Genomic DNA, 288,358 nt, shown 5'->3' on the forward strand with positions numbered 1-288,358 from the left:
CTAGCCACGACCCCAAACACTATTGTAAATTATTTGCTTATGTTAGACCTGGTACCATTGGCGTGAGTCTCCCTTCCATTTTTTGCTGTTGTCTCGTCTGTTATTGATATGTTTAGCTTTGGGCACTGTGCCACTGCTTTTCAGTGCCACAGTGCAAGTGCTCCCCATGGTAAATTACCGTAATGGATTAGTGACTCCATAATTGGATAATTTGATTTACTTGTCAGACCCTAGTACAGTGCACCATGTGTGCCCAGGGCCTGTTCATCAAATGCTGCTAGTGGGCTTGCAGCACTGATTGTGCCACCCACAGAAGCAGCTTGTAAAGTGTATCTCAGGGATGCCATTGCAGAGCCTGTGTGCAGCCTAGTACTGCCATGTCGACTTGGCCCTAGGGCATGGTGCATTGTATGTGAAAGATAGGACATGCCCTAATGTGTGTGGCATGTCCTGATAGTGAATTACAACCAATTTTGATTTTCACTATTGCAAGGCTACCTGTTCCCATAGGCCATAATGGGCAGTTTGATTATAACATATTATAATCCTAACTGACCCAGGGAACATGGTAAAACACCGAATTTAGTATGCCTGTCCAAATACATATTTTACTGAAGTTGGTCTTAACATTTTGTGTTTGAAAGTACTACTTTTAGAAAGTAGGTATTTGTTTGCCTATCCATCCAGCCTGCCTCTGGTAGGTTGTGTATTACATGTCTGTTTTGTGAGTGACAGAGGCTGGGGTGGCTCCAGGAGGCAGGGTGAGTCAGCACTAGGCTGAATAGACCTATCTGCATTGGTGGTGGTGGGAGGAGTAGCACCAGGGCCTGAATAGGATTGTGCCTGCCTTCCACAATGCTGGATCCACCTTCTGTGGCGCGTCTCATGACCCTGGCCCACACTGACAAAGGAAGAAGTGGTGCACTGGCAGAATGCACCCAGAACTGGTGTGGACTAGGTACAGACACTCTCTGCCTTCAGAGGCAAAGGATTTGTGTGTATAAAAAGGGGGACCCATTCCCCAGAACTTTAGATGACTTCTGGGAATCAAGATGGACCTTTTGCCAAGGAGAAGAACCAGAGAATATGCATGAGTTTTTGACTACCCCTGTACCCGTGTGTAATTGCTGGGGTTGGCCTTCAGTGATTTGTTTATTGCCAAGGAAAGGAGAAAGCCTTTTATTTGTAACTTTCATCATCTTGAAGAAGAATCTCCAAGGGCTTGAACTGTGGTGGCCTCCTGCTGAAGTCTCAGGGATACAACACTTCACCACCAGCTCCCCCCTGAATTTCCTTGCTGGGAATTCTGTCTGCAGAAGCCTGCGTGTTGTTGGGAGCTGGAAGCATGACTCAACAAGAAGAAGCGCGTCGTATCCGCAAGGGTCGCTGTCGCATCACCGGAGAAGCATGATGCCACCAAAAGGGTCGCTGTCGCAACACCGGAGAAGCGTGTCGCAGGGCCTGTGTCAGCTCCAAAGTTACAGAGTCGCTGCACAGCTGCCGGGCGTGCATTCATCGTCTTCACATCGTCACATTGCATCAAGGGCGCCATCTTCTCGCATCACACCAGATCATCGCATCGAGGTGCCATCTTGTCGCATCACAACCGGGACGCACCATGAGAACGTCGCAATACCTCCTCTCCAGTAAGGAACAGACGCATCGCCTCCCCAAAGCAAGGAACCTACGCATCGTTCTCCCTGCGAACCTTTTGTCTATATTGCGTGACGCATTAAAAGGTACTTTGTGAGAAACGTGTCGCATTTACCATCTAAAGTAAACTGAGCTATTTCTACCATCTTAAAGTCATTTTGTTAATATTGTATTGTGGATTTTTGTCTTTTGGGTCTGGTGTGAAGTCTATATAAAGAATACTTATTTTTATAAAACCTGTGTTGTGTCCATCTGTAGTGTTTTCACTGTATGACTGTGTGTGTTCACAAATGCTTGATACACTGCCTCTGAGATAAGACTTCATGCTCATGCCAAGCTACCACAGGGTTGAGCAATGCTTATTTTAGGAGTGTAGCCCCCTTACTCTGACTAGATGCAAGGGTCCCTATTTTGACAAAGGTGCAAGCCATTACCAACTAGAGACCCCCATTTCTAACTGCTTAAAATACAATAAATGCAGGAAATAGGTGTGAGGTGGAGCACCCTAATCTCATAATAACTGTCCACCTTACAGCACACACACATGCGCACAAACACACACACACACACACACACACACTACACAATCACATACATACACTTACACACTCTGTTAGCAGCCCTTCCTGCAAACATGCCTCTCCAGCACTCCCTTCAAATTGTGACGGTGAAAGAGCTGGCCTGTTCGTCGAGCACTCGTGGCACCTGAAAAAGAAATGTGCCACAATCTCTGGGGGGGAGACAGACCTAGCTTTTGCAGACAGCCCTAATTTGTACCAGTCCCAATGGTATTTTCCCAGGTATGGTAAATTGCCGGTTTGACCCTGTTTTAGCCCATGTTTCCTCTCATTTACTCTTTTTGGCATACTATATTTTGTGCTGTGTACATATATTTTATTATGTGGTCCTGCGTTGGTAGCAGGGTGACACCCAATAACGATTCATCCCAAAATTGTTCACAGTTTGCATATTTATTTATGTTGTTTTTGGAGTGTTCTCAGGGATCAATTCTTGCTCGCAGGCTCCTTTTAAGAGCCATCAATAAAGCCTCAATCTCAGCATCCCATTTTAAGAAATATAAATCTTTGGTAACCGGAAATTAGGAACAAACACCAGTTGACATAGCCAAAATCTATCCCCTCTGAAAATCTCCCCTGTATTCAATTAGGTTGTCCTCTATCTTGAGGCCGACAGGTCCATTGAAAGAATCCAGAAGGCACGTTCCAAAGATCCACTTTTCTTGCTACACTCTGTACCTGGACATTGTACTTTCCAGTGATGAAGTGAAATGGGAAATCATCCTGCTGTTCTTGGAGTAAAACAAAAAAGGATGTGAGGAGGTTGGTGAAGAGCCCCCTGCCTGGATATTCTGGCAGAGTGTATCCCATCCGTATCTCTGAGGTATGGTCCATGACGCACCAGGTGATAGGCTTCCCATCTGGATCCCGCATGCACAAGGTGGGCAAATGTTCGATGCATTGATAGACTATTTTAAGGCTTGTCTGATTTCCGCCATTTATCCAGAATGTATTCACCAGCTCAGCTTCAGCATCAGTGAGTGGACAACATTGAAAGGCTAGCTGAGCATCCCTGCAGAAATGAGAGAAAGTTATATTTATGAAAAATTTAACATGCATTAATCATTAATCTCAATCACAAATCAAAAATCTACTTTGTTATTAAAAAACAGTAACATAATTAGAGACTGAATATGAATTAATATCTCACTTAAACCAAGCTGGGATGCTTTACCAGTCTCAGTTGATTGAGTCAACGTGACTACATGAAGTATCTGCACTTAAAGTCCATCAACTGAAGGCAGCTATAGTGGAGTAGCTGGTGGTAGTATTACATCCTTTTGTACATTCTTCACATGTTCCATTTGAGAAACCTTCTCTGTCCTTTGTGCACACATTCTTCTAATCATCATTCAAAAATAAACATGCTCCTTCAACTTTCCCTCATACTTCCTACGGACCCCCTTCCTCACATCACAGACCTATTTAATCTTCCCTCTCGTACCATTCTTCACTCAAGAAACTCCCAGCCACTTTCTTCTCAACAACGAGAAAGTGGTGACCCCTGTACCGACATGAGAAGTGGTACACATTGCCAACAGGATGTTACTCTACACTACCTTCCTCTCCAAAGCGTTTACTAATAACAACTCGAAATGGTCCCTCAACACGCTGTTAAAGTGCTCCATTGGGCCGTTACTTTTGTCAATAGAAATAATTTCTTGCATGTTTTACACCCAATTGAGAAAGATACTCCTCCATCTCTTTAGTTAACAGTTGACTAATTCCTCATATTTATGCCCTCTGCATATTAACTTTCTTCTCCTCCTAAGAATGAATATCCACAGGTTGTTGGGAATGTGAATATATATTACATAGTGGCGGTCACCGCTCTGTATTTATAGTAAGGCAGCCATGGTCCGTGCAGGTAACAGGGGTGGGGCGGTGAAGCCGGATAAAGGAGGATTTTGAGGGATGATGCTGAGGGAAAATTAGGGGCATATTACCAATGATTAGCGATAATTATCGCTAACGATGCTTAGCAACGAATTTTTGACACTAAGCATCGCCGGAAATTATCGCAGAGATAACTTGCTATTAGCAAGGTTTATCTCAGAAGTGATAAAAATCCTCGAGCTAACTGCCAAATGAGAGATTATCGCTGTAAAACCAACGATAATCTCTTGAAGTTTGGCGTTAGCTTGATGATAGGGACTCACAAACTTAGCCATGATATCCACCTTCCATAGGATATCATGGCTAAGTCAGGAAAATACCAGGTGTAAAAAAAGCAGTGCCAACCGCGGTTAGCGCTGCTTTTTTTTATCACTAACAGGGTTAGCGAAATCCTTGATAATAGGAGAAATGTCGCTTAACAACATTTCTCCTATTAATTTTTCTCTGGAACGACCCCTTTGCATCTCATTAGAGATGCACAGGGAGGCGTAGAGAAAAAGGGTGCTAACATGCGAATTGGCGTGCTAGCACCCTGTTGCTGATAGGGAGATAATTTCATCTCCGCTTTCTAAGCCAAAAAAGCGGAGATAAATCCCTTGATAATATGCCCCTTAATTATTTATTTTATTTTCCCTCAGCATCTTCCCTCGAAATCCCACTTACCCAATCCCGCCAGTGTTAACTGCATGGACAGCGGCTGTAGTTAGGCCAATTCAACTTTGTGTTTTGCTAATAACTTTGGCACTGTTTGACAAATCTTCCCCAAAAATTCATCCACCTCAGCTCCTTTCTGGAAAGTGGTCCTTCTACATGCTTCCGAGAAAAAGGGAGGTTCAATAGTGCTTTTTACATTAGGTAAAGTTAGGTAACAATAAAGAAAAACAGCTCAGCAGAATAACACAAATTTTGGCAGAACCTAGATATATACTAAAAAGTACCCTTTTGTGATTTGGTGGAAATCTTTTAGCTGTTTTGGAGAAAATAATATTTATAAAACAGCTATATTTGTTACTGTGGGACTCCTGTGGGGAAGGAACAAAGAATTCTGATTGACTGGTCAAGTAGATGTCCAACCCGTGTGATAGGCAGGCAGCAAGATGAAGAAGAATGTTTTGGCTACCATTGCATGACTTGTGAACTAGGTCCCTGACTCTTGTAAAACTGCTAAAAAAAATCATACTTGGGGGCAGTGAATGGATACCTTGACTCCCTAGTCCTTGTGAATTAAAAAATATCAAAGACTACTTTGTGGGTTTGTTGCAGTCCTACGGTAGTCCAGCTTGAACCAGCACTGCCCCATAGAGTCCTGTGGGACATAAAAACAACCTACGTATAAATAATTGAGATGGTGATCTTTAGCCAGTTGGCAACTTCTTAGGATGTTGGCTGCTAATAGGGGTTGGCCACAGACGTATTGTCATACAATATAATTTTACTGTAAAGTGCAGTTATAGGTAAGTAAGGTTGAAATAATTTCCCTTTACATTACAAAACATATTAAATCCACTGAAAAATAACAAAGGTTAAAGTGAAGTTATACGAAGGTCTTGTGTTAACAATAAGCTACAGTTTTAGTTGATATAAATATAATTTTCACTGCTTATGACCTCATATTTTATATCAGTGGCATCTGAATCTATGGGGGGCAGGTAATACTCAGGTCACTTATGTATAACTGGTGGATTTCAGTGAATCTGAAAGTTTTTTTTTAACCTACCCCACTTTAACTTTAGTTTTTTTTCAGTGAATCACCTCTGTGTATTTTTAGTTCTGTCTCCTTTCCATTGGAAGAGTGTCTTTTTGTCTGCAAATAACATTTACGCCGTGTGATGCATCCTGACAAAATATTCTATTTTTTTATTAATTCACCTCAGCTCATTCTTGGGAAGTTTTTGGGTGATCTGTCAAGCGAGGGCCAAAAAAAGGAGGGGTCTCAGAAAGCTTTTTCCATGGGGCATGTTCTACAGCCAAAACAAAACAACACCGAATTTGGAGTAAAGCGTAATCTTTACTGAGAAAACATATTTTATGATTTGGTGTAAATCTGTTCAGTAGTTTCTGAAAAATGTATTGGCTGTAGTGTATTGGCTCTATTGTGACATTTGCTCAAAATATGTAGATATATTGACAGTTAGTGTCCATATATGCTTGATTGGCCACTTTAAAGAGGACTAGTCAATTCTGATTGGTTGGTCACAACTTGAACTGTTAGACGGGGACCTGGAGGGTCGGCCGAGCACCAGGGGAGAGGCCTCCGATGAGGGCCGTCTCCAGCGATCGTACAGACAAGTAACTTCCCCCCCACAGATGGACACCACACGGAGATCAGATTAACACCTTTTATAGGCAGTTCTTGAAGTAAGGTAGTACGATACAAGGAGATCAGGACACGATGATCCTCTCAATTCTAGTCTCTAGTAGGGAAAGGGGGTAGCGGGACAGTCTTGGTACCTACGGGTACTGAGGTGGAACGGCGGTAGCTCACAATCCTCGAGCTCGGCGGTCGGACGGGTCGGACCGCGGCAGCGCCAGCAGGTCCCGAAGAGATCGTAGGGGGCAACGGGCCGCGGCAGCAGGTCCCACGAGGATGGAAGTTACAACGGGCCGCGGCAGCGCCAGCAGGTCCCACGAGGATGAAGGTTGCAGAAGGCCGCGGCAGCGCCAGCAGGCAGGACGATAGTTCACAAGGCAGGGCTGCGGCAGCGCCAGCAGTCCGTCAAGGATGAGTTCTTCTCGGTGTCTCTCGACTCCAGGATACAACTGCCTTCCTGCTCTGGGGCTGCCTCAGTTATAGGTCTGGCGCCCTTTGATGTCCGGACCCTCGCACTGGGAGGTCGGGAGGTCCGGGATGAGGGAGTCCAGACACCCAGCAGGGGGGTGGAGCCAGCACCCGGGGAGGCTGGGGGCGATCGGCACCTGGCGGGGGAGAGCCATCGACACTTCTTTCTCCCATTGCCTGCCAAGTGGTCCGTTCACCTCCTGTGTGGATGGTGGTGCCGGGATGGCGGGGCCTGGCCAGGCCCAGGGTTGGGGTCGAGCTGAGGCCACGCGGCCGCGTGGTGCAGTGTCCAAGATGGCGGCTGGGCCGGGCAATGGGGCTGACGGGGGGCCGGGCCCGTGACACAGAGATATCCGGGAGCAGGCGTCCCGGAGGGGACGGGTTGCGGGTTGCTTCTGCGGGTAGCCCCCGGAGAGCCGGTGTCTGGGCCCTGTCATGCGGGGAGAGAGCGAGCCCTTCGTGGGGCCTGTCCAACATGAGTCCCCCCCAGCTGAAGGCGGGGAGAGTCACCCATCCTCTTGGGGACTCTCCTCGACGAGGCGGAAAAAGCGGGACAGGCCATCCGCGTTGGCGTGGTCTTGGCCAGGGCGATGCTCCACAGTGAAGTCCATCCCCTGCAGGGAGATGGACCATCGCAATAGTTTGGGGTTCTCCCCCGGCATTTGCATTAGCCATTGCAGGGGCCGATGATCTGTTTGTACCCGGAAGTGGGTTCCGAAGAGGTAAGGCCGGAGCTTCTTGAGGGCCCATACTACTGCGAAGGCCTCTCGCTCAATGGTGCTCCAGCGCTGTTCTCGGGGCAGTAGGCGTCTGCTGATGAAGGCCACTGGTTGGTCGACTCCCTCGGGGTTCAGTTGGGAGAGGACGGCCCCGATGCCATGGTCTGAGGCATCAGTCTGGACGATGAACTCTCGGCTGTAGTCGGGGGCCTGGAGCACAGGAGCGGTGCACATGGCGGCCTTCAGCCTCTCGAAGGCCGCTTGACAGTCGGGAGTCCAGTTGACTGTTTTTGGGTTGGTCTTGGATGTGAGTTCCGTGAGGGGCCCCACAATGCTGCCATAGTCCTTTACGAACCGCCGATAGTATCCGGTGAGCCCCAAGAAGGCTCGGACCTCGGTTTGGGTTACGGGGGGGCGCCAGGACTGGATGGAAGCGATCTTGAGCTAGAGGGGGGCCACCAGACCGCTCCCCACTTGGTGTCCGAGGTAGGTCACGGACCACTGGCCGATTTGGCACTTGCTGGCCTTGATTGTGAGGCCGGCCCGTTGGAGGGCCTGCAGGACCCCTCGGAGGTGGCGGAGGTGGTCTGACCAGTGGCGGCTATACACCGCGATGTCGTCCAGGTATGCGGCGCTGAACTCTTCGAGGCCCGCCAATACCTGGTTCACAAGTCGTTGAAACGTGGCTGGAGCGTTTTTCATGCCGAATGGCATTACTCTGAAATGGTAGTGTCCATCCGGGGTGGAGAAAGCGGATCGTTCTTGTGCCCTGGGAGTGAGGCCGATCTGCCAGTAGCCCGCCGTCAGGTCGAAGATGCTTAGGTAGCGGGCCGCCCCCATGCGGTCAACTAGTTCGTCGGCTCGGGGGATGGGGTGAGCGTCGGTTCGGGTGACAGCGTTCAGACCCCGATAGTCGACGCAGAACCGGAGCTCGGGTGTGGTGCCCGGGGCCGCAGCTTTGGGGACCAGTACAACCGGGCTGGCCCAGGGGCTGTCCGAGGGTTCGATGACTCCGAGTGCGAGCATCTTGGAGACTTCTTCTTGGATGCAGGTGCGTACCCGATCTGGTACTCGGTACGGCCGGTGTCGGATAGGAGGACTGTCGCCAGTGTCCACGTCGTGCAGGCACCAGGGGGTGACCCCGGGTGTGAGGGAGAATAGGTTTGCAAATTGCAGCAGAAGGGCCCGACAGTCTTGGCGCTGCTCCGGGGTCAGAGCCTCGGAGAGTTGGACCCCGTCCACCGAACCATCTTTTTCCCCGGTCCCCAGTAGGTCAGGGAGGGGCTCGGAGTCCTCTTCCGCCCCGCTGTCTGTAGCCATCAGCAGGCTGAGCTCCGAGCGCACGAAGTGGGGTTTGAGTCTGTTGGCGTGGAGGACCCGGAGGGGGTTCCGGGGGGATTCCATGTCGATGAGGTAGGTGACGGGGCTCTTACGCTCGACCACCTTGAAGGGCCCCGTCCACTTGTCCTGTAAGGCACAAGGTTCGATGGGGGACATCACCCATACCTGCTGGCCAGGCTCGAATTCGATGGAGGAGGCATGTTGATCGTACCACTTCTTCATGTCCTCCTGACTGGTTTCAAGATTGGCTTTGGCGATCTCTCTGAATCGCCGGGTCTGATTACGGAGGGTCAGGAGGTACTTGTAGACGTCTGGAGGGGTCTTCAGGGGGGCCATTTCCCACTCTTCTTTAACTAGGCTGAGAGGCCCGCGAACAGGGTGTCCGTACAGGAGTTCGAAAGGGCTGAAGCCGAGGGACTTCTGGGGGACTTCTCGGTAGGCGAAGAGGAGGCACGGTAGTAGCACGTCCCACTGGCGGCGTAGGGGTTCTTCCAGCCCCATGATCATCCCCTTGAGAGTGCGGTTGAATCGCTCGACCAGTCCGTTTCCTTGCGGGTGATAGGGGGTTGTGAATTGGTAGGTGACTCCGCACTGTTGCCATAGGGATTTCATATATTTTGAAATAAAGTTCGTGCCCCTGTCGCTGACGACTTCCCTGGGGAAGCCCACTCGAGAGAAGATCCCCATTAAGGCTCGACCTACCACTGGGGCTGTTACAGTTCGAAGGGGAACCGCCTCAGGATAGCGGGTGGCGTGGTCCACCAGGACCAGGATGAATCGATGCCCTTGTGCTGTTCGGGGGTCCAGGGGCCCCTCAATGTCTATTCCCACCCTTTCGAATGGGGTGGTCACAACGGGGAATGGTTGCAGAGGTGCCTTGAGTTTGCGGCCGCTCTTCCCGCTGGCCTGGCAGGTCGGGCAGGACCGGCAGTGGGTGGAGACGTCATTTCTCATTTTCGGCCAGTAAAAGTGAGTCACCAGGCGGTTGTATGTTTTGTCTTGCCCCAAGTGTCCAGCCAGGGGGACATCATGGGCCAAGTTCAAAAGGAGGTCTCTGAAGCGGAGGGGCACCACCAGCACTCGACTGGCCCCCAGCTCCACTATTCTTTGTTCGCTGTACAGGAGGTCATTGTCCCAATAGATCCAGTGGGCCCCTGCGGTGTCTCCTGCGCCCTGGGCGAGCGCTTGCTGTCGCAGTCCCTCGAGGGAGGGACATGTCTTTTGCTCTTGCCGGAATTGTTCTTGGGTGGGCCCCCCTTCCTGACGCCACTGAGCCAGGTCCGGAAGGTCTTGGGGCTGAGCGGGCTCTTCGTGGGTTTGTTCCGGGGTGTCGGGAGGGATGGAGTCTCCCTCTGGAGCGATCGGGGGAGGAGGTGCTGGCCATTCGGGTTCTTCAGATCTAGGGATGGTGTCGGCGGCCATGGACCGGGTTGTTACGCACGCCCAGCCCGGGAGGCCTAACATCCCCAGGTGCTCTCTTCTTTCAACGGCTGCCCACGGGGAACTCTCGAGATCGTTCCCCAGGAGGCAGTCCACGGGGGCATCGTCGCGGACAGTCACTTTTAACATACCGGAGACTCCTCCCCATTCGAAGGGGACGCAGGCCATCCGACACAGGCTCTCCGAATTGTCGGCCGATCGGACGGGGCAAAGAACGTTTGGCAGAATTTGTTCTGGGGTCACCAGGTGACAACGGACGGCCGTCACACTGGCCCCTGTGTCACGCAGGGCTTCGGCCTTACGCCCATTTATGTTCACCCACTGGCTGTATTTCCTGGTGTTGGCTGGTAGGGGAGCCCGCGGGATCAGGTCTCTTCCCCCTAGGCAGGCCAGGGTCATGGCGGCAGGTTCCCACTCGGGCTGCTCCTGCTCGTACTCTTCAGGCTCTTCGGAGACTTGCTCTTCTCCTAGGGCGGCGGCAGCCACCTGGCGGGGCCCGGGGGTCTGGTTCTTTGGGCAGGTCGGGTCACTGGCATAGTGGCCGACTCGCTGGCATCGATGACACGTAACGTTGGCTCGGAACCCCGGGCGCATCGGGGGGTTGCCCCGGCCGGCCGGGGGCGGGGTGTTGTTGGCGGGAGCGGCCGGGACGGCGTCTCTGCCCCGGCCCTGTCCTCCTCCTCCTCCTCGGGGACAATGATGACCTTGGTTGGTTCTGTTCTGCTCGTTTGGCCCACTCCGGGTCACTCGGGTGCTCTCCCATCGGTCAGCCTCGGCGGCGAGCTGCCGGGGGTCAGTCAATTTACTGTCGAGGAGGTGCTGCCTGAGCTCGACGAAGCAGTTGTTGGAGAGGTGCTCCCACACAATGAGATTGAAGAGCTGTTCGTAGGTTGTTACGTTGCTACCCTTGATCCATCCCTCGAAGGCTCGGCTGAAATAGTTCACATATTCTATCCAGGTTGTACCCGGGATCCGGGTGCAGTTGCGGAACCTCTGGCGGTACATCTCGGGCGTCAGCCCATATCGACTGAGGAGGGCGGCCTTCATGTGGTCATAGGACGTCATTTGATGGTCCGGAAGCTGCAGCAGGGCATCACGGCCTTCATTGACGAATCTCCCCCATAGACCGGCTCCCCAGTCACTTCGAGCGATCCGGTGGGCAGTCATGGCGATCTCGTAGGCCTTGAACCACTGCTGTATGTCGTCGTTCCGATAGTATTCACGGACCACATCCTTGGGGATGTGGACCTTCTGTTCGGTAGTACCTGGGGGGCGCGGTGGCTCGGGCACCCCTAGGTCTTTGTTCTGTTTGCGCATTTCTATCTCCGCTAGCTTGCACTCGTGTTCGTATGCCAGTCTTTTTTCTTCGAGTTCTCTCTGTCTCTGCTTTTCCTCTCGCTCTTCTTGGAGCCGTAAGTGTTCTAAGTTCATCTTTTGTTCTGCCAGTTTCAATTCTCCGTCTAATTTGAGCCGGGCCAACTCTAACTCGTGTAGTCTATTTTTCTCTCGTTCTCGGATCTCTTCCCGGGAGAGATCCGTTCTCCTTTCTTCCGTCAGAGTGGTGTTTGTCTCCGGGGCTTCGGGGTCCCGGGGTCCGGCGATATTTGTCTCTGCCCAGGATTCTAGGGCGTGTTTGAAGTCCTCTTTCGTGCTCAGACCGGTGGTTGCAATGCCTAGTTCTGTGCAAAATTGTTTTAGCTCTCGGTGGTTGTACTCTTCCAGTTTTTCCATCTGGAATTTCTCTGCAGATCCGCTCTCTCTGGTCGTCATTGTGGATTAGTCGTAGGGTGAGTTACTCTCTGTACGGTTACGCGTTGGTTCGGATCGCGCCGCTGGCCACCAATGTTAGACGGGGACCTGGAGGGTCGGCCGAGCACCAGGGGAGAGGCCTCCGATGAGGGCCGTCTCCAGCGATCGTACAGACAAGTAACTTCCCCCCCACAGATGGACACCACACGAAGATCAGATTAACACCTTTTATAGGCAGTTCTTGAAGTAAGGTAGTACGATACAAGGAGATCAGGACACGATGATCCTCTCAATTCTAGTCTCTAGTAGGGAAAGGGGGTAGCGGGACAGTCTTGGTACCTACGGGTACTGAGGTGGAACGGCGGTAGCTCACAATCCTCGAGCTCGGCGGTCGGACGGGTCGGACCGCGGCAGCGCCAGCAGGTCCTGAAGAGATCGTAGGGGGCAACGGGCCGCGGCAGCGCCAGCAGGTCCCACGAGGATGGAAGTTACAACGGGCCGCGGCAGCGCCAGCAGGTCCCACGAGGATGAAGGTTGCAGAAGGCCGCGGCAGCGCCAGCAGGCAGGACGATAGTTCACAAGGCAGGGCTGCGGCAGCGCCAGCAGTCCGTCAAGGATGAGTTCTTCTCGGTGTCTCTCGACTCCAGGATACAACTGCCTTCCTGCTCTGGGGCTGCCTCAGTTATAGGTCTGGCGCCCTTTGATGTCCGGACCCTCGCACTGGGAGGTCGGGAGGTCCGGGATGAGGGAGTCCAGACACCCAGCAGGGGGGTGGAGCCAGCACCCGGGGAGGCTAGGGGCGATCGGCACCTGGCGGGGGAGAGCCATCGACACTTCTTTCTCCCATTAGCCTGCCAAGTGGTCCGTTCACCTCCTGTGTGGATGGTGGTGCCGGGATGGCGGGGCCTGCCCAGGCCCAGGGTTGGGGTCGAGCTGAGGCCACGCGTGGTGCAGTGTCCAAGATGGCGGCTGGGCCGGGCAATGGGGCTGACGGGGGCCCGGGCCCGTGACACAGAGATATCCGGGAGCAGGCGTCCCGGAGGGGACGGGTTGCGGGTTGCTTCTGCGGGTAGCCCCCGGAGAGCCGGTGTCTGGGCCCTGTCATGCGGGGAGGGAGCGAGCCCTTCGTGGGGCCTGTCCAACATGAACAATATGATATGGTTGCCATTACAGGATTTAAGAACATGGTCCCTATGTCCCAAAAATGTATTTAAACATGTATAGGCTGGCATTAGCCTGTCATTTGATTCTCTAGTGTTCTATCACAGCCTCCCTCAGTGTTCTAGTAAACAGCTTGAGTACATTGTATTTATAACAATAATGTGAGACATAAGTAGTAATCTTGATTGTATCAAAGCCCAACACTTAAAACATTTATTTTAGAAACAAACAATATGAGAGTGTTTGTGTTGCCAAAGAAATATTGGTTGGTGCTGTGGAAAGTAGATTTAGGACACATTTTGTATAAGTTCTCAAAAATGTTCATCATCTATTTCAATATGACATTCTGGCATGCAGGGTAATATGTATACTTTCAACACAGACAGCAGCCTGTAAGATCAAATGCAGTTTACCAGTGTGTTCTAAAAATGCGTTGGTAACAGTTATTTGGAGCGCACAGCAAAGTCAGGGTACGTAAACAAATATAAGTGTACACGGTGCTCAGGAAGAGAAGGAGAGTTGGTTACCACAACCCCCAAGGATAAACCTAATGGTCCAGAATAATAAGGTGGTCCTCCGAGCACTCATTCGAATAATCACAGTCTTTGTGTAGTTTTCTTTATTCCCAATTCTTCACTCGTATTCACAAAAATGATCCACAAATAATAATAGTATGCAGCCAACACGTGTTTCGTCAAGTCAGTATGACAGATGACTTCTTCAGGGCAATAGTAAATTGTATGGTCTCAAGTTGGGTATCAGTATCAACATTGATATCTGTAACCTATAATCGTCTTGACCGGTTGTCTTATTTTCCAAGAGACAAAATAACGTCTGTATTTAATCAGTAGCGCTTAAATGTGCCTTATATCTGATCCGTAATATTTGAACTCACATCGTCCCACATATCAAATTGCTTAATCCTTAAAATTGTCAAATGTACTTGTCTCGTAATTATTCAGTAACGCTCGCGAAAATCCACATCACATTATTCGGGTAGTGCAGTCCAGTTCAGCTGAACGCCACTATACGCCAGGAGATAGAGACAGATCGACACGAACACGTGTATTTTCATGGACTGCACTTTCCTTCCAGCCTTCAGATATTTTCCTGTTTATATTCCCTTCAGAGACCACATGCAAACCCAATGTCCAATCTAGTCCAAGTCTCACCCAGCTAGTCCCCTGACTGGAGGGTGCATTTTATACTTTAATCAAGCCTTTGATTTAAGAGCAGGAGCTCTGAAACGTGTCAGGCTATGGAAAATGTTTGGAATGAAATGCCCGTCGGAGAATAAAGTTTCTGATGAAACATCCTTTGCTGAGTGCGTCTTCAATTTTGGACAACACTTTAGAAACATACATGTATATATTTGGATGCGTTTCATCAATCACATCTTTATGGTGTGAAAAGGATCATGGGAAGGTGCTACCTAGTTTGTTAATAATATCAATGTCAACAATGCAAATTTGCAATTTAATGCTGAGATGGACAGGGTAACCCTTGATTTTCTGGATGTACAAATCAATATGGTAAACAACAAAACAGAATCTACCTTACACCGTAAGAGCACTGCAGGAAACTCCATCCTGCACGTGTAGAGTTTCCATCCACACCATCTGATAAAAAGCATTTCCTGCAGAGAATTTTTGAGGCTGCGCAGGATCTGCAGCACTGATCAGAAATGCTGTCATTGTGTAGAAGAGGGTAAAGGTAGATTTTTTGAAAGAGGCCATGATTTTCATACAGTCGAACAAGCTTTAGATAAAGTGAGGAACATCTCTCAAGACAATAGGTTGCTTCTAGACCCAGGGATGGGCTATGACAGTTCATCTCGTGATCAAGCAAAAAGGGGCTGAATCTGAGGTTCGACTTATAATCCCCTATGGTGGCTAACAGAGCCAGGTGAGGTCTATTGTTAACAACAACTGGCCCACTGTTTTGAGTGATTCCATCCTGGGGAACGTATACCATCGAAACCCATTCTAACTTTTAGACTGCCCTGTCCATGAACAGTGCTCTAGTGAGCAGTAGTCCAGAATTAGCAAGCCAGAGTTCCAATTCCAAAGGTAATTGGTTAATAGCAAAACATGGCTTGCATATTTGGCAAGAACACCTTTGAATACACTTCTGTATGTAGTGACAAACCTATGATGCAGAAGGCAGTATACAACTGCAGAACTGATTTTTTGATTTATGGTTTAACATGTACCTGTTGATTTTAGTTTATGGGCAGCATGAAGCTGCAGGTTCTTACCAGAATCCTGCAGCATTTGAGGGCTATAGTCAATTCCGATTCAACATACCCTGTAGCTAGGCACTTCAAAGCAAAACACAATAACAATCTTGAATGTCTTAAATATTTTGTGATTGGGGAAGTGTCACCATCAAGAAGAGGGGGAAATATGGAAAAACGTCTTAGACAACTTGAGTCAAAGTTCATATTAGCATTAGACTCCAGAGCTCCCAATGGTCTCAATCAGAGAGAAGATCTACACAATTTTCTCTGAAGTCCACAATATTCTACCATAAGAGTACATAAGATGAAATCTGAAATATACATTATGGAGTTTAGTTGTCCCACACACTACTCAGGTACAATATATGAGGTATATTTATTTATATTTATATATATATTTTAGTATTCCTAAATGAGTACCAAACATTTGGAGTTTCCTTCATGCAATTTTGAGCAATTTCTCTAGGAAGTCGAGTAGTACTGTATTGTCATGTCATATATATTCACTAAAGGGATATTTAGGTTTCGGAATCAAGAGATAGTTGATGTCTATTTTTGAGCTAGTTGATATGAGTTCATCTTAATGAGCTGTTTCGCAGGTCCCCTGACTTTGAGGGGCTTGCAACACTAGACACAGAGCACTTTATGAAATTAAGGCTTTTTATAGGATTTGCACTTTACACTTAGTTGTTTTATTGCTTATTACAGTATGGCCATTGGGAATGTCTGTAAGAGAATTTAAAAGGTATTGCTTCTACCATGGTCACCAAAATATTGGATTTATAACAACATTTAATTTGGATTTATGCTGTGATCTATACCTTTTTTAAGCACCATAGCCTTTTCTAACATGTCATGAGGACTTTTATTGGTTATGTAGAAAGGTTTAGAGACAGTGATTGATATTGGTTAATAGCAATTCTAGTAAGCAAGAGATTATTCATCATTAGCAATAAGACATTTGACCCAGATATAACATTTACTGATGTGTTGTATTTTAGGGTGTGAATTATGATTTTACCTTGGCGTTGCATTATAAGAAATACCTGTATTTATTGCATTTATAGGACAAATTCGTAAGATTTTTACCTTATTTAACCTCAACATACACGATCAAACAGTCTTTTGTCTATGGCCATTAGTGTAACCAATTACATGGTGCGGAAGTCGAATATAATTGTTCTTCCTGCAGCGTGTTATGTTATGTGAGCACGGCCACTTGCTGTGGCCGAAACGCATGATACTGCCATGTTCATAAAGTAAATTCTATCTGAATAAGCATATATCTTTCAGAGTCCGTGTCCTTGTGGTCTTGTGGTGCACTCATAGTACATCATCTGGGACTGCTTTCTTTATGTATATATATAGTAGTTATAGTTAGGATCTATTATCCATGGGAAATCCACAACAATCTATTTGGAATAACTTTGGCGCCGATTGACGAATCTGCCCGAAATTTTTCAAACTTTTGGCCAGCTCCTGTCCGCTCCTATCCTCAAAGTTTCACGATGATTCATCAAGCTGGGGCTGTAAAAAAAGGGAAGTCCCAAAACACGTTTCCCCAATGCAATTTCCCATAGGACTTTAGCCGCAGCTACAGCCGGAACTGCTGAACGGTATTACACCAAATTTGGCAAAGAGGTAGTCCTTGGTTTAGACTCATGCCTTTTACTTATTTTGTGTAAATCCGTTCAGTAGTTCCTGAGAAAATTATAGTTAAAGTCATTTACATATCAATGGGCTCGGAAGGTCCGCGTACCCTAAGCGCAGCCTGCACGCACCCACCGTGCACGAGCTGTATTATAATTGGCTATCAACACTCCAAATCAGGAAGTGTTGGCTGCCATCTTGTGCCTCGGTAGAACCGAGGCACAAGAAACCCAAAACAAACGCCCCAAAACGCAAAAGGGGGCAGGGTAGACACACCCTGACCCCCTAGACCTACTCAGAGAGTTCCACAAGAACGCCCAGGGCCCCAAAATTGTTTTTTTTAAATCGCGGGATGCGCATCCTACCGATATAAAAAAAAGAAACGCGGTCACCTGTGCTAAATATTGTAATTTGCCCCCCCCCGTGGGGCCAAATCCCGGGGGCATTATTAAAAAAATAGTGTGGGGCGGTCCCAATCCCCCCACACTACCCCGTGGACCGCCACCCCCGGGGCTCTAAGTTAACATATGCGGGGTGGCTAATGGCCCCCCACAGCCCCGGGGGCTGCCACATCCAGGGCTTTAAAACATTAGCGATGGCTCTGAGGCCCCCCAGCCCTGGGGACCGCCACCCCCCAGGGCTTAAAACATTAGCTGGGGGGCTCTGAGCCTCCCCCAGCCACAGGGACCGCCACCCCCTGGGGCTTCTTTGAAATTGGTGGGGGCCTCTGAGGCCTCCCCCAGCACTGGGGACCACCAACCCCTAGGGCTTAAAAACATTAGCTGGGGGGCTCTGAGGCCCTCCCAACACCAGGGACCGCCACCCTCGGGGCTCTAATTTAATATATGTGGGAGGGCTCATGGGGTCCCCCGCAGCCCTGGGGACCACCAACCCCCGGGGCTTTAAAACAGTAGCTAAGGGGCTCTGAGGCCCCCCAGCCCCGGGGACCGCCACCGCCAGGGCTCTAATTTAATATATGCAGGAGCTCACAGGGTCCCCCTGCAGCCCCGGGGACCGCCATTTCCCGGGGATTTAAAACATTAGCTGGGGGCTCTGAGGCCCGCCAGCCCCCGGGGCTTTAAAACATTAGCTGGGGGCTCTGATGCTCCACCAGCCCCAGGGAACGCCACCCACGTGGCTCTAATTTAATATATACGGGGGACTCACAGGGTCCCCCTGCAGCCCCGGGGACCGCCATTCCCCGGGGATTTAAAACATTAGCTGGGGGGCTCTGATGCTCCACCAGCCCCAGGGACCGACACCCACGTGGCTCTAATTTAATATATGCGGGGGACTCACAGGGCCTCCCCGCAGCCCCAGGGACCCCCACCCCCTTGGGCTTCAACACATTAGCTGGGGGGCTCTGATGCCCCCCCAGCCCCAGGGACCACCACCCCCCGGAGCTCTAATTTGATATGCAGGGGGTTCACAGGGCCCCCCGCAGCCCCAGGGCTTCTTTGAAATGGGTGGGGGATCTCAGGCCCCCCCAGCCCTGGGACCGCCACCCTCAGGGCTTAAAAACATTAGCTGGGGGCTCTGAGGCCCCCCAGCACCTGGGACCGCCACCCCCTGGGGCTCTAATTTAGTATATGCAGGGGTTCAAGGGGCCCACCCCGCAGCCCCAGGGACCGCCACCACCTGGGGATTTAAAACATTAGCTGGGGGACTCTGAGGCCCCCCCAACCCGGGGACCGCCACCCCTGGGGCTCTAATTTAATAAATGCTGGGGGCTCGCGGGGACCCCCTGCAGCCCCAGGGACCGCCACCCCCGGGGCTTTAAAACATTAGCTGGGGTGCTCTGAGGCCCCTCGCCCCAGGGACCCCCACCCCTGGTGCTCTAATTTGATATATGCGGGAGGATCCCGGGTCCCCACGCAGCCCGGGGGACCGCCACCCCTCGGGCATAAAAACATTTAGAAAGGGGGGGCTCTGAGGCACCCCAGCCCCGGGGACTGCAACACCCAGGGCTTCTGAAAAATGTGGGAGGGGGACTGTGTGGCCCTCCTCCTGGAGCCTTGTCTAGGCCATGGGGGCCGCCACCCCCCTGGGCCGGCTCCTGCAGTGTCCCGGGGTGCCCACACCCGGGATACTGCTGTTTGCAATGGCAGGGCGGGAGCCTCGCGGCTCCTACCCTGCCATTGCATACTCTACTTTGCTTCATTGAAGCGAGAGCAGGGAAACCTGCTCTCGCTTCAATGAAGCAAAGCAAATTGCTTTTCCATATGGGGAGCAGCATGTTAGCTGCTCTCCATATGGAAAAGCAATGCCGGGTCCCGCAGGAGGCGGGGTGCTGGCAGGACCATGGAGGGATTGGGGACCCCCCCACAGTCCCCAACGGTGAGGGCCATCCCCGAAGTATGGGGTCCCCGTGGCTACCAGTGGCCCCGGAGGGGCCCCCCTCCCCATTATGAAATAAAAAATATTTTAAAACATATATAAAAAAAGGCTGGCCCCGGGGGATGGGGTCCCCGGGGGCTTGAAGTGGCTGCAACCCCCCTCCATAAAAGAAAAAAATGAATTGGCCATGTCCCAGGGGATGGGGTCCCCGGGGCCCGGGATTGGACACGGGAGGGGAGCCACGCGGCCCCCTTCCCATTAAAAATATGTAAAAATATATATTTGGGGGTCAGCCCTGGGGGATGGTGCACCCATGGCCCAAAGAAAGTAAAAGGAAGGCGGCCACACAGCCCCCCTGTCACATTTTTTTTTTTTTAAACGTGATTGTCCCTAGGCCCCGCCCCCTCACAAAAAACACAATCTGCAAACGTGCCCTGTGGCGCATCTTAAATTGGGGAATTAATAGTGGGGGTCCCTGGGGGCCAACTAGTCCACCAGGTACCTCCAGTAAGCGCCTCAGGGCTGCGTAGCAGAGAGGTGCTCCAGGCCACGCCCCTTTTTACACCTCTTTGCAACGCAGCCTTGTTGCGCTTACTGGAGGTACCTGGTGGGCTAGTTGGACCCCAGGGACCTCCAGGATTCAAAGGGACTTAATTCCCCAACTTAAAACGCACCACGGGGCGCGTTTTCACTGTGGTGAAGGGAGGAGCGGGGCCTGAGTTCATGTGTGCAAACACACCCTGTGGCACGGTTTAAGTTGGGGAATTAATTCCTTGTCAATACTGAGGGTCCCTGGGGGCCAACTAGCCCACCAGGTACCTCTAGTAACCACTACGGAGCGGTGTTGCAGAGTGTTGTAAAAAGGGGCGTGACCTCTGAACACCTCTCTCCAACACAGCCTCCTGGTGCATTCTGGAGGGACCTGGTGTGCTAGTTGGCCCCCAGGGACCCACAGGATTGAGGAGGAATTAATTCTCTAACTTAAAACGCGCCACAGTGTGTGCTTGCAGGTATATCATGTTGGCCATGCCTCCTTCCTTCACCACTGTGCAAACGCGCCCTGTGGCGCGTTTTAAGTTGGGGAATTAATTCTCTTTCAATACTGAGGGTCCCTAAGGGCCAAATAGGCCAACAGGTATCTCCAATATACGCCAGGGTGCTGCGTTGCAGATAGGTGTTGAGGGACCACTCCCCTTTTTACACCTCATTGCAACGCAGCTCTGTGGCGCTTCCTGGAGGTACATAGTGGGCTAGTTTGACCCTAGGGATCCTTAGGATTGAAGGGGACTTAATCTCTCAACTTAGAACGGTGACAGGGCGCATTTACACAGTGGTGAAGGGCCTGATGTGATGTGTGCAAACACGCCCTGTGGCGCATTTTAAGTTGGGGAAAACCCCAAAAATTTAACTTCAAACCTGAGGGAGCATGGGGGCCAAGTAGCCCACCAGGTGCTTCCAGAAAGCGCCACTGCGCTGCGTTGCAGAGAGGTGGTACAAACCGTGCCCCTTTTTACATCTTTCTGCTATGCAGCTCTGTGGCGCTTACTGGATATACTATGAATTCCGATTTACTCACTTGTTATCAAGAGAGACCTCAGTGCAGTCCTATACTGGTCCTGAAAAGTAATTCTAACCATACACCAGTAACTTGAATTTCCTTTCATAGGCTAACATTGACTGGATTCACTTGGAAATTCTTCTAAGTGTGGAGTTTTGTCAATTTTAAATTCACTCAAAATCATCCGAACAACAAATTCCGATTTACTCACCTGTTATCAGGAGAGAACTTAGTGCTGCATCTTTTGACCTAGCACTGACCCTCATAAGTAATTCTAACCATACTTACCAGTAACTTGTATTTCCTTCCATAGGAATCCATTGTCTGGTTTTACCAGAAAAGTTTCTAAGTGTCTATTTTCACAAACTACACATATTCCTTATTGACTTAAACGCATTCTTTCAACTATTTACAGGAGATGCACCAGAGCCGGATCCAGGGTTTGGTTGAATGCATTTTAATCGAAATGTCCAGTAACGGCAGTCTTTATTCATTTTTTTTTTTAGATGGTTTAGCGCCGGGGGTGACTTAAAGCCATCGCACATGCTCTGAGCAACAGAGGTAAGAAAAGGAAGCGTTAAGTGGTGTAGTCAGTAGTAAGAAGTCACATGAGTTATAACAATCCTCTAAAGAAAGGTTTTTTCCTTTCTTCACAGCTCTTGTCCTGATGAGAACTCCATAAACACCGTGAGTTCGAAACGCGTAGACTGTAACTACAGCCATAAGTTCAAATAACCAAGACACAATTGATCAAAAAAGTGTTTTCAAAAGGAGTAATCTATAGCATTCTGAGAATATTGTTATTCCAATGTAAATTTATGAATGTGTGATGTCTGTGGATGCATGAGAGGGAATGTTTGAATGATAGGAGCCTTGAGTGAACTATTGAAAATGTAAATAGGATAATGTGTCAAGACAATTTTATGTAAAAATGTATATGTTGTGTACAGATGGTCTTTTGAAATGTTGAAATTGGTGAAATGATAACCAAATTCATGAAGAAGTATTTTGCAAAATAATAAAAAGATTTATTCGAAGAAAACGTGATAACAAAGCATAGTGTTTAAATCGTATGTTTTGAGCTGATTTAAGTAGAAATAAGATAACAGTACTGGCACTCTTTTTTGTTAAATAATGGTAGGGCGGGAGCATTTCTCCCGCCCTACAATAGCAAACTCTGCTTTGGAAACCTGCTCTCTCTTCCAAAATCCAAAGCAGTATTGCTTTTCCACATGGGGAGCTGTATGTTTGCAGCCCCCATGTGGAAAAGCAATGCCAACTCCCTGAGGACGCGGGGAGCCGGTTGGACTTTGAGGGTATTGGGGCTCCCCCCAGGGTTCCCATCTAAGTTCATAGACCCGGGGGATGGGGTCCCCGGGGTGAATAGAAATTATCTATATGTTTGTATCTTGGGTGGCTCTAAAAAGAGCACTTGTGTTTATTGGGAGATTTTGGTACCTACAAGTAAGTGCCTATGCAGAGTCTAAAGTTGTTGAGAAAGACTCTGTTACCCTCATCTGTGAAATGTACACCATCTCTCCTGTAGATGCCATCCATATTAAAACACAGATTGTTGTTGTAAATGGACCCGATACTATAATCTCTGAGATAAGCGGAAACAGCGTTATTCACATGTTTCCTAGCTTTCTCAATCTGTGGACAAAATTGATTGGACCTGTTCCATTTCTGTCTTTGGCATATGTTGGAGCAAACAAAGGCAGTTTTGGGGAAAAGTAACATCAATTCTGCAAAGGTGTCCTTCATAAGCATTTCCAGACCTACCCCAGTCAAAGTGCCTAGGTCATTGCCACCACAGTGCACAATTATGAGGTCCTACAATCATGCAGACCTCTAACTTGCTATATACTATTGATACTCTTTTCTAAATACCCAGTACCTATACCGTTTAGGAATTCATTTGTCTGTCCCATGCACTTTTCCATTCACCCATCCAGCACTATCTATGAATGATATCGCTCCACCAATACCTAACCACTAATAAATTCAGCACGCAATTTCTTTGCAACACTGAAATTACTCTAGTTTTTAGTTGTATACTTAAGGAATGGCGTAGTCACCAACACAAGTGCAGGTACAATATTTTGCACACTATGCACACTATGCATGCACACCTCTAACCAGCTGCAAACTATTGATACGCTCTTCTAAATACCCAGTTAGTACCTATGCAGTGTAGGAATCCTCCTGTCTGTCCCATCCAGCACTATCTACTTATCCTATTACTCTACCAATACCTAAGCACTTATAAATTCACTATACACTCTGTTTGTAATACTGTAATTATTGCAGTTACTAGTCATGTACTTATGGAATGGCCTAGCCACTAACACAACTACAGCTACAATAGTGTGTGCACTATCCATGCAGACTTCTAAGCAGCTACACATTATTGATAAACTATTGATACACTCTTATAAATACCCAGTTAGTACTTCACTTCTACAGAGTAGGAATTGTCCAGTCTGTCCCATGCACTTCTTTAATCACTTATCTACCAGTAAATACTTATCCTATCACTCCACCAATACGTAAGTACTTATAAATTAAGTGTTCGCTCTGTTTGCAACACTGTCATCATTTCAGTTACTAGTGGTATTCTTAAAAAATGACTTAGGCACCAACACAAGTACACATACAATATAATGTGCATAATGCCTACAAATCTCTAAGCAGATACATACTATTGGTCCACTCCATTAAATACTGAAATAGTACCCATGTAGCGTAGGACACCTCCAGTCACTCTTATGCAATTCTTCAATCACCCATCCAGCACTATGTTCTTATTGCATTAGTCAGCCAATACCTAAGCACTTATGGGGCAGATTTACAAGCACCCTGCACCACCAGTACGTCACTTTTTGTAACGTAAAGAAGGCGCCACTCACTCCTTCATATTCACAAGGAGAGGAAAAGGCACCCTGCGTGGCTTTTCTTCTCCTTGTAAATACAACCCCTTCATACACAGCACTTTGCGCTGAAGGGGCGTTCCATAAGTGTTGTTGTGGGTGTTCCCACGAAACACTCATAGAACAAGACACATCTCTAGATTTATGAGAAATCAGGAATCTGGAGATGTGTGTGAATGCTGCGGCATGCTAGAGTTGGTGTAGCAAGGCACAACAAGGAGAATTGTTTTCATTTCTCCTCATTTTTTCTCTTTCAATTCATGCTGCATTCCACAGCATACATTGAAAGAGGAAAATGCCTTTATTGATTGTTTTTGTGCAGGAAAGTGTCCCTTCCTGCACAAAAACAATCTCCCCACGACACGGACATCCTTGCACCGTGGTGCAGGATGCCTGTGTCACCGCATGGCTGCACTTTGTGCAGCAGTGCAGAGGGAAGCACAGAGTTGGAACATATTCATGTATCTATGTCACATCCCTGTGCTTCGGAAGTGCTAAAGAGCTTGCAGTGTCACATTGCAGTACTTCCTCACAAATCTTCACCTATAAATTCACCAAACACTACTTTTCATTCTATCCGTCAATGATGCTCTACACATATATTCAAACTTTCAGACATTATCATGCAATTATATTTATTTTTTTTAACCAGAGAAGGTACTTCCGATAAGAATTTTTTTTGTTTTTTTTTAACAATCTTGTAGTTTTTTTGGTATTTTTCTAAAAAGAAAACAGTAAAGGAAAAATTAAACAGGTAACTTTTGGAATTAAACAACATTCCCCCTAAAAAAATTACATTTATGATTGCTCTGTGCTGCGCAAACAGCATTCATGGATTGTTCACCATAACAGATGACGGCTTTGCACTTAGGGCAGTGCTGCTCCAGAAATTGGAATTCTGGACGAATGTCCATTGGAGGTGTTGATGTGGACTCTCCGGAGGTGCTAGCAATGGCTGGTGGTGGATTTTGTGCTGCACGTCTCATCTCCTCTCGTGCCAGATTGCGTGGATGGATGGTCCATAGATGTTTTTACATACTTGCCATTCCGCAGGAGTATTATTTTTCACTGCCTTGCGACAGGAACCTCTGACATATCAAGCATGTGACTTTTGTAGCATTTACCTTTTTTTGACCAGCAGGAAAGGTAAAACATTTCCAGACCACTGACTCAGGCCTCTGATTGGGTGGATCTTCTTCCAAAAAATATTCATCCGAAGAATGATGAGGAGGTTGTGAACTTGCCATTCTTCCAATACAATATTAGAAAAACACCCAGAAAACTGCAAACTAGCTCTTGATGTAGAATAGATGTCTCTCTTGAATTGCTCCAAACAGGATGACTAAAATGGGTGGGGTCCTTCAATAGTTCCAGTGGTAAATGTTATAAACCAATCAAATCTTTTTTTTAGGTCACATGGGATCCGCGCGCCTTGCCCACTTTTTGAAATTATTTTGGCCACCATGAGTGTGGAAGGGTATGCTCAGACATGAGCCCCTTGCTCACTGCACCATCAGGATTCAAGCAAGCCGGGCCGAAGACGGCTGTAATGCCAGAAACCGGTCCCCGGAAGCTTGTTTCCTTTCCAGTGAAGAATTGGCTTGGTAGTTTGGTCTGCCCTGTTCCCATGATGCACTGGGCCAGGGACAGACTAATTTGCATATAGCCAGGTTCTGATCTGGGATGGTGGAGTGAGTTAAAAAACGGTGATGGATCAAGCCTCGATCTGTTGACTGGGTAGGAGTGTTCTGATTAACTCAGATACTCTGTCCATCACCACCTGCTTTTTGAAATTATTTTGGCCACCATGAGTGTGGAAGGGTATGCTCAGACATGAGTCCCTTGCTCACTGCACCATCAGGATTCAAGCAAGCCGGGCCGAAGACGGCTGTAATGCCAGAAACCGGTCCCCGGAAGCTTGTTTCCTTTCCAGTGAAGAATTGGCTTGGTAGTTTGGTCTGCCCTGTTCCCATGATGCACTGGGCCAGGGACAGACTAATTTGCATATAGCCAGGTTCTGAACTGGGATGGTGCAGTGAGCTAAAAAACGGTGATGGATCAAGCCCTGATCTGTTGACTGGGTAGGAGTGTTCTGATTAACTCAGATACTCTGTCCATCACCACCCCCCTTTTTGAAATTATTTTGGCCACCATGAGTGTGGAAGGGTATGCTAAGACATGAGTCCCTTGCTCACTGCACCATCAGGATTCAAGCAAGCCGGGCCGAAGACGGCTGTAATGCCAGAAACTGGTCCCCGGAAGCTTGTTTCCTTTCCAGTGAAGAATTGGCTTGGTAGTTTGGTCTGCCCTGTTCCCATGATGCACTGGGCCAGGGACAGACTAATTTGCATATAGCCAGGTTCTGAACTGGGATGGTGCAGTGAGCTAAAAAACGGTGATGGATCAAGCCCTGATCTGTTGACTGGGTAGGAGTGTTCTGATTAACTCAGATACTCTGTCCATCACCACCCCTTTTTTGAAATTATTTTGCGCTCATGAAGAGCGCACCTGATGTGATTTCCCAAAAATATATTTAAAAATAATTTTATTATAAGTACAAGTATATTATTTTTATGAATATCTTAGATAATCTCTTGCCCTAATATTTATATCAAAGACACATACATATCACTTTAGAACATAAAAACATTTTGGCAGGAGTCGTGCACCCAGCGCACCCCTGTACGTATATGACGTCACGCGGGACCAGCCACCACGCCGGTCGTGTACCATACGCGGATCCTTTCGCAACTTTTCTAAAATGGCGTCTAGAATCCGCGCACTCACCGTGATAGGTATGCTTTGGTGCGTGACTCTGAAAAAAAACTTGAAAAAAGAAAAAGAAAAAAGAAAATGATATAAATATATTAAAATAAAAAATTAACCCAAAAAATTAAACAATATTTCAGTTAGATTTTTTTTTTGCAATTTTCAAAAAAATATATAATGTTATTTAATGAATACAATATTTATAAATAAACAGTTAAAAAACTGTAGAAAATCAGTACACAAAATATTACACTTAAAAATTAGCATTTTAAAAACCTTTGAAAGTCACTGAAAAAACCATAGGTTTCAAAGACGTTATAGTTAGAAATTAGCATTTAAAAAACCATAGAAGTTAACTGAAAAAAACATATGTTTCAGGGATGGTATAGTTAGAAATTAACATTAAAAAAACCTTAGAAATTCACTGAAAAAACCATAGGTTGCAGGGGAGTTATAGTTAACTGGACATTTAACTCGTACAAAACCATAGAAATTCCTACGTTATGGTTAATTCTGCTAACAATAACTCGAGCGCCTGCAATGCACTGCTGATGATGTCACATATTACATCATTCATGACATGGTCAGTGACATCACTGATGACATCTCAAATGACATCACTGATGACATCAGCCATGTGACAATCTGATAGACCTCATCACACACTAGTATAACCTTTGATCACTCACTGTAACAATACAGAGTACCACTTTTGAAACCATTAACACACCAATACCAGTTACTACATACCCACTCACTGATTCCTAGGTCTACACACATATCTACTTACTCACCCATAGAATTACTTGATTCAATATTATCACAATATTATTATTCTACCATGTATCGCTATTGTTCAGCGATTCTCATAGTTACTCCAACCTTTATAACACCCATAAATCTAAATGTAAAAGCATGATTTCATACCACATATCGGTTGGATAGTCGAATTATCACGCCGTATGTCGGCTTATACGTAAACACAATTAATATCACAGTTGCAAGACCAGAATTGCAATTGCGCCTCTCAATTAAGCTGTGTATCGGCCTTCCACGTCCTATCTCAGCTACTAGTAGCACAAGTGACCAATAAAAACATTTCATTTTCAAATTCAAAGGCATGTTACCAATTTCCATAAATACAGATAATTCATGATCCCCACTTTTTTACTCATTTTCATCTTGTCCCGCTACTGAGAATAACACTATTTAATCTCCCAGATGTATTGCCAATTCCTCCCCTATATTTAACCCTTTAGGGGACTTGGTCTCCAGATCAATAATGTATCTAGATTCAAGTCTTCATAATTTCCAGATACGGTCCCCGTCTCTTATCCTCGAAGGAATAGTATCTTGCCCAAAGTATCGTAACCGCTCCCTGTCACTTCCATGTTTTTCTGCATAATGCCTCGCTACCTGATAGGTAGCGTCTCTTTTTGCAATTTCTCTCATATGTTCAAGCACTCGCATTTTGATGGAATTGATAGTGCTGCCTATATATCTTAGTCCACAAAGACAAACTAGGCAATGCACTACATAAGATGAACTTCTTGATGGTTCTTGGCGTTTGCAATCTTGTCACCTCATATGTTAATGTTGTTCTACTCCCTGCACAGGCCTTGCATTTACCGCAAGGATAGAAGTCCTTAAGCTCCCTGAAGGTACCCCCCATGTTAGGGATGGAGTAAAAATGCCTTTGGACTAGGTTATCCCTTAATGATCTTGCTTTCCTAAACGTGATCAACGGGGCATCTGGTATATCTGGGCCTAACACACTGTCTGTTTTTAAAATCTTCCAACTCTTTCTCATGATCTTCCTGATCTTATTCGCCTCATTGGAGAATGTTGTTATCATCCTGAACCTATTGTCCTCATTTCTGATTTTCTTCTTCCCCTCATCTTTGAGAAGAGTTTCTCTTGATACATTTTTCACCCTATTCAAGGTTACTTCAAGAAAATCCCTATTGTACCCTCTTTTAACAAATCTGGATAAACTCGCTTGTGCTGCTATTTCAAAATCCACATTCTTTGTGCTGTTCCGTTTTAACCTTAAAAATTCCCCATAGGGGATACTTTTAACCAGCTTAGGTGAATGATTACTAGCTGCATGTAAAACCGAATTACCAGCTGTTGGTTTCCGATATAATGATACAACTGGTTTATTTTCAATGACACATATTTGAAGATCTAAAAGTTAACCTTGTCTTTGCTCACCTCCCCACTGAATTCTAGGTTAACAGCATTATTGTTTAGGTTTTTGATAAATCTATAGGCCGAATCCATTGAACCCTTCCATACAATGCACAGATCATCAATATATCGATGCCATGAGATCACCTTGTATGCCACAGTATTGTCTAATGCTTTGGACACTTGCTCCTCCCACCAGCCCACGAACAAATTTGCGTAGCTGGGGGGGAAGCAAGTGCCTATCGCAGTCTGAGAGATCTGACGGTAATAGTTATCCCCATATAAGAAAATATTGTTAGTTAAACAAAATTCTGTAAGCTGTCAAATCATTTTGTTATGTTCACTGAACTTCAGCGGCTTTTTATTCAAAAAGTGTGCACTTTCTTCCAAGCCATGATCATGGTTAATTCGGGTGTAAAGACTTGTAATGTCCAGGACAATTAATTTGTAATCCATGTTCCATTGTGTATTTTCAATACGATTCAGAAAGTCTCGGAAGTCCTTGATATATGCTGGTAAATCCTTGACAAAAGGGAAGAGAAAAAAATCTATAAAAAAAGATAAATGCTCTGTAAGTCCTCCTTGTGAGGAAACAATAGGTCTCCCCAGTGGTTTTTCGTAATCTCGATGTATCTTCGGGATGTGGTAAAAGGTTGGTACCACAGGATTTAAACACCGAAGAAACAAAAGCTCCTCCATATTAAGCATAGATTTGTCTAGCCACATTTGTATGAGGTCATGATATCTCTGGACACTCTCAAGATAAACTTCCTTGGTGATAACTTGATAGTTGTTTTTATCCAACAGTTGTCTCAATGCTTCAGCATTGTAATCTTGTCTGGTTTGGAGGACTATATTCCCCCATTTGTCCGGTGGTTTGTTTATGACGTCAGTATCAATACTCAGATTTTCAATGGCCTCACGTTGTTCTCTTGTTATATTCTGTGTTGTTCGAATGCCAGATTGTTTTTGTCTCAAATTTTGGTGAACTTTAATTACAGATTCAGAAAATATATCTATCATTCATTCATTAAATCTTTATTTCGACATTTTTCAGTCATAAAAGATTACAATAAAAGCAGTGTACATAAAAAGCATAAAATTAATTAAATACAAATAAAATTGTCATGAAATATACAAAGTCACTATATAAGAGCACCTCTGGGTGCCGCTGTGATGAGGGAGGATCTTTTGGACCACGTTGCTAAGAGGAATTTTGGAGTGCAAAAACTATATGTGACGATGTATCTGTCTTAAAAACTCTCATTGCAACAGAGCATTTATCAAAACCCATGTTCTTGCATAGCGGTACAAGCCAGTGCTTTCTAGCTTTCCTGTAGGCAGGGCAGAAGAAGAGCATGTGCATTTCATCCTCCTTAGACGCACCACACCCAGGGCAGGGTTTTTCTCATGGAAGACGACCACTTGCCTACAAATACCCCTAGCGGTAATGATCCATGCCTCCATTGGATGTATAACTTCCTTGCTCCTACTGGGTAGATAACATTCAAAAACTCCTCAAAAGCAAAACAGTGTTTGAGTGTTAAAAAAGTTATTGTCAGGGAGCCAGCTTTGGAATCTTGCAACTATATATTCTGTTTGTAATCCATAAAGGATTTCGCAAGCATTTTACTGGAAAGCCCCCTGCATGCCCGTTCTGGATCGTACCAGAGATCCAGTAGTCCCATTTTTCCTAGTTCGTTTTTCACGAATACAAGCCAGGGGATTTTAGCTGCACTACCATGGCTCAACACATCCTTCAATTCATGCCTATAATTGGACAGTTCTGATGTTATCCATAGCCTGCGCCAAAACCTGAAAGGTTTCAGAGCCAGCTCATCCTGGATAAAACTCAGCCGTAAGTCTAATCTCAGTGGAAGGAGAGGAGTACTTAGAGGAAGTGCAAGTAACTGCCTCATGAACTTGTTCTCCACTTTAAGAATATCGGGAGTTACAGGAGGGCCCCCAGAGTTCCCCATCATGGAGTGCCGATGCCCTTGCCTTGACTTTGTAGATCTCCACGGCGGGGCTCACTGGTTTAAAAGTTGATGTATTTACCATTTTAAGCATGCCACCCGCTAACTGGGAGAGTTTAATTTGGGCTTTCACCTATTGAGGACCCCAAGAAAGATTTTCATTGATCGTCACCCCCAGGTATTGAAAAGTCTGTACCCTCTCCAGTCTGACCCTACCAAGGAGCGGTGTTGGGCGAGTGTGTGCCGGGGGACTGAAAATCATTAATTTGTCTTATCAGCATTGATTTCCAGTCCCCGGCGTCGACAGAAGTCGATAAAGCCATCCAACGCTCGCTGGATCCCCATGGGGGACTTGGAAAGCAGGAGGGTGTCATCGGCAAACATTATCGCTGGCACCCTCCTGCCTGACAATCTCGGTGCGTCATTGTTGGGGACCGCATCCAAGTGCGATACAACACCGTTCACATAAAGACAGAATAGGGTTGGTGCCAGGACGCACCCCTGCCTGACCCCCCTAGCGACCGGAAACCGGGACGACAACACTCCTTCCCTACCACATCTAACCTGAGCATAGTTTTGTGTATGCAGCCTCATCAGGATGGCCAAAATTGCATTTGGGACTCCCATGAAGCACCACCCACAGTTTGCCCCTAGTTACTTGGTCAAACACGGACCGAAGGTCCACGAAGACCATATAGAGGCTACCACCCCCCAGCGTAGCCGTCTTCCAGAATAACATTAGGAGACGGAAAATCTGATCCACGGTGGATGTTTTTTTTTCTAAAACCCGCCTGGTAGGGGCTGAGGATGTCGTGATCGTCAATCCAATCTTGTAGGCGATCCAGAAATAGTCGGGAACAATTTTTCTGAGGGACATCTATGAGGCTAATGGGCCTATAATTGGTTGGGAGCAGAGGAGAACCCTTCTTGAAGATTGGAACAATCTCCGCTCCCAACCAAGTACCTGGTATCTCCATGCCTCCCAAGATCGCATTGAAAAGAGAACAAAGGTATGGGGCCCAAATCAACGGTTGATCTCTAAATAGATCACCGGGAAGCCTATCAAGGCCTTGGGGCCTTGCCCTTGGCCAACTTACTTCTGGCAGTAAAGACTTCTTCAACCAAAAAATTCTTGCTCAGTACCTTCCCCTGGTCTGGATGTATTTACCAGCGAACATTCTACACCTGTGACTGCTGCATATAAAGTCTTAAAGTGCAGCTTCCAGACCACCGCCTCTATATTGGGTTCAATTGCCGATCTGGGCTCTCCTGAACCTGAGTTAACTATTGCCCAGAATCTGCGTGCGTCTCTGGAATCCAGTGAGGAGGAAAGATTAGACATTTTTTCCATATCCCACTCCTTCCTAGCATGGTGCATTATATCTTTATATTGTGATCTTAGGGTGCAAATATTATTTTTGCCTCTCCCGTCTTCAAGGGCCCCTATAAGCTCTGATTTTGCCTTCCTACATTAGGTGTTATACCATGTAGATACAGGCACCCTCCGCCTCCTATTGGGTCCCAGCGGGTTAAGAAATTCTGCTAGGCAGGCCACTAGATCCTGATGGACGCGCTGCATATTGTCATTAACATCTGATACCAAGGGCTGCAAAATTAGGGAGCCCACTTCCTCAAGAATGGGTACAACAGCACTGTATAGTTTAGGTAATGCGTTCCGTGTTACAACCAATTTGTCCCACTCTGTGCCTGTTGTTAGTTATGACCAATCCATCTACTACTTCCAGGCCAGATTCCTTTTCATTTGCCCTAGCCCATGGGCACTCTATCCTCATACTCAATGTGTTATGATCACTGTCCACCCTGGGCAGTACCTCAAAGTCGATGACCTTTGGCCATAGACATACCTCCACCATAATGTAGTCCAATCTTGATTCCTGTCCCCTTTTGTTGAATGTGCACTTCGACGGAACGTCAGAGGGCATGCGAACATTACAAGCCCTGATAGAGTTATTCAGGGTTAGGGTCGTAATCTGAATGGCCAGAGGGGACCATGACTTTGGGTGTGGGGACTGGCAAGGCGGGACTCCCCAGTGTTCATCCTCGCCTGTCATTACTCCCTCGTTTAAACCATTGAGTGGCTCATAGTGGCAGTGCAGGTCCCCCGCGACCATGTAATGGATATCTCTGCTAAGGGAGCCAAGGAAAGTTGATAAATCTTCAATGGTTTTGGACTCATTTGCCACACTTGTCGGCCATGAGTAAACATTTACAATAGCAAGTTTGTAATGGTTTGGCCAGGACAGAAGAACACACTGGATATCATCAGAGTACGTTGGGATAGACTCGCCCGAGCACCCCAAGTTTAGACCCACTCAGGTTGTGAGGCCCCCCGATGGGCGTCCCTTACCTCCCCATCGTGCGGCAATATTATATGCAGCGAACCCAACTCTATGTTGGTCCTCCCTGGCCCAGGTTTCTTGAAATACAGAAATATCACTACTGTCCTCAAAAGTACCCCACTCTGGGCAGGCCAACCTATTCGGCAGATCTGCCACATTCCATGACAGAATTGACATAGAGTTTGTGTTCCCTATGCTAGGCAGTATACAATACGACGTGGTATTGGCTTTCCCCGTTAAGTTTTCAGCCCCATTAGAAGGTAGGGGCATTACAAGTGGGTGGTCTTCAACTGCCCTGTCCAAAACATACAATTTACCATTCCCCAAATTCCCTAATCGGGAATTTTGTGCTCCAGACAGCTCATGTGCCTTGTCTCTCTCCACCATAGTTCGGCCAGCCCCTGTATCCACTGTGAGCGACTGGGCATCATCCTGTGTATCCTGGTCGACCCTAGTGAATCAGTCGACCTGATCCAAGCCGCTAAACCTAATATAGCATGGGATCTGATTGTGAACAGATAGTTGGTGGTCATCCCTAAACTTCTCACCTCTCGCCGCTCTGTGATGTGATACGAGGGACCAGCCCTGGTCTGAATTTCTCAGTTGATTGCTGGGGTAAAAATGGGAAAGGGGTCTAACTTCTATCTTTGTACCAACATTGGCTAGGTTCCAGTTGCATATGTAATCTGTAATGAGTGGATTCCTAAAATTGACCAATAAACAGTCACCGGTTGAAGTTTTTGGAGTGCGCCCTACCCATCCTACCCTTCTGACCATAGTTATTTCAGTACTCATGTGTAGAGGGAGGGGTCTATACGCATTAACCACTTGGATGCTAAGGGGTTTACTAGGAGCTCCATGTAATTTCCATTGAAATCAATGGAAACTCCATTACGAGTTACCCTTGTCATTAGCAGCCAAGTGGTTAAGCGAGCAAATCACTTTGTTTTTTAAGATTAAAAATGATTCAACAATCGACGTGCTGATTTCTGGTACCCCTGTAAGAATGATTAGATAGGGACTGACTTCAGGTGGTAGGTCCACTCGGGGTTCTGTTCAGGTTCTCCTACTTGTTCCTGCATCCGCAATAGCCCGCCCATTTTGGGAAGTAGTATCAATCTGAGCTTCTCCTACACTACTGGGCACTGTCTGCTGTTCAGTCCTGCGCCCTCCACCCGCTTTATTTGGCAAAGCTTTTACTCCCCCCGTGGATTCTATAGAATTAACAGCATTTTGTTGTGTGACGGGGGTTGAAGAATTTTCATGCCTCGTAGCCCCTCCCACTTCAGTTGACATGTGCTGGTTGACCTGAACTAAAGCATTGTTAACCAGACTATTTAAGGTAGCCACTGTTACTTGTTCAAATTTAAATAGTTGGCTTTCTATACTAGCAAGTCTCTCTTCCAATGGACGTAATAAGGCACTCAGGTGGGAAGTAATTGTCTTGCATAGGCTGGCCTCCAATGCCAATGGATCGATCCTGGAAGAGCCTGGACCTAGCACATTATTGCCGTCATAATTTCCCAGCTGCATAGATGAAACGGGTGCAAGACCTGGACCTTGCGTCTCCGCAACCTCGGGGCTTGGAGGGATTACCTGTTTTCTGCGGTTTTGAGCAGGTTTTGCTCCGATCTTTCTTTCGATGAGCTGCTTTTACTTGGGAATTGCACCCATGCGGTTACTATGGAACTGCCGTGTAATTGGTCTCTCTGGAGTATTTCCCAGGGTAGGTGTGTCCGATCGCACAGAAATATCATGTTGCATCGTTTGGATGAGAGGGGGAGTTTGAGCCAAGTCCTGTCTCGGTGAGTGAATTTGGGCAGTAGTTAAAACGTTGTCCATGTGTACGTTGTCCACATTTGGAAGCCTGGGAACCTCTGGTGTTTGAGCGTTCGCAAAGGGTCCCAGCGAGGATCTTTTGGCCATAAGTAGGTCCTGCGAGACCCTTCATTCCAGTTGCTTAATACCCTGGCCAATTACTAGGTTGGTTCTTGTTATGAAATCATCCAGTGTTCCTGTGAGTTTGTTGTTATGCCCTTTGCTATTGGGCTCCCGTGCAGCCATAATACACAGTACACTTTGGAAATAGCAGTACTGGTTCCTTCCACAAAGAACTTGCATGTAGCAGACACCAGTAATTACAGCAAAAGCCGAAGAGCAAAGAGGGGTGGCCCGGTCTGGTCTCCACCGGGCTCAAACGGGCAACAACGGGCCCGCCCTTGGCCCGGGCTTCGCGAGGCGATTTTCAGGGCGTGGCTAAATAGAGAAGAGAGTGGGCGGGAAAAGGCGTGAGAAAGGCCAGGTGCGTCTGATGACTCGCGCACTGGCCTATGGTCCTCGCAGTCCCGCAGCACTGTGTTGAGCTCCTCCACTCGGCTCAATTATCATCCCACAGAGATAGCAACTGTAGTCCCAGGTATGTGCTCAGTTCAGTAAGCGACCCGCAGGGTTGGCAGCTGAGGTCCCAGGTATGCGCAATGAAGTGACTTAGCTCCCTCTGTCAATGGCTACGAGCGACACCCGAGGAGCGGGGACCGCGAGCCATATAAGAGCTTGCAGGGAGGTAGTGGGCGGGAAGAGGGCATGAGAAGGGCCAGGTGTGTCTGATGACTTGCGCACTGGCCTATGGTCCTCGCAGTCCCGCAGCGCTGAGTTGAGCTCCTACACTCGGCTCAATCACCGTCCCAGAGAGATAGCAACTGTAGTCCCAGGTATGTGCTCAGTTCAGTAAGCGACCCGCAGGGTTGGCAGCTGAGGTCTCAGGTATGCGCAATAAAGTGACTTAGCTCCCTCTGTCAACGTCTACGAGCGACACCCGAGGATATATCTATTGCATCCGGAGGTAACTGCCGCAAAAACTGGGAAGTTGGTTTAAATGGACTTTCATCCTTTTCTTGTTTGAAACCAAGTGATACAGCCCTTTGGACCCTATCCCTCTCATGGCTATTTACCTGATCTTTATCCATGCGTAATGATTCCAACACCTCCAGAGCTGACAGATCTGCTCCTATCAATGCATCCATTGCAGCACTTGGCTTAACTATTGTTTTCTGCATGATACAACTAGGTTTTGTCTTAAAATATTTTCGAAGTTTCAATTTGTGAGTCATTTTTAATAAGTCAATCCGTGTTTGAGTATACTCCCATTTATTTGATGACAAGACAGTCCTAATCTTAAACCCTGTTGTTCACTATAGCCTTATAGCCCGCCGTAGCGGGCTATACCGGCTATTAAAGGCCCGCTGAATCGTTAAAGGCCCGAGCCGAAGGTGAGGGACTTTAACGAGACAGCGGGACTTTAATAGCCTGTATAGCCCTGCTAGGAAGGGCTATAAGGCTATTAGAACATTCTGCCACTAGAGGGCAGAATGTTCTAACAAATTAAACAAAGGGTTCTCGAAGCTCGAGGGGATATAAATCCCCTCGAGCTTTGAGAAGCCTTTGAAGGACATTAGAATGTTGCTCTGCGGGCCTTTACTGGCCCGTAGAAGCAGGGAGCACTCCATTGTCTGCAATGGAGCTCCCAACATTCCAATGTTCTAATAGTAGTTAAGACTTTTGATGTCAAATTGACAATAGTTAAATAGTCTACTTCCAATTCTTGTTCTTCCTGGTATACGTAACTCTTTTCTGCACGTTTGACCCTTCTACTCCAGCCCTCCCTCCTTGTTTTTCTTTTGCCACTTCTGGGGGTCTGGTTTTGCCACCTCTCAACCAGTTTTGCCCCCCATCATCCGAGGGTTCTCCTTCTGTTACCTCTGATTCCGAGGTCTCAATTCGCACAGTCTCTGACAGATTTTCCTTTAGTTTTAATTCCTTACGAGGAGCATCAAATTTCCTTGCAAACGTGAAGACCCTTCCCTGGGCATAATCATGTTCGTCTCGTTCGAACTTCTCCTGTTTCCTATGTTTGATTTTTGCTTCATATTTATTAAGACGTGTTTTCATTTGCTCCTTGAGTTCTTCAACCTTCGTCTTATCTTCTTCTTTGTCAATTTTATCCTCCATTTTTTCAATTTCAGGTAATGCTTTGTCTCTGTCACTCCAAGCGAACTTTACAAGGATAAATAGCATGCCTTTACTTGACTCCGCTGTGTGTGCCGCCCATTCATCCGATAACTTCGGACCTAGGTTTTCGTATGCAGGGATAGTATAGATACGTAGACCTCTTGGCACCCGGTCTAGGTCTATATAACTCTGTAGCGAGGTAGCCTCCCACCACTTCCTTTGTTTGCGTTCGTACAACCTCTCCAACGTGTTGAACTTCGATATTAGATTAATGGCGTTTGGTTGTGAATCACTACCTCGCTGTTGGGGGTCTGTTTGTGATGTTCTTTTGAACATGCCTTGTGCCACCTCCCGGCACTCCGATACATTAAACATGTCAGCTGGCTACGTATCATCCTACCTTGTTTCCTTATGGGAACGCGAGCAGCGTAATGCAATCTCGCTTACCCGATCTTGTTGATGTGTCACGTGACTTGAAGTGATTGGTGGGTTGTAAAAATGCAGTCTTTGGCGCGATAATTGTAACAACATCAGACGAAGGCAGTAGCTGAAACGCGTCATGTTTGTGACTGGTTAAATACAAATACTTGTAGAACGAGCGAAGACCCCTGCGGTGCTTTCTTTAACCCGGCTGGGAAGGAGAATGAGCGGTCGCCAGTAGGTAGTTATAGTTAGGACCTAGTTTCCATAGGAAATCCACAACTTTCTATTGAGAATAACTTTGGCGCCGGTGGACGAATCTTTGCGAATTTCTCAAAGAAGATGGCCTGCTCCGCTCTGCTCCTTCCCTGAAAGTTTGGGGGGGATTCGTCAAGTGGGGGCTGAGATAAAAGGGGGGTCCCAAAACGTGTTTTCCCCATGTTATTTTCCATAGGACGTTTAGACACGGCTACAGCTCGAATGGCTGAATGGATTTATAAGACATTTGGTAGAAAGGTAGAGTCCGGCTTGCAGATTACGCTTTTCTTTGAATGGTGTAAATCTGTCCAGTAGTTACTGAGAAAATTAACTTTGAAAAAATATATATTGGGCTACATTGGGCTATATATATGTTAGAGCCCAAATGTAGCCCAATGTAGCCCAATGTAGCCCAATGTAGCCCAAAGATGGCCACCAGAGACAAAAAAAACAAATGTAGCCCAAATATCAGCCAGATGTAGCCCAACTATAGCCCAATGACAGAATGTCCCAGAGTGTTCTAAAGAACAACTAGAGCGCTAACAGTCTTACTTATGATAAAAGTATGGCACACCTGAAGTCATCTTGATTGGAATAAAGTGTTAACACTTAAAACATTTAATTTGCAAAGGAACAAAATGAGGGGGTTCATTTTGCCATAGAAATTATGATTAGTGCTGAAGAAAGAAAAATTAGGGCACATTTTGAGTGACTTCTCAAATCCTCTTATATTTCATTAAAACAATTCTGATATGCAGTCTCCCAAGATGGCCACCAGAGACAAAAGAGCCCAAATGTAGCCCAAATATCAGCTAGATGTAGCCCAACTATAGCCCAATGACAGTAGTTAGGACCTAGTTTCCATAGGAAATCCGCAACATTCTATTGAAAAATAACTTTGGCGCCGGTGGACTAATCTTTGCGAATTTCCCAAAGAAGATGGCCTGCTCCGCTCCGCTCCTTCCCTGAAAGTTTGGGGGGGGATTCATCAAGTGGGGGCTGAGATAAAAGGGGGGTCCCAAAACGTGTTTTCCCCATGGTATTTTCCATAGGACGTTTAGACACGGCTACAGCTCGAACGGCTGAATGGATTTATAAGAAATTTGGTAGAAAGGTAGAGTCCGGCTCGCAGATTACGCTTTTCTTTGAATGATGTAAATCTGTTCAGTAGTTGCTGAGAAAATCTACTTTGAAAAAATATATATTGGGCTACATTGGGCTATATATATGTTAGAGCCCAAATGTAGCCCAATGTAGCCCAATGTAGCCCAAAGATGGCCACCAGAGACAAAAAAAAACAAATGTAGCCCAAATATCAGCCAGATGTAGCCCAACTATAGCCCAATGACAGAATGTCCCAGAGTGTTCTAAAGAACAACTAAAGCGCTAACAGTCTTACTTATGACAAAAGTATGGCACACCTGAAGTCACCTTGATTGGAATAAAGTGTTAACACTTAAAACATTTAATTTGCAAAGGAAAAAAATGAGGGGGTTCATTTTGCCATAGAAATTATGATTAGTGCTGAAGAAAGAAAAATTAGGGCACATTTTGAGTGACTTCTCAAATCCTCTTATATTTCATTAAAAAAATTCTGATATGCAGTCTCCCAAGATGGCCACCAGAGACAAAAGAGCCCAAATGTAGCCCAAATATCAGCCAGATGTAGCCCAACTATAGCCCAATGACAGAATGTCCCAGAGTGTTCTAAAGAACAACTAGAACGCTAACAGTCTTATTTATGACAAAAGTATGGCACACCTGAAGTCATCTTGATTGGAATAAAGTGGTAACACTTAATACATTTAATTTGAAAAGGAACAAAATGAGGGGTTTCATTTTGCCATAGAAATTTGATATATATATATATATATATATTCACTGAAAAGAACATAGGTTTTAAACACGTTATAGTAAGGAAGTAGCATTTAAAAAACTTATGAAATTCACTGAAAAAACCATAGGTTTTTCACACGTTATAGTTAGGAAATAGCATTTACAAAACCTATGAAATTCACTGGAAAAACCATAGGTTTGACACCAGTTATAGTTAGCTGGAAATTTTACTCGCATAAAACCAATGAAATTCCCACGTTATAGTTAGTTGGACTCACTATAACTTGCGCGTGCAATGCACTGCTGATGACGTCACATATTACATCACTCCTGACATGGCCAGTGACATCAGTCATGACATCACTGATGACACTATCCAGTGAATGTGTGTCTTTTAAAAAAAAAAATATGTGTTATATATGTATATGTAAAAGTTGATGGAAGAATAAATGTTTAAATAAGTGATTACTTGGATATACACACACATATATTCAATAATTAGTGCCCCAGGGGGATGGTGGTCCCCAGGGTGTGTGGGGGGCCCCACGATACACCCCTACCCTAATTATAAAACAATCCCCAGGGAGGTGGGCGTATGCCCCCCCCACACATCATTAATGAAGCCCTGAGGAGGTGGCGGTCCCCGGTACTGCGGGTGCTCACACTGGCCTCCCCCACATAAATAGGCATGCCCCAGGGACCTGGCCCACCCAGGGGCTTAAATACAACGAAGCACAGCAGCCCACTCTTCATTTTTTTTAATTTTCTCCTCCGGATGCGCAACCCTTGAGCGAATTTGGCCCATTTTCAAAAAAGAAACAAGATCTTTGGGCCCTGGGGGTCCTTGTGGTACCCCCTGAGCAGGTCTAGGGGTTCAGGGTGTTTGTACCCTGCCCCCTTTTCATGTTTTTTATCTTTGTTTCACCCTTTTTCTTGTGACTCAGTTACTGAGTCACAAGATGGCTCCCACCACTTTCTGCTTTAAAGTGTTGGCAGCTAATCAGAGTGAAGCTCGTGCCCGGGAGTTTTCAGGAACCCTCCTCAGTGCTCGGATATCGATACATTTCTGTTTTAAATTTCCTAGGAACTATTTATTGGATTTACATCATTTACAAACAAGGGCACACTCTAAACCAGGATCTACCTTTTTGCCAAATGTGGTGTAATTCCGTTCAGCAGATCGGGCTGTAGCCTGTAATAACGTTTCCTGTGGAAAATAGCATGGAGAAAACGTGCTTTGGGACCCCCCCTTTTTTCTCCACCCCCACTTGACGAATCAAAACTTCCAAAACACAAACTGAGCGGTCCAACCCTATTTTATGGAAAATTTCACGAAGATTCGTCAAACGGCGCCAAAGATATTGGCAAATCAGAAAACATATATATATTTTCTGTGGTCATAACCATTCCAAGCAGAAACTGACCTATATATATATATATATATATATATATATATATATATATATATATATATATATATATATATATAACCTACTGGCAGTCGCCAGTAGGTAGTTATAGTTAGGATTGTTTTCCATAGGAAATCCGCAACATTCTATTGGGAATAACTTTGCGGCCGGTGGACAAATGTTTGCGAATTTCTTAAAGAAGATGGCCCGCTCCGCTCTGCTCCTTCCCTAAAAGTTTGGGGGGGATTCGTCAAGCGGGGGCCGAGATATTTGGGGGGTCCCAAAACTTGTTTTTCCTATGTTAATTTCCATAGGGCGGTTGGACTCACTTTTAGCCCGAACGGCTGAATGGATTTCCACCAAACTTGGCAAAATTGTAGGGACTGGTAGCCCGATGTGCCTTTGCTATGTCTCAAGATATGTGCTCCAGTGGATTTTGAGTAATTTAGGTCAAAAAAATATATATATATCTATATCTATAAGCGCGCCCCGGTACGCGCACCGGGGAGCGCACCCGGCACGTAACGCGAGTTCGCGAGCGGAAAGCTGATTGGCTCTCGGGTGTCTGTCAACATTCCAAACAGTCCGGAGCGGCCGCCATCTTGTGTCTCGGTAGGATCGAGACACAAGAGGTGGCAAAAACAAAGGGGGAAATGACTAAAAGGGGGTAGGGTAGACCCCCCTGACCCACTAGGTTTGATGTGGGGGCCATAAAAGGGCGGGAGCGCCCGGTACGCACACCGGGGAGCGTACCATGGGGAAAACCCAGTGAAACAGTAAAATAATAATTTAAAGTGCTTAGAGGTAGGGTAGCTGTGAATAGAGTTCTTGTGTTGTGTGGGTGATTTAAGTACCAACATGTAGGTACCAATGCAGAGTCTTAAATTCAATGTACACCGTCTCCTCTGTAGATAATTTGCATGTTGTTATAGAAGTTATTGTGGTATATGGAATCTATACCATAGTCTGTCAGGAAAGCAGAAACAACATGGAGGCAGGAGATGAAAAAGAGATGTCAAATACTCATCGGAGATAATATAGTGGGAGAAAGGAAGTAACTATGAGCAAAATTACTATGTAACACAAAAAAGTTGCACAGTATACTATAAGTCTCACTTTATATTATAATCATTTTGGTACTATTTCATGAATTACATATAAAAATGAATAATGTCTCGAACAATTTTTAATTATTAAATATAAATTTATTGTTGTGATTTTTCAAAATTTAAAAGAACTACCAAGATTACATCATCTGGAATCTCCTCATTTTGAAATTAAATGAAATTAAATGAAATGAGAAATTGCACTTCTATAGCGCGTAACTACCCGGAAGCCTCGCAGCGCTTTAGACTGATTACTGTGTCGGGCTACCGGGTACTTCAACACGCTTTTGCAAACAAATACGTTTTTAAAGCTTTCCTGAATGACATTCGGTTGTTATTTTCTCTCAGGGTTAGAGGAAGAGAGTTCCAGAGCCTCGCAGCCGTGTGAGTAAAAGAGCGGCCGCCCCATCGAGCTTTGTTGATTTTAGTTGTGGTTGCCAGATGCAGTGTACCAGAGCGAAGAGCTCTGGATGGCGTATAAGGCAACACTAAGGGGTACAGAACGGCAGGGCCTGTTCGATGGAAAGATTTGTGCAAAATGCACATGGCCTTAAACTGCCTTCTGGCGGCCACAGGGAGCCAGTGAAGTTTTTTTAAAGCATTCCTTGCCGATTGCCAGCGCGGGATGTTGAATAATAATCGGGCGGCGCAGTTTTGCGTCACTTGAAGCCTGTTGGTAACTACCACCGGGGCTCCTAGATATAGGGCATTTCCATAGTCCAGGCGAGAAAGTATCAGGGCCTGCACCATCACCCTTCTCGCCTGGAATGGAAGCAGAAGGAGCACTTTGCGGAGCATTTTCATTAGCCTAATGCATGTGGAGGCAGTTTTAGTGGCTTTGTCAAGCCAGATTCCCAGGCTCTTTATCTGAGGTTTAGGGGGGGGGGAGCGCCGAGACATGAGGGCCAGATGGAAGCCAAGGTGGTCAAGGGGGGGTTGCCCAATAACATGATCTCAGTCTTCTCCCCATTGAGTTTGAGGTGGGAGGTTTGCATCCACTTAGCAACAGCCTCTAGACAAGGGCCCAAGGTGTTAGACGACCCCTTCGCTTGGTCCAAAGAGACCACCAATTGGGTATCGTCTGCGTAGGTGACAATCCGCACACCGAAAGGGTGGACTATCTTCTCTAGAGGTTGCATATAAACGTTAAAAAGGGTGGGGCTCAGGGAAGAGCCCTGAGGAACCCCACAGCTGAGCGGATGTTTAGATGATACCACCTCGCCCTCAAACACCTGGAAGAATCGCTCATCCAGGAAGGAAGTCAGCCAAGCCAGGGCCGCGCCTGACACACCCATGCCTTTCAAACGATGTAATAATGTGGCATGGTTAACTGTGTCGAACGCGGCGCTGAGATCGAGAAGTATAATGGCTGCTTTTCCTCCCTGATCCAGTATAGCTCTCGCTGCCTCCGTCACTGCCAGAAGGGCAGTTTCAGTGCCATGCTGAGGGCGGAACCCCGTCTGGGAGATACGTAGTAGATTATTGGACTCTAGATAATCCACTAAGATCTTGTTGACATGCCTCTCCAGAAGTTTACTCATCCACGGAAGCAGCGAGATTGGGCGAAAATTGGTCAGGTTGCTCTGATCCAAGTTCGGCTTTTTCAACAGAGCCCTGACCATCGCGCACTTCCATTGGGCAGGAACGGAGTTGGAGGTGATGGAGGCATTGAGGGCATCCAGGATGAACGGGCGGATGGTATCAATCACCTTAACTAGAGTCTGCGGCGGTGCCGGGTCATTAGGAGATCCCGAGATGACTTTAGGGACCATTTTATCTAATGTACTGGAATCAAGAAGTGGAAAGGTAACCAGTGAGCAGAGCATGGGCAGATCAGAATCTGTTGTGAAGGTGAAACCCGTATCATCACTACCTGTCGAGAGTAGGGAATAAATGGCCTGGATCTTCTGAAAGAAGAAAGTGGCTAAGTTGTCACAGCGGGTCTGTGCACCATCCAATGCCAGGAGCTCAGAAGGAGGGGAGATTAAAGATTTCGCAATTTTTAAAATTTCCCATGGGGAGTTCGCTGCCAAATTGATTTTAGTTCCGTAGAACTCAGCTTGTGCAAGTTTTATTTCATTTTTATAGTGCTTTATTGCGGCTCTATACTCTGATTCCTTCAGTTGGGAATGATCTTTCCTCCAAGCTCTCTCCGATTTGCGGCAGGCTTGTTTCAGAATTCTAAGGGCGGGAGAATACCAGGGAGCAACTTTAGATCTTTTTATTACTTGCAAGGAGCCCTTCGGAAGAACTTGGTCGAGGGTGCTAGAAATCCAATTATCAAAATTGAGAGCTGCCATATTGGAATTACTCGTCTTCCGGGGTGGATGTTCAGAGAGAGCCTGTTCCCATTTAAGAAGCGGAAGAGAGCACCATTTCCTGCCCCAATGTTTATCATAAGTTTGTGAGATATGGGGAGTACTTATGGACCATGTAAGAGGTATTAAAAAGTGATCGGTCCAGGGTAGTGGTATCGGTACTTCAACCGATAAACTGTCTAGATTACTGTAGACATGGTCTAAGAGGTGTCCCTTGTTATGTGTCGGGTAAAACCCCTTTTGGGAAAGGTCAATAGACTGGAGATTTGAACGGAGGCTGTTAGCTGCGACATCAAGCGGATCATCTAAGTGCAGATTCAGGTCACCCAGCAAGGTGAAATTTGCTGAGGTGAGCACTAAGTTAGCAGCTATATCCGTCATGTCAGAGAGGAAATCACCAAGGGAGCCAGGTGGTCGGTAAACTAAAATAACGGAAAAAGGGATGGTAGGAGAAAATTCCAGAGTGAAATGTAGGCTCTCACAGGCTGGTGTGGTAGAGAAGGTGACACGGCATCTATAATTATCTCTATAGATGATGGCCAATCCTCCACCTCTACCTGACTGGCGGTCCAGTCGCTTGAGGGTGTAGCCTTGAGGAGTGGCCCACACTGACGCTGGATCGTTTTGTAACTGGAGCCATGTTTCGGTTAGAAAGAGGGCTTCGGGTTAACCGGGTGGACCGGGGAGTCAGCGCACCAATGTCAGAGTAACAACAATTTTAATATAACAGTTTAAAAGTAATCAGGTTAAAAAAACCCTTGCAGCAAAGTCGTATCAAAATGCACACGTTAGCGCTATGAAGTTAGTAGTCAATCTGATTCGAGCGCGTTAGTGCAAAGCCCTTATGTAGTCAGGGAGGGAGGGAAGACTAGACCGTCACCCTCGAAAGATGGCCGCCCACCATGGAACAATCAGGAAGTGCGAGCGCTATTCCTCCCTCCACACAAACAGCATGAATTTGCTACGGTGGACCGGGGAGTCAGCGCGCCAATGTCAGGGTAACAACAATTTTAATATAACAGTTTAAAAGTAATCAGGTTAAAAAAAACCCTTGCAGCAAAGTCGTATCAAAATGCACACGTTAGCGCTATGAAGTTATTAGTCAATCTGATTCGAGCGCGTTAGTGCAAAGCCCTTATGTAGTCAGGGAGGGAGGGAAGACTAGACCGTCACCCTCGAAAGATTCATGATTCCATGATTCTATTTCTTCAACACAATTAAGTAACTCTTGGTCCAGAGACTGATCCATAAAGTCCAAGTCATCAATATTTTCCTCAGGGTTGTTCTCCACAACAATTTCGAAAGAAATATTAATTTTGTTTTGTTCTCCTTCCATTTTCTTGCTGTAAATTGCATAAAAAATAACTATATCAGTGGAGTTAGGGCACTGTTGGGTTTAAGTTCAGACAGGTACTTCTGAGTTTTTAACAGTGAAGTTATTTTTGGGCAGTGTATGGTATCAGGCAGGAAGTAGAAATATAAAAAAGTGTATGTGAAGAAGCCTGAGTAAATTCATAATTATACCAGAGAAGCCTAACTCAATCTATAAATATAACAGAGAAGCCTATCTTAATCTATAACTATAACAGAGGGACAGTAAATAACTATCAGAAAACATTTTTACAAATTAACTTAAAGTGCCCCTTACAAATTAACAACTTACCTTATAGAAAGGTGATGAAGATAAATGAGAAAATCCTTTAAAGATGTACCTCACGTAGTTGTAGTCAAAATGGCCGTTTTTCCCTCTTATTTTTCATTTATTTTCTTGTACATAACCAATCAAATGTCAGGAAATAAAAGTAGAAAATCAAAGTAACATTTTAATTGATTGTAAATTCTAACACTTCATATGTGTTTTTGTCATGTAATTTACCTCAGGATATTTAGACAGGGCTACAGTCCAAATGGCTCAATGGAAAATGGTAGGGACTGGTATGTAGTAGGGCCTATTCTATATTTGGTGAAAGTCTCTCCAGTGGTTTTTATGTAAATTAACTTTAAAAAAAATTTGGGAGCGCTTACCGGTGCGCGCCCCGGTACGCGTACCGGCAGCGCTACGGGAGTCCTCCATCTTGTGTTTCGGTAGATTTGAGACACAAGATGGAGGACAAACAACGTTGGGAATGGGTAAAAGGGGGCATGGTAGACACCCCCTGACCCCCTAGGTTTTCTGAGGGGGGCTTAGGGGGTCCATATAGGCTAAAAAAAATATTTTTTTTTTTAAATTTTTCGCTGGGGGAGCGTACTTTGGTGAAAAACAGTGAAAAAGTTAGAGTAAAGTAATAATTTTGAGTGTTGAGAGGTAGGGTAGCCCCGAAAAGAGCTTTTGTGTTCTGTGGCTGATTTAGGTACCTTCAATTAGGTTCCAATGCACAGTCTTAAATTCAGGAGGAATATTCTATTCCCCTCATCTGAGAAGTGCACACCATCTCCTCTGTAGATATCTTGCATGTTATAACGCAAGTTATTGTTCTATATTGAACCCATTCCATAGTCTCTCATGTAAGCAGAAACAGATTTATTCACATGTTTCCGTGCTTTCTCAAATTGTGGACAAAATTGGTTGGACCACTTCCATTTCTGTCTTTGGCATTTATTGGAATATACCAAGGCAGTTTGTGGAAAAAGTGTCATCAATTGCCCAAAGGTGTCCTTTAAAACCATTTCCAGACCTACCCCAGTCAAAGTGCCTAGGTCATTTCCACCACAGTGCAAAGTTATGAGGTCAGGGTGTGGCAGATGGTAAAAGGTTTTTAACACTGGTATCAATTGATGACATCTCAATCCTCTTTGGCCAATCCACTTGATGTCTGCATTTGGTAAATCAAGGTTGTGAAAATTTCTGATAGCTGCATACCTTTGAGTCCAGTGGATGTAGCTATGTCCAATAATCCAGACAGAATACATGGTTAGAGGAGGCTCTGGTGCAGTCAGATGAAGTGTGGGAATGAAATGGCAGTTGGAACAGTAGGAGTTTGCAAAAAAAAAACTGTGGAGTTTCAGTGCTCTGCAGTGCAAGCAATGATTGGTGGATTCAGATAGTTGAAAACTGAAAGTTAGGGTGCATGGTTTTGTTCTGTGAAAGAAGTAATTTGAATGGTTAAGAAAAAGTCATTTAGAGAAACATTGCACCGGATAAGCAGGTGTATTGAGATGTCAAACATCCTTGCTGAGTTCATTTGCAACATTGTAGAATAAACTTTTAAACCTGAGAGGTCAGTGAGGAGGGAGTTGCTATGGTAACAGGTAGAAAGGGCTGAGGGGGGGAAGGGTGTTGGTTTGAAAATAGAGAGGGAAGCGTTTTAATTGGTTAACATGAGGGATATGTGTGTAGAATTAGAGGTTTTCTGTACCATTCATGGTTGCAGTGCCTGGAGTACATACCTTTTGCTCTGCTAAAGAAATATTGGTGTGTGTGTCTGACACTGTTCTCAATCTCCCAAAGCATTTGTAAAGGTGAGTAAGGATTCATTTAATATAGATAGAGACTTGTATACTCTATGGAGAAGATTTGGAAGCAAATTGTGGTTTTTAAATGTTGCTTTGTGTCATGTTTTTTGATAATGCTTGGTAAAAAGTTTTTGCTGCATAGAGGAAATTTATTTTGTAAAATTGTGAAGTTTCAGTAGTGACATGGAATGCTTGTACAAAGGACCTGTGCTGTGTTTCTTAAATGTGATGTGAAAAAAGATTTTGGGGAAAATGAATGGCGTTTACATTTTTGAGAAGGAATAAATAGTGTCTACATGATTAAAGAAATATATTTGAACCTTTCACAATGATGTCACCTGTGTTATCTCAGATTAGGAAGCACATTGAGCTTCATTTTCGTTGGTTTGTGTCATGGTATTTGATAATGCTTGGTATGAACATTTGCAAGATAGAGGATTTGTATTTTGTGAAATAGTGAGGTTTCAGTAGTGAAATTGAATGCTTGTACATAGGACCTGTGCTCTGTTTCTAAAATGTTATTTAAAAAAACGATTTTGGGGCAAATGAATGGCTTTTACATTTTTGAGAAGGAATAAATAGTGTCTGCATGATTAAATAAATAATTTTGAACCTTTCACAATGATGTCACCTGTGTTACCTCAGATTAGGAAGCAGGATTGAGCTTCTTTCTTGTTGGTTTGTGTCATGTTTTTTGATAATGCTTGGTATCAACATTTGCAAGATAGAGGAATTGTATTTTTTGAAATAGTGAGATTTCAGTAGTGAAATTGAATGCTTGTACATAGGACCTGCGCTCTGTTTCTAATATGTTATTTAAAAAACGATTTTGGGGCAAATGAATGGCTTTTACATTTTTGAGAAGGAATAAATAGTGTCTGCATGATTAAATAAATATATTTGAACCTTTCACAATCATGTCACCTGTGTTACCTCAGATTAGGAAGCAGATTGAGCTTCTTTCTTGTTGGTTTGTGTCATGTTTTTTGATAATGCTTGGTATCAACATTTGCAAGATAGAGGAATTGTATTTTGTGAAATAATGAGGTTTCAGTAGTGAAATTGAACGCTTGTACATAGGACCTGCACTCTGTTTCTAAAATGTTTTTTAAAAAACGATTTTGGGGCAAATGAATGGCTTTTACATTATTGAGAAGGAATAAATAGTGTCTGCATGATTAAATAAATATATTTGAACCTTTCACAATCATTTCACCTGTGTTACCTCAGATTAGGAAGCAGATTGAGCTTCTTTCTTGTTGGTTTGTGTCATGTTTTTTGATAAGATAAAAAGATAGAGGATTTGTATTTTGCGAAATAGTGAGGTTTCAGTAGTGAAATTGAACGCTTGTACATAGGACCTGCGCTCTGTTTCTAAAATGTTATTTAAAAAACGATTTTGGGGCAAATGAATGGCTTTTACATTATTGAGAAGGAATAAATAGTGTCTGCATGATTAAATAAATATATTTGAACCTTTCACAATCATGTCACCTGTGTTACCTCAGATTAGGAAGCAGATTGAGCTTCTTTCTTGTTGGTTTGTGTCATGTTTTTTGATAAGATAAAAAGATAGAGGATTTGTATTTTGCGAAATAGTGAGGTTTCAGTAGTGAAATTGAACGCTTGTACATAGGACCTGCGCTCTGTTTCTAAAATGTTATTTAAAAAACGATTTTGGGGCAAATGAATGGCTTTTACATTTTTGAGAAGGAACAACTAGTGTCTGCATGATTAAATAAATATATTTGAACCTTTCACAATCATGTCACCTGTGTTACCTCAGATTAGGAAGCAGATTGAGCTTCTTTCTTGTTGGTTTGTGTCATGTTTTTTGATAAGATAAAAAGATAGAGGATTTGTATTTTGTGAACTAGTGAGGTTTCAGTAGTGAAATTGAAGGCTTGTACATAGGACCTGCACGCTGTTTCTAAAATGCTATTTAAAAAACGATTTTGGGGCAAATGAATGGCTTTTACATTTTTGAGAAGGAATAAATAGTGTCTGCATGATTAAATAAATATATTTGAACCTTTTACAATAATGTCACCTGTCTTTTCTCAGATTAGGAAGTAGATTGTGCAGATGAGGTGAGGCATGTCCAGGAGTGCAAAGGAGGTGAGGCCTGTGTCCATGAGTGCAGTGGAGAGGACTCACCTCCTCTGACCCTTGGACCCTCTCTCTGACTCATTCCTTTTTACATCCTGAGTCTGTGTTACACTCTCTTACACTTTCTCTTCGACTTACTTTCCCTTACACCATGTCTCTGATTTATTCCCTATCTCTCATTACTCCTTGTTACATCCTCTCTCTGATTTACTTCCTCTTACACCCTCTCTCAAACTTACTCTCTCTCTCTCTACCTTTTGCAGCCTCTCTCTGTTTTAGTGTCTTTTACATTCTCTCATCTTCTAACACCCTCTCTCTGTCTTACATCGTTTTACACCCTCTCTCTGTCTTACACCCTGTTACATCCTTTTTCTGACTTACTCCCTTTCTCCCTTTCTTTGAGTGACTCCCTCTCCCTATTACATCCTTTTTCTGTCTTACAACATATTATACACTCTTTCTGTCTTACTCCTTCTCAATGTTTTACTCCCTCTACCTGTTTCTTTGTCTGACTCTCTCTGTCTTTTTGTGTTAGTTCCTCTAGCTCTTTTTCTCTGTCTTACTCCTAGTTACATAGTTGCTGTGATATAAACTTAGATATGTTGTAAACTAGTGTTTATATCGTTTGCTTATTGTCATTGCTTTGTTGTTTGGTAATAGTGGTCTAAAATCTGTTATTTTTTTCTTTAACACATATTGAAATCAAGATTTCAATAGTAAGGAAATATGCCCTCAAGGCAGAGGAGAAGAAAAGATGTCAAGCGGAAAAAATCAAAAACAGCAACGGAAATAAAGCACTCGTCTACAACAAATACTTCAAAAAACAGGAAAAAAGCTCCTGGTAAGACAACTAAGTCTGTCATGAGTGATGTAATATGTGACGTCATCAGCAGTGCATTGCACGCGCAAGTTATAGTGAGTCCAACTAACTATAACGTGGGGAATTTCAATGGTTTTATGTGAGTAAAATTTCCAGCTAACTATAACTGGTGTGAAACCTATGGTTTTTTCAGTGAATATATATATATTTATATATATTGCAACCATTCCTGGATACCTCCCTTCCTTGTGACCACACTTACTCCAGAGCAACACAGAATGATGGCAACACTCTGGAATTCTCAAACGGGTAATTCATTAAGCTTTTTCCTTTTTTATCATCCTTAATTCAGCAAAGTGCAACGGTGTGCATGCATAACAAACATACCTACGCATACACATTAGTTGGTAAAGATTGATAATATGCATTTGTTACAGTCGGTTGTACAAACCTGGCTAGGAAAATATGTATATATTCAGTCTGAAGAAAATGCTGCACTCTGAGAGTCAAAGTATGAAAGTAATGTATTCTGTCATAGGGGAAAACATGAGGCAAATGCATTTCAACCTCTCTGTCTTTTTCACAGCTTATACAAGTCTGTTTTCCATTTCTACTTATACTCTTCAACGTACGCTATTAGGCTGTATTTTGGAAGATGTAGTCTAAAAATAGTATCCAAATGAGTCATTCAGAAATAATACCCATGGTATTGTAAACTTGATTACAACTTCTGTAAATCATATACGCCTTTTAATTCTGCTTGTAGTCAATTGGTACAGTACCGAGCTGTGTATCAGTTCATACATTACTCAAATGGCACATGCTAGTCATTGGCCTGTATACTTACAATCTCAGTGACTTCACTATTAAATTCTTTAGATGTAAAAGCTGAATACAATGGGCCCGATTCACAGAATGAACTTAAGACTCAATCCTAAACTTACAACTATTTTGGTATTCACAGAATGCACTTACTACTTTTTGCATTCACGGAATGAACTTACTACTTTTGGTATTCACAGAAGTTAGGATTTTGTCTTAAGTTTGTCTTAAGACAAACTTAAGACAGACTTAAGACAGACTTAAGACAGACTTAAGACAAAATCCTAACTTCTGTGAATACCAAAAGTAGTAAGTTAATTCTGTGAATGCCAAAAGTAGTAAGTGCATTCTGTGAATACCAAAATAGTAGTAAGTTTAGGATTGAGTCTTAAGTTCATTCTGTGAATCGGGCCCAATGACAATTATCATAAACTAGACAAACAACACTTTTTTTTAAAAAGAGATAGAAAAATTTAAAAACATACCAACTGCTGTGACAGTGGCAGTTCAAATTCATTTAGATCACCAAATCATTCTGATTTAATTTTTATGGAAGCCAATTATCACCTCACTGGTCAGCTTTATCCGTGTTGTGGTTTCCTGATCCATACACTTATCCTATTGAAATAAATACTTGCTTCTTCTTGAGTAAGGACCAAAACATGCATAGTGCTCAGCTAGCCCAGTGTATAATCCCAATTGTTCATAATTTTTGAACTCAGGCATCACTAAAAGCTTTCATCAACTTACTGTTCCTTTTATTCACACTAGGAATCCAACATTTCTGACACACTCATCTAATGTCATCACACAAGCATTGCATTCCGTACCCTCACTGTTACTCCTTCTCTCTATAAACGATTTATTCTGTTAGATCCTTAGGGACCCAAACAGTGATATAGGTGAGATTGTTTTCTTTTGGCAACAACGATTTGTCTAGCAATAGTACTGAAGACCTTGTCAAAATCCTCATTCTGTAGTTGCCAGTCAAGTGGTGGAGTACCTCGTATTGAAAGAAATTAAGGAGGAGTAACACTATGGAGTAACACTCTTCATTACTGAGCACCAGTAAAATAAAATATATCAACAGTAATGTAGGTTTGTGAGTTGCTGCTCACATATTCAAGATTTCATCAATAAAAAAGTAAAAGAAATGTATCATGCAAATTTCACCATTAATGTTTAAAACACAACTGACCCTTTGAAATTCTGTGCTGCTACTCTGAGAGAAATTTTTTCATTATCCAATTTCTTACAAATTTCAAATAGATTGGCAACATGTCTAACAATGCAGTGCTATTAAAAATCCACAAGGGTGTCATACCCTTGTGGATTTCAGATAAATGGGTTTGACGCATGGGTCACACCAAGATGGCCACCCAATGTCACCAGACATTTCACATGTATCTCCATCAACTGATCCAACCCAAACCAAGATGTCGTCACAAACCACATAACATGATGACATGGGACTTTACAGTGATAATGGTGGCATGACCAATGGTGCATTTGGTGATGAGGACTGAGGAACCACATAATTAGAAATCCATCTTTCTTTGGTACTAAACTCTCATGCTACCGGTGTTTTCCTGAGTTGCATCTCTGTCTGCATTTCCCTTTCTGTCTTCACATTTTACGGTCCTCTTTAGTCCTTTACCACTAGCTGTTGGCTCTTGGGAATCTTGAATGCAGGACTTTGATTTGCAGAAACTAGCAAGATGAAGGTAGCGATGCTAGGGACAGATCGTCAGTGTAAAGAAACAACTACACGTGATTGGAAAGAGTAAGTACTTTCATAAAGTACTCAAGTACACCCACCAGAAGCAACTGCTGAATCCAAGTGCCTTCCATCAACAATGTCAGTGGAACATTCTTAATTCCCTTGCACATTTCGTATGTGCCCACCACAAGCAACAATACTATCCCAAAATAAGCCCAAAATATCCACAAAGTCTCTGAGGTAAGGACTCAAGTAAAAGCAACCTGCGATTAAAAAGGTTTAACAAAACATTCTCATGTTCTTTACAAGTGATCACAACAAAGAATACAGTTCAAATTAAATGATCATTGATAAATTGAGCTTTCATACAAACCTGAATATGTAATTTGTATATTTTGCACTTTTCAGGCACCTGATCTCCAAGTTGAGACCTCTGATCTTATCGTATCCACTGACACTTTTATATCAGAAATCCTCTACTTACCTATTATCAACATACTGCATTAATTTCCCCACATCTACATCTAGAAGCGTGGCTCAATGGTTAGAGCGGCAGACCCAGATGCAGAGGTTTGGCCCGCGACCAGGGTTCAATTCCCGCCTCGACACTTGGACACAATTTCCCCGGACCTGATAATTTCGCCTCGTGCATATTCTAGTCATGGGTCCCACTCTGTGACTCTGGGCAATAGCTTGCTTAATCTCCACAACGGCCCCAGCAGCACTTGGATGCCTGGCTTCACCTTAGGGATGCCCAGGAGTGGACATTTAACAGGAAAGCCAGGATGGGCCCCACAGCGGTATGAATACAGCACTACAAGACCTCTGGGTAGAAGCTCACTATATAAATACATTTACATTTACATAATTTAAACATGTAGACAATGACTGTAAAGTACAACAGTTGAGCAAATGATGGCTAACAGAGAAATCACCAGTCTTTTACACTGCTTCTGCTGCAGTCTTGGTTGGTTCTTAACCTCCATTAGCATCAAATTCAGTGTTAGAAAACCTAGTGAAGAACATGCGAAAGTTGAGATGCAGGAGCACAAGAAAGGTGAGATGCAAGATTACTACCAGCGCTTGGCCAAGGAATCCATCACCCCTTCATACCAATAGGGAGAAGATGAACTGAACCTCATACTCAGACACCACCATTATAGGACATACAGTTTCTTTCCAACAACACTGCCTCGTAGGTGAAAGGCTGGGGCTGCCTGTTTCCTCATGTTCACTTCATGTCCGTATAGTGGAAGGAAGTGGCTACTGGAGTTTGGTGTTTCCTCCATCTCCTAGATCCTACGTTCAATCTGACAACCCTTAATGATGAGAAATCAACTTCGATTTAGTATATTAATCTGCTGCTGTGACATTGGAAAATGTTCTTAAACACTAGTGTGTGTCCACACAGCCATAATTTCATCGACCCTATGTTTCCCAGCATCCAGAGAAAGAATGGAATGCTCACATCCTCTTGCGCATTTGTCAATTTATTTCATGCATGTGCAATGACTGTTCTGTACTATGATTTCCTCAGTTTGCCTACATTACGGCAGTGCTTACAAACAGCTGCTCAGCCTGAAGAGCTGGAATGACCAGGGTTTCAAGTGGGAAGACAAAAGTGGGCGTGGGTCTCAATATACAGGCTAGACACAAAGATGCAAATTAGAAATACTTTTTAAGAGTAAGGCTATGGCATAAATAATGTAACCTAAAATCCTGTGCACCCAAGTACTTTGGTGCATCTTTGAGTGATCTGTTATTGCATCCAAACATCACAGAGTAACTGACAGACATATGAGTAACAACAATCATGTTGTTGTGAATAATTAGAGTGGAAGGTTTCAGTTCTGAATCATTCAGACTGTGAATTAAACATTATTAAGATCTGTGGAAGAGGTAGGTGTCTACTGAGTGCCTCAAGTATTCTCTTTCTCTTAACAGCACATTCTACTGCAGTCTGTCAGTTATATATTTCCACCTTTTTCTCTGGAAATCTTTTTGAAACACTTCATCTGCATATCTCATCCATCATCTCTTTCCTCTTCAGCACCCGCTTTTTCCTCACTCCTGCATATACTTTATTTTATACACCTTACTACACCTTCACTCACACACTTACCTGAAATAAAATGTTCCTATATTTTCACCAATGTCAAATATTTAACGTAGGTGTACCTCATTGTTAAACATGGCACTTCTTAAGGGAATGTCCCAAAAACATTTTGCTTTTTGTCCTCTGGATTTTTGTAACTCTCTTTCCCTGACCTTAGGACTCTGGGCACTCTCCCACTGTACTGCATTGGGAAAATGAGTGCACCTTTCCTGCGCATGCCAGGATAGAGTGCTTACTTGATTGATTCAGGTGTCGTACCTGTGAGTGCGTTGTAAGAATACACACCACATAAACAGTGCAGGTGTGACAATAGCTAATAGGGGGACTCTGCACTGATTTTGCAACCCACCTGAATAGCCTGTAAAAACGTTCTTATGCTTAAGTTGGCCGGTCTCATGTCATAGCCAACCATGAGGGGGAATTTCACTACCACCAGTGTGGTAGATGAGTGGCCTGGCAGATACATCTACGGGTGCACTGTCTGTGTAGGGAGGGACCGGCATGCAGGATTTTCCTACCTAGAGGGTCGACTCTTCCCATGGAACTCTTCTTTGGGGAGGCTGATTCTCATGTTAGGACCTTAGGGCCTGGGGCACAGTCACTCTGTAAGTGCAGTGTGAAAGTGAAAGGGCCCTTCCTACACAAGTTAGGAAGTGGTACTCACTTGAGATTTCTAAAACATGGATCAGGTCAGCCTGGGGTGAGTACTTTTTTCCCCTGCCCCCCTTTTTGGAGAGCCATACCCCTTGCTTGGAAGCGGTACCCCGGATGCTAAACTGGGGGCTACCTGTCCCGGTCACCCCCATGTCCTCCTGTTACTAGGATACCAAAGGGAGCACCAGGTGGGGGAGCTCGGATGTGCCAGGAGGAAAGCACATGCCAGCTTCCCCACCTGGCACTCCCTTTGGAAACACACAGGGCCCAGGGGCTGGGTGAAGGGCATCCTGGGCGCTTGCTTGCCCGACCCCCTCCTCACATTTAATGGCTCCTGAGAACAAATTGCTATCACCATAGGTGATCAGAACACTGCCTCTGGGGGCGGGTTGGCAGATCCAGTCAGCAAGCACATCAGAGGCTGGTAGTTTTTCAGGGGTCAATTCTAAGGTGCATGTATTGGTAAACACGAAACTGGCATCAATGTGGGATTACCCAGATGAGATGTTTGGTACCAAACATCCCTATTTTCAGTGAAGTCATCATGTAGCTGGGGCAATAGTTTTCACCAGTGTCCAGCACATGCCTTAAGTTGGTTTCACTAGTCACTAGCACTGGCAGTAATAGGACTGACCATCAAGGGGCATATATACTCAGGCAGTTATGCTCTCAAATATGATATTAAGCCCTCTACCTTAGGGCTGGCAGGTCTGCTGTAGAGGTGGCTTTTAAATATCATACACAGTAGCAGTGGGCATGGCACAAATGGATATGTGACATGTTGTGTTTTCACTTTTGTCTGCACCAAGGCACACAGCCTGCAATGGTTGCCTTGCATTTGCTTGGTGAGGCATCCCTTAGGGTGGCATAATTCATGCTGCAGCCCTTAGGGACCCCCTTTAGTACCTCAGGACCTAGGTACCAGCTTACCAACCATGTACTTGGGTCTTACAGAATTTTGCCTAAGGTTTTGCAAAGTGGGGAAACAAGTGTATCATTTTTGGTGAGAACTTTGGAGACCTGATTAGCAGAAACCCAGTGCACTTTCAGAGGAAATCACAACATGTACCATGCAAAAAGTCGGGGTAACCATATGAAAAGTGGCACTTTCCTATACCCTGTAAGAAGGTACACCAAATACCAAGGGCGGGTGCGACACTGGCTAATAGGGGGACACTGCACTGATTGTACCACCCACCTGATTAGCCTGTCAAAACTGTCTTATGCTTAGCGTTGGCTGTCTAACTCTTTAGCCCACCCCGAGGGGGCCTTTCATTACCACCAACCCGGGGTAGGTGAGTGGCTGGGAAGGTACATCTGCAGATGCACTGTCCAGGTTAGGGCAAACCCCCATGTGGGTTTTCCCCACCTAGCGGGTCGGCTGTCCCTATGGGACCCTACACGGGTGGGGCTGATTCTCTTGTTAGGACCTGGGACACTTTCCCACTATAAGTGCAGTTTGATAGTGCACTTGCCCTTTCTACACACATTAAGAAGTTGTGCTCACCTGCGGTTTCTAAAACACGGAATAGGTCGACCGCTGCCAGCCGATGTCTGCACGCTCGCACCTATGGTGGCTGTAAACCAGTTTCCAACCTGCCATTGCAAGCAGGTGTGCACACTTGCACCTATGATGTTTTAAGACCTGGGTCCAGTCTGCTAGTTCAGGCTGGTGTGCACATTTACACCAAGGGCGTCTCTAAATGGGAGTCCTGCCTGCCTTTATAGGCGGGTGTACGCACAGGCACCAATGGTGTTTCTCAAGATGTGTCCGGCCTGCCCTTACAGACTGGTGTGCGCACCTGCATCAATGGTGTCTTTGATTATGTGTCCGGCTGGCCATTGCAGGCTGGTGTGCTCTTGACACCAATGGTGTCCTTGACTAAGTGTCCATCCTGAAATTGCAGGCTGGTGTGCACAATGGCACCAATAGTGTCCCTAACTATGGGTCCAACCTACCATTGCAGGCTGGTGTCCCTAAATACGGGTCCAGCCTACCATTGCACTGGCACCCATGGTGTCCCAAATATGTGTCTAGCCTGTCATGACCAGCAAATCTCCTTCCTCATATATGAATGCTGCTGGCATTTCCACTGACATTCCCCTGGCAATGCATTCCATATAAACATTACAAATATTGTGTTGATCATGGCTGAACAAAACACAGAGTCGTTTAGGGCTCAGGGGCTATTCTGGAGGGACATGAGCTCTTCTGTTTTACTTTCTATGTTGTATTTTTCAGTTGGCCTTTAGTGAGACTACATTGCCCAGAAGTCTGTGCTGCCTCATAGGGCACACAGTTTTAGGTCACCGATCAATAGCCCGAATAGTTTTCTGCCATTGCTATTGATGACTCATAGGAATTTACGATGCGTAATCAAGAGAGAGAGGTAGGACCAGAAAGCTAGTCCATGTCCCCGGTTAATATATGATTAAATCAAAAAGAGACTAGCTCAAGTTACTTTAGGGGAGGGGGAAGACTCTGGTATGTTTTGTCACGGAGTGTGAACACCCAGCAGGTGTGTTCAAAAAGCCCTCACCCACCAACCTAGTTGGTGGCATGCTTCATCATCGGGCCCACCCAGTGGCACCTAGCATGCCCCGGGTGTGCTTCAACGCCTGACTACAGCGGAGCTGGTATTTTACTGAGTGTGCGGTGAAGATAGTTAAGGAAGTGATGTTAAAACGGCTGAACGGTGGTCCCAGTACCCGAAGGTAAAATTAGACTTTAATACCTGGGCCTCCGTCAGCGGTTAAAAATAAGGCAAGGGGATGTAAGGGGCGAGTTACGACCTCTCACATCCAATGGGTCAACATGTTTCAGCCAGTGCCTTATGACTAGACTGGCTTTCTTCAGGACCTAAAATAAGTGAGGGCGTGTAGACACATAGTCTCCCCTACACCCCCACTAGGTAATTTGCACTCACTTATTTTAGGTCCTGAAGAAAGCCAGTCTAGTCATAAGGCACTGGCTGAAACATGTTGACCCATTGGATGTGAGAGGTCGTAACTCGCCCCTTACATCCCCTTGCCTTATTTTTAACCGCTGACGGAGGCCCAGGTATTAAAGTCTAATTTTACCTTCGGGTACTGGGACCACCGTTCAGCCGTTTTAACATCACTTCCTTAACTATCTTCACCGCACACTCAGTAAAATACCAGCTCCGCTGTAGTCAGGCGTTGAAGCACACCCGGGGCACGCTAGGTGCCACTGGGTGGGCCCGATGATGAAGCATGCCACCAACTAGGTTGGTGGGTGAGGGCTTTTTGAACACACCTGCTGGGTGTTCACACTCCGTGACAAAACATACCAGAGTCTTCCCCCTCCCCTAAAGTAACTTGAGCTAGTCTCTTTTTTTGATTTAATCATAGGAATTTACACCATGATTGCCACAGTGATTAATGTCTCAGGAAATTACAATGTGATGCCTCAGTGATCGATTACACATGGGAAGTTATACCGTGATTGCCACAGTGATTAATGACTCATAGGAAGGTACGGTGTCTGTAATTGATGAATCACAGGAAGTTACAGTGATTGCTGTGATTGCTGACTCACAGGAGGTTCAACATAAGGTAATACTGCTCTATAAATATGACCCTATCTTCCTTGCTTGTTACTCTCCAACATTAGCCGGACCAGTCGAAGTCGTGGAGAACTTACAAATCCTGAGATAAGCACAAGACTAAGTGATCAGGGTCCCGTCAGCACCTTCGAGGAATCACGGAACAAGAACAGCAAGTGATCAGGAAGCTGCCGCATCAGAAGCAGTTGAGAACTTCCATGCGGCTCCCAGTCCCTCTTTCCCATTTGAGGAAGGTGCATTCTTTTCCTTTTACCCATATCCTGATGAGGCCTGAATTAGTGGGCCAAAACGCGTCGGCCCTCTGTAAACGAGGAGGACAGGACAATTGAATACACACTTTGTGACTTTGTTGACAGTGGATCTACCCCATCCTGTGTGTATTGGAGTACCTCATATAGGGATCTTTTGTTTTAGTTTAGCAACGATTTATAAAAAGAATTGGTAGGAAGGAATTATGCACTTGTCATGTATGTTTTTTATGTATATGTTTTGTTTTTCCCATATATATCTCCACAAAAAGATAAATATGTTCTTTGAAAATATGGCTGGGCGTTGGTTGGTGAGTGTAAAAATACGAAAAAAGCATATATTGACTAAGTACACATAAGTAGCCTAACGGCTAAGGCGCTCGACCTTGGATCTGGGGATCTGGGTTCGAGTCTCGGTAACGACGCCAAAAAACCCCTGTGATGCTGGGCAAATCACTTAATCTCCCCGTGCCCAAAAAATGAAAGTGTGTCCTCATGTAACGTAACTGGTGCTATGTAAAGCGCTCTGATAACTGATTCGGTGCGGTTCTAGTTCGCGCTATATAAAACTCCGGAAAAAATAAATAAATTCATTTATCTCTACATGAATTCTTCATTATTCATTCCTACACATCCGTTACTTTTCTATTCCCGCAGAAATACATTAGCAGAGCAGCATTTATGAGGCTCACATATGGCCCTTCCAATAGAGTGAGGTGCCCAGAGAATGACACGACAAGCCGTATAGTTGCCTTCTTTAGAATATATTGAACATAAAGGAAAAGGCTCTATTATTCTGTATATTGTGTGTTATATTCTGAGGGGGAATTATGGTATGGTGGTGTGCCAAAGATGGCAAGTTTATATCTACAGGAACTACAGGAAAAGGCCAGCTTAAGGAAAGAACCAGTGGTGCATAGAAACTGCACTCAACCTAATATACTGACATACCCATTCCGGGAAACCTGTTATGCCCCGCAGTTTAGTTGACATAGCCTTTCCCCAGCTTCACCTAACCACACACATAGCGAAAGATAACATGGCAGCAGAGGTTCAAAGTGACTGGTATATCCCCAACATGGTCGAGATAGTAACTATATACCTCAATGATTGCACTGTATATCAACTATATTCTCCCAAAACCCACGCGGAAAGTCAGCGTACAGACTATTCCTCGAACTACAGGACAATTCAAAGACCTATATATCTATTTCAACGACATGATAGACGATGCGCCAACTGTTAATGGTTGTATGCCTTTACTCCAATTGGATCAAAGCCGGTCCTTGTGTATAGTGCAACGCTAAGGCGGCGACCACTTTCCCAGTCAGAGAGGTAATACCGAGATAGGGAGTGCCTGACGTCATGCAATCGGAAAAAGGCAGGCACTTTGTCAATTTTGTATTTGATCATACATGCACTAGGCCTGGGCATAAAACTCTGCTCTGCTCATGGAGTTTGTGGAATTTGGGTATTCACTATTCTGCAGAGGAGTGCGGAGATCCTGAATTCTGCCTTTTTGACTCAGCGCTGCCTTGAATCTCTAGCAAGCTCCAGCGACGCTTCGCGGGCACTCGCAAGGCTTCTGACCACAATGGCACCATTTTACTTCCGATCACATTCGCAAACAGAGTGCTTGTACTCTGGATGCAGCTGAGAGGCTTTTACAGTGGATTTTCTTTTCCAATTGACCATTGGAGTTGTGGGAGATGCCTTTTTTTCCAACTGGAAGGAAGTTCCCCAGAGACTGCAACTTCCTGTTTAATCCAAGCTCCTCCATGTGCTTTGTCCATCTCCTCATCACTTTTCATTGGGATTTGGAGCTGGAAGGATCACTCTCCTTGTCTGCTGCATATATACCATTAGATTTGAGGATTTTGTATTTTAGATTTCACAAGTATGTTAAAAGACTGGCGTATGAGTGTTGTTTGATTGAGGGCATGCAACAGGATTCATTTGCACTTTTATTCAATTTTTTTAATTATTGTTGTGGGTGACTTTCAGTTTCAATAGATGTCTAGTTATTTTTTGCTTGTCATTTTTCTTTTTATGTAAAGGAAAAATTATGTATAACATCTAAAAAACAGGGGGGTCTACCTGCCTAATTATGTAGCTGAGCTGTCAATCCGAATCACCGGGATTTCGGAGTGTATGAATCACATGGAGACAGCGTGTTTGAACAAAAGGTGAACACTATGTATATAGGAAAAACCAGCACAGTGCAGATCATTCAAAAATGGTCAACAAATCCAAAACATTTAGCAATGGGTTACCATCAAATTGACTTGATGATCAGTCCTATCATCTGGCCATACCCAGGTGTGAATTAGGCTAGTCCCCTGATCATTGGGACATCAAGCGCCACACCATTCGTTGCTGGTAAAGGATTTGATCCACCAACACAAATGTACCATCTCTGATGGCTGATCTTTGATGGTAAAGTTAGTAGTAGTGCAACAAAAATAGTGACTTTAAAATAGGATGAAGTGTCCTCCTACTTCTTACTTTATTCTACGGCCGAACAACTCCTCCTAATTAAAAACCTAGAACAGTGCAAAGAAAGACAGTCAACAAATATCTGTCCTATACCGGGCCAACATGTTTCTGCCTAGCGGGCATTTCATCCCTTAGCATTCATCAGGGCCTCTGTTCTTACAATAGTTGCACTCAGTGATAATGAAACCAAAGACACCACCACCACCAAAGTGGAAAAGGTAAATAAAAAAGAAAGAAAAAACGGTTGAATACGATACAACCTGTAACACCGGAAACATTAGCCCTCCATATCAATTAGGAGATACGAATTCCTTCATGGTAGGGCAATAGACCTCACCTCACCTGGACCTTACTCAGGTTCAACGAGGCCCCGCACTCTTCGTCGGTACCTCAAACTCTCATCTGAGTCTTGGGGGAGGAAAAATTATGCTCACTTCAGAACATTAATAGTTTTGCAATATTCATTTAATTCACTATGTGGCTTGGTCTGCCAATAGGGCTTCCAAACAGGAGCTCCAGTAATAGTTATGGGTGCATGAAACAACTGTTTCTGGGGTGTCTTTTGAATTCAAACATCATTTAGGCAGTGAATGTCACTGGATGCAATTGCAAAATATTTTTTGGGGGTAGTTCATGTTTTTTTTCTGCAAAAGATGTATAGGTGAGGTAACTTAATTAGGCAACCTGTGTGCTTTTACCATGGGCCTGCATGTATTTTTTGTTGTGGCCATCCCTCCGTGCTGGTTGTTGTTGTTGTGACCATGTATCTGGCAGCCATTTTGCATAGCTAGACAATGTGATTTTGCCATAGACCTGCATGTGTTCTTTGTTCCCCATGCTTTCCTACTCAGTGTTGCTGTTGAACATGTGGCACTGGCTGTCATACATTATTTGCATCCAGCCAATGTGACTTTGCCATAAGCTTGCAAGGAAGGATGAGATATCAGTTTGATAATATGCTTGAGGGTAATTTTACCTACTGTTAATGTTTTTATTTACATTTTTTCTAATTATAAAGCTTTTGAATATTGAATTTTTTAATTAAAATTTTCGTTAATCACATTGTTTTCATTTAATTTTTTTTAATTTCAAATTAATTTTTTTTGTAAATGTAATTTTATGTCATTTTCATTAATAAATTATGTTTCCCATTTTGCCTAGGTCGATGTATCATCCATTTATTCATCCACCATAGGAGCACAGCAGATTAGCATTCCATTTACTCATTTAGGGCCAGATGTAGGTGGCCCAATACAGGTCGGTAACAGCCGAAATTACCGAATTTTGTCCGTTACCGACCGGTATTTGATGTTTAAGATGTAGGGGGCCTTAAATTTACCGATTCGGTAAATTTACCGATTCAGTAATTTTACCGATTCGGTAAAATACAGAATCGGTCAATTTACCGAATCGGTAAATCTAGATGTAGGTGGCACTGAAAACAGTGCCACAGGCTCTTAAGAATGTGTTATTTACCATGAAATACTATTTCATGGTAAATAACAAATTCCTGTATACATGCACATCTGTGTATGTACACCTGTGCCATGTGGCACACATGGCATGTATGTGTGCCACATGGCACACAAGCCTGAATCAGGGGTGCAACAGGGTGTCAAAGTGACACCCTGCCTCCCTTGACTATTCGGTAAATTTACTGAATCGGTATTTACCGATTCAGTAATTGCCATTGATTCCTATGGGCCTTAAGGCCCATAGGAATCAATGGCAATTACCGAATTGGTAAATACTGATTCGGTAATTACCGAATCTTAACGATTCGGTAATTGTTACCGAATATTTACCTACATGGCATTTACCGATTTGTAAATGCCGAATCGGTAAAATTAGGTATTTACGAATCTGTAAATGCCATTTACCTATATCTGGCCCTTAGTTCCCTGAGTGCCACAGCTGTCTCCTTTAGAATATATTGAACATAAAGGAAAGAGCTCTATGATTCTGTATATTGTGTGTTATATTCTGATGAGGAATTATGGTATGGTGGTGTGGTTTGACTTTAAAGTGGTTACCTAAGTTAACAAAACAACCATACTAATATTGCATTTGTCTGCACTAATTCAAACTGTAAACAAAATGCCAAAATTCACTCTAAAAGTTTTTCTTGCTTGTTTGCTTTAGGTGCTCAAGAGAACAGACATCACTCGCAGTACTGCCATACAGAAGGCCTGTGCAGTCACACATCATCAATCCAAACAGTTCAGCTTGTGCAGTTTGGTGCAACTGCCAATTGAGAGCTTTAAGAAGGTTCCACCACCATTGCCAACTTCCACATTTGTAAGGCCCCACTGAGACCTGCATCCCACTACCTGAGTTGAAGTACGCATGGCAGAGAGGCAATCTTTGACACACCCACCTACCTCCAGTTCCTCTGGCAGTGGCAGTGGCACCAGTGCCACACTAAAAAAGTTATCCTGCCAATTAGAGCAGGAATATATCAATGTAATATGCTCCATGTGCCACACAAATGTTTGTCGGGGTATGCCTGGTTCACCCTTTTGTACTGGAGGCCAAACAACCCATATGAAAATACTTTGTGCAATCTGGTTGGGGGAGCTCCTTAAAAAATTCCTGCAGGTGGTGATGGTGATGAGAGTGGGGAATCAGCTCTGATCACATTGGCAGGTGATGAGGAACAAGAGGCTGACAACTTTACTCAAAGCAACCTTGTCCTCAGCAGTGTGCCACAAGCATCACCCGCATCAGAAACCTTGAAATTGCACAAGCCTCAAATGGAAACTCAACCTCATACAGTGACAGCCCCAAGATGCACATTAATTCTACCACCTCCTGGTTTTCTCCAGAAGTTCCCTGCATCAGTGACACCACAAAAGAAACCAATCCAAGCTACTATTATGGGCATGCTTAGGCAGGAAGGGCCCTACTAACATAACCAGCCAATGGCATGTTTGCACAGCCAGAGGCTGGTTAAAATGTTAGAGCTTGACCTCCTCCCTTTTTTTGTGGGAATTTTGGAATCTGTAGTGGCCATCTGCCAGAAATGGAAAGTTCCCAGTCAATCCTGTTTTGCCAGAGTTGTAGTTCTTCCCAAGAAAGAGAAACCCAGGGAAAGGTGAAACTCTGACCGCCTGATCTCCTTAATTAATGTTAAGACTAAAATTCTGTCCACAATCCTGACTACTTGATTGTTACAGGTAATCACCCTAACAATGGAGTCCCCGGCTTCGCGTATGCACCTTGGATGACCAGGAGGAAAAATAATTGTTGTATGCTGACGATATTCTCCTTTATATAACTAATCCAAGGACAACAATTCTAGTGTTTTTCAAACTGATGGGAGAATACAGGCCCATTCAGGCTATAAGATTAACTGGGACAAATCAGTGCTATACCCTTAGCAGTCTCCCAAACTCACTACTGTTGCCACGGGGGCAGCAGGTAGCCGATGATTGTTTTGAATACTTGAAGATATTTGTAATGTTACAAAGCGAAATCTCTGTGGGTCACCACATTGGAAGGGTGCTCACAGCTTTTCAGGCTGATGTTGCAAAATTGAGGGGGAGTTTGGCCCTGTTTAAAATGATCATGCTCTCCAACCTCTTCTATGCACTACAGAAACCATACTACCTAGTCCCCCAGAGGGTGCCCAATAAGATTAATAGAGAATTCAGGAACCTCTTGTGGGATAGACACCACCTGAGAATCTCACTCAAAATATTACAAAATATCCAGTATAACGGAGGGCTAGCTCTCCCAGATATCGAAGGTTACTACTGGGCAGCCCACTTGATAAATATAAATAATTTGATATATGCTCCACGAGATCACCCCATGTTTCACCTTGAACGGGCCCTGTTAGAATGAAGAGCATAACTACATTACCTTTATGGGATAGGGCCTCTTTGGCCCTGCGCTGGCAACACAGGTTGCACTTGTAGTGTTGGCTAAAGCCATGAAGGCTCCTGGTTGGGCTTATAAGATCACCAGAGAATCACCCCTCTGGAAAGGGACCTGGCTGGAACAGCTCACAAAGTTGTGGGGCCTTAAACGGTGGTATATTACAGGTATCTTCAAGGTGGGTGACATCGTTGAAGAGGGAGACGTTATGCCTATCTCCTCACTATAGAGGAAATACCATATAAACTCAATACAGTTTTTAAAGTATGATCTATTATGGCACGCTTGGTGTGCCGAAGCGATAGACGCAACGGAGTTACCTGAATATGCTCCGCTAAAGAGCCAGATATTCATGGAAGAATTGGGGAGCAATTTCTGCAATGTACAGAATGATTAACAACAACATGCCAGATACCCTGGGTCAGTTTCAGGGGGAGGTGGCAACAGTATGTGGGCGAACATGAAGAAATAGACTGGGTGGTGGGGTATTGATGCACCCACGGGAGGTAGCTTTCAAATCACACCTACGTCTCATACAGTTCAAAATACTCCTCAGGTTATATTATGATGTCCACAGACTCCATCATTTTGGGAGGGCGCCTACCCTGAAATGCCTATGCTGCAGCTACGAGTTCTTTGGATCACAAGCCCTCATTGACAGGATCCTTGATGATGATGAAGGACAATGCATTAGAGCCTTGCGCATCTCTGAACCGATGCACCACTTTGGCTGCACGATGCACCTTCGACGTGGAAACATGCTACAATCCGCAAACCAGAATTTAAGGTACTCTGTTCAGCAGACCTAGGTGGGCCCTTGTAGTTGGCCTTAGCTACATCACGGTTGGCCTGAACTAGTGACTTAGTCCCAGTTGGTGCCTTGTGCTTTTTGACACTATTTTCACTAAATCTTCTAAAAATGTATATCTTGGTTCTACTGATTGGATTTTTATTGTTTTAATTTTATTTAGTAAAATATGCTCTGTCTTTCTAACCTGTTGTGCGATCCTTTTTGTCTAGTGTTTTTACGTTAGTCCTGTTTGAAGTGTTGCACAAATGCTTATACTTCACCCTTACAAGAATTGGGTAGCTGCTTGTTCAGGGAACATAACTCAGTCAACCAACAACCCAATTTCTTACAGTGGCAAAATTGACTTACACCAAATTGATGCTTTTAATTTACCTATAAGTCCACATTAAAGTGGTACTACATGTACCAAGGCCTTCTCAATTAAATATTACTAGTGGGCCTGAAGCACTTATTGTGCCATCCATTTAAGTAGCTTTTTAAAACATTTCTCAAGTTTGTCATTGCAGCCTGTTTTCTGGTTTCAAACTTTCAATTTAACCTAGAAAATAAACCTTTTGCTAGTCCTCAATCTACATTTTAACATACATAAGTCACCACTTGTCATGTGGCAGGGTTGGGCCTGGGCAGAAAAACTGCCATTATATATGTACACGTTTCTTATGTTGCTATCTTTCCTAGACAATGGCTCTTGACACACATTTGCTTGCGTGACAGCAATGCATGATAGTTTCTTTAAAACCATATTGCTTAAATTTCCTCTTCATAGGCACACTATCATGACACCTTGAACATTTACTTCAAGAACTAAACATACAATGTGCAAATGTTGCTTGCTGATTGTTCATAAAGTAACATAGCTATCACAAGAGAATAAACAATGGCGGCCTGGCTGAGGCCTATGCACGGAAGAATGAATACTGCCATTTAATATACACACGCATTTCCGTGTTCAAATGAGAGGAGCACTCTGCTGTAACTACAAGGTTGCTGTTTGTCGCATTATTGACAAAGTTGGACAAGTACATTCTAGTTTAAGATGTAAAGGTAGTGAAAAACTCCTAAATTAGTTTTTCACTACCTTAGTACATAAATAAGTGCTTGCCTTTAATTGAAAACAGGTAGAAGTTGTTTAGTTTCATCTCAAAAGAATCCTAATTTAAAATCCTTTTTAATTGTATAGCATGGTAGGTGGAATTTTAAGTCATAATTCTAAAAATACCACTTTTAGAAAGTTGGTATTTTGTTGTACTAACAATTTAGTCCCAGCTGCCTGTGTACTGGGTCACATGACTGTGAACAATTGGCAGTAGGACTTTGTGTGTAGCTCTCATACAGTGAGACAAAAGGGGGCTTGGTGTTGTGGGAATAGACCATCTTGCCAAAGTTGGAGGGGCAAAGCTGTTCCCTACGCCACCTATATTTCAAAGGAGCTGGCTCCAGCACACACACAAAAATGCATACCAGTCCTTTGTCATTCTCAACCTCTTTGTCCCTGGGCAGGGGAGCAAGTACATTTTTGAAGAAGTTAGTGGGGGAAGACTAGAGGTTTCTTCCACTTCAAAGGCTGGCACCAGATTTAAATATTGGACCCTCAGACCAACTATTCAGTCTACTCTTGGACCTGTGGATGGCCCCCATAAGGACTACCTTGTACTTCAGAGGACTGCCCTGCTGCTTAATGCTTGCTTTATAACTCAGAGGGCTGCCTTGCTGCTTTCAGGGGACTTTTCCGCTGCTTGAAGTCTGCCTTGTATGCTCAGAGGACTACTCTGTTACTTGAGCTCTGCCTTTCAGTATGATCCCACGACTACCAGAGTGAGTGCGAGGACTAGTCAGCTGACCTCCTATTCAGAGATACAGCAGCATTGACACTGCACCTGGACCCTGCATGAAGTGAGTCATACTCACCAAGTTGTTCCTTACCAGTTGTTGACCCTTGGAAGTGGTCTTAAGGTGCCCAAGCAGTCAACAACCGGATCTTGGGACTTGTAGCCTAAGAACAGAGAGGCGACGAGTCCTACCTGCTTGAAGATTTACCCATGGTGCATCGCCTGTCTTAGCTCCTGCTATGTTCTTCTCCACAGAAGCAAATCCTGTTCAGCGACTCCTCTTCAGAAGGGTATTCGCCTTGTGGAGACCTTGATAACTACAGCCTGAAGCTTTGTCCAGCCGTAGATTTCCAACTTCAAAAAAAGTGACAAAGTCAGAACATAGAAATCTTCACCGCATCTACGTCCTGTGGCTCCTTGATGACAATGCCTCCTGCTCAAAGACCTCCAACTCACATGTTCACTGAACTTAATATTCTTTATCGTGGTGAGCCATAACTTTTGACTTTTGCCTCTGTCTTGTGCCACTAGATCCGCATGGTTGGTGCTTTGATATTTTAAAAAGAATAGTTGATGGACAGAAAGCAGAACAATGTCATACATTCACCCCAGTACAGCGATCTGGCCTAATTCCATAGATTATTTGCTCACCATGCCATTCCAGTTTAGACCCCGCCTTATGCAAATCAGTCTCGACCCTGCACCCAATGGGAACAGTCCAACCTCAACTGCCAGGCCAGGTCCTCCCTGAACTGGAAACAAGCATCCTAGGACCGGTTTCGGGATTTCAGCCCTCATCAGCCAGGATACCTTGGCTCCAGTGGCATGGAGAGCACGGGACCCACATCTGGGCATACCCGTCCCACTCGGGGTGACAAATGCAAAAAGAACTATTGATGGACAGAATGCAGAATAATGTCATACATTCACCCCAGTACAGAGATCGGGGCCTAAATCCATCATTTTGTTGCTCACCATACCACTTCAGTTTGAACCCAGCCATATGCAAATCAGTCTTGACCCTGCATCCAATTGGAACAGTCCAACCTGAACTGACATGCCAGGTCCTCCCTGGACTGGAAACAAGCATCCTAGGACCGGTTTCAGGCTTCCAGCCCTCATCAGCCAGGATAGCTTGACTCCAGTGGCATGGAGAGCACGGTACCCAGGTCTAGGCATACCCGTTCCACTCGGGGTGACAAGTGCTCTCATTTGGCTGACCCACCGAGGATGACGAGAGATGCGATGGATCCCGCTTGGAGATGCTGGGGGACTGTCGGAGGTGAACTCGCCCAGGCAGCTGGGATGGCCTCTTGGTATTGGTGGTGGTGAGCCGTGCTCTGCGGGCCCCATGTCCCACTTGACTGGCTGCGCCCCCTTGTACGAGCTGGGGGCCTCCCTCCATGCTAGGGGTGGCCTCGCTCCCTGCAGCTTTGAGGCCTGAAGAGACCCGGAGTAGAGGTGCAATGTGATCCAGAGTGACTCATTTCTAGACCTAAGAAAGTGGTATTGGAGTGAGGATGGGCTCCTGCAGTGGCTCAGGTGGGTGGACCTGCCTGGAGCCTAGATCACAGTGGCAGTGAGGCCCTGAGGAGAGTGCTGGAAATCAGAGTGGAGAGTCACTGGATAAACAAGTGGGTGTCCTATTCGACATGCTGCTTCACCTCAGTGGGTGTCTGTGGTAAGCCTGGCCGTAGTTTGCGTAGTAGCAAAGCTGATGACAAAGTGTACTTGTCTGTACTGTGCAAAAATCTTCCAGTACATGACCAGATATGATAAAATAAGTATTTCTATCTTTATATGCTAAAGTGCATATAGTACTTTCACAATGATGAAACTGAAAAATTAGCAAGCAGTGGGAGATGTGATGATTTTGGGATCCTCCCTAACCTAGGGAGAGTACCAAATAGATGCCTTGAAAACAAAAAAGCACATCTTATTGAACGATTTAGTTGTTGTCCCATCCTCTTAGGACAAACACAAACACAGTTATGGCAAAAAAACATTCCCAACCAAAGGCCCTGCAAAGCATTATGGGATGAGATTAGCACTGGGCAGTGAATATTATATAGTATACAATATAAAAAGAATTCTACAAAGAGCTGCAATTCAACTGGTGGTTACTAGATGTCCCTCACAAGTCAAATGGAAATGCTTGATGAAAGGGTTTCAATGGTTTTGCATTTGACTTGTGAGGGACATCTGGGGATGACCAGTGGAACTGCAGCTTGATGTAAGAATAATTTCAATGCTTTGCATTTGACTCATGAGGGACATCTAGTAACAACTAGACCAGACAAGCCAGAACCTCTGTTTTCTACCAGCACCTATTGTGTGAAGGTTTATAATAAAGGGTGAGTGGGTGAATGTGCATGAGTGATGCCCCAGATATTTCTGAGGGCTGCTGTAAGGTGTCTTTCTGTCAGGAACTGACCTGCATGGAGGAAATATTATTTGAGCGGTAAGTCAAAGGGAAAGGGGATTCATCTTGCAATTATTCTCTCACTCAATGTAGTCCTGAGTTTTCAAGGCCTCTGTCCAAGATAGGAAAGACACCCTCTTGAACCCATCCAAGTATATGAGGGGTTATGGAGATCACAATGTACAGTTGTGGGTAAAAAAGCTAATGCCCTGCAGGAGCTATCTAGGGCAATGGCTAAGAGTTTATTAGTTGTTAGCGGTATGTTAGCTTTTGGCTAGAAGAATTCATGAACTACTTTGGGAACATAGTGGTGTGATGAGAGTACTACCTCAGGTGATAATCTACTGGCCAGCCAACTTGAGAATCATTGACATTGCACAGCAAAACCCATGCAATGGATGACAACCCTGCCCAAATGCCCTTAATAAATCTCAGCAAGTAGGCAGCATATAGTAACATTACATGAGTTTCATTGGCTATTGGGATGTCTAGGTCTTGATCCAGGCAGCACAGGTGTATGGCAAGGGGTTCCCTTTTGAGCATGAATAACAGGGATGAAAGGGGCTCTCCATATTGTGCCTTTTTAATTCCTATATAATCTGAAATAAGCTGCCCAGACTTAGCCTTCTATGATGGCTGGGAGTAGAATAATGTAATCAATTGCATCATTTTAATTCCAAACCCATTTCGTCAGACCACTGTTGCATGTAATTCCAATCAAGCATGTCTCTCAATAAACTCAACTGGCTACCAATTGATGTAAGATGTATACTCAAACCTGCCTGCATAACCCACAAACATGGAAAATCTAGTCTACCTTGCCAACAAACTAAAAAAAGCTGGAGAAAAGAGACCTCTTTAAAACTCTAACAGTCTACTCCTAATTCAGCCAAATTTTAAGAAAGAAAAACCTTGCACCCGTTTCTCTTCTGGGAATGCTCCTAGAAACCTGAACTCGCCATCTCAGGATTTACATGACAATCACTCATCCCCTCATTTCAGGAAGAAACTTGGGGTATACGTACAAGAACTGACACTAACTAGCCTTAGCGTTAGTTGGCAGCAGTTTCCTTAACATGGCCCAGCACCAAAAACTATCGCCATATTAGCGATGTATTTACAATACATCACTACACGGCAACAGTAACAGCCAGCCACAGTGAAAACTGCCGCTAACACTAGCATCAAGCTAATACTAATTTTGACGTTAGGGAGATATAAGTGATAAAAAAAGGACCATTAGCTTAAAAGAAAACTCATTTTAGTCAGCCCAACGTGACTTTTTGCCTCTGAAGGCCAAAATAGCCTATAAGTCCACCTCCAATGAAAAATAGGAAATAAAACCAGTGGAATGCTGAATGGAGCAGCCATGGCCAAGTGCAGCACATATTAAATACCCCCCCCGGCCCCCCCAAACCCAACAGCCAGAATGAACAGCCAGAGTACCAGGGGAAAAGGAAATATAGATTCAGGGCTACAGTTATGAAATGAGGTGCATCGCTTGGAAAAACCAGTGATGCATCACTTTTCAAAGCGCCCTCCTTGCAACACCATGGCAACCAAAACCTTGAAAGTGGGGACAGTAACTGGGGCATGGAGGCCTCGCTGGGCCTGACTGGTGGTGAAGTCTGGCAGGTCGCATGGAGACAAATTGCTGACCTGTGTGAGAAGACTGGTGCACCTTGGAGCTGTGACTGGTAGAGGAACTCCTGCGCACTAACATAGGTAGGTCTGCATCGTATACCAGGTGCCACCACTACACTGGGGTGCAGGGAGGAGATTACCAATGGACCGCGCCTCACTGCATCACAGCCCAGAGGATGTTGCGCAGGCCTAATGCTGTGGAGGATGAGGCCCCTGATCTGCGACAAACGTGTATGGTGGGAGCATTGGAACTTCACACCTAAGGGGGCCATTTTACCTCCACTGCATCGGGAGATTCACCAGCGGACTTGGCAGCGACTGCTGTACCCAGGTTTGCTAAATCCCACCTGGCTGAGGCTCCTACTGGCTGAGTCACAGATTTGGAGAGAGTGCAGTGTCAATGTCCAGGTGAGGAGAAGGTGGAACGCGTAGTGGAGGAGGCCCTGGGGCGAGTTGGGCCCAGACCTAGCACCTGTGGGTGATGCACAGGGTGCCCTGAGCCCTTCCAGCACTGAGGCTGACCTACATCACCTAGGGCACCAAACAAGATTGGTGGGGGACTTCGCTGACTGGCTAAAAAAACTGAGATCGGCCATTGGTGGCAGTGGATGCCAGGGGCATGGGAGCTTGTTCTGGCCCACGCCCTAGGGTATACAGCTTGATCTGCCATTAATCACTGGGGAACTGGGGAACATAGAATCTGGTCGCCCCTGTTAGATTGTAAGAGGCAACCTGGTGGTGCTGCCTTTCCTTGCCCCCTGTTAGTTTGCATTTGGGTTTACGGGGGACTAACCCTTGGTGGACTTCCTAGTCCCACTGTGCTATCTGGTTGCTGCGTTCCCACATAACAATGCCTTGTAGGATTGGCACAGTGAAGTTGTGGCGTGTCACGCTATTTACCAATGAGGTCATTGTTAGAACACTCAGAGTTCTCTCATAAGAGAATTCTGAGATGTGGCAGTTGCTGTGCTATGGCCGTTGGGTGAGGTGTAATTATAATAAACACCACTTACCTGTTTTCTTGTCTCATCCTTTCTTGGTAACAACACTACAATTTGGCGACGCTGGATGGGATACTTCGGGCCTCATTTATGAGGCTGTGCGTCACTTTTACGCTGCCGGTGCGTCACTTTTTGTGATGCACTAGTGGCGTAAAAAATGCGCCTTGTTGCGCCATATTTACGAAGTGACGCATCTATATAGATGCGTCACTTTGTAAACCCCTGCGTCACATTATACCTGCGCCAGGTATAATGTATGCAAGGGGGGCATTTTGACGCAAGAAATGGTCATGGAAGTGACGCAGTGAAATCGATAAGTTTTCACTGCGCCATTTCTAGGCCACTAATGAGTCAAAATCTTATGCCTGCTTCATGGCAGGCGTAAGACTGACGCAGGCACTAACAACATGGGTCTTGCCCATGTGAAAGTACACATTGCTGGAGTTGCGTCACTTTTGTGACACACTCCAGCAATGCGTCACTTTTGCGCCTACAGATACGCCAGAAATACTGACGTATCTGTAACTCCTTGCGACATGATGCGTCATATTATAAATATGACACATCAATCATGACGCAAGGAGTGCGCACTGAGAAGTGACGCATCGCTGCTTTCACGCAGCGATGCGTAATTTCTCATAAATGAGGCCCTTCGTGTTTAATGATACACCTCAACAAGGTGAAGAGTTGGAGTTTGATTTTGAAGAGTTCCCGTGTTGGTGTTTGATCATTGTTGGACATTGCTGGCAAACAATTTAAGCTCTGTTTTCGGTCAGCACTTGTTGTCTCGAGTTTTGGATCCATTTCAAAGATTACACAGCTTCCGTGCGTTTTGAAGCTGTGCTAAGTTGAAGTTTAAACTCAATTTTTTGTCAGCATTTGTTGTCTCGAGTTTTGGATCCATTTCAAAGATTACATGGCTTCGTGTGTTTTGAAGCTGTGCTACGTTGAAGTTGTGGCGCTGCATACATCTCATTTTCATTGAGGGTTTATTTTGCCGACACACAGATTTACCCAAGTATGTGTCTTCTCTTTTATGGGATTCGGAGGAACAACTATTTGCCCTCTAACCCATTATATTTGAAAGGCAGTTTGGGAGGAGCAGTGTTTTGCTCTCTGATGTGGTATTTCCCCTGAGAGCTGCGCACACGTGATTTTTCATCACAGCACAACTAGCACGCATTTACAGAAGGTAGTGGATTGCTGATTGTGTTAATTAAAGAGTTTCATCAGAACAATAAGTGCGCAAACCTAGATGAAGAGGAACGACGCTTCACCCTCTTTCATGTTACTACAAGTGTGTGACTGTAAATGAAGTAGTACAGCGCTTCACCCTCTTCTATGTTGAAACATACTGGGCCCGATTCACAAGACAAAATCCTAACTTAAGTCTGTCTTAAGTCTGTCTTAAGACAGACTTAAGACAAAATCCTAACTTCTGTGAATACCAAAAGTAGTAAGTTCATTCTGTGAATGTCAAAAGTAGTAAGTGCATTCTATGAATACCAAAATAGTAGTAAGTTTAGGATTGAGTCTTAAGTTCATTCTGTGAATCGGGCCCACTGTGCATATCTCGGTTAAAGTGAGCTGAAACCGACAATAATAAGAGTTTATTAGGAGTGAATATTTACAGGAAAAGAAAATTTTAAAGAAAAGAAATAAACATTCAAGTACAAGATTTACATTGGGAGAATAACAGTGCAAGAATAATCATATAAATAGGAAGAAAGGTTACATTTGCACTTCAATTTAAAAGTAGAGGAAAAAACAAATTTCGTAGTTAAATATCATTAGTTTATAATTGTTTTTGTATTTACCTGATATCATTCTTTGTTGTCTTTTTATGACTGTATTTAGATTATTTGTACTGACATACAATTTACTTTGTTGAGAAGCAAAAATTATAATTCACAGGTGGAAAATGCAGAATGTATCATCACCTCCATTTTTTCTTTCTTCTCCTATTGACAGGGGCGTATTACAGGCCCCCGCAGCCCACGCTGTGCGGGGGAGTTACCTAGCTCCAAGGGGCCCCCTCGGCACTGCACTCTGGCCGGAGAGCTCCTGATTGAGCCCGGAGGGGGCCACCCCTAAGTACCGTGCAGGGAGGCCCCCTCACTTTTCGTTATGCCAGTGCCTGGTGAACCATGTATTGAGTGGTCTAAGTGGAAGAAAGTATTTAACAACTATACACGAGTTTGTGGCACGAATGTGAGTGCAGAACGTAAACATGCTTTGCTATTACATTGTTTAGGGCAGAGGGGCAGGATGTATTGGACAATTTACCTGATCTTCCGCATGTTGAAGCAAGGGATTTAAATGAATATGAGATTGCATTGACAAAGTTAGATCGACATTATTTGCCACGTGTGAGTACTATTTTAGAAAGGTATAACTTTGGTTTAAGGTGTCAGGGTAAAGAAGAATCTGTAGAAGATTTTGTAACTTTGTTCAGGAAATTGGCCTCTAAGTGCAAATTTGGGGGTGCAACAGAAGAAAGGATTAGGGATCAGTTTCTCCTTTGTTGCAACAGTGATAAGATACGAGAGGAACTATGGATGAAAGATGAGCCTCCTCTTGATAAAGTGCTAATTGTTGCTAAGCAAGTGGAACACATGATGAGGTGTGTTGGTGAAAATCTTCTGGAGTTAAATCTCAAAGTGTTCCAGATGTTAAACAATCTTATGAGGTTAGAAGTAGTACTCTTAGACGCCCGGTCGCCTGCCCAGACTCGATCCTCACTTCCGGGTCTGGTGAGCACCGGTCAGCGTTCTAGTGTCTGCAGGGCACCCCATTTAACCAGCATATTGTGGCGGGCGCGCAGCGGGCGCGCAGCGGGCGCGCCAAAGGCAAGCCCGTCTGCGCACGTCCGCGCACTGGCCGGGCATAGGGCCCGAACCCCTGGATGTTGTAAAGCAGAGGGCATATTTTATCCACGTATGGACCTTCTCCATTTAAACCCTGCAATTAGCAATCAGCAATGCCTAAGGTTGGCCCTAGCCAAGGATAACCACAACACCACGAGCTTCCTATGCATCTTCTGTCAGACACCGCTCACTACTATTCTAAATGAGACCATTAATAAATACAAAAATGGCCGGAAATGTTTTAAATCAACATTACCCAGCAATAGGGGCATTCTGAAATGCATCATGTTTAATGCTAGATCTCTTGTGAAGCACAGCTTGGAATGCGCACTTTTGATGGGGGAGCACAAAATCAAACTTCCTTTTATTACTGAAACTTGGACAGACAACAGTTCTGCTCCCGATCTGGTGAAAGCTACACCGATGGGGGCTTCCATTGCCACACTCTGGATCGGTCCAATAAGAAGGGGGTGGTCTCGCTATCATTTACCATGAATCACTTTCCCCCAAGTTTGCATCTGCAACCAGCCTGAATTGTGAGGCCCTGGCTTTTGACATCTATTCCGAAGGTCACAAACCGTTTAAAGGGATGTTGATATACCGGTCCCCGGGACCCAAAAGCAGTTTTTTGGAATCTTTAGATTCGCTGCTGGAGGAGGGTCTGTGCTTGGAATCCTTCTCAGTAATGGGGGATTGAAATTGTTACCTCGAGAACTCTCAAGATGCTGAAACATCTAGGCTGAATCAAATCTTGGGTAGTGGTGGCTTGGAACAAATGGTGATGGGTCCAACTCATGAAAAGGGCCATACATTGGATGGTATATACACCAACAACAAAGACCTAACTGGGACAACGAGCATCCCGATTCCCTGGTCTGACCATTCAGCGATCAAGTTTGGAATCAAACCATGGCTGGCGCGGCCTGTAGGGTTGAAACAGAATCTTGAGATAGGCACTAGATCCTGGGATAAGATGGATGTCGAACGACTAGGAAATGTTCTGGGGAATTCCAGGTTCCAGCTTCCAATGGATCCGGATAAAGCTACATCATCCTATAGTACCTGGCTCACCAAGGCTTGTGACCAGCTAGTCCCTATTATAAAATGGGTCCCCAAACGGGCCTGGCCAACTGCACCCTGGTACTCGGACGAGCTCAGGGCAAAAAAACTAGTTTGTAAATCGGCAGAGAGGGATTGGCGGAAATCGTACTCTGCAGGAATGAAGGAAAAGTATAAATCTTGTATTGTTAACTACAAGTTAGCTCTTTTTGAAGTCAAGAAGGAGTACTTCTCCCTGCAAATAACTAGGGCGGAATCAAATTCCAAAGAACTGTTCAAAACGATTTGTAAACTAGCCAAACCCACTACCCTTAAAAAACAGGGCACTGTAGAGTTCTGCAACAAGATGGCGGACCATTTTAAAACCAAAGTCGAAATTATCTTTACCTCTTTGGTGGGTCAGATCACTGGTAAACAAATTGATCCAGGTCCCAGTGCATCAGGTTGCCCAATTACCATCAATGGCTTCCTTGATCACTTTACTCCCATTAAGAAGACTGACCTGATCAAACTGCTGTACACCATCAAATCAGGTGCTCCCAGCGACCCCTGTCCCCCCAGAATTCTTAAGTCAATCCCTGACACTATTGGAGAAGCTCTGACCCCCCTATTAAACTTGGTATATTTCCTAGAGACTGGAAAAAGGCTTCCATGCTCCCTCTATTGAAGAATCAATCGCTGGACCCCAAGGACCCGAACAACTATCGTCTGATTTACAGACTTCCTCTGCCAGCGAAAGTTCTGGAGAAAGAAATGAATAGACAACTCAGCAATTTCATTTTGACTAACAACTCTTTAGATCCCTCGCAGTTCGGTTTTAGAGCCTATCACAGTACAGAGCTGGCCTTAATTAAATCTACAGAGGAAATCCGAGAGGCCGTGGATAGCAGAGGAAATGCCATCTTAATCCTATTGGACCTATCCGCGGCCTTCAATACAGTCCATCATGGGGTCCTGATGAACCGGCTCCTGGATATCGGAGTCAAGGGCTCAGCATGGAAATTGCTTCGCTCCTTTTTGGCTGATAGGTCCCAGACGGTGGACCTAGATGGGAATGTTTCTGATCCCTTCTCGCTCCCCTGCGTGGTGCCCCTGGCCAATATCATCCGGTCATTTGGGTTCCAGCTCACCTCCTACACGGATGACACTCAGATTGTGTTGTCACTGACGGAGGGAGCGGAAAGAGAAACAGGGGGCAGGTTTCAGAAATATATGAGCTCCATTTCCATCAGGATGTTATCTAATTGCTTAAAGCTTAATTCAGCAAATACGGAGGTGCTAAAGTGTGGCAACTATCCCCGTGTATGGACTCCGGATGGGTGGCCTGAAGCGTTGGGAGCCTGCCCTATACCCTCTAGGAAAGCCAAGAATCTGGGAGTCCTGGTGGATAACAAACTCACCATGGGGGACCAAGTAAACCAGGTAACTTCTGCCTGTTTTATGGACCTCAGGATAATTAAAAAAATCAAGCTCTTCCTCTCAGCCAGCAACCTTAGGGCGGTTGTTACGGATTTAATTATGTCCCGCCTGGACTATTGCAACAGTCTCTATCTTAATGTACATAAACAACACTTGTACAAGTTGCAATTGGTCCAGAATGCGGCAGTTAGACTGCTGTTGGACACTGCTAGGTTTGCTTCGGTTAGAGGAGAGCTGAGGAAATTACATTGGCTCCCAATCCCACTTAAATCACGGTTTAAGGCACTCTGTGTGGTCTTTAAGGCAGCAAATTGGAATGGGCCCGAGTTTCTTAGACTTGGGCTCAGCTGGTATGTCCTCGACAGAACCTTGCGCTCCTCCGGGTCTAAGCTAGTTCGAACCGCCATGTTTAAGAAAACTAACTGGGGAGGCCGATGTTTCTTTCACTGCTCCTCCAAAGCATGGAACGTGCTTCCGTTCCATCTCATAAATGCCCCAGATCTTATTTCCTTTCGGAAGGGTTTGAAAACCTGTTTTTTCTCCGCATAATCAGCTCACTGTTTTCCCCAGGTACTAGGATCCAGCGCCAGGACACCCCAGGGTAGCAGTGTGCTTTATAAGTTCTAATACCGTAACATAACATAGTAGGAATAAAGAACAGAATGTTAATGTAACCTGTTTCAGATGTGGTTATGCTGGTCATAGAGCTAATGCTAGATTATGTCCAGCTTTGTCTCAAACTTGTAATCTATGTGGTGTTAAAGGCCATTTTAGCAAGTGTTTGAGGAACAAAAATAAGAAATATTACAAGAGTAAAGATAAGGAATCTTGCCAGGAGATTGTCTTGCAAGTTAGGGAAAATAAAAACACTTTTCCAACAGAAACAGTCTGTATTATTGGGAGAGAGAATTTAATGAAGTTTGATTCTTGTTCCCGCATCACCATTATCTCAAAACAAACGTTGTCAAATTTGTTCCCTGATTGTATATCTCTCAATGAATTAGATATACGACCTGGTCGGTATGGGGGGAGCAAGATTTACATGATGTTATACTTGATAGCTACAATTAGTGTTTGTGGCAAGAAGACGTGTGGGAAAATATATGTGTCTTGCAAAGGTGATGACCTTTTGGGTTGGAATCACCAAGAAGAGTTGGGTGTTAGTCTTGATCCAAGTAAAAATCCACAGGTGCAGGTTGATCAGGTTGATCAAAAAGGAAACAAATTTGTTAAGGAGTTTGAGAGTTTATTTCAAAATAAACTTGGAAAATTAATTGGCTACAAACATAAAATCAGATTAAGAGACAATGCTACTCCAGTAGTGGCAAAGGTAAGGAGGATTCCCATACATTTACAGTCCTCAGTTGATTTGGAATTTAAGAGTTTAGGAGAATGTGGGGTCATCGAAGAAGTTGAAGCGATGAACTGGTTCGCCCCCCTTGTCGTTGCGCGAAAGGGAAATGGAGACATTCGTCTCTGTGTGGACTTGAGAGCGTTGAGCAAAGAGGTTGGCAAGTTTCCGCTCCCCAACATAGAGAAATGATCACTTCCTTTTCTGATGCTAAAGTTTTCAGCACTCTAGATTTGATGTCAGCTTATCATCAGGTTGAACTGCATGAGAGTTCGCAAGATCTTACAGCTTTCATGACTCCTTTTGGCATCTTTAGATTCAAGAGGATGCCATTTGGTTTAATTTCTGCGGCTGCAGTTTTTCAGAGAGTTATGTCAATTATCTTAAAAGGTCAACCTGGTATGAAGTGTTATCAGGACGATATAATTATTTATGCATCAAACAATATAGAACATGACATTCAAGTTCGTCAAGTTTTACAAAGACTTCAGGATGCTGGTCTAACCCTCAAGCCAGAAAAGTGCAAATTTGGAGTCAATGAAGTAAGTTATCTTGGCTACAATATCACCTCTACAGGAATCAAACCTAAGAAAGAATTAGTTGATACTATAATTAGTTTGAAAGAACCTGTAACAAAGGAAGAACGTTTTGGGAATGGTTGAGTATCACAGTCGCTTTATAAAAGACTTTGCTACTAAAACTTTTCATATGAGGCAAGTGTTAAAGAAAAACACAGATTTTGCGTGGGGAATAGAATGTACACAGGAATTTGTATAAAACAAGGGTTAGGCAATGCACCTTCTTTGCAATCTTTTGAAGCCTCGTCTGATACTAAAATTTTGTGTGATGCCAGTAGTAAAGGCTTAGGTGCTTTACTAATTCAGACTAGGAATGGAAAAGAAAATCTTATTGCTTGCATATCAAGAACTCTCAGAGATGCAGAACATAATTATTCTGTAATTGAACGGAAGTCCTTGGCTGTGTTTTGGTCCATTATGAGGTTTAAACAATTTCTCTGGGGCATACATTTCTTTGTACAAACTGATCACAAGCCCTAAGTGGAAATTTCTGGGAAAAAAGGTCTTGATTCAATTTCATCACGCATTCGTAGATGGGTGGTGGGATTACACACATTTTCTTTCTCCATCCAGTATGTACCTGGTGCAAGCAATTTTTTAGCTGATTTTTTATCTAGACTGGTTGATTTGGATATGATTCAGTCTAATGATTGTGGTGATTTTGATCACGATGAGGGTGTGAGTGTGTGTGAGGTGACAGAAGGATCAATTAGTGAAGAAGAGTGGTTGGACGAACTAGGGAAGGATGTCATTTTGTGCAAAAGTAGAGAGTTATTTACTTCTTGTATGAGAAATAAATTCAATCTCAAGGAATTTACAGGATGTTGGGATAAAGTGATATATGAGCTAGCAGTTGACAGAGGGTTTCTGTTGAGAGGCACAAGATTGATTCTTCCTGAGAATTTAAGAAGTAGAATTTTACGTTTGGCACATGAAGGTCACATGGGTATAGTGAAAACTAAAGGGAGACTAATAAGACATTTTTGGTGGCCTACACTCGATCATGATGTTGAAAGTTGAATTAGAGATTGTGTGGAGTGTACTGTTTCAGACAAAGGGCTCAAGACTAATCAAATACCCATGGTTTGGGAAGAGGTTGCAGTTGATATTCTCGGTCCAATAGGAGGGGAACATTCCACACCCTATGTCATTGTTCTTATGGATCTTTATTCCAGATGGGTTGAGGTGTCCTGTGTACAGGACATTTCTTCTTCAGCAATTATCAAATTTCTGGAAGGTGTGTTTGAGAGAGAGAGTTTTCCCAGATATTTGTTTACAGATAATGGTGTACAATTCTGTTCTCTGTTGCAGAGATGTGGCATTGTTCATAAAAAGTCAGCATTATATCATCCTGAGATTAATGGTGCTATTGAGAGAATAATTAAAACCTTAAAGGAAGGCATCCAATTAGCAAGAGCAAATGGTCTTGATTGGAAAAAAGAGTTATCCAATAGACTTATGGGTTATAGATTTTCTCGGCATGGCTCCACTGGAAGAATTCCCTTTGAATTATTCAAAGGAAGATCTGCATCAACTTTTGTGTATCCTGGGTGGATGAAGTGGAGCAAAGGATGTGTGGATAATTCTCCTGGTTTGTGGAGAGAGAAAGAGATACGTTTTCAAAAGAAAAGAAAAAAGAATTTGATTTTCTGAAGAGGGTGAGAGATGTGGAAGTAAATGTGGGTGATTTTGTTAAGATAAAAGCTCCTAAAGGATGTGCAGAGTGGTCTAAGTTCACCAGAGAACTTCAAGTTATCAAATGTTTTAAAATGCTGTAAAGACACATGATGGTCGCATTTGGAATAAGAGCCGTGTTACGGTAACACGTAAGATTTCTAATCCCATAGATCATTCTATGTTTAAACCACTTACAGCAGTAAGTGGATCTTCTATTTCAGGTTTCCATGGTTTTACTAAAAGTGTTCCACCAGTTCAAAGACGGAGTGTTACGGTGAACAGAAAACCTGCTTACCTCAAAGATTTTGTAGCATGACGTATTGTTCTCTTCATTTGCTTATTTTCTGTTATTTTTTCCTTACCACACTTCATCTATTCAGGTTTGTTATGCATTTATTAGTATGGAAGGGAGAAGTGTGACGTGCCACGCTATTTACCAATGAGGTCATTGTTAGAACACTCAGAGTTCTCTCATGTGAGAGAATTCTGAGATGTGGCAGTTGCTGTGCTATCGCCGTTAGGTGAGGTGTAATTATAATAAACACCACTTACATGTTTTCTTGTCTCATCCTTTCTTGGTAACGACACTACAGAAGTCTTTCAGATTTCACTGCAATAATTCTAGGACACCACAGCCTCAAACCCTTACACCTGCCTCATGGCAGGCGTAAGGTTGACGCAATGCCATAGGGATTGGCTTGCCCAATGCATTGCTGGAGTTGCGTCATGCTTGCAGCACAACTGTAGCAATGCATGACTTTAGCGCTACCAGATACTCCAGTATCTCTCATTGATTGCGAAAAGGAGCATCATATATTGATTAAGGTGCATCCATGGTGTCGCATGGAGGATGCAGGGAAAATAGTTGCAACACTGTTTTGTCGGTGATGCAACATGTATATGGTGCATTTCTGCTTGTTTGATTGTTGCAGGACAACACAGCAACATTCCTTGCAGCGTTGTCCAGCACCAAAACCTCTGAAATGAGGCCCCAAGTGTTTGCACCAATTTTAAGACCAGCTATTTTCTGGTCTTTAAAAACTGTTTCTAAGTGGACTTAGCAACAGTTTTGGGGTGTTATCGCAGTATGGGGATTTCATTGTAAATATCGCAAAGTGGGGTTAGCGGCAGTTTTTGCACAGCACACCCAACTTGCATCTCATTTTCGGTAAGTTCCGCTAACAGATGTGGCAATCTTAAAAATTCATGTTTGCGCCTGAAAAGTAACAGTATTTGGAATTAGTGGCAACTTGTACATACAGCGCTAAAAAAAGCGGCCGTAATGTCAAAAAATGTATCCTTCGGCAGCGTTAAGTTTTTGTACATATACTACCACTACCTTGGGGAAAAACTGTGGGGCAGATCTACAAGGAAGTGCCGCAGAGCGACAACGCAAGCCCTTTGGCTGCGCCATGCTGCGGCACTTCCGAAGCACATGCATGTGACATATTTACGATAACATGTTATATTCCTGTGCTTCCCCCTGCACTGGTGCACAAACTGCAGCCATACGGTGGCACAGGCACCCTTGCAACATGGTGCAAAGATGCCTGCGTCATGGCGGAGATTGTTTTTGTGCAGGAAGGGGCACCTTCCTGCACAAAAACAATCACTGCTGGCATTTTCCTTTTTCTATGCGTGTTTTAGAAGGCAGCACATTTTGAAAGTTGAAAAAACGAGGAGAAATGAAAACATTTCTCTTCTTTGCGTCTTGCCACGCCTCCCCTGAAGAGCCGTAGCAATGACACGCATTTCCCGATATACGATTCCTCGTAAATGTGGAAATGTGTCTTGTTCCATGGGTGGTGTGTGGGAACCCCCACAGCAACACCCATGGGACGCCCCTGCCATGCAAAGTGCTGCGTGTGAAGGGGCCATATTTACAAGGAGAGGAAAAGTCGCTAAGGGTGGCTTTTCCTCGCTGTGTAAATATGGAGAAGTGAAATGCGCCTCCAGTACGTCACAAAGAGTGATGTACAGGTGGTGCATGGGGCTTGTAAATATGCCCTTGTGTCTCTACTCTCCCCACCCTCGTAACACACTGCCATAACAACCTCAGCACTTTTTGGTTACATATACAATGTCTATCGTATACTTTTTTATGTACTGTTTCTATGTTTTTTTACTTACTCTTTATGTATCCTGTGCAATTGCTGCTATATATTGACATATCTTACTGTCTATTGTAAACGTCTTTTTTATACTGTCACAAAGTATTTTTATTTACCCTTTATGTAACTCAGGTAATTGCTGCTGTGCTAACTCTGTAAAGCGCTCTGACACCTTTGCGTCAAGTAACAGTTCGCGCTATTCAAAACTTGATAAATAAATAAATAGATGCTGAATGTTTATTCTAAATCTAATACTAGGCATGAGGAGAAGGCACCCGGTTCCCTCTCCAACAATAGGTGTGACCGACATAAATTAAGGCATGCGGCTCTTCTGGTCAGGGTAAAGCAGCTACGACATAAGAGGCACAATAGTTAGGATCTCAATTAAAATTGTGTAATTGTTATTCAGGATGACTGGAGGGTTGCATGAACCGACTTCTGGTGGATGGCAGCCTGGTTTAGGGATAAAGAGCAGAAGGGCTTCTGCTTGGACGGAGTAGCACCTTTGCTTGTAGGGATTAATTGTATAGTTTTGTCAAACATTGCACCATTTGGTCCAAATATGTGCTAGAGCATTCAGTGGGGAGTCCGTCTAGTTCTGGGATCTGCTTGCAGCAAAATCTCGGATCGCGCTGCGTATCTCTTGTTCTGTTATGGGACTTTCAAGTAGTTCAATGGATTCGGCTGGTATCCTAGGGCGATCTATGCCATCCAAAGATGCAACAAATGAGGTTGAGACACGGAGGCCTCAGGTCTATCAATCCTTGGTAGTGGGAATGGAAAGCAGAATAGATTTCTGTTTATGACCGAACTGTGGTGACTGGTTACTCAGATGACAGAAACGGGAATTCTGGGCATGTTGGGGCAGATCTGCAAGAAAGTGCCGCAGAGCGGCACCGCAAGCCCTTTGGCTGCGCCACGCTGCTGCACTTCCAAAGCTCAGGAATGCGACACGTTTACAATAATATGTTGCATTCCTGTGCTCTCCCGTGTGCTGCCACACAAACTGCTCCCATGCACCGGTGCAGGCACCCTTGCACCATGGTACAAGGATGCCTGCTTCAAGGGGACATTGTTTTTGTGCAGAAGGGGCCACCTTCCTGCACAAAAAGAATCACTACAGGCATTTTCCTCTTTCAATGAGTGCTGTAGAGTGCAGCATGCTTTGAAAGAAGAAAAAAACGAGGAGAAATTAATACATTAGCCCTCGTTGCCCCTCACTAAGCCACCCCTCAGGTGGCATAGCATTCAGTTGCATTTCCAGATTTGCGATTCCTCGTAAGTCTAGAAATGTATCATGTTCCATGGGTGTTGCGTAGGAACACCCACAGCAACATCCATGGAACACCCCTTTCACGCAAAGTGCTGCGTGTACAGGGGCCATATTTACATGGACAGGAAAAACCACGCATTAAAATGCACCACCAGTACATCCCTAAAAGTGACAAACAGGTGGTGCAGGGGGCTTGTAATTCTGCCCATTGTGTTTAATTAACCAGTTTGGAGCAATTCAATCAATTAAGTGCAGCTCTTTCTGGCATCTGATAGTGCAGTTTTTACTGCGACATTTGAGAGCTCCACGGAATTCCTCAGCTTTAGAGAACTCTTGTACTATCCTTACTGTGACAGACCCAAATCAATGTTAAAACACAGTACCTAGGGCGTCCGCTGGGGGGGGCAAGGAGGGGAGCTTGCCCCTCCCCCCCGGATCGCAAGTCAGTCTGGTGGGCAGCGCCCTCCCTTGGGGTGTTCAGTCGAGGTGCAGCTGCAAGGCCCGAGGCGGCCCCCCTCTCCTGGGCCATGCTACCATGGGCTGAAAGGGTAATATGACCCTCGGATTCCTTTCAGCTGTGGCAGACTGGGCAGGACAGTTTTTGTGGCCGTGATCAGCTTTCTTTGCTGGCAACTCTCTCTTATCCTAATTGCTGCATCTGCATGATAATTGCAGATGCTTGAACTGGCCTTAGGTGTGAAGTGAGCCCTGCCCCTGCATGAATGAAAGGCAGAGCATCCTGCAGGGCTCACAACAAAAAAAACGAGTGACCTTAATTTCACAATTGGCGCTGCTCAGTTTCAATGAAGGGAAAAGGAGAAGAGCAGAAAATGGAGAGAGAGGCTATTCTGTTCTTTTTTTTGCAACAGTTTTCTTGTTTTTTTCCCTAACAAGCATGCGCATCCAAAAGAAACATAAATAGAGTTAAACATAAATAGTAACATCAGTTGAATATCAGCACTTCGGGGCAGATTTACAAGCCCCATGCGCCACTGGTGCATCACGTTGCGTAACGCAACAGTGGCGCAGCCTGCTAAGGGATATTTACAAGCACAGGTAAAGTCACCCTGCGTGACTTAACCTGTACTTGTAAATATCGCCCCTGTTCACGCAACACTTTGCGTGTTAGGGGCGGTACATGGGTGTTGCTGTGGCTGTTCTGACGCAACACCCATGTCCACTGAGGCATTTCCCGATTTACGAGAAATCGTAAACCTTGCAATGCGTCAGTTTGCTGCGCCACCTTAGGGGTGGCGTAGTCAAGAGAAACAACGGGAAATGTTTTCATTTCTCCTAGTTTTTTCCTCTTTCAATGCGTTCTGCATTCTACAGCACACATTGAAAGAGGAAAATGCATGCAGTGATTGCTTCTGTGCAGGAAGGGGCCCCTTCCTTCATGAAAGCAATCTCCCCATGGTGCAGGCATCCTTGCACCATGGTGCAAGGGTGTCTGCGCCGGCGCATGGCAGCTGTTTCTGTGCCAGCGCAAGGGAGAGCACAGGAATGCGACATATCATTGTAGATATGTTGCATTCCTGTGCTTTGAAAGTGCCACAGCGTGGCGCAACCAAAGGGCTTGCAGTGCCGCGCTGCGGTACTTTCTTGTAGATCTGCCTCTTTGTGGTTTTTTTATTTTCATGTAATTTACATCAAAAAAGGAATAATGAAAAATTGGGTCGGTAAAAGAATAGTGGAGATGATAACATTGAGTTGGTACGAGGTAAGGAGTGGTGACCCACACATCCATTCTTACCACCCTGAGAGGAGTGCAATGAACCCTCTAAGATACACCCAAGTTATAACCCCTCAAGCCACTCTCCATTACTTGTTTTACACATCTGAAAAGGTTTCGCTACTCCCCGGCATCATGTTTGTTCATATCTGAAATATTGAATTCCTGTGTTCCTGGGTACATCTAAGGAGGTCTGGTGTCCACTTTTGCTTTTAATCGAAGTATCGAGGGAGAGGCACATCTAAAAGAGGCTGGACAAACAAAAGAAGGTAATAGGTGGGGGAGAAGACAGAGCAGCAGAGGTGAGATCTGATCATAAGGGGCAAAACAACTATATAGAACATGACGCTTAAGGAAAGAGAGATGGGGAAGGAGTGATTTGTATGTAGTGGCAGAATCAATTAGAGAAGGAAAGAGTCTTGGTTAGGTAAAAGAAATATCATACAAAAGAGAAATGTAACAGGCTTTGGGAGAGTGGGAGGATGGAAGGGGAGAGAATGCTGTAAATAAAACAAGAGCAGTGGCGCAACCCAAAATGAAGGGGTCCCTCTCCACAGAATGTGATAATGGGCCCCTGAGTCTCCCACATCTCACAGTTATTCATTGGCCCTGGGCTGAATGGGAGCCCCGTGATGGGTTGGGGGCCTCCGGAAGTGTTGTGGGCCCATCTGTGCTGCAGGGGCCTGGATTACGTCCTGGCACAAGAGGTGAAGCAAGGTAAGAGGCCGGGGAGAAGAGTGGTAAATAGTAGTGCATGTAGGACAGAGGTGGAAGCTTGGGGGACAGAAACAGTAAATTGAGGGTAGAGGTGAGGGGAAATAAAACATGAAGAGTTCAGCATGGAAGGGAGAGGTGAACATAAAAGGGGAAGAACCAGTGAACAAAGTTGAGGCTGGAGAGAAAGATGAAAGGTGAAAGGAAGTGCTTGGATAGGAGAGGTAGATATGAGAGAAGCGGAGCCATCAGGAGAACTTAAGTGTCATGGAGAGGGTATGGTGAGTGTTGGATGCAAGAGGGCAGAACAACCAAGAGCAGGTAAGAGGCAGGGGAGAGGTAGACTATAGAGAGGTAGAATCAGTGAGAGATTGTTAGAGGCTGTGAGGAGATGAGAGGTGAAAGGTTCAGTAGGTAGGTAAGAGGTGAGTGTAATGGAGGCAGAATTAGTGAGAAAGGAAAGAGACAGTAGTAGAGATAAATAGAAGTGTCGAGCATTGAAGGGAGACGCAAATATAAGAGAGGCAGAAACAGTGAGACAAGGTAAGAGGCAAGGAGGTATAAGAGAAGAGGTGAGTTTAAAGGGGGCAGACCAGCAAAAAACACTAGGAGGCTGCAGGAAAAAATGAGAAGTGAATGGCAGTACATGCATGGGACATGTAGATGTAAGAGAGGCGGAACAATTAAGAAACCATACACAGAGAAGAGAGAGGAAATGGTGAGAGGTGCAGAAGGCCAGAATCAGTGAGAAAGGTAAGAGGCAGGGGGAGAGACGAGGCATACAGCATGGAGGAGAAAGGTGGATATAAGAGGGACATAATGAGAAAGAGAAGCAACAAAGTTGGGATAGCAGAGAGTTTGATGTTAAAGGGCAGAATCCACAAAATAAGGTTTGAGGAAGGGACGAGAATAAGAGTAGAGAATGAATGGAAATAGGTAGTATAAGTGGCAAAATCAGTGAGAAACTAATAGAGTGATCAGGAGGATGAAAATGTAGAGAAGATATAAATGGGGCAGAGCCAGTGAAAAAAAGTTTAAAGGCTGGGGGAGAAATGAGCAGGTAGTGCATGGATAGGAGTCATGGCTATAAGAGAGACATAACCAGCAAGAGCACATCGGCAGAGTGGCAAAAGAGAAGTGGATATAAGAGAGAAGAACCACCAAGACATATGAAGAGAGAAAGAGGAGGAGAAGGTGGATGTAAGATGTGCAGAACCAGCAAGAGAACATTAAAGGCTTGGCGAGTGATTAAAGCTGAAGATTAGATCAGGGAGGTAGAGTTTTAGGTAAGAAGGGCAGAATCAGCAAGAGGAGAGGAAGGCAGAAGGGGAGAGGTGTATGTAATGGGGCAGGAACAGCAAGAGAAGATAAAAGGAAAGGGGAGAAAGAAAAGGCATAGCGTTATTTAGGATGACATAACCAACAGAGAAGATAACGACTGGGTGGAGAGTTGAGAGGTAAAGAGTAGGGTAGGGAAGAGAGATGTAAATGTAAGAGGGGCAGAATCAGCAAGCAAATATGAGAGGAAAGGTGGGAAGATGAGGTATTAGGGCCAAGAGCAATGTAAGAGTGGCAGAACTAGAGAGAAAAAAATGGGATCCTTATCAACTGTTTTCCTTATATTAGTTTATAAAATGTGTACTTCAGCTTTATGTTCATGAATGTGGTCTTTTAAAACCATACTCCTCATGTTTTGTAAGGATTTAAGCAATGGACTTTGACATTCTTGCTTTTTAGAGTCGGTTTACACCTTTTAGATACAAAATGTTGCTTAAATTAGCAGTCAGATTACGGCATGTTTTGCTTATTTTTGGTATCCTCAAAGAGTTGGTATGGTAAATCTTTTATTTAATTGGTAAGATGCCGGTTTTGATAAAGTACATCTCGGGCTGTGTGAAATATTAGTAGATAGAGGAATGCCATGCTATGTATTAGGGTTAAGGGTTTCAGTTGGTATGCAAAACTTGAGAGGAGGCGCATTGTGTGTTTGTGATGCAACTCCGCCTAGAAGTTGGTTTAGTACCCGTGATGAGTGTGAAGTGATCTAGCCCCCATTTCATGAACAGAAATAGGATTGTCGTTTTGCATTGGGGGGCAGGGGGAGGTGGGCAGTATAGAATGACTTAATTGACAGCTCATTGTGGTGGCATATTTGTGAGGTTATGCTCTTTTCTGTGTGTGCTTTGGGAGTTATTTCTGAGAAGGGCCTCTGCAGGGAGTTGCAGCTAAAACCACTTGTGTGGGCTATGTCTCTGGGAGTACTGTGCTGGTATTAAGTACCCCATGCCGCGGCATTGTTATTTTTCCTTTTTGGCGGGGTTGATATTAATGTTGTTTGGAAGAAATAAGTATTGGTAAGAGGCTCACCCTTTACGTGGGTCTTTGTTTGGGTGAACTGCAGAGCTTTGGTTACATTGTGGTGGTTGGGTACTGTCTGCGAATATACATTTTTCGGGCAGTACCAGTCATAAGTATAGGGTGACCGGATGACTCTCACCAGGGCACAACTTTTCCAGCTTTCATTTGCCATACTAGTGCATTCTGGGAGCTGTAGTCTAGGTTAAGTTTATTTCAACCAATTGGTCGAACACACTAGCTAATAATGTAAAAGCAAAACCCAAGTCTGGAAAAGTAATTCTCCCCATCACTTGCAGTCATCTTGTTCCCTTAATTATGTAGCACCAACAAGCAGTGTCTCAGAAAGGACTAACTCTTCCTTGGTGTATTTGGGAGATGCAGTTCTTTTGAAGAAGTTTCTGCAAAGTGCTATGCTTCTGTTGGGATCTGTGTGAGGTGTCACTATTTTGAACAAAATTTAACCTCAAGCTCCATTGGGGCATTGTCGGTGTGAAATGCAGCTCTTGAGGCAGGAATGGGTGTGGAGACTATACATGTGTGTGTATGCAATGGTGTCAACATGGCGTGTGCATATTTGAAGCCACTATTCTTGGGCTAGCAACTGGAGAATTATCTCTTTGGGATCAAACTAATTGGCTTGTCATTGAAGGATAAAAAGGAGCAATGAAATCAGCACAGACAAACTTTAAAGTTAAATAAAGTTCATGTTATTATTGAGACAAGAAAAAACTAAAAAGAATTCCCCACCTCTTTAGTTTATAAACCAATAAAATGGTCAATGAAAAACTAAGACATCATACCATTACCATCTACTATGCAATATCCTAGCCGGTATTTGACTCTTGGCTATCTCTCTCACCACTTTACCTAGTTCGTTAGGTTCTAGGCCCTGTCTTCTTTGCATTGGCATATTGGTCTCCTCTTAGGCCTACCAGACACCTTCTTCACACTGATATTTTAGTCCTTTCTCATACTTACCTGTATCAGGCCAGCACTGCCATATCTCAGTGATTCCAGGTTATATTATGTCTGACCCAGACCCTCAAGACAAATTAAGAGGTAGAATGTTCACTTGACTTGCTACCCCACCTCATTTTTCTTAAAACTAGAAGCAACTGTATTCGTCCATCTCTACCATTTGGTCATCCCTCATCAATCCCCAGCAAGTCTTACGTGATATGATTTATTGCTTCCGGCCATGCCTCTTTAACAGATTACTTTTCTCCTAAATGTATCTGTTAGGCCTGGGCATCTGTGTCCTAGCTTTAGCAACACCAGAAAGAGCTGGGGCTGCCTCATAACCTCCCCCCATCTACAGTACTTTTTTACTTGTTTAGCATCAAGCTCATCCTCCATTTTTTTGCCCTAGCTGAATGTAACTCCCAAGTCTGTCAGAAATCCTTCTCACCAATCCCATGAACTCCATTCTGTCCATCCTTATTGCTTGCCTCTTGGTCTCTTCCTCTGTTCTAAAGAGGTGTGCATTAGAGGACATGTAGCCTTGCCACGTCTGTCTTCAATGACTTGCAGAGTACACCTAAAACCTACACATTTAACAGTCTCCCGCTTTCCTCGTTTCAGTTTTCCTGCACCTGGCCTTTACTTCTGCACTGAAATCTCCCTTTCTTGCTTTTCTGCAGAATCTAAAGAGGACATTCCTCTGTCCAAGTAGATGGACGGAATCAGTCATGGCTTTGGTACTTAATGAGTTGCTTCATTATTATTGTTCTAGACAATGTGGCTTAGCGAGGCTGATCCTTCTAACTCTTGAATTTGATACAATTGTCCACTGTATCATCAATGAAAGGTTTGCTGATGTGGATCTCTCTAGAACCACATCAATCTGATTCAGATTTCTTTTTCCGGCCATTTTTTGTTTTTTCCTCTGTTTCATTGTAGTTGCCAGGTCTTCTGCTGTGGCGCCTCACAAGATTTTTCTCTCCCCCCCTCCCATGGGTTTCTTTGTTTATTTAAGCTCTTTGTCTTATTAGATTTTTTATTTATTTATTTAATACTTGGGCTCAATCATGTCGGAGGATGGTGATGAAGTAAAATGTTGCCCACCCTGGTAAAATTTCAGCGGACGCCCATGCACAGTACACCCATATTACAGTTTTTAAAAGCATTCCATTCAACAAGCCTGGAAGAGGCCGCGTATTAGTCCCTCGGCTGAGCTCTTCACTTTTCACTTCCTTGATTTTTGTAACCCCTCCGTGTTGTTATGCAGACTTTGGGTGGATTTACGAACAGTGTTGTTCCAATAGCGATTTTTCTTTTATTCTTAGCTGTGGCCACTGTATAGTTTTTCCGGGCATTTTGTATATATTAAGAAGCGTTTTTTTTTTCTGTCCAATGACTTTTCCCCCTGAGATTATTCAGACTCGAGGAGAGAGAGACTTTGTTGCGCTTACCTTTTTTGAGAGATATATTCATTGCTTTCTCATGGACACTGAATATTGACTTTGAAGCCTGAATTTCACAACGATTTTACAGAACTGCAGACCGGTAAGGGAATGAATAGTGCATATTACGCTGGGCTTGTATATGCATGTTCATAGAAATTATTTGATACACATGTATTGAATGCCTGATGGTTGTTGTTTATATCTCACTCCAGGTGCAGAATCAGTTACTAGCCAATAAGAGTAGACCAGGCGGAGCCCAGACATGGTGTCCTTGTTTCCTATTTTTTCTCTCATTTATCCCACCCTCTCCCGGTGCTCTGCCAGCAAGTACACTCTGGGCATAGTTCAGTGTTTGTTGTTGGGGTAGTGGTGACAGAATGGGTATATCCACGTTTCTGCACTGTTGGGCATAATTAGGTGGTGATTTGACAGAAAACCAAGCCCAAGAAATTATACACTGCCCCAGCGAGGATGGATGAGACAGGGAATACGATGGGGGGGACAGTGGTCCTACTTTACAGGATTAAATGGGTGCAATAACAACCCTACAATCTCAAGTACAAGATTTAAGGCAGGAGAATCTTGGGTTGCATCAGGAGTTGAGTGCTGTTAGGACTAGAGATCAGATCTGGGGTCAAGGCAAGGGTCAGGGTCCTATAATACAACCAGCCACCTTTCAATTTGATAGGGGGTCAGGGCAGGGAGCTAGTGGTAGTATTCCTATAGCAGTTACTGTGACGACTCCTGTTCCTGTTCCCTTGGCTGTACCAGAACGTTTCTCAGGTGAATGTAATAAGTGTAGTATATTTATGAATCAGTGCCATCTGCATTTTACGTGTCATCCCACTGTGTTTCCAGATGATTCAGCTAAGATGGCCTACATTATCTCTTATCTAGCAGGTACAGCTGCTGTGCGGCCATTCCATTGGTGGATAATGATGATCCTGTGTTGTACAATTATCAGGCATTCAAGGAGCAGATTCGATGTTTGTTTGCTAAACATGCCTTTATGCAGGCTAGTGATGCAGAGTTATTGAAATGGAGACAGGGCAAGCAGGATTTGTTGACTTATGTTTCTTTGTTTAATCGTTTGGTCTCAGAAACACAGTGGCCAATGGCAAAAAGAACCTCACTGTTTTATCAGGGGTTGTGTGAAGAACTGAAAGATATAGTATCTCATGTAGTAGACCCTCCCGATGATTGTGCAGCCTTTATAGATTTGGTGGTGAAATTAAACCACCGGTTGTCAGAAAGGCGTGGGGAGCGGAATCGTTATCAGGCTTCCCGTGTCGTGCCGGTGAGAAGCGAAGTTAGAAATCCTGTGGAACCTAAACCAAACGGAACCTAATCGTTGAGAATTACTGTGCCGTTTACAGACAAACAAGGGGGACCCCTGAGTGAATCGGCTTATAATGCTCCGTATGAGGTAGTAGGTGCTGTACAGAGGATTCCGTGACATTTTACCATTACTGCTTGCCTGGTGATTTCGAACAGCAATAGAGCGACTTTGTCTGTGTTGCTTGACTCGGTAGCAACTGATAATTTCATGGATATTCAATTGGCTGAGAAGCTGTTGGTCCCATGTGTATTTTAAGAACAGCCAGAACCTGAACGAGCAATAGATGTGACTGAATTGTCCTCAGGATCTATAACACGTCAAACTGAACCATTGTGTTTGTTGTGTGACAATGGACATTCTGAGTCCATTTAATCGATTGTCACATTTTAGGTGCCCTTAGGCATAGACTACATCTCCCAGAATGCCTGCTCTGTAGTCTGTTGTTTGTTTCCACGCCTCTATCTCCTTCCTTGTTTCCTATATCCGTTCTCCATAGGCAGCTCTCGGTGCTTGTCACCTGCTTGCCTACCTGTCTCTGTGCTGTGGAGACCGAGGGGTCTGAAGTATTTTGAGTTGACCGATTTGGAGCCGCGCTGAGGAACCGTGCGGGAGAGCTCTGTGAGCCGCTTTCAGAGATCACGGTAAAGTTGCACTTTGACCTGGGGAGCCGCACTGGGGAGCCGCACTGAGGAGCCGCGCTGTAGGGCATGAGAGACGCTTACTGCCAAAGCGACCTGCCTTACAAACATTGACCAGGATTTTGCAGTACTTTTCCTCGCTAAAATAATTGGTATTTAGCAATACTCTGTAGCAGAGATACTTTTGTTTCTCATCTCATTTTTGGTCCTTATTCTGTTCTTTTTGGAACTATGCAATTTGTTGGGCAATTAATCAAAACCTAGAGCTGTTGAGAGGCTGTTGAGAGGCTCGGATTGCGTACATTACATAATCACATGGAATGCAAGACGCATTGTATCCAGTTATTACCTAAGACTTATGACTCACAGAGCAGAGACGGAAGAGACGTTGTTTTGTGAGCTAAGTAGCTTCATCTTTCTTTGACTAAGACTTTCGCTCCCAGGACCTGTGGCTCTTGGGGGGAGCTTGTGTTTTCTATGACTTTTACTTTATTTTTCCTTTTTGTTGAGATCTTTTCTATGGGAGATTGTGGCAGCATATTTCAGTAAGTAATTCGCACATCCACATAATTAGTAGTTGCATGAATCATATAGGGGTGTATTTATGAGTGTGCTTTGTATCCTTATGCAGGAACCTGAATGCAGACCTAACGTATGGTACCCCTCCTGTCGCCACGCATTGTAGATGGTTTCTGGCTGCCAGTCCTTTATGTTTTATTTCTCCAATTTTCCCCTTCCCTGGGTGAGGTCCTCATAGGGGAGTTTGTACATATATACTCACTTGAGGTGCAGCTCCTAGGGAGGAGTGAAATCAGCAACTACATCGCTCCTGCTGTATCTGATTATTAAGGTTAGTCAATCTGCATTACAGTGTGACATTGATGCACCTTCCTTTGGTATTGTCTTTGGGGTACCTTGGCTGCAGATGCATAATCCTCGGATAGATTGGGTGAGGCAAACAGTAAACTTGGATTCTGCACTTTGCTTACAATGTTGTTTTCAGGTTGCCACTGATTGGGTTCTGCCATTGACTTGTGCAGTGGGTGATGGTGGTGAGGTGAGGGATATCCCAGCCCCATATGCTATGTTTAGTGACATGTTTGATAAGGGCTGGGCTAATAGTCTTCTGCCACTTCGATCTTTTGATTATCGTATTGACTTATTGCATGGCGCTACGTTGCCTTGTAGCCGAATATATGTACTGTCTGGGCCTGAGGACCAGCATTTGACGGAATATCTGGAGGAGATGTTGGCAAATGGTTTTATTCGCCAGTCTTCTTCACCTGTGTCCTCTGCTATCTTTTTTATACCTAAGAAGGAGGGCAGTCTTTGCATGTGTGTGGAGTACAGGGCACTCAACAAGGTCACAATAAAGAGTTAATATCCTCTTCCATTGATCCCTGTATTTTTATATTAACTGAAGCATGCTACAGTTTTTACCAAGTTAGATATTAGGGGCGCGTACCATCTCATTCGTGTCCGTGAAGGAGACGAATGGAAAACAGCCTTTCAGACAAAGTTTGGTTTATTTGAGTATTGCGTTATGCCTTTTGGTTTATGTAACGCTCCGGATGCTTTTCAGTTCTTTATTAATGAGGTTTTGAGAGAGTTTTTGGATTTAAGTGCAATAGTGTATATTGACGACATTTAGATTTTTTCTAAATCTGTTGTTGAGCATCAGTTACACGTTGTCCAAGGACTGCAGAAATTGAAGGAACATCAGCAGTATGTATAGTTGGAGAAATGTAAACTCCATACGTCGAGCGTGAAGTTTTTGGGTTTCATTGTCGGCAGATGGGATTAAGATGGATCTACGTAAGACAGAGACCATGGTAACTTGGCCAACGCCAACATGTGTTGAGGACATACAGGTCCTTCTTGGTTTCGCCCAACTTTTATTGGCGGTTTATTTCTAATTTTTCTGAAATTGTGGCCCCAATGACCGCCTTGTTGAAAAAGGGGGTTCCTTTTGTTTGGTCTTCTAGTGCGCAAGCCGCTTTTCATCTATTGGTTGACAAATTTACCTCGGCTCCTGTTCTGGTTCATCCATGCTTTACCATTGTATGTGGAGAATGACGCCTCTTTATGTGCAGTGGGGGGGGGTCTCACACAGGGATGTGGATACTGGGTTTATGCACCCAATTGCGTTCTTTTCTAAGACTCTGTTACCAGCTGAACACAACTACACACTGGATGGGAGGGAATTGTTGGCCATTAAGTTATCCTTTGTGGAATGGAGACATCGGGCCCGATTCACAGAATGAACTTAAGACTCAATCCTAAACTTACTACTATTTAGGTATTCACAGAATGCACTTACTACTTTTGGCATTCACAGAATGAACTTACTACTTTTGGTATTCACAGAAGTTAGGATTTTGTCTTAAGTTTGTCTTAAGACAAACTTAAGACAGACTTAAGACAGACTTAAGACAGACTTAAGACAAAATCCTAACTCCTAAAATCGGGCCCATCACCTATAGGGGGCTCGACATTCTGTCACAATATATATAGATCACAAGAACTTAGCATTTTTTCATTCAGCTAGAGCGATGACCCCAAGACAGATGCGTTGGGTATTGTTTTTTAATGTAAGCAGCCATGACAACGCAGGCTTTACCCCACGCTGCCATTACAACGCTGCTATTACAACGCAAGTCGTTAGAACGACTTGCGCTGGAGGGCGCTGTTGGTAAAGGAATAGTTTCATTTTCTATTCCAACACCTTCCCTACTGTAACGTGGGCTGGAGTTGAAATAGAAAATTAAACTATTTCACAATCCACCGCCTACAGCGCAAGTCATTGTAATGACTTGCATTGTAAAGTGTGCATCGTAATGGCAGCGTGGGGTAAAGCCCGAGTTATCATGACATACATCCGTTTTTTAATGAATATGATTTCGTTATCACGTATAGACCTGCTGCCCAACAAGTGAAATCAAGCTGAAGCGGGACCAGAGATGGAGATAAGACCCAGGATAGCAAGTGAGAGGATTGTGGGAAGTGTATATGTCTTCGGTAAAGGAGAAGATGGAGAATTTAGATCTTACTCCTTGGTTGTCTAAGCCACATTTTTCTGTTCAGGATGGATTGTTATATCATGAGGAACGTTTGTTCATACCTCCTTAATTAAGGGACTTAGTTCTTCAGTGGTGTCATTCGTCTTCCCTGGTGGCACATTCTGGAATGAATAAAACCACGGATTTTTGTTTACGGTGGTTTTGGTGGGACACTTGGTACATGATGTTCAGATGTTTTTTGCCTCTTGTCCTGTTTGTGCCATTAGTAAACCCTCACACACAAGCCCTTCTGGTTTATTGCGGCCATTGCCATTTCCCCTGCACCTTGGCATACAATTAGTATGGATTTTTATACGGATCTTCCCCTGGTGTATGGGTTTACTGCTATATTAGTGGTGGTAGATTTGTTCACACAAATGGTGCATTTTATCCCATTGCTGAAGGTTCCTACGGCAAGAAAGTTGGCATCGATTTTTTTGGACTCAGTGGTGAAGTTACATGGGTTGCCTTCAGCCATAGTGACAGACAGGGGGGCTCAGTTCTTGTCCCATTTCTGGACTGAATTATGCTCCTAGTTGCAAATGGAGTGTCATCTGTCGTCTGCATACCATCCGCAGACAGATGGTCAGATGGAACGTGCCAATCAAACCATGGAGCAGTATCTTCGGTGTATATTAACATCATTGACATGTAGTTGGGTCAAGGCCATCCCTTTGGCGGAATTTGCATATAATAGCAGCATGCATTCCACTTTGGGGATGACTCCTTTTTTTTGCTCCATGGGATACCATCCTAAAGCTATTCCCATCCAACTCAGGGGGCATGTACCAGCTGTAGATACTCTAAGTTTGTTTTTGACTCAAATATGGGATAAGCACAGGAACAGCTACAGAAAGCAAAGGTTGACATGAAAAAGCAGGCAGCTCAGCACAGGGTTCCTGCTCCTTCCTATGCAGTAGGTGATCATGTATGGCTGGCAACTAGGAACTTACGTTTAAGTGGGTCTAGGAAGTTGCAGCCTCGTTATGTGGGTCCCTTTTCTATCATTAAGGTAGTGAATCCTGTGGCTATGAAATTGGAGTTACCTGATGAGTATTGTGTTCATCCTGTGCTTCACATGTCCCTTTTGAAGCCATATAACTGGACTACCTAGAAATTGCCTCCCCTCCCCCCTTAGTGATAGATGGGCATGAGAAATTTGAGGTGAACGCTATCCAGGATTTAATAATAATAATAATATCCACATTTGTAAAGCGCACAATCACCCGTTAGGGTCTCTAGGCGCTGGGGGCCGTCGGGAAGATTAAGCAAGCTATTGCCCAGAGTCACATGGTGCTGGGCTAATCTGCCGCCGGTGCCGGGGATCGAACCGTGATCCCCAGATTCCGGAGTCACTCGCCCTGGCCGCGGCGCCACACCTCTTTAAGGAGAAGGAGAAGGAGGTTATATTATTTAGTTGATTGGAAGGGCTATACCCCTGAGGATCGTACGTGGGAACCTGCGGGTGGTGTTCATGCTCCCCGATTGGTGTGGTTGTTTCATTTACATCATCCCTAAAAACCTCGTCCTGTGGTGAGGCATTTGAGGAGGTACTGTTAGGATTTAGTCAACTCACCTCAGTCTCTTTCTATGGGCATGTATGTACAGGTCACCAAGTCAGCTGGTGCAGCACATTTCCTTCAGCACGCATTAAAAGGAAGCCTGTAGCCTACCTTCCTTGCTTGGTTTCTTTGCCTCGTCATTTCACCCGGAAGGACTGTGCCTGGTGCTCCGATGTTTCCTTTCGGTCCTGGGATTTTCGGCAACTCGTGTGTTTTTGGTCGCATTCTGTACGTGGTGTCTGCAGGCTTATTATTATTATTATTATATTTGAGTTTGTAGAGCGCACAGCTACCCGGAGGTTTCCCGGCGCTAAAAACAGGTTGAGGGCAGAGTACCGGAAAGACTGGACAGGAAAAGGGGAGATCTATTGGTTAAACAACCAAGTTTTCACATCCCTGCGGAACTTAAGGTAGCTGGGTTCAGTACGCAGGGGGAGAGGAAGAGAGTTCCACAGCGACGGAGCCAGATAAGCAAATGAGCAACCGCCCATTCTGGCTTTTTTGATCCTGGGGACCTGAAACATATGCTGGTTGGATGAGCGAAGGGTGAGGGAAGGGCAATATTGGTGGACTAAAGTTCTGAGATAGGGGGGGCACTGCCTGCGTTAATTTTGTGCATAAAGCAGAGGGCCTTGAACTTTGTGCGACTTTCAATGCGGAGCCAGTGAAGGCTTTGTAGGGAGAAGGAAGTGGGGGACTTGTTGGGAAGTTTGCAAAGGAGCCGGACAGCCATGTTCTGTATTGTTTGCAGTTTACGAGTCACTTCCTTGCAGGCCCCCAGGAAGATCACGTTACCGTAGTCCAGTCTGGATATAATTAGAGCCTGGACTACTGTTTGTTTAGTGTCCTGAGGGAGCATCCAGAAGATCTTTCTGAGCCATTTGAGAATGGTCGTGCAAGTGGAAGAGACTCTGACCGCATGTTGTTTCATAGACAACTTGTCATCAAAAATGATGCCAAGGTTGCGAGCGGTTTTGGAGGGAGCAGGAAGAATGCCCATTTGTGATGGCCAATGGTGAGGGCCCCATAAGGTGGTATTGTGACCAATCAGGAGAAGTTCAGTTTTCCCCCCGTTAAGTTTTAATTTATTTTCGTACATCCAGGTAGCCATATTGTTAAGTCCTGAGCAAAGGGAAGAAGTAGTAGAAAGATGGCCAGTAGAGAGAGAGTAGATGATCTGAGTATCATCAGCGTAAGAGTAGATGGTGAGTCCAGCTTGCTCCGCAATAATGGCCAAAGGTCTTACATATAAATTAAAAAGTAGGGGACTCAGAATGGAGCCCTGAAGGACACCATAGACAGGTTTAGGTACTTTGGAAGCCGATGTGGAAGAGAAGACTTGGAAAGTCCGATTGGAGAGGAAGCTTGCAAGCCACTCAAGGGCTGAGCCAGTGATGCCGGAAGACTTAAGGGTGTTAAGAAGGATGGTGTGGGAAACAGTGTCGAAAGCGGCACTTAGGTCGAGCAAAATAAGTGCCACTGTTTCCCCTTTGTAGACCTGGCATCGAATGGTCTCAGAGACCCACAAGAGAGTAGATTCTGTCAAAAAACCAGACCTGAAGCCAGACTGAGATTGGTGAAGGAGGTTCCAAGTTTCAACGTGTTTGGTGAGTTGTGCATTAATGTGTTTTTCCAAAATTTTGGAGTAGACCGGAAGGAGTAAAATGGGGCGGAAATTAGATGGGTTATTGGGGTCTGCATTTGCTTTTTTCAATAGCGGTACTATCATGGCGTGTTTCCATGCGCTGGGGACCTTGGCTTCCCTAAGGGAGGTGTTAAGTAATTCAAAAATAAGATTAAGGGAGGAGGTGTCTAGGGTTTGTAAAATTTGGGGGGGGATAGTATCCATCGTGGGGCCAGATTTAATGTTGCTGATGATATCCTGCAGTGTGGTGATATCAAGAGGATCCCAAGTAGTTAACTGCTGTAAGGGAGAGTGAGGAGTATGATCCGGTGGCTCGGATACGCAGGGGACAGGCATTGTAGGCCACTCAGAGGGTGGGTGGGTGGGGATAGAGTCTCCGAAGTCGGCATAAATATTATTGATTTTGGAGATAAAGAATTCTGCCAAAGTATTGCATTTCATTGTGTCTAGACATGGTGCTTTAGGTTGACAGGATTCACCAGAGAGCTCCTGTACAGCTTTAAAAAGCGCTTTGGGGCGGTTTTGTGCATTACGTATAGTCACAGTGACATATTCTGCTCTAGCTGTGTTACAAAGTGCATGATATTTGACTAGAGCCGTTTTGTACAGTTGCTTGCGCAGGGGTCATAGTGAATGCGCCACTTCCGCTCAAGGTGTTTGCAGATTTTTTTTCTCTTTTTAACAGATCTGTGAACCAAGGGGCGGGGGGGGGGTGGTGCAGATTTTACTTATTCTTCCGCTGATGGAGGCACACATTGACAGCCGAGGTGAGCCAGCTGTGGATGGCCGCCTCCTCTTCAATGCTAGTCACGGAGGTGAGGGGCTTTGTGTTCTCAAGACAGGAGTTGAGTCTATCAGAGTCAAGATTTTTCCAATTTCTGGTTAATCTAGGTTCTGTGGGAATTACTGGAGACTTAGGGGACCGATCGATTATTATCGTAAACTCTACCAGGTAGTGATCTGAGCAAGGGATGGGTAAGGGAGGCCAGCTTGTAATAGTATCCAAATTAGAGAAAATGGGATCAAGAAGGTTCCCTGCCTTATGCGTTGGGCCCAAATTATGCAGAGTGATGTTCAATGCTGCTAGATCCAGCATGAGACTGGTGCTAGTGGGGCAAGATGTGTCGTTAAGGTGTATGTTAAGGTCACCAATGAGCAGGAAGTTGGTAGTGTTTAACAGCATAGGGGCTCTGTACTCCGGGAGGGCGAAAGCCCATGAGCTGGCTGGGCCAGGGGGCCAATAGATGAGTATTCCGGAGAGAGTGTAGTTTGGGGATAGCAATAGTTTAAACAGGCCGACTTCACTGTTGGGAATATCTAGATCCTCCCATTTACAGGAGTATATTCGTTTAAAAATGATGGCTATCCTTGCAGACATTCTTTGCATCGTTTCCTGGATATTGCTCTTGCTACCTTCGTGGGATCCTCTATTCATCTCCCAAGATTTTTTGATATCCTTCTTGGATTGTTTTTACTAATACGCGGCCGCGTATTAGTCCCTCGGCTGAGCTCTTCACTTCCTTGATTTTTGTAACCCCTCCATGTTGCTATGCGGAGTTCGGGTGGATTTACGAACAGTGTTGTTCCGATAGCGTTTTTTCTTAGCTGTGACCACTGTATAGTTTTTCTAGGCATTTTGTATATATATTAAGAAGCGTTTTGTATATATATATTAAGAAGCGTTTTTTTTTCTGTCCCATGACTTTTTTCCCCTGAGATTATTCATATACGAGGAGAGAGAGACTGTGTTGCGCTTACCTTTTTTGAGTGATATATTCATTGCTTTCTCATGGACACTGCATATTGACTACGAAGCCTGAATTTCACAATGATTTTACGGAACTGCAGATGGGTAAGGGAATGAATAGTGCATATTACGCTGGGCTTGTATATGCATGTCCATAGTAATGATTTGATACACATGTATTGAATGCCTGATTGTTGTTGTTTATATTTCACTCCAGGTACAAAATCAGTTACTCGCCAATAAGACCAGGCAGAGCCCCGACATGGTGTCCTTGTTTCCTAGTTCTTCTCTCATTTATCCCACCCTCTCCCGGTGCTCTGGCAGCAAGTACACAGTGGGCATAGTTCAGTGTTTGTTGTCGGGGTAGTGGTGGCGGAATGGGTATATCCTCATTTCTGCAGTGTTGGCAATAATCAGGTGGTGATTTTACACAGAGGTAATGATAGCCAAAACATTATTTGTGATCTAATTTTCAATACCATTTGACTCAATAAATATGGTTGTTGTGCACATCTGAAACAGTACTTCAATGTGGTGGACTGTCATTAGGAACCAGTGCTGACAATTAAGTGCCAGTGCAGAACCTGGAAACCACTGGCTCAAATTAAGCACTGAGGGCCCGATTCACAGAACTAACTTAAGACAAAATCCTAAACTTACTACTTTTGGTATTCACAGAAGTTAGGATTTTGTCTTAAGTTTGTGTTAAGACAGACTTAAAACAGACTTAAGACAGACTTAAGTTAGGATTTTGTCTTAAGTCTGTCTTAAGTCTGTCTTAAGACAAACTTAAGACAAAATCCTAACTTCTGTGAATACCAAAAGTAGTAAGTTTAGGATTTTGTCTTAAGTTAGTTCTGTGAATCGGGCCCTGATTGTCTATTCAACGAAGACCTTGTAAAAAGGTATTTTGCGAAAAGTGGAAAATCACAGGGTTTTCTATAGTGAAAGGGCAATGCAAAAATTACTTCCAGTTCCTAGAACTTTTGTGATGTTTTCCAAATCGCTAAAAAGGGGGTGGGAGTGAAAGGAGCAACCCCCTCAACTTTCGATTCAGACAGGAATGTATCACTGGTTTATAAGCAGAATTGAGATTGGAAACTACTGCTGAGTTGAGGTGGTAACTGATTTGCAATGGGAAAATGGTCCACTTCGGTCCTGGTCTCCTCTTGGAATTGTGCTGTCAGCCTCATGATAAGGAGAAGACCATTACCTGCTACCCCTGAATTTACCACAGCTGACAACCTTTTTAAAATGAGCACTGATCCCTTTAAGGAGAATGTGGTGCTTTTAAAAACAAACAAACAAAAAAGCATTTTGGAATGCCATCACAGGGATGACGGCCTGCTGTACCTGGTAGACCGCAATCTCTGTCAATCACAGGGGGTCATCGATTCCAACTGGTCCAATGATCATTAATAGTCAGGTCTTTCTGCAACCCCCTGTAATTTCTTTTTTTGTGAACAACCTATTAGTACGTACCTTGTTTCACAAAACATTATTCCATTCACAAAAAGTCATTGGGCAATTTGCGACCACTTTTTATGAATAGAATAATTCTACATGCATTCGAAGTTCTATATTGGCAATGGCCTACCATAGTGAACACTAAAGGCCTCCTGACATATCCTGGAAATTACAAAAAAAGTAGGGTGCTCTCTTTAGCAGACTTTGTTTGGAGGCTGGCACCTCCCTTTCCTGCGAACCTTGCCTGCAGATGATCTGATTCAGCACTTAATGTCTTTCAGGAACGGTGGAAAGACTGCAGCTAATCTTTCTTTGATGAGCAATGGGAAGCCTCAGAATTAATCTGTGAAGATATCAATCTGTTTTTTTCCAATTTAGCTGAGTGCAACTGGTTTCTCAGGTGAATCTCTCTGATACATGTGGGGAAAGTTTACACTATATAAAACTAAGTAAAACATGCATTTGTAATGCATTCGGTCTTGCTTTTGGGACCTAATATGTATTTAGCTATGCAGCACATTAGGGTGGTTGCTGAGATGTCTACTGTTCTTTGACATGAAGGGAAATTAAGCACCAAACTGTGTGACACACAAGGTATGGGAACACATGGAGAGAAATATTGCCTTTCAACGTGAAACTGTACAGTCCAAAGCTCTGTTTTTAATATAAAAGCTGGGCCTTCGGGGGTCATATCACTGAAAATACAAGATTTGAAAAAAATAGTATTGTCTAAGGGTGCTTGTGGAAGACAATTTCTGTAGACTGGAATCTAGAGAATGCCAAAGTGATTCTAGTATTTTACTAACCTCTGCTGGTAATTTTCTATTTAGACAGTTAAATAGAGGCAGTAGAACAGAAAAGAAAGTCCCTAAGCGTAAGCAGACACTTCCTATGGCTGATCTCCAGAGCCCACACTGTACATACACATATCAGTATATACTGAAGTATATATACTAGTGAATGACCTCCGCACAAGATTGAGGAACCACAAATCAGCAATAATTAATAAGAAAATTGACCAGCCTGTAGCCAATCATTTTAACCTTGTGGATCATTCACTATCATATTTGAAGATTTTCCTGTGGAACATGTCTCAAAGGAAGAACTACTGGACTCCAGGGAAAACTTCTGGATGTACCGTTTAAAATCATGGCATCCAGACGGACTGAACATTACTGACAATACAACTTGATTACTGCATATCTCAAGAACTCTCAGGACTGCATTGATTCCACATTCCAAATGGAATCTTCACTCATGATGCTTTTTGAAAATTCAGCTGTGTCATCTGTGCAGCCACTGAGCTTACCATCTTGAAACTACCTGAGGAAGGCGGAAGCTGAAAAATTGTAGTGGAAATATATTTTTGTTCTTTGGTGAATCTATCTGTTTGAGTCACTTCTTTCTTGGATATTTTATTTCTTTGTGACTCATTGTATCCTTTGGGATCCAGATTTTTGCCCTGGCTGGCTGTTGTTTTCTTGTGAACCTTCATCCTCAAGTATACTGTTTTTGGGATTACAAACCTGTATCCTCCCTGGATCCGACACTCAAGCCAGAAGCAACCACCATGTCAAGAACAAATCTACATCCTAGATATGCGCTGTTCATCCAGGGGAAAATCAGTAAGTGCCAATTTACAATAGCACATTTACAAATCTATAAAAAACTTAACATCTATCCTATGGGGTTGGAGTTTAAGTCTAAGCCACCTTTTAAACTAACTAGTTGTGAATGGTCCGCTACATGGAATATTTTACTGCATAACTCATCAATGGCCCTACTATTGGTATCTATTTAAGTAACCATTCAAAAAATGCAGATGCTTAAAGCCAAGCTACAAAAAGAACTGGAACTTTTAAAGAACACAAAAAGTGACTCTGAAGTGGCACACATACTACAGAGGATTGCAGTAGTAAAAAAGATGACTGCCAGGAATTCTATTAAAATGAAATCTGAAAAACTAAAAAGAGATATGTTAAGATTTCATATACCTCCTCTTCCAACTAACCACTTCGTAAATCATTCTGTTTTTGGAGATTTTCTTGTCAGTGTAAGCCCTGTGAGTAAACAGCATAAAATGAACAGAAGATTTATAAGACAATAAAGACTGCATAGCATCAGCCAGCTTCAACCCTTCCAGACATATGACTCATTTATTGACTTGACTGGAGGGCTCCTATCACCAGGTGAATTGAACCTCTTGAGCAAAGGCCTCTATTTCTGTCCTGTACCGAAGGACCATAATAAGGCCAACATGATGAGAGACCTAAAAACCTTCGAGAGAAGATGCAGACTCGCAGAATACTTTTACAATAATTCTAATGTTGGTCTGCCAAGCTACCTTCCAGATCCATTTAAGAAGTTCCGCCATCCCAAATCATGGACTCCTCAATGTGGTAGAAATCCTGTTATTGATACATACATTTTATCCATCAGCAAACTCATCAAGGAATCAACACCTAAAAGGATTTTTGATAACATTAGCAAAGAAGAAAGAAAAGCTCTCCACCTCCTTCAACAGAGAATGGATGTCCTTATAAAACCGGCAGACAAAGGTGGTGCAGTGGTTGCCATGAAAGTAAGTGATTATATTGAGGAAGGAATGAGACAACTAATGGATACCAACACTTACAAATCTTTAGAAACAGATCCCACTGAAGATTTGAACAAAGAAATTAAAATCATGGTTGTAAGGTACAGGTGCTTAAACCTCATTGATGAAACAACAGCAGATATACTTGTTCATCCCAAACCAAGACCTGGGAGATTTTATATGCTTCCCAAAATTCACAAAATGAACAATCCTGGCCGTCGCATCATCTCTGGCAATGACACCGCCACTGAGAGACTATCTTTATTTGTTGACCTGCACCTCCAGCCCATTGTACAGGAACTTCCATCATTTGTTAAAGATACCAGTCACTTTCTTCAGATTATTGAAAAATTAAACCAAACCTACACATTTGCGGATGATACTCTTCTGGCTACATTTGATGTTACATCATTATACACCAATATACCACATGAGGATGGGCTTATGGCATTATCTGAAGCTCTTAGTAAAAGAACTGTGAAAAAACCGTCAACAAATGTGCTTACCAACTTTGCTAGAGTTATCCTTAAATCCAACAATTTTACATTCAATGGTAAACACTATCTACAGATGCAAGGTACTTCCATGGGTACTCGGATGGCTCCATCCTATGCAAATATCTTCATGGGCAAACTAGAGAACAGTATACTTGCTGCCTCTAGCATCAAACCACTGGTATGGGTAAGATACATTGATGACATATTTATAATATGGAATGCAGGAAGTAGAACATTGGAACAATTTACAGCTAATATCAACAATATCCATCCTACCATCAAATTTACCAGCAGAAATACCAAACAGAAGCATCATCTCCCTTTTCTGGATGTGCTAGTCACCATTCATGAACACAAAATTACAACTGATCTGTACCACAAGCCTACAGATGCTCATTTGTATCTAAATTGGAATTCATGTCACCCACATCACACTAAACTGAGCATCATCTACAGACAAGCACTCAGAATAAGACGCATCTGCAGCAATGAGGAAACCTGTAAAGACCATCTACAGGAGCTTGCTACATTATTTAGAAGGCGAGGCTATCCTCTGCATATCATACAGCAACAAACTGACAAGTCTTTGCCGTTACCCAGAGAAGCACTTATTTGGAATACCAACGCCAGAAACAAAAGTGACAGAACTCCATTTGTAGTTGACTATCATCCATCAGCTCCCAACTACAGAAATATAATGCAAAAAACATTTCCCTTACTGTCCACTTGTGAAAAATTGCAAAAGGTTTTTCCAAAACCGCCAGTCATTGCTTACCCCAGAGCTCCAAATTTACGATCCCTTATTGTGAGAGCTGAACTCAAGCAACCTGTAACAAATGCAGGGGTTCATTGCTGTGACTCTAAAATGTGCATCACGTGTGAATACCTTTTACAAACATCATCAGTTACTAGTTATGTTACCAGAAGGACCTATGCAATAAGGCAGTATCTTACATGTCGCTCAACAGCATTATTTATGTGATTCAGTGCCAACGGCAAAGCTGTAAAAAACAATATGTAGGTCAAACAGTGAATGACCTCCGCACAAGATTCAGGAACCACAAATCAGCAATAAATAAAAAGAAAATTGACCAGCCTGTAGCCAATCATTTTAACCTTGTGGATCATTCACTGTCAGATTTGAAGATTTTCCCCGTGGAACATGTCTCAAAGGAAGAACTACTGGACTCCAGGGAAAACTTCTGGATGTACCGTTTAAAATCATTGCATCCAGATGGACTGAACATTACTGACAATACAACTTGATTACAGCATATCTCAAGAACTCTCAGGACTGCATTGATTCCACATTCCAAATGGAATCTTCACTCATGATGCTTTTTGAAAATTCAGCTGTGTCATCTGTGCAGCCACTGAGCTTACCATCTTGAAACTACCTGAGGAAGGCGGAAGCTGGAACGTTGTAGTGGAAATATATTTTTGTTCTTTGGTGAATCTATCTGTTTGAGTCACTTATTTCTTGAGAGTATATACTAAAGAATATACAAGAGGTCTCGAATGCTCGACCTAAAAAGGCAGAATATCTGCTTAACTAAAACCTACCCTGGACCCCTTGGGCGTCGGTGGAGTAGTTTTCTTTATAGGGAGAACATACGTAAGAGGATTCTGGAGTTCTCCACAATCTGTGGTTTGGGTGTCTGTGATGGGTTGCATGGTTTGTGTGACTTGGGAAGGATGGGCTTGGACTTGCAGTGTTTGTGTGCTGTGCCCTTCCCCTCCCCCCTCCCTCCCCAACCCCGGTCTGTGCTAGGAAAAATAATTTTTCTAATTCAAGGCATCAAGCCATTGCTCACAGGGAAGGGTATTTCATCTCTTCGAGCACAGGAGCTTGTGAGTCTAGTTAAGGGGAGGGGATGGGTGATATCTGGTGCTGGGTTGCCATGCCAGCTTTAGTGGATGTGGAGATTGGGTACAAAGGGAGTTGAACAGGCGAAAAGAGCTGGCGATGCTGGGAAACAGATATTATGATAGGTAGGCAAGGAAATGTATAAGAGAGTAACATGCAGAGTAGATTCTGGACCAGTAACAATGGGGATAGCTGTGAGGGAACTGATATGGTCTGCACATTGCAAGCTGTATCCGCGAAGGTGATTGCAAGTGGTGAGCTGGAAGGGGTTCAAGGGGCTATATAACGGGAATGGGGGAGTAGTGCACAGGCATACAGTAATTGTAGTAAACAGGAATGTTCAAAACAGAAGGATGTGGGATAAGGGGAGGATTCCAGAGTAACGTGGTAAATGTGAGCTGTGTGAGAATACTAATAGAACCGAAGCAAAGGCAGAGGCTTCATGCATGGAACAGAGGGAGGTCCCTTTTCAACAAACTCTCTGCAATAGGAGTATTGCACTCAGTAAAGAGTGCACAGACAGCAGAACAGAGTTATGCAGAAGTACGTATTTGCTCTGGTGCACAAAGGCATTGTACGTGCTTGAGAGTCTTGATCACAGGTTTGAGATCTCTTATGAAGCAATTTAATGATCACCTAGAGGCCAGCCAGGAAATTCTGGTGATGTGCCTTTATTGTGAAGATCACCACCGGAAATGACTGACATGTTGCAGCCCTGCACAAACACAGGGCCATATTTATGAGGCCAGTTTTCTTGTAACTGAAAAATAAGATTTATGAAGCCATATAAGGCCACTTTGCATGGCCGTGAGTACCGCAACTAAGCAAAAATCACTGCATTGCGTTACTCTTCCCTGGGAAGGTGTTCTATGGGGGTTGCGTGGGTGTTCCTGAGCAACTCCACCGGATTTTGAAGAGTTCCAAAAGTTACCAAAAGTGGCAGACCTGGGAATGTGCCAAAAGGATACAGGGAGGCGTAACGAGTAGAAATATTTTCATTTTCCTAGTAACTTAGTCTTTCTATGGGTGCTGAATTCTGAAACATACATAAATAAAGGAATATGCCTCTCAGGATTGTTTATGTGCCAGGAAGTAAATCTTCCTGCATAAAAATAATCCTGCATGCAACACAGGCACCCTTGCACCATAGTGCAAGGGTGCCTGCATTGGCGCTAGGAAACAAAATGGTGCCAGTGCAGGGAAAAAGACAGGAATGAGAGTACTCTTTATAATATGGCACATTCTTGCTCTTTCCCTGTGATGCAGTACAGCACAATCACATAAATATGCTGTCCAGTGTAAAGAGTATTTAGTATTCAGGTGCAGTCATTTAACCACTTTATAAAAGCTGGGCTAGAGGCACAGGTTCAGAGGTTAAAGTTAGACTGAAAATCACCATCATTAGTTGACAGACATAAGTCGTTAGAGCTCAAGTTCTTGTTTTCGATTGGAGTTTGAATTCCAGCAAACTAACTCAAACTCCCATGCTTTTGGGGATAATAAACTGAAAGGGCTATTAAGATGGGGAATAGTAACACCAATCATTTACAGTGATTAAAGACTAGACGTCTGCAATATGGATGCTATGAATAGCATTATCAGCATTCTGGTACACTCTTGGTTCATGGTAAGAAACTGTAAGACAGCTGTCAGGCCCTACACATGACCTGGCTCACCTCTGTGCATTGGAAGTCATCACTTGAAGCAAACTGGCATACCTAGCTTTGAGGTGACTGCTGGTTTGGGCAGAACATTTTTCTTTCAGGTTCACATTTGGACTCTTCTCACAGACTCCTAGATGAATATCCCTGACATACAGGAGGTCTTGCTCTCTTTCCACCTGCAACCCTTTAGATCCAGCAATGCTCGTGATCACATTATCTATGCAATGCTGCAAACCTATAGAGAAACAAATAAGGATACTGAAACTTAATAATCATTCATTGTTATTAATAAAGTTTTAACTTTACAAAAATGATCTGAGGGCATTGCACCAGAAATACATAATGCCAATGTCTCAAAATTAAAGCCTAGGCAGTACAGCACCTTTTGCTCAAAAACAGCAAGTGCAGCAAAAACTACAATGTATTAAAAAATTGAGAACTACCTTCTTATACACACTCAGGCCCATCTTTATCATACTTTTGCTTTGCCCTTGCATCACACAATCACCACTGAAGACACCATCCGTCTCATGAATTCCATCCACTCTGGATCGCCAACCGATCCATGTCCCCACCACATCTTCAACAAAGCAGACTCCATCATCGCACCCCATTTACGTGATGTCATCAACTGCTCCTTCATCTCTGCCACCTTCCCAGAAAGCTGGAAACATGCCGAAGTCAGCGCCCTCCTGAAGAAACCCACAGCAGACCCATCGGAACTTAAAAATTACCACCCCATATCCCTCCTCCCATTCCCTGTCAAAGTCATTGAGAAAGCGGTCAATAGCCAACTCGCCGCCTTCCTCGAATCCAACAACTCCCTCGATCCTTCACAGTCCGGCTTTCGAGCCAAACACAGCACCGAAACCGCCCTGATCGCAGCAACAGATGACATCCGAACATTACTGGACAACAGAGAAACAGTGGCCCTCATCCTACTCGACCTCTCTGCCGCCTTCGACACTGTCTGCCACAGTACACTCATACAACGCCTCCGCAACATCGGCATAAAAGGAAAAGCCCTGGACTGGATTATCTCGTTCCTAGCTGGGAGAACTCAGAGAGTCCGACTTCCCCCATTCAAATCAGAAGCCACCGAAGTCATCTGCGGTGTACCACAAGGATCATCGCTCAGTCCCACCCTCTTCAACGTCTACATGAGTCCACTCGCCTCCATCGTGCGTCAACACAACCTTAACATCATCTCCTACGCTGACGACGCCCAACTGATTCTTTCCCTCACCAAAGACCCCATCATCGCCAAAACCAATCTTCTCTAAGGCATGAAAGAAGTAGCCGTATGGATGAAAGAAAGCCGCCTCAAACTTAACTCAGACAAAACGGAAGTGCTCATCCTGGGACCATCCCCCTCTGCCTGGGACGACTTATGGTGGCCCTCGGAGCTGGGCTCAGCACCCATACCCATGGACCACACACGTAACCTTGGATTCATCCTAGACTCCTCCCTCTCGATGACCAAACAAGTTAACGCCGTCTCATCCTCTTGCTTCAACGTACTTCGTATGCTCAAAAAAATCTTCCATTGGATTCCTGCTGAGACAAGAAAAACTGTCACCCACACACTGGTGACGAGTCGACTCGACTACGGAAACACCCTCTACGCCGGAATTACAGCCAAATTACAGAAAAAACTCCAACGCATTCAAAACGCATCAGCGAGACTCATTTTAGATATCCCTCGACAAGATCACATTACCGGCCACCTGAAAGACCTCCACTGGCTCCCCGTTAACAATAGAATAACATTCCGTCTCCTCACTCACGCACACAAAGCCCTCTACAAACTAGAGCCCGAATGCCTCAACTCTCGACTATCCTTCTACACACCCACCCGCCATCTAAGATCATACAATCAAGGCCTCGCCGCAGTTCCAGGTATCCAAAGATCCACAATGGGAGGTAGATCCTTCTCCTACTTGGCGGCCAAGACCTGGAACTCACTCCCTACTCACCTCCGCCTTACACAGAACCACATCTCCTTCAGAAAGGAACTTAAAACCTGGCTATTCGATAAATAATGAACCCCTCCCCAAGCGCCTTGAGACCCTCTGGGTGAGTAGTGCGCTATACAAATTCCTGAACTTGAACTTGAACACAGAAGGGAGTGCAAGGGTGATGCAAAACCTAAATAAGATTTATCAAGCAATGCAAGCCTACCTTGTGTGGCCCTGCATGGCCTGATAAATGTAATGTAACACAAGACAGTGCAAATTGTGGCCATTTGTTACTCTGGGACAGGGAGGGTTCCCTCGCATCCACTCATGTATTTTGTGTATTCTCAGATTTACTATTAGTAGAAGACCTGGGAATGCGTAAAAATGCTACTCCTCCACAGGTGAGGTGTAACAAGGAAAAATATCTTTATTTCTCCTTGTTTTTTCTTCTTTCTGCATGCGCTACATTCTGCTGCACACATAGAAAGAGATGGATGCCTCTCAGGATTGTTTTTGTGCAGGAAGGTGCCCCTTCCTGTACACAAATACAGCTGCTTATAATGCAGGGACCCTTGCAACATGAGGCAAGGTTGCTTGTGTTGGCTCTAGGCAGTCAAATGTGCACCAGCGCTATAAAAGGACAGAAATGTGCAGTATAATTATATCAATTGCAAATTTCTGCCTTTTCCCTTTCACACAGCATAGCTAAGCAAAGTTGCTTGTTGCATTGCGCTGCGTTAAAGGATGATAAATCTGTCCCTAAATAGTCAATTCAAGAGAACACCATTCTAACAAACAGTGTGCAAGAAAAGAGTTGTCTCCTGTTTCTGTAGGCATCATAAAGGAATGCTTTACTTAAGGTCAAGATTCATTGAGAAAGTGCCTGTTCACTACCTGGAAATGAGCAAATTATAAAAAGTGCTGATTTCTAAAGAAAATGACAACATACATATTGACCATAATTCCAACACTCTAGCATTGAAAACGCTAAAACCTAAGACCTGGCTTCTCCAGCAGGCTTATCCCCAGACCTTTTGCTTTTTGGCCTTCGGGTTCTGACCTGTCTTTGTTGGTTTTATGCCTCCGGCACTTTACAACTGCTGAAGTGCATATGCTTTATCTGTACATTGTTATGATGGATTGGTGATATCATGATTGGCATATTTGATTTACTGGTAAGTCCCTAGTACAGTGCACTGTGTGCACAGAGCCTGGAATTCAAATGCTGCTAGTAGGCCTGCAGCACTGATTGTGCCACTCCTATGAGCAGGCTGTAAATGTAATCAGACCTCACACCAGTGTCTGTACACAGTTTAGGACTACCATGCTGAATTGGCAAGTGCACCCACTTGCCAGGCCCTAACCGTCCCTTTTCTTACATGTGAGTCACCCTTAAGGTAAGCTATGGTACCCCTGTGGGCAGGGTACGGTGCATGTGAAAGGTAGGACATGCCCTGATGTGGGTGACAAGCCCTGATGGTGAAATGCTCCCAAATAAATAAAAATGCACTTTTTAGTAAAGACGATTTTTATATTGTGTGTTTGAAAATGGCACTTTTAGAGGCTGGAATTTTTTTGCCTATCGATCCTGTGTGCCCCTGCTGGTTTGTGGATTGATTATCTGGCTTTTGAAATTCAAGGGCTGGGGATGTGCATTCTCTCAGACGACTCTAGGGGGGGTTGGTGTGTGTCCTGCCTTTCCTGGATAAGTCAGATAAGCCAGAACTGGGCTGAAAACACCTGGACTGCATTTAGAGTAAGGGTAGGCGATTTCTTTCACACCTGAATGGGCCTGGTCTGCCTTAGACAGTGCTGTCCCCAACTCCTGCTGGGTACCTGCACCAGAGAGGACCGAATTGGTTTTGGCTGGGCAAAGAGTTCTCTGCCACCAGAGAACAAAGTAATTGGTGCTATAAACAGGGGCCGTAGATCTTTAGACTACTGCTGAACCAAGGAACCTGCTTGGAGGAAGAACCGGGAAAGCTGGAGGAGGAGCACTGCCCCTGTGCTCTGTACTGTTGGGGTTGGCCTGCATTAGTTGCTTCTGTCTAGGGCAGGGAAAGGACTGGACTGTGCTTTCATCGTCCTGCTGTTAGAGGTTTCTCCAAGGGCTTGTAGTACAGCTTGCCTCCTGTTAGAAGTTTTAGGGATAGAAAAAACTTCAAAGATCACTCAAGAGGATCATTTGCCAAGGAAAAGAGATGGAGAAACTGAGGAGGAGTATTGCCTCTTTGCTGTTTGCTGTCTGGGGTTTGTCCTTCTGCCGAGGAAAGGACAAGGATTTTGCTGTGTGTTGTGTCCCCTGCTTAAGGAAGAACTCAAAGGGCTTCCTGTGCCTCCTGTTCTGAAGTCTCTGGGGCACAAAGACTTCACCACCAGCTCCCCTGTACTTCCTTGCTGGGAGTTCTGACCTGCTAAGAGGCGCCTGCTGCGATTTTGGACCTCTGGACGCTGTTTGACTCTGAGAGTTGGAAAAGTAACCCAACTTTGAGAAGCGCGACGTATCCACACCTACTTCCGAGGCATCATCAAAGAAATCAAAGCAGCACCTGCAGCGGCTTGAGAAATCGCCACACGCCGAATCCCATGCACTGATCTCCAAAGTCTGAGACCACAACACCAATTCCGACGAAGGCCCTACCTTGCGGCTGCAAGAACCAATGCATTGTGGAACTGCGGCTGGAGAGAACAATGCAGTGTCATCGCTGCCGCCTCTGCATCGAGAAATGATGCATCCCCGATCTTCAAGCATCGCATCTGGGTGCCATGCTGGCAAGAACACCAGGCTTGCAGTAACAAACCAACGCATCACCTCCCTTGATGTAAGGAACCAACGCATCACCTTCCCTGGGCGTAATGAACCGATGCATCACCTTCCCTGCACAGTTTTTATTTGTGTGCACAACACATCCAAGGTACTTTGGGTCCCATTAGGATAACGGGCGGATTGCCACCACCTGTATGGCGGTGACGATCCGCCCACCAAAAACCTCTGCATGCTTCTAATGTCCCCCCGCAACATCACCATGGCGGGGGGACCTCGGAGGACAGGGAGACCATCAGCTGTTCTTCCGCCGGTAGGCAATCTGCCCGATTGCCTACTACTGGGCCGAAAGCAGTTCATATGGTGGCAGTGTCTGGTAGACACCGCCATCCATATTTGTATGCAGGCGGGGACATGCCTTTCTGTGGTGGCGTTCCTGCCATGGAAAGGCAGGCGGTTCTTGACATTGGGGCCCGTAGCGGGCCCCCAGGGATCCTGTGGGGTGGGGGGTGCACATGGGGGTATCTATGGTACCCCGCCAGCAGTTCCATGCACAACATGCCTTCATGGCCTTGTGGCGGGCGGTGCTGAGTGCACTGCCAGCCACAATGACAGCATTGCAGGATGCGCCCGCCACTATGATGGGTGCATCCTAATGTCCCCCACGGGACCCCCACCCTTATGGCGGGCGGTCCCATTTCCCTTCGTCCGCCCACCATCCAAATGAGCCCCTATGTGTGAAAAGCGTCACATCTGCAATTTGCTTTCAACAAAACTATTTTTAACTTTTAAAAGTCATATTTTGATTACTGTATTATCGATTTTTGTCGTTTTGGTCTTCTTTGATTTAGATAAAGATTACTTATTTTTTCTAAACTGGTGTGGTGTCCATTTGTAGGGTTTTTTCTGTACTACTGTATGTGTTCACAAATGCTTTAACACTGCCTCTGAGATAAGCCTGTCTGCTCGTGCCAAGCTACCAAGGCGGTGAGCAGGGGTTATTTTAGAAGTGTATTCCCCTTACCCTGACTAGAAGGCTGGTTCCCTACTTGGACAATGGTAAAAATCCTTCCCAACTAGAGACCCCCATTTCTAACACCATGCCTATGTCATAAAGCCCTACTTAAACAGAAGTTTGTGTTGTACTGGCAAGGCACAATACCGTTTTTACAATGGTAAATAAATAGACACTCATGGCCTGATTATGACTTTGGTGGGACTGCGACCAACAGGCCATCAGTGGTGGTCCCACCAACACCCAGCATAGGTTTCTGATGTGGTTGGTCAGACTGCAGAGGGCGCAGGGACCAACCAACGTCTACGACAGGCTCCAGGAGCCCGTCAGAATGTCTGTCTGACTGTAATCCCTACAATGAGGGTGGTGCCTGTGGAGGCCCTGCCGTAGGGATTACGATGTCCATCTTTGCTATGTCTTTCGATGGCAGGCAGACTGCCATATAAAGGCAGACCAAATGAAACTTTGGGTGCCCCTAGCAGGGCCCCAATCCCCTGTCTCCCGTTGACCTCCCCATTGGCCCAGGGGGCACATGTGGTGCCCCACCTAACATACACTCCCTCTAATACCTTTTCAATGTTCAAATCAATATCCACTGACAGTGTGTGAGCTGAAAGTACTCCCAGGTTTTTGATGGAGGAGGGCTGCCACATCATCTCCAAATCCGAAAGCTCCATGGGAATTCTGTGGGTCAGAGCCCCCATAATAAAGATATATATCTATTGTGCCTATGCATCTTATTAAAGAAAGATGTTGTGGCTCGACAAATCTACTCACTCACTCGTGTGGTGAGATAGGGCCCGATTCACAGAACTAATTTAAGACAAAATCCTAAACTTACTACTTTTGGTATTCACAGAAGTTAGGATTTTGTCTTAAGTTTGTCTTAAGACAGACTTAAGACAGACTTAAGACAAAATCCTAACTTAAGTCTGGCTTAAGTCTGTCTTAAGTCTGTCTTAAGACAAATTTAAGACAAAATCCTAAGTTCTGTGAATACCAAAAGTAGTAAGTTTAGGATTTTGTCTTAAGTTAGTTATGTGAATCGGGCCCTCAGATTTTATCGGGCAAGCTATATTTAGGGCCTACTCACCATTGTTGCAAGCTGACAAACAGGTTTTCTGTTCACTCACAAAGTGAAGGCACATTAAAGATACCTCTAAATCTTGTTTTTTCTTGTCACGTTTATTCTGTGTTCAGAGACCGAGGTCAAAAGTAAGATTACATATACGATTACTTTTTTTCTCTGACTCCAAAGTTTGAGGATTTTGTAAAGTGACCTGTCTGACAAACTTAGCTGCACAAAAAGTATGAAATTAAAGTATGTAGAATGTCATGTTTTATTCTAACACATATTTAAATAGCTAAAAAGTGGGCTGTAGAAACATTTCAAAATACATTTCACTAGTTATGAAGGCCCTTGTTTTGCAATTCTGTATGATGAGTGAAAATATTTTAACATGATGGAAACAAATCAGAATACTTCACTTAGTAATGTGCAAATGAAAAATATGTTTCCTGAAACCCAATTGACACAGATTATTGTTTATGCACTATATAGTTTTATGAATAAAACTGCTTATTAGTGGGAACATTTTTGACCATTTCAATGGAAAACCAGTTGTCTGTAAATGGCAGTGCACTACCACCTCATGCTTTAGAAATATATTTATTAAAAGTGAGTTTTTAAGAGTGAACTGAGAAACATTCCTGTCCTCGCCCCGATGGCAATGCTATAAGTGACTAAGATGCAAGTTAGGAGTCATGTGTACCCTGTACGTGGGATAGATTTTTATTATGCCTGGAACAAATGTTTAGTCTATTAAATCAAACCAAAGTGTTTTTTTCTTTGTACAGCAGGATTGCTGAACTCACATAATGGAAGGTGCTCTCATATGTAATATTAAAGAAGAATGGGGCTCTACAAAATAAAATATTTGCCTAGGATGACATAATGAGACCAGTTTATGGGTCATGTGCATTGCTGGTAGATTAAGAAGTTTGTTCCTGTAATGGATGGGCATCAGTTTTCAAGGAAACTATTTAAAACATATCTGTGTTGAATATATCCAGGGTAATCCCCAGTTCCAGGTCACACATTTAGCTTCACTTACCTTCGATCTGGAGGCATTGATTCCAGTTGATGACTTCAGTGGTCAACAGCATATCCCTGAGGTTCTCTGGATCCTTAGTGAAGACTAGGTAGACGTTTGTGTAGAAGTTTGTATCATCTGGCATCTCCTAAACAAACATATGGAAAACCAACATTGGTATATAGCAGCTATAAGAAATGGCTATTGTTACTTTTTTGGCTTCCATGTCAACCATTCTGCGCCTGAGTCTGTCAACTTTCAAGATATACATCTCCAACACCGCAGGTGATGAAGTGATTGACTCTTTGTGCACTGACCCCTCTTTGTAGGTGACGTCCAGGTATGGGTGGTCTATAAAGACGCCACTTATGGCTCACTTTTTGTATGAGATGTGCTGCTATATCTTAGAGCTGGCAAACCTTGTGAATCATTGTACTGTGAAATAAAAAGGATACAGAAATGTGATTATTTCTGAGGACAAACATTTGCAGACTATTTATTTCACATTATCACACTGAGTGTAATCCAGCCCTAATTACAGGCTTTCAGCAGGGGCGGCTCTAGGCTCATGGTGGCCCTGGGCAGGGAGCGTAGGTAGGGGGCCCCCGAGGGAACAAGTAGGGCCCCCCCGGAGGAACGCAGGCGTGGGGGCCAGTGAAAAGGTGGGGGGCCGGGGTCAGGGTGTTTGGAAGAGCCAGAGGCCGCCAAATCCCTGCCAGGGATGCCGCGCCAATATGTTTCCATCCTCAGAGGATTATTATAATAAGGATATATATTGGCGTGGTGGCCCCTGGGGTTTGTGGCCTTGTGCAGGTGCACAGCTTGCACATGCCTAAGGCCGCCCCTGCTTGCAGGTTTGAAACATTGTACCTTCGTAGACTCAAATAACTTCAACCTGAAATGTGCAAAACCTGTAAACACTGCAATAGATTTGCTCCTTTACAAGAATCTGCTGAATATGCCACAAAATCCACAATCCAAATACCATACTGCAAAAGTAAATCTTGTTTGCCAAAGTTAATGAAGACCATATATGTATTAAACAATATTTACAATTCATTGTTAAAATTGCAAGAATAAAATAGGGAAGCGCAAAGGTTGAAAACAATGATTTGAGACGGAATTTTGAACATGATTATGATATAGCACAGATACACAGTGCATACAATTTCTACATGCTCAGCAGATATAGTTTGCCAGTAGTGGAGTACAACCATAATACACAAGCATTGGTGCAGTGGACCTTATGGTTTGTATTGCCAGTTATAAACCAGAACTATTGGATTTGTTACTGCTTTCTTGCTAACTTGAAGAGTTTACTCCAGAAGTCAATGCAAAAATTTGAAGGCAATAAATATTTTCCTGGCAGCTGATAACTGTGAATTATGATGCGTTATATGAGAGACTCCCGTAGGAAGGGGCAGTATTAGGGTCCCAGCATGCCTCTGCTCTTTTTTTCTGTCGGGAGATGGTTATCTCGAATATGTAAATGAATGGGACGAGGACAACAGGACCTGGAGTAATGAAGATTACCGGCAAGTAATGGAGCATTAATATCATTTGCAAAAATATAGTTGTTTATAATATCGATTTTTTAATTAGTGTTAAGTATTTTAGTATATATTTTAAATGTATGTGATGTATTTTTTTGCATACGTATTGTTTATATATTTTTATATATGTGTTACATTTTTAGTAGTCATTAATTTTATTTTAATTACATTTAATGTTTTTTAGTTCCGTAGTGGTTTGTGGGTTTATTGGGGAATAGGGTGGGACGTAATTTAAATATAATAAATTAATGATTATTTTTCACTTATTAATATTTATTTAGTTGATGTTTTATTGTTTTAACTGTGGGAAGTAATTTATTTTTAAATATTATTAATTGGTTGTTAACTAATATGTATTAATTAATTGGTGATCAATTATGGTTATGGTGTAATTGTATTTAGGTGTTTTTATGTGTGGGTTGTGGGTTTATAGGGGTTAAAGGTGGGAAGTACTGAATTATTAATTAATAATTTGTAGTTAATTAATATTAATTAATTAACAAAAAATGAAATATGGAAATTGCGTAGTTCATTTTAGGTGAGGGTTGTGGAGTTTATGCAATGTTTGCATGCGGGAATCCCCAACGTGACAGGCACCGCACGGTGCCTGTCACGTTGTACATTGAAAAGCACAAAATGCATTTTTGGCATTACGGCGGACGGTCCCATTTGCCACTGGTATGGCGGGAAGACGAAGAAAACAAAATGCCATCTCAAGATGTCCATAATGACTTAGAATTAGTAGCTACACCTCCTGAACTTAAAGATTTAAATACATGTGAGGCCATCCGTATACGATCTGTGCACCCTTTTTAAGGAAGAGTTGTGTATTTACCTTTAGATTTTAAGAATTTTTTTGAAACTATTGGTGTAGAAAGAGAAGATACTGAACCTGTAGTCATTCTTGTTAATAGTGTACCCACAAAGAGTCGAAAAATATGGCAAGAGTTAGTAGATGTCACAAAAGTCCAGAAGGCTACATTATATCTGGTGCAAAACAATATTTACTATAACAATGTAAATGTAGGAGAAGAAATGACTGTAGAAGATAAGATACAGATTTCAAGAGGACAAATAGAAAAATTGGAGAATTCAAGAAAAGAAGAAATTTATAAACATTATACTATACATCCTCCACATTCAAAAGAACAGATAGGATATACTATTGATTTGTTCCAGATGAAAAAAGCAAAAGGAACTCCCATGAGTGTGGGGGAAAAAAGTTTGGAAGCTCGGAATTGATGAAGTAAGCATGGTCTCAAACTTAATGCTTGCATTTGTACATTTGAGGATGCAGCGGATTTTAAAAACAAATGAGGATGTTTTATTTGGAGGAAAACATGTAATTGTATTTGGTGATCTACTACAACTCACACCTGTGAAAGGCCAACCGGTTTTTAAAACCCTTCTTCATGAAGACACTGAAAAATCTTTGGGAAGTATTGGAAATGTGAATATTTGGAGATATTTTGAATATAAGGAACTTATGAAGAACATGCAACAAGCAAATTATGAAGATTATGTAAATATTCATCAAAATATTAGAGTTGGTGTCTTAACAAAGGATGAAAAATATGCTTTAGAAAGCCGACTACTAAAAAACTTGTTTCCAAAAGAAAAAAAACTGCAGCTAAAACAATCTTTTGAAGAATTGCAGAAAAATAATCTATAATTTGCCTTATGCCAACGCTGAAAGAATGCTCTACATTCAATGAAGAACTGTTGAAACTGGATAAATCGATAATGAAAATGGTAGCTATTGATAAAATAGAGCATGAAGGAGTAACTATTCTGTAGTAAGAGAAATTGTAGTTAAAATTAGACTTTTTGGAAAAGTCAATATCTACAACTGCTGGTTTGGAAAAGACCTTATATGTATCTGTAAACTGCTGGGTAATATTACGGCATATTATGGATGTTGAAAACAGTTTAGTAAATGGAGCAAAGGGGAAAGTTGTTGACTTTGTAGTTATGCAAATAGAGATGGGATTGAATTTTTGAATATTACATTTGATCAAATTGAAGAGATGAAACAGTTTTGACGCTGTTCTGTTAGTTTCTCATTTGTAAAAGATTTGTATATTTGTAGAAAACAGTTCCCTGTTTGCTTAGCATATGCAGTGAATATTCATAAATATCAAGGTTTAAGCGTAAACAATGCTTTGGTAAACATGTGTGAAACCTTATGGTTTTTTCAGTGAATTTCTAAGGTTTTTTAAATGCTAATTTCTAACTATAATGTGTGTGAAACCTATGTTTTTTTTTCAGTGAATTTGCAAGGTTTTTTAAATGCTAATTCCTTACTACAATGTGGCTGAAACCTATGGTTTTTTCAGTGAATTTCAAAGTTTTGTAAATTATAATTTTTATATGAATTAATTATTATATTTCTTTCTTTTTATACTAATTTCTTACATTTATATTATAAATATTTATATTTATTTTATTTTATAAGTTATATATCTTTATGTAAAATAATAACAAAACTACTTTCCACTTTTTTTTATTAATTACACTTTTTTTTACAATATAATAAAATTAAATTCTATATAATTCCTTTTCCATTTTTTTATATGCGATCATACCATACTTTGTACGGTAAATCGACCTCTGCGCAAACCCATGCACATGATACGGATACGCTTTGACGCATGACATCATGAACGGCGTTCCGTACGCGCACGCCGCGAAAGTTTCTCATTGTTCAAAAACATATATTTATGTATTTAATGTACATATTAAGGGAAGACATTATCTGGGATAATCATGAAACTAGTTTTTTTAAAACTTATAATAAGCGTATATTACTTTTAAAAGCAATTGCGCAAATCGCGGAAGTACGCTGTTCACACTCGCATCGTAAGCGCACGGTAAACACACCATAAGCGTACGCAAAGCCATGTGACTTAAAAAGAAGAGATTAGATTGGTTCATAACACTTCCTATTCCAACTCTTGAAAGACCCCTCCTATTTAAATCATTCTACTTTGACTTTCTAAGAAGAAGTATCTCTTCTCTGAAGCCTGTCAAATTAGAACGATGACAACACCTATAGACTCATCTGGCAGCCACTCCTCTGATGGAGACTTGTTGCAGAAGCACCTCAGAGGAAGAAAAAAGAGGCGGTCATTTGGAAGTTTTTTACTTTCTCTGAGGGGAAAAAAAGGTCAATGCACCTCTTGTGACCTGTAAAATTTGCCAAACTACTCTTTCCAGGGGCAATCCTGCAAAAAAATATTCATTTGGCACTGCAAGTATGGTGCGGCACGTGAAGACCTTGCACCCCAACAATTTTGCAAGAGCTCCAACACGGAGGTTGCAAGAGGACCCACCTGCTGCTGTAGCCCAGAAGATGGCCGCCCAGAGAAGCAGCTCCGTAACCGAGCTCCTCCTAAAGGATCTACTTCCAGCATGATAGAACAGGCCTCCTCGCCTCCCAACCAACCAACAGACTAAAGAAAGAGAGTACTCACCGGACCCCCCAGGCTGGTAAAGCCTGATTCGTGCCGACGACGAGGAGCATCGCCACATCTGACTCTGGCGGCAACTCGCTGCACCCATAGATGAACGGCACCTCCGCCCGCCATCCACGACACCAGGACATCCATCCCAGATCCGCAGGAGTACGAGAGCTGTGGGACTGAACCCAAGGCCGCTACATTGATGCAACCCAACTGATTGCGGGGATCGAGGAAACGCGGACCGCGACCGGCTTCTTCCCGCCTGTCCCCAAAATGGCGCCCACAACAGGACATCGCGCCTAAAATGCCCAGCAACTTCATCCGCCACAAAGTAACGCAGGGGTAAAGCGCCTCCGCCTGTCTTCCCCCGACACAAGAGCATCCACTCCAGGATCCGCAGGAACATTGCAACTGGTGAAAAACAGAGACACGGTCCACGACTGACTTCCCCCATGCCTGGCCTCAACCTGGGGCCGAGAACGGGACACCACGCTTAAAATCATCTGGCAACATCGGCTCTCGACTGGGGTACGAAGCCTCCACCCGTCTTCCCCCGACATCCGGTCATCCTCTCCCGAATACACAGGATCATTACAACTGCTTAAACCAACCCGAGACCGCAGAGACTCGGACCGCGATTGACTTCCCCCTGCCTGGCCTCAAGATGGCGCCCAGAACGGGACATCACCCATAAAACGCCCGGCATCATCGTGCACTGAAGCCATCCACAACCAAGTTCAAGAGATTCTCCCCATCCCCGGATACGCAGGAGCTCAAGAATCATTATACATAACCAGAGGCAGAACCATCGGCACTACAAACTAAAGGACCGCTACCGATCACACTCAGCCTGTCTTCAACATGGCGCCCATGTCAGCTCATCGAGCCTAAAACTCCTAACATCTACCTGTGCTGAAGACATCACCAAGTAATCACAGAGGACCCTCGGCACAGCAACAACTCCCTAGAATCGCGATCGTCTCCTTCCTCTTGAAATCAGCTCTTTCCTCTTGACCTAAATAGGACGTGACAACGAGAACTGCTCCCTGGATACACAGGCCCCAGTTGTGGGCAAACCCCGTTAAAGCCTCAGGTAAACCGCCCCCTGGCACAAGACCGACCTCAAAACCTCTAATCTCTTTACCAGGTGTCCACCACCATACCGGAACTCTTAACTCCCTAATACTACCCCTTTCTTCCCCGAAAACACTGGAGCTCCATCCCATAACGCCCCCATCCACCTCCTTTACCCCGTCCCCAGCCTATATACCTAGCGACCCCCTCGCTCTCGACCACGACCCACGCCGCTAACACAAACACAGCAGCCCCATCCCATAATGCCCCCTTCCACCACCTTACCCCTTCCCCAGCCTAGATACCTAGCGGCCCCCCCTCTCGACCACTACCCCAACCGCTAACACACAACACAGTCACTCCGACCACACCCACCAAGTTTCTAGATTTTCCCACCTACATTATTAAGCCGACTCAAACCTCCCCATTCCCTTGGCCCACCCCTCCCACCGCTAATCCCACAGCCCAAAGTCAGTCCTGCCACCTCCAATGGGCTACTAGAGATTTTACCCAGCTCCACAAGGATCACCTACTCGGACACCCCAGCCTTAATGCCTTCCACCATGACAATCGACTCCAACCCCTTTCCTCTCCCCTCATAAAACGAAATGGACCTAACTCCTTCTCTATCACCTCACCCCCCAGCCTCACACCTAAGGCAAAAAAATCCCTTAAACACAAACTGATCAGACAATTCCCTGAATCCCTCTTTGCGGATGTCTACCACTGTCCTTCGAAAGGTCAAATAAAAATGGACCTCATCTTCCACAAAGCCAGACCAGGCTATTGGATCTCTAACCTGAGAGAAAAACGCCTAATCACCAAAACAACTAAGACGATCCATAGCTGCAAGCTCTCATTCTACTCCCCGAATCACATGCCCCACTACGGGATCACTTCAGTGACCATATACTCCAATGGCACAGTCTTGATCCAAGCCAACAACGCCTAGGAGCTTTTGACCTCCTATTCCCCTCTCTACACACTAACTCTATCACGCCTGATGCCCACCAAGGCCACCAGCCCCCAACGCTGAACACTCTCCCGGCACCTTCCCCCGGGAACACAGTCACCCCTCTGCAATCCTTATCCCTCTCCAATCCCCCGAAAACAAAGACACGGCCCCTCCCTCCGCCACAGCCCATACTCCAGAAGCACTCCCGATGCTGAACATCCCCCTAGCAGCACCTGCTGACCGCAAGACCAGCCTCAAGTCCCTCCATCCCCAATCCCAACACAACCACAGCATCTCTTCTCCCAACCAAAGAGACAATACCCAGAAGCAACACCTCCCCACTCAAGAAGGGTCACACTGCTGCCTCACCCGTATCAAAAACCAAATCGACATTATAATACAAGGCCTTAATCTTATTCTTACCAACCTCTTGTCACTCCACAACCCTCCCCCTAACACCCACTCCAACCTCTCCTACACCCACACTCCCCCCAGGCCAACCAACTCATCACTCCCTACCAACACACACTCCCCCTCCTCGTCCCAGGCCCGGAGACCTTAGGGAGCGGCGAAAGCCATGTCCTGGGAAGAGGCACTCGAGCTGGCTGCCTCTTACACAACCCCCACCACCCACCTCCCTCAGTACACCATACAGGTAATCACCGGTTTCAGAAATGATCATCCCGCCCCCAAACCCCCCAGACCCTCAATCTCCCTCATCACCATCCCTACCGAACCAATAAAAAAAGACTCTCCCCGGACCAACTGCATGCTCATAAACTGCAGATCTGCCACTAAACATTCTACAGAGCTAGCAGAATCCATCCTCAACCATAACATAGACATAGCATTCACGTAGCATTCATCACCGAGACCTGGCTAAACGACTCTTCCCCACCTATCCTAGATATGCTTGTTCCCCCGGGCTTCTCCATCATCAATAAAGATAGGAAGGACCAAAAAGGCGGAGGCGTGGCAATTATGCACAACAACAACCTATCAGTGGTCGAAACCGATACCTTTAACTACAACTCCTTTGAATGCCTTACTACCAACATCAAATCCAAGCAACAATCTACTGCAATGCCACCTACTATATCATCCCCCTGGTAAGAACGCCATGTTCACTGAACAACTATCAGACCTGATCGCACATTGCTCTCTCAGAGTATCCAACAGCCTCATTCTAGGTGATCTTAACCTGCACTGGAACAATAAGAACAGTGCCACAATAAATCCCCTAAACAAACTTCTTCAATCCAACAACCTTACCCAACATTGCTCAAAAGAGACCCACAACAAAGGGGCAATCCTGGACGCCATCATCGCCCAACATGATGCAATTTCTATAGACCATATCCTTCCGGTAGATTGGTCGGACCATCACCTAATACTATTCTACCTCACGCAACAGATCCTGTCCCATCCACCCATCGCAGCCCCCCTACATGGTCCAGGAACCTATCATAAATCAACAAAATTGAACTAGAAGAAAGAATAGCCTCCTCCCTGCCAATCTCCGTGGAAGGCCTCTCAGCTACTGAACTCACCTCACACTACAACACTACCACGTCCGCCACCCTAGACCAATTAGCACCCCTAAAACAAAAAAAACCTAGGAACATCCCCTCGAGAACTTGGTTTAACAAGGACATCAAGGAGGAAAGCCACAGAACTTCATTGGAGAAAGAACCCCTCCTCCAGCCGTTGCGAGGAACTCAGATCAGTAAGAAGAAGGTACAAGAAACATATCAATAGCGAAAAAACAAACTTCTTCTGCAACGCGCTGGACAAGGCAAAAAACAGACCAAGAGAACTATTTGACATCATCAAAAAACAAACATCCAAGCCATCTACTATCCATGCCCAGCCCTCCAAAACCCTATGTGATAACTTCGCCACCTTCTTCAATGAAAAAATCGCCGAGATCGAACTATCTCTCGACATCAACCCTCATCCTCATGGCAATATCGACCTAACAGCAACAGAAACCACCTCTAGAGATCCTTCCTCAATCACTTGGTCCATCTTCGACCACATCCACGAAGCCGAAATTCTCAATCTAATCTCATCCATTAATTTTTTATATTAATGTAATTAAACATTGTTTTTATTAAAGTCGATATTTTTTACAACGATATTTTTGTAAACGATATTTTAAACTCGATATTTTTGTACTTACCTGTTTGTACATAGAAAGTCGATATTTTGACAGTCTATATTTTGTCAACGATATTCTTGAAGGTCGATATTTTGTCACTCGATGTTATTTCAGTGATCCATATATGGTACCCCTCACCACCATACTGAAAAAAGCCAACATCCCTTTCCATCTCTATGCAGATGACACGCAGATCTACATAGAAACCTCCTCCTTTAACAACATTCTTAGACTCAACAACACTCTCAAAGAAGTCCAAGACTGGCTAGCGACAAACCACCTTAAACTCAATCAAGGAAAACCGAGATCCTCCTCATCTCTAACAAGGAGGACAACCCACAAATCATTGAATGGGTGAAAGCTATCGCTGCTCTCAAAGGAATTCTCACTCTGACTAACTCGGTAAAATCACTTGGAATCACCCTTGATCACAAACTATCAATGACGAACCACATCAAGAACTCCGCTAAGAACGCCTTCCTAAATCTGAAGCTCCTCAACAAAATTAAACCACACATTCCGCGGAGAGATCTCAAACAAGCCACCCAAGCACTGGTGCTATCCAGACTGGACTATGGGATCGCAACCCTATCGGGCACAGCCCTATCCCACCTAGCACCACTCAAAATGACCCTCAATGCAGCTGCCAGAATTGTCTCTGGTGCAAAGAAATTCGACCACATATCTCCCGCACTCAGACATTTAAAATGGCTCCCAGTGGAAATGCGCTCTAGCTTCAGAATGGCCTGCCTTACACACAAAGCCTTGCACACAGGGAAAACGGAATACTTAGCCTCCATGCTCAAGAAAGCCTGTCAATCCAGAAGTCTCAGAAGTTCAAACTCCCTCCTACTCATCCCCCTGAAAACTCGGAAACAAAAAACTGCAGCCCGCTCTTTTGCTGGCAACGCTCCTAAAATTTGGAACTCCACCCCTGTGGACATCAGAACTACCCCTTCCTTTCCAGAATTCAAGGGCCGTTTAAAAATCCTCTACCTCAACCGTGCATTCCCGAACTCTACCTCAACAGCACATCCTGCAACTCTGACTACCTCAAAGGTGCTACCTCAAAGCCGTCCCGCAAGTGCCAGACAATTTTGTTAATCTTTGAACATGTATAATTCTATCTTTACATGTCACCTGTAACACCTGTCTTCTCCAAATCCACTGTAAAGCGCTCCGATACCCTCGGGTCTGGCCAGCGCTATAGAAAACTTCTAAAATAAAAAAATAAAATAAATCAAGTGCACCACCACCAACTGTGGGAAGCAGTCCACAACCACAGATCGAACATGATTTTGGTGAAGTTAAAATCCTCTGCATTTATTGTGATGAACTTTTATGTTACGGGGAATAGTCCATCGACCTGCTAAAACACAGGAAGCATGAGCATCGCTGTCATCGTCATTAGTTTTGTTTTTTTCACATTCCATTTTGTTCCTGTTGGACACTTTTTGGGTTCCTGCTCTATTTTTTTAGTTTAAAAAAAAAAACTTGTTAAAAAATACAAAAAAAATAAAAAACTAACTACACAAAAAAACCAGTTATTTTTAGAACTACCTTCACTGGTCAAAGAAAGAACTATATTTCTATGTTAGTGTGTAAAAGTTTGTCAGAATGAATGTGTAGTTCATAAATGAATGAATGAATACATTACTACTGTATGCTGAATGTGAAAGTGCAGAACTATAAGGAAGTGCTACAGCATAAATCTATAAGGTATTTATAGTATAGTCAAGTACTTCCGAAGCACTTGAATGTAACATATCCATATAAATATATTACAAATCTATGCATCAATTTGCAGGGCTGGTAAAACTGCCTGGGTGAATTTGTATGTGTTAGGAACGGATTTACAATGCCCTGGTGCCTCTTTTACACATCTGTTGCGTCACTTTTGTGATGCAGCGGTGGTGCAAAAGATGTGCCATGGTGTGTTTTATTCACAATGACATGCATATGGTAGGTGCATCTCATTGTTAAGCCCTGTGCCAGAAGGAGGCTTTCCTGCGCATAGGAGGGGGTGGAGGTGTTCTGGTGCAGGAACGCCTCCTTAAAGTGACTAAGTGAAATCTACAAGATTTAATTCAGTCACTTTTACGATTATGCTACGTCAAAACTCTGCATCTGCTTGAAACAGGTATAAGGATTGACACAGCATTGTTAGCATAGGGCCCCAAGAGCATTGCTGGAGCTGGGTTGTGTTTCTAACGCAAGTCAAGCAATGCGCCACCTTCACAACGCAAATACATCACAAATCTGTGCCGTTTTTGCCCCATAATACACCACATTGTAAATACAGTGCAACCATGGTGGTGATGTCACAGTGCACAATAACTGGCATATCTCTGGGGATGTACCACTTATTGCACATCTGCTGATTACTGTTTGAATGTAGTGAATGGATTACTACACACTGATTAATGAGTCACTACAAAACTATAACAGGAATGACAGAGTGTTTCGTGCAAGTGTAAGGATAAAGACTGGGTAATTGAACATATAAAAGGTAAATTTGCAGGTGCATAGAACAGTGCATGCATAGTCTATAGGAGATTCAAGCAGTCCATGCCCTAAGGCCCACTTTGCACCAAGAGTACTTAGGTACAGACTGAATGATTACAATTCCGCAAGCAGAGTGTGTGGCTGAATGCATAGCAGCTTTAATTTTATAATAGTTTATAGATAAGCACATACTGCTGTATGGTTCACTACAATACTGAAACAGTAGTATGATAGTGTTTGCTGGAAGTGTAGGGATACACACTGAGGAATTGAAGGTATAAAAGACAAGTTTGCTGGTGCATAGAACACTGCATGCACAGTCAATAGGGATTTGAACTCTATGGCCTAAGGCCTGTTTTAATCCATGAGTATCTAGATAGTGAGTGGATGATTACAGTTCTGCAAAGAAAGTGCCTCACTAAATGTATTACAGCTTCAGTTTTACCACGGTACAATGGAAAAGAACATACTGCTGACTGGCTCACTACAATACTGAAACAGCAGTGTCAGAGTGTTTGGTGGAAGTCTAAGGATACAGACTGGGGGAATTGAAGGTATAAATGACAAGTTTGCAGCTGCATAAAAGACAGCATGCATTTTTCTATAGGGGTTTAAAGCAGTCAATGGTGTAAGGCCTACTTGCTCCATGAATACCTAAGTACTGACTAGATGATTACAGTTCTGCAAACAAAGTGCCTAACTAAATTTATGACAGCTTCAGTTTTACCACAGTACGTAGATAAGCACATACTGCTGAATGACTCACTACAATACTGAAACAGCAGTGTCAGAGTGTTTAGTGTAAGTGTAAGGATACAGACTGGGGAATTGAAGGTATAAAACACAAGTTTACAGGTGCATATAAGACTGCATGTATAGTCCATAGGGATTTTAAGCAATCCATGCCCTCAGACCCACTTTGCATATTTTAAATTAATACAAAAATGTAGAGTGTATAACTGAATCTATAAGTGCGTCACTTTTAGTACAATGAATACATTAGTAGATAGTGCCCACACATATTTTTAAACAATAAATGTATTCTTCTAACATCTTATAATTTAACAGAGGTTCTAAAGTTCATCAGGTATTTCATACACATCAATTTCCTTGTTAGCAGTTTCGGAATTAAAATTTCAACATAATTTAATGCTTCCACAAAATCTGCATCAAAGCTTTCGTATTGAAAATCATAGCTCATGTCTGCAGCACTAATTTCCCCTTCTTCACTCTCATTGCCTGTGACAGATACAATTAGTTCTTCAATTACAGTCAAGGTAATTTCCAAAATCTCCTCAGTATGGGTCTGTTCTCTTTCCATAATTTTTCTCTTATGTTGTTGCTCCTTGTATAAAAATATAAACAGTTCATTTGATCAGTTTTCTTAATATATAATACAAAACTAGTGTTTTCAACTATTTTGGCCTAAAACAAATATTGTATAAATTGCATTGTCTAATAACATTCCATTAGTAGAGTTTTACTCCTTTTTAAAGTTATATAAATATAATTACTTACAAGGATATCCTGTTCTTAAAGTTTCTTAAAATTTGAAACCAGTCACTACTTATGACTATAGGAAAACACTCAGGCTTTTATAGTAAAATGCAGTACTAACATTTTTAGAATATGTCTATTCACCTTACCCATTCCAAAATAGTAAATGTGTTTTAGTAGAGAGATACTATTGGTTGTCCAGAATAACACTGTGTATCTGTGCATATTTAGGTACCATTATCACACTAGTTTTTGAATACTTCATGTCTTTTCACACAAATAAACTCTTACCCCCACATGCATCAACCTATTTAAGAAGTGCAAACGGTGCGAATCGGTAAATTCGGCCGTTTGCACTTCCTAAATACGTTTTTGGGATGCATGAAACAGAGTGTCCAAATTCGCTATTTTTTGCATTTCTTAAAAATGCGAATGCAATTAAGGAATCGCATTTGTGCGATTCCTTAAATGCAATGCATCATATTTTTAAAAATTGCGAATTTTGAAATAGGAAGTGCAAATTAACACGAGGTTGACCCTCGTGTTAATTTGCGAACATTTTTAAAAAAGCAAAAAAATGCATTTTTTAAACTTGCATGTTACAGACACACATGTCCTTAGGACATGTGTGTGTGAAACATGCACTTTAAAATACATTTCAGGGGTACAGGGGGGGTCCTTTGGACCCCCCTCTGCACCCTTGCAATGCATCAACAAATTGCGAGTGCAAAAAAAAAATGCAAAACGACATTGATTCCTATGGGCCTCTAGGCCCATAGGAATCAATGTAATGCCATTCCTTAATTGCGATTCGCAATTAAGGAATCGCAATTTCCGAAAATTAAGAAATCTTAAAAACTTTTAGGATTTCTTGATGCATAGGATTTTGCATTTCCTAAGTAGCGATTCCTTAATTTTCGCTATTTAGGAAATGCAAAATCCTAGATTGATGCATGTGGCCGTTAAAGACCTATCCAGTACTCACCTTTTAACATAATTAGAAAGTAGTAATTCCTTATATAAGTCGAAAATACTCACAGCAACAGGTATTGAACACTGGTACACTCAGTACAAGTTTTGGAAATGTCTTTAAAAGATACAAACCATCTTTACACACTTATGTACTACATCCATGTTTTGTGCTCGGGAGAAGCAGATTCCATCAACCATTTTTAACAATTACTTGTACTTACCTTAAGCATAATAAATTATAAAAAAATTATATATTATAAAATTACCGTCTGTGGAAGACACAAAAAAATACAGTTACAATATATCTTTTACAACACAAAATAATTTGTAAAGTATTACATTTGCCTTTTTTGCTGTTCTCAGAATATATTGAATTTCGCTAGAAACAGTGAGTTCAATAGTACTCACCACATAACAGCGGGCAAAAAAAAGACAATCAATAAGATTATCTTAAAAAAACACATTCAACATTCTCAACAACAATCTAAAAATTAGAAATAAAACATATCTTAAATGTTTTTTTCTAAAAGCAATTTCTTACGTAAATATCACACATGTCAAACAATCATAAAATAACAAAACATTATGATTAATTTTCATACACTGTAAATAATGTTACTTACAAATATATGCTGAAAAAATATACAACAAAAATTCGTTATTGGTTTCACATACTTTTCCGCACGGTCAAATAGTATGCGTCATATTTTTACTTTGGAAATTGTTCAATAGTAATCCTGAGCATCTGCCTCCCAGCCTTCTGATCCAAAATAACCGATATAATTTGCTCCGTCCCTCAGTGCTCATCCCTCAACCCGACGCTATTCAACATCTACATGGCCACCCTCACACAAGTAGCCCACCATCACAACCTAAACAATATCTCCTACGCCAACAATACCCAGCTCATCCTCTTCCTCACCAAGAAGCCACATACCACCAAAAGCAACCTCCATGACACAATGAAGGACGTCACCAACTACATAAAGAGCAGCTCTCTAAACATGAAATCGCACAAGATGAAGGTACCCATCCTCAGACCCACCCCCTCAGCCTCGGACGACTCCTGCTAGCTGACTACACTGTGAACAGTACCAGCACCTACCGACCATGTCCACAACCTAGGATTCATCCTCAACTTCTCCCTCTCCATGTGTAAGCAAGCCTACACCGACTCCTCGTACTGCTATAACACCCTCCACATGCTCCGCAACATTTACAAGTGGATCCTAACCAAAAGAAGAAGAACAGTGACACAGGCCCTCATCAGCAGCAGACTACACTGTGGAAAAAACACCCTACAGAGGAATTCCAGCCAAACACCTACAACAACTACAACAAATCCAAAAGGTCTACACCTGAGTGATCATCAATGTCCCCTGCTGCAGCCACATCACCCACCACCTGATACACCTACACTGCCTCAATATCAACAAGAAGATCACCTTCAAGCTCCTCACCCTCACTTACAAAATACTCTACAACACCAGACTAACCTACCTTAACAGCAGTAATCCTGAAAGGCCAAATTGTGTTCCTAAAATTTTGGCTTTAAAATATTAGGTAAGAATTTGGTAATTTTTAGGCAAACGTTGTTTAAAAACCAATTGAGTATCATTACAATGTATCCAACCTTTCAGACACTTAAATAAACAGTGTAATGTCCAGATGTTGTAGAAGGTCCATCATGAAAAATAATTGCAACAGCTACAATAGTTCTTTCTGATATTGAAACTTGACCAGCTACAACATTTTTAATTAAAGTTTCCAATTTTCTTCCATCAGCTCTACAACATTGCAGCATTAAAATTACATACTGTCCATATCTTTGTATAAATAATGTTGATGACATTTCTGATTTACATTGTCTACACTCCATGTTTTGACTTGCTCCTCTAATTAGATTGTTAAAAGACACTGATTCACAGTCAGGTAAAGTCAAATATATGAATCTTTCAGTGTCAATGTTACTGCTACATGTAAACAAACAATTTTCACAGTTATGTTCCCATTTATAAGAAAGGCCAACAAGATTTTCAATATCTATACCTTCATCTTCCGATACAACAAGCATATACATTACAAATTCCTGACAATCTTGCTGAATATTCTGCGTAAATTGAGTAGCACCGGAACATATGTCCAAAACATTTCGAATATCAGAAACACTTTGTATTTTACTTTTATCACTACTACATTTCTCATAAACAGAATACAACAACAAACAGAATCTTTCATTCCGATTTTCAACAATTTGTTGTAGCAAACTTTCAAGAAAAAAAACAACATTAACAACTACATTAGCATAGAAGTTGACACCAGAATGATTTTCAAACTTATAAACAACATTCTCTTCAACATTGTCTTTCTTTACAGCTTCACTACAGATATTCTCAAATCTTCTTTTACTACCTACCACACGCTTTTCAAATATTGGATATTGACCTAGATTGGTTGCATTTTCTCTTCTTAACCTATTATACTCTTTCACACAACTTGCATCTGCACTAATCTTTGTCTCATCAAAATCAATCAAGTACAATCCAGATAAAGTTCTCACTCGAGATAAAGCAACATATGCCATACCCTCTTTAAACACAGAACTTCCAATATTCACTAAAGCACTATCCACACTTAAATCTTGAGATTTATGAATGGTTACCACATACGCCAAACAAATAGGAAACTGTTTTCTGCGAACATACTAGTCTTTTACAAGCAAAAACCGACTAAATTGTTGTACTTCTTCAATTTCATCAAATTTGATTTTCAAAAATTCTATACCATCTCTATTTACGTAATTAACAAAATTAACTATTTTACCCATTGCTCCATTTACTAAACCTTTTTCCACATTCAAATGACGTCATAAAATTACCCTACAGTTTACACATGCATATAAATTCTTTTCTAAACCAGCAGTTTTACTTATCGATTTCCCTAAAGAATCCAATTTCCTCTTCAACTTTTCAGTAAAAAAAATAGTGATTCCTTCATGTTATATTTTATCAATAGCTTCCAATTTTATAATTACTTCATTTTCCAACTTTAACATTTCTTCATTGAATATAGAACATTAACGCAGTCTTGGCAGGTTACAGATTTGTTTTCTGCAATTCTCATGTATATTTTCTCTGGGACAATATTTTCATTTGGAAACAAATTGGAAAGTGATCGTCTCTGTAAAGCTTGTTTGCCATGTTCAGTCACTTTTCCAATTCTTATATCTTATGAACAGTTCCATAATCAGCATCATTTGTCTGTCGCATATTTGTAATAAATTCCTTATACCCAAAATATGACCAAATGTTTACATTTCCAATGGTCCCCAAAGACTTTCTGGTATCTTCATGCGCCAGTGTTTTAAACACGGGTTGTCCTTTTACAGGAGTAAGTTGTAGAAGATTTCCAAGAACTATGACTTTTTTTCCTCCGAATAATACGTCATACTCTGTTTTAAGAATTTGCTGCATTCTTAAATGCACAAAGGCAAGCATTAAATTTGATACCATGCTTACCGCATCAATAATGAAAAGTTTCATTTTCCTAAAGACTCTTGAAACTTCACAACAAGCTTCTCCAGGTAGCTTGTGGTATTCTAATTTGTTTTCATGCTCTACTGGTAGCATTAATAAACGATGTAAAGTAATTCCTTTAATATTGTGGGCTGCTAATCCAGTTGGAGCAGTGACAACACAAGACAAATGCGACTCAGTTGTTTTCTGTAGAAAAGTTGTGATTACTTTAATTTAAAAAACTTTTGCCTGTTCCAGCTTGTCCAGTCACATACATTCGGATAGGTTAAAATGATGAGCAAGAGCACTCTTTGTTCTCATGAAGTAATCCATGGTCAATCTGTTCTCTCTCTTGCTCATATATTTACTTCTGCTCAAGATTGAGTTGTTCTTCCAAGTTTCCTAAGTTTGTTACATCTTCTTGAGCTTGATACATTGCTGTTTCCACCTCTTCCATAGCAGTCGCTGCTTCATTTTAAACAATTGGTTCTCGTAGTGGGTCCTGAATCAACGGAGCAGAAGTTTGACTCTCTTGAGAACTGTCTCTAGCAATCTCAGCTGCAATTGTAGCTTCTTGCTCAATTTCATCGTTCAACATTTTCACATAATTAGCAAAAACAGGACATTCTATACTATCTTTACTTGCGCTGCACGAATCTTCATAGGTCTGAAAATCTCCAAGTAATTCCAATTCTGAACGCCACGGCTTGAAAATTTGCAAAAGAGCTAAATAGTAAAAGTTCTCTTTTGTCAGGAGGTTTTGCAACTCAGTTTACGGTGATTAATCAAATGTCCTTTTCTTTGTTTCACCAAACATCCTTCAGAACCAATCACGGCATACATACCATTATTGATGTTTTCTATAATATTCCATTTAAAAATATAGTTTTGAAGCACTTCATAGAGACACATGTTTTCAAGATGAAGACTTCTATTTGGATAATATGTATCCAACATATTTGTTTTCACAATATCTGTACTTTCTGGCTCTTTTTCAGCTAAATATTCAATTTCTTTTACAGATTTAAGTACTCGATTTCATGTTGCAGCAAGAACTAAACTCACCCAAATGATTCTTCTAGATTTGGAGTATAGACTAGCAGATGATAAGAGATCTGAACATTCATACGCTCCAATTTCTCGATGAGATAACATCTTCAAACTATAACTATATTATTTCTTACTTAGACTCTTCTCATGGGAAATCTCTTCCCACATTTTCTTCAATTCTGTATTTTCTGATTTGGTTATGTAGGATGTTACATATCAAGCAACAGCAATGGAATTGTCTGCAACATATTGAATATCCATGTTGGCATTCCACATGGACAAAATGACTGGGTTGTAGTCATTTATGTATTTTGACTCTTCATTTCTTTTTTGGAGACTTTCTTGTGATAGTATGTCACAAAGATGACATAAAACTGTTCACTCTTCCTTTCGAAATTACAGGACGTGGCAATCCAAAACGACATTTGGTGTAGAACTTGTCCTTAGATTTGTACTTTCGACAACAGTATTTCCCACAATGATGGCTTTGGAATCTTAAGACTTGTTGTCTTAAGTCCTTATCTTGTGTACTTGTGGGTATATCACATGTAGCATATTCTTCAATAAAAGACAACACAGTATCATTTGACTCAGTTCCAAATTTGGGAGCATCTTTGATCCATATTAGCATATGTATGTGAGGAGCACCTCTCACTTGATACTCCTTTCTCCAAAAGAAATCCAGAACCTCTCCAAGAGGATTTTTTTTATTGGTGATAAAAGACATCATAGCTTCGAATCTATGATTGAAATAAATGCATACATTAACTGGATCCAAATAGCATAATTCTCCAGGTATCTTGTATTCAATATTTAGTATATTTGGATTTGCCTCTCAAAGAAATTGAAGTAAATCATCCCAAGCATATTCAGCACAGCTTAGAGTAAGAAACCATGTAGGAGTTCCTAAGTTCCTTGGCATACATTTATGTTCTCCATGACGACGGTACCAGTACTCATTAGTACCACACTGACACGCCATGAGATTAATTAGCTGAGATAAAATATTATCTTTCTGCTGTACTTTATCCATATATTTCTTTGCCGAAACATTTTGCAGATGTACACCTGTTTTCAATATATGGTTTACTGCATTAAAAGGTCCAGACAAATCACTCTCAAACAAAATATGAAACAAATACGGAATACATTGTCGAAATCTTGGATCTTCTGCATATAATCTTGATGTCCGGTATTCAGATGCAGGAATCTGCACTGGTCGGTCATCATATCGTCCTCCTTTTCCTGTGGGAAACAACTGAGGGAAACAACGAGCTTCCAAGTTTTTTTCCCATACACTAATGGGACTTCCTTTTGCTTCTTTCATTTGGAATAACTCTATAGTATTCCCCATCACTTCTTTAGAATGCAGTGGATGAACACTATAATGTTCGTAGATTTCTTCAGTTCTGGACACATCCACTTTTTCAATTTGTCCAGATGGCAAGTCACTATCTCCTTCTACAGTTATTTCTTCTTCTCTCACATACACATTTTTATAATATTAATTATTTTTTACCAGATACAACGTTGCCTTTTTCACTTTCCTAATATCCACTAATTCTTGCCAGATTTTCCTACTCTTAGTAGGAATGCCATTAACAAGAATAACTAAAGGTTCATCCTTTACATTTTCTACACCAATTGTTTCAATATTTTTCTTTAGATCTACAGGCAAATATACAACTCTTCCCTTTAATCCTCTCTGTAAATCTGAAGGAGGCACTTTTCCTGTCTTAGGCTCCATACGAGCAATAGACTGAAATGGATCCACACATTAAATAAGAATAGACTCATAGGTATTTAAATCCATCAGTTCAGAAGGAATATTTACCAACTCAAGATTATTATGCACAGCTCTAGCAGGCATTTTATTCTCATCTACTTTGTTATAACAATATTTACAAATACACTGATCAGAACCCAAATTAAAACAATTCTCTACCAACAAATAGGTTGCAAAATCCTTCCACTCATTATTATTTTCAGTTTCACTTTGTAAATACAAATCAACAGTCCTGGTCTGATTTTTATAATGAGTTCGTCGACAACAGATACAAGAATAATTTGGCCTTTCACCTGAAATCACCTTAAACTTTGTCATTTCTTTCTATCATGTTCTACATTCTCTTCTACATTTCCTTCTATTAATATCTCAATTTCTGCACTGTCTTCCTCAGGACCAAAATAACTAACCTCAATTTCATTTAGAACGTTCATTACATTTGATACAGATCCATGCAAAAGAGCACTGTCCAACTTTATCAACATTAGTGCTGGAATTTTTGCATAATACAATCTTCTGACTAATTTCCTCACTTCAGAATGATGTACTGATAACATCTTGAAATGGTGAAAAACACTTTGACATACTTTTTTAGAAAGACAATCCAGAGAATGACCTTGCAAACAAGTATTTTCTCCCCCTCTGCAAGGGCCTAGTCCTTGCAACATCTTAATCTTTTGTTTAACAATTTTCCTAGTATAGTTACGTAAGAAATTGCATAAAAAATCAATAGATTCTTGCCGTACACTACAAATACTACTACAATTCCAAGTGTACACTGGAGCTTTAGGACGACTCCCTAAAACTTCATCAGCTAACACCTCTTCTGCATTTCTAGGAAGAATTTTCTCTTTCTCAATAGGACAACCATTTCTAACCTCATAAGCACGACCACTAGTGCCAACTGCATGCAACAAATCATTACTCTGAAGATAACTTTCTTCATTAAAAAAAGGCTCAGAACTTGAACTATGTTTCCATTCACCCAAAAGAAAACTCACAAAAATGACTTCTGTTAATTACTCCTCTCCACTTACTTTTGGCCTTCATTAAACGGATTGGCTTATCTAGTGATCTAATTCTATTGATTACTAAAAATAAACAGTTTTGTTTTCAATTCGAAAGCTTTCTCAACTACATTTTCTACACCTTTCTTCTTCTTATAAAATGCTGTTTTTTTTACATTCCTTAATTTCTTTAATTAAATTTGACACAACTCTATTATAAAACATTTTTTTCCTAATTTCCATAAATTGGTTTTTCCTCCTTTTACTATACACTATTTCTTCAGCAGTTGATTTTCCATGATTGTTCTCTTTATTATTCTTTTTCTTTTTCGTTGCAGATACAATAATATTATTTTTCTCTTTGTGCACACTACTCTTACTCTTTAATATTTTCCTCAGAAAAGTGTTCCTTCTCTTCCAGGACTTTTTTTTTGTTAACACATTGTTCTTCATGTGAATCTTGTGGATGACTTTTCTTCAAATAAACACCTTTCTTTCGTTGTTTCCTCTTTTCAGTTTTCGTAGGCATGATACATTTTTTTCTGTATTGATAAACAGAATCTATTATAAAAAAAAATATATATTACATTACAAAAATAAATATATGAAATATTCTATTATATTACTTATAAGAAGAGAGGGAGGATTATGAGGACAAACGTGGGACTATGAAAATAAAAGGACTTACAACAAGAGAGGAATGAGTATGAAACAAGGGAAAATATAATAAAAAAGGGGAGTATAAACAGACACAGCAATATAAGGGGATAAAGGGAGTATGAATAAACTGGAAAGTATGAATAGGTAAGGGAGAGTATGAAGAGAAAGATGGAAATATGAGGAGAGAAGAAAGAGTATAAGAAGAAAAAAGAGAGTGATAGGACAGAGGGGGCACTATAAGAAGAGAGAAAAAGACTATAAAGAAAAAAGAAGGAATATGTGAAAAGACGTGCAACTATAAGAACAAAAAAGCAATACTAGCAAAGGACAGTGTGTATAAGGAGAGAGAGAACAGTACCAGAAGAGAGCACGGAGAATGTGAGGAAAAGTGGAGCATAAGGAAAAAAGGGGTGTACAAAGAACAGAGGATACAGTTGAGGAGAAAAGAAGGAGTATAAACAGATGGAGGATTATGAAGAGTGAAAAGTGTATGACGAAAGAGGCAGAAGTATGACAAGAGAAACAAATATAAAGAGAGAGGTCAGTATGAAAAGATAGAGAATATGAGGAAAGTGCTGCAGAGTATATGCAGGGAGTCAAGGAGGAGTAAGAGAAGAGAGCAAACAATATGAACAGATATAATAAGTATAAGCAGAGAGGACAGAACATTAAAATAGAAAAGAAATATGAAGAAAAAGAGGAAAATATGAACACAGAGAGGAGTATAGGACAAAAGGGAATATAAGAAAAATGCAGTAGTATGAGGAGACATGGAGAAGTAAGAGAAGAGAGAGTAGAATATGAAAACAGGGGGGAGTATAAGAACAGGGTAGAAAATGAGGAGAGGAATGTGACAATAAGAAAAGACGGCAATATTAGTAGAGAGTACGAAGTATAAGAAAAGAGAGGAGAAATGTGAGTACAGAGACAAGAGTATAAGAAGAAAAAGAAAAGTATGGGAGTATATATGAAGAAAGAGGAAGGAATGTAAAGAGACATAGAGACAAAAATGTGGAGAAAAGACAAATATAAGGGAAGACTGAGCATATAAGGAGGGAGGGAGTACTATGAGAAGACAGTAAGAACTATGACAACAGTGGTGAATATAAAGACAAGAGAGAATATAAAGAGTAGGAGAAATATACAAAAAGAGGAGCAAGTAGTATAATGAGAGAGGAAGGAGTAAGACGAGAGAGGAGGGAGTATGACAAGAGAGTATAGAAAATATGCAAAAAGGGGCAAATATAATTCCTTAATGTACACTGATGCACAGTGTGATATTACCCAAAAAATTATAAGACCATGCATTTTACCAAAACACATTTACTACTGTAAAACGTTTAAAAAGGGGAGAATATTGGGCCATATTATCAAGCCTCAGTGATAGAATTATCACCGCTTTATCAGCAGGAAACTGCCAATAAAGTGACAATAATGGGCTTGATAATACGCTCTATGGAATTCCAATCGAAGCTCATGTTAAATGTGAAGGACATCTAACATGAGCTTTGATTGGAATTCCATAGAGCATATTATCAAGCCCATAACCGCCACTTTATCGGCAGTTTCCTGCCGATAAGCGGCGATAATTGTATCGCCCAGGCTTGATAATATGCCCCATAATTCCTTAATGTACACACATGCACAGTGTGATATTAGACAAAAAAATGAGACCATGCATTTTACCATATACTACTGAAAAACGTTTAAGTGACTATACATATTCCATGTATATAATTACTACATTTCAGTGAACAACACTGACTCATTTCCCAAATACATATAATTTACTACATTATTTCTGCCACTATTAAAACAAAAAAACTAACACAATCAAACAACAAAGACGCACAAGGGGCTTGTAAATCTGCCCAGAGTATATACAGAGGGAGAGAAACGAGAAAGAGGACAGAAGAGGGAGTATCAAGAAAAAAATGAAATATGAAGAGAGAGGGAAGGAAATGAGGAGACAGAGGAATAAGAGGAGAGACAGGAAAATATAAAGACAAAGAAGGGCAATATGAGCACAGAGGACAATATAAAAAAAGAGAGAGTAGTACCGAGAGAGAGGAAGGAGTAAGAGGAGAGAGAGGGGAGTATAAATAGATAGGCTTGAAAAAGGGACAAATATAATTCCTTAATGTACACAGGCGCACAATGTGACAATGTGATATTAAACAAAAAAACATAACAGCATGCATTATAGCAAAACACATTTACTACTATAAAACATTTTAAAAGGGACGAATATAATTCCTTCATGTACAAAGATGCACCACATACATTCCCATACAACTTATCAACTCACCTTTCAAATTGATTTGTTGATTAAGAAGAATGCCACTCACACAGTAGATATTCTTATACAGAATCTCTCTAGTTCAGTTTCCCTCTCATTTTACACATACATACAAGTAAATAACCAATTAAAATCCTTCACACATTAATTCAAAACGAAACAAACATTTCGATTGGTTCAACATTTCAAACCTTTCCAACTGACATAACTTTCCACCCTACCCCCAACAGATCATGCTAACGTCAACTTTCAACAGAAATCAAAATTTAAGCACTCTATAAAACACTGCTCCTCAACAAATTTAGACTATGCATAAGCACTTACTTATAAGTACCAATAAAGAGAAAAGGTCTAATTAGAAGCAACCAACATATAAACACATAAACTTGATAGTTATCTGTAAAATATATATTTTTAATTGATTTTCTCTTGCTTACGTACGCTTATGGAACGACTTTCAGAATTCGCACTGTACGCGTACAGTAAATATACCGTGAAAAAAAAATTAGCATCTATCACTAATTTTTTACAATCCCCGTGGACCTCATCCCCCGGTGCTCAAATATAACATTCAGGACTGTGGGGGGAGCCCCAAAACCCCCACGGTCCCAGCCGGCTCCCTGCGTCGTTTGGGAGCCGGCATTGCTTTTTGTTAGAGAGACCAGCTTAAATGCTGCTCTCTCAGACAAAAAGCAATCTGCTTTCCTACTTGAAAGAAAACTCTCGCCCTACCATAGCAAACAGCAGTGTCCCGGGAATAGGCACCCCGTAACACTACAGGAGCCGGACCTCGGAGGTGGTGCTCCCCAGGTCCATCAAAGGCTCAACAAAGGTCATCAAAGATTCTGACCTTGGGGATCATTGTAAAACCCCCTAAGCAGTCCGAGGGGGTCTGGAAGTCCGATAGCCAATAGCAAACTTTTCCTGTCAATCTACGCCCTCAATCTACACACATATACAATTAAATAAAAAATCACTTTTATTCCCATATTAAATCAAAACGAAACACACTTTTATATTACTTGAACTTTTGCACCCTTTCCAACTTACAAAACTTTCAACCCTTCCCCATTCCACATTCTCCCAGTTACCATAGAAACACTTCAGGAAACACCTAACTGAGCACACAGGTGAAAGATTCACCATACATTGTTGCAAATTAAAACAGCAAGTGTGCTTGACTTGAGAATATACCAGCTTATCTTATGTAACGTTCTTTTCTATCAGTTTTTCTTAACCAATACAAATCAGGCTTTTAAAAAACAGAAACATGCATCCAAGCTCTGTGTAGAATGTTGTCAAACAACTAATCATTTCTTTTCTTTTTTCAAAACTGCATGTTGTCCACCATTTTAGAAAAATCTTACTTTTCAAACTGCCATTTCTTTTACAGAGACCATCAGAGTGCATCCAGACTTCTCTTCAAGATCCTTACAGTGTGGATTGTGGGACAAAGGTACGCAGAACAGAAAAGAATTCACAAAGACCTACGTTTACCAAATGTAGACATTAAATGGATTGGACAGAGATGATTAAAGTGGCACCAATTGATGCCATCAGTGAAATCCTTTTTACATCTCCAACGCCCTGACCTCATAATTGTGCACTGTGGTGGTGGCAATGACCTAGGCACTTTGACTGGGTAAGTCTGGAAATGCTTATGAAGGACACAATTGATGATACTTTTTCCCAAAACTGCCTTTGTCTATTCTAATATATTCCAAAGGCAGAAATGGAACTGGTCCAACCACTATTGTCAACAGATTGAGAAAGCTAGGAAACATGTGAATAAATCTGTTTCTGCCTTTCTCCGAGACTATAGAATGGGGTCCATCTACCACAACAATCTGCGTTTCAATATGCATGACATCTATAGGAGAGATGGTGTACATTTTACAGATGAGGGTAACAGACTCTTCCTCTTGAACTTTAGACTCTGCATTGGTACTTACTTGTAGGTACTAAAATCTCCCAATAAACACAAGGGCTATTTTTTGAGCCACCCAACATCTAAACCCATACACTTCATAAATATCTGAAAAATATTCTTCTTTTTCTTCCTTCAGTACGCTTATGGGACGACTTCCAATCTTCGCACCGTATGCCGCCCATACGTGCTTGGTATGCGTACGATAAATCTACCATAAAATAAATAGCCTTTATCACAAATTTTTTATAATCCCCGAGGACCCCATCCCCCGGGGCTCAAATGTAACGTTGCGAACTGTGGGAAGAGTCCCAAGGCCTCCACGGTCCCAGCCAGCTCCCCACTTCCTGTGGGAGCTGGCATTGCTTTTCGTCACAGAGAGCAGCTTACATGCTTCCATTCTTCTTTCAAAGATGATTTCAACAGTTATACATTTTATAAAATAATATAGTAATGCACGCTAAAGGAGAAAAGTCAGCACAATTATGATAGAATCGAAAATAGAAAAAAATACTTCTACACTCAACAAACTGGTAAGCATAGTACACAGTTTAATTTAAAAGAACTAGTTTTTAAAATGCATTGTACAATATAATGCGTCACAAAATAGGCTACATACATGGTGATTGTATCGTAACGTCACATAGAAAAAAGAAAGCCACTCTTACGCTACGATGAGAACACAACAACAGTACAAGGCCCAAATTTCCATTGTAGTTATTTCTTAGTTGCAGGTCTAGTTGTCAGATCGACACACACACTCCCTCATGGCTGGTATACACCCACACCCATTCAGCCTATACGTCACTACACATGTGACCCTATGTATAAAAAAGACAGAGCGCACATGTTGTACAGCATTTTAGAGTTGTTCCCAAAGCACCGAACAAGGGGCCCACTACTACATGCGTGGCCTCTTTGGTCACTGAGTTAGTGGTGCCCGAAGCACTGAGCGGGTGAAGAACCTGCGAAGATGATGATGATGGGAGCACGAGTATGTCGTTAGCCATAGAGATATCAAGACTCGGCATCATATATGACACTTCTTTGTTGGAGATCGGGACTACATCATGAAGAAGGTGTCTTTTCCACGGAAAGGTGAGCAGTGAGACTTGAGTACGCATCGGCAGGAGTCAAAGGGTTGTAGCTGACTAGATACAAACATGCGACTTAGTATTTTAGACGAACGCATTCCTATATAGTGTATTCATTTGCATGCATACATTTTTTTCCCAATAGCAGTAACGTTTTTATAATCGCAGAAATGACTGGAATATTACCAATACAAACAGTTTGTAGAAATGTGAGAATGAACGTGTATAAAAGCGCAATGTTATCTAACTCCAAATTAATATAGGAACAATTACCAATCATAACATCTTTCTTTTAATATCTTTTAGATGTACAGCTTCACAATGGATTACGTAACAAGGATGACGGCAATAGCACAAGGTGAGCAAAGAAGCTTGTTTCTGAAACAACGACAAGTTATCTGTGAAAGGAGAGAATGTGTAGTATGCAGTACGCGCGCAAAACACACATTGGGCTAACGGGGCTTCAGCTACAATGACATAGCTTCCTCAGCCCACACACAGTCACAACCGAGTACATCACAGGTCTTTTAAAGACATTTTGATTGTTAATAAGGATTTGATGTCCCCCCCCCGCTTACAGCCCCTGCAGCTCCACTCTTCTTTTTGCTTGAACTTAAGCAACACCCCCCATTTTTTTGACTGTGGTTGCGCCTCTGGCTTCAGGTACCCCCCCTGTTGTGTGTGTCTCTCCCACGTTTTAATGTCCTTTTTCCTCTTTCTCTTTCTTACTCTCTCACATCGTTTCTCTTTCTTTTTTAACGTTTTGGATGCTGCTAAATCAACTCTGCTGTGTACAACCTTATCTGAATTGAAGTGGTTAACTCTTTTGATTACAGTGAAGGCTTCTTCGACACGTAGAGCACCATGTTTCAATCACGCCAATGGCACTAGGTGACAAAGAATTTTGTTTCCGAAACAACAACAAATTATTTGTGAAAGGAGAGAGTGGGTAGTGTGCAGCAGCTTGACTGTGTAGAAATATACAGTTACCTCCGAGCAGTGACAACAGATAGGTTACAACAGTCTGAGAAACAGATCTACAAGCTTATTTCGCCACTTTTGTGTCACTTTTAACATGAGAAAAATGGCGCAAGGAGCTGGTAAATCTGCGTCTCACTTTTCAAGAAAAAATCTCAACTCCAGACTCTGCGAGACACTTTTAATGTTCTTTTCTCTCTCTTTCTCTCTCTCACTCTCTGTGACATCATTTCTCTTTCTCTTTTACAGTTATAGACACTGCTGTCTACTTTGACCTGTAGAAGCAGACTTGATTTGAAGTTGTGAACTCCGGTGGCCGCACTGTTTATACAAGGTAAGCACAGTGGCCTAGATATACAATGCCTCCATTGCAATGCATCAGAAATAAGTCGGCGTATTTACAATCCTGTGGTGCCACTTTTGTGTCAGTAACGCAGTAGGAACTTCCATATAGACACCCCTTGAATGCGGGACTATAACAGAAGTGAAATGTACTAGGCACACTGCACACGTAAAATCGTACTGTTACCTTCACTTGTAATGCTTCACTTTATTTAGTCACATCTACATAACTTTAAACTCTTTTTTTATTTTTTGTTTTGCAGATTACCTACCCAAAGTCTTTTGGAGTCCACATCACAATTTGTTTATAATACTGTTTAATTAAAGTTATTTTTCTAGTTGTTTATTACATTATCTTTAAGGTACGTTTACAGTTATTGTTGTTTCAATAAAAGTTAATAAAAAAAATTATATACTTGTTTTTTTGGGGGGATGGGGGACAGTCTACAACAAAAATATTATTTATAATTTGAAGTACTATAGAAGATGTTTGACAGTAGGGTTGAAAAGTACTGGCTGTACAATAAGTTATATTTTCTCTGGATGGACTAAAACATAGAAAGGAAATCAAAGTAAAACAAAAAAATGTGTACCACATTTACAAACCTCGTGCAACAATTTCACGTGCAAACCTACCCCCCTACAAAATTAACTGTGTGGGCCTCAATGACGCCCCTCAAACCACGAAAACGACCACCCCCCGGAGATTTCTATATTGTGTGAGGGAGGCTGCGTGGCCCTCCGCCTGATGCCCTGGAGTCTGCCACACCCAGACCCGGTTCCTGCAGTGTCCTGGGGGAAACAGTCATTACAACGCGGTCATAACCACGCGTGACCATCACCACAAATTCATTAGCACGCATATGGCTTTACCACGCATAATTTTACAAGTAGTATACATTTACCACGCATAATAAAGCCATAAACGACCGTCACCACAAATTCATTAGCACGCATATGGCTTTACCACGCATACTTTTACAACTAGTATACATTTACCACTCATAATAAAGCCAGAAACATCCTAATGGCTTTGTGGTGACGGACACGCGTTGTAATGGCTGTGGCTTACGTGCTTCAAATTAGTTTTTAGGTACGCGTGTGACAAAGTCTGATAACACTGGAGGCCAAGGACAAACACCGTGGTGTCTGTGGCAGGAAATCTCATAGATCACAGAGAAGATAGGTGGAGGGTAAAATAAAAGTAGCAGGTATAATAAAAATAACGTAAGAAAACTACTAAAATGGCAGAGGACGGAGTATGTAATCAACGTTTGGCACCTTGGCAATACGTTTCAAATAAATATAGATAGAATATGATTATTAATATATTACAAAAGTACAGCAGAGGATGACACACATGGCCGGATAAAGAAAGCGGCAAATTTAATACCTGAAATGAGGACAGCTTTGCTTGGCGAACTTGAAGATAAAAAAAGAAACATGGGCTTGGAAACAAGCCTGCACATGGTACGCAAAAAAACCTGAAAGTTTTACATACTATCATAGAAATATAGCTCTTTTTTTAACCAGTAAAATTAGTTCTCAAAAAGAACTGATCTTTTTTTAGCCGCAATGCCCCCATGATCCCAGACGGCTCCCCGCGTCCATACTTCAAAATAAAACCCCAGGTGGTGCCGTTCCCCGGGTCTCGGAGTGCCTTACAAGCCCCCCATATGGAAAAAAATGCCACCGGGATTTAGACCCCCAGGGGGCTAATTAAAAATAAAACAGTCTTCTAGTTTTTTTTTCCTTTTCCACCAGCGTACAATATGCGTACCCCGCAATTTTTTTTAATTTAAAAAATTAAATAATTGGGGGGCCTAAAGATCCATGTGGGACCCCCTGAGCAGGCCTAGAGTCAACATGTTTCTACCCTGCCCCCTTTCCTTATTTCTCAACTTTGTTTTACTGTTTTCTTGTGACTCGGTTCTAGCGACGCAAAAGATGGCTGCCAACACTTCCTGGTTTGGAGTGTTGACAGACAGTTGACAGCCAATCAGCAATTGCTGTGCACGTAATTTTAATCAGCAGGAAAACTTTTTTTCCTGCTGATTAAAATTACGTGCACAGCAATTTCTGAGTGTCGGAGACATCTATTCGGATGAATGGAGTACTTTTGTGGATATATATATGTATATTACCTACTGGCGGTCGCCAGTAGGTATATATAGTTAGGATTTTTTCTCTATGGGATTTTTGAAAATTCTATGTCTAATAACTTTGGCGTTTGTGGACGGAATTGGCTGAAATTTTCAGGAAAATGGCACATTTTGTTTCTGAGCAGCCCCCGAAAATTTGGGGGGGGTTCGTCAAGGGGGGGCCGAGAAAAAAGGGGGGTCCCAAAACGTGTTTTTAACATTGAGTTTTCCATAGGGCGGTTGGCCTCACTTTTAGCCCGAACGGCTGAATGGATTTGCACGAAACTTGGCAAAATTGTAGGGACTGGTAGCCCAATGTGCCTTTTGTAGGTCTCAATATATGTGCTTCAGTGGATTTTGAGAAATTAACGTTCAAAAAAAGATATATATCTGTAACAGCGGACCGGGCAGCGCTCCGGTTCGCGGACTTTACGCGGTACGGAGCTTTGTGAAGCGAAGCTGATTGGTTCTCCGGCGTCTGTAAACATTCCAAACAGTCCGTAGCGGCCGCCATCTTGTCTCTCGGTAGGATCGAGAGACAAGCGGAGGCCAAACCGAAGGGGCAAATGACCATAAGGGGGCATAGTAGATCCTCCCTGACCCTCTAGGTTTGACGTGGAGGTTTTAAAAGGGCCCCGCGGGGCAAAAAATAAATAAAAAATAATAATGGAACGGCTGAATGGATTTGCACGAAATTGGCAAAATTGTAGGGACTGGTAGCCCGATGTGCCTTTGCTAGGTCTCAATATATGTGCTCCAGTGGATTTTGAGAAATTAATGTTAAAAAAAAGATATATATCTGTAACAGCGCTCCGCTTCGCGTACTTTTCGCGTTACGGAGCTTTGCGAAGCTGATTGGTTCTTCGGCGTCTGTAAACATTCCAAACAGTCCGTAGCGGCCGCCATCTTGTCTCTCGAGAGACAAGAGGAGGCCAAAGCGAAGGGGCAAATGACCATAAGGGGGCATAGTAGATCCTCCCTGACCCCCTAGGTTTGATGTGGAGGCTTTAAAAGGGTCTCGCAGGGCAAAAAAAAAAAATATCGTTTTTTTGCGTGGAGTGCGCCCGGTTCGCGAACCGGGAAGCGTTCTGGGGAGCGTACTTTCTTGAAAATTAGTGAAAAAAGTTAGAGTAAAATAATAATTGTGAGTGATCAGATGTAGGGTAGCTCTGAGAAGAGCTTTTGGGTTTATGGTAGATTTAGGTACTTATAAGTAGGTACCAATGCACAGTCTTAAATTCAGAGTGAAAATTCTGTTGCCCTCATCTGAGAAGTGAACTCCATCTCCTCTGTAGATATCTTGCATGTAGTAACGCAAGTTATTGTTGTACAGGGAGCCCATTCCATGGTCTCTCATGTAAGCTGAAACAGATTTGTTTACATGCTTCCTCGATTTCTCAATTTGTGGACAAAATTGGTTCGACCACCTCCATTTTTGTCTTTGGCATATATTTGAATATACCAAGGCAGTCTGAGGAAAAAGTGCCATCAATTGCTCAAAGGTGTCCTTTAAAAGCATTTCCAGACCTACCCCAGTCAAAGTGCCCAAATCATTACCTCCACAGTGCACAATTAACAGGTCAGGGTTTGGCAAATGCATAAAGGTTTTCACCAATGGTATCAATTGGTGACATTTTAATCCTCTGTGGCCAAACCACTTAATTTCCACATCTTGTAAATTGAGGTTAGGTAAATTCCTGTTTTCAGCGTACCTCTGAGCCCAATAGATGTAACTATGTCCAACAATCCAGACAGAAAACATGGCGAGAGAAGGTTCTCCTGCAGTCAGATGAAGTGTGGCAATGAAATGGCAGTTGAAAAAATGAGAGTGTAAAATGAAAAAAACAGAGGAGTTTCTGTGTTAATGAAGCAGTAAGAGTGATTGGTGGATTTTGATTGCTGAAAACAGAAAGTTAGGGTGCATGGATGAGTTCGTTGAAAGATGTATTTTGAGTGGCGAAGAAAAAATCATTAAATGAAAGATTGCACTGGATATGCAGGTGCACTGAGAGTTCAGAGTTCAATTGCAACATTGTTGTGTGAATTTGGAAACACCAGAGGTCTTGCAAGAGGTGGTTGCTATGCAGAAAAAGCAGAGAGGGGGCAGAGGGGGGAAGGGTTTTGATTTGAAAAAAAGTGAGGGAAGAGTTTTGATTGGGTGACATGAGAGATATGTGTGAAGAATTACAGCATTTCTGTGCTTTTGATAGCTGCAGACTCTGGAGTGCATACCTTTTGCTCTGCTGAAGACAAATTGGTGTGTTTCTGAGACTGTTTTGAAACTCAAAGTATTTGCTAAGGTGAGAAAAGATTTCTTTGATTTAGATAGAAAATAGTGTGCTTTAAGGAGAAAATTATGAAGAAAGTTGTGTTTTTCAAATGTTGGTTTGTCTCAAGTGTTTTACAAATAGATTTTGTTTCTTTGAGAAATTGTAATTGGAGAAAATGTGAAGTATTAGTACTGACAGGGTTTTTATGTGCATAGGAGCTGTGGAGTGTTTTCAAATTATGACTTGTAAATCGTTTTTGAGGAAAAGCAATGGTTTTAATATTGATGACAAGGACATAATGGTGTCTGCTTCTTTATAAGGTAATTGAGAGTCTCTGATGTTATTTTTCCCATTTCAATGTAAGAAGTTTGTCTGTGGAGCAAATTGCTTGTAAATATGCTCCCACCTGTGCATGGCAAATTTAGATTTTGAATGTTTGCGTTACATAGGCATGTTAAAGGTGACCGAAACATGCTGCAAAGGCAATCAAAAAACGCTTTTATGTGTCTTAAGGACATTTTAAGTCATTTCCCCATGTGCAGTGTTTTCAAATTATGAGTTGAAAATCGTTTTTGAGGTAAAGGAATGTTTTCAAAATGTATGTGCGCCATATGCTCCCAAATTTCTTTTTCAGGGGTGCAGCAGGGTGTTCTTGAGACACCCCTGCACCCTCGGAAAAATTCGTAATTTGCGATGAGGTAATTGCTAATCGCAAATTGCACCTTCATTCCTATGGGCCTCCTGCTGCATGGAAATGAATGGGTAATTTGTAATTAGCAAATAGCTCATCGCAAACTAGGAATGGTAAAGAATCGCTATTTATTCCTTAAAGTTCGCTATTTAGGAAATGCAAAAAACTTTGATGATACATATGGCGGTTCATCTCTAACAAGATAAGAAGCATAGGGATAGATTTATGATGACTGGCGCATCACCAGGGATGTGTTAGTCATTCTGTGCCGCTGTTCCGCCACCTATGGTGTGCTGCATTTACAATGCGGCGCATCATGGGGCAAAAACAGCACAGATGCGTGACGTATCTGTGCCGTAAAGGTGGCGCCATGCTGGAGTTGTATCGCAAGTGTGATGAAGCTCCAGCAAGGCTCAGGGGTGCCCCTGTCGCAGGGTTTCTGTTCTCACACAGAACTGTGGACAGAGGATTGGAACCTCGGCGAATTAGGGTGCCCCAAAACTCACCTTAGTAATCAAAAACCCCTTAGCAAGCTAGGTACAGTGTCACATTGGATATAACAAACTCTCAATGTTTAGACAATCCAGAATATGAACTTATAGTACCTCAGGATACGTGGAACTCATGAGCACTCGGTCGTTATATATTTCTTAGAAACCAGAACATGGAGTTAAGAAGAACACATGTGTATTTGAAATGTTTATTTACTAATGCCGTCTTCTCAGGCGTAGTATCTTAGATAATACAAGTACACATATTATCAGTAGCAAAATTACCAGCATAGTTACTAGTACATAAAAAGCGAATGGTGACAGTATGTTAACATGCTGTAAATGAATAAGAGTTAGCAACACTTATAAGCAGCCGCGGGCCGTGGAGGGAGTTACGGTGGGGCAGGGAGGTGGGGAGGGGGAGGGGCAGGGTGGAGAGGACTCCACCCTGCCCCTCCCCCTCCCCGCCTCCCTGCCCCACCGTAACTCCCTCCACGGCCCGCGGCTGCTTATATCTCACCCTCCCTAATACACATATTATATTATTTGCTAAGAAGGTCTCTTTGTGTTGGTTTAGGGCGTGCCCATACTTTAGTGTCTTAGATTTGAAGGAATCACATCAGCATACACCAGCTCTCTCTTCATGTGAACCGCATCAAGTGTTGTGTATGTGTGTTCGGCAAAGCAATATAAAACCCGCCTCATGCCCAGAATTGGCAGAAGCTGCACTTATGTTATGAGTATGAAGTCGTGGAGATCAGACCTCATAACAATTCTGTATCGTGTTGTTCTTGAAACTTCAGCACTCGCTGTACAGATATAGTTTAACAAGTAAAGCAGATAGTAGAGCAATAACATATTATTCTCATGTAAATCACGATGAACTATTAGGTTGAAAGCTAAAGCAACAACTAAGTGTCGTGTGCAGAAGTTGCAAAAAAGGAAAAATGGCGTTTAAACCGGTAATGAGCCCATGCTAACTTAACACGGTGTAAAGATATCCAGGATCTAGATGACACCTCCCCATGATCCGGAAACGAACTGAATAAGATGAGAGCAGATTGCAACTTTATATGTGGACGGTCCGCAAGGTAAAACATTAAAAACTAGGAAAATTTAATGCTAAAGAAAAATAAAACAGCCAACTACTTTATCGAGGCTTAAGCCAATAGGCAAGCTAAATAATAAAAACTTGACAAATAAGTCAATGAATTGTCAATGAAATGCTAGTACTCAGCATATCAAACATGAAAAAGGTCTATGACATAACTGTGTATGCAAAATAAGCTGCAACAGCCTCTAATAGGAAGTCACCGTCTTCATCCGAAAAGAGTTCAGCCATCCAATTTAAAAGCGGAAAAGAACATACGCGCTCTCCCAGCACCGGATCCTCTATCACCATCAGAGGACAGCTCGGTGGGTTTTCAAGAAAGCTCTGTTCCAAGAAAGACTGTGTTGCCGCCAGTAAATTCCAGGGACCAATTAGTCCATGCATCAATGCCACAGCCATAATCCTTTCGCCAGGACAAACCAACTCGTGAGTAATGATAGGACTCATCAGCTGATTAAAGTCGACGTCAGGAGAAACCGGTCCGCAGAGACACAAATCAATGGCCCAATCGAAATCACAGGTCAGGCAGTGAAATACAGGCTGGACACAGGTGAAGTAGGAGAATCGAAAAGATAATCCATATGCCGTGCTTAATATCGCCAACGGCATTGTGCCATAATATTCAAGCATGCGATTGCGGAACAGCGTCAGCAGCTGCAGGGCGGGAGCTTGCACAGGAGGGACATCCATATTTAAAAATGTAAAAAAGCACAAGAGCGTCCGCTGGTAATGCAAGTAAAAATGGGAATCCACCAAGCACAGTGGAAAAAATAGAATGAAAGAAAGCAGGGATGACTCCAAAGATTTTCTCAAATGAAGTCACAAGACCACTGGTAACAACTTTAAAAAAGTGCGCCAGGCCCTTTGTGGAGGACGCGTTAAAGATAGTCCGAACCATGTCGCTGAAATGCAAAGGCGAATCAGTATTTAAAAGGGTCTGCACCTCTGTACGGGTGTTCGCTATGTGAAGCACGAAAGTTTCACGGGCCGAACTCAAGGCCACCTCTCTCTGAGACAAAAGAGCTCTTATTCTTGCCATGCCGTTGAAATTTGCTCCCAAGGTTGGTATTTGTGGCCAGATTGAAAACTCCCTATGTTCATGTGTGGGAGGAAATAGAACATTTCTGCAGCAAATAACCCGTTCACTTACTGTTACGATAAAAGGAATACTTTTAATTAATCCAGAACAATCTTCATTATTGAGCATCAAATAACTACCATTTTCCAACAACTTGAACGTGGGGATGATAGCAGGAACTGGCGTGCCTTGCAACACGCAAGCCATATTTGGTCGGTGTTTGTTGCATGAACCGTGTAACTGTATGTGCCTACACATTAGTGAATGATCTGGCGTCTTAGTGCATTCCTCTACATTCAGATAAACTTCTTGATCATCTTTGAAAATCTGTATGTGTATGGAAGCGACCAGACCTCATGAAGAAAACCACTACCTAAAGGTTCATAACGACCTATTGGTATATATTTCATACAATTTGAAAACTTATATAAAGCAAAAGGCAGCGTTATTAAACCGTGGATAAGGCACGTTGCCAAAGCAGCCAACCTTTTGGATTTATACTGGAAATGTTAAAGGAAGAATTACGGAGTAGGGCCTGTAAATCTTTAATGGACAACCGAGTAAAATTACTCCAACCATCATATTCCTCTAACTCCGGGATAGTAGGGGTGTTTAATTTTTTAGAAGTAGCCAATCCAAAGCATTGGGTCTGGGAAATTGTTTCATTCACAAACAACATATGATTTGGGATGAGACATGCACGGTGCAAAGCCTCAGTGCCTTGTACCTGCCAGGTTCGTGAACCCCAAACTGATGTAGATCCTGGATATCTTTACACTGTGTTAAGTTAGCATGGGCTCATTACTGGTTTAAACGCCATTTTTCCTTTTTTGCAACTTCTGCACACAACACTTAGTTGTTGCTTTAGCTTTCAGCCTACCTGCGTCAAGATCTATGCCTGCTTCAAGCAGGTGCAGGGTTTTGATGCAGCTTTGTCCTATCTGATTGTAAATGCGGCACACCGTGGGTGGCAGAGCAGCGGTGCACGTTAACTGGTGCATCCCTGGGGATGTGCTAGTTAATATAAATCTGCCCCTTTACATTTAATTATGTGCAGGGGACACAGAGTCGGTGAGGTTTATCCAAGGTTAAGAAGAGATGAGTCTTGTTCAGTGAAAAATTGGAGATAGGCTTCACCTCCTCACAGCCGCGGGCCGTGGAGGGAGTTACGGTGGGGCAGGGAGGCGGGGAGGGGGAGGGGCAGGGTGGAGGGACCTAAAAACTGGCATATGGATAATTGCAGGTAAGTACACAATTTAATTACTTAAACGAAATTCGTAGCGCGCACAGCATCGCATTTTATTTCCAGGATAATGATTTGGTGCATGCAGTTGACACCAGTGGTCGAGCTTATGAAGTGAAAGATGGTTGTCCAGTTGAAAAAGAAAAACTTGTGACAACTGCGATAGAAGAGGTGTTAGGTAATGAGGTTTTAGGGAGACGTCCTAAGGGTCCTGTGTACACCTGGAAGTGTAGTAGTATTTGCAGTGTACGACAGGATTCCATCAATTTGCTTTGTGATTTTATACGATCATTTAATAAGAAAAGTTTGAAGCAGAAAATGAAGTTGTTGCAAGAATTAGATCCTTGCAGAGTGAGAGAAGTGATAGGTTTGCATGGTCATTCACTGGCTTGTCTTTCCAGGAGAGTATGCCAGAGTGTTTTTCATCATTTCAGGATGCTAGCAGTGCATCATAATAAAGTGAGGAAATTAGTTAGAATGTTGTATTATGCTAAGAGTCCAGCAATTATGCTTAAACAATTATGCGCTGCTCTTTTGCATGGTTCTGAAATAGATGTGAAGAATATATGTGAAGAAATTGAGTTTTGTTACTTTGGAAGTAAAGAGGAGAATGTTGAAATTGACCAAGAAGAAGAGAGTAATGTGGAAGATAGTGTACAGGTTTCCAGTACAGATAATTTCCAGAGGGAAATTGCGACGTTTGAGGTGAAATCAAGTGAGAGGCCAAATTTCACTTGTGTGTGTTGTCGACGCACTTATTATAAGAATCAGACTAAGTTAGTGGATTTATATGGAAAAAGTGAAAGGGAAAATAATAGTGAATGGAAGGATTTTACAACATACTTGATGGTAGAAAATTGTTTTGATTTGGGATTGGATCAACGTGTGTGTACTTATTGTTGTAACAAATTAAATCAAAACCAGATGCCTGCTAGAGCAGTTCATAATAATCTGGAATTGGTTGAGATTCCTTCTGAATTGAAGGATTTAAATACTTATGAATCTATTTTGATTCAAAGTATCCATCCCTTTCAGGCTATTGTAAGAATGGAGCCAAAGACAGGGAAATTGACTCAGATTTACAGAGAGGATTAAAGGGAAGAGTTGTTTATTTGCCTCTAGATTTGAAGAAAAACATTAACACAATTGGAGTAGAAAAAGTGGAAGAGAAACCTCTTGTTATCTTAGTTAATGGGGTTCCGACAAAGAATAAGAAAATATGGCAAGATTTAGTAGATGTTAGGAAAGTCAAAAGGGCAACATTGTATTTGAAAAAATATAATAAATACTATAAAAATGTATATGTTGCAGAAGAGGAAGTAAGTGAGGAAGAGGATAGCGATGTGTGTGCTGGTCAAATTGAGAAAGTAGAACCCTGTACTAGTGAAGAAATATATGAACATTATAGTGTTCATCCTTTGCATTCCAAGGAAGTCATGGGGAATGCTATTGAGTTGTTTCAAATGAAACAAGCGAAAGGGAGTCCCATTAGTGTTTGGGAGGAAAGTTTGGAAGCTCGGTGTTTCCCACAGCTTTTTCCAACAGGTCAGGGAGGAAGATATGATGAGCGACCTCATCAAATTCCTGCTTCTGAATACCGGACTTTGCGATTGTATGCAGGAGATCCTAGGTTTCGACAATGCATTCCTTATTTGTTTCATCTCCTGTTTGAAAGCGTTCTGTCTGGACTGTCATATGCAGTGAACCACATCTTGAAAAGTGGTATACACATGCAAAACATCTCGGCAAGTGACTTTATGGATAAAGTCAATGTCCAAGACAGTATTTTGGATTCTCACCTGATTAATCTCATGGCGTGTCAGCGTGGTACTAATGAGTACTGGTACCGTCGTCATGGTGATTTAAAATGTATGCTGAGGAACTTAGGAACTCCCACATGGTTCCTCACTTTGAGCTGTGCTGAGTATGGCTGGGAAGACTTACTTGAATTTCTACGAGAGGCAAATGCTAACGTAGAAAACATCGAATTCAAGACACCCGGAGAACTGTGCTCTTTGGATCCAGTCAATGTATGTAGGTACTTCAATCATAGATTTGAAGGTATGATGTCTTTCATCATGAATAAGAAGAATCCACCTCTTGGAGAGGTGTTGGATTTCTTCTGGAGGAAGGAGTACCAAGCAAGAGGTGCTCCTCATATACATATGTTGCTGTGGATCAAGGATGCACCTAAATTTGGAACGGATGCAGAAGACTCAGTGATGAGTTTCATAGAACAGTATTCTACGTGTGCTGTTCCAAACGCAAAGGAGAAAAAAAGCCTAAGAGAAAAAGTTCTACGTTTCCAAAGCCATCGATGTGGAAAGTACTGTCGTCGTAAATTCCGGAACAAAGACAAGTTCTACACCAAATGTCGTTTCGGCTTTCCACGACCGGTGATTTCAAAAGGAAGAGTGAACAGTTTGATGTCTTCGCTGCGACATAATGTGATGAAGAAATCACCTAAAAACACATACAATTTGAAGAGGAACGAAGAGTCTAAGTACATCAACGACTACAACCCGGTGATTTTGTCCATGTGGAATGCTAACATGGATATACAGTTTGTGGCTGATAACTGTATGGCTGTGGCTCGGTATGTGACATCTTACATCACCAAAAAAGAGAAGACAGAATTGAAGGATATGTGGGAGGACATTTCCCATGAAAAGAGCCTCAGCAAGAAGTTGTACAGTTTCAGTCTGAAGATGTTGTCGCATCGAGAAATCGGAGCTTACGAATGTTCTGACCGGTTGTCTTCAGCAAGTCTCTATGCCAAGTCCAGGAGTATCGTTTGGGCGAGTGTTGGTCTTGCTGCAACGCGTAATCGAGTTCTCAAACCTGTGCGGGAAATTGAGTATTTGGCGGAAAAGGAGCCAAACAGTACCGACATTTTGAAGACCAACATGTTGGATACATATTATCCAAATCGAAGCAGTCACCTCGAGAATGTTTGTCTGTATGAGGTTCTGCAAAATTACATATTCAAGAGGAACATCAAAGAAGATACTGAGAAAGGAGTGTATGCTGTAATAGGAAGTGAGGGATGTCTGGTCAAGCAAAGAAAATGCCACTTGATAAACCATCGAAAATTGAGTGGCGAATCTCCTGAAAAAAAGGAATTTTTCTATTTAGCACTTTTGCAACTTTTTAAGCCTTGGCGTGCAGAAGAGGAACTGCTTGGAGATTTCCTTTGTTACGAAGACTCATTCAATGCTGCCAAGGAGACCATAGAATGTCCTGCTTTTCCCAAATATGTAGAAATGTTGAATGTGGAAATTGAGCAGGAAGCAACGATTGCCGCCGAGATTGCCAGAGACAGTTCTCAGGACAGTCAGAGTTCTGCTTCATTGAGTCAGGATCCACTAGGAGGACCTCTTATTGAAAATGAAGCTGCCACTGCTATGAATGAAGTGGAAAGAGCCATGGCACATGCTCAGGAGGATGCGGTTAACTTAGAAGAGTTGGAAAGACAACTCAACGTTGAACAGAGGAAAATATATGACGAACTTACCATGCAAATTGATCATGGATTAAGTCATGACAAGAAAGAGTGCTCATGTACGTCGTTGAAGCCTGTCCGACTGTACGTGAGTGGAGAAGCGGGAACTGGAAAAAGTTTCCTTATTAAAGCAATTTCATGTTATTTGCAGGAAAGGACAGAGTCATCGCTGTCTTGTGTTGTCACCGCTCCAACTGGACTGGCAGCACATAACATTAAAGGGATTACTTTACATCGTTTACTGATGCTGCCAGTGGAGCATGACAACAAATTAGAATATCACAAGCTATCTGGAGATGCTTGTTTTGAAGTTTCAAGAGTCTTGAGGAAAATGAAACTTCTTATCATTGACGAAGTAAGCATGGTTTCCAATGTCATGCTTGCCTTTGTGTATTTGAGAATGCAAGAAGTTCTCAAAACAGAGTATGATGTGTTATTTGGTGGCAAACACATCATTGTTTTCGGAGATCTTCTGCAGCTGACACCAGTGAAAGGGCAACCTGTGTTCAAAATGCTCACGCATGAAGATACCAGGAAGTGCTTAGGGAGCATTGGCAACGTCAATATATGGTTAAACTTCAATTATGCTGAACTGCATGAAAATATGCGTCAGGCAAAGGATGAAGTTTACAAGACTATTCTACAAGATGTTAGAATTGGAAAAGTGACCGAGCATGGGAAAGAAGCTTTACATGCACGATTACTGACAAATTTATATCCAGACGAAGATGTTGTGCCTGAGAATATTTTTCAGAAAATTACTGAGAAAAAATCTGGAATATGTTTGATGCCAACTCTTGCAGAATGTGCCAAATTCAACAAAAAAAGTTGCATTTAGAAAAGAAAGAGATTGTGAAACTGGAAGCTATTGACAGAGTAGAGCATATGGGATCAACAATTATTTTGTCTGAGAATCTGAAAAGAAAATTGGATTCATTAGAGAAGAGTATATCTAAAACTGCAGGTTTTGAAAAGACTCTGAATGTGTGCTTGAACTGCCGTATAATTTTAAGAAGGAATTTACATGTTGAAAGAGGTCTGGTAAATGGATCAATGGGTAATGTTGTTGATTTTGTGAAATACAGAAATAGAGATGGAATTGAATTTTTAAAAATTAAATTTGATGGCATTGAGGAAGTACAGCTAATTGGTCGTTGTTCTGCTAGATGTTTGCTTGTAAAAGACTTATATGTTCGTCGTAAGCAGTTTCCTGTTTGCTTGGCATATGCGGTGACAATCCATAAATCGCAAGGTTTAAGTGTAGACTGTGCATTGGTGAATATTGGCAGTTCTGTGTTCAAGGAGGGTATGGCATATGTGGCATTGTCACGAGTTAGAACTTTATCGGGATTGTACTTGATTGAGTGTGATGTCACAAACATTTGTGCGGATCTAGATTGTGTTAAGGAATACAATAGGTTAAGAAGAGAGTATGCGCCACATTTGCCTCAGTATCCTTTGTTTGAGAAACGTGTGGTAGGCCGGAAACGAAGAAATGTGACCAATACTGAAGAGGTTGTAGCAAAAAGACGAAAAGTCGATGAACCTGAAATTATAAGCAGAAACAAAAAGGATTCTGTTGAAGATGTTGTTGGTTTTCAATTTGAAAACAGTTCTGGTGTCAACTGCTATGCTAATGTAGTGGTTAATGTTTTGTTTTCTCTAGAAAATGTAAAAGAAGAGATTGTGGTCAATTCTGATCAAAGATTTTGCAGTTTGTTAAATTCTGTGTTAGAGAAATGTAGCACTGATAGAACAAACATAGAAAGTGTGTCTGAAATTCGAAATCTGTTAGACAGATGTTCAGGCCAAACACAATTCTCTCAAAATAGTCAGCAAGATTGTCAGGAGTTTTTAATGTATATGCTTGATGTATTGCATGATGAAGGTGTAGATGTAGATCACCTGTTTGGGCTTTCTTATCAATGGCAGCATGACTGCGAGAACTGTAGGGTATCAAGTACTACTAGTGTAGACTCAGAAAGATTTATATATTTAACTTTGCCAGACAGTAAATCAGTCTCTTTTAATAAGCTAGTAAAAGCAGCTGATCACAACATGGAGTGTAGCCAATGTAAATCTGAAATGATGTCCACATTATTTATACGAACATATGGCCAGTATGTCATTTTAATGTTCCAACGATGTAGGCCTGATGGAACAAAATTGACAACTTTAATTAAAAATTTTGTGGCTTCACAGTTGTCAATATCAGGAAGGACTTTTGTAACTGTAGCAATTATATATCATGATGGTCCTTCAATAACATCAGGACATTACACAGCTTATTTAAAGTGTAGAAATGGCTGGTCATTCTGCAATGATTCTGTTTTAATTTTCAAAAAAAAATTGCCGTATGACCTTAAAAACTCTTACCTGGTGTTTTTAAAACCAAAATTTTAGGCAAAGAATCTCGGGATGTGCTCTGAGGAATTTCAAGAAGTTCTAATGGCTCCTACACTGTAGTGTAGCTCCTATTTTCCCAATAGGCTCTGCGCATTGGAATAGTGCCTACAGCAGTAAAGGCCTAGGCCAGACGTTAACTAGGTCTACTACTGTCGATACTAGACTTAATTTTTGGGTTTGCCAGCTAAGCTCAGAGTTCGCTAGAAACTTTCTCGAATGTTCAAGGAAGGATTAACTCCCCTGATTAGACAAGAAGGGATTTAGTTTCTGACAACCATAGAACATGACAACTTTGCTCTCCCCTAATCAAGAGTCAATCTCGAGAGTCGTGTGAGCACAAGGCAATTATTTTACTCAGTCAGTACGTGCATTCTTAGTCTCATCAGAATGTAGAGAAAAGGAAGAGACGGGCGTGTTCAATAAAAAGGTGTTATTTATTGATCAGTCTCTTTTCTCGTACAAGAGAAATGGATCGATATTATTGCAATACTTATAGTTAAGTAAAGTGCATACATTAGAAGCAATAGTATAGAATAATACTGTAAAAACATTGATATGGTTTCTGAGCCATATGATGTTTAAAATGAATAAAATATATTTACATACACATATACATTTGACTAAACGTACTCAACTGGTGTTTCTAAATACGCCTAACCCGTGTACCTGACCTAAGTCTAATGCGTGGGCGGGAATAGAAAGTTACAGTTTAGTTTAAGTTTGTTTTTGCCAAGTGAATAACTAAAGAATTCTCTAGGAGGGGTTATTCAGTTCTGTACCTGGAATTTAGGATGAATGAGGAATGGTATCTCTTTCTCTGCTCTCGATATTCCAGGCTGCCTGCGAGGGCTGCCCAGAAGCGCCGGTGCTGGGTCTCTCGGCTTGAGATAGCAGCGCGTCTCTAAGCGCGTCAGGAAGGCGGGGCTGCTGGCTGCGGGGTCTGCTTCTGCTCTCGGCTTCGGCAAGTATGGCTGCTCCGTCTTGTCACCACGCGTGTGTTTGCATAGGGCAAGGTCGGCAATATTTATACCTTAAAGGTGCCGGGATTGACGTAAGGATGGACATAGGTACGTCAATAAAGATGTCATACGACTTGCTCGTTAGCACATTCTTTACTAAAGTTCTCTGTGAAATCAAAACAATGGCCGCACGGATTATCCAGGTTGTCATAGGTTTGATTTGTTATGAGAACGTCGTATGCCTTATCAGGGGCTGGAGGAATATCGCTTGTCTAATTAGATCTCAAGCGTTATGACCTAATCAGATAACACGTTCCTGTGCCGTAGTGTGACTGCGTCAGATAACGGTATCTGCATCATGGGGAATTTCTTGCCTCATGGGCTGACTGTTAGTTAACTAGCTAGTAAGTTTAACCAGAATAGGGTCAGGAATAGGGGGATCGAATCAGAACCTATAGAAATACACGACACCCACTCCACGCTAACTATGGTCATATCTACTAATCTATGCATAGTATAACATAGTACAACATACTATAGAGTATAGTGTATACCTTACCACCCCAAAATACACAAAATGCATTTCGAAATTTTCAAATATACTGAAAAATTGCAGTCATATATATTGTATGCACTTAAGCTATGAATTAAATGCAAAAGTAAACACGCATTGTTATGCATTATTGCTTGTTGGTATATGAGAAATACACATGAAATGGCTCTTAATATGGCTATACAGAAAAAAGTCGAAACCATTTCATCACATAAAATCTATTCCGAACATACCAGCGGGCAGCTAAAGTCTATAAAGTCTATAAAGTATCTAAAATAGAAATCTTAGTTCTCTAGGAATAGTCTCTTACTTTAAGCAGAAAATCAGTGTCCCGGGAAAAAATATATAGAAAAATATTTTAGGGGCTTGCTGAAAAAAGTCGCTGTCCGTGAACTGGATTGTAATTGTTCATGTGACTTTATTTTTAAAGTTGAAGGCCGAATTCAGGGAACGCCGTGTGCGAGTTAACTCAAAAGTCTCTATTTCTGTTCCGGAGAGAACATCATATCATTCAGGCTTTCGAAAAAACTGTCAACAGCTTCATGGGAAAGTTCCTCTAAGTCGGAAATAGGGGTAACCATGCATTCATGCGCATGATTGTCTCCATTGACATTCTGATTTGCATTGCTGACAGAAGGTCGTACCTGTTCGATGCTGCTTTCATCTTGAACTTCACTACTCTTCAATCGCAGTGGTGAAGATTCCAGGAATGCCGTCATCAGAATTGGCAGCCTTTGAGGGCAGCACAGTGCGTGAACCTTGGTAGGAACCAACAGTGTATCTGCATCCACTGGCGCATCCGATTGTAGCGTCAGACAGGTGTCTAACACGCATTCTTCTCCGCATAGCAGACACCTTAGTACAGGTAAAACACACCTTTGCCACATTGGTCGAAATGATAGAAACCAAGTCATGTTTAGGTCTCTAAGCCGGGATAGTCCCAGGATTTTTGATATCCGGTCCCGGTATCCAATGGCTAGGATCGTATCTTCCATTGTCGTGAGATTTTGTTCTGTGACATGGGTTGCCATAACGAAAAATAAGGACTAGGAATAGGATTCCTGCAATTAGTCCTAGGATCAGGGGAAGTCCGCCAAAAATCGAATGGACGAAGTCTGGAAAAATACCCAGTATGGCTTTGAATGGTGTTAATGCCATCGAAAATACTGTCTTAAATACCTTTGAGACCCCTGTGGTATCAGAAATATTTAAGATTTCGCTCAGGATTTCCGCGAAATGTACGGGGGAATTAGTTGATAATAATGTATGTATCTCTGCAGTCGTCCTTGCGACTTGTAGATCATACGTTTCTTTAGATGACGTGAGCCTTGTAGGCGTCTGAAGAAGCACTGTTTTCATTCTGCTTAAAGTGTCTATTCGAATAGAAGTAATCTTCAATCCGGGCCATACCCTTGCCTCCTTGTCTGGAAAGGAGCTGGGAAACAAAGAACGTCCACAGCACTTGACCTTCGCCGTCGTAGTGACGAGATAAGGAGTACCGGGCATAAGACTACAGCATCTGCGGTCTACAATAAGAATGTAACTCCCATTATAGAGTCTTTGAAAGAATGGTTCTATTTCAGTTGCAGGTGCGCCTTGCTGGTGACATGAAAGGTTGTATGAATTCCCTTCACAGGCTCCGTGCAAACTAATACCGTTACACAGAAGCGTGCCGCTTAGTGACATAACACAATTGTTGCCACTAAGAAACACTTTCTGTCCTTTATTACTGACACATGCATGTGAATAGGGCAGGTTCCAAGTTGTTTTAAGGTACCCCTTTCCCAATTTCTCGTACATGCCAGCCTGTATATATTTTTGGCAGTATTGAAACCTGAAGGTTGAGATTGGAATATTCCAGGAACGCAGATTTTGTAACGTCCAGCCAAGCTGTACAATAGAACGCAATTGTGACTGACCATGTTGTAATAACAGTAAGTCTTGCGATAATATATCGATTGCTGACGACACAATGCTGTCCAATGAAAAAATTCTGGAGGACAGAGTCATTAACCCATTGTCCACTACAGAAAGTGATTTTTCCAAATTAATACGGTCAATTTCCCGTATTCTTTCTGCTGTCTCAATTTGAGTAACCTTCCAGGCCTCATTGTATGCTGCATATACAGAGGCTGCTATGAAACGCTTATGACGCTGTTTGCGTGGTCCCAGTATGAAATCACGCAAGTCAGCACCATCAGTAAGTAAAGTTAGGTGTTGCTTAATTTCAGGCAGTGTGGAAGTTTGTAGCCATTGAAGGCATAATTTGCCCACACTGTAGGTTGTTATTATCCCTGGGTGATGTCTTTGGGGATATCTAGGGTCTGGCCTGGTCATTTTGAAACCCTGTGTTTTATTCAGGAATCTATCTTGACAGTTATTTGTATCTGTGGGCCAGATCAACCATTGTTTCCAATCAGGATGTGTTCTGTTTTGGTTAAGTATATGGTTTATGTCTATTTCTTCATCTGTTTCAGAGTTATTGCTAAACATTGTTGGCTTTGGAATAGACAGGTTATTTAAATCTTTGATTTTGGCTAAGCCAAGACAGGTGGTTTGTTGAACGGTGTCATTTAAAAATATCATTTGTTCTGGGATCATGCAGGCTCTAAACAAAGCTTCTAAACCCTGTACTTGCCATTCTTTTGTACCCCAAACACTTTTCAAATCAACATGTTTGTCCCAATAATCAAATCCAAAAGTATTCATTTTTTCAAAGAAAGAATCTGAATATATCAATTTTGTGTTGGTTATCATGGTTTTCATCCCTGTCTTGTTTGACAATTTGTAATAAAATGTTTCAGCATTAGTTATGTTAAAACCTGAAAAATATGAATATTTGCCATATACGGTTCTAGAGCTCCCTTTTGGAGGTGTAGCACAATGTTCCCATTGATTAAAATTTAAAACATTTCTAGGTTGTGCAGATTTATGCAAGAAATGGTTACCATAATGGTTATAGCAGTACATGCTGTCATAATTTGTAGAACCCTGCAAATAATCATGTTTTGTAAATTTAGCAGACATTACTAAGTCAGACATCATATTGTTTATACTTTCAAAGTCCCAATCATCAGCAAAAAGAGTTTGGTTTTGCAAAATCACTCAAGGAGATCTTGATTTGGTGTGGATATTTCAGGATCTCGACCGGACCATAAATTTCATAGTCAGTGTTGTCCCAGGCTACCCCACCAGGTATTGGAATTGCTGTGAAGTTGGCTGAAGAAAGTTCTGAAGAAAGTTCTCGTTTCTTGACGTGTGAAGATGTGTGTGGTTTGAGGACCAAGTTGATGTTCTGACTTGCTGTGTCCATTTTAGCATATTTTCCCTCAATGAAGCGTCCCAAAGTAAATACCATGATGAGCCAAAGTATGAGGATAAATGCACCAAAACCCACCCAAAATGCAATCCATGGAGAAACTAGATATGTTTCTTTCAGTTGTTTTAAAAGTTCCTTCGCTTTGTCTTTAAAGGATTTTGATGATGGCTGTGTCTTTTGTTCGCTGAAGCCTTCAGAGGAATCATCGAAGTTGATGAAGTAACCGGATGCAGTTCTGTCAATTGTTCCAATTGGTTCAGGATTTTTGTTTCTTGCATTTTCACTTGGTACTTCTGTATAGATTGGTGTGTCTCTGCTAAATGTCTTTATTTGGGTTTTCAGAGGTCTAAGTTCTATTGCATTGTTGCATAGTCCTTGTTGTTCTTCCGTAGGCGTTTCGAATGTGATGAGCCTCTTTGATAGGACCTCTGTACTGGTAGCAAACCTTGGTGTTCTGCTACTTATTGGGAGTCCACTTGGCCTACTGTTTGTTATCGGCCACATGTTGTGGTTTTACCAGGTCGATGGATACAACTCGGTTCTCCTTTTTTCCAGCAAGTAGTACAACTGATCTTGTCCCGTTGACAGACAATACAGGAACTGCTTTTCTGTAAGAAGGCCCAAATTCCTTCTTTACCGCGATCTTCTCCCTGACTAGATCCCCGACTTTTGGAATCCAGACAGGTCTTGCTGGGACAGGTGGTGATTCTTCAGTGGTCGTTGGCTGTTGTTTCAACTGTATGTTGCTCAGGTCTTTTCTTGTTTTGTTTAAGTCCTGCAAAATAGCCAAACGGTCTTTGACATCAAAGCTTTTTTCTGTTACCACTGAAGTCTGACTATCAAGGTCAGAGATCAACATCCTAGTTCCGAATAATAATTCGTACGGACTGAATCCCTTCAGAGAATTTCTTGGCAAGTTATTAAGACTACGTTGGACACTTATTAGATGTTTGACCCACCCAGCTCCCGAACCTAATATCCTTTCTATTATAGATTGCTTTCTGTCTTGGTTTTTTCTTTACACCATCCCATACCCTCAGGAAGGAAGTGAGAAGATTCCCGCTGGGCTGTGCTCATTTGGCCATTCTTTCCCCCCCCAGGCTGGATTGCCTGAGTGAAAACAATGGTCGAACGTAGCATGCTCTTAGCGTATATGCCATTTAGACTCGCAAATCTTGTATAACAGTCCGGACGTCAGCCGAGTGCTGTGGATCTACATTATAAGTGGGAACTAGCCTGTATATGTTAATCGCAAGCCATTCTTTTTAGTGGTGATGTTATCTGCCTTGATACGACGAGGTATTAAACTGCTTCTCTCCCCACTGCGATCTCTGTTGCAGTTTGGGCAGTTTTTTACAAACATGGTGTAGTGCAGGCTCATGCCTGGCCACCAGTACCGTGATTGTAATTCTTCCAGAGAATCTTTTAATTTAAGGTGTCTGAGACCCTCGCCCATGTGTGCGTCTGCGATTAACAAGTTTCTCCTGTCCATGTTTGGAATCACTCTATCCCCCACTCCAGGGATTCGAGCAAAAGGAATGGAGTTTGCATCTATGATGTATGTGTAATTGAGTGGATAGTTGATCGGTAACGCCGAGCAGTCGCCTTTTGATGACGTTTTTACTGCCAGCAATGTTTCGCCGTCAATGTATTTTAATGTACGCTTTTTCCGATCTACGGGAGCCGGTTTACTGGCTGCCGCTGCGGCTGTTTCAGCCAATGAATTCCCTACAACGTGAACGCCATCACGCTGGTGACTCAGTGAGTGTGTCACGTGAGTCTTTGGTAGTTCTTTTTTCAAAAGAGCTACCTGTTCCCAGAGCAGTCTCTGCTTTATTGGTGCATCCGTGTCATCTTTGTAATCGTTCTGTATCTAGGTCTGCAAATCCTTGTTATATGCTTTGACGCAGAAATATGAATCTGACACTATAAGTGTCGGGAATTCGCGATCCGCATTATCTAGCGCCATTTTCAAAGCTAATATTTCAGTTTGTAGTTCTGAATTAGTTTCTACTGAGTGTGTTTTTGTTAATAGAGGTCTTAGTTTACCTCCGTGCCACACTTCTTTTGTAATCTCACATGTGGGATTGTATGCATGTTCTCCCCAAACGGAGGGTTGAGCATGTCCGTCTGTATAGATTACACAGGCGTAATGTCGTAGAGGCAGAATGTCGATTGGCAGAGGATACGTTTTTTCATATTTTATATTTTTTAATTCTTCTAGTTCTTAAAAGACTGTTAACCAGGCAATACTTGATAATTCATATCCTCCGTACTGGATTTTCAGATGGGCAATTCTGGACTTTTTGAAGTTGAATTTGTAACCCTCTGCAGCGAAACCAAGTATTATGGTGTTCACTCTTTTCAAGTGAGTTTCCAAGTCATCATCTGTTAAGTAAATGTCATCGACATAAGATAATGCTTCATCATCATATAGTTGTAGTAATTCTGTTACTCTCGCTGAGAATACCCCCGGGCTGTTCTTGTACCCCTGGGCTAACCGACAGAATTGTTTTTGAGTGCCATTTACTGAGAATGCAGTTAAATATCTGCTCTCTGGTGCTATGTTTTGACAAAAGAAACCGTTGGAGATGTCCAAGGTTGTTTTGTATTTTTTGCGCACTATGTTATTCATTAGTGCAGCACTGTGTGAGTTTTGCACTGCAAAAGTTTTGCAACATGTGTTAAGGTGTCGGTAATCCAAAACTAGACGGTACGAATTGTCTGGTTTGGAGACCGGAAATAAAGGATTGTTCATTTGTGAGGTGCAAGTTTCAATCACCCCTTGGTATTCTAGCTGATCTAGTATTTCATTTACTTGTTTTTTAGCTTCTTGCTTAATTGGGTACTGCCTTTGTGCAGTAGGTTGTGATTTTAACTGGACTTTGTGAGGAGGAGAATCCTCATCCCATCCTACATGATTTTTATATAAAGCAGGTGCTAAGGCCACTGCCCACTTTCTAGCAAGTGTATATTTTTTATGAATCGGTATTTGATTCGAGAAGGCAGGCATAATTACTTCTTCGCCATGAGGGCACTCCCTGACAAACTCTGGTGGCCAGTCTTTTTCAGCTAGAAGGATGTCATAGCCCTTGGATAGGTTATCCCAAAATAGTCCCCTTATTTTCCTAGTCTTATCTCCCTCTATACGTAATGTTATCTCGTATATTTTGTGGGGCTTGCTAACTCTGGTATCTGCAGTTTCCACTTGAAGGTATTCATTCGTGTCCACTGTCTCCAGATGATTCATAAGGACTTTGCGAGCTATGCTCACCTCTGCTGCGCTGTCTAGCATTGTCTGAGCCCATTCTCCGTTTTTCAGTTGTGTCCTCAGTATTCTCGGCATTGTTAACTACCTTGATACTGGCTACCTTCTTTTTTGGAAATTGTGATTTCTTTTTCAGTTGAGCAGGTTCCTTGTCTTTGGACTTGGCGTGCTCTTCTGATCGTCCTCTTCTTTCCGATTTCTGCGAGGAATTCTGAAAAGATTGAGAGGGACGTGTATCAATGTCTTGATATCTATCAGGTTTTTTAATATTATCCCTATTTCTAAGGTTATATCTATTCCCAGAGGGTTCACGCTGAGGTGACCTTTGTCTCGGGTTTGGAGATTTCTCTCTTCGCCTAGGAGACCTTCCTCTGGACTGGAATTTCTTTTCTTTAGGATTGGATTGTTTATTTCCATCCCAGTTCTTTTTTGGTGAATTATTATTAAAAAATATTTTTTCTGGACTTGTAGTCAGTTGTGGTTTTACTGGTATTCCACCTAGACTATCTCTGCCTAGTTCTTCATAGGATTTTTCTATGATTCTGGCAATTTCAGCTGGTTGGTCTGCTATATCTGTCTCTTTTAACCTCTGGCGGATCGCCACGTTTGCTGCTTCACCCTTTATGTTGGCTAGTAATATAGCCGAGACCTGCTTGAAGTCTTTCAGTAATTTCATACCAAGAGTTAAAGCTGGTTCTGGACCGTATTCATCTTGAATTTGTTTTAGCACATCTGGTATCACCGAAATGGATGGAACACCGTGCGTTTTTGTATAGATGGAAGCAAAGACTGTACCCCAAGTGTCACAGTCCTCAATGTGTGGTGCGATTCCCATTGGGAGACATATAGTCAGAATCCTGTGTTTTTCTAATGGGGTGGTGTCAGGAAACACCGCCTCTATTTGGGTAATTTTCTGTGCCAACCAGAATGGTATCTGTTCCCGTTTAGCTGGAACTTTACCTAGGCAGGATTGGATGTTCTGTGGTGTAATTTTATTTGTGTTCCCCTGGTGAGGGGTCAGCTGTGGAAGTTTAATAGCTGGCTGAATTGTTGAAGTCCGCATTACATACTGAACTAATTGTCTATGAATTTTTAGTAGTTGTTTTAGCTGTATTAATAGCTCTGCTGCAGGCATTCTTTCGATGTCTGGATGTGGTGTGTATCCGGCTAGGACCGGCCACGTTGCTCCTGGTCTTCCTAAAGGACCGAGCCTTGTAATGTGATTGTTATGTATTAGGGCGCCATCAAATAAGAGCAAATGCTCTTGGAATTTGAGTGGTACTTCCACCTCCTCGAAAGGAGTGTACTCATTAGGAGGTTCCTCTACTTTGTAATAGTGGAAGTACTTTGTTACAGCATTCGCTGCTGGAAAATTTATCCATGTATAGTATACCTCTGTCTGCCGATATTCGTGTGCCTCGATTACGAATATGACTGTGCCACCTCTAGGTGTCAGTCCATTTTCTATAAGTTTTAGAGTTATAGCTCTCCTTTTGGCGACCTGGATGAGTATTATATCCGGGTCTGCATCGAGTGCTGTAGTATCAGCTGCTGCTATTTCAGTAGCTAATCTAATTGCCTCTCTTTCTTCATCACTCTCTGTCATTTTACCGACAGGAGGCTTATGTCTTTTGTTTGCAGATCAGGTTTCTTTATGGAACAAAGATTAGGTGCACAATATTTTGGAACTGTTTTATCCTTCAACGTTGACTAGACCAAGAACCATACATAGGAGTTCCCTCCTGCGAGGTTTTGGAGGATATTATAACCTTTCACCCACTCCAGACGTCTTTGGAGTATTTAGGAAAAGGGGTCTGAGTGAGAAAGCACGACTGAGTTACTCTAAATGTCTTACGTTAGTTTTATCGCCCTTTCCAAACGCGTTGGGCGCCATGTAGTGTAGCTCCTATTTTCCCAATAGGCTCTGCGTATTGGAATAGTGCCTACAGCAGTAAAGGCCTAGGCCAGACGTTAACTAGGTCTACTACTGTCGATACTAGACTTAATTTTTGGGTTTGCCAGCTAAGCTCAGAGTTCGCTAGAAACTTTCTCGAATGTTCAAGGAAGGATTAACTCCCCTGATTAGACAAGAAGGGATTTAGTTTCTGACAACCATAGAACATGACAACTTTGCTCTCCCCTAATCAAGAGTCAATCTCGAGAGTCGTGTGAGCACAAGGCAATTATTTTACTCAGTCAGTACGTGCATTCTTAGTCTCATCAGAATGTAGAGAAAAGGAAGAGACGGGCGTGTTCAATAAAAAGGTGTTATTTATTGATCAGTCTCTTTTCTCGTACAAGAGAAATGGATCGATATTATTGCAATACTTATAGTTAAGTAAAGTGCATACATTAGAAGCAATAGTATAGAATAATACTGTAAAAACATTGATATGGTTTCTGAGCCATATGATGTTTAAAATGAATAAAATATATTTACATACACATATACATTTGACTAAACGTACTCAACTGGTGTTTCTAAATACGCCTACCCCGTGTACCTGACCTAAGTCTAATGCGTGGGCGGGAATAGAAAGTTACAGTTTAGTTTAAGTTTGTTTTTGCCAAGTGAATAACTAAAGAATTCTCTAGGAGGGGTTATTCAGTTCTGTACCTGGAATTTAGGATGAATGAGGAATGGTATCTCTTTCTCTGCTCTCGATATTCCAGGCTGCCTGCGAGGGCTGCCCAGAAGCGCCGGTGCTGGGTCTCTCGGCTTGAGATAGCAGCGCGTCTCTCAGCGCGTCAGGAAGGCGGGGCTGCTGGCTGCGGGGTCTGCTTCTGCTCTCGGCTTCGGCAAGTATGGCTGCTCCGTCTTGTCACCACGCGTGTGTTTGCATAGGGCAAGGTCGGCAATATTTATACCTTAAAGGTGCCGGGATTGACGTAAGGATGGACATAGGTACGTCAATAAAGATGTCATACGACTTGCTCGTTAGCACATTCTTTACTAAAGTTCTCTGTGAAATCAAAACAATGGCCGCACGGATTATCCAGGTTGTCATAGGTTTGATTTGTTATGAGAACGTCGTATGCCTTATCAGGGGCTGGAGGAATATCGCTTGTCTAATTAGATCTCAAGCGTTATGACCTAATCAGATAACACGTTCCTGTGCCGTAGTGTGACTGCGTCAGATAACGGTATCTGCATCATGGGGAATTTCTTGCCTCATGGGCTGACTGTTAGTTAACTAGCTAGTAAGTTTAACCAGAATAGGGTCAGGAATAGGGGGATCGAATCAGAACCTATAGAAATACACGACAACACGATTTGGCCTTGAGGATAAGTGTAGTACAGAGACATAACTTCTTACCATAACACTGGACGTCATGGAGAAATACGTGCACTTTGAATGAGTTCAGAAAAACTGTTTCTTTTTATAAGCTAATTGAAGCAGCCAATCAAAACATGGAGTAGAGGGAATGTAAGTCTGCAATGATGTCTACTGTTTTACATTGCTTTGTGATTAAAAGTGATGTAGAGAATTAAATAATTGTACTAGTCATAAAGGTAGTGTAAGTCTGCTTCATAGTAAGCAGTATCAGTGTGATAGGAAATGTAGAACATGATTGAGCAAGAAGGGGAAGATATTACTAGTCCAGGATTGTGAAAATGATCTTCAACATTTTAATTGTGAAAGTTGCGGAAATACAACATGACGGGATTGGCTTAAAAGAATTCTAAGAGTTATAAATGGCTCAGACACGATTTGGCCTTGTGGAAACGTGTGGTAGAGAGCGAGAAGTCATTTATTGTATGTAACATGTTTTTGAAAACGATGGAGGTTTTCTTTCAGAAAGTGGCGGGTTGAAAGTAATAACAGCACAACAGAGTGTAAGCTGTTCATAGGACATCCTTGGCCGTCATGGAAAGTAAGTTAACTTTAAGGAGTTCTGAATTCTGATTTGTTATGTTGTATGGGTTTTTTAAACACAATCATTTTGATTGTGTTTTTTTTTCCCCGCTGTTATATGATGAATACCTTCAAGTCACTGTTTTAGTGAAATTTGATACATTCTGAGAACAGCAAAAATAAACCATTTAACATGTATAATTAATTCTGTTCTGTTTGCATTTATGATGTACATGTAGAACTGTGTAGGAGGCATGGAGAAGGTGAGGCTTCTGTAAGTGTCAAAGTTGTTGCATACAGTGCTCATATTCTACGTAGTCTTTTATATTTCACTTTTATTACTTTCACTGTTTCTGACTGATCTAAATTTTTTTTTAAAAAAGAACAGTAAGTATAAGGGAAGGAAACAGACAGTTATGTTAAAAGAAAGACAGCTATAGGGAATAAACTAGGGATACTGTTACCCGCAATCCTCTGCTGATGATGTCACTGAGCATGTCATGAATGATGTAATATGTGACATCATCAGCAGTGGATTACGGGTAATAGTATCTCTAGTTTACTCCCCTATAGCTGTCTTTCTTTTAACATAACTGTCTGTTTTCTTCCCTTATACGTACTGTTCTTTTTTTTAAAAAAATTGTTTTGGCTCGCTTCCGGTTCGCGTACCGGCGAGCGAACTGGGAAGCGAACTAAGAGAAATAGAGGTTGGCACAGTTTTATATTTTTTTTTGTTTTTTTTCGGAGGGGGCAACGAAAACGATTCATTGTAAAGGGCTCAACAGGAGCAACAAAAAAAAAAAAGAATTTATTATTTGGGGCGTTTCGTACAAACTTGCATATGATAGTCAATAGCTCTGTTGATCAGAGTGATGCTACTTTCTCTGTAGCAAATGAATCCACTGCAATGTACGCAGACTTGTTTTACTTCACCAAATCTCATTTGTATATTTGGCACCATCTCCCTGCCCTCTGGTCCCGTTACTTCCGGTACAACAGATCTTCTGGCCATAATAGGGAGATTATCTAGGTCGTTACGAAACTGTGCAGCACTGTAGTTGTTAGGATGCCACCTAGTCATATGGCGATGCATTGTGTAGTTTCCGAAACTGTATTTTTTGTCGGTCCCTCTGGACAGTCTATCTTGACATATAAGGCAAGTTACGTATCTTGCATTTACTTTTTTCTGACCTTTGGGAATTTAAAAAAATTGCCAAATGAAGTTTTCTTTCCGGTGAGACGTCCTGGGCTGCTCAGGCAAAAACTGCCTCTCTTCCTGCTCTTCCTCCTCTTCCTCTTCTTCCTCTTCTTGCTGAATTATAACTTCAGCAGGTGGTCCACTCTTCCTTGGATGTGGTGGAGGTGGTGGGGAAGCACCAGCTGAAGCTACTAAAGAAGCCATTGCTCACTGGTAACAAAGGGTCTTTCTCTCACAATGATGAAAGTCAGAGTGAGGAAAGAAGGAGGGATTTTCATCATTTGGGAAAAACAATAGTTCTCAACCAATGAAAAGTGTTCATTTTAGATTATATGACCTAGTCTTACATCATTAGGAAACCAAAAGTGAAATGAACCAATGAAAAGTGTTATTACCAAGTCACATGACCTGCTGTGTTTACGTTACGCGCTTTGCACCGCCTCCCGGTTTGCTTCCAGAAACCTGCGCTTTGCGCCTCCATAAGCGTACCAGTTCGCTAACGTAGCACGTCATATGACGTATCACGCGACAACGCGAAACGTCATGCGGACGGGAGGCGTCACGATGTTGTTTTCTAACGCGGCAGTTGCGGTAAAGGAACGTTTACCGGCTCGCGGTCTATTTCGCGGCATCAAGGTCAGGTAACGGGAAGCTTCCCGATTCGCGAAGCGGGAACGAAGAAAAAAAATATATTACATTTTTTTTTTATTAATAAACATATAAAATATATTTTTGGATTTAAAGAAGAATACATTTTACAGCTACAGATATTAGCTGTTAAAAAACCAATGAAATTCACTGAAAAAACCATAGGTTATAGACCATATATAGTTAGGAATTAGCATTTACAAAACCTTGAAAATTCACTGAAAAAACCATAGGTTATAGACCATATATAGTTAGGAATTAGCATTTAGAAAACCTTATTTTACTCACACAAAACCATTGAAATTCCATATATAGTTAGTTGCAATAACTATATATCGCGCACCCGCAATCCACTGCTGATGATGTCACATATTACATCATTCATGACATGGTCAGTGACATCACTGATGACATCACTGATGACATCTCAAATGACATCACTGATGACATCACTGATGACATCTCAAATGACATCACTGATGACATCATGACACACCAATACCTGTTACTACATACGCACTCACTGATTCCTACGTCTACACACACATTCACTCATTCACCCATACAATCACTCATACATACAGTCACTCATTATTACAACACTATCATATGCACTCATACACCTATGCAGACAGTCACACACTGCCACTCATCCATGGAGTTACTCACACACCAAGTCAGTCCTGTAAAGAATCAATCACACTTCCATTTCCTCATCTATACAGTTAAACACAGAACACCATACTTCAGTGACATCACTGATGACATCACTAATGACATCTCAAATGACATCACTGATGACATCTCAAATGACATCACTGATGACATCATGACACACCAATACCAGTTACTACATACGCACTCACTGATTCCTACGTCTACACACACATTCACTCATTCACCCATACAATCACTCATACATACAGTCACTCATTATTACAACACTATCATATGCACTCATACACCTAGTCAGTCCTGTGAAGAATCAATCACACTTCGATTTCCTCATCTATAGTTAAACACAGAACACCATACTTTTCACACATATACTAACACATACTTACTCTCTTATACAATCACTGATACAAGTACACATTGATATGCACAGAGTCACACACCTCCCAGCCAGCCACACACACACTCAGTCTTCCATACATCCACTCATTCTTCAATATGTAAAACGTATTTAAACGTTACAAAAACACACAGACACTAGATGATGTCATCAGTGATGTCATTTGAGATGTCATCAGTGATGTCATCAGTGATGTCACTGACCATGTCATGAATGATGTAATATGTGACATCATCAGCAGTGGATTGCGGGTGCGCGATATATAGTTAGTGCAACTAACTATATATGGAATTTCAATGGTTTTGTGTGAGTAAAATAAGGTTTTCTAAATGCTAATTCCTAACTATATATGGTCTATAACCTATGGTTTTTTCAGTGAATTTTCAAGGTTTTGTAAATGCTAATTCCTAACTATATATGGTCTATAACCTATGTTTTTTTCAGTGAATATATATATATATTTATATATATATATATATATTTATTTATATATGTGTGTATATATATATATATATATATATATATATATATATATATATTCACATTCCAAACAAGGGTCCTTCCGGGATCGTCTCCCGTCGTCAGGTGGCGCGTTATTCGGCGGACCCCACCGCCGAGTTTTATTATCAAAGTTCCAAATTTGCTGATAAGCAATGCGCGCACTCGGTAGTATGGATGTAGTAATTTTTTTCCTTGGCAAACGTTCCGCGTTTCGGCACAGAATTGCCTTGATCACACGTTAACCAAAACTGGCATTATGGCACTTTTAAATAACGTTTCAAACAACCAAGCATGACTAAACAGCAAAGAGGTGACTTCTACACATTTGCTAAACCCAGTACATTTTGATGGTAAATACGTCGGCCATTTTGTAGTGTGACCTTATGCATAGAAACACATGATGGACCCAATTTCTACAGAAATATACTCAATTCCATGAAAACAGGCATAAAAAGAACAAAAATATTAGCATAATGTTCTGCATAGTTAGATAAACACTAGAATTCGTTATTAAGGCAAGTGCCACATAAACCAAAATTCACTTGATTCTGTCAGATCTCCAGATCAGGAGATACACTACACCCCCTGTGTGTTTTGTTTTCGGGAGGTAATTATAAGTCACCAATTCATCTATTAGAGGTTTGAGTTTCTTTCAAAACAGTCCATAGATCACACATTACATTAAATCTAGTGAAAATAAAACAGGCTCACAATAATTTCTTTCGGACTAGTGCCTTAAAGCCAAAAGCTGTCTCTGTTCATGGTTTATATCAGATTATCTGATTTCTGTGTCGATCTTTTGTGAAGAACACACTAATGGCCAGTACAATTCGGTCTCCTTTGTTAGAAACTAAAATAAGAATTTAAGCCAAATAATGTCAAAAAGTGCAAAGAAGTGAAAGTCTTATCTCTAAGTAGTGCAGTGATCTTCTTTTGAATCGTAGTTGAAAAAAGTGGGGAAGAGTGAAGTGCACAGAAGGTGAATTCTCCCTTTCTTTTTTCTCCTGAAAGAAACATATAGACATACTAATAAAAATTGTTTTCTATTTGATTAAAACATTATACAACAAGATATCAGATTCTAGTCTAATTACAGTACATGAACGACGTGTGGCTGCTACAAATTACAACAGGCTCGGATAATGACACTATTGCCAGCAAAGTCACATACTAGCTACTACAAGAAAACCCTTCCTCTAGATTATTCCTCGTGGAGGTGAGTTGCTAACTCCTCATCCAGATTGTGTCCCCCCGGGAATCTAGTTTCCAGTTCCATGATCCATTTGGATTCCCTCTTTCTGAGAGCCAGGTCACGATTGCCTCCTCTTCTACCAATATGGACCTGTTCAAGTGCAAAGAATCTCAGCAAAGAATTATCCGATTGATGAGATTCTTGAAAGTGTCGCGACTGAGACCACTCAAGCTCAAGCAGAGGAGAGGAAAATACCAACAAAAAACCAGTGGGAACCAAACGAGGTGGTTACAAGAAGAGGAGATATCCTGGGATCCTCACCCTCTGCCTGGGACGACTCCTGGTGGCCCCCCGCCCTGGGCAGCGCACCCAAACCAACTGACCACGCACGCAACCTGGGCTTCATCCTGGACTCCACCCTCTCCATGACCAGACAAGTCAACGCCGTCTCCTCGTCGTGCTTCAACATCCTGCGAATGCTGCGCAAGATCTTCCGATGGATCCCCACCGAGACCAGGAAGACGGTCACCCAGGCCCTCGTCACCAGCCGTCTGGACTACGGTAACTCCCTCTACGCCGGAACCACCGCCAAACTCCAGAAGAGACTCCATTGGATCCAGAACACCTCAGCACGACTCATCCTGGACATCCCCCGCCACAGCCACATCTCCGGACACCTGAGAGACCTGCACTGGCTCCCGGTCAACAAGAGAATCACCTTCCGGCTCCTCACCCACGCACACAAAGCCCTACACAACCAAGGACCAGGATACCTCAACAGCCGCCTCAACTTCTACGTTCCCACGCGCCAGCTTCGATCGACCAGCCACGCCCTCGCCGCCGTCCCCCGCATCCGAAGAGCCACCACAGGAGGAAGGTCCTTCTCCTACCTGGCCGCCAAGACTTGGAACTCCCTTCCGACCCACCTCCGCCTGACCCAGGACCACCTCGCCTTCAGGAAGCAGCTCAAGACCTGGCTGTTCGAGCAGTAGCGGACCCCCCCCCAGCGCCTTGAGACCCTCCGGGTGAGTAGTGCGCTATACAAATGCTCTGATTGATTGATTGATGGATGAACAAATGGTAAATAAAACGCGACAGAGACGACTCAAGCTCAAGCAGAGGAGAGGAAAATACCAACTAAAAACCAGTGGGAACCAAACGAGGTGGTTACAAGAAGAGGAGATAATGATGGATGAACAAATGGTAAATAAAACAATCATTAACTTGTCATCCAGAACATTGACTATCAAAGAAAAAAGAACTCTCTGCTTGGGACTTACGTTTTGCCCTACTGAACTATTTGATTATGCTAACACTAGGGTGGATATTTTTAAATTCATTCGTAAACTTAAATTAACTAAATGGCATGCATTGAGCACCAAGAAACTGATATCCACCACGGGCAGTGAAGAAGTTACACCAGAACTCACTGTAGAAGATGTATATATACTGCAAACAGTGTATTCTCTAGGAGACATTTCACCTGATAGGGAACATGAACAACAACTTATAGGTCTCAGAGAAACAAGAACGGATAGGGCGGCAGGTACTACTTTTAGACCTAAATCAGTCTTCTACCCTACACTACCCCATGACTCGATAGATTCTTTCCACGAGGTGGTCACTAGGGAGCTTACTAAACTCAAACATACACGCCCCAGGTTAAGAAAAGGCGAGATTAACTTGACAAAAGAACAGAATAGGTTTATCTTTTCCTTGGCGCAAGACAAAAGTGTTGTTCTCCATCCCTCAGATAAGGGCGCGAACATTGTCCTATGGGGAAGAGACATGTATGTTAAAGAAGCCCTTTTCCAACTAGAAGGAGGTAGATTCTATGCCAAAAGTTCCATGAATGAATACAACACAAGCATTTTGGAAACTTGGGAAAAACTGAGCGAATGGTATACCGAGGGCCTGCTTTCATGGCATGAATTTCGTTTTCTCAAAAGAGATTACCCCAAACTTCCCATCTTCTACCTTCTCCCGAAGGTTCACAAGAACTATAGCGAACCACCTGGTAGACCTATAGTGTCAACTATTGGAAGCATAAACGAAAATGTGTCTAAATATATAGACCATTTTTTGAGAGACCATGTGTGCCAACTGCCTTCATATACGAGAGACACCACAGGCTTCCTTAATAAGATACAGGACATCCAATGGGCAGAGGGCTCTCTGCTTATTACTATGGATGTCAGTGCCTTGTACACTATAATTGATCCTGTACAAGGTTTGGAAGCTAGCTATCTTTTTTTGAAGAGCAGGGAAATAGGCTATCTTGAGCACACTCGCATGATAGTGGAAATGATGAAACTATGTCTGAAAAATAACATTTTTATGTTTGATGGGACCGTATACAGACAAGTACGTGGCACAGCCATGGGTTCATCATTTGCACCAAGTTTTGCCAATCTTTTTCTAGGAAAATGGGAGGAGGAGATCAGAAATGATGAGAGCTTAGCGGAGGGGTTTGCCAAAGTCAGCTGTTGGAGGAGATATATTGACGATCTCTTTGTGATATGGAGTGGAACGAAAGATGAGGCAGAAACATTCATTAAGAAGTTAAATAACAACATATATAACATACAGCTCACCCATACCATAAGCGACAAAAATATTGAGTTTTTGGAGACTACCATAGAGATTTTTTAAGGAATCCTGATCTCTACATTACATAGGAAAGAGACGGCTGGTAATAGCCTACTACATGCCCTGAGCGCTCACCCTGAACCATTAAAGTGGAGTATCCCCTACGGGGAATTGTTAAGGGCAAAAAGGATCTGTAGTAACATCGAGAGTTTTACTCAGGAACAAAATAACATGCTCAAAAGATTCAGAGAGAGAGGTTATCCCGAGTGGGTACTCGAGAAAGCAGTTAAAAAGGTTTCAGAAGTAGAAAGATCAAAAACCTTACAAGCCAAAACGAATGAAGGAAATGAAGGAGAAAATCCGATCAGAATAATTACCACTTTCAACCAGAGATCTAACCAAGTCCGTAAAATTTTGGCTGATAACTGGAAAATCTTGCGAACTGATCATGTGATAGGTACCCGGTTGGAAGCAAGGCCTAAAATCACCTACAGAAAAGGCAAAAGTCTTAGAGATCTTTTAGTGAGAGGTGACATAACAGATACCAAACAACATATTCAAGGCCTCAAGGGTTTTTATCCGTGTGGTCACTGCAGAGCGTGTACAACAAGCTTTATGGTGAAGGAGATAGAAATTCCAGGACGCCATAAGAAATATGAGATCAAACAGTTCCTTACCTGCAATTCCAACTTTGTTGTCTACGTACTGGAATGTCCGTGTAGACTCAAGTACGTAGGCAGTACAAGATGCATGGTAAAGAAACGTATCCAAGAACACCTTAGAGCAGTGACACACTCTGATATTCGTTACCTCGTAGCAAGACACTTTCAAGAATCTCATCAATCGGATAATTCTTTGCTGAGATTCTTTGCACTTGAAAAGGTCCATATTGGTAGAAGAGGAGGCAATCGTGACCTGGCTCTCAGAAAGAGGGAATCCAAATGGATCATGGTACTGGAAACTAGATTCCCGGGGGGACACAATCTGGATGAGGAGTTAGCAACTCACCTCCACGAGGAATAATCTAGAGGAAGGGTTTTCTTGTAGGAGCTAGTATGTGACTTTGCTGGCAATAGTATCCTTATCCGAGCCTGTTGTAATTTGTAGCAGCCACACCTCGTTCATGTACTGTAATTAGACTAGTTTAGAATCTGATATCCTGTTGTATAATGTTTTAATCACATAGAAAACAATTGTTAATAGTATGTCTATATGTTTCTTTCAGGAGAAAAAAGAAAGGGAGAATTCACCTTCTGTGCACTTCACTCTTCCCCACTTTTTTCAACTACGATTCAAAAGAAGATCACTGCACTACTTAGAGATAAGACTTTCACTTCTTTGCACTTTTTGACATTATTTGGCTTACATTCTTATTTTAGTTTCTAACAAAGGAGACCGAATTGTACTGGCCATTAGTGTGTTCTTCACAAAAGATCGACCCAGAAATCAGATAAACTGATATAAACCATGAACAGAGACAGCTTTTGGCTCTAAGGCACTAGTCCGAGAGAAATTATTGTGAGCCTGTTTTATTTTCACTAGATTTAATGTAATGTGTGATCTATGGACTGTTTTGAAAGAAACTCAAACCCTTACCAGATGAATTGGTGACTTATAATTACCTCCCGAAAACAAAACACACAGGGGGTGTAGTGTATCTCCTGATCTGGAGATCTGACAGAATCAAGTGAATTTTGGTTTATGTGGCACTTGCCTTAATAACAAATACTATTGTTTATCTAAAATTTTGGCTGATAACTGGAAAATCTTGCGAACTGATCATGTGATAGGTACCCGGTTGGAAGCAAGGCCTAAAATCACCTACAGAAAAGGCAAAAGTCTTAGAGATCTTTTAGTGAGAGGTGACATAACAGATACCAAACAACATATTCAAGGCCTCAAGGGTTTTTATCCGTGCGGTCACTGCAGAGCATGTACAACAACCTTTATGGTGAAGGAGATAGAAATTCCAAGACGCCATAAGAAATATGAGATCAAACAGTTCCTTACCTGCAATTCCAACTTTGTTGTCTACGTACTGGAATGTCCGTGTAGACTCAAGTACGTAGGCAGTACAAGATGCATGGTAAAGAAACTTATCCAAGAACACCTTAGAGCAGTGACACACTCTGATATTCGTTACCTCGTAGCAAGACACTTTCAAGAATCTCATCAATCGGATAATTCTTTGCTGAGATTCTTTGCACTTGAAAAGGTCCATATTGGTAGAAGAGGAGGCAATCATGACCTGGCTCTCAGAAAGAGGGAATCCAAATGGATCATGGAACTGGAAACTAGATTCCCGGGGGACACAATCTGGATGAGGAGTTAGCAACTCACCTCCACGAGGAATAATCTAGAGGAAGGGTTTTCTTGTAGTAGCTAGTATGTGACTTTGCTGGCAATAGTGTCCTTATCCGAGCCTGTTGTAATTTGTAGCAGCCACACGTCGTTCATGTACTGTAATTAGACTAGTTTAGAATCTGATATCCTGTTGTATAATGTTTTAATCACATAGAAAACAATTTTTTATAGTATGTCTATATGTTTCTTTCAGGAGAAAAAAGAAAGGGAGAATTCACCTTCTGTGCACTTCACTCTTCCCCACTTTTTTCAACTACGATTCAAAAGAAGATCACTGCACTACTTAGAGATAAGACTTTCACTTCTTTGCACTTTTTGACATTATTTGGCTTAAATTCTTATTTTATTTTCTAACAAAGAAGACCGAATTGTACTGGCCATTAGTGTGTTCTTCACAAAAGATCGACCCAGAAATCAGATAATCTGATATAAACCATGAACAGAGACAGCTTTTGGCTCTAAGGCACTAGTCCGAGAGAAATTATTGTGAGCCTGTTTTATTTTCACTAGATTTAATGTAATGTGTGATCTATGGACTGTTTTGAAAGAAACTCAAACCCTTACCAGATGAATTGGTGACTTATAATTACCTCCCGAAATCAAAACACACAGGGGGTGTAGTGTATCTCCTGATCTGGAGATCTGACAGAATCAAGTGAATTTTGGTTTATGTGGCACTTGCCTTAATAACGAATACTATTGTTTATCTAACTATGCAGAACATTATGCTAATATTTTTGTTCTTTTTATGCCTGTTTTCATGGAATTGAGTATATTTCTGTAGAAATTGGGTCCATCATGTGTTTCTATGCATAAGGTGACACTACAAAATGGCCGACGTATTTACCATCAAAGTGTACTGGGTTTAGCAAATGTGTAGAAGTCACCTCTTTGCTGTTTAGTCATGCTTGGTTGTTTGAAACTTTATTTAAAAGTGCCATAATGCCAGTTTTGGTTAACGTGTGATCAAGGCAATTCTGTGCAGAAACGCGTAACGTTTGCCAAGGAATAAAATTACTACATCCATACTCCCGAGTGCGCGTATTGCTTATCAGCAAATTTAGAACTTTGATATATATATATATATATATATATATATATATATATATATATATATATATATATTACCTACTGGCGGTCGCCAGTAGGTATATATAGTTAGGATTTTTTCCCTATGGGATTTTTGAAAATTCTATGTCTAATAACTTTGGCGTTTGTGGACGGAATTGGCTGAAATTTTCAAGAAAATTGAACATTTTGTTTCTGAGCAGCCCCTGAAAATTTGGGGGGGGGTTCGTGAAGGGAGGGCCGAGAAAAAAGGGGGTCCCAAAACGTGTTTTTCCAATGTTAATTTCCATAGGGCGGTTGGCCTCACTTTTAGCCCGAACGGCTGAATGGATTTGCACGAAACTTGGCAAAATTGTAGGGACTGTTAGCCCGATGTGCCTTTGCTAGGTCTCAATATATGTGCTCCAGTGGATTTTGAGAAATTAACGTTCAAAAAAAGATATATATCTGTAAGCGCGCTCTGGGCAGCGCTCCGGTTCGCGTACTGTACGCGTAACGGAACTTCGCGAGGCGAAGCTGATTGGCTCTCTGGTGTCTGTCAACATTCTAAACAGTCCGGAGCGGCCGCCATCTTGTCTCTCGGTAGGATCGAGAGACAAGAGGAGGCCAAAACAAAGGGGGAAATGACCATAAGTGGGCATAGTAGATCCTCCCTGACCCCCTAGGTTTGATGTGGAGGCTTTAAAAGGGCCCCGCAGGGCAAAAAAATTTAGTTTTTTTGCGTGGGCAGCGCCCGGTTCGCGAACCGGGAAGCGTTCTGGGGAGCGTACTATAAGGAAAAAAGAATGATAGACTTTTCAAATACTGTATGTTAATTGATTGTTGGTTTTGTTGATTATTTTTTAATTTCTTTATTTTTTAAGCAATTATTTATTATTGTGATTGTGTTTCAAAATTTAATAAACTTTCTAACATTTCACTGTCTGAAATGTCATTATTTTCATTGAACATAGTTTGTAATCTCTGAGGGTGTAAAATGTCCTCATTTTGAAGGAGGTCATCTACTGCTTGCACACATTGCAGTAGTTCTTGGTCCCAAGTTTCATCCATAAATTCTATATAATTTGGATCAATTATATCTTGGCTGCTCTCTTGCAGGACAATTTGAAATGAAACTTTGTGTTCGCCTTCCATTTTGCCTGAAATTTGGATAAAAAAAATATATATTAGTAGAGATAGGGCACTGTTGGGATTATTTTAGATAGGCAGTTTTTATCAGTGAATTTATCTTTGGGCAGTGTATAGTATCAGAGTGGAAGTAGGAATATAAAAAAGTGTATGTCATTTAACGTAAGTAATTTCATAATTATACAAGAGAAGCCTAACTCCATCCATAACTATAACAGAGAAGTCTATCTAAATCTATAACTACTACAGAGGGATAGTATATAACTATCAGAAAAAGTTTACCATATTAACTGATAGTGCACAATATACTTCAGTTTTTAAAATAACAACTTACCTTTACAAAGAAGTTGAAGTGATTAGTGAAAATCCAATTGAAATGTACACCAGGAAGTAGTAGTCAAAATGGCTGTGTTTCATTCTCTTCCTTTATATATATTCAGGTATATAACCAATCAAATGTCAGGTAAAAAAAGTAGAAAATGAAAGTAACATTTTCATTGGTTGTCAATTCCAACACTTCAGATGTGTTGTGTGAGGTAATTTACCTCACGGTATTTAGAGAGGTCTACAGGCTAAATGGCTAAATGGAATTTCAATCAAATTTGTGAAAATGATAGGGATTGGTATGTAGTATGAGGTAATCTATATTTGGTGAAAGTGTCTCCAGTCGTTTTTCTGTAAATTACTTTCCCACCTTTTTTGATGGAGCGCTTCCCGGGGAGCGACCCGGTACGCGAACTGGCGAGCGCCCCGGTACGCGAACCTGAAGCGTTACGGGAGTCCACCATTTTGTGTTTCGGTCGAATTAAGATACAAGATGGAGGGCAACTAATGTTTAGAATGGGTAGAAGGGGGCACGGTAGACTTATCTTGACCCCCTAGGTTTTGTGAGGGTGGCTGAGGAGGCCCATATGTGCGAAAAAAAAACATTTTTTTAAAAAATTTCGCGAGGTTAGCTTCCGGTTCGCGTACCGGGTAGCGCCCCGGGGAGCGTACTTTGTTGAAAATTAGTGAAAAAAGTTAGAGTAAAATAATAATTGTGAGTGATCAGATGTAGGGTAGCTCTGAGAAGAGCTTTTGGGTTTATGGTACATTTAGGTACTTATAAGTAGGTACCAATGCACAGTCTTAAATTCAGAATGAAAATTCTGTTGCCCTCATCTGAGAAGTGAACTCCATCTCCTCTGTAGATATCTTGCATGTAGTAACGCAAGTTATTGTTGTACACAGAGCCCATTCCATGGTCTCTCATGTAAGCTGAAACAGATTTGTTTACATGCTTCCTCGACTTCTCAATTTGTGGACAAAATTGGTTCGACCACCTCCATTTCTGTCTTTGGCATATATTTGAATATACCAAGGCAGTCTGAGGAAAAAGTGCCATTAATTGCTCAAAGGTGTCCTTTAAAAGCATTTCCAGACCTACCCCAGTCAAAGTGCCCAAGTCATTACCTCCACAGTGCACAATTAACAGGTCAGGTTTTGGCAAATGCATAAAGGTTTTCACCAATGGTATCAATTGGTGACATTTTAATCCTCTGTGGCCAAACCACTTAATTTCCACATCTTGTAAATTGAGGTTAGGTAAATTTCTGTTATAAGCATGCCTTTGAGCCCAGTAGATGTAACTATGTCCAACAATCCAGACAGAAAACATGGTGAGAAGAGGTTGTGCTGCAGTCAGATGAAGTGTGGCAATGAAATAGCAGTTGAAAAAATAAGAGTTTAAAATGAAAAAAACTGTGGAGTTTCTGTGTTAATGAAGCAGTAACAGTGATTGGTGGATTTTGATTGCTGAAAACAGAAAGTTAGGGTGCATGGATGAGTTCTTTGAAAGATGTATTTTGAGTGGTCAATAAAAAATAATTAAATGAAAGATTGCACTGGATATGCAGGTGCACTGAGAGTTCAGAGTTCAATTGAAACATTGTTGTGTGAACTTGCAAACACCAGAGGTCTTCCAAGAGGTGGTTGCTATGCAAAAAAGGCAGAGAGGGCAGAGGGGGGAAGGGTTTTGATTTGAAAAAAGTGAGGGAAGAGTTTTGATTGGGTGACATGAGAGATATGTGTGAAGAATTACAGCATTTCTGTGCTTTTGATAGCTGCAGACTCTGGAGTGCATACCTTTTGCTCTGCTAAAGACAAAGTGGTGTGTTTCTGAGACTGTTTTGAAACTCATAAAGTATTTGCTAAGGTGAGAAAAGATTTATTTAATTTAGATAGAGAATAGTGTGCTTTAAGGAGAAAATTATGAAGAAAGTTGTGTTTTTAAAATGTTGCTTTGCCTCAAGTGATTTACAAATAGATTTTGTTTCTTTGAGAAAATGTAATTGGAGAAAATGTGAAGTAATAGTACTGACAGGGTGTTTTTGTGCATAGGAGCTGTGGAGTGTTTTCAAATTATGACTTGAAAATCGTTTTTGAGGAAAAGGAATGGTTTTAAAATTTATGACAAGGACATAATGGTGTATGCTTCTTTATAAGGCCTTTCAGTGTCTCTGATGTTATTTTTCCCATTTTAATGTAAGACCTTTCCCTGTGGAGCAAATTGCTTGTAAATATGCTCCCACCTGTGCATGGCAAATTTAGATTTTGATTGCTTGCATTACATAGCCATGTAAAAAGTGACCCAAACATGCTGCAAAGGCAATCAAAAAACGCTTTCATGTGTCTTAAGGACATTTTAAGTCATTTCCCCATGTGGAGTGTTTTCAAATTATGACTTGAAAATCGTTTTTGAGGAAAAGGAATGGTTTTAAAATTTATGACAAGGACATAATGGTGTATGCTTCTTTATAAGGCATTTCAGTGTTTCTGATGTTATTTTTCCCATATTAAATTAAAAGACTTTTCCCCGTGGAGCAAATTCCTTGTAAATATGCTCCCACCTGTGCATGGTAAATTTAGATTTTGATTGTTTGCATTACATAGCCATGTAAAAAGTGACCCAAACATGCTGCAAAGGCAATCAAAAAACGATTTCATGTGTCTTAAGGACATTTTAAGTCATTTCCCCATGTGGAGTGTTTTCAAATTATGACTTGAAAATCGTTTTTGGGGAAAAGGAATGGTTTTAAAATTTATGACAAGGACATAATGGTGTATGCTTCTTTATAAGGCATTTCAGTGTCTCTGATGTTATTTTTCCCATATTAAATTAAAAGACCTTTCCCCGTGGAGCAAATTCCTTGTAAATATGCTCCCACCTGTGCATGGTAAATTTAGATTTTGACTGTTTGAGTTACATAGCCATGTTAAAAGTGACCCAAAAACGTTGCAAAGGCTTTAAAAAAACACTTTCATGTGTCTTAAGGACATTTTAAGTAATTTCCCCGTGGGCAGTGTTTTCAAATTATGACTTGAAAATCGTTTTTGAGGTAAAGGAATGTTTTTAAAATTTATGTGCGCCATATGCCCCCAAATTTCTTTTTCAGGGGTGCAGCAGGGTGTTCTTGAGACACCCCTGCACCCTTGGAAAAATTCCTAATTTGCGATGAGCTAATTGCTAATCGCAAATTGCACCTTCATTGCTATGGGCCTCCTGGCCCATGGAAATTAATGGGTAATTTGCAATTAGCTCATCGCAAATTAGGAATGGTAAAGAATCGCTATTTATTCCTTAAAATTCGCTATTTAGGAAATGCAAAATAGCTTGATGATACATATGGCGGTTCATCTCTAACAAGATAAGAAGCTTAGGGATAGATTTATGATGACTGGCGCAATGAGGTGGACATCACTTACTTCATTGGTAGGCCTTTACATGTATTATCTCCTCTGTATTCTTCAACAAGCGTAACTTTGATCTGCAACTCGGAGTAGGCCTCACCTTAAACAAACCTCTGGATAGGCCACACCTTATCGTCATCCTGAATTAATCATTTAAAATGGTAGGGACAGATTTATGATAGGTGTATGCCTCTTTTGCGCCACTGTGCGTCACCTTTCTGATGCAGCGGCGGTGCAAAAGATTTGCTATGAGGCGACAAAATTACAAATTGATGCATTTAGGCAGATGTGTCATGCTGTAAAAAAAACGTGCCACATGAAACCGATGCAGCAGTGATGCAAAAGATGTACCATGTTGCAAGACAGGCCTCACTTGGGGCCATATGTATCAAGCTAATTAGCATTCGCAAAGGCCGAAATTCTGTGAATTTCGGCCTTTGCGAATGCTAATTAGACAAATGGTATGTATCAAACAAGTTTGATGCAAAATAAGGAATAGCAAAATTTGCTATTCCTTATTTTGCGATTGCACTTAAGGATTTGCAAATTTTGCGATTCCTTAAATGCAATGTATCAAACAAAAAATATACAAAAAATGCCATTAAGGATTTGCAAATTACCACCAACTTCTAGTTGGTGGTAATTTGCGAATTCTTTTCAAAAAGCTTTTTTTCCAAAAAACAAAAGGTGGCATATGACGCCCATACATGCCCTTAGGGCATGTATCTGCGCCATATGCCCCCAAATTTTTTATTCAGGGGTGCAGCAGGGTGTTCTTGAGACACCCCTGCACCCTTGGAAAAATTCCTAATTTGCGATGAGCTAATTGCTAATCGCAAATTGCACCTTCATTCCTATGGGCCTCCTGGCCCATGGAAATGAATGGGTAATTTGCAATTAGCAATTTGCTCATCGCAAATTAGGAATGGTAAAGAATCGCTATTTATTCCTTAAAATTCGCTATTTAGGAAATGCAAAATAGTTTGATGATACATATGGCGGTTCATCTCTAACAAGATAAGAAGCTTAGGGATAGATTTATGATGACTGGCGCAATGAGGTGGACATCACTTACTTCATTGGTAGGCCTTTACATCTATTATCTCCTCTGTATTCTTCAACAAGCGTAACTTTGATCTGCAACCCTGAGTAGGCCTCACCTTAAACAAACCTCTGGATAGGCCACACCTTATCGTCATCCTGAATTAATCATTTAAAATGCTAGGGACAGATTTATGATAGGTGTATGCCTCTTTTGCGCCACTGTGCGTCACTTTTGTGATGCAGCGGCGGTGCAAAAGATTTGCTATGAGGCGACAAAATTACAAATTGATGCATTTAGGCAGATGTGTCATGCTGTAAAAAAAACGTGCCACATGAAACCGATGCAGCAGTGATGCAAAAGATGCACCATGTTGCAAGACAGGCCTCACTTGGGGCCATATGTATCAAGCTAATTAGCATTCGCAAAGGCTGAAATTCTGTGAATTTCGGCCTTTGTGAATGCTAATTAGACAAATGGTATGTATCAAACAAGTTTGATGCAAAATAAGGAATAGCAAAATTTGCTATTCCTTATTTTGCGATTGCACTTAAGGATTTGCAAATTTTGCGATTCCTTAAATGCAATGTATCAAACAAAAAATATGCAAAAAATGCCATTAAGGATTTGCAAATTACCACCAACTTCTAGTTGGTGGTAATTTGCGAATTCTTTTCAAAAAGCTTTTTTTCCAAAAAACAAAAGGTGCCATATGACGCCCATACATGCCCTTAGGGCATGTATGTGCGCCATATGCCCCCAAATTTCTTTTTCAGGGGTGCAGCAGGGTGTTCTTGAGACACCCCTGCACCCTTGGAAAAATTCCTAATTTGCGATGAGCTAATTGCTAATCGCAAATTGCACCTTCATTCCTATGGGCCTCCTGGCCCATGGAAATGAATGGGTAATTTGCAATTAGCAATTTGCTCATCGCAAATTAGGAATGGTAAAGAATCGCTATTTATTCCTTAAAATTCGCTATTTAGGAAATGCAAAATAGTTTGATGATACATATGGCGGTTCATCTCTAACAAGATAAGAAGCTTAGGGATAGATTTATGATGACTGGCGCATCACCAGGGATGTGCCAGTCATCCTGCGCCGCTGTTCCGCCACCCATGGTGTGCTGCATTTACAATGCGGCGCACCATCGGGCAAAAAAAACACAGATGCGTGACGCATCTGTGCCGTAAAGGTGGCGCATTGCTGGAGTTGTATCGCAAGTGCGATGCAGCTCCAGCAAGGCTCAGGGGTGCCCCATCTCCACAATGCTGCGTGAAGACCTATGCCTGCTTCAAGCAGGCGCAGGGTTTTGACGCAGCTTTGTCCTATCTGATTGTAAATGCGGCACACCATGGGTGGCAGAGCAGCGGTGCACGTTAACTGGTGCATCCCTGGGGATGTGCCAGTTAACATAAATCTGCCCCTTTACATTTAAGTATGTGCAGGGGACACAGAGTCGGTGAGGCTTATCCAAGGTTAAGAAGAGATGAGTCCTGTTCACTGCAAAATTGGACATAGGCTTCACCTCCTCAGCATCGCTGGACATGGCTAAATAATAGCTGCAAAATGTTACTCTTGTTAAACAATTTTACTATTATAATCTCTGAGATTTGTCTCTTACTCTGCAACATCTCATTGTTGTTATCTTTCTTTAAAGATAAAGACAACATCAACATGAGCGACAATCAGCAATCAGTTGATTTCGACCTCATCATTGAACTCGTAATTGAAACATCAGTGGATGTTGATCCCTTGGATGATTTAAATCCTGAGGATGAAGAAGAACGTGATGAGGATGCAGATTTGTCAGAATTGTATGACATAGGATGGGAAGCTGACGTGCTTGAGCCTATGGAACTATAAACATTTATTTAAAAAAATTATAATAAATAAAAAGTAAAAATGTAAACCGTTTAATTTAAAAATAAAGACACCTTCAAAAACAGGTTATGTGTAGTGTCTGCAATAAAATATTAAAATATGCTCATAAAATTAGATCAGATTCACATATAAAACAGCACAGGTAAAATGAATATAAATTCCATTTCTTTTCTGCTATTTCTGTATTCTAAATTTGCCAAGCACTAAAAAATCTTCTATGTAAAAATGTCGAGTAGTGTGTTAAGGTTTTTGATGACTGTTATTGATTTACTGTTGGGTAATAGTGGTTAATAACATTTTTTATTATATTTTACCACAGATTCAACTGCAGATCATTTCAAGATTTCAGCATGCCAACCAAAGAAAGACTGGGAAAGGCTGCAAAACGTCAAAGACAGCAGGTCAATGAAAAAAAGCAGCAGTCCTCTAACAAAAAGATTTGTCAAGTCACCAAGAAAGCACCGGGTAAGAGTACAAAAACATTCATAAGAAATATCTGTAGTAAAAAAAATATTACTACAGAAAATGTTTCAGTCCAGAAAAAGAGAAGCAATTCAAACGGAAAGGAAAGGCCAATGAAAAATGTTACTGCTAGAGCAAGAGATAACTCTGTGCATGATAGTAGAAGGAAACAACAGTTTAGGGACATTCGTAAACGAATGTTCCGCAACAGGATAATTGGCAATTTGTTAAAAAATATTAAGAAAGGTCAACAGAAAGTGGTTTTTTATAAGAGAAAAAAAATAGTTGAGAAAGTTATTGATCAGGCATTTGAAATTAAACGTAAGTTATTTATTTTGATAATCAATAGAATTAGGAAGCTAAACAAGGCAATTTATGATTTCAAAAGAAATAGTAGATGGAAGAGAATAGTTAATCGTAGTAATTTTTGTGAAGTTTTTTCTGGAGAATGGATGCATAGTTCAAGCTGTGAGGCATTTTTTAATGAGGAGAGTTATTTCCAGGATAATGATTTGGTGCATGCAGTTGACACCAGTGGTCGAGCTTATGAAGTGAAAGATGGTTGTCCAGTTGAAAAAGAAAAACTTGTGACAACAGAGATTGAAGAGGTGTTAGGTAATGAGGTTTTAGGAAGACGTCCTAAGGGTCCTGTGTACACCTGGAAGTGTAGTAGTATTTGCAGTGTGCGACAGGATTCCATCAATTTGCTTTGTGATTTTGTATGGTCATTTAATAAGAAAAGTTTGAAGCAGAAAATGAAGTTGTTGCAAGAATTAGATCCTTGCAGAGTGAGAGAAGTGACAGGTTTGCATGGTCATTCACTGGCTTGTCTTTCCAGGAGAGTATGCCAGAGTGTTTTTCATCATTTCAGGATGCTAGCAGTGCATCATAATAAAGTGAGGAAATTAGTTAGAATTTTGTATTATGCTAAGAGTCCAGCAATTATGCTTAAACAATTATGCACTGCTCTTTTGCATGGTTCTGAAATAGATGTGAAGAATATATGTGAAGAAATTGAGTTTTGTTACTTTGGAAGTAAAGAGGAGAATGTTGAAATTGACCCAGAAGAACAGGGTAATGTGGAGGACAGTGTACAGGTTTCCAGTACAGATAATTTCCAGAGGGAAATTGCGACGTTTGAGGTGAAATCAAGTGAGAGGCCAAATTTCACTTGTGTGTGTTGTCGACGCACTTATTATAAGAATCAGACTAATTTAGTGGATTTATATGCAAAAAGTGAAAGGGAAAATAATAGTGAATGGAAGGATTTCACAACATACTTGATGGTAGAAAATTGTTTTGATTTGGGATTGGATCAACGTGTGTGTACTTATTGTTGTAACAAATTAAATCAAAACCAGATGCCTGCTAGAGCAGTTCATAATAATCTGGAATTGGTTGAGATTCCTTCTAAATTGAAGGATTTAAATACTTATGAATCTATTTTGATTCACAGTATCCATCCCCTTCAGGCTATTGTAAGAATGGAGCCAAAGACAGGGAAATTGCCTCCATCAGATTTACAGAGAGGATTAAAGGGAAGAGTTGTTTATTTGCCTCTAGATTTGAAGAAAAACATTAACACAATTGGAGTAGAAAAAGTGGAAGAGGAACCTCTGGTTATCTTAGTTAATAGGGTTCCGACAAAGAATAAGAAAATATGGCAAGATTTAGTGGATGTTAGGAAAGTTAAAAAGGCAACATTGTATTTGAAAAAAAAAATACTATAAGAATGTATATGTTGCAGAAGAGGTAGTAAGTGAGGAAGAGGATAGCGATTTGTGTGCTGGTCAAATCGAGAAAGTATAACCCTGTACTAGTGAAGAAATATATGAACATTATAGTGTTCATCCTTTGCATTCCAAGGAAGTCATGGGGAATGCTATTGAGTTGTTTCAAATGAAACAAGCCAAAGGGAGTCCCATTAGTGTTTGGGAGGAAAGTTTGGAAGCTCGGTGTTTCCCACAGCTTTTTCCAACAGGTCAGGGAGGAAGATGTGATGAGCGACCTCATCAAATTCCTGCTTCTGAATACCGGACTTTGCGATTGTATGCAGGAGATGCTAGGTTTCGACAATGCATTCCCTATTTGTTTCATCTCCTGTTTGAAAGCGATCTGTCTGGACTGTCATATGCAGTGAACCGCATCTTGAAAAGTGGTATACACATGCAAAACATCTCGGCAAGTGACTTTATGGATAAAGTCAATGTCCAAGACAGTATTTTGGATTCTCACCTGATTAATCTCATGGCGTGTCAGCGTGGTACTAATGAGTACTGGTACCGTCGTCATGGTGATTTAAAATGTATGCTGAGGAACTTAGGAACTCCCACATTGTTCCTCACTCTGAGCTGTGCCGAGTATGGCTGGGAAGACTTACTTGAATTTCTACGAGAGGCAAATGCAAACATCGAAAACATCGAATTCAAGACACCCGGAGAACTGTGCTCTTTGGATCCAGTCAATGTATGCAGGTACTTCAATCATAGATTTGAAGCTATGATGTCTTTCATCATGAATAAGAAGAATCCACCTCTTGGAGAGGTGTTGGATTTCTTCTGGAGAAAGGAGTACCAAGCAAGAGGTGCTCCTCATATACATATGCTGCTGTGGATCAAGGATGCACCTAAATTTGGAACGGATCCAGAAGACTCAGTGATGAGTTTCATACAACAGTATTCTACGTGTGCTGTTCCAAACGCAAAGGAGAAGAAAAGCCTAAGAGAAAAAGTTCTACGTTTCCAAAGCCATCGATGTGGAAAGTACTGTCGTCGTAAATTCCGAAACAAGGACAAGTTCTACACCAAATGTCGTTTCGGCTTTCCACGACCGGTGATTTCTAAAGGAAGAGTAAACAGTTTGATGTCTTCGCTGCGACATAATGTGATGAAGAAATCACCTAAAAACACATACAATTTGAAGAGGAACGAAGAGTCTAAGTACATCAACGACTACAACCCGGTGATTTTGTCCATGTGGAATGCTAACATGGATATACAGTTTGTGGCTGATAACTGTATGGCTGTGGCTCGGTATGTGACATCTTACATCACCAAAAAAGAGAAGACAGAATTGAAGGATATGTGGGAGGACATTTCCCATGAAAAGAGCCTCAGCAAGAAGTTGTACAGTTTCAGTCTGAAGATGTTGTCGCATCGAGAAATCGGAGCTTACGAATGTTCTGACCGGTTGTCTTCAGCAAGTCTCTATGCCAAGTCCAGGAGTATCGTTTGGGCGAGTCTTGGTCTTGCTGCAACGCATAATCGAGTTCTGAAACCTGTGCGGGAAATTGAGTATTTGGCGGAAAAGGAGCCAAACAGTACCGACATTTTGAAGACCAACATGTTGGATACATATTATCCAAATCGAAGCAGTCACCTCGAGAATGTTTGTCTGTATGAGGTTCTTCAAAATTACATATTCAAGAGGAACATCAAAGAAGATACTGAGAAAGGAGTGTATGCTGTAATAGGAAGTGAGGGATGTCTGGTCAAGCAAAGAAAAAGCCACTTGGTAAACCATCGAAAATTGAGTGGCGAATCTCCTGAAAAAAATGAGTTTTTCTATTTAGCACTTTTGCAACTTTTCAAGCCTTGGCGTGCAGAAGAGGAACTGCTTGGAGATTTCCTCTGTTACAAAGACTCTTTCAATGCTGCCAAGGAGACCAAAGAATGTCCTGCTTTTCCCAAATATGTAGAAATGTTGAATGCGGAAATTGAGCAGGAAGCAACGATTGCAGCCGAGATTGCCAGAGACAGTTCTCAGGACAGTCAGAGTTCTGCTTCATTGAGTCAGGATCCACTAGGAGGACCTGTTATCGAAAATGAAGCTGCCACTGCTATGAATGAAGTGGAAAGAGCCATGGCACATGCTCAGGAGGATGCGGTTAACTTAGAAGAGTTGGAAAGACAACTCAACGTTGAGCAGAGGAAAATATATGACGAAGTTACCATGCAAATTGATCATGGATTAAGTCATGGCAAGAAAGAGTGCTCATGTACGTCGTTGAAGCCTGTCCGACTGTACGTGAGTGGAGAAGCGGGAACTGGAAAAAGTTTCCTTATTAAAGCAATTTCATGTTATTTGCAGGAAAGGACAGAGTCATCGCTGTCTTGTGTTGTCACCGCTCCAACTGGACTGGCAGCACATAACATTAAAGGGATTACTTTACATCGTTTACTGATGCTGCCAGTGGAGCATGACAACAAATTAGAATATCACAAGCTATCTGGAGATGCTTGTTGTGAAGTTTCAAGAATCTTGAGGAAAATGAAACTTCTTATCATTGACGAAGTAAGCATGGTTTCCAATGTCATGCTTGCCTTTGTGCATTTGAGAATGCAAGAAGTTCTCAAAACAGAGTATGATGTGTTATTTGGTGGCAAACACATCATTGTTTTCGGAGATCTTCTGCAGCTGACACCAGTGAAAGGGCAACCTGTGTTCAAAATGCTCACGCATGAAGATACCAGGAAGTGCCTAGGGAGCATTGGCAACGTCAATATATGGTTAAACTTCAATTATACTGAACTGCATGAAAATATGCGTCAGGCGAAGGATGAAGTTTAGAAGACTATTCTACAAGATGTTAGAATTGGAAAAGTGACCGAGCATGGGAAAGAAGCTTTACATGCACGATTACTGTCAAATTTATATCCAGAACAAGATGTTGTGCCTGAGAATATTTTTCAGAAAATTACTGAGAAGAAATCTGGAATATGTTTGATGCCAACTCTTGCAGAATGTGCCAAATTCAACAACAAAATGTTGCATTTGGAAAAGCAAGAGATTGTGAAACTGGAAGCTATTGACAGAGTAGAGCATATGGGATCAACAATTATTTTGTCTGAGAATTTGAAAACAAAATTGGATTCATTAGAGAAGACTATATCTAAAACTGCAGGTTTTGAAAAGACTCTGAATGTGTGCTTGAACTGCCGTATAATTTTAAGAAGGAATTTACATGTTGAAAGAGGTCTGGTAAATGGATCAATGGGTAATGTTGTTGATTTTGTAAAATACAGAAATAGAGATGGAATTGAATTTTTAAAAATTAAATTTGATGGCAGTGAGGAAGTACAGCTAATTGGTCGTTGTTCTGCTAGATTTTTGCTTGTAAAAGACTTATATGTTCGCCGTAAGCAGTTTCCTGTTTGCTTGGCATATGCGGTGACAATCCATAAATCGCAAGGTTTAAGTGTAGACAGTGCATTGGTGAATATTGGCAGTTCTGTGTTCAAGGAGGGTATGGCATATGTGGCATTGTCACGAGTTAGAACTTTATCGGGATTGTACTTGATTGAGTGTGATGTCACAAACATTTGTGCGGATCTAGATTGTGTTAAGGAATACAATAGGTTAAGAAGAGAGTATGCGCCACATTTGCCTCAATATCCTTTGTTTGAGAAACGTGTGGTAGGCCGGAAACGAAAAAATGTGACCAATACTGGGGAGGTTGTAGCAAAAAGACGAAAAGTCGATGAACCTGAAATTATAAGCAGAAACAAAAAGGATTCTGTTGAAGATGTTGTTGGTTTTCAATTTGAAAACAGTTCTGGTGTCAACTGCTATGCTAATGTAGTGGTTAATGTTTTGTTTTCTCTAGAAAATGTAAAAGAAGAGATTGTGGTCAATTCTGATCAAAGATTTTGCAGTTTGTTAAATTCTGTGTTAGAGAAATGTAGCACTGATAGAACAAAAATAGAAAGTGTGTCTGAAATTCGAAATCTGTTAGACAGATGTTCAGGCCAAACACAATTCTCTCAAAATATTCAGCAAGATTGTCAGGAGTTTTTAATGTATATGCTTGATGTATTGCATGCTGAAGGTGTAGATGTAGATCACCTGTTTGGGCTTTCTTATCAATGGCAGCATGACTGCGAGAACTGTAGGGTATCAAGTACTACTAGTGTAGACTCAGAAAGATTTATATATTTAACTTTGCCAGACAGTAAATCAGTCTCTTTTAATAAACTAGTAAAAGCAGCTGATCACAACATGGAGTGTAGCCAATGTAAATCTGAAATGATGTCCACATTATTTATACGAACATATGGCCAGTATGTTATTTTAATGTTCCAACGATGTAGGCCTGATGGAACAAAATTGACAACTTTAATTAAAAATTTTGTGGCTTCACAGTTGTCAATATCAGGAAGGACTTTTGTAACTGCAGCAATTATATATCATGACGGTCCTTCAATAACATCAGGACATTACACAGCTTATTTAAAGTCTAGAAATGGCTGGTCATTCTGCAATGATTCTGTTTTAATTTTCAAAACAAAATTGCCGTATGACCTTAAAAACTCTTACCTGGTGTTTTTAAAACCAAAATTTTAGGGAAAGAATCTCGGGATGTGCGCTGAGGAATTTCAAGAAGTTCTAATGGCTCCTACACGATTTGGCCTTGAGGATAAGTGTAGTACAGAGACATAACTTCTTACCATAACACTGGACGTCATGGAGAAATAACTGCACTTTGAATGAATTCAGAAAAACTGTTTCTTTTTATAAGCAAATTTAAGCAGCCAATCAAAACATGGAGTAGAGGGAATGTAAGTCTGCAATGCTGTCTACTGTTTTATATTGCTTTGTGATTAAAAGTGATGTAGAGAATTAAATAATTGTAGTAGTCATAGAGATAGTGTAAGTCTGCTTCATAGTAAGCAGTATCAGTGTCATAGGAAATGTAGAACATGAGTGAGCAAGAAAGGTAAGATATTAGTAATCCAGGATTGTGAAAATGATCTTCAACATTTTAATTCTGAAAGTTGCGGAAATACAACATGACGGGATTGGCTTACAAGAATTCCAAGAGTTATAAATGGCTCTGACACGATTTGGCATTGTGGAAACGTGTGGTAGAGAGCGAGAAGTCATTTATTGTATGTAACATGTTTTTCAAAACGATGGAGGTTTTCTTTCAGAAAGTGGCGGGCTGAAAGTAATAACAGCACAACAGAGTGTAAGCTGTTCATAGGACATCCTTCGACGTCATGGAAAGTAAGTTAACTTTAAGGAGTTCTGAATTCTGATTTGTTATGTTGTATGGGTTTTTTAAACACAATCATTTTGATTGTGTTTTTTTTTCCCCGCTGTTATATGATGAATACCTTCAAGTCACTGTTTTTAGTGAAATTTGATACATTCTGAGAACAGCAAAAATAAACCATTTAACATGTATAATTAATTCTGTACTGTTTGAATTTATGATGTACATGTAGAACTGTGTAGGAGGCATGGAGAAGGTGAGGCTTCTGTAAGTGTCAAAGTTGTTGCATACAGTGCTCATATTCTACGTAGTCTTTCATATGATAGACTACATTTCCACAATGAGATACCTAAGCAAAGGAAACACAGGTGACATGATTGTGGAATGAGCAAACAAAATTGCACGTTTTTCAATTATATTACCTGTGTTTCCTAACATTACACATCACATTGTGTAGATGAGGTTTAGGCCTGTTCCTGGAGACAGAGGAGGTCTGACATTTGTTCAAGAGTGCAGTGGACATGACACACTTGGTTGGTAGGCCTGCACATGTATTTTCTCCTCTGTATTCTTCCACAAACCTAAATTTCATCTGCAACTCTGAGTAGGACTTACCTGAAACAAATCTGTGAATAGGTTACAGCTTATCGGCATCTTGAAACAATGATTTAAAATGTTAGGGTCAGATTTATGATGGCCGTGCGCCTCTTTTGCTCCGCTGTGGGTCACTTTTGTGTAAAAGATGCACCATGTTGCAAGATAGGTTTCAGTTCATCTCCAGCAAGATACCATCAGTTTGAAATGTATATAATTAGCACTGTGTAGGGGGCATGCAGAAGCTGAAGCTTTTGTAAGTGTCAAAGTTGATGCATGCAGTGCTGCACTTCTGGGTACTGTTTAATATGCTGCACTACATCTGCACTATGAGATACCTAAGCCTAGGCAACACAGATGATGTGATTGTGAAATGAGGAAAAGAAACTCCACATTTTTCAATTACATCACCTGTGTTTCCTAAGTTTACGAATGACATTGTGCAGATGAAGTTTAGGTCTGTCCACGGACACAGAAGAGGTCTGGCCTTTGTTCAAGAGTGAAGTGGACATGACTTACTTCATTGGTAGGCCTTCACATGTATTATCTCCTCTGTATTCTTCAACAAGCATAAATTTGATATGCAATCCTGAGTAGGCCTCACCTTAAACAAACCTCTGGAGAGGCCACACCTTATCGTCATCCTGAATCAATCATTTCAAATGTTAGGGACAGATTTATGATAGGTGTATGCCTCTTTTGCGACACTGTGCGTCACTTTTGTGATGCAGCGGCGGTGCAAAAGATTTGCTATGAGGCGACAAAATTACAAATTGATGCATCTAGGCAGATGTGTCATGCTGTAAAAAACCCGATGCAGCAGTGATGCAAAAGATGCACCATGTTGCAAGACAGGCCTGACTTCATCTCCAACAAGATAAGAAGCTAAGTCTTCTGTAAGTGTCAAAGTTGTTGAAAAACTGTTTGTCCTTCAATCTTTTCCCTTGTCTTTTCTAATTTTTAAATACATGTTTTAATATTTTTCAAATGTTTGTTCTCTCTTTCACAGATTGAAAGTATAAAAACAAAAAGTGAGTAAGTTAACGACAATTATAAGGTAAATGTTTTGTACTCTTTTCGTTACATTTCTATCACATTCACCTACTAGTAGTTCGACAGCTTCATTTCTTTAACCCTCAGTTTCCTGCCTTTACTACTTCCCTCATTCCTTTCTCTATTACCTACTTACTCTACTCCTTCCACTCCTTTTCTCAGTCCCTCTCTTCTCATAGTTCCTCACTCTTGTTCACTCACTCCGTCTCTATTACTCTTAGTGTCTTTGACTGATCACTCTTTCACTACTTGTTCATTATGCTTCTTCTGTGTAGTTGAAGCACACTAAGGGGCATATTATGAACACAGCCAATAAAATTATTGCTGTTTTTATTGGCAGAAAACTGTTGCAAAAGTGGTTTTAGCGGCAGTTTTCCGCCGCAAAAGCTGCTTTAGCGACACATTTCTGCCGATAAAAGCTGCAAAACTTTTATTGCCTATGTTGATGATATGGCTCTATGTTATTTACATTTCTTTGCTGTTTCAATTAATCTTTTTCTGTTATTTTTTCTTTTCTGTTTTCTATTTTTTCTCTCTGTTATTCCACATGTTTTAATCTGATTTTGAACATTCACTCACATTCTCCAAGAAACTCTTCTTTGTTATTATTCTACTCTCTTTTTTTTCTTTCACTTCCTTATCTATTTTGTTTTTCACAATTATACCCTCTTCCATCTTTTCTTCGGTAAATAGATCTATTAAACAGTATCTCTGGTTTACTCCCTATAGCTGTCTTTCTTTTAACATTACTCTCTGTTTACTTCCCTTATACTTACTCTTCTTTTTTTTTTTTTTTTTTTTTTTTTGGGTTCGCTCCCGGTTCGCGAACCGGGAAGCGAACGGGGAAGCGAACTAAAAGAAATAGAGCTTGCCAGAGTGCTAAACATTCTAGCAATTTTTTTTGAAAGGGGAGGTAGTTCTGAAAAGAACTTTTTTTTAATGTTTTTGTTGTTTTATATTTTTTTTTATTTTTTGAACATTTTTTGTTTTTTTTGTATTTTTTGAACAGTTTTATGTTTTTTTTTGTTTTTGATGGAGGGGAAACAACAAAAAACAGGCATTGAAAAGGGCTCAACAGGAGCAAAAAAAAAAATTACTGTCTGGGGCGGTTAGGGCAATTGTGATTTACATAAGCTAGGTTGATTAACGTAATGCTCATGTTACCACATGACAGCAATGCACCGCAATACATGCAGGTAAATTTCATATGAGCAAAGTTCTCCTGTATGTTTGGCACGGTTTCCCGTGCCTCTGCTCCTGTCAACGATATCAGTGATGTTGACCTGGCCACAGGAGTTGTTGTTGGGTTATCTTGCATGTCACGTATCTCTGCGTGGCTGTAGTTCAATGGATGCCACCTGGTCATGTGACGATGCATTGTATAGTTACCGAAGCTATACTTTTTATCAGTGCCTCTAGATAACCGGTCTTTGCAAATGAGGCAGGTGACATACCTAGCATTTACTTTCTTCTGCCCTCGAGGAAGTGAAAAAAACTGCCAAATAAAGCTGGCTTTCCGACGGGAAACCCGGGGCACCTCTTGTAAGAACTGTGGACCTTCTGTCTCCTCTTCCTCTAGTTCATCCTCTTCCTCCTCTGTGTTGCTGAGGAACTGGGGAGGTGGTCCTCTCTTCCCATGAGGAGGTGGAGGTGGTGGTGGGGGTGCACCAGCTGAAGCAACTAATGAAGCCATTGCTCAACTATCAAAAATGGTCTTCCTCTCACAAAGATGAAAGTCAGAGTGAGGAAAGAAGGAGGGGTTTTCATCATTTGGGAAAAACAATAGTTCTAAACCAATGAAAAGTGTTATTTTTAGGTCACCTGACCTAGCCTTACATCATTATGAAACCAAAAGTGAAATGAACCAATTAAAAGTTTTATTAACAAGTCACATGACCTCTTACGCTTAAGTTACGCGCTGCGGAACGCGCCCCGGATCGCTTCCGGGTCGCTGCGCTTCGCGCCTCGGTTCGCGCTCCGGAGCACTTCCGGGTGCGCTAACGCGGCGCGTCATAAGACGCATTACGCGGCAACGCGATACGTCGCGGTTTCGCAACGCGCCGCGGATCGCTTCCGGGGAGCTGCGCTTCGCGTCTCAGTTCGCGTACCGGAGCACTTCCGGGTGCGCTAACGCGGCGCATCATAAGACGCATTACGCGACAACGTGATACGTCGCACTTCCGCGACGCGTCACGATGTTCATTTCTAACGCGGCAGTTGCGCTAACGGAACGTTTACCGGTTCGCGGACTGGGTCGCGGCATCAAGATGAGCTAACGGGAAGCTTCGCGAACCGGGAGCGAACAAAAAAAAATTAAAATTTTTTTTTTTATTAATAAACATATAAAATATATTTTTGGATTTAAAGAAGAATACATTTTACAGCTACAGATATTAGCTTTTAAAAAACCAATGAAATTCACTGAAAAAACCATAGGTTATAGACCATATATAGTTAGGAATTAGCATTTACAAAACCTTGAAAATTCACTGAAAAAACCATAGGTTATAGACCATATATAGTTAGGAATTAGCATTTAAAAAACCTTATTTTACTCACACAAAACCATTGAAATTCCATATATAGTTAGTTGTACTAACTATATATCGCGCACCCGCAATCCACTGCTGATGATGTCACATATTACATCATTCATGACATGGTCAGTGACATCACTGATGACAGCACTGATGACATCTCAAATGACATCACTGATGACATCACTGATGACATCTCAAATGACATCACTGATGGCATCACTGATGACTACATCCAGTGACTGTATAATTCTGTAAAGTTAAAATATGTCTTACATATTGAAGAATGAGTGGATGTATAAGTGTTTTGATGAAGGATTTAGTAGGGGCATGACTGACTGTATGAGTGACTGATTAAATGTGTCTCACTGAGTGCATGGGTTAGTGACTAAACTGTCTTAATGTGTGCATCATTATGTCTGTTGTTCTGTAAACTGCTGCATGTGTTGATCAGTAGCTATATGATTAACTATATGGGTTATTGATTGGTTGCCCAATCATTTGTATGGGAGACTGAGTGTGTGTGTGGGTGGCTGGGAGGTGTATGACTCTCTGCATAGATGTGTGAGCAGTTGATTGACTAGATGTATGGGTTCAAAAGTGCATGTGGAAACAGCTGTATGGGCAGTTGACTGTGTGCATGAGTGTATTGGTGAGTGAATGGATATCTCAGTGCTACATGTTAAAGTAAGTACATATGTAAAATACAGTACATGTGAGAGTTGACATATATAAATAACTGTGCATAAGAGCCAGTGAATGTGTGAGTGGCTGTATGGATCATTGTGAACTTGTATCCAGGATTGTATAAGTGAGTAAATATGTTTTAGTATATGTTTGAATAAGTAAGGTGTGTATAACTGTATAGTTGAGGAAATGGAGGTGTGATTGATTCTTTGCATGACTGACTAAGTGTCTGAGTAACTCCATGGATGAGTGACAGTCTATGAGTGTCTGTTTACACTGAGTGTATCTAAGGTTATATTAGAGTCTGAAGAGGTTCATCGTATTATCACATGAATGATGTCATCAATGATGTGATCAGTAATGTCAAATGAGATGTCATCAGTGATGTCATCAGTGATGTAATTTGAGATGTCATCAGTGATGTCATTTGAGATGTCATCAGTGATGTCATCAGTGATGTCATTTGAGATGTCATCAGTGATGTCATCAGTGATGTCATTTGAGATGTCATCAGTGATGTCATCAGTGATGTCATTTGAGATGTCATCAGTGATGTCATCAGTGATGTCACTGACCATGTCATGAATGATGTAATATGTGACATCATCAGCAGTGGATTGCGGGTGCGCGATATATAGTTAGTACAACTAACTATATATGGAATTTCAATGGTTTTGTGTGAGTAAAATAAGGTTTTTTAAATGCTAATTCCTAACTATATATGGTCTATAACCTATGGTTTTTTCAGTGAATATATATATATATAAATGATATTTTGTACAATTATATTTTTGACATGCATATTTTATTTTCAACATTTTGTACCTGCCATTTTAATAATAGGTTGTCGATATTTTTGACATCGATATTTAAAAAACTCAATATCGTGGTATGTGTGAACCTATGACAGTCACTCTATCAAGTATGTATCAGTCAATGATTAGTCTTGTGCAAAGATCACCACACGTGTATCCACATAATTACATGTATTTTCAGGAAAATTACAGGTAATTACTCATGAAGCAAAATTGGCATTTGGGGTTATATGTTAGTTTCAAGTGCATCCTTGTAGAGCCAATACAAACAGTATAAAAACTCAAGTTCCATAAACAACAGCAACTCACATTCTGCTTATTCTGCTTATTCGTGTTGTTCAGTGCACTGGTGATAATGTTGTGCTGCCCGTAAAATTACATGATGTGGGGTAATAGCATAATTTAGGGAATTTTGCATAACAAGCATAACAAAAAATGATGTCAGCAAACTGAAGCTTTCAAGAGGCTTATCTATGACCCTGAATGAATTATTGTGGTAACACTTTGGGGCTGATTAAGATGGTGGTGCACCCACCACCGACAGGCAGTCAGTGGCGTGTTCACTGGCATCGTGAGGCAATTTCTATTCCACCATTGCGGTCTGAAAGTCCAACCACCACACATCTGACAGGCTCCTTGAGCCCGACGGTCCTGCGGAAGCCTCCTAATCCCAGAAAGGGGGGTTATGGACATTGGAGTCCCATTATGGGCCCCTTCACACTGGACCCTTTTGTTTGGGGGTGAGGAGGGCATCTATGGTGCCCCCTACATTTCCATGCACCATGTGGCCGGCACGGCACGGTGCCTGCCATGTAGTGCAGGGACATATAATAAATGCCATTTTGCCATTGTGGTGGGGAACTGCAGCCAACAGCCATGGTGGTAGTCATATCATAATTCCCCAAGTGGGACCACTGCCTTGAAGGCGGGCAGTCCCACTCTCCGAGACGATGGTGGGCACACTGAAGCCAGTCTGCCATCATAATCAGCCCCTTAATCATTATTCTCTACACCCACATGGCTAAAGGCCATATTCAATAATGTATGATGATTACCGGGGTTCAAATAGTTTTGAAATGGCTTCTTCAGAAGCAGGTTAAAAAATGTTATGTCTGTCTTAACAGTGCCTTGTTGCCAGATCTTATGTGATCAATAGAAAAAGAGCTTTCATCATTATTGCTGAGCCCGGAGTTAAATCTCCATCCACATTTTGCTTTGCTTGAGTACAAGATTTGATTGGGCAAAAGCTGTGTACTTTCACTGGATAAGGAGTCTGGGTGTAGCATTTTACCTTGTTGAAAGCCTGGATTCTCAAAGATTACTATAGTAGACATGGTTTGGGTGTTGATAATGTGATAATCCTTTTTGTTCCCTCCTAGGAGGGATCGTATTTAGCTGTGCCACATTATACAGATTATTAGCAAACACTATCAACCGGGAGGCATCCCAATGGTGAGTCTAGCTAATGGTTTGGCTTACTGTGACTACTCAAAAATCCTGGTCTTCAGCTTCTTGTAGAATTGAAAACTTGTGGAGGGGCTCTTATGTGTAGTGTGGGTTAGTTCATGCTTTAGGACTGATCTACCACCAGATCTTGCTTTCCGCATGAGTAGGTTGTGTGCAAGTAGGAGTCTGGTTGAGCAGAGGTGTCTTGAAGGTTTATGAAAGCAGATGCAAACGTTGAGTTATGTTGGGCCAGTGTTATGTAGAGTGTTGAAAGTGTGGGTGAGAAATATGAATTGTGCTCATTTGTGTATGCTGGCTGCTGAGTTCTGAATGGCTTTCAGCCTTCAGGTGAGTTTTTTGTTGTTGCCAGCATATAATTTTTCCTCGAGTCTAGCTTGTTTGTGATGAGGGAGTGCATAACGGTTTTCCAGCTGCTGACTGGGGACCATTTGAATATCATCCTCAGCATCTTCAGGGTATGAAAGCCAGTGACAGTGCTGTCTTGGATGGTCATGCTGAGTTATTTGTCGATATGGCGCTTATTTGCATTGATGGAGTGAGTGGGTGTTGATTCCAGCTTTGTTGGCCTCTTTTTGGAATCTCACAATGAAGTGCTCTTCCAGATGTTCATGAATTCAGTCTTGTTGGTGTTCATCCAGTGGGTGTTTTCAGTGATGTGGCCATTGACTTAATCTGCAGTGTCTAGTTGGAGAGGGTTATGCTGAGCTGTGTGTCATCGGTACAAAAGGGGGTGGTGATGGACGGAGCATCTGAATTAATCAAACACTCACACCCAGTCAAAAGATCTGGGTTTAATCCATCACCGTTCTTTAGCCCACTCTGCCACCCCAGTTCTGACATGGCTATATGCAAATCAGTCTGACCCTGTGCCTCATGGGAACAGTCCAGCCCGAACTGCCAAGCCATGTCTTTCCTGGACCGGAAACAAGCTTCCGAGGACCGGTTTCTGGCATTCCAGCCGTCTTCAGCCCGGCTTGCTTGAATCCAGTGGCAAAGTGAGCAAGGGACTCACGTCTGAGCATACCCTGCCACACTTATGGTGGCCAAAAGCGGTACAAAAGGGGGTGGTGATGGACGGAGCATCTGAATTAATCAAACACTCACACCCAGTAAAAAGATCTGGGTTTAATCCATCACCGTTCTTTAGCCCACTCTGCCACCCCAGTTCTGACATGGCTATATGCAAATCAGTCTGACCCTGTGCCTCATGGGAACAGTCCAGCCCGAACTGCCAAGTTATGTCTTCCCTGGACCGGAAACAAGCTTCCGAGGACCGGTTTCTGGCATTCCAGCCGTCTTCAGCCCGGCTTGCTTGAATCCAGTGGCAAAGTGAGCAAGGGACTCACGTCTGAGCATACCCTGCCACACTTATGGCGGCCAAAAGCGGTACAAAAGGGGGTGGTGATGGACGGAGCATCTGAATTAATCAAACACTCACACCCAGTCAAAATATCTGGGTTTAATCCATCACCATTCTTTAGCCCACTCTGCCAGCCCAGTTCTGACATGGCTATATGCAAATCAGTCTGACCCTGTGCCTCATTGGAACAGTCCAGCCCGAACTGTCAAGCCATGTCTTCCCTGGACCGGAAACAAGCTTCCGAGGACCGGTTTCTGGCATTCCAGCAGTCTTCAGCCCGGCTTTCTTGAATCCAGTGGCAAAGTGAGCAAGGGACTCACGTCTGCGCATACCCTGCCACACTTATGGCGGCCAAAAGCGGTACAAAAGGGGGTGGTGATGGACGGAGCATCTGAATTAATCAAACACTCACACCCAGTCAAAATATCTGGGTTTAATCCATCACCGTTCTTTAGCCCACTCTGCCACCCCAGTTCTGACATGGCTATATGCAAATCAGTCTGACCCTGTGCCTCATTGGAACAGTCCAGCCCGAATTGTCAAGCCATGTCTTCCCTGGACCGGAAACAAGCTTCCGAGGACCGGTTTCTGGCATTCCAGCCGTCTTCAGCCCGGCTTTCTTGAATCCAGTGGCAAAGTGAGCAAGGGACTCACGTCTGCGCATACCCTGCCACACTTATGGCGGCCAAAAGCGGTACAAAAGGGGGTGGTGATGGACGGAGCATCTGAATTAATGAAACACTCACACCCAGTCAAAAGATCTGGGTTTAATCCATCACCGTTCTTTAGCCCACTCTGCCACCCCATTTCTGACATGGCTATATGCAAATCAGTCTGACCCTGTGCCTCATGGGAACAGTCCAGCCCGAACTGCCAAGCCATGTCTTCCCTGGACCGGAAACAAGCTTCCGAGGACCGGTTTCTGGTTTTTCTTTGTTCGCCCTAAGTTGGCAGGGTATGCTCAGACGTGAGTCCCTTGCTCACTTTGCCACTGGAGTCAAGCAAGCCCGGCTGAAGACGGCTGTAATGCCAGAAACCGGTCCTGGGAAGCTTGATTCCGGTCCAGGGAAGACATGGCTTGGCAGTTCGAACTGGACTGTTCCCATGAGGCACAGGGTCAGACTGATTTGCATATGGCCATGTCTGAACTGAGGTGGCGGAGTGAGCAAAAGAACGGTGATGGATTAAACCCAGATCAGTTGACTGGGGGTGAGTGTTTGTATTGTCAACGCTCCGTCCATCACCACCTTTGGTTTTTCTTTGTTCGCCCTAAGTTGGCAGGGTATGCTCAGACGTGAGTCCCTTGCTCACTTTGCCACTGCAGTCAAGCAAGCCCGGCTGAAGACGGCTGTAATGCCAGAAACCGGTCCTGGGAAGCTTGATTCCGGTCCAGGGAAGACATGGATTGGCAGTTCGGGCTGGACTGTTCCCATGAGGCACAGGGTCAGACTGATTTGCATATGGCCATGTCTGAACTGGGGTGGCGGAGTGAGCTAAAGAACGGTGATGGACTAAACCCAGATCAGTTGACTGGGGGTGAGTGTTTGTATTGTCAACGCTCTGTCCATCACCACCTTTGGTTTTTCTTTGTTCGCCCTAAGTTGGCAGGGTATGCTCAGACGTGAGTCCCTTGCTCACTTTGCCACTGGAGTCAAGCCAGCCCGGCTGAAGACGGCTGTAATGCCAGAAACCGGTCCTGGGAAGCTTGATTCCGGTCCAGGGAAGACATGGCTTGGCAGTTCGGGCTGGACTGTTCCCATGAGGCACAGGGTCAGACTGATTTGCATATGGCCATGTCTGAACTGGGGTGGCGGAGTGAGCTAAAGAACGGTGATGGATTAAACCCAGATCAGTTGACTGGGGGTGAGTGTTTGTATTGTCAACGCTCCATCCATCACCACCTTTGGTTTTTCTTTGTTCGACCTAAGTTGGCAGGGTATGCTCAGACGTGAGTCCCTTGCTCACTTTGCCACTGGAGTCACGCAAGCCCGGCTGAAGACGGCTGTAATGCCAGAAACCGGTCCTGGGAAGCTTGATTCCGGTCCAGGGAAGACATGGCTTGGCAGTTCGGGCTGGACTGTTCCCATGAGGCACAGGGTCAGACTAATTTGCATATGGCCATGTCTGAACTGGGGTGGCGGAGTGAGCTAAAGAACGGTGATGGATTAAACCCAGATCAGTTGACTAGGGTGAGTGTTTGTATTGTCAACGCACGTCCATCACCACCTTTGGTTGAGCTGTGTGTCATCAGCATAGGAGAGGATGTTAGAGGAAACAAAATGGGTGTGAGCGTGGAGCTGATGGCTTGCAGTCCTCTGGAGGAGGCGTGTGTTGACAAAATATTAAGTTTTAAATATTGAGATACAGAAATATAGGAACTAAATATTGTGATACAGAAAAATTGTAATATCTTTTCTATGTTGTTAATTTATCTGATATATTAATTTTATATGTTAAATATTGTCAGTATAATTGCTGAAAATATCTTTAAATATAGTGTGTAATTTTAAGTGATTTTTATTGTTCGATTCAATTGTTAATAGTAATTTATACTGTTGAAGCCGGTTGCTGGGTCATTAATTAATTTAATAATCATTATTTAATTGATTATTCATTATGTTAATTGTGCATTTATATATTAGGCACAGTTTGCTGGGTTTGTAGGGGTGCATGTGGGAAGTTGATTCACAATTGATCAATACATCATTATTAATGTATTATTAATGAATTAACTGATTGGTAATTATGGAAATTGTGTAATAATTATATTTTTCAAGTTATATTAGGTGCAAGTTGTTGGGTTTGTAAGGTTATAGGATGGAAAGTTAATTAAGTAATAAATATTTAAAACATCCTTATCAATGTATTATGAACCAATAATGTCTTAGTAATAATGTAAATTGTATAATTACTATATTTTTCAGTTATATATTATGTGCAGGATGTTTTGTTTGTAGGGACATATTGTGAGAAGGTATTTAAGTAATAAATACATATTAATTATTTTTTTCTTGAATGAATGAATACAATTTTTGATTTAATAAATCATTATTTCATTTTTTATCAATCCTGTACATTGTTTAATTGTTTTATTAATTGTTACATCTATAATTTTCTTATAAGAGTTTTATATTTCTGGTGAACTAATAGGGTTATTAAAATATGTGATGTGTTTTGAAGTGAAGTACTTTCTGTACTGCTGTACAGTCTTGAGTTCACCACTTTCCCTATTGTTGCATAGACTGGAGTGGGAATAGTCAATTTAACCCGTCCGAAGTCTAATGCTTTCCCTACTGTCGCATAGACTGGAGTTGGAGCAGTAAATTAACGCCTCAGAATTATAACACTTTCACTACTGTTGGATAGACTGGAGTGGTAATAGTAAACAATAATTTTGGGGGGTAATTTCTGAACTTACCATTATAAGTATAGGGAAACAATATTTTTGTAATCACATTTTTGACACAATATTTCTGTATTCTGCATACTGGTGTGATTGATATTCTGTCTGTGATCCGGAGGTGTGGTGTGAGCAGAATATGATCGGTCCCCTGAGTGAATTGACCTCATGGGATGGTGAGATCAGGCTATGTGGTTAGCACTGGTTCTTTAAAAAAAAATCTTAAGGCATTTGGCAAAGTCTATCATGTCCCATTGCAGGTTGAAGTTGCTGTAAATGGCAGCAATTTTGTTGCTGAAAAATTGAGATTGTTGCATATCCTGCGAGAAGCAGATTGAGTTGGTGGCAATCCGTGATAAGGTTAAATCCCACAGACAGGGAGAGAATTATTTGCTTCTGTTGGTGCTGACATCAATATGGTAAGGTATTTTGGGCCCGATTCACAGAATGAACTTAAGACTCAATCCTAAACTTACTACTATAAGACTCAATCCTGAACTTACTACTTTTGGTATTCACAGAAGTTAGGATGTTGTCTTAAATCTGTCTTAAGTCTGTTATTAAGTATGTCTTAAGTTTGTCTTAAGACAAACTTAAGACAAAATCGTAACTTCTGTGAATACCAAAAGTAGTAAGTTCATTCTGTGAATGCCAAAAGTAGTAAGTGCATTCTGTGAATACCGAAATAGTAGTAAGTTTAGGATTGAATCTTAAGTTCATTCTGTGAATCGGGCCCTGAGTTCCCTACAAAATAGGGACAATTCCAAACTCTTAACTGACTATGAAAAGCTCTCCAGCTCCGAGAGTGCCTAATCATATTAAATAATTGTTGAAAACAGTAATAGGTACTGCAAGCCTGCCCATAACAAGCTCAATAATTTTGCTCACCATTGGTCGTTTCTTGCAAATTACAGTTTTAAATTCAGGCCAGGAATCCACTAGAACCTCCATATTTAAAGGATTTCCACGGTTTATGAAGAACACCGAACCATAGACCTGGGATTAAGAGAAAAGTGTTAAATAAAACAGACTGCACCTGGAGGTTTTCCCATAGACATTGGAGGAATAGAAATACAAAAATCAAAATAAATATTTGCATGTGATCATATTCCTGAAAATTAGTTCACACCTAATCCTATGCACTGGGAGCAGAGAGGACATTGCACAATTTCACAACAAATGCACGGACTCCAGTACAGCCATAAACTTATTGCACTTGAGATGGCACATAATTGAAAGTTGGACTGGCTGTTTGAAGCCATTGGTCTGCCTTTAACTATGCAGGTGAAAATGCAGACTGCATTTGTAGGGTAACAGAGAGCCAACTGCAGGTGGCTTCAGTGAGTGACTGCATCTGCTTGTGGGAGATGCCTGGGGTGTGCCTGGGACCCAGGTTCTCCCCTTTAGATGGATGTCCAGAGGGGGCACACTGACTGTGTGCCACCTCCATGTGGCACACAGCTAGTGTGCCTTCTGATAGCTCCTCTGCCTCTGTGCTTATCTCTTTGTATACAGCACATGTGTGTCTCTGTGCCTGTGTCTAAGACAGCACTGGGGCAAAGTGTTTCCTCATTTACATGTAACAACGCCACAATGCAAATGATGGGACACCCCCTTAAGATCCTGTTGGCATGGTCTGAATTACAGAAGGCATCACACAAGGGGTCTGCAGCCCCTTTAAAATCAGTCTGCCACAGGAATGCAGAAAGCCCTTTGCGCCTCCATGCCCTGGAACTATGGGGCCAAATCAGATTCCAGTCGGAAGCACTCCGAAGGATGTTGGGAGGCCTTCCGACTGCATCGGAGTGTGCCAGCCGGATTCCTTTCTGACCGAGCCATTCCGATGGGCTCTCTCGGAATGGAATCTGACTCGGATTTCCGGATGGCTTCCGACAGATGCCCCCCAGGAGGGACCCCATGGGTGTGAGGCCACCAAATGGCAGCCTGGGGGCACTCCTGTTGCCCCCTGTTGATTGCTGCTCCCGGTGGCAGGCATCTTGGGGTGCCGGGCACAGGGTGCAGGGATGAACTGCACCCCTGCCTTAAACAATGCATGCATGCATTCCGCTCGGAATGCATGCTTCCATTGTGAAGCATACGAATTGCATACGAATTGCGTACTTGCAGGGCCGTAACTGACGACAGCAGGTCGGTCGGTTACGGCTCCTGACCGATGTCGGACGGACCTGAGTCCATCCGACATCGGAATCAGCCCCTTAATGTGTGATGCTCCATGTATACTTTGGTATTAAGTAAGTGGCAGCAAATGCTTGACTAGCTCCTTTTGTAATCCATATCATGCCAGTGATACATGTGTGCCAGCGCTAATTCAAAGTTGCATTCCCTCATTGCATGGAGCATGGTCATTGTGTCTGTGCTGAGTTACAAATGCAGGAATAGAGACAAAGGAACACTGCCTATATGCCACATTGAGGGGGCGTACAGTGGGCCCGATTCACAGAACTAACTTAAGACAAAATCCTAAACTTACTATCATTTTCGTATTCACAGAAGGCACTTACTCATTTTGGTATTCACAGAAGACACTTACTCATTTCGGTATTCACAGAAGTTAGTAGTCCTAACTTTAGGACTCCTAAATGCCTTCTGTGAATACCAAAAGTCTTAAAGTTAGGATTTTTCTCAGTTTAGTAGTAGTAAAGTTAGGACTCCTAACTTTAGGACTCCTAAATGCCTTCTGTGAATACAGAAAGTCTTAAAATTAGGATTTTTCTCAATTTAGAAGTAGTAAAGTTAGGACTCCTAACTTTAGGACTCCTAAATGCCTTCTGTGAATACAGAAAGTCTTAAAATTAGGATTTTTCTCCCTTTAGTAGTAGTAAAGTTGAGAACAATCCTAATTTTAAGACTTTCGGTATTCACAGAAGGTATTAGGGAGTCCTAAAGTTAGGAGTCCTAAATTTACTACTTCTAAGTTGAGAAAAATCCTAATTTTAAGACTTTCGTTATTCACAGAAGGCCTTTAGGAGTCCTAAAGTTAGGACTCCTAACTTTACTACTATTAAATTGGGAAAAATCCTAATTTTAAGACTTTCGGTATTCACAGAAGACCTTTAGGAGTCCTAAAGTTAGGACTACTAACTTCTGTGAATACCGAAATGAGTGAGTGTCTTCTGTGAATACCAAAATGAGTAAGTGCCTTCTGTGAATACCAAAATTATAGTAAGTTTAGGATTTTGTCTTAAGTTAGTTCTGTGAATCGGGCCCAGTGAGTGGGGCCTTCCCCTTCTGCCGACCACCAATTGAAAGTGGGGAAGGCAGTCACATGCACCTCCAAGTAATGCATAAGGTCCATCAGATTTAATTCACTGACAAAAAAATATAACCATGTAGTAGATGTTTCTCTGCTGTAAATGTACATGCAAATGACCTTTTTTTAACATTAGAATGGTGTTGCTATACAAGAAAAGGACCTTATGCGATACATAAATATGAAACTGATTTACTGATAACCTACTTCAGTGTCTACAATGTGTCTACATACATCCAAAGGTAATATACATTTCTGCTGCTATATATGTCTCTACGTCTCTACTTTATACTAAATCTGATTTTATCTTCATTCTCTAAGCAGTATATCTCAATTATTTCATCCATCAAACCTCATTTCATGAAGTCTAATTAGAAATGCCAGTTATTCCTTATAAAATCCCGAGGCACTGAACTTTCTACCACTCATTTCAGTTGCAGTGACTTCAAGAATGACTTTAAGAGAAAGTGAAGAGGGAAGTATTTCTTTGCTATCCACTTCTTATTCTTTCTTTAGACCATCAGCAGGTAAAATAGAGTGTTTTGAGAGGCCAAGAATGGGAAAATCGATTAACTGTATCTCCTCATTAGGGGTGTAAAGTCATAGAAGTCACTCCTGTTAATCCATTGTATTTGAGTGTATCAAATCAATACCTCCTCTCTTGAATGTGTCACTTATTTAGGGTATGCCATCTACTCCTGAATCTCCTGTAGAGCCTCTATGAGCATGGTTTCAGCTTGTTGTTTTTTCTACAAGACATTATTTCCCTTTTTATCAGCTCAGACTTCTTTACATCTGCCTAAAATCTTCTTCATGGTCTCCTTGCAGTCTACTAGCTCTTATCTGTTACTTTACTCGACTAGTCAGTACTGGTTACATAGTAAAGCAGAAAAAAGAATGAATCATTTCTTGTCTTACCCTCATAGACTCAGGAAAACTTGGTGCAAGAAGGTCCTCTAGCTTCTTTCGATCCTCAGAGCACTCTAAAGCTAGCATCTTGTATCTGAAAAAAAGAGAATACAGATCACTGCAGACCAAAGTAAATAAGTGATATTTAGTAGTGAAATAAAAATTCCTACGTTTTAACTAAGAACATTATTTGCATATCTATTTTACTTTCCGGGGTTTTATTTGCTTTCACATAAAATATTTTTAAATATCTTTTGTTACATTCATTTTGTAAATCTTTAACAGTATTTATCTCAATAATTAAACTGAATTTTAAGTTGTTTAATTTTTTTATGTATGAATTATGATTTTGTTCTATATGATTTTAGTAAAAAAATGTTTTTATACATTATTGTTACTATAGATAAAACTGTTTCCATAAATGATTTACATTGGAATATAATTATTAAATGTAACTCTTTCTGGGCCTGTGGGAATGCCAAACCCATGGTGAGACTGCCCCGTGAACTTTTTCCTGGTCTCGCAGGTGGTCCTACATTGGTCTTAAAGAGGCGGTCTGTCAGGCCTAACAGGCAGACCTCCGCTCCTAGAATGCCAACTGCATCTTCCCGTATGGTATGGCATATATGCCACAGCATGCAGGGTGGGTTGCAAATTACTAGATATGCTTCCCGAAAGCAGAGGTTGCCATTCCACCACCCCTTTCAATTGTGTTTTAACTACCATGAAAAGGGTATTGAAATGACAACTCAGATATGCTCGGTGCTGGAGGCTGTTACACCACCAACATATTTCTGCCATTTAAAGACCGCCAGCCCAGCTGGATCCTTCATCCCAGCAGTGCCCGGTCATGTCTGGTGGTCAGACTACTGCATTTGTAATACTGTGGAAGGTCAGACCTCCAGGCCACCAAGGCATACTCGTAATTAGGGCTTAAGTGTCCAACACCTCCCACAAAATTATTTAGATTGAAGAGGAAATATTAAATCTAATTATTTTACTATCCTACACCTTCCCTTAAATGTTTTTTGATTGGAGTGGGAATATTAAATATAACGCCTTTAGTGTCCAGAATCTTCCACAAAATGGTTTAGATGTTAATGTTAATGTTAATGTTAATGTTATGGGTGTCTTATATAGCGCTCGGCTACTCCGAGGAGTGTCCCGGCGCTTTCAGACCCACAGCAAAACTACAGAAGACGGCAGAAAAAAAGGTAAAAGAAAACAGACCAATCACTGTCCATAGAGCCACGTTTTCAGACCTTTTCTAAAGGCCAGCAGGTTCGAGGTACAGCGGAGCGACAGGGGGAGGTTGTTCCATAACTGAGGAGCTAGAAGTTTGAAAGAGCGTCCCCCTACCCTTGCTTTCCTGACAGCAGAGACAAAAGCCAAACCCAGAGATTCCGATCTAAGGGATCTTGTAGGTTTGTAGAAAGCAAGGCATTTCTGGATATATTCAGCTCCCACCGCATGGAGTGCCTTATGCGCCAGTGTAAGTGCTTTAAAAACAACCCGCTTCCTGACAGGGAGCCAGTGTAGAGAAAGTAACAGTTCCGAGGCTCTCGTACGGCGAGGTAGGCCAAAAATCGCCCGTGCCGCCGAGTTTTGGACCACCTGGAGTTTTTGTAGTAGATAGTCCGGAAGACCCAAGTATAAGACATTAGAGTAGTCGAGCCTGGAGCAGATAAGAGCCTGGACCGTCGTCTTCCTATGCATCAGAGGGAGCAAGGGAAGAAACTTGCACAGCATTTTAAGGAGACCATAGCAAGTGCCAGTCATGCCCAGAATCTGGGACTTAAGAGATAGGCTGTTGTCAATTTTGACTCCAAGATTCTTAGACACCAGAGAAGAGGACGAGGGAGGAAACATATTCACAGGCCACCAATCCTGCCAGCTCGGGTCAACCTGACAACCGAAGAAAAGCACCTCTGATTTATCAGGGTTGCACTTGAGGCTGTTTCGCTGAAATAAGTCGAAAACAGCCCCAAGGCATCCGCGGATGCTCTCTCCGTTGAACTCCGCCCCCTTTCCACAAATGAAAAGGAGCTGGGTGTCATCGGCCTATGACATGATCTGAGCCCCAAGGGACTCTGCCAGCACCGCCAAAGGGGTCATGAAGATATTAAACAGAGTCAGGCTAACCACCGACCCCTGTGGGACTCCGAATAAGATCTAAACCAGCTCAACACCGTCCCTCTCAGATATTGGCAGCCATCGGCAACCCCAGTACACGGCCTATCCCTGCTGATGAGGGGTAATACCCCGAAACACGTGTTCAGGGATGGCGAAGACAGCGAAGATAGCAGAAGATCGAAAGATGATGCATCGCGAACACTTTACTACATTGACCAGAGTCCTTAGGGGCGACACCGCCGGTGTGTGAGTAGTGTGCGACCCCACCCCCATTTGTAACTTTAAAGCTCCCGTGAGCAGTGGGCTGACGAGCCTGGGATCCCGCACCTACGCGCCTGAGTGGTACTATACCTGGCAGATATTGGCAGCCATCGGCAACCCCAGTACACGGCCTATCCCTGCTGATGAGGGGTAATACCCCGAAACACGTGTCCAGGGATGGCGAAGACAGCGAAGATAGCAGAAGATCGAAAGATGATGCATCGCGAACACTTTACTACATTGACCAGAGTCCTTAGGGGTGACACCGCCGGTGTGTGAGTAGTGTGCGACCCCACCCCCATTTGTAACTTTAAAGCTCCCGTGAGCAGTGGGCTGACGAGCCTGGGATCCCGCACCTACGCGCCTGAGTGGTACTATACCTGGCAGATATTGGCAGCCATCGGCAACCCCAGTACACGGCCTATCCCTGCTGATGAGGGGTAATACCCCGAAACACGTGTCCAGGGATGGCGAAGACAGCGAAGATAGCAGAAGATCGAAAGATGATGCATCGCAAACACTTTACTACATTGACCAGAGTCCTTAGGGGCGACACCGCCGGTGTGTGAGTAGTGTGCGACCCCACCCCCATTTGTAACTTTAAAGCTCCCGTGAGCAGTGGGCTGACAAGCCTGGGATCCCGCACCTACGCGCCTGAGTGGTACTATACCTGGCAGATATTGGCAGCCATCGGCAACCCCAGTACACGGCCTATCCCTGCTGATGAGGGGTAATACCCCGAAACACGTGTCCAGGGATGGCGAAGACAGCGAAGATAGCAGAAGATCGAAAGATGATGCATCGCGAACACTTTACTACATTGACCAGAGTCCTTAGGGGCGACACCGCCGGTGTGTGAGTAGTGTGCGACCCCACCCCCATTTGTAACTTTAAAGCTCCCGTGAGCAGTGGGCTGACGAGCCTGGGATTCCGCACCTACGCGCCTGAGTGGTACTATACCTGGCAGATATTGGCAGCCATCGGCAACCCCAGTACACGGCCTATCCCTGCTGATGTGGGGTAATACCCCGAAACACGTGTCCAGGGATGGCGAAGACAGCGAAGATAGCAGAAGATCGAAAGATGATGTATCGCGAACACTTTACTACATTGACCAGAGTCCTTAGGGGCGACACCGCCGGTGTGTGAGTAGTGTGCGACCGCACCCCCATTTGTAATTTTAAAGCTCCCGTGAGCAGTGGGCTGACGAGCCTGGGATCCCGCACCTACGCGCCTGAGTGGTACTATACCTGGCAGATATTGGCAGCCATCGGCAACCCCAGTACACGGCCTATACCTGCTGATGAGGGGTAATACCCCGAAACACGTGTCCAGGGATGGCGAAGACAGCGAAGATAGCAGAAGATCGAAAGATGATGCATCGCGAACACTTTACTACATTGACCAGAGTCCTTAGGGGCGACACCGCCGGTGTGTGAGTAGTGTGCGACCCCACCCCCATTTGTAACTTTAAAGCTCCCGTGAGCAGTGGGCTGACGAGCCTGGGATCCCGCACCTACGCGCCTGAGTGGTACTATACCTGGCAGATATTGGCAGCCATCGGCAACCCCAGTACACGGCCTATCCCTGCTGATGAGGGGTAATACCCCGAAACACGTGTCCAGGGATGGCGAAGACAGCGAAGATAGCAGAAGATCGAAAGATGATGCATCGCGAATACTTTACTACATTGACCAGAGTCCTTAGGGGCGACACCGCCGGTGTGTGAGTAGTGTGCGACCCCACCCCCATTTGTTGCGTCCCTCTCAGACCGATCTCATGAAGTCTGCTGAGGAGACCCTCATGAGGGACGGTGTCGAAAGCCGCCGACAGATCTAACATTACCAGCATGGGTCTTCCACCTGAATCCAGCTAGATTGGAGTTGTAATAGTAAATATAACCCCTTTAGTATCCAATATTTTCCCCAAAATGGTTTGATGGAAGTTAGAATACTGAATGTAAACCCTTTACTATTGGACACCTCCCCCAAAGTGGCTTAGTTTGAATTGGGAATAGTAAATATAATCTGATACTGGGAATAGTAAATATAATCCCATTAGAATCCAACACATTCCCTAAACTGTTGTACATTGGATTGGAAATAGTATATGTAACCTTTTATTATATAACATCTTTCCCAAAGTGGTTTAGATTGGAGTGGCAATAGTAAATATAATCCCTTTGGTATTCAATAAATGCTCTGGAATTGTTTAGATTCAAGTGAGAATAGTAAGTATAATTCCTTTAGTGTCCAAAACATTCCCCATCATTTTTTACATTGATGTGAGGATAGTAATTGTAACCCCTTTAGTGTCCAACCACCTTCCCCCAAATGGTTTTTGTTTTTTAGTTTTGTGAATTTTGTATTTCCGTATGTTAGTACACAACTCAAGTCATGTTTTTAACAAACTTGTTATTTTTGGTTTTATTTGTTCTTTAATTTATATTTTAACATTTCTATTTATGTTAGTACTTTTTTAATAAAACAAAAATATACAATTTTATCTTATTAAAGTCTCACAAAATGTATTAAAGTTTTCTTCATGTTGTGTATTATTTGTGTGTTGTGTTTGTTACAGAGTACTGTAATATGTCTTTTGTATTTGTTATGCATATAATTTGTGAGGGTGGATTAGTTATTTTTTTTCTTTCAGGGTCAGAAATTGGAGTGCATTGGTTGGTGGAGTTTTTATTTTTTCAAAGGAAATTATTTTGGGTTAATTTAATCATTATTTTTTATTTTCCTTAAAATTTTTGGCTGTTTGTAGACCGGTGTTTATTTTACATTTTTCATATTTTATGGTTCCTAATGACTGTGGATTACTTCAGAGGATTTAGTTTGAATATTTCATTTTTGCATTTTTTGTGGGAGGTTCTTTTGTATTTATTTTTGACACTTTTGTGGATTTGATTTATGGGGATGGGGGTAGGTAAAAACTTGAGCTACATAGCTCTGAACATGAAGTACATTTAGGGGTAGGAAATGCCATATTTTAATATGTTAACATACTTTGCTTTTAGTGCAATGCAACTTTTTTATTTTCTATGTGTGATTTAATTTGTGAGCTGTTGTTTTTATTTTTAATGTGGTACCTTGTTCATGTTCCTTTGTATATTTTAAATTAAACATGTAAATAAAGGACGTTTATTTTCCTTGTTTTGCAATTGATTAGAGTACATTTGTAGACTGATTTTAAAAAAGCGCGTTTTTTTAAGTGTTAGTTAAATACGATTATGTTATAGTCGGGGTTACTTTTTGTTGTAGTTTATTAGTGAGTACAAGGGTAAATAGGTGGTATAAAATAGTGATTTAGCTAGTTTTTCTAAGTAGTGTACTCCTTTATCAATAAAGAGTCTAACTTTGAATTGTAGCATTTCATACATTGCCCTAATTTGTTTACTTATTTTTTTATTTGGTTTATTGATTGTTCTATACTTAGTTGTTGGTAGGTTTGCACTTTTAGGAGGGTTGCTGTGAGTGTTCGTTGGGCTCTTCCTAGAGTGGCTTGAAAGACATTGTGCCATTCTTCTACTGTGTTGTTGGTTTTGGCATATTGAGCCATGGTGCTGTAGTAGACATTTAACCATGGTATTTGAAAATTGGGTTTGGGCCCATGTACAGAGTGGTAGAGTCTGCCAACTCAAGAGTCTTCGAATTCGGTCATTAGTACACTTATATTTTGTTTATTTTTTGGGGTAAAATGGGGATTCTATTAGCAACATGCAGTGGTTAGCTATGTCTGGGATAGGCTCATATGCTAGTGTTATAAATGTTTTAATTTCAAAGGCAGCTCACTTGTAACATAACATCTGTTCTTTGTTTAATTGATTCAGAAGTTTAAAGAAATGCATATCATCAAACTGGCCAAGTCTTAGAAGTGGGTGCATAATTGTATTACCCAATGTGAACCACATGCTTGCCCATTAGACACCTATTATCTCTCAATGTCCTTTTTTTTAATTAGGTATCTTAACTCAGCAATTTAATGCATGTTTTCAAAATGTTAAAGTGAGGAAAGGTTGTTGGTTGAGGACGGAGTAGTGTCTTCTGTAGCAACATCCACAAATCTTGTCAGAGTGAACCACAATATGTTACTGAATTAACCTGTGCTCTACTCTGGTAAAAGAAGTCAGGCTTAATATGTAATGTGTAAAGTATTTATAAAGCACTTCAAACCGTACCAAAGTGAAAACACAACACAAGAAAAGTTCCACACCAATTTAGCAAAATATAGAATGTTTTAATAAATTATTTGACACCAAGATGATATAAATCCAATCAGTAGAGTCAAAGGTATACATTTTCAAAGATATTAGTAAAATATAGCACCTAAAAGATGAAAGCATAGACATCTAATTGCACAAACCAGTTCAAAGTTGGAAGTCATAGCCTATTGCAGTGGAGCGAGGATACACAAAAGGGATTGGTTCAGGTCTCCATAGACCTTCGGACTTTTGAGAATAATTTTATGAGAAATATATAAAAGAAGTTCATAGAACCTTTGTTGAGGACCTTGAAACTTTCAGTAGTTTACAAAGACATACAAGTGTTCTGGATTGAACTACTCATTAAAGGGTCATTGTTAAAAAGTTTCTGTTCTGAAGACGGTTTTAGAAATGGACAACAAAAAAGAACAAAACGTTGATACATCTACCCATTTTCTTCTGCAGAAGAAGATTTTGTATACAGGAAATCTATGTTCTATGTATAGGCTAGTTTCAATGAGAACTACTAACTGAAATGGGTTTTAGTACAATGGTGACATAGGGCAAATTGTTTCATGTAATATTGATTTCGGTCATCATTTTACATGAAATAATACTTTTTACCCTCAAATTCAGCATCTTTGATTTTAAATCTATACTAAAGGATTACACCCAGCTCAGTTTAGATGTATTTACTTTTGAATCTGATGTTGCACTGGTCTCCAAACAGGCATTGAAAAGAGCCTATTGACAATATGTAGACTCAAATACTACAAATACCTCCAGGGTGGGCTCTCTTGTTGCTTCTTTCTTGGAGTTCAAAATTGATTACTGCTTCCATCATGTTTGGATGCAATGGAACCCACCCCCATTCCAGAACCTCAATTTGATAATTCACCACTGCATGGAGGTCTGGGAACTCTGAGTCTGACTAAACATGCCCTTTTTGCCCTGGGGTGATGAAAGTGATTGAACATCTAATTCTATTTGGTTCAGCCTATCATGGTCCAAGGAAAAAGTGGATTTTGCCGTTCTGTTGTAATTTGATTGTGATTGACCACACGAAGACTTATCATCCAGTCCATGACCTGTCATCAAGTTACAGCCCACTTGATATGACATATGTCTTTCTACTATCACTATGTAGTCAATTATGAACGCCTTGCCATGATATATGCCTGTACACACATCATTCAGGTTGGCCTACTTAGGACGTCTCTAGTTATTTGCTATCACACACCACCTGTAGCTATTTTGTTTACAAATCTATTTATTGTCTAAAATGCAGTACCAAGTTGACTAATGCAATGGAACATGTAACTAGTATACAGACCCAATACCTTAGCCAAGTCAATACTAATTGTAATTTGGGACTTTATTACTGCTATTCCAATACACACTTGATCTATCTCTGTTGTAGGCAATATCACCAATTGTACATCGGTTATCTACTTCTCACTCCACATCTGACAGCAGTGTATCCCTAATAAATGCTCACTCCCATTGGCACACTGTATTCTATACTGTCTCTGCCTTATCCCATTTGTCAATGTAAGGCTAATGCTATCGATAGCCACATCATACCACTAGTCTTTTTTCTTTCTTTCCATTAAACCTAGCGCGCTCTAGTCTCCCTCTCCGCATAGCGCACCATGCGACTGACATCACGTATTTCCCCAGCATCTTGCGATCTGCTTTCACCAAACCTGACGTCTGCCAGCTTGGTGAACCTGCTCCCGCTACACAGAGCCTCACTGACGCCAATTCCGCAATCCATTTCATGCCTACAGCTGTCCACCAAGTAAGTTCGGCCCCTGCCTTCCTCGCCAACTTCTCATCACACACGTATACATATATTGTCCCCGGACTCCGCCGGATCCATCCCCTTTGGCCCCCTTTTCACTACCCGACCATCATTGCCATTCAGCCCACAACCCCGCCACACCCGCGGCCCCCTTGTTATTTAATTTTCCATATTCTGGCTACCCCTGACTGGAGCCCCCTCACATGAGATGGGCGCTGTTGCCTGTCTTTTCACCTCGGACATGACCCGAACAGTACCCCAGCCAGTGTACTATTCCCTGTTCTTCTACACTGCTGCACTTGCCAATTAGCTCCCAACCCTGCCGCACCAGCGGCTCCTTCTATAATTGCATTTTGCCACGCACCCACTTGAGCCCCCTCACATGGGACGGGACATTACGCACCCCGGGAGATTTAACCCACCAAACTGTCACCTGCCCAATTCACCTCGGATGAAGTACTGGGTTTTTAAGAACCCAGCGGTGCCAGGGAACACACCCAAAGACTTCGAGTTCTCCTGTCCCAGACTACAGAAACGCAGAGACTTCTTGGTGACTTCAAAGATCGTCTTTTTGGCTGCAGCCAGTAACAGGTATCCTAGAAGTACAACACGGTGTATATTCTCAGGAGACTGCTCAATCTTACAACGCCAGCCATTCCTTTTATACAAAATATTATGCTTTAGGCAAACATTCCTTATTTTACAGTTGACCATTCACATATTTCTACGACAAAGAAAAGCAGATTCATGATGACAAGCCCATTTTCAGTTTGTCCAGCCCACAATCAATTACCCGGCAAGGCCCAACACTTTTCATCAGATTTCGGACGGACCCCTAATAAAATCGGGCACCTCCTCATCGTAAAGCAGGCCATAAAGAAGGAAACAGAGACAGGTGTGTGTGAGATTAGGCATAGTTGTATGCAATGAAGGGTTTATGGTATGCTGTGCCTTGATTCCTAATCTCCATCGGCCACTGGGAAAGGAACTGGCTGAACAGGTTTTGGCCTTGGGCAATGGAGTCAGTTTGCCCAGGTCACACAGAAGTCAGCTAAAGGTGTACGTGTCCCAAAAGACTTATTTGGCCTTAGTCATCGGCCTATGTGAGGGCAACCACAAAATGGCTGCCACGCACAAAATGGAACCCGAGGGTTCAGAACGGAATCCCTGATTTCAGGGTGGTCTCGCCACTCGAATACGACAAAAATGCTTGTATATAGTATACTCGTCATTCTCGGTCTGCTGATACCAAAATCGTCATGTTACGGCGATGTTTATGACACGGGTCCAGAATTTCAGTACCACACGGATATGATCCGACTAGTAGGTTCCCACCATTGTACCGTTTTGCCCTGCGACCCTCCATGCCGGCCTAGCCCCCCTCGCTGTTTACACACCCCTACTCCAACACCCCCGCCTCCTCCCCCATCACCAGGCGGACTATTCAGCAGCCAGTGGACCTCTGCTCCTTGATGGCTTCACTCCACATAGTCTCTTCACAGTTCCTCTTGCCCTCTTTACATCATCAGCGGTTGGCCCCTGCACCGCCAGGCCCCCCTAGGACCCCCCACCAAACCCCATCCACTCCTATCCGACCACAAACCCCACACACGCTCTCCCTGCCCGTACCAGGGTCTCCCTCTCATTGGGCCCTTCTTCCCTTCCAGGCCACCTGAACTACAGCCTTGGACGTCATCTTCACATGCCACTGCGCGTGTCTCTGTCAACTTTTGGGACTTCCTTTCTGCCCTGATAACCTAGCCTTGGCAAGCTTAGGTTCTTCTAAGACCTCACGCCCTTCCACTCCAGACTTCTGACGGTGTGGCCCCAGAAGTAAGTGGCCTGCCACTCTCGATCACCAGTGCTTTTTCTATTTTCCCTCCTTGAGTCTAGACATGCAGTATTGTCTGCAGTGCCATTCCTCTTCTGTTCCTTTTGGCTCAATTCTATACAACCTATTTCCTTATTCTTTTGCCTTGGTCTACACAATAGAGCATTCAATTGCATACACATACATGTGAATATCCCTTTATCCTCAGCACTGCGATAAAAATCAATGTAACCTGGTCCTGATGATGGCCTAACATCCCTACAGGCCGAAATGCCATCGACTTCACATCGAAAATCTTGGTGCTCCCCTCAAGGATACCATACTTAATTACTTGTGTATCACATTATCATTTACTCTTTGGTTATCCTGACTTTGCACAATTTCAACGCTCACTGTTTCGCCGTTGCACCCTTTACTGTCGCTGTATATACTACCTCACCTGTCACTTGTGCAATCACAATCGTTCACAAGCACTTGTGCACAGAATCCCACAGGTTACATGACATTAATGTAATGCAGCACAACCCTTCATTTGTTTTGATCATATGGAATTGAATAACTCAAACATCTGAATGTATCAATATAATTTGTTTTGAGAAGTATCTGATCTCCCTGGTTTTTCCCCCTTCTTGATTTATTCTTCAGTAAGTAACTGTACTAACTCTAACTGTTGTATGTTACAGCTGTTGTAATTTGGGCTTGAGGAATTACAGCATCACTCTTACAATACTCAGAAGTAATATAAGCCTATTGATTGTCTTTGCAGTTGCAAAGTATCTGATGTTATGTGGAGGTTAGGCTGTGTATTTAATATTTTGACATATTTCATCCTGGTTTTACTGTAATATATTTTGTTGGATCTTCTTTCTTCCTTTTAAATGCTCTATTTTTTTAATTATTTTGATATCTTTTGTATTTATGTATTTACTTGCTCTTTTATGGCCTTTCATGCCGAAATAAAGATATTGACTGAATTACTGACTCTTTCAAATTAAGGTTGAAAATCAATGTTTTGATGCCATTAATAGGGCACTCACAAATGATGTTGCAATAAAATTAATTTGCTTGTTAAACAAAATCCCTTGTAGGCACTTTGACTCAAAAATGTCAGTTACCCAAGCCCACATGGGTAAATTAGGTTGCCCAATCAGTATAAACAACTTTTCTGGCTTTTTCAGGACTGTGATGTAAAATCTGATTTTACCATTAAAAGTCTTTAGATAGCAAACATGACACTTCTACCAGTTCCGAAAACAAAGATTAGTACTTATTGAATGTAATTCAGTAAACCAATATGGAAGATGTGGGTCTCACAGTAGTGAAAAATGAATTTAGGCAGTGTTCACCAATAGGACATGTAAAACTTAAAATTACATGACCAACATTTTAAATGCAATGCACCTTACCCTTGGAGTGATGTGTATTTCAAAGAGCGCTTTAGGCTTGATAAAGGGGTTATTTTGCCTATTCACATTAGCACTAGCAGCTAAAAACTGCAAGCAGGCTCCAGTGGCAGGCATGAGACATATTTTAAAGTGCTATTTAGATGGTTGAAACAATAGGGGCTGCAGGCCCACGAGTAGCATTAAATTTACCAGGCCGTGTATATGGTAGACCACTTTACTGAAGTCTTTTAAGTAAATTAAATATATCAATTGGGTATAAGCCAATTTTATCATGTTTTAAGGAGAGAGTACAGACTCTTGTACAGTGTCCTAAAAGCCAACACAAACAGGTTTCCGAAAATAGATGGGATAATGGCACAACTTTTGGGGGTGACCCTGGATGGAGGGCCAAGTCCTACATGAGCCTCCTCCATCCAAAAAGGAGCATTGACTAAGCAATACCTTAATAGGCATCCCTGCTTAGGCAATAGAACATGGACAATGACACTCAAGTCTAGGCCCTTCTCAGTTCTATGCCCCTATGAACACCATTATATCCCCCTGTTTGCACTCTCCTGAGCCATTGACCTGACCCATAGAGAACCCTTCTCCTCGTTTGTGTACCCCATCTGTGAAGCAGCTTCCTTGCTCTCTGATGCATCAAAGCAGGCATACAGTATCACCCTGGCACAAAAAAAGTAAAGTGCCCCACTCCACCTCTGGGAATCAGTCATCTGTCCCTAAACAAGGACATCTCTGCACATAAGGACAGCAAACAACAGAGAGCAGAGACACCTGTCAAAGTCTAGAGCCAGAACCAGGCCCATGCAGGGTTCTCTGGACATTGATGTTTCTCAGAGTGGGGAAGGGGCTACAGCATGAGGTTGCCTTTCAGCCCAGGGCCTGTGCACTAAGGCTGGTCGAGGTGATGGGGTGAGTCTTTCACCCCTGCTCCTCTATCTGAGCCTCTGCACCCTGTGCTTGAGAGCAGTACTCCCATAAAACTGATTCCCAGGTTGCCCTGGGCAGATGTCCCTCTGAGCTCCTCTGACACCTGAGGTAACTAATTGCCCAGAAAGCAGTCAATGTGCATCAGTGGATTAACTGTAATCCTCCTCTGGGTCACCTTTTCACCCCAGTTCAGGATTGCCAAGGCCATGTGACACAAGAGGTCCTGTCCCTGGGCCTACGTTACCCTATACACCTGTTCTTGTACTGCTCTGGATAAACCAGCCTGTACACTACCATAGTGAGGCTCACCCTAGTGTCCCTCAAAGCAGTGACTGGGATCCCATTCAATTTGACCTGGTAGAATTGATGATTTTTACCCTCAGGAAACACTAACTCGCCCTTTGCGTCTATCTCCCAGCTAAGAGAGATTAGGGCATGGCCTCCCTACTGCCCCTGGGGACTCCTTTTCCCTAAGACCATATTGGCAACACCCTTAAGGTCCCACCAGTGGGTGGTTTCTTAGCACAGACAGAGTGTACCTACATTTGTCTAAATTCAGAACAATCAAAGCACTGGGGATGGAAATGGGGCACCCTGGGCTACCGCTCATCATAATCTCCTCCCTGTTACTCAGAAGGGGCAAGGGAACACTTATCCCCACCTTATTCTGGAACCTGTCTGTGTCTCTCTGAACCTCCCCCTCACTCTGTGGGGTGGCCTGAACCACCCTTCTTGGGCCCACTCCCAGATGCCTTCTTAGACCCTCTTGTACTAGTCCAGAGTTCTGCCTCCTTAGCATCCTCCCTGGGGTCACTGAGCTTACCATCAACCAGGTATTGGCACTACACTGTAAAACAGTCATTGAGTGTGTGCTCTTTCAGAATCAGATTGTACACCCCCAATATGATCAGTAACTTTGATTCCCCTCACCCAGACACTCATTGCCTCCCTCTGATTTATCTAATAAATCTTCCCAAGATTATTTTGGCAGTTTCTGACCATCCCTAAATTGCATGTGATACCCTTCTGGGGTGAACCCAAAATTGGGGAATATTTATTTTGATCCAACCTTGTAGTGTATAAAGGGTGTCCCTCCCTACTGCAGGCATGTGTTCAATTTAAATTGCAGGTCAAACCCACTGATACATTGAATTTAAACCATAAAGACAGGGGCTACCCTCCTCTTTGTGATTTGTAATTGTTCACAAAAGCACTTGACAAGTAGGAAAAACTTACTGAATCTCAAAGTATCTTTAATACATTGGGAATCCTGATTTTGTGCAGTGCTTGTACTTCCCCCTAAGCGACAAATCTAAAAGCATTTCCTACTTTTTATTGCACATCGAATTATTCATTACTACCATCACCACTACAGCTCAATGGCAAGTAATGAACAAAATATAACTATGCTGATGTCTCTTATTCTGCACCACTAAGGCACAAGCAATTTTATTACTACCTTGTAAATTCAGATTATTTAAACAAACTGTGAGTATACCTTCATCAGTGTTCCTTCCTCCTACCAGATAATATGATTAACTTTGTTACAGGAACATTATTCAAGTTGCTGCATGACTCTCACCTTAAAAGATCACCCTCTACAAGGTTTTGCCAATAGTGTTCAAAGAGTTGCACAACATTTTCTTTGACTAGCTTGTCATCACCAACCAGGAGTTTATAATGCACCAGCCATGTGCAGTATCTAGATTCTGATCTCAAGTCTTCTAATACTTCACCATTGGATGCCATTACCCCTTATACTTAATCCATTCACCAAATACTTTAAAAGTTGCCCAAGGAGCCATATCATATGATTGGAGTGAAAGATAATCTATGGAAATACGTTGTATGACATGAGGTCTATTGAGAAACCATGCCATAAAACATCTCTTTGTTTTCTTGAATGATATCCTTTTTACAAAACGTAATGTATGTGTATGTATAGGCATTTATATAGCGCACTACTTACCCGTAGGGTCCCAAGGCGCTTCGACCGCTGCGAAACCCTTCCTGGCTTCCCTGAGAGATGGTCCCTTAATGGGTATCTCCAGGGTGAGACCAGGCATCCCCGGCGGTCTGGTGGGGCCGTTAGTGAAGATGAGGCAAGCTAATGCCCAGAGTTGCCGAGTGTGATCGCTGATCAGAGTGGGCACCGAGGCGAGAGAATTATCGAGTCCGCTGACCCTGGTCCAGAAACCTGCCGCGCCGGGAATCGAACCCTGGTCCCGGGCCGTCCTCTGCTCTCGGGTCTGCCGCCTCTAACCAGTGAGCCACACTACTTCACTATTAATCTAGTAAACTAGTAATCACCCATTCTGGTTTGTATTGTTCACTCCATGATGTTATGTACTGCTTTTTTGTAATACATTGCTGCTAAAATGTCACTTGTCATCATTGATGCCGTTAGGGATGTCACTGAGCATGTCATGAGTGATGTAATATGTGAGGTCATTAATAGATAATTGTGGAGGCGCAAGTTATACTGCAAAATGTCTCTGGTTTTGTACGTGTGCAATCTGAGCCTAACTATAACGTTCCTGTAAACTTTTTTTTCAGTAAATTTCTAATGTTTTTAAATGCTAATTCCCAACTAACTTTTAAGTAGCAATGGTGTTTGCAGAATGATGTGGAAAGAGGGCGGGCAGCTGACCAGCTCTCAGGAATCCCGCTGGCAAGACTTACAGAAAGTACAAGGAGGGCTTCTTGGTCCTTAAGGTCCCTTAGCATCCATGAGAACTGTATTCCCTAATCAGTAGTGTGCCTGGGGGAGGATTTGCAGAGTGGTGCACAAAGGGGGCATGGCCTCTGAAGAACTCTTATCAATCTGACTATGTGGGACTTGCTGGAGGTAACGCGAGAGGTAGTTTGGCCCCAACAACCCTCAGTAGCCAAGGGGACTTCCTTTCCCAACGAGTACTGTGCCAGGAGACATGTTTGCAGAGTGGTGGAGAAAGGATGTCCTTGATGATTGCACAGGTAGTGCCTGTATGAGTGTATGAGCGCCATTGCCAAGGACTAAGCATGGGTGCAAAATCCGTTCCGGTCGCGGAATTTGCGGATTTTTGGCAATTTCGCAGTCCGCGAATCCCGCAAATTTGCCCAAAAATCTGTAAATTCACAAGCTGGCGGATTTTTTTCCTTGGTCGCCCTTGAAAAATACAATATCGCGCGTGCGGCGTTGACTTACCGTGATTCTGTGTTCGCCAAGTTGTTTTTCTCCCGGTTTGCGTGTGCTGCGCCATTTTGGATCCTGCTGCGTGATAGCGCGAGAGTTTTTCGACCGCGATTACGTCATCGCGGCCCGCCATCTTGCACACCGAGAGTTTGACTACGCGAGTACGTCATAAGGGCCCGCGATCACGCATCGCGGGAGTAAACAATGCCGAACACGTAGATGCGGCGCGCAGCTGACTTCCGGCGGGAGATTTGAACAGCTCACTTTCCCAAACTTGTAAAAATTGCAATTCTGCACAAGAAATCCACCGCAGGCAGCATAAACCTTCTGAAAATGATGATTTTTATCAGAATAACTCCTGATTGACATTTGGCTACACTTTTTGGTGCAAGGAGTCAATTTTTTTGGGGGGGGGTGGAAGGAAGGAAGAACCCCAGAGTCTCCAACTTCCTGTTCCTGTCCAGCAGGCTCCTCCCAGTGCTTTGTCCATATCCTGGTCACTTTTGATTTGGATCTGGAGCTGGAAGGATTACTTTTTGTGGCTGCTGCTGGATATTTGTATTTGAGGACTTTTTGGACTTTGGAGTTTGGATCACTTTTGGATTTGAGATTTTACAAGTAAGTTGGTGTTGTTTGTTTTGGGGCATTGCAGTTGCTGCAACTACAATTTTAAAACTTTTTTCACAACTTTAAAAAAAAAATATTGTGGGTAGCCACAGTATCCAGTAGGCCCAGGGTTAGTCATGGGTGCATGATACAACTGTTTCTGTGATTTTTTTTTAACTTAAATCTCATTTATGTCATGGAATTTTAGCTCACTGTTATTTGTTGATTTTTTTTAAAATTTGGGGGTGCCTGTAAAGCCTCACTATCCAGTAGGCCCAGCGGTAGTGAGTGGTGCATGGACCAAGTCTTTCTGTGTGGTGTCTTGAATTTAAACATCATTGAGGGCATGGATGGCATTGGATTGTGGTGATTTTTGTGTGTTTTCTGACTTTTTGGGGTGTTGTTGGGGCCTGGCCATGTGGGTGGGGGCCATTTTGAGGCCTGGTCCAGGCAGTGCCTGGCCATGTGGTGGGAGTCAAGGGGCCATTTTGAAGCCAGGCAGTATGCTCAGGGCTGCATCCTGTTTGCCTTGCTTTCAACCATTATGCCCAGGGGTACTCAGTAGTCCATGGACCATGTCTTTCTGTGGGGTGTCTTGAATTTAAACATCATTTAGGGCATGGATGGCATTGGATTGTGGTGATTTGTGTGTGTTTTTCGACTTTTTGGGTGCTGTTGGGGCCTGACCATGTGGGTGGGGGCCATTTTGAGGCTTGGTCCAGGCAGGGCATTGCCATGTGGTGGGGGTCAAGGGGCCATTTTGAAGCCAGGCAGTGTGCTCAGGCCTGCACCCAGTTTGCCTTGCTTTCAACCATTATGCCCAGGGGTACTCAGTGGTTCAAGGACCTACAGCCTGATTCATCATTCTCCCGTTTTGCGAGCCCCTAATAGCGATTCATAAGGAATCGCTATTAAGGACTTGCAAAACGGGATTCATGTAGGAATTGCTAAATAAATAGTGATTCCTACACATTCCTTATTTGCGAGTAGCAAATTGCTAATCGCAAATAAGGAATAACACCTCATTCATTCCTATGGGCCAAAAGGCCCATAGGAATGAATGGGGAGTATTCCTTATTTGCGATTAGCAATTAGCTATTCGCAAATAAGATAGCGATTTAAAGGGTGCCAGGGGTGTCCAAAGGACACCCTGTAGCACCCCTTAAATGCACATTGAAACAGGTGTTGCGCACACACATGTCCAAAGGACATGTGTGTGTGCAACATGTCCAAAGGACATGTGTGTGTGCAACATGCTACTTAGAAAAATGCTTTTAAAAGCATTTTTCTAACTTTTCGCTATTTACCACGAGGTTTGACCTCGCGGTAAATAGCGGGCCGAAATTGCGAATTCGCAATTTTGAAATGGATGATGAACTGCATTTAAGGAATCTCAAATAGAGATTCCTTAAATGTAATTCCTCGCAAAATAGCGAAATCGCTATTACCGATTTTTGCATTTGGGATGATGAATCTCAATTGCAAAAATAGCGCTCGCAAAGGGCCAGATTCTCAGAATCTGGCCCTTTGCGAGACGATTTTGGCTTGATGATTCAGGCTGCTAGTCTTTCTGTGGGGTGTCTTGAATTTAAACATCATTGAGGGCATGGATGGCATTGGATTGTGGTGATTTTTTGTGTGTTTTTTTACTTTTTGGGTGCTGTTGGGGCCTTACCATGTGGGTGGGGGCCATTATGAGGCCTGGTCCAGGCAGGGCCTGGCCATGTGGTGCGGGTCAAGGGGCCATTTCGAAGCCAGGCAGTGTGCTCAGGCCTGCACCCAGTTTGCCTTGCTTATAACCATTATGCCCAGGGGTATTCCGTGGTCCATGGACCTAGTCTTTCTGTGGGGTGTCTTGAATTTAAACATCATTGAGGGCATGGGTGGCATTGGATTGTGGTTATTTTTGTGTGTTTTTCGACTTTTTGGGTGCTTTTGGGGCCTGACCATGTGGGTGGGGGCCATTTTGAGGCCTGGTCCAGGCAGGGCATGGCCATGTGGTGGGGGTCAAGGGGCCATTTTGAAGCCTGGCAGTGTACTCAGGCCTGCACCCAGTGTGCCTTGCTTTCAAACATTATGCCCAGGGATACTCAGTGGTCCATGGACCTAGTCTTACTGTGGGGTGTCTTGAATTTAAACATCATTGAGGGCATGGATGGCATTGGATTGTGGTGATTTTTGTGTGTTTTTCGACTTTTTGGGGTGTTTAACTGATGTTCCTCTGGCTTCCTTTGCTTTTAGGTGCACAAGAGAACCTCCAGTGCCAGGAAGAAGTCCTGCAGCGGTGTGTGCAGCACAACGTCACGTGACGTCAGGTGTGGCCACAAACAACTCTGCAACTCGTGCAACTGCGGCCTGCTGTTCTGACATCTGAAGAAGATGGGCCCAAAGAAAGGTGGCCGTAGCTCCTCTACAAAGAAAGTTGCCAGTGCCACTGCCAGTAAGAAGGAGCAGAAGAAGCAAGTGGTGCCACTTACCAAGGAGACTGGTGTGCCCACAGACACTTTTTTCGGGGAAAAAAAAACAACGCCTGCAGCAGCGGGGACCGCCGAGGACCAAGCTGGGAGCAGCACCTCCTCTTCATTAGGCTCAGTGCCACCACGCAAGGTTAGGTCCAAGCCCATGAGTGCTGCAGAGGCAGCCACTGTCATTGCTCAATCACCATCGACCAGTGATGTAGGCTCATTGCAAGAAAGTAGCACCAAATCAACGCAGGGTGTAACTCAGCTGACGAGTGTTCAACAACCACAGCCGCAACGACAACCACAGGTGCAACAAGCGCAAGTAGAGGCGCAAGTAGAGGCGCAAGGAGAGGCGCATGGAAAGGCGCATGGAGAGGCGCATTGAGAGGCGCAACTAGAGGCGCATGGAGCGGCACAACTGCCAACAATGCTTGTTCCTCCAGAAATAGGGGCACATCAGGAAATCGAGATTGAAGCGGAGGTATCATCCGAGGAAGCCACTCCTCCTGATGATGATCCATTGTCTTCCAGATCCCCAGCCAGCAAGAAAAAGGTCAAGGAGGGCTACTACTACAAGTTTTTCTTCAAGCTCCCTTCCTTCTGATGACCTTGATGTTGATTGGAACCCACCAATGCAGTCTGAGAGTGAGGCATGCCATGAGCCGACCAAGGTAGCTAAGCCTGAAAGGAAGGTTCCCGCAAGGCTTATGGCTGATGATGACGACGAGCAAGAAGTGGTGTATGCTGCTGATGAACAGTCTGACGACGACCCAGTCATCACAGACGTCACTCCAGCCCCAGCGGGCATGCAGCAGACATACATTTTTACCCTATCCCGAATTGCTGCTGAGCAGGATGTGGGGGGCGTGGCACTGGTACCACCACCAACGCAGTTAACTACTACACCAACATGACCTACAGCTTCCATATTTTCTCTTCAGAAGGGCCGGCAGGGACCTCCATCCAGCTCAACCTCCATTACCTCAAGTAGTGGTGCTGTAAGTGCACAACAGAGTCAAATTCAGCCACGCCCATCCTCCACTTCATCTGGCATTGAAACTGAAAGTAGCACCTCCACCACCAGCAGACATTTCCAGTCCCCAGTTTGGTACTTCTCTAGTGTTAGCCAAAAGGCAGAAAACATGGTCGTTTGTTCGATTTGAAAAACTAGTTATTCGGGGTAAGCTTGGTACCAACTATGGTACCGGAGGCCAGAGAGGTCATCTCCAAAAACACCACACTATCATTTGGGAGGCACACCTAAAGAAGATCCAGGGAGCCAAAAGTACAACAAATCCAAATGTTTCCATTCATATTGCATCTGATGATGACGAGGGGCTGATCGTGCAGGGGGGAAGTGAAGAAGCGACAGACATTTTTTCTGTTACACCCAGAACACCTGGCAGCAGCACTGCAGTGGTAGCGCCCACACCTTCTACCCCTGCAACCTGTATCAGGCACACAAAGAGTCTGGGAGAGACACCAATGCAAAAAAGTACATCAATGAGCCTAACTGGTTTGAAGAAGTCTGCATCATCATCATCATGTAAAACAGTCCAGCCCACCATTAGAAGCATATTTTGGTCAGATGCGCCATTTGAACGCAACCACCCAACGGCACGTCTGTATAACGCCAAGCTGGCTAAAATGCTAGCGCTGGACCTTCTCCCTATTTCTTTCGTGCAAGGGGTGGGTTCTCTAGATTTTGTGGCAAGTCTGCCCTAAATGGAAGGTTCCTAGCCGGTCCTATTTTGACAGAGTTGCTGTTGCAGCACTACATCAAGATGTGCTGGAGGTGATTGGCGCAGCTATTCAGAAGAGTGCTGTTCACACTATCCACCTGACAACAGACATGTGGACCAGTTGCCAAGCTTTTGATTACATGTGCATCACTGCACACTGGGTCTCTTTTGCAGGGGTTACAGACAAGTTAAAAGCAGGTATTGATACAGAAACAGTTTTTCAAGCTACTCGAAAACATGCAACAGTAGCAATGTTTGCCATGGAGTAATCTCATACAGCACCTAACCTTTTGGAGGAATTTGACAGGAAGGTCTATGAATGGCTGCATCCAAGAAATCGCATGATTGGTTATGTTTCCACGGATAATGGCAGTAATATAGTTAGCTCCATGAATGATGGTGGCTATTTCAGAGTGCCGTGTTTGGCGCACAGTATTAACATTGTTGTGCAAGATTTCTTGAAAAAAGAAATCACAGTCAGCAAGTTACTGACCACCTGCCGAAGAATCTGCACACATTTCAGCCATTCTTTTAAGGTCCGGAAGAAGCTGAGGAGCATGCAACATGAACGTACACTGCCAGTCAAAGGACTGATCCAGGAGGTGGCAACACGTTGGAACTCAACCTTCTACATGCTTGAGCGTCTGAGCAGTGGGAGGTAATCAATGAGTATGTCTATGAACTGGGTTCTACTATGAAAGACATGAGGCTAGAGTTGGAGGAATGGAAGCTAGTTGCAAGCTTGACAGACATGCTTCGTCCTTTTGAGGTCTTCACGCGTGAAGTCAGCAGGGAGGACTGTTCTTTGGGCAAAGCTATCCCATTGTTGCACATGCTAGAGCACCAACCGAAGGCAGTGTCTTCAACGTTCCGAGATGATGCTGAAAAGCAAGACGCATATCAGTTGGCGGAGAGGTTATTAAGCCGCCTAGTTGACAATGAAAGGCTTTATAAAATACATACAGAACAACATTACATTTGTGCCACTATTCTTGATCCACGGTACAAAAAGGCCGTGGCCAGCAAAGCATTCATTCCTTTTAATGAAGCAGATGTTTCAAAGTACAAACATTGGCTAGTTCTGTCAGCCACTCGGTTTGAAAAAGAGCGGCAGAACATTGAAGGAGCTGGCAGAAGTACTACTGAATCAGCAGCCCTTCCTGCGTCAAGTTCCACTTCTGAATCTGTGGCTGAAGGGAGTCACTTTCCCTCACAGCCGTTAACGACACCAGCAACCGTATCATCATCCTCACCTACACCAGGCCCAGCCATAATATTGTCGGAAGCGGATTGGCTAACTAATCAAGGGTTTGCTCGTTCCAGTGATGCAAAGGCCACAGATGGTACGCAAAGTGGAGCAACCATGGAGAACCTTGAGTCGATGGTGCAGGCCTATCTGGATGACCCAACCGAGGTCTTTGTTAATCAGAACCTATTGCTGTATTGGTATAGGAAAAGGCCTCTATGGAGACTGATCACCAACCTGGCTCTAAATTATTTGTCTTGCCGACTCGCAAGTGTGTCTTCTGAACGTGTTTTCAGTGCTGCTGGTGCCATCGTAACTTCAAAAAGGACCCGCCTCTCGCCCAAAAATGTGGAGAGGTTAACACTGATCAAGATGAATCAGCACTTCATACCACCAGATTACAAACTACGTGAATGCACGCAGGAAGAAGAGGACTCCGACTTAGGTGACGGAAGTTCTTCTCTGTTAGCTGACCTACTCCCGTCTCAAGTCATAAAGTTTGAGGACGAGCTCTACTTCCCTGACACCGAGGCCTGAAAATGACTTCCTTTTTTTCGTCCTTATTCACTTTTATTCCTGTGTGTCTTTCTTTGTTTTGCAACTTTTACCACCACAAAACTCTAATCACCTAATCACAAGTCCATCAGCAGCACTTTCTTCATCTTATTTCCTTATTGATTTGAAGGTGCCGCAGTCTGCATTTCTGAGGTTCACAAGTTCACAACTCAATCATGCTCCTCTATCCTCCTCCTCCAGACTCCCCCTATCCATTTCCCTCAAGGCAGATGGCTGGATTACGCAGAATAAAGAAACGTTGTCTTCATAAATGAGTCCCCTCAAGTGGGACTGGAATTACTGACTACATGCTTGCTGATTGCTGACAGTTACTTCTGAAATTGACAGGAGAGGCTGCCCTGTGGGCCCTCACTTTCAGAAGAAGATGTGGACAAAAAGTGGAACAGGTAATGAATAATGAGAAGAAGATGGCATGCAGTGGACAGCAATGGCTGTCTGTCTCCGATGAAAGCAATTGCTGTTTGTTTGTTGTGCATGAAATGAATCATATGTCTTCCGCTATTATTTAATCTTTTACACACTAAATACAACTCAAGCTTTTTTTTACCTTGTTTAATTCAAATTGTACTTCAACTGCAGGAGCCACTACGTTGCATTTTCCAATATGCAAAATGTCCTTGGACTTACTGTTTGCCAATATACCATGATGATTGATTAAATAATATATATTTTTTCTTTACATTCGCTCACTGGGATGGATGGATCATCAGCGTCGGTTTACGGAAGAACTATGGCCAATTTGTGAGTGGCAAAGAGGTAAACCAGTCTACAACAACAACTACAGCAGAACTACATGTCTGTCTAGTCGTGATATGGAGTGGTCGAGGCAGTGTAGTGTTGTTATGCCAGGCAGAATCCAGACAGCAATTCATGTACAATTGGGGCTATGTGGCTTGCTGCATACAATTAGAGCCTAGGTATGCTACATCAGGTTGCTTCACTCAGTGGTGCCTTCCTTGACTGTTTGCATGGCCTTGGTGCAAGCATGGGCCAAAAATCCGTTATGCTCGCGAAATTTGCTGTTTTTCGGCGGCAAATTCGCAATCAGCGAATCTCGCGAAATTGCAGAAAATTCGCAAATTCTTGAGCCTAACGGATTTTTGGCCCATGCTTGCAGGAGGGCCATTCAGACAGTCAAGGCAGGCACCATTGAGTGAAGCAACCTGATGTAGCATACCTAGGCTCTTTGACACAGACAGTCAAAGCATATCTAGGGTTCAGGGTTCAGTGTGGTTTACTAGGGTTTTTGGGTTTAATTTGGTAGGGTTTGCGCGGAGTCTAGGGCTCAGGGCCGGATGCAGGCTCGTTCATAATGATGTTGGCAAGGGAGCACTGCTGGGAAGGTCTCATTTTGATTGCAAGTGGTTTGAAGAAAATCCATGGTGGGAAAGGGGGGTTTGGGCCTAGTTGCAGAGAGCGTTTTGGCACGATTTTAGGTTAGGCCTAGCAGTATTGCATGTTTTTGGGGTGCTGTTTGGGGGGGTTCTAGATGTTTGGGAGTGGGTTTATGGGTCTGGGAGCACTGCTGGCAAGGTCTAAATTTGATTGCAAGTGGTTTGAAGAAAATCCATGGTGGAAAAGGGGGGTTTGGGCCTAGTTGCAGGGATCGTTTTGGCACGATTTTAAGTTAGGCCTAGCAGTATTGCATGTTTTTTGGGGGATGTTTGGGGGGGTTCTAGATGTTTGGGAGTAGGTTTATGGGTCTGGGAGCACTGCTGGGAAGGTCTAATTTTGATAGCAAGTGGTTTGAATAAAATCCATGGTGGGAAAGGGGAGGTTGGACCTAGTTGCAGACAGCGTTTTGTCACGATTTAAACTGAAGCCTAGCAGTATTGCATGTTTTTGGGGGGCTGCTTGGGGGTGTTCTAGATTTTCGAGGGTGGATTGAGGGGTCTGGGAGCACTACTGGGAAGGTCTAATTTTGATTGCAAGTGGTTTGAAGAAAATCCATGGAGGAAACGTTTTTTTTTTTTTAGCAGTATTGAATGTTTTTTGGGGGCTGTTTGGGGGTGTTCTAGATTTTTGGGAGTGGGTTTATGGGTCTGGGAGCACTGCTGGGAAGGTGTAATTTTGATTGCAAGTGGTTTGAAGAAAATCCATGGTGGGAAAGGGGGGTTTGGGCCTAGTTGCAGAGAGCGTTTTGGCACGATTTTAAGTTAGGCCTAGCAGTATTGCATGTTTTTGGGGGGCTGTTTGGGGGGGTTCTAGATGTTTGGGAGTGGGTTTATGGGTCTGGGAGCACTGCTGGGAAGGTCTAATTTTGATTGCAAGTGGTTTGAAGAAAATCCATGTGGGAAAGGGGGGTTTGGGCCTAGTTGCAGATAGCGTTTTGGCACGATCCGCAAAAATCATCCATACTTACTAATTACTATCCTTGAAAAGGAGCCTCAGAGTACGCACTTTCGAAATGATGATTATATGTAATACTGTCACCTCAGAAACTGAAAGTGTTATTTTTGTACTACACAGCGTACCTTATATTTTTTTCACCGTGGTGTTTTAATATCACTTCCTGTTTTTCCATCAACAATTATAGGCCGGCTTTTACCCTGTGCCATGGAACAAACGATTAACTCAGGCTTACCATTAGCGATCCGCAATTCAGGCAGGCAGTGGACAGTGTGTCTGGTCACCAAGATTGATCGACGGAGCATCAGATGGAATGGAGTAATACCGCGAATAAGAGGAATGGCTGGATGCATGCAACTTCACAAATTCAACAGGACAACTACAACATACAGTAACAGTATCCTCTTAACTTCTCCTTATCTTTTAAATGTTATTGTTGTGAACTTGAACTTCTACGAGTGTGACTCTGTGCGTTTGTTTGCTCTCTGCTTCAAATTCATCCCTCCAGCTATTTGATAAGTTTCTTTGCTATTATTAAAACGAATTTAATGTACTAATAACTATAAGTGTTTCTTCTCTCTGAGGGCATAGAGGCAAGTAAACTTGCGTAATTATAATTATTACTGCAGCCCTGTCCTGTCAAATTGTTTCTTCATAGTTACTAGTAAGTTGTAGTAAGTACTACTTTTCAGTAACCTAACCATCCATTTAGCAAAAAACTTCATGCATGCAATAGTGCACTTCCTTTATGTCCCTGAAAAGATTTATGGATATCTACGAATCCAAAGATTTGTTTTTCTTCATTTGCTGTTTGTCCATGCTGTGTTTTTTTCCTCTCTCCACAAAACTTTCCCAAACAGCCCCATTCACATTCAAACCCTAACCCTCTTCCCCCGGGCTGTGTGGTTTTTGCATTGAGGTGTGACTAAATGACAACAATAAATTCCACACACTTGCTGGGGAGGATAAGGTCAAAGCAACAGAAAAATCATTCTAATCAGAATTTCATGTGCGCCATCGTGGATTGATCATCAACAACATCCTCCTCCTACACGTGACAAATTGAATGCTTAATGCTTACGTTGCTTTGTCCTTTGCCCTAATACTATTTCTTATAGTAGCCATACTCCACGCAACTACTACTTAGTTATCTTTTGAATACTTTGGCACTGCTTAGGCTACAATTTATGGCACTGTTCTCTACCGTACTATCTGTCGTACTGTTTCTAATGCTACGCTCAGGCCACTCAATGTATCATTTCCTTTTTTTTCATATGCTGCTACTGCCAGTGTGTACCACTACTACTACCAGCACAATGATGATATTTCAACAATCCAGGATTCAAGTCAACACCCAACCTTAATCGCCATTTGCCATGCAGCCAACCCTGTGCCTAGCCCTATTCTCAAACGCGAATCACAGGTAAGATAAGCATTTTGGGGAGGTAGAATAATGGGCTAGGACTCGGAGGAGAGGAGAGACTGACGGTGTCACAGTAGTACTAGTAAAGTACTAGTAGGGCAATTGAATTCACTAACTCAGTTAGTGGCACTTTTGTACATGTTTCGACGTTTAGATAATTCATACTGGTAAGTTTGAAGAAAGCAAACGTACAGTAACCCCCGCCCACCACCACACAAAATATTATGAACGCGTATACTATGTTTAAGTATGTAAAATAAATGAATATATTTGCCCTACCAAAAATAAACTAACCCAACCCACCCCCCTACCTAACCCCAACCAATGTCCAAATGTCCTTCAAGTCCCTTTCCCCAACGCCCAATTCCCACCCCCCCAACAGTCTTTAAAAAAGGGGCAAGGGAAAGTCACTTCCTCCGGCGGTGTCCTCTGAGTCCTGTGGACAGGTCCTGGACCTCTTTGCGGAGGTCCCAGAGCTGGCGCTGTTGCTTCTCTGCCAATCGCTCCAGGTAGTCCACTCGCTTTCGGAGGCGGCGCAGACGTGCCTTCCAGGCTCTGGGGGGGCAGCTGATGTTTTTGCTGCTGTGCTGCGGCGACGGGAGGCTGTCGGGCCACGGCGCCGTTTAGCTGGAGGCTGCTGGCTGGTGGACCCGGGGGCACTGGAGGAGGATGCAGTAGTTGCCGTCTCCTCCTGCTCCCGAGCCCACAGCCTCCGATATTCAGCGCAAATTGCCTCCAGCTTACGTGCCCTGGCCCGGACTGCCATCTCCTTGTGAGTGAGCTTTTTTGGAGAATCTATATGAAGAAAGAAAGAAAAATACTGTAGCCAATAGTCTTTAACATTAAGTCAAAATAATTCAACAGAAAGTTGTCTCACAGTAACACTAGCAACTTGCAAGCACAGTATAACATTTTGGCATGTATCTTTCCGCAGTCTTTGTAGGCCTGTGACATTAGTGGGAGTTTCAGGAATTCTATTAGCAGCACTATGGACTCACTACTACATAGTCAGAGAGTCAGAGACTACACCAGTCTTCTTTTTTTCTCTTGTTTTGCAAAAGAAATTACTTGTACGTGAACTTGTGGTAGCCGGCAAAATGCCAGCTCAGTCAGCTTGCACCCAAGAAAAACAGGCACAAGCCATGATGACACAGACTCGCATTACTTTAAGCAGCATATGCAGGTGGGGATAGGAAGCTCTTACTTTTCTATAGGGGTGGCACTGGCCATACTAGGTTACATCAAGAGCTACTGCTCAATGTAATTTATATTTCGCACTGCCACCCCGGGCATTGACTACTACAAAAGGAAAATGAAGATTATTGATTTCTGGTCATATATCCTGCCGATCACATGATCTTTGCTTATATGATGGATGACTTTAGGTGCTTTGTTTTGATAGATTGAGTGAACAACAGCAATAGTCCACCCATGACACAGCTGAAAGAAAATTATTAACATAGGGAGTGAGTGTGGTACCCATAATTGCTGGAGGAAGGGACTTGACTTGATATAATGTCAACTATACAATACATACACAATATATGCTGTGCTTGCAAAGTAAACTACTGTACTGTTAGTCAAGGGAGTATTTAAATTTTATGAACAATCACAACTTCTAGTATTTGGATTTCCTCAGCTTTGCTACTCTGGCACGGACATGCTGTTCAAAGTAACACTGTTCATCCGCTGAGCGTCTGCTCTAATACATACACCTCTGCCATCTATGAGGAACAAGAAGATACCATCCAGGCTTCAAAAGTAAACGTCTATCATTCTTCTTAATGTCTCAACTTGTACCAAGTTTACTTTTTCTCAACAACCAACTAACACCCTTTTTATTTTATTTGGTAAACCACCGTCTTGACTTGCATTTGAGTTTGACCCAAATGATTTATTGCAATGCACACCACACATGCATTTTCTGATTCACCCACACAGGCAGTCATATTTTCTTTCTCCTCCAACCATCCTTGCTTCAAGCAGCCATGCATCTGATTCCTTCCTATCAGACACCTCTGCCTGCATTCAAAAACACGTATCATTTTTTACAGTCATAAATGTTACGACTCGCTCGTCCTTCCTTTCACCCTTCTTAGCCTTTTCGTTCTTCACATCCCTCAAGATCATCTGATATGACTTGCCTTCACAAAAAAAGTTTCCCAGCTGAGTTGAAGTCAAATAGAGGGGGCCATTGCTTACCCGAGAACTACCGCCGCTAATGCTATTACTAAGTCAAGGTTGACTGTCTTCTCTGTGATTGGCAAAAATGTAGTTCTAAATTAGGAACTGTTCTTAACAGTACACTGTACTTGTACTAGTGTACTGTCTACTGTACAGTACATCATACACTCCTTGTCAATAAGTAAGGAGTATAATAACTTACCACTGTCCGCCGCTGCTGAGCCATCCCCCTCAGCTCCTCCTGGTGGCACTTGTGGCACCGCCGCATCCGCCACTGGATTGGACCCTCCGCGCTGCTGGCCCGGCACTGGTGGTGGGTAGTCTCGCATCAGATGTTGTGACGCCTAGAAAAAACATGTCATATTTTTAGATGCCATACACCACCCCCTATTTCGTCTCGTAATGGAAGAGAAAATGTTAATACATATACAATTTTTAATTAATGGTACTGAAGAAAAGTCACGGTTTTGGGGAGGGTGTTAACTTATATGCTTAGCCATAACATGCAACACTTTTTGGCACAACTGATGAATGCTTGCTTTTTAACGTGCAACATTTTTCTAATTATAGACAGAACCAACTACTCCTCATCACCACCAGGAGGACTTGAAGTTCCAACAAGGTGAGGGCTCCCGAGTTCCGCCCAGTTACTTCTGACTAAGGTATGTGGAAAGTCGAACTGCAACTATCATCAACAATGTCCTAATTCTCTTGTCCATACTTCTGTATGTGCAGAATAGTCCCTGAAACACTAGCGGTATGGTATGTGCTACTATCAAATCAAAAAGCCAACTACTAGCTTATTCTTGGTTGACATTGACATTTTGTTGTCGGAAAATGTCAAAGCACTAACATTAAGAAGACCGAAATACACAGCAAGGGCAACCCAGAGGACTGCACTCAGTGCCTCTAGAGCTATTGCTGGATCAGAGTTTTGTTTAATACCGTTTGCCGACTGGGCAAGCTTAGCTACCTACACAGACCGACTCATAATAATAGTACATAGAATTAGCACAGAGAGTGATGGTAGAGAGGTAGGATAAGAATGTAGAAACAGTCTATAAAAAGATCAAAGACTATTTCGGAAAAAATAGAATTAGGAAACAGTTTGGAATGAATAGGAGCTGTAAAAGTTAGGGAAGTATGATTATATTAACAACAGAACAACTTACTGGGGCCAGCAGAAGAGGCTGCAGAGGACCGTTCCTGCCCACTTTCTTCCGCAGGAGTCTGGGGTGTACTCTTCTTGCCCCCGGGAGGTGCTGAATGTGAACATGAAAGAAACACAAACATGGATGATTGTTTTTTTGAAATATTTGATTTCTTTGACCACAATCTAAAATTATCTCGGGGAAACAAATTACCAACAATTGCACTACATGTATTGACCTATCTGATCTGGTCAACTAGGAGGATACTAGTACAGTATTGCTGGATTCGCAGACCGTCTACTTGGAAAGTTATGTAAATCACTAACTAAACCAACAACAAAAAGGTTCTACTACGACTGCCAGCACTCAGCAGTACGCGACGTGACAGACACAGTCCGTCATCATGATTGCAGACCAATAAAAAATGTCCTACTACTAATAACAAGTCATAATATACTCAACCTATCAATCCACCACTATCTCTTCTTCTTAGTGGCAGCAGGAAGGACTAGACTTGAGCACCTGCTATCACAGAAGCTATTTAAACATTATTTTACCTGCAATGTAATCGAATCAGCAGCATTCTTGCTCTTAGGGAAAAACATATATTAGCAATATAACACAGAGCAGAAAAAAACAAAGTAGTTATTAAATAGCTACTCACCAAGGCCAGGGATCTCCACGCCTAAGAGGTCGAGCAGGTCCTGCTCCCGGTCGAGGAGGTCAGCCCACCGGTGCGTCGCTTGGTCATAGGTGCGCCGGACCCCTGACTCCCCACGCATGGCCCGGCAAACCTTATCCCACAGCTTGCAATGCTCCCGGATGCCATACCCTTGACCAGTCCTGACCCCTGCTGCCATGGTCTTCGGGAGGTGGCACAGAACATAGAATATAAGCGCGGCCACCCCACGCTGAAAACCTCCCTGGCTACTACATCCTCCTCCCTCAATCGCCCGCAAGGGAGCCGGGTACGGGGTGCGGGACCCTTCCCCTTGCTCTTCCCGGCTCCCTTTGCCATGGTCCTGGACAGCTGAAAAAAAAAATAGGAAAGAATAGGGAAAAACTAAAGAAAAGAAAAGAGTTAAAAAAAAGTAGCTTTAAAGTAAACAAAAGTAGAAAAAAAACACATAATATAGATGTAGAAAAAGAGAGGGATAGATAATGAGTAAAAAAGATTCAAAAAAAGTTCAAAGAAACAAAGGATTGCAAAGATTAGGTGAGGATAAAAAAAGCATGCCCAGAACCATAGCAATGAATGAAAAACAAGATGGCAGCGCCCATTGAGGACCGCAAAAACGCATGCGAATACGTAACAGCGCCCCGCGCACAACGCAAGCTTGCAAATTGCACCCGGAAACGGAAATACGCAACACGCACAAGATGGCCGCGCCCATGCACGACCTCATGGGTAACTTCGCGGTCGGTGCGCTGCAAGCGGCCAGCGAATACGCAAAAAACCCCACGAACATGCAAAAAAAATCTGCAAATTCGCGGATTATGCGGAGCGCGAATTCGCTTTCACACGCATTGACAAAGTGTAAAACACATATATAGACATATCTTACACAAAGTTTCACTGTAGCTATTTTGAAAGATACTAATTTAAAGTTCCCCTTTGTATACATTTGTTGAAAATAAGTACATCTCGGCTCCCCCGGATGCAATTACGCGAATGGTGATCCTGATAGTTTAGCGGTTTGTTTTCACTTACTGAGCGGTAGGATGAGCTGCTAAATGCGATGGCTTCAGCGGGGCAGCATAAAGAAAGGAGGTTTTGGCGGTGTAGCTCAGTGTTTTAACACTGGCTTTGGATCCGGAGCAGGGTGCAGCGAGAACGCCTGGTCTACGCGGTGGGTGGAGGCAGCCCAAGCACGAAAGAGACGCGACTCGGCTCTGTGTTTGCTTCGAGTGCTGTGGCCGGGAGACGCACATTGCACAACGGAGGAGACGGTGGGGGCAATGGGGGAGGCGAGAGCAGCAACGTGCTTGGTGCTTTCAGCGCTGCAGGTATAAGTATCTGGATTGAATTAACATTGTTAAAACTCCCATCCATAGCAGCGGAGAATGCCAGAGTAACCCCCATGGAGCGGCATCATCGGAGGTACATCTTAAAGTATTTTTCGGGGGGTGCCTGCCAAAGCGGAGTGAGTGAAGTGAATGAACTGAGCCTATCAGCCAAGGAAAGTATCACTGTCATACGGCAGGAAGAGGGAGCTTTTGGAGACACAGGCAGATGGATGGATGTTGATACATGTAACTCTGGGGGGACTGAGGTGTTGGGAGTGGTCATCCCGGTAAATCCAGTAAAAGCAGAGGATATAGTAGAGTGCACTGAAGTTGCTGCGAAGGTTCAGACGCAAGGCACAAAGGTGAATAGGTACGCTCTTAGGACCAGGCTAATACAAGACCCCCTCCAAGGAGGCTCCGGATACCCCACACGAATATCCCCTCCCATTTCTACTGTAAGGTCGTTTAGTAAGAGAGGTAGGGGGAAAACCTGCAGTCCAGACAAAGACCTAGATTAGTTTGGTTCAAAAAAGATACAGGGGTAAACAGAAGGAAGGCAAAAACTAAGAAGTGCGTCCCGCTATACACAAAGGCTACTCCTTCAATGAAAACATACTATAAAGTTATGGCCACCAGCACTTCCCAGACATCATCCAAGTCATCAAAGCCCTTAAAATCACCGATGTCCCAACCTCCCCCCACACCTGTAACTCAAAAAACTGTCGGAAAGCAGGGCACAGCGGACCAAAAGAAACTTTCCCCACTGGAGGGGAGTTTTAAAAACAAGAGGAAATCTCTGAAACATTTCACGGAAAATTCCCCAAACGGTGAGGCTGGCAAGGCAGACACGGTGGAAATCGAGGCTGAGAATGAAGTTGTATTGAGTGTGCATCCGGATGTGAGTCTATCAAATAAGTACTCTGCATTGGTAGACAGTAACTCCGAAGAAGGAGATACCTTTCAAGCATGTCATCCACCTCTCAGACAGACCGAGATACGGAGTAATGCAGTACATGCAGTGCATATCAGTAAATCTAATCCGGATGTAACTTCTTCAATCTTGGCAGACATTCTCTTGACTATGAAAGAGGAAATAACGAACAGGTTTACTGTCTCAGAAAATAAACAAGCAGAGTTGGCTAGTCGTTTCTCAACATCCGAGTCAAATCAGGCAGCTATCCAGGCCTCCTGTGAAGTTTTGGCAAAGAGACTGGACGATGTCTCTTTAAGAACAGAGGCATTGGAAAAGGAACTGCCGCTGATAAGGGACTCCATGCAAGCTACCGATGAAGTGGTTGCGAAGTTAAGCGCGCAAAATTGAGAATTAAAAGAAGACATCGAAAGGTTAGAGAATCATTCTAGACGGAATAACCTAAAATTACTTAATGTGCCTGAAGCCTTGGAAGGGGCTGACCTGAAGGAGTTTGTGATAACGCTGATAAAGGGAACTGTTTTGAAGGGGGATGATACGGTGGACCTAGCATGGGAGATTCAGGGGGTACATTGAGACCCCTTCCGAAGGAATCCTGCTAAGCAGAAACCACGGAAAATTTAGGTAAACTTTCTGACTGATACAGTGAAAGAGCAGATCCTCTCGTTGGCTCTGAAAGAAAAATCAATTGCCTTTAACAGTTCCAACCCCTTCAACTTTCAAATAACGTCGGATAACTCCCATGTAACAGCTACTAGACAGTGGGAGCTTGGGAAAAGGCTGGAAGAGCTTAATGGGTTGGGGGCAAGGGCACAATTAAAGTTTCCCGCACACCTCAGGGTGATGTGAAATAATCACATGCATCTGGTAAAATCAGGGGAAGAGGCAGATACTCTAATTTTGAAGATTAGGAAAGAACAGGGATTAAAGGGCAGTGAATAGGGACTTTGTCCTGTTTCTCTTGCTCTTTTTTTCTCTTTTTTACTTTTTTCTCTTTCTTGGTTCTTTCTTTTTTCTTCTTTTCTTTCTACGTTTTTATGTCATTCAGGCTAGTTGATCAGCTGTACAGACACCATGACATAGGGATGAATTTTCAGGATCTCGTATACTTAAAAAAAAAAAAAAGGAAAATGGCAATAAATATTGCATCCGGGCGAGGGAGTTGAGTCAAATAGGCTTAGCCTAGTGTAAGGGAGGGTTCCTCATGGGGGGGTAGGGCACAGGGGGAGTTGGCAAGGGGTTGGGTTAAAGGGGGAGCACTTGGGGGGAGCATAGGGAAAAAATAAAAAAAAATACTCTTCTCATCAGAATCAAGAATTTAAGCCTGCTGGGAAATAGAGAGAATGATGGGAGACCAAAGTCTGGGGAGTAAACAGACGACTTTCCTTACTTGGAATGTCAATGGAATGTTGTGCCCCCGTAGGCAGAGACTTATCCTTAAATATCTGGAACTGTTGAGTGCTCAGATATGCTTATTACAGGAGACGCATCTGAGCTTAATTGAAAGTCGTTCAGTATTTTCTAGGACAAAATGGACAAAACATTTTGAGGTATCACAGCAGACAGCACATAATAGAGGAGTGGCCATACTAGTTAAACATGGTATTTCCTGTACGATCAGGGGGGACCAAACAGATACCTCTGGGAGATGGATAGTAGTGAAAATAGCATTGAATAATATTGATATAGTATGCATCTCTTTCTATGGCCCTTATGTGGATGACCCCTCCTACCTCCTGAAACTACAATCTATATTGATGCTGGAGGCACCACCTTACATTTTGGGAGGGGATTTTAATGTACTATTAGATCCCATTAAAGACAGGTCCAATGTGAGTAACTTTATAGGGGCACCAAAGATACAGCAGGCACTGCGAAATATGATTTACGACCTAGACCTGGAGGACGTGTGGAGAGCTAAGCAGGGAATACACCAGGGGTTTACGTTCTATAGTAAGAAGTCCAAACATGCCTCTAGGATTGATTATGTCTTTGTAGATAGACACACCATTATGGACATAGAGAAGATAGTGATTAAACCTAGCCTACTGTCAGACCATGTTCCTCTGCAGTTTGTGTATCTGAAAAGCAAACAGCAGACGCAGCCCAGATGGACGCTAAAGAGGGCTATGCTATCCAACCCAGAGATAATTGACTCTATCCGGGCCTTCACTTTAGAATTTTTTCTATTTAATATGGGGTCCACAATTTTGGATTATATCTGGGATGCATATAAGGCTGGGCTAAGAGGGAGGCTCCATGCTATTAAATGTGCTAAGAATAGAACGGAGGCAGGGACACTGAAGGAAATTGAGAATAGAATTGGACTGCTGGAGCTGGAAAGGATCAATACGCATAGCCTAGAGCAGGAACGGCTTCTCCAGATCGAACAGGATTTAGATCTGGCAAAACAAATATATAGAGGGAAGTTAGATGCGAGATGTAAAGCCCAATGGGATGCTAGTAGGATGGATAACTTTGAATATGGGGAGAAGGCAGGAGCATTGGCTTGGAAATCCAGAGCTGACCGGGCTAGGAACGACATCAAAGAGCTAATAATGAACAACAAGGGGGAAACTTCGAGCAAAATAGAGGATATGCAAAGATGCCTCTTCTCGTTATTTACAGGTCTATATAGGAAGAAAGTTAATCCGTCCACTGAAGCTATACGTACATGGCTGGTCAGTAAAAATCTGCCAATATTATCTAAAGAGGGTAGGAACAGTCTGGACGCCCCTATCACAGCAGAAGAGATAGCAGCACAGATAAAGAAATCCAAAAATAAAAAAGCTGCTGGTATGGATGCACTTCCAAGCGAAGTGTATAAATATCTGATAAGGGGAACTGTGCCCTGTGTTTGGAACCAATTTTAACTGTGTATATTCACCTACGGGCAGTGTCCCTAACTCATGGAAAGAAGCTATTATTGTTCTGATTTTGAAGCCTGGGAAAGACCCCCTAAGGGCAGACTCATATAGACCAATCTCCCTGCTAAATGCTGATTATAAAATCTTTATGGGTATTTTGGCGGGGAGATTGGCTAAATTAACACCTAAACTAATACATGCAGATCAGAAGGGATTTGTGGCTGGAAGGCACATCGAAGACCAAACATCCCACTTACTAGGGAATATAGACCTAGCAGTAGGAAAATCTGAACTCTTGGCCGTGGTAGCTTTGGACACGGCCAAGGCATTCGATAAAGTCTGCTGGGATTATCTATGGGAAGTGCGGGAAATAAATGGGTTTGGACCAGTATTTAGTCACACTTTAAAGAACTGCTATAAAGGTCCCTCTGCAAGGATACTCCTAAATGGCATATTAACATCAGCCTTTAACATTCAGCAGAGAACCAGACAGGGGTGTACCATCTCCCAGTTGCTGTTCAATATATATTGAACCTCTGGCCAAGGCAATCAGGCTTGATCCCGTCATAATTCCATGTCAGTTAGGTCAGTACAGCTTTAAGCTGGCCCTGTATGCAGATGACCTGATTTTATACACGAGAGACCCAGGTACAGCTATTCCTCGGATCGAGGAACTGACAGCAGAGTTTGGGATATTATCAGGCTATGAGGTGAATAGATCCAAGACTGAGGTCATGTGTTGGAACGTAGATCAATGGTATGGCACTGAGAGTCTGGAGTTTAGATATCTGGGAATATATATTGTGAGGGAATTAGATCAAATCCCTAAATTAAATCTGGACAGAACAACTAGGGAAATGGACCGTTTGTTTAGCAGATGTAAGAACCTCCCACTGTTGCACTCTCTGGAGTGGGAATAGTACGTTTTACCCCTACGCACATCTATGGGAAAGTGAACCTTGTGAAAATGGTCATCCTCCCCAAGTTCTCCTATCTGTTTTCTACAATACCACTAACATTCCCTAAAAAAGACATAAATAAGATACAGAGTAAAATAGGTAGTTTTGTGTGGGGGGACAAAGGGGCGCGCCTGACCTGGAAGAAACTCAGAAGAAGGTTATTAAAAGGTGTTTTAGCTCTCCCCGATATTAGCTTATATGTGGTGGCATTTCAGTTTAAAAGCTTACGTATGCTACTTACTAAGCCGGACGACTCATCCTGGGCAGATTATTGGAAGAAATGGTGAGAGGAGAAGGGGGAAGTGAGGCCTTTATGCTTAAATTTGGATCTCCGAGATTCTTCAAGCGGGTTCGTTTAAAGGGACTAAAAACTGCCCTAGAGACATGGTATAGGGTAAGGATAAGTAGTGGGATTGGGTACTATTCAGATTCAGCCCCAGTTTGGGATTCACCTGGTACCCAGGATTGCCTGAATGACGCCTTGGCAGTACCTATAAAAAGGGCCGGGATTACGAAATGGGAAGAGTTAATGGATGAGGAAGGGATATACCCATGGGAGTACTTGAGGGCCAAGGTCGGTACAGATCTATCAAGATTTAAATATCTTCAATTGGTGTCTTGGCATATGGCGGAACGTGAGGAGATAAAAAGCAATAAGGAAATAGAAAGGCTAAGTCAATCCATTGCACCTATTAAAAAAGAAATCTCGATATGGTATCAACATCTACTAAAGGCCGAAGACAATGGGATAGCCTCGGCAGAGGGGGTTTGGAACAATTCCTCTATGGCACCGCAGGCCGAGGGCATGCTTGAAACATCTTTGAAGATATTATATAAATATATAAAGCCCGCCTGTTTGAAAAAGAACCATTTTTTGTGGTCAATAGGCTTTACTACACTCCTTATAAAATCGGGAAATTTGCCCCTTCACCATCACCAAAATGCCCGAGATGCTGGGAATTGTTGGCAGATGACATCCACATGTTTTCCGAATGTAAAGAGCTGGAATCATACTGGAAAGATGTGGGACACGCACTGTCGGGACTTTTTAAGACCAGGATCGAAATTAATCCTTCTCTGATTATATTTGGAGATGACGGTCTATTCTATCAGACTGCCACTTTGCAGGAAAAAGGGCTTTTACTGTACATGATCCTACTGGCAAGGAGGGAAATATGTAGGAGATGGAAAGACCGCCTGCCCCCGAGAAGCGAGGACTGGTTAAAAGTATCTTTTTTAATGGCTCGGTTGGAATACGAGAGGGAAGAGGATAAGTCATGTAACATCTGGCACCCTCTAATGAGGTGGGGAAGGAATATAAGAATGATCCAGTCGCTCCAATGATTACACCATGTCCCCGGTACTAAAGGGGAAGAGGTCAGGTGACCCAAGTGAAGCGTGGTCAGCCAAGCAGGCCCACAGAGAGTATGGCTGTAAAAGTTCCATAAAGACTTGACACAATGAGATGAGGAGAAAAAAAATAAAAAATAAGTACATCAAAAATATATTTTCTTTCTTCGCAGCAACACCGAACTTTGCAATTACATCAGTGGTCACAAATACAAATGACAAAACGTAAAACAAATATTTAAACATATTTTACACAAAGTTTGAGTCTAGCTGTTTAGTAACAATTATTTAACTTTAGTTTACCAACACATTTAACAAAAAAACTATTTCAAAAAATAACTTTCAGCATCTGAACTCACGAAAAGAACATAAGTACAAAACACCCATACAACCACCCATTCTTTTCCAAACTCAACAGAAATCAAAACCTGTTCCAAAACTAGTACAATGCACACTCTGTGATAAAATCCACTCTAGAGAGATGAATATAAGATATTCATGTGGGATAACATCTATGGTATATCATCCTAAAACAAAATATTGAAACCATCTTTAACTGGCTATCAAGTAGAGGGAAGCAGGAGAACCATCTCCATAGTGGCACCAGCAAAAACAATTCCCGGCAAGAAAGTCTCCTCAGAGGTGCAGACTACTGCAACAGATATGGCTTCAGATTTTTCAAGAATTGCCATGTTTTGCATGGATTGTACTCTTGTTATAACTGATTGTGAGCAGTATGTTACAGCTATTCACAATGCTGCAAAAAATCATACATGCTAATTATTTTTCACTTTTTATGTTTTTTGCACATTTCTCAGCGCACATATTTTTAATTCTTCCTGTCTCCGTTTTCATTTTTGTTATCATAAAAAAGAACAAAAATTATTTACAACTTTACAAAGAATCATTAAATCATTATTAAAAAAAAAAAAACAGAACATCATGTCATCAGGAAATAAAGGAATAACATTGGATAGTACACTTTTCAACTAAATCAATAAGGAGAACATACCCATTTATCTATCTTGAAGTTCAAAGTGAGCAGATTTGCGCAATGCACAATAAGTCATAAGACATTGTCAAGGGATGCTTATAAAAAATATTCTTGCAGGACTACGTCCATGATTTAACATCTAAAGACATACCAAGTCAATAGCACCAAGAAGTCAACACAAGGATGTAGGACCCTCAACTTCAATAGCAGCCACAACAACTGAGGGACAGAAATTCCATTCAGAGGTTCAATCTCAACTTCAAAGATTTGGCTCCACAGTTTCCCTGAATGGCATCATACTGCATGGATTTTGGAGTTGTAGTAAGTGCTGGAGAGCATTCCATAATCACCCTTCGCAAAGCTGCAAAGGATCATAAATGATGATGTGTATTTTATTTTTGCCCTTCATAGTTTTGCTATCTTAGCAGGCATTTTATTATCTTACAAAATGCGTATCTAATATCAAACCTTTTCTACATCTGCCACCGTACCATGCAAAAGTGCTCTATTAATTTCTCCTAAACATAAGACAGGAGTTTTCACATAGTACAGCCTCCTAACTAAAGGTATGCATTGTTGTGTGATGTACAGCTAATATCTTGAAATGATGAAAGGTGCTTTGGCACTCTTTGTTTGATAAGCAAGCTAGTGAGTGCCCCTGCAAATGTATATGTTTTCTAATCTTGCAAGGGTTCAATCCTTGTAATGTACTTACTTTCTATTTTGAACTTCACCTTGGAAAGATATGTAGAACCTTCCTTAATAAATCAATGGATTGCTGTTGAATACTACAAACACTACTACAGTTCTATTTATATAGAGGTGCCTGACTCTGCCTTCTTTAGACCTGTTCTCCAATAACTTGTTCTACATTTATATGTATCAACACCTCTTTCACTATAGGAGTGCCATTCTTTATTTCATAACATCATCGCCATTATTCAATAGCATGAATTAATCTATTATCCTGGACATAGGTTTCTTCATTAAAGAAAGAGCCTGTACTAGAAGTATGTACGCATTCTCCAGTAAAAAGTGTACAAAAGTTACTTCTATTCACTAATCTTTTTTCTCTTTTCTCTCCTCATGTACAATATTATTTTGTAAAAAGTCTTTATTCTATTTATAATCAAAATGAAAAGATTCACCTCCAAAGCAAAGGCCTTATCAACTACTCTCTAAAAGTGTTCTTTATGTTTCAGTGCCTCTCTCCTTTTTCTATACTTGTTCATACTACTATGAAGCATCTTGGCTCTGATTTCCTTAAACTGCTTCTGTCTCCTGTTCAAAGTGTGTCTATTTGTCTTACATTCTTTTCCTGTTCTTGTCACATAGATTTTGTTGACAGTTGTTCTTTCTCATAGTCTGAATTTTATTCTCATTCTTTTGAAATCTTTGGAAATGTCCACCTATATTTTGAAGAAATGACTTTGCCCTCTTAGCAGGCGTTCTGTCTTAAGTTTTGCAGATATTGTTCTGTAAAAAAAGTATATTTAAATGTTTATTCTAGCCAACGTACTAACTACTTTCCCACTGGCTTTCACATAATACAAAACAGTTTTTATATTTTGTTAAATTTTAAATCCACAGATGAACCTAGCTACATAACAAGCACTTACTTTAATCTACCAACCCCACACCAAAACACAAAACGTATTTTATTAGTTACCTGTTAATGTTATAGCACCCTCTCTTACAACACAGCTGCACCATATCTCAGTTCTCACCTATACACAGTAAAAGACCACTTTATGCCTTTTTAAATATTTTTTAACATACACATCAACCAGAGTGTAAAACATACAGTGACTCAATACTCTAAATCCAAAAACACAACACAAGAGCTATTTCTGTGCCTCTCTACCACTGTGCCACAGGCAGATTTAGTGTTTCAGTACTTTTCTACTTAGATGTGTCGGATTTATATTTTGAGAAACACTTCATATAAAAATCTGCACATTAATCTTTATCAAAGCATATAGCTCTCTAATTCTTCTGAGTACATGTAAACAGTGTGTGACATATTGCATATATAATTGACTGGATGGTTCTAACACAATGCATATTCCTCACTAAAACTTGTAAATACATGATTTTTTAGTTGTATGCAACAGTACTCCCTGGATGATTGGATGAGTGCATAAATAGTGCCTACGTAATTCCTTTAGAATATAGGTATTGCCTACACAATTCCCTCAGTATGAACGAACTTCATTAGTGGTCCCATTTCTGCAGTCACCCATAGCTCTGTCATTGAGTTACACATCCTATGTATACATAATAATACAATGTAAATATTACACTATTGAGCCCCAGTGGGCAAGTGACATATATCTACTACGGTCCACAGAAAATCTCAATTCTGTCCCCGTAAGCTAAGAATACACTAAATTGAGTTTAATATCAAATAAACAGAGCCATTACTGAAAAAGTTCACAAGCCTAACATACATGTCATTAATATCAAAACAATAATCAAAACGTGATCACAAAACCCCCATGTCCTATCTATTCACATGTGGTCGGTGGAGAATTCTTCAGCCTCCACAAGAAGGAAAAAAGGGTGCAGTTCCATGTGCTGACTGTTGTGGTCACTAGTGCTGTGCTCACGACTGCTTACTGTATACTTCAGATGGCTGATCCCTCTGTGATTAATACACAAATAGGACACACCTATTAAAATCAACTTACAACATGATTATCATATAGCACATTATTAGAGACTACACTCTTACCCATACTGTCCATGCCACTGGAGTCAAGCTATTCTGGCTGATGAGGGGAGAAACACCAAAACTGGTCCTAGGATTCTTGAGCCCGATTCACAGAATGAACTTAAGACTCAATCCTAAACTTACTACTATTTTGGTATTCACAGAATGCACTTACAACTTTTGGCATTCACAGAATGAGTTTACTACTTTTGGTATTCACAGAAGTTAGGATTTTGTCTTAAGTTTGTCTTAAGACAAACTTAAGACAGACTTAAGACAGACTTAAGACAAAATCCTAACTTCTGTGAATACCAAAAGTAGTAAGTTCATTCTGTGAATGCCAAAAGTAGTAAGTGCATTCTGTGAATACCAAAATAGTAGTAAGTTTAGGATTGAGTCTTAACTTCATTCTGTGAATCGGGCCCCTCGTTTCCAGTCCAGATAGGACCTGGCCTGGCAGTTCTGGCTGGACTTTTTCCATTGGGCGCAGACTCAAGACTGATTTGCCTATGGTTGGGTTCACACTGGAATGGCATGGGGAGCTAAAAAAAGATGAATTTAGACCCAGATCTCTGTACTGGGTGAATGTATGACATTGTTCTGCATTCTGTCCAACAATTGTTGTTTTTGCTTTCACTAGGATTTAAGCAGCTTAAGTGCTGTGGTGGCAGCATATTGTGTAGTGATCTGTTGCAGTGCACAGGACCTTTTAACCCTATGTCACTAGAGTGAGACCTATATACTCACTCTCCTTTTTAAAATTCCACTGCTATGTGCTTAACTCACCATTGGCCTACATCAGGTACATGTGTGTTCTGGATACTGCAGGAGTAGTGACTTTGCGCTGGATGTATGTTTGACTGGGAAGGGTACAGTACGGGGATAGAGCAGTACAATGTAGTTCATGAATGGATAGTACAGCTATTAGGTGTATGTATGTCTGGGAGGACAAAATTACAGCCCTCTGCAGTGAGTGAGCAAGGAAAGCATGTGCTGGATATATGCATGAGTGAAGTACAATATATGAAGTGTTAAGAGTTGTGCAGCAGGCACATGGTGAGTGTGTCTGCTGGCAGTGTGTGTGTTTTTACATAGCACACTCAGGGTAAACATAGAAATGCTTCAGTGTTAAACAGTGCACACACACAGTGGGCTGATTCAAAATGGGCCTCCACCACAGTTGTGGTAGAGTGGGCCGAACTCATGGTGGGGGGCTGCGCTAGTGGTGGGGGCACTGCACTCATGCCAGGGCCTCTGCAATGAGTAACTGCAGTAAAGAGGTCCTGCCATGACTTCAGGGCCTCACCATGGATGCGGAACCCTCAGCTGACTTAAAGGTCACCGCCATGACTGCAGAGGCCCTCTGTGAATTGGGCCTGGCGTGTCTGTGCTGAATGCATGTGTACAAGTAAAAGTACAATTCATAGAGATAACAGTACTGGACCAAAAGTGCATTGTGAATGTACGCTGAGGAAATGTACCTGTGATGAAATATAACATGGAGGAAACTGGGTTCCATTTTTGGATCCCAGGTCTGCCTGATGAAAACTGTTGACCTGGGAGGGACAGTCACTGGAGGGAAGGGAGAGACTTCCATTGCACTTGAAGAGGTTTTTGTTTGTTTGGTGGTAGATCACAAGGAAGGGGCCTGGATACTTCTCAGGAATGGAGGTGGGACTGATAAAGGAATCACAAAGAGTACTGCGGGGAGCCTGGGATTAACCTTTTAATGTGCATGTCGCTGTGGCTGACATCCAAGTTTGAACTCTGGTCACTCAGGTGAATTATGTTGTGGGTCAATCAGTTTCTGAGTCATGCCTCCTGTGACAGACATCTTTCATAAGGAAATAAAAAAATGAGGCGTCCACTTCAAAAGCAGCATAACCACAACAAAAAGGTTCAAACACTCAGACCCTAGATCAAATTTGGTGTATGGTAAAAGACTATAAGAAGAAGAGATTGTCAACAAAACAGTGTCATCTATCAGGCAGTCAGGCAGGGTCTGGGTGGGAAGCACAAAGCTGCAAGGTGACCCATATGCCAGAGGGGTTCACCGGTGAACTGAGTTTGGGTCAGGTGTTCAAGGCTTGTGACTGCCGAGATCGGAGACCCAGTGATGCCAGGAGCGGCCACCATAGTGACAATTATTGTAGAAGAGGGTCTCTGCATGATTAATCCTGTACTTCATTCCACATATGTTACATGCACCTGTGCACCAATAAAAATGTTTAAAAAACAATATTGGGAGTCTGCGCCCAGAACATGATTACGGCAGGAACCCCATATTCTAGGAGGGACTGTGGGTACCACTTTGTCACCAAAACTCAAGGGGTACTGTTGTGACCAATAGGTCAAGCCTGCAAGTTGTGATCCGAACCTGACAAAGTCCCTGAGGTTCACTCAGACGCTACCAAAGACATCACACCATAATTGAATCTCTGGTTGGGAGCTGAAGGATCACACAGGCAACCCCATGCTAGGGGGAAGATCAACTTACCTTTTGTGTCTGCTGAGCGGAGGCGCTCCGATCATTCGAAATTAATCAGCAATGCTGCACGATTGGAAGAGCTTTTGCAGCCTGGTGCTGCCACATTCGTCGCAAGCGGCCCAACTTCACTTTACAAGATTCAGACTTGGAAGAACCCCAGTAGTGGGCACTTACTGCATTGCTATACACTGAAATACTGCCAGAGTGGTTGCTGAAACTGGGCCTTAGAGGCTTAGGTGTACTTTCTGCTAACAGTGCTGCTGCAATATGGCACTTTTTGACTAATACCTAAGGAGTCAAATGGAGACTCAAAGGAAGAAAGAAAAGGTGAGATCCTCCAATTGGGAGAAATTAACAGCAATTCATCAGTGTCTTCTGCATTTTGTTGTTAAGCTTCAGGGGGGAATATTATCTCGGTGAAAACAATCACATAGCAGATTCCTGCATCAACCATCAGTGAGTGCACCTTCTGGCAACCCTTCCGCTACAGATTTTTCTTTAGGTGGAGGAGTACATTTCCTGTCTGATGGCAGTTTATCTGGACCTGCAGACCTCTTGAGCATGAATTTCCCCCGGTCAGGCTCTATGAGGCTATGTACTTCTCTCTTTCAAAGGTTCATATCTCAATTAGTACTCCTTTGACCTATTTTCAGAAGGGAAAGCTCTTCACGTGAGGCTTTTCACTTTTGTGCAATATCAGAGAGCAAGGGCAATAGACACTCTATCACTCTTTGATCTCAAGAACTGCATTATGCCTTTCTTCCTTTCTGTTGATCTTCAGAGTACCCCAGAAGCTCAGGAAGGATGTTCCTCACTGGTCTAGATGTCTATGTTTTTTCCAATCTGTCCTCCTTGGTTCGTCCCTCTGTTTCTATATTCTTTCAAGTTTCTATCGCTGTCTCGACCAGAATTTAGAGTCAAACTTAGCAGTAAACAGTTTTCACAACTGGGTTTAGTCCGCAATAGACCTGCTGGCACCAGAAAAGTGTGTTACCAGTAAGCGCTTAAGGAAATCAGAACCCTGGTTCTGTGATACCTTACGCACACAGAAGCAGATCTGCAGAAAAGCGAAGCAGCACTGGCGAGGTAACTATACTGCTTCTGAAAGAGAATTATATACCCAATCACTAAATACTTATAAAAAGATGATCATAGACAGGAAAAGTAAATACTACTCAGCAGGCAATTCTAGTAAAGAACTATTCTCAACACTAAAGGAACTTGTCAAACTCCCAGAACCACAAAAAAAAGACACCAGCGTAGTTTTCTGCAGTCAACTTGCAGGATATTTTAAGGACAAGGTGCTCACCATCTTCAAGTCTCTTTCAAATGGCGATGACGCCATGATAACCACCTCCACCTCAAAAACTCCATCCCCCAATAGCATCCTAGACTCCTTGAATCCACCAAGCACTGAATTAAGGGAAACATCCTTTACCACGCGGATTTTACTCCGCGTGGCCTTTAGAACGCGTCCGATACAACGCAAGTCGTAACCACGACTTGCGCTGGAGGGCGCTAGAGGATTAAAAATAGTATATTTACTATTCCAACACCTTCCCTAGTGTCCACGGGGACTGGTGTTAGAATAGTAAATTATAATATTCGAAATCCGCGCCCCCAACGCAAGTCGTGGTAACGACTTGCGTTGTAAGGGACGCGTTGTAAAGGAATGCGTTGTGACGGTACGTGTCGTACCGTCATACATCCCTGAATTAACCACCCAAACTATCAAATCCATTAAATCTGGAGCACCATTGGACCCATGTCCACCCATGATATTTCACATGGCACCAGATATTTTAGTGAACAACTTAATAACCTTTGGCATCTTTCCTGATGCATGGAAAACTGTGTCAATCCTGCCTTTACTAAAAAAAGCCAACTCAGATCCCTATGATCCCAGCAACTATAGGCCCATAGCCAGAATTCCTTTTCCTGCCAAAGTATTGGAAAAAATGCTCAACTCTCAACTAAAAGCCTTCATCTCCTCGGCAGACATACTGGTGTCCTCCGACAAGGGCATGGCACAAAAAACTGCCCTGGTCACGGCAGCAGAGGAAATCCGGGAAATTTTGGACACTGGTGCCAGAGCCGCCTTAATCCTCTTTCAATGTCTCCTTGTTCTGCATGCAATGAGATGAGAGAGTCCTGTTTCTACTCTGTCACACGGTAGAACACCAGAAGTAACCAAGGCTGCTGCTGGAGGCAGAGTGCTCCCCCTGTGCTCCGTAATCCGCAATTTGTGAGCCAGGAGTCGGAGCCGGGTTGCTCAACACGGCAAGTCGCACGAGCCGCCTTCAACGCAGCCGTGAAACCATTTCTACAGAATGGTAGCATTCGCCGGGCACTTCAGCCGCAAGCTACCCACATGGCGGCTGGAGCCTCAAACTGCTTTTTACCGCAGCAGGAGCCGCGAGTCCACTTTCAGTGCGGCAGGAGCAGTGCGGCAGGGTCCGCGGGTAATCTTCCAGTGAGGGCTGGAGCCGCAAATCGCTATCGTGACACTAGACTACAGGTGTTTCCTGAACCAGCTGCCACGTTTTTGCTCTGACCGCCGGCATCGAGCAAGTGGGACGTGGATGTGCTGCGGTGGAGCTCGAGGTTGAAGGCTTGCTGCTCCCGCGGTTTCAGTGTTTTCGCTGAAAGTGCTGGAAGTGCTGACTGGCTGCAGGGCGGCCGGCACTGGTTCTTGGCCCCCCATTGGCGCTCAGCTCGACGGGCATTGAGCTTTCGCTCCGCCGACCTCCGCCCCACGCCTCACCTGTGATTGTGACCGGTGAGCTGATTGGTGAGCTGGCCACAGCCCCCAACGATCTCCGGTGTATCCCAGCGGAGGAAATTGTGGCAAGCGTACGGTAAGAGAACGCAACCGAGACAACAGGGACAAGGATACACACAAGCGGGTGAGAACTGCTGCCCTGTGGCCCCCGCTCCCTGCTCCCAGTTCTTGGTTTCTGGCTCTCATATTCTGGGAGCTTGTCAAACTATTTCCCAGTATTTGCTAGTACCTCCGGGCTCCCCGGTCTGCTGCTTCCGCCCCCTGCTGTTGTTCGCCAGAGAGTCAGGGGGAGCGGTGGAGCGGCGGGTGAGTGCTGCATCCGTTGGGCGAACAGGCTGGTGAACAAGGCTGTGGGCTGCGGGCCGAAGGGAGGGAAAGAAAAAATTAAAACTAAAATGCCCTCAAAGCGGCAAATAAACTACTACAAGCTAGTCACCCTGCCCTCAAAGGATGAGATCAGGCAGGGTCAGGAGGACACCAAAGCAGCCCAAAAAAACCCCAAAGGCGAAGAAATCCCCAGTCACCGACCAGAGTAACATAAAACAAAAACAAAAACGGCAACCAACTCCAGGCAAACAAAAAAAGGTTCACCAACAGTGCTACACACTCCATTAATCTCCTCAATTGCAACTATGATCAAGAATAAAAAGCAGGACGGGAGAGAGAAACTAGGGACAAATAAGGCTTTCTTTTTTCTGAAAAACCCAGGAGCCACTCTCCTCATGACCCCACAAGCCTTGCCAGGTCTGCCCGCGCCTCTAACTCCCGAGAAGGCAGTCAGCAACAAAGGCCTAACAACTATATTCAGTGCATCAACCCCCCCATCCATCTCGGGCAAACCTAATTACTTCAACTGGCCAAAGTCCGTATCAGGATGAGATAACAGCAATCAACCAACTGCAGAAAGAAACTGGCGAGAGCCTCAATTGGAGAGCCACCCCCCGCAAATGCGCAGTACAGGAGAAATCTCTACTATGGGTCAGACTAAAACACAGGCGACGGGAGCAACAATCGAGGCCACCCTAGACAGCAAGAGGACGAAGGAAGAATGAACGCGGGTAGAAAGATCAGAATCATTCGCAACACCTACCACAGCACTAACCTTCTTCACAAAATTCTTAAAATCTAAATCACAGAGCTCCCTTACAAAGCCGCGAACACACGAACCATTTGACAAAGACTTACGGAGATCTGAAACACAGATACACAGGGAACAAAAGACAAGCCTAATGGAATCAAATAATCAGAATGTCTCCGAAACTTCATGGCTGAAGCTACTAAGCTTCACATCAAGTCCAATAGCAAACAAAGAATTGCTGCAAGATACAAGTAAAAGTAACCATAAAGGAAAAAAAAACCCTGGTGAAAAAAAAACGTGCAGCTCAAACAAAGAAGGGCAACCTATTCAGAGAGAGAGTAATCAGACCATAAGGCCACTGACATCTCAACTTGCAGAATCAAGTGACAAGCAGGCAATTGGTACGCACGCAATACAAACATTCGCCTCGACTGGGCCTTATTACGGAATCAGAACGGACTGCAGACCTGAACCTGGAAAAGGCCCCGGGAATTGGTCTCGCAAAGATGATCTACATCTTAAACAGCTGCTTTTCATTCCATAATACGAAACTCAGGGGATGCATGACATTCTTAACAGGGGCAACATATTTAAACGCTACGCTAATATTCAAGGGCTACAACATCTAACAACAGCAGACCTACTTTCAGTCAAATTCTGCAAGCAAGAAAACAACAACACACTGGAACAAACACTAACAACATGGCGAACAGAGGAGATTGCACAATTAATACTATCCTCAAGGCAAAGGTTCGACTCATGGGGCATAAGGCTCTCCAGACCGGCAAAACCACGCTACCCAGGCCCACTCGAGGAACCACTGGCGACGAAGGACAAAAGGAAAAATTTGCCAGATAAAAAAGAGCAGGCTCATTCAGTACTACGAAACACAAGAGGGAATAGTCCATCACCGGAAAGCTATCCTTTGACCAACTTAGGCAAACAAGCAAATACTAAAGACGACGCCGATTACTGGCGCTGGCTAACTGGTGCATTGAACAGACAGAAAGACAACTGACCATCCCAAAAACCATCAAAGGATAAGAGTCAGGAAACCTTCCATTTACTATCATGGTATATAGCCGGCGCCAGGAAATGGCTGGAAGATGGCCTGCCCCTCCACAATTGGGCAATATGCGACATCATCGCCTTTCAAGAAACATGGACACTAGAGGGGCTACCACTTGTTGGGTACACGCATTTTAACATTCCTGCAAGAAAAAACTACAAATATGGTTGACCAAAAGGGGGATTATCAGTTTATATCTCGACGGACATCAATTTGAGATCAGAGCAAATAGCCCCGCATGGGCCAAACATGCAATTAATAAAACTGGCAGAGCTACTCCGGTATTACTAGTGAACTCCTATGTACCTCCGAATGCGAAAGATAAACAAGCCCAGCTGGAACAGCTAGTATCCACAATTAATGATATTCAAAATAACAACCCCACCTGGGAAGTCATCTTAACAGGTGACTTCAACTCAAATCTAATCCACACACCAGAGGAGGATGAGAAGTTAGCTGTAGACAACGAATTCTGGAACGTGACATCACAAAATCACCTTAAAACAGAGCGTCACGATCCAGTTGGTCAACAACTGGTAACAACCTTGGAATTTCTTGGACTACGGTTCCTTAACGGGAGAACTCCAGGTGACAACCCGCCACAGCACACTCACCTAGGAATCTCGACCACTTCAAGACTTGACTACACAGCAGTCTCACTTCCACTATTGCCCCTTGTTCAGCAATTTTTAATTGAATTTACATCAAAAAGTGACCACTCATATCAGCATACCTATTTCAATCTAAAACTTAACAAACATCGTAACACCAAGCTAGTTGGAGACAGTTCCTTCTCCACCAACCTGAAACGACTAAATTGGACAACGGCCAACATTGAAGAGTGAGACAACTATAGGCAATCAGATACAAAATGGGAGAACTTCACGGAAGAGTTAACAAAAATTATGTCCACCTCTCAAAAAAAATCACGGCCTTCAACTCACAATATCCCACTGCCAAAAAACCTGGTAAAGCTCAAAATAGAAATAGGGAGAAACGCTAGAGCATTAAAAAAGACAACTACGTCATCAAAAGACTGGGCCCAAAGACAGAATCTTAAGAAAGAGTATAAAAAGACAATGTGGGAATATAAAAGATCCCTGAAGGACGATTTCAGGGCAAAATTACTCTGCACGGCAAAGAACACCAACTCAAATGCATTCTGGAGGATCATCAACGGCTTAAACCATCCTTCAAACCCAAAAACATCAAATGTCCAAGAAGCGGACTGGGCTGCGCTATTAATACAGAGATTCTCGGATGCAATACAAGATCTGCCCAACACACGAGCAGTTAAACAGGAAATTGGTTCTGTTGGGTAAGACAGATTATTTGAACTATGCTCCTAGATGCAAATGAAAACAAATCAGCCCTCTGATACAGGGACTAGTGTTTAGTGAGAAATCAATGCGCAAAACACAGAAAAACAAAGTCGTAAGGTCAAAGTATTGTATTATACATATTAATACATGGTTGCTTCTATACAAATCCGAATTACTTCATTCATGGATTGATTTTGAGTACATAACAAGACCGTCATATAAACTTGTGACTTTTTGTGAAGAAGTGCTCAGTGAACGTGATAATATATATAGTGTGGGGACATGAATCTATACAGGTGTATATACAGGTACAGTTCCAGTTTGGTCAGAAGATGGTTTGATTTCAACCAGGGATTCCTATGATTTCTGTGGGAATCCTGGTGATTCTGAACCTATGGTTGCGTCGACGTTTCGACCCTAGTGTGCCCCTGTAGGTGGTCACGGCGGGTCTTTCTCAAGACAGGAGGGGAAGGACAGTCTGCAGGGAGAGAAGAGACCAAGTATCAGAGAGGCTGGCGGTGCCGAGCTTAGTGGCACACCAAGGTGAGCTGGGAGTAAATCAAGGTACTCACTTTAAGATCAAAAGCAGGGGTTCCTCAGGTTGATCTTGTATGGCTCAATGGCCCGTCGCATGTGTGGGAAAGGAGGGTAAAGGTCAGGATGTGGCGGGGGCTGCCACACATGCTCAAGGATGCTCAGGTTAAAAAGGTGCGGTTCGTGAAGTTAAAACCTGCTGGTAGTTGGGTAAGTTCCGAGGCCTGCAGGGATGGCCGTGGAGTGGCTGTGGTCTAGCAAGTGAACTACCTACTTGTCGCTTGGACAGTGCCGGGGCATTTGCGGGCGGTCATTATGTGACTAAGAGCTGTCCCGGGTACTTGGGAGTGCTCAAATTTAAGGTCTAAAACCAGCTAATGTCCCGCCGGATCGGGGAGGGGTTGTGATCCCTGAGGGCGGCATGGTAATCTATATGGCCGAGTCAATGTCTCAAGCGGTACTTATGATCACACTGGTCCGCTTGGTTGGCGAAGAGCTTTTGTCTTACGCTGGGGTCTGCAGGGGGTGATTATAGGGATCATGGAGGCATGCGTGGGTTTCCTCTGGGGAACGACGCTGATGTCTTACCTATCGTGTTGAACCAGCGGTTGGAGGCTCTCACTCGCTCTCAGCGGCTGTGTCCGAGTGCATGAAACTCGAGTGCGGCGGGGCGAGTATTGCAATCAAGCGTGTACGCAGAACACGTTCGTTGCTAGGTAACGACGTGACGCGGCGCGCGTGGTGCCAATGGAGCGGGATTGGCTGGGAGAAAGGGGGTGTGTCAGGAACTCGATCCCGTTTCAATGCTGAAAGCTTAATCTCCCTGTGATGATGACAATTTAGCGCTTCATGGTATCATGGTATACAATGTGAAGACGAATACCAAACAGTGCAAATTAAAACCATATCCACGATTTACATAGGAATTATCACTGTATCCACAATTTACATTTAGCGCTTCATGGTGTCATGGTATACGATGTGAAGACGAATACCAAACAGTGCAAATTAAAACCATATCCACAATTTAAATAAGAATTATTACTGTATCCACAATTTGCATTTGAATTACCAAACAACACATATGTGGGTCAATTCCATCATGATTACTGGGTGACGTTGATGGAAATACATCTGTATTCTGGGGGATTAACTCAAAATCAGTGTCTAATCTTGAAGTGAAAATGTCCATGTGCAAAAGAAATGGGGAATACAAATGAGATAACCAATAATGCAAATTGTACAAGATGCTTCATGCAGTTGACCCCTTGTGGGTCATGTTTGTGAATCAGTGAGACAAGGGGCCATTCTGTTCAAGCCAAGACAGTGTCTGCAGGGAGGCCTCAATTGTGTTAGAGTAACCCCATCTGCTTTGCTATCTCTTCATGTTTGTTCAAGCCAGCGGCTACAGAATTCAGGGTATGTATCCATTTACATCCTTTTCTGTTTAGGGCAAGTGTCATGGAACCACCTCTTGGGTTCATGTTGATCTTTTCAATCACTCTCCAGCGAATGTCCTCAGGGTTGTGATTGTGGCTGTTGAAGTGGTCCACTAGGGGCGCTCCTTGAACTTTGCACCTAATCTTGCTCATTTGCTGTAAGATTCTCATTTTGACTATTTGTGTCGTTTGCCCTACATATATTGCGTTGCAGGGACAAAAGATGATGTAAATGACATTAGTTGTGTTACAATTAGTCAGGGAGGGTAAACGGTATGTTTTGCTTTCATGGGAAAAAGAAATACCCTCCATGTTGAGAGGGCAAGCCTTGCATGTTCCACACTTAAAGTGACCCAAGATAGGTGGGAACTCCAGTTGATCCCTCAGATTGAGGGGCTTTGGGGGTTCCAAGAAGGCTTTAACAATACTGTCTTTTATGTTGCGACCCTTCTTGAATGCGAACAATGGTTGTTCATTCGTTTTGAGTTCTGGTGCAACCAAATTCCAGTATTTCAGTACTGGTTTTTTCACCATATTGCTCTTTGAGTGGAAAGTAGTAATGCAGACTAGATTGTCCGTTGTAGGTTTCTTTTCTTTGGGGTTCAGTAGATGTTCTCTAGGGCAGTACCAGGCCCTCTTCTTGGCGCATTGGAGCAAGCCCAGTATATAGCCGCGTTCTCGGAGGCGTTTAGTCAGTACTTCACTTTCCCTGAAGAAGTCAGGCCGTCTGGAACAGTTCCTCCTCATTCGTAAGTACTGTCCATATGGTAAGTTGTCGCGGAGGCTGCGAGGATGGTGAGAGTCATATTTCAACAGGGTGTTCCTCTCTGTAGCTTTCCTGTAAAGGTCACAGTATATCATTCCATTTTCCACTTGGAATGAGAGGTCTAGGAAAGCAATATTTTCTCGATCATATGTCGCGGTGAACTGGATATCTTTATTCCTCCCATTCAACCACTCAAAGAACTTCTGTAGATCATCTTCCGTACCTGACCAGATCATAATGACATCGTCAATATATCGTTTCCAAATAGATATCGAATCTATGTAAGGGTTTTCATGGGAATATAGGTGTACCTCTTCATAGTGATCCATGAATATGTTCGCCGGCTGGGTGCATATGTCGCGCCCATGGCTACTCCCTTGCATTGGTAGTAAAACTGTTGTTTAAACAGGAAGTAGTTTTTCTTCATTGCGATCTCTAGTAGGTCAATCAGAAAGCTCGTGGGAATCCAGTGGGGTGCCGGCCGTTTATCCAATGCTCCTTTAATGATTTCAATAGCCTCGTTCTGTGATATCGAGGTATAGAGCGAAGAGACATCCAGCGTTACCATGAACTGTATGGTGTTGTCATAAGGTTGATTCTCTAGTAGTTTGATAATGTGCATTGAGTCCCGCACATAAGACTTTGTCTGGGGGACCAGTGGTTGTAAGAAGTGGTCTATGAATTGGTTGACGGGTTCTAGTATCGTTCCACATCCAGAGACGGTGGGTCTCCCCGGGGGTTTTATCAAGCTCTTATGTACTTTGGGCAGCGCATGTATAGTGGGGATCCTGGGTTCTTTTTTAGTCAAGAAATCTTTCTCCCCGGTGCTTAGGAATCCTTTGTTCATACCATCCTCTGCAAGAATATTGATGAGCGACTTCACACTCGCCGTAGGATCTCTGGGTATCGGTTGGTAGCAGCCCCGGATACCTAATTGCTGTTCGATCTCCGCGATATAGTCCTGGGTATTTTGTAGTATCACCGCACCGCCCTTATCTGCTGCTTTTACTACAATTGAGCGATTCTCACCTAGTCTCCTCAAGGCCACTTTTTCTTCTTTGGTGACATTGTATTTTATGTATTGTCTCTCATCAAGAGATTCCATCACTTCCTGCATTACAACTTGCTCAAAAGCCAGGATCCGTTGACTCATGCAATATGATCCAGGTGTGAATGTAGAGATGGGTTTGAAAGGTGTGGCTGTTGTTTTCGGGGTCTATTCATTCCTCCCAAAATGGTATTTCAGCCTCACCTTGCGAAAGAATTTTTGTAGCTCCAACTTGGCGGTAAAGGAATACGGTCTACTGGTAGGGACAAAGGAAAGCCCCTTACTTAGGACCTCTCTTTCGGCCGAGGAAACCACGTGATCTGACAAATTTATGATGGGATCTGATGTGTCCATTGTGATTCGTGGAGATTGGATTTCCTCCATTTTCCCGCTCTCCCCTGAAGGTTGGGTTGGTATCACCACACTGGTATTCATCGGCATCTCAGCTCCAGTTGAGGTAGTTGGTATGGGTATTAACACCGGGGTACTGATATTGGTAGGCATCTTAGCTCCAGTTGAGGTAGAGGGTGTGGGATCTGGTACATCTTGCTCCACGTCACTCTGTATCCTCTCCGATGTTGCTGGTGCATCTGGTATCATATTTGTAGTTGACAATGTTGTTGTCAGGGCGAGCACGGTGTCGTCGGGTACGTTTTCTTCCACCGGTTCCACTCCGGGGGATGAAATTTCCCTGATGAGTGGTTGGGTCTCGTCCGTTGCTGTTCGTTGATTCATTGGGGTAGGCAGGGGCCGGGTTTATTCCATTACCATCGGTATGTTTGGTTTCGTGTGGAAATTTCTCCATGTTCGGCCGGTTAGTAGAACCTCACCCGTGTGTTGCCTCTCGGGGTTCCTCCACCCCTGTTCCATCTTCCTCGTGGGGCCCAACCTCGGTCGGTGGCTCCACCCCGGTTGGACTGGCGGTAACCTTGGTCTAAAAAATTCTGCTGCTGTTGCGCCTGGGGGCCTTGTCTGTTCGTTGAGGGACCCTCTTGTTCATACTCAGAGCTGCTACCAACGGAAGAGTTGGAGAAGGTCTGGAAGCGTCCTAGTCCTTGTCTGCTTCTTTTGGAAAAGAATCCTTGTTCATCCTGCTGGTAGTATTCGTCAGACAAATAGGGATAGGTGAATTTCTTATCGTAGTTACGAATATCCTTTGCCAATTTATCCAGTTTTCTGTTCAGGGTTATTGTGTTAAATTCCGTGAGTGTTTTTTCCGCTCGTTCCAGTGCTTCTATGGCATTGGTTAATGCGGTGTCCTCTAAGATTTCTTTTTTTAGGTCAGCAATCTCTTGTGTCAATCTCTTGACATATTCAATGGCTGTCTCCACACCTAACACCATCCAATGCCTTGAATAGTTATTTGCCACGAAGCTGAACCCTTCTCTGAATTTTGGTACATCAATAAATATTGCAGGCTCGTTTCTCACTTGTAGGCCTTTTGGGATTATGTTTGCTGAGAGATATTTCGCTAGCACATGCCCATGGAGGCGTGACCTGATCAATTTCTTTTCTAATCGTTGAATTTTAAGTAGTTTTTCATTGAGTGTGGCATCGGTTGAGGTACGCTCTGCACCCAGAAGGAAACCTGATGTCGACTGTTCCTGAATTAATTTGGCGATGAAATCTTCGCTGTATGAAAGAGTATCCTTATCTGACATATTAATAATAGTTCCACATTCAGTGTGTTGCTAATATAGAAAACGAAAGCTAATTCTATATAGTAACCCTCGCAGGTCAGCACCTGCACAGTAATGATTTACAAAAAAGGGGTGACCCGGTGTCCCTCAGAACCTGGGTATTTGATAGTTAAACAAGATATTGGTTCTGTTGGGTAAGACAGATTATTTGAACTATGCTCCTAGATGCAAATGCAAATAAATCAGCTCTCTGATACAGGGACTAGTGTTTAGTGAGAAATCAATGCTCAAAACACCGAACAACAAAGTCATAAGGTCAAAGTATTGTATTATACATATTAATACATGGTTGCTTCTATACAAATCCGAATTACTTCATTCATGGATTGATTTTGAGTACATAACAAGACCGTCATGTAAACTTGTGACTTTTTGTGAAGAAGTGCTCAGTGAACGTGATAATATATACAGTGTGGGGACATGAATCTATACAGGTGTATATACAGGTACAGTTCAAGTTTGGTCAGAAGATGGTTTGATTTCAACCAGGGATTCCTATGATTTCTGTGGGAATCCTGGTGATTCTGAACCTATGGATGCGTCGACGTTTCGACCCTAGTGTGCCCCTGTAGGTGGTCACGGCGGGTCTTTTTCAAGACAGGAGGGGAAGGACAGTCTGCAGGGAGAGAAGAGACCAAGTATCAGAGAGGCTGGCGGTGCCGAGCTTAGTGGCACACCAAGGTAAGCTGGGAGTAAATCAAGGTACTCACTTTAAGATCAAAGCAGGGGTTCCTCGGGTTGATCTTGTATGGCTCAATGGCCCGTCGCATCTGTGGGGAAGGAGGGTAAAGGTCAGGATGTGGCGGAGGCTGACACACATGCTCAAGGATGCTCAGGTTAAAAAGGTGCGGTTAGTGAAGGTAAAACCTGCTGGTAGTTGGGTAAGTTCCAAGGCCTACAGGGATGGCCGTGGAGTGTCTGTGGTCTAGCAAGTGAACTACCTACTTGTCGCTTGGACAGTGCCGGGGCATTTGCGGGCGGTCATTATGTGACTAAGAGCTGTCCCGGGTACTTGGGAGTGCTCAAATTTAAGGTCTAAAACCAGCTAATGTCCCGCCGGATCGGGGAGGGGTTGTGATCCCTGATGGCGGCATGGTAATCTATATGGCCGAGTCAATGTCTCAAGCGGTAAATATGATCACACCGGTCCGCTTGGTTGGCGAAGAGCTTGTGTCTTACGCTGGGGGCTGCAGGGGGTGATTATAGGGATCATGGAGGCATGCGTGGGTTGCCTCTGGGGAACGACACTGATGTCTTACCTATCGTGTTGAACCAGCGGTTGGAGGCTCTCACTCGCTCTCAGCGGCTGTGTCCGAGTGCAGCATGAAACTCGAGTGCGGCGGGGCGAGTATTGCAATCAAGTGTGTACGCAGAACACGTTCGTTGCTAGGTAACGACGTGACGCGGCGCGCGTGGTGCCAATGGAGCGGGATTGGCTGGGAGAAAGGGGGTGTGTCAGGAACTCGATCCCGTTTCAATGCTGAAAGCTTAATCTCCCTGTGATGATGACAATTTAGCGCTTCATGGTATCATGGTATACAATGTGAAGACGAATACCAAACAGTGCAAATTAAAACCATATCCACGATTTACATAAGAATTATCACTGTATCCACAATTTACATTTAGCGCTTCATGGTGTCATGGTATACGATGTGAAGACGAATACCAAACAGTGCAAATTAAAACCATATCCACAATTTAAATAAGAATTATTACTGTATCCACAATTTGCATTTGAATTACCAAACAAAACATATGTGGGTCAATTCCATCATGATTACTGGGTGACGTTGATGGAAATACATCTGTAATCTGGGGGGATTAACTCAAAATCAATGTCTAATCTTGAAGTGAAAATGTCCATGTGCAAAAGAAATGGGAAATACAAATGAGATAACCAATAATGCAAATTGTACAAGATGCTTCATGCAGTTGACCCCTTGTGGGTTATGTTTGTGAATCAGTGAGACAAGGGGCCACTCTGTTCAAGCCAAGACAGTGTCTGCAGGGAGGCCTCAATTGTGTTAGAGTAACCCCATCTGCTTTGCTATCCCCAGAGGCAACCCACGCATGCCTCCATGATCCCTATAATCACCCCCTGCAGCCCCCAGCGTGAGACGCAAGCTCTTTGCCAACCAAGCGGACCAGTGTGATCATATGTACCGCTTGAGACATTGACTCGGCCATATAGATTACCATGCCGCCATCAGGGATCACAACCCCTCCCCGATCTGGCGGGACATTAGCTGGTTTTAGACCTTAAATTTGAGCACTCCCAAGTACACGGCACAGCTCTTAGTCACATAATGACCGCCCGCAAATGCCCCGGCAATGTCCAAGCGACAAGTAGGTAGTTCACTTGCTAGACCACAGCCACTCCACGGCCATCCATGCAGGCCTCGGACCTTACCCAACTACCTGCAGGTTTTAACTTCACGAACCGCACCTTTTTAACCTGAGCATCCTTGAGCATGTGTGGCAGCCCCGCCACATCCTAACCTTTACCCTCCTTCCCCACAGATGAGACGGGCCATTGAGCCATACAAGATCAACCTGAGGAACCCCTGCTTTGATCTTAAAGTGAGTACCTTGATTTACTCCCAGCTCACCTTGGTGTGCCACTAAGCTCAGCACCGCCAGCCTCTCTGATACTTGGTCTCTTCTCTCCCTGCAGACTGTCCTTCCCCTCCTGTCTTGAGAAAGACCCGCCGTGACCACCTACAGGGGCACAGTAGGGTAGAAACGTCGACGAATCCATAGGTTCAGAATCACAAGGATTCCCACAGAAATCATAGGAATCCCTGGTTGAAATCAAACCATCTTCTGACCAAACTTGAACTGTACCTGTATATACACCTGTATAGATTCATGTCCCCACACTGTATATATTATCACGTTCACTGAACACTTCTTCACAAAAAGTCACAAGTTTATATGACGGTCTTGTTATGTACTCAAAATCAATCCATGAATTAGGTAATTCGGATTTGTATAGAAGCAACCATGAATTAATATGTATAATGCAATACTTTGACCTTATGACTTTGTTTTCTGTGTTTTGAGCATTGATTTCTCACTAAACACTAGTCCCTGTATCAGAGAGCTGATTTTTTTTCATTTGCATCTAGGAGCATAGTTCAAATAATCTGTCTTACCCAACAGAACAAATTTCTTGTTTAACTATCAAATACCCAGGTTCTGAGGGACACCGGGTCACCCCTTTTTTGTAAATCAACACACGAGCAGAACAACAAAACAACAATAAAAAGGTCAAACAAAGAAAAGTGAGCTCGATAGCTAGTGGCGAACACAAAGCCCCCTGTACAAATGCAGCATTCCCAAAGGAAAAATGCAGTGCAATTCAATCACCAGATGGGGGCCAACGGACATCAAGGCCCCATCGAGAAGAGGCACAACCTTTGGAGAATAATGAGTAAGCAGACACGTCCGGACGCCCAGGCTTCTGCGAGGAGGACATAAGAAGAATTATAAGGAAGAGTCACGGCAGTGGAGCCCGTGGCCCGAATGGCATTCCCCCAATAGTTTTCAAAGCTGACCCGGACTTTTGGAGTGGAAATTTAAAAAAAACTATTTGATGAGGTAGAACTTGAAAATCAAATTCCATCAAGCTGGCAAGGCTCAATAATCTCACCTATTTTCAAAGGAGGAGACAGAACATCGCCAGCAAATTACAGATTGATCCCTCTCCTGGATGTGGATGCGAATTACTATGCATCCTTACTCCTTGAAGATCTGATAAGCTGGTCTGATGCCACAAAGAGAATCCCGCCGAATCAAACAGGCTTCAGGAAGGAGAGCGGGACAATGACAAACGTCCTGTCACTCTCAGTGCTAGCAGATAAATATCTACGAAGGAAACAGCATCTCCATCTCTGTTTCATTGACCTAAAGGCGGTCTTCGACAGCGTATATCGCAATATCCTATGGAGGAAACTGCGCAGCTGGAATATTCCGGAAAAAACATTGAGAGGAATTTTACTCCTTTACACCAACACATGGATGGAAGTAAAACTGGGGAACGGAACACGGCTCTCAAGAAAAATCAACACCAGCAAAGGCCTTAAGCAAGGTTGTGTTCTAGCCCCGCATCTCTTCAATCTTTTTATGGCAGACCTAGCCTCGAGCCTAAACAAGATCTCATCCCACCCACCCAATTTAGGCTCCTTATCTCTAACTCATTTATCCTACGTGGACGGCCTTGTACTGATGAGCTTAACTAAGATTGGCCTTCAAAGGTTACTCGAGGGGCTAGCGGAATTCATAACCAATAACAGCCTGGAGATAAACACAACAAAAAGCAAAACAATGCTCATCACCAGACGACGGATAGTCAATCAACACGTCCGACTGGAGGGAAAAAACATAGAAGCTGTGCCTAACTACAAGTACTTGGGCTTTTATTTCGAGAGCTGACACAATCACCAGCAGCAAAAAACGTACATTGCCCAGAGAGCAAACGCACTTTTGTTTGCCTTTAAGTCTCTAGCAAAAAAGCTTACGGGGCCATCATACAAACCTTTACTAGCAACAATAAAAGCTAAGGTGCTCCCTACGCTGTCATACGGCAGCGTAGCCCTCCATGGGAAAGACGCGGACCTGCTGACTAAAATACATGCGGCTATTTATAAATCCACCTTCCAAATTCACTGGGGAGCTTCACCAGCTCAGACGAGATTAGAATTTGGAGTACTAAACGAAACAGTGGAAAGGAAGTACGCAACCATCAAGAATTGGTATAGCCTGAAACAGAATATAGCAGCTTCAGAATTGCATAAAGCTCTGTGGGCTGAAATAAAAACTGATGCAAAGTCCCCATACAACAGGGGCGGTGGGTGACATTTGAAAGTGGTGGGGCGCAAAGAGATTTGCATCCAGCACCGTAGCGAGCGAGCGCAGCGAGCGAGCCCGAACCCCAAAAGGGGGGTTCGGGGGGATTACCCCCCCCAAGAAAATTTTGAAAAAAAAGAAGAAAAATCGTGCATTTTCAAGCAAATTTGAGAAAGCAGGAAGGTTAATAAAGCAACTGTGAAAGTGCAGTTATTACATTAATAGATGGCATAACATAGGCAGCTGCTTATTCAGTATAACCACAGAGCTTCATACATTCCGTCCTATTACGCTCAGGTGCTGAATTCAGACTATAAGACTTTCATGAAAATCTCAGCTCTAAGAGTAGAAGAAGTTGCACAGCAGTTGGGAAACAGCCTTCACAAAGCATTAGGAAAATGAGAGGCAATTACTTGAAAGCAAACTGAAAGCAAGCATCAAGTAGTAACTTAAAGCAATGCATCCAGCAAAACAGTGCATGCAGTCAACCATACAAAAGTAAACTAAAGCAAGTGTGAACCTGTGAACCTTCACTTTGAAAGCAGGGTGCTAGCCAATAGGCCAGTCACATACATTTAAACTGAAGAAGAGTACACCTCAGCATGCAGGCACCAACATAAAAGCACCAAGCAAGTCAAATAGTTACCAACTTACCAAGACACCCAATCAATTACATGGGAAAAGACTTGAGCCAATGCACCCAGAAAACCAGACCAGCACACCAAAGCATCCCACCCCTGATTGGATGGCAGCTGTGCTCTTAGGGTCACCCCTCAGTTTTTTGGCAGGGTTGAGCAACCCCCAGTTTTATGCCCTGTGCGTCTGAAGGGGAGACAGGCAAAAGGGGTCATAATGGGACATCTGGCACAGCCACTTTGTAATTGAGGTCACCCACCCAGCTCAAGACTGAGTTACAGGCTGATCTTAAATCTTTAAACAACCACAAGGGTCTCCAGCTAGTTGGTTCTTGAGCCAAAAGAGTCCTCAGCTCACTCGAAGTCTTTACATCGCGCCTGAGATGACATGACAATGTCCCTTAATCCGGAGCAACTGTGGGGACTGGTCTGGGTCTGGATCTGACTTGGTACGAGCAGGATACAAAAAGTAAATGAGTAGGTGGTAACCCACTTCAAGTGAAGGAGCTGTAAGGAACCTAAGTGCACTGGTGTTGATACCACTAACAGGGCAGCTCTGGCTTTCTCAGGGTGGGTCTCAGCTGTGTGATGAAACCAGCATGAAGCAGTTACCTCAAACAAACTAAAACCAATGCATTCATCAAGACAAGGAGTTACAGGAAATCAAATAGAAAACGACCATCAAGCCAGGTTGTCACCTAAAGGCAAATTGAAGTGACTGCACACTATGGGAAGTGCACTTCACCAGCCAGTCTATTACACTAAAGTAAAATAAAAGCAATGCTCCCAGTAAACAAGAAAACATAAATTGAAAATGTTTCCCCGCAGGACCAACAGTCACAAAAAGTAAAGAAACAGAATGAAGTCAGAGGCACTCCAGGAATCCAGGTAGTCACACAAAATCATAACTGATTGAGCAAACTGTGTACTGAAAACTATTGCAAATAAGACAATTATATCAGAACAAACTAGTCACAGGAAAACAAACGCATGCACCCAATGAGCTACCTTACCAGATGTACGTAAATAAATGGAACAAGCACTTATAACTCAAGGAACCCACGAGGGAACAAGGTCAGCAGCAACATTTACAAACAGACTTCGAAGTCAACCCCAATCAAAAGCAAATGCAACTAAAACCTTCTCGAAAGTAATCAACAAGAACTCAAATTAAATTTGGAAATTACTTTTTTGAGTTGAAAGTAATCAGCCAACTGTAATAAATAAGGTGAATGCTGGTTTTGTAAACAATCATGATAAACAAAAGAGACATAACATAAAAATAGCAGTTAATCCAGGAATATCAGAGACATACACATGCATGTAACCACCTAAATAGAGCAACAGTCACCCAGAATGCCCAGAACCAGGAAGTAAGGAGAAGACCTGAAGGAGAAGACCTTACTCCAAGTTAATGAGATCATGACTTCTAACACTGTTTATTGGCTAAGATGCACAACTCTGCTGACATCAGTATTTATTAATACAAGGCAGGCACGTTAACCTCATTGTGAAGTGCAAGGCCTCATTTTTCTGTGAACGCAAGTGAACACTGTGCCTTACCACAAAAGTTGAAAAACCTCACTTTCTCATACACATCTTGCATTTGTAGTGTATGGATGTAGAGAATGGTGTTTTACCTTTATATGATTGGACACTGCTATTATATATCTCATCGCTACCAATAGGATGGCCACGAGGCTCTGTTCGCTAGCTGGCATGCACGTGTTGGTTGCTGTGATCTATATGTAAAGAAGGAGGAGTAATTTGGATGACGACTGCAGAGTACTCCATGTGTGTTGAACTGAGTATGTTGCAGCAGAGGGAGGAAGATGCATGTGGGAGAAATGGCGAGCAATGGGGGAGCGAAGTGTGGCTGAAAGCTCATTGGTGTTGGTTAGGAGATGAGCAGTGTGTTTGTGTCCTCTGCAGGGTCTGGGATGTGCTCGTATTGTGGTGCAGAGAGCAGTAGAAGGACAAAAGTTGAGGATGGCTGGTAAAGGGTTGAATAGATGTACTGAGGCTGTGGAAGAGGCTGTTTTCCCCAAACCTTTTCTGCCAGTGAGGTGTCTGACCGAGTGGACACTGCTGACAGACAGAGCAACAGGCACCTGGACCCACTCAGCTAACCGGCAGCAGAGGGACAGCTGTGTAAAGTTACTGTGTTGGCTTTTTCTCTGGATTATTCGTTTTTCACAATTATATTATTGTATTTCTAATGAATTACATTGGTTAAAATGACCTTTGTGACATTAGACATTAGATTGTTTGGAATATTTTCCTGAGAAATCAATGATGAATGTGTGAAACATGATTAATAGTTTAGTTTATACTCTCTACTGCATTATCGGTAGCTTTGGGACCTAGAAGAGTTTGGGTTGTGCTGTATAGCTGAGTGGGTAGTCTTTTCCCTTTTCTCCCACATCCCCTCTCTGGCTTTGGATGCATTGGTGGCTGCATTGGTGGCTGGTGACATTTGAAAGTGGTGAGGCGTAAACTTTCTGTCGGAGTGCCCTGTGGCAAGCGTGCATAGTGAGCAAGCCAGAACATCTTAAGAGGGGTTTTGGGGGGAAAATTTTGAAAAAAGAGTGGGTAAATAGTGCATTTTCAAGCAAATTTGAGAAGCAAGAAGGTTAATAAAGCAATTGGGAAAGTGCAGCTTTACATTAATAAAGGGATGTCATATAACAATATGTAGATAGAAATGTTCCTGAAGCTAGGCCCTGCCAGTGCCACGCACCTCTGAGCAATATACACGCTGTGTGTCAGCAGGGCTTAGTGTTGGATACATTTCTAATGTTATGTTTTTGAAGCTAGGCCCAGTGCTGGCACTCAGTGTGTATGTTTCTCAGAGTTGCATCACACGTGGCAGCCTAGCTTTCCGCCAGTGGCTAATTTGTGAAAAAAACATAAGTGCCCGGGATCTCGTCAGGAGGCAGCTCGTACCAGCCCATTTCTCCTGTTAGCACCGCCTAACACAGAACCAACTACTAACCATGAAAGTGGGGAGAGGATGTGGCTCCTGACCAGAGCTGCCGATTTCGGAGCTGGGGAACCAGATTCGAATCTCGGCGCTAGTCTGCTCAACATTCTGGGATTCTGGACAAATCATTTCATTTCCACCTTACTACCATAAATAAATTTGTCCTTGACTGGTGCTCATGAAAAGCGCAGGTGCTGAGCACTGGAAACCACCGGCTCAAATGAAGCACTGCTTGCCGCTAGACATACAATTAACAAGGGTTTACTACGGACTCAAATTGAAGCAAACTTTACTATTTTTAGGCAGCAAGTTACCAATAGATAATAAGTGCATTGTGCATTAAATCCAGTAACCATTTATTGCCTGTCAAAAATAGTGAAGTTTGATTTAAATGAGTGTTACTCAGGTCCCTGTAGGTGTCATTCAAGCACGCTAAGGTAGCGCATTGCCAGGCACCACACACAGACTGATGCTGAGTGTTTTCCTCGTCAGGGCCATTCTGCACTCGCAGTGATCCGCAGTTATTTTCCTCACCTGTGCAGCGTGGAACAGAAAATGTGTCAAGGGGGCGCCATAATTCTATCTGGTGTGTCAAACATGGGCTGCGCCTAGCACAATTTCACAGGTGCTTTACTGGGAATGTTAGTGAATTGAAACATAAAATCACGAATTTAAGCTTAGTTGGAGGTTTAAACCTCTGCCGCTATTTTGATTTTATTTTCATGAAAGGGGCCTTTTCGTTTTACTCGGCAATGCATCCTAAAAAACAGAACACTGGGACTTGAGTTATGTACCTGTGTAACCCAACTTGTCATTTTATGCAAAAACCAAGAAATATACTTTGTTTCTCAATCAGGGTGCACACATTTCTTGAAGCAAAAAAAGGATTCCTAAAAGAAAAGCCCGGGAGTGTAACATGGACACGGTGACTGCCTGGAGTCAACGGGTACAAAGTCTGATCAAACAGACATCTGACATCTTGTTCTAAAATACTGCGCACACACCTTAAGAATTAGAGATAAAATTGGAGCGAGGTTACAGAGGACACAACAGGGTTCTTCAATTTATTGGTGAAGTTGTCAGCACTCAGCAGTACCCCGATCTATATGCATAATGATGAACGTAAACATTTTACCTACGCATCACCTCATTCGTTTTTTGTTAATATTTTATGATAAACAGCGCTTAAATGTCGACTCGTTGACTGAATTTCCAAATTCTCCCTGCAGCTGCAGGATGAGGATCCCAATATGTAGGCCGCAATGGCTTTTTCCCAGGATTCTCAAAATGCTGATATAATATGATATTGAACATGAATTCCTTCTTCCGGTGCACCTACGCTCCATCAGCTTCGGTATTAAACTTCAGCAATTCTTCCGGCTCCACCACGAGTCCACCCCCTAACTGAACAGGCATTATTCCTCACCAGTTGCCGGTTCCATCTTAGCATATTGTTAGTAAAAATATTGACAGACGGCAATATTGTGTGCCTTAATTATAATTCACAAACATATCGTCCCCTTGGGTGAATAATTTATGTTAACTCCAATAGGGCAATATTTTTGCAAATGATATTTAGGACACAATATTTCCGTCAGACAATACTTTGATCGCGATATTCTAGTACAATCCTACACGGTTTATTTCTACATTTATTTGCCTGTCACAAAAAACAGACAGTACTCCACCTTCTGTGCGAAGCTTTACTCATATTTTCACATTCTTTCAGGGACGGCCCTCCAAAAGGGCAAAATCTTGTCACTGCAGCGTTTTGCCTACAGTTTGTCATGTGTTATGCCTATCGCAGATTAAACAAGTCCTGTCGCCACTGAAAATCCTAATTTGGCTGCTGTACCATCGAACTCAAATATGTATTTATTTACACGTTATTTATTTATACTATTTATTTACCTTTTGATTTATTTCTCTATCTGAGGGTTCTTATCAGGTGTCACACGTGGTTGATTGCACGACGCAGTCTGTCGTGAACTACCACGAACCGGAGATCTGGAAAGAAAGTTCAGGGGTTGTCAAAGTCCAACCGGAGGCGAGACACGAGCGCCTACATGCTGTTTGGCAACAGCTGGCGCTATCGTCACAGGATTTCCAAGCAAGGTGTTTAAAAGGACACTGGAGAAAGACCCGTTTAAAAGGACTCTGGAGAAAGACCCGACAATAACAGATCTCCGACCCCTGACAACTAAGCGGATAGGGCTGCCTAGCGGAGCAGGGCACAGCACCAGTCCAGGGCCCACCCACAATTGGTCAGGAGCAGCCTTCAGAAGGGGCGATCCCAGAGTGTGGCGACCCGGATACTGTCTGACAAAGGGATTGTGTCCTAAAAGGATATGCCTTTCTGGAGCGAGCGATAAGAACACGTACAGCCTAGGAGGCGAGGTTTCTGTGAATTATATTTGAGGCACAATATGTAAAGCAATAGTTTTTTTGTCTCCATTGGACCTAGCGCTGCGACACTTCTTGCGGCAGCTGCCCCGCTTTACAAATATATCCATTCATTCATTCATTCACTCACTCACTCACTCACCCCAAGGCTTATTACAAACAAAGGCTCACAGGGTTGAAAGGTTTGATTCACGTGCTGTGCACCAATAAGAGATCTCTCTCCAGGGACTGATCCAGACTCAAATCATCCAATCACGACAGAGGGTGGCGGGCAGCACCAGGGGCACAATCCCATGTTCTGCACCAATGCTTGTGCACACGGTGGCGTTGGATCTGCAGCGGCGTTTGCCCTGCAATTATCGTCAGTCGCACTAAGTATTTCAAATGGTGATTTTCATGCTTTAGAGAAGCTCTTCACGACTCACGTGCTGGGATGAAAATTACAATTTGCATTTGAAAGTGAAACTGTTTGACGGATTGAGGATCAAAACTGGCTTTCTTTAGCTTTATTTGGAAGCTAAAAAGTTGTTTTTATGTGCACCAAATGCACGTGCTTCTTAGCACAGCCGTATTTACTCACCTACAGACTAAAAGGGTGAAACCAGCGCTCACACTTTCCCCTTTGATCTACGTTTCCAAACGCTTCTCGCCTCTCTGCCCAAAACGACCTCTGCACCCCGTGTACCCTACTCTGTCAGACAAACAGCACAGGCCAGCCTTTAGGCGGTACCGTACCCGTAGTGGTACAGGAAGGGAGCCGCAGCCGCTCCGACAAATATGGCAAAAACCCAGACACCGGCCCTGGCCCAGCGGGGCCTTAGTGCGCGCGTTATGGTGCTGTATAATCAATTTGAATTTAATCAACAACCAGCATGTTGTTTATTTATACTGACTCTCTCACTAGTAGTAGTCAGTCACTCACCACACGCTGACAGACAGGCAGCACCGTCCAGAGCACACGAGTCGACTCGAGTCCACACAGTCACAACCACGAGGCGAGTCGGGGGACTAGACAGTGAGTGACTGAGTACGTATTAAGAACCGTTACCAGCGCCGCGCGCCAATGGCCAATCACTGCATGACTACAAGAAGTCAAATACAGTGATTGGCCATTGTGCACTGCGGCTGAGCCACCCACGCGCGGCATCCAATATGGATTGCCCCTGCTCTGCGGAACGGTGACCAGCCAATCCTGGCGCTCATGTAGCGCCAGGATTGGCTTGGAGGGCACACGCAATGCTCGCCCTGTCGCCCTTTTAACGCCAGGGCTGCGCCGCATACGAATAAACATGCATCCCCCCCCATGTCACTGTGGGGCACATTAATATGCGCATGCTCGGGCAAGTTTCTGCCCCTCTGTGTGATGCGCGTTCAAGTTCGGACTCGTCTGTCTCATCGTGACGTCTCGACGGTCGACGCCAGTGTCAATCACTGACACTGCAGCCCCGCAGCCCGCCCCCCTGCGCACTCCCGTTTCAGTCGGGTACTGCCCGGCGGCGCATGAGGAGAAGTCAGGAAGCTGGAGTTGGGACATTTATTTTAATTATTTACTTGCAGCCGCGGGTCCATGGGCTGGTAGGGCTACGCCCCTACGCCCCAATGGACGCACCGCTGCTGCCATACAATCAATTTCTCGAGAAGGCCTTAACAGACACTGGCACAAGAAACCTTTGGGAAACCAATCTGCCTTACCCAGCCTTCAAGCAAGCCATAAATAAGTCAGCAAAATTCCATTCACTTTTAACTGACAAAGCCTCTTTCAGCACAAGAAAACATGCCTGGATGGTTATATCCAAATACAAAACACTCACTGCAGCCCCATATCTAACAATTACATTCCCGGCCCCTAGAAAACAACAGCTAATGGCGCTACGACTGGGAAAACTTCCTTCCACCATGGACCAGCCAATCTGGGTGCATGATAGACCCAAAATTTGTAGATTATGTGGGAGCAGCAGGGAGGACTTCATTCACCTTGTTTGTATCTGCCCGATTTTAGCCCATGCTCGAGCCATCTTTCTAAAAAAGGCCATGAACGATCGAGGCATAAGAACGTGCAGCTCGGCGATTATGGCAGCCCTAAACCCAACAGACACCCGCTTGAACTGCCTATTATTAAAGTTCCTATTGGCTCATGTTCAAGCGTTGAAATGTAACCTGTTACCCTGCCTAGAAAAGGGGAATAGGATGGCGGCCGCTGCGGAAGAGGGCTCTCTCGAACTTAACAAAGAATAGTACCAGAAATCTAGGAATCATATTCCACATGGATCAATTTTTTAACTTGTATATTATGTACACCAAAAGGTCCATATTTTAAAAATAAGAAAATATTTGTACTAGATTCAGAATGTTTTAGGATTAAGCAAAAGAGAATGTAGCCAAACATTAAGAGTTTCAACCGCAGTACTTGATTTTACAAAATGTATTGTTATGGTTTTAATTAACTGAAACAATAAACTTTTTCTTCTTTTCTTACTTCTATTGGATTTGTTGGTGGCTTTTGACACCGTGAACCATGATATGCTAATCAAATGGATCGAAGAAGCAGAAGTTAAGAACTCTGCCTTAAAATTGGTCAAATCCTATTTGAACAAAAGATCGACAGCTCTCGTTCAGAGGAATTTACGCTTCCATGTGGAGTGCCGCAGGGCTCCGCGTTGAGCCCTACGCTGTTTAATCTTTACGTAACTCTTCTGTCTCACATGATTAGGAAATACGGATTTAGATTAATATCTTATGCTGATGATACCCAAATTGTGGTATCAATCTCAAGCAACACAGAAGATACAGCAGATAACTTTAGACAATGTATGCACCACATAAACCTATGGATGGGGTCGAATTGTCTTAAGCTAACCAGCTCTAAAACAGAGGTTCTGTTAATTGGATCAGAAACTTCTTTTTGGGCTCAGAACTGGTGGCCCCACAGCATGGGTGCGCTCCCCGCCCCAGTTCAAATAGTAAGGAACCTGGGTGTCATCATTAATGACAAATTGTCCTTTCAACATCAGGTCAACAAAGCTGTATCAACAACATTCCTGATGTTAAAATCCGTACAAAAAATACGTACCTTCATACCCCCCAATGCAGTGAAGACGCTAGTCACAGGTCTAGCCCTGGCTAGACTGGACTACGGAAATGCCCTGTACTTGGGCATTCAGAAACATCACTTGGCCAAGCTCCAGCAGACTCAAAACGCAGGTGCCAGAGTAATACTGAACATCCCTAAATTTCAGTCCATCTCAGAAGGCCTAAAAAAACTCCATTGGCTCATGAAAAAGAGAATAGATTTTTAGGCTCTCTGCCTAGCATATAAGACACTGCATGGTCAGGGACCAGCCTCCCTGAAACAACATCTTACCTGGTACCACCCCTCAAGACACCTTAGCTCAGCCCAGAGCAAACGTCTCCAGACCCCAAAATACAGGAAAGCCAACTGGGGTGGAAGAAGCTTTGTCTTTGGCACAGCAAAGCTATGGAGCTCACTTCCAATAAACATTAAGAGCAGTCCAATGTTACTCGGTTTCAGAAAGCTGTTAAAGACATGGCTTTTCTCAAACTAACTTACTCAGTTTAAATGATCCAATCCAGGTACTCAGGCCTCTTTCTGCCGCTATGAGCGCCTAGACGCCCTTGGGCAGTTGTGCTCTATATAAATTTTCCTCACATCACATCACGTCTCATTCAACTCTGAAATGTCCGTGCCTGGGGGTTTGACTACCGAAAGGTCGGCATTAAAAGCCAAAGGATGCTCATAGTAGGTTGCCTTTTCATACAGCAACCTAGGAAGCTATAGTCTTAAACTTTATTCTAGACTCAACTCTGTCAAACGTTTGATATGTGGTGTCAAAGGAAAGGACAGTAGACCCTCTCTTCCCATTCTACTCCTATTTTGGATTCCCGGTGCGATGGTTTGGTTTTAATCATAGAACTGAAAATTCTGTGGGCTGCACTTAAAACTCTTAGAGGTTACAAAGTGGTGCTTATTGATTATTTAGTTTCTAGATTGCCATAAAGTTACCAGCCACCCTTCCCTATCAGTTGTCACAGGTTTTACCTGGACTCAGAGTAATGAAGATTACTAAGTACCTGGTAAGTAGTCAGGTCAAGTATAATCAATCTGAAAGATATATTTTTAGCTTATTGCTACAGATTGTGGGATCTGTGTAACTTTTCACCCTGCCCTTCTAGAGACATAGTACAATATCTAGTCGCACAGGGTAAAAACAATTTAGTGCGTAAAAGTTAGTGGATGTGTAGTAGTATATACAAGAGTGACTGGGTATATAAGAGACTATATATATATACGTGAGATAGTGTGTGTGTTAGTCTTTGTGAAGGTAAGCGACTGGTGTGTCAGTGCATGTATGAGTAAGTGAGTGGCTGTGTGAGTATCTGTATAGTTGACTGAGTTGGTATATCAGTGGTAATAAATTGTGAATCAGATGGTGCATGAGTGACTGAATGGGTGTTTGAGCAGATACATAAGTGTCTGTATATGCAAGTGACACTGGG

General features: G+C 42.8%; 1 protein-coding gene across 1 annotated transcript; it reads right to left on the bottom strand.

Annotated features, from left to right (window-relative positions):
• Positions 1 to 2,813: 2,813 nt before the first annotated feature.
• On the bottom strand, positions 2,814 to 217,525 carry LOC144761651 (glycine N-phenylacetyltransferase-like). The gene is made up of 5 exons (XM_078646944.1): positions 217,448 to 217,525; positions 214,147 to 214,254; positions 119,768 to 119,894; positions 111,971 to 112,151; positions 2,814 to 3,243 (listed from the first exon to the last, which is right to left on the bottom strand). The coding sequence occupies exons 1-5, from the start codon at positions 217,523 to 217,525 to the stop codon at positions 2,814 to 2,816; spliced, it is 924 nt and encodes a 307-aa protein (XP_078503070.1).
• Positions 217,526 to 288,358: the final 70,833 nt, after the last annotated feature.

This window comes from Lissotriton helveticus, chromosome 1_1 (genome assembly GCF_964261635.1).
Source record: "Lissotriton helveticus chromosome 1_1, aLisHel1.1, whole genome shotgun sequence".
NCBI classification, from domain to species: domain Eukaryota; kingdom Metazoa; phylum Chordata; class Amphibia; order Caudata; family Salamandridae; genus Lissotriton; species Lissotriton helveticus.

Bases quoted from the DNA above. Each gene is read 5' to 3' on its own strand.
- LOC144761651 (XM_078646944.1), bottom strand. From the start codon at position 217,525: ATGCTAGCTTTAGAGTGCTCTGAGGATCGAAAGAAGCTAGAGGACCTT. The intron at 214,255-217,447 runs GTAAGACAAGAA...TCTTAATCCCAG, and splicing joins GTTTTCCTGAGTCTATGAGG to GTCTATGGTTCGGTGTTCTT. The intron at 119,895-214,146 runs GTGAGCAAAATT...ATGTTTGTTTAG, and splicing joins TTTGCAAGAAACGACCAATG to GAGATGCCAGATGATACAAA.